This window comes from Lissotriton helveticus, chromosome 5_1, assembly GCF_964261635.1.
Source record: "Lissotriton helveticus chromosome 5_1, aLisHel1.1, whole genome shotgun sequence".
Lineage (NCBI taxonomy): Eukaryota > Metazoa > Chordata > Amphibia > Caudata > Salamandridae > Lissotriton > Lissotriton helveticus.
Genome location: NC_136065.1, coordinates 1,192,926,801 through 1,193,215,158, shown reverse-complemented (window position 1 = coordinate 1,193,215,158; position 288,358 = coordinate 1,192,926,801). Strand labels below are relative to the sequence as shown.

The 288,358-nt window shown below is 45.3% G+C and overlaps 1 protein-coding gene across 1 annotated transcript; it reads right to left on the bottom strand.

The window, feature by feature from the left end:
* Positions 1–123,321: 123,321 nt before the first annotated feature.
* Positions 123,322–265,660, bottom strand: KCNK18 (potassium two pore domain channel subfamily K member 18). The gene is made up of 3 exons (XM_078641191.1): positions 265,217–265,660; positions 199,308–199,457; positions 123,322–126,803 (listed from the first exon to the last, which is right to left on the bottom strand). Exons 1-3 carry the CDS (start codon positions 265,506–265,508, stop codon positions 125,962–125,964), a joined length of 1,284 nt encoding a protein of 427 aa, XP_078497317.1. The 5' UTR covers positions 265,509–265,660; the 3' UTR covers positions 123,322–125,961.
* Between the last annotated feature and the right edge of the window lie 22,698 nt (positions 265,661–288,358).

Here is a 288,358-nt window from a genome sequence, read left to right as displayed (position 1 = left end):
GCTATATTCGCTTGCTTATTAAATGACACCGCCGTATAAGACGACCCCCAACTTTTGAAAAGATTTTCAAGGGTTAAAAAGTCGTCTTATACGCCAGAAAATACGGTATATATATATATATATATATATATATATATATATAAAATAAACAGATTTTAAAAACTAAGATACCAAGGGCCATACGTATCAAATAGGATTTTGCAATTCTCAAAATGCGATTTTTTGCGAATCGCGTTTTGAGAATCGCAAAAGCAGATGTAAATAAAAGATCGCAAAATTTTTGCGATTTCCAGAAATTCGCAGAATATTAATGCGAATACCTATTTTGTGATTCCTTATTTGCTTAATTGCAAATAAGGAATCGCAATTCTGAGAATCGGCAATTCAGGTGCAGCTTGATGTCATCACAACCAGGAATTGTGACTGCCTATGCTGCACCTGATTGCCAGAAGCTGAGTGAGAGGCTGGGGAGTAGAGTGAGAGACTTGTGCACTGCAACTGAGAGAAGGAGAAATGGATCCCCAGGAGAAAGAGAAACAGTAGGAGGAGAATGTCAGAAAAAGGAAGCAAACGTTCAGTGAGAGGGAGCTGGAGGTGCTCATACAGGAAATGGCAGTCAGCCATGAGCTCCTGTTTGGGAAGCAATCCCTATGTGTGCCAGAGGCACGCAAAATGAAAATTTGGCTTGAAATACAGGAGAAGGTGAATGCCATTAGCGTGATCCACCGCACCGTGAAGGACATCCGCAAAAGGTGGTATGACATGCACCAAAGATCAAAGGAAAAGGTAGCAACAAGGTTGGCAGAGGCAAAGAAGACTGGTGGTGGAACATTCACTGCAACTGATTCTAAACCCTTGAGGAGTTGATGGAGGGCACCCTTCAGCCAAAGAGTGTCAGTGGCGTGGCTGACCAGGACAGCTCCGACCCCCCAAACACCAGACAAGGTAAGATGCATCCCATTACTCCCCTGATACACCACCACATCACTCACACACTACCCAGACACTAAACATGAATGGAACTCCAGTACATGTTAACAAGCACACCCAGCAATGCATTATGGAAGATGTAGTCACATGCACCAAACAGTGGAGCAGTGAGACGGAGCAAGGTAGAATCAGGATGAGTGATTCAGGAAAGGCAAAAAACAGACAGATAGTACTCATGTAACTCAAAATCTGAGAACCGTATTGCATTACCAATGCGAGGCAGGACACCAAATTAATGTGTGCATTTACATTCACAGCACCACATGAAACACAGGAATCAATTGCAGAAGGGGAGGATGCATCCCACACTGAAGACCAGTCAGGGCATGAGGAGCAGGAGGAAGGCAGACCAGCAATCCCTGTGACATGTATACAGCGCCTCATAGTGACACCACTCCCACTGTTCGAGGCAGGACCACATGACACAAGTGGAGAAGACCAGCCAGTTCAGAGCCAACATGCAATACAGTACACAGCACAGTCCTCTGTCTGTCCTAGTGAAGAAGGAATTTCTTCCAGGCGCAGGACATGGCCGTCCACCAGCACAGCTGCCGTAGGTGAAGACACGGTGTTTGCAGGGCTTGAAGGCACCATGGTAAAAGTCCAGTGCCTGCAACCTAAGGCATTAAAGTTAATACAGCGCCAGTTTTCCGCACACAACCACAACATGACCCAGATGAGGGACGGTTTCATGGGCATGACAGGTGCACAAGAAGGACTGTGTACAGAGATGAGGAGAGACCGGGCAGCCAGGCGCAGGGAAAGACAACGTCTCCACCACCGTCTGGACATGTAAACCAAAGCTGTGAACCGCCTGTCTACTGCCACATCCCTGCTGGCACGCCGCTGTGTTAGCATCCATCATGAAATGGCTTACTGCTGCCAGGATGTGGCCAATGGCCTGGTGCAGGTCACATATGCCGCGGACCAGCTGCGGGCAGCAGCCACAGGTGGCACAGGACCCCTGAGCTCATTGGGGAGTGAGGACCAGTCCAGCAGGAGCAGCATCTCTCCACCTATCCCCAGGACACACGGTGGGGTGTGTTGCAGGGGAGAACACCTGATGACTCAGGGGAGGGCAGTGGGCACCCTGAGCGAGGGGCAACAGGCCGTGCCCGCAGGAGATGAAGTGTCATGAGTGGCACATGGCAATGGGTGAGGCAACACATTGCATCTTGACTTATGTTTGAGTGACATACTTGCACTGTGTGTTTAACATGTGCAAGCAATTGGGACTCACATTATGTGCACGTCAGGCTGTGTGACAGATATGTTCCTGCACCCAAGGAAATTAAAAACACAATTTTGCACCAATCTGCAGCGTTGTGTCATCATTACTCACCTAGAAATAGTTCTGTGTGATCTCATCTCGTCTCTGGTACCGGCAGCAGCACCAATACCACCGGCTGGTCAGGTCTGCATCATGGAGCTGGCCCCTCCTTATCTGATGAGTCGGAATCTGTGAGCTTCACTGGGGTGCCTTTCTTGGTGGCGATGTTGTGGAGCATGGCACATGTGACCACGATTTTGCAGCATATCTCGGGGCTGTACTGTAGCACTCCTCCACTCTTATGTAGGCAGCGGAAATGGCTCTTGAGGATTCAAAATGTTCTCTCAATGGCACAGCGGGTGGCTTTGTGGGCGCTGTTATACCTCCGCTCCCCAGCAGTGGCTGGATTCAGGTATGGAGTCAGGATGTATTCACGGACAGCATACGCACTGTCACCTGCAGGGTGACAAGAATCAAGTTAAACACTGTCCTGCCACTTCTGACCTTTACTGATTGTTTGTTTGAAAGCCTTGCATTTACCTAGCAGGTAGCTGTGGTTCTGTCATTCTCAAACCTGACTCCATTTTAGTCTTACCCTCACGTAGGCCTGTGAAGTAGGCCCAACGAACAAGTGGTCTGCCTTTCTGAGTTCGTGCATATATTAACTTGGGTTTTTCTGACTCTGAATGAACTGCAGAGAGAGTAACCCTTTTCACCTGAAGCTGACCTTTTGCAAAAACCAGTTTCACTAGCTGATCGTTGTCTGAGTTTTTCAATCACTGTTCAGGACCTCGTTAACCTTTAGTTTCTTTGCACATATCTTATCCTAAACAATATCTAAATTGTTTCTTTCCTTACGACTTTCTTTTCTAAACATGGGTTTTTGCCATGTGTCGTGACTGCCATCTGGTGTTGCCTTTTACTAGGCCTCAGAAGTTAGTCTGCGAGCAAAGCAGTCTGACCTTTTTTGGGTCATATATACATTAACTAAGGTTTTGTTCGTGCACTGGAGTTAATTTCAGAAGCTGGCCTTTCACCTAGAAATTGACCCTCCCAAGCCAATTTCCCTGCAAGATCGTTATCCACTTTTCCCAATCACCATTCAAGACATTTGTTAACTTGTAAGTTTCTTTACGTTTCTGTTATCTTGCACATTATCTGAAACTACTTTTCTTTACTGTTTCTTCATTTCATGGGTTACGCTTTCAATTAAGGGTTTGTTCGGCCCTTCCAGATTATTATTTAGATATGCCTAAATATTAACTTGTGGGTTGGGACACTGTAAAATGAGCTTTACTGTATGATGCTGTGTGATGTCATGTATTTTCTATTGGTTGAATTTTGGTGCAGGGGCGTGCATTTTAAATGTACCTTTTTGTGTATAAATAGGGATGTCTCGCCTTAGTAAAATTGAGCAGTTTCTTGAGTTGTACACCGTGTTGTATTACTGGGATTTCTGCTACTGGCTGCAGCTAATAAATTTGATCTCTGACGCCACCTAGAAGTATTCAGTGTCTCTGTATACCAAGGCAAGGGAACCCAGAGGACTTTGGGCGTGTCCCTGGCGCCGCTGGGTACTTGAAATCCCAGTTCTTCAGTTGGCGCGGCCAACGTGGGACGACTTCAGTGGTACCGGTCCAAGCCCGAAGATTGCGAGGAGCCACGTGAGGAAACTCTGGAGGAGGGCCCCCACTTCACCGACCCCTGCATTTCGATGTGGACCGAAGGTCTTTTCTGTGAGGCTTCCCGCTTTCCAACGGCTACGAAGGACTGCTGCCCTGACTGTCGCCTTGACTTGGACCCTCTGATTGATGTTCATAAAGCGAGACGATAGACGGTCTTCTGGTGGCGTGACAGATATTTGGTTAAGTATAAGTGGGTCGCTCCCACGACTTTGTTTGGTTCCTTGGTTTTCATTTGGTTGCTGCAGTACCCAAAGCCGAAGGGCTTGTATATTTACGAGTGTATCATTTTTTGATTCCCTTTGAAGTTTGAAACCAGACTAGTGAGCAAGATGCCTGGTCTTGGTAAATTTGGTAATTGGTTTGTTTGTGGTAGTAACAGGGATTCCCGATTGGAGGATTCATGTCCGATACCTTCGGTTGGAACTCCGACTTATGACCTCTATTCAAAACACGGAGTGGGCCCTATTATTTATAATGAAGTATGGGTCCACTACACTAAAAATTATGGTGTTTTGCAATGGCCCCCACATGGTAGTTTTGAAACAGAGATTTTAGACATTCTAGAAGTTAAGCTATTTAAGAAAAAAGCCCGGCCGGCAATGTTTGACTCTTTCCGCCTTTGGCGTAAGGAAGCCAAACAGAGAGAAATTAAACAAGCAAAGAGAGATAGGAAAGATAAGAATATGTCAGTATTACAAGCTGCTAGGCAGTTTAAGGAAGATGGAGAAGAGCGTGCGAGTGAAGTTTTAGATAGACACCGTTGTATGGCCATAGATAAATGTTATCCGGCCTTGCCGTCTTCTCCTCCAAAAGTGATTGAAGACCTTGAAAAAGATCCTTTGATCTCTCATTTGCTGAGATTGCCACCTCCCTATGTGCAAGGTGCTACCGCGCCTCTATTACCCCCGGTTGTTCCACCCTTTGTTGTTCAACCTCCTGCTGTTGTTCAGCCACCCGGTGCTCCACAGATGGTTTTGCCTCCTCCTGCGCAACCCATTCTAGGGCCGCCAGCCTTGCTACCAGCTTTGCCTGAAACTCCTTTGCCTTCTGCTTCTGCATCTTCGATTTCTACTGTTCTTGTCCCTACATCTTCTTTGCCTCAAAATACTTATTCTCCTGTTCTTATGTCTGCTTCTTCTCCTTCTGTTCGAAAACGAATGACAGAAACCGTTTCTAATTTGTTGTCACCATTGTTTGGGTCACTGAATATGACCCCTGTTTCGGAGCGTAAGCAGAGTCGTAGTCAGCTTCCTGGTTCTGAGGAACGGGCTGTGTTGGATTTTTTGGCTCGTAAATGGATTACAAATGCCTCAAGGTATAGTTTGCCAGCGGTTATGGATGTTTTCTTTCAGTGGGAGCCGCCTAAGCAAAGGTATGTTTTTAATGTGATGTGTATGTTTTTGCGTCAGGAATGGGAAGATAATGATTTGGGTTTGATCCCGCAGGAATTACTTGATGTTCAGTCGGATTTTGCTAAAGGGATGATAGTAGAATCTGATATTACAGATGCCGTAGAGACGATACTGGCTTTTAGATCTAGCCTTCCGCCTCAGACATTGTATGAACCTGATTCCTCTGTTAGGAGGAAAGTGAAACAGTACCCTATGAGAGAAGTTCCTCCGGTATGGAAAGAAGCAGTTCAGGCTAATGTAAATCAGGGTATTGTTGCCGCTCCGGCTCATTTTCAGCGAGTATGGGTACATGTCCCTTGGAAGAGAGCAGAGGTCTTGGCTCTTAAGCAGACCTTACCTGACCCTTGTAAGAATCCTGCTGGTTATTACAAGGAGTTGTCCCAGACAGTTGAAGCGTGTATTATGAATTTAGCTGACATAGATATGTTGATGGGTAATGTAGTCCCCCAACCTTTGTGGGCGAAGATTCGTCATGAGAATCATGCTGCTGAATTAGGTGATACCTGGGCGAATATTGTTGCTGCAGATGGTAGACAGGAGGGAGGTGCTAAACCTGAACCTCTAGTTTCAGAATTACCAGGTAGAATTATTAATCTGATGAAAACGATGATGCCCGCTTTACGAGTGAATTGGGATAAGTTAGCAGCATGTAAGCAGAAGAAAGACAAGAGTGTATCTGATTTCTTCACTAGGTTTAAAGAGACGTTTATTGATCATAGTGGTCAGGATATGAGTACGGAGGGTGGTCAAAGGTTGTTTGTGGATAAATTTGTCTTTAATTTGCTTCCCGAACTTTCTAATAAGTTAAAGGACTCTGAGAGTTCATGGGCTGTCTCTTCGTCGGCCCAGATATTGGCTACTGCACAATATTACGAGAATAGGGATAAAGATGAGAAGGATAAAGTGGAGAAGAAAACGAAAGAGTTAAAGACGAAAGTTCTTTTGCAGCAAGCTTATCCGCCTCGTCAGAATCAGCCTCAGTTTCAGCAACCTCCACAATTTCAGAGATTGTTACAGAAGCCTGAGCCTTATGTTCAGCGATTCTTTCCTCGCCCTAATCAGTGTGCTTATTGCAGAGAAGAAGGTCATTACAAGAATAGTTGCCCGGCTTTGTTACAGCTTGCGAATGGTGTATCTGGTCAGAGAGGTCGTGGTAGTTTTCAGCAAGCTCCTAGGGGTAGGGGACGTGGTGTGTTTCCCCAGAATAAGCGTTCCTCTTCCCTACAGAATTCTGTGAATTATTTTGACAGACAGAATGTTCCGAGTGGTCAGTCTGCCCAGTATTATGTTGAGGATTACTATGTCGAAGGTGAGTGTTCTGGTTATAATGATAACTAGGACAGCCAAGGACAAAGTGAGGGAGTAGTGTCAGTTCCAGTAGACCAGAGTGGACCTTATGTTGAAGTGATTACATCAGGTGTGGTAGAACCTTTTCTTTTGGATACTGGTGCGATGAAGAGTTCTATTATGCACTCTAAACTTCCTGGCGCACCTTTGTCTGGCTTGCCAATGTTTCAGTAGGATTTTCAGGCACCCCAGTTCGTAACCCGGTTTCTAGCCCTTTGTCCCTTTCCATTGGCCCTTGTGAATTGGAAGCTCCACTTATTTTAACGACTGGTTGTGGTGAGAATCTGTTGGGTTTGGAATTGCTGAAAAGATTGTATGCGACATTGCATTGTTCTCCTTCGGGAGTACAACTTACCCTTCGTAAGAAAGTGATTTCTCCAATGTATTTGTCTAAAGATTGTTTGCCGCTGGAATTGCATTCGCTTCCTGATACACCTTGGGCTACAGGTCCAAATGATGTTGGTCTTTTGCAATTTCCTCCGCATGTTGTTACTCTTAAGTCGAATGCTAGGCTACCTCGTATTCCCCAATACAAGATTTCGAGCGATGGTGAGAGAGCTCTTTTAGCGATTGTTTATGATCTGGTTGAGAAGGCTGTAGTTGAGGAAACGAGAGGTAATGTGTGTAACAGTCCTGTTTTGCCTGTTCTTAAACTTACTGATGCTTCTCAGCCACCTGTGTACTGGTTTGTGATCGACCTTCGAGAGGTAAACAAGATAGTCGTGCCACAGTTTCCTGTGGTACCTGATATCACTGCTTTGTTGACTTTGATTCCTGCTTCGGCAGCTTGGTTTTCTGTCATCGATTTGAAGAATGCTTTCTTCAGTATTCCTATTGCTGAGGAGAGTAGGGATATTTTTGGCTTCTCATTAGGATGCCGAAGCTTCCGGTTTAAGAGAGCTCCCCAAGGTTATTGTGAAAGTCCCTCCATCTATAGTCAAGCGTTGAAAACTCAGCTTGACGGTTTTGTGTTACCTGTTGGTGCTACTCTTATTCAGTACGTCGATGATTTGTTGGTTACTGCTGATGATGAAAAGATTTGTAAAGAGGCTACCCTTTCTTTGTTGCGGTATTTGTCTGACCTTCATCATAAAGTGTCACCTTCAAAGTTGCAATATTGTCGCCAAGAAGTGACCTACTTAGGTCATCTCTTGTCGAAGGAGGGAAGGAGATTGACCACAGAACGAATTCAAGCAATTGCGCAAATGAATGTGCCATCCACGCAGAGAGAAGTGCGTGCCTTTTTAGGTATTACATCGTATTGTAGACAGTGGATCCCCAATTTTTCACTGTTGGCAAAACCTCTGTTAGCATTGACTCTGAAAGATACTCCGCATCCTCTTCCTTGGTCTGACGAATGTCAGAAAAGTTTTTCTGAACTACGCGATGCATTGTGTTCGGCTCCTGTGTTGGGTACTCCAGACTATAGTAAGCCTTTCACGTTGTACGTGCACGAGAGAGAAGGTTGTGCGTTGTCAGTGTTGACACAACCATTTGGGGACAAGCAGCGTCCATGTGCGTATTTTTCAGCAACGTTAGACCCAGTTGCTAAGGCGTTGCCGAGTTGTCTGAGAGCTACAGTTGCAGCGGCTGTTTCTATCCGACAGTCTGCTGGTTTGGTATTGGACAATACGTTGATTGTGATGGTCCCACATGCAGTGGATACCTTATTAAACAGGACTAAGACACAGCACCTTACTAGTGCATGTCTTTCAGGTTACAAGTTGACACTGTTGGCTAGCCATGTTCACATCAAACGATGTAATGTGCTGAATCCAGCTACGTTGTTACCGATCTCTACAGAGACGGATCCTCAGGAACAGCATGATTGTTTTCTTCGTACAGAGGAAGAAACGAAAGCTAGAGTTGACCTGAAGGATACTCCCCTTACGGATGTTGATGGTACCCTATGGATAGATGGTTCGTGTTTTAAGCTTCCGAATGGTGAAACGATTGCAGCGTATGCTATTACAACTTTACATACAGTTGTTGAGACAGCACGCATACCACAGAATTCTGCGCAAGCAGCAGAGTTGATTGCACTGACTAGAGCAGTTGATTGCACTGACTAGAGCGTGTGTGTTGTCAGAAGGAAAGCGAGTGAATGTTTACACCGATAGTCAGTATGCGTTTGGAGTTGCCCATAGTTTTGGGCGTTTGTGGAGAGAGCGTGGGTTCCTTACTTCGCATGGGACAAAAATACAGCATGGGCAGTTGATGAATGAACTTTTGGAATCTCTCACTCTCCCAAAGCAGATTGCAATTGTGAAGTGTAGTGCGCATAAGAAAGTTGTGGACAATGTTGGTCAAGGGAATGCGTTTGCAGATGAAGTTGCAAAGGAAATGGCGAAAGACATGATGAGCCATATGTATGTTGCAGGCCCAGCTAATTGGGTTATGGCTGGTGGAATGTTTGAAGACACAATAGAAAGTGTGAAAACGATTCAGGCTGTAGCGACTGAGAAACAAGTGAGTGTTTGGAGAGAAACTACGGGTATGTTGGATTCGACAGGTTGTTGGGTTGAGTTGTCAGAACACCAGCGATGGTTGTTGCCTGATGCATATGTGCTCCCAGTGGTTACAATGGCCCATGGATTGGCTCACATTAGTTCAAAAGGGATATGCAATTTGTTGGCTCCGGTATGGCAGAAAAGTGGAATTCCCAAATATGCAGAGAATCTGGTCAAGAATTGTATGGTGTGTTTGATGCATAATCCTGGCAAGGGAACTCCAACTCCTGCAGGTCATTTTGCTCCTCCAACGTATCCGTTCGAGGTTCTACAAATAGATTATATACACATGGAAAGATGTAATAATTTGAAGTATGTCCTTGTGGTTGTTTGTGCCTTTTCCAGAAGGATAGAGGCCTACCCGCTAAAGGATAATACTGCCTTGTCTACTGCCAAGGTTTTGCTCAAAGAATTTTTCCCTAGGTATGGAATGCCACGGATTGTATGGTCTGACAATGGAAGTGAGTTTGTGGGTCAGATAATGAAGAAAGTGTGTGCGGGCTTGGGCATCAAGCAGAAATTTCATGCTGCGAATCACCCACAGTCAGCGGGTTTGGTTGAGGGTTATAATGGCACATTGAAGCTTAAGTTAGCGAAAGTGCAAGCAAGCACTGGCCTTACATGGCCCGATGCTTTGCCGTTGGCTCTTATGTCGACAAGGACAACAGTGCATTCTCGTGTGGGACTTAGCCCATATGAGATTGTGTTTGGGCGTCCTGCCAACGTTTGGGGTGTCCCTAGACTGAAGGAATATAGCGACATCGAACATCCTATGCTAATTGACTACTTGCACGATTTGACTATTAAACTGCGTGTCCTTCATCAACCGGTCCACAACCAGCTCCCATCAGCATCTGTGGACCCAAGCCATACCCTCAATCCAGGACAATGGGTGCTCGTGCGTAACTTCCAACGAACAAAGAACCTACAGCCTCGTTGGACTGGTCCCCACCAAATTCTTTTGGCTACTCGGACTGCTGTTAAGGTGTTTGGAAAAAAGAATTGGGTGCACGCTGCCCATACGAAGCGCGTACCCCTGCCTTTGCCATACGACACTTGGGTTAGAGAGGGTGTGGGAGATTTTGAAGGAGAACGTGTCCCTAGATTTGTCCCTTTTAGTGACGCACAGCTTGAATGGACTCAATCTGAACTGGAAAAAGACAATGTGTTGCAAGAAGCTGTTCCTCCACGTTTGAGATTGGACACTACCGAACCTGAACTTTTGATTACGGACCAAACTGTGCCGACTAAATTACGTTACAACCTCCGATTTCGGAATAAATAAAGAGACTTTGAACATTATTTTTTTCCACACTGAGATCAAAAAGAGACAATTTCTTCGAGTATTTTGCATTTGACTTTTGTTTTTCTTTTTCTCTTGCTTTTTCTGAAATTGTATTATGGTTTTCTGTTAAATTTTTGATTGTTTACCATTTGCCAGTTGCAGGGTCATGTAGGAGTACCAACGGTTCAGTTTGTGACCTGAGTAGTGGCAATAGGTCTGCAGGACTTGCGGTGTCCCTACGACCTGCTAATAATCACAGCTGAAGTACTCTGTCAAGATTGAGTGAGGAACATTAGAAAATGAATATTGTATTGAGGAATGACGATAAAAGGCAAGAGATGAAAAACCGATATTATAGAATTTTGTTCTCCCAGTGTGGTATAGCTTTATCTATTTTAATACTTTTATGTATTCTATTAGCTACTATATTCTGGTTTGTTCCTTCAACACAATTGACGTCTGCACCAACTTCTCAACCTATGCTTTCCTTTACTACTGTTTCTTCGCACCAATTTCATATTTTGCCTGAACACGAACAGATAAGGAGATCAGAGTTTATCAACAATTCGTTTATTCAGCTGTTGCATCAGCATCAGTTAGTAGTCAATACCACTAATTGTTGGGTGTGTGGTCTTATGCCTCATACAACAGATAGAGGCATGCCATATTTGGTTTTGCCCTTTAGTTTTAATGGTTCTGCATGGGCTTTCCAGACTATGTTCATCTATGCCAATGAGTTATATCCTTTACGTTCCATGAAAGACAATCCGATCAATAATGCCTTGATAAAGGGAATAGCCGATATGATCAGAGATATTGATGCGTAAAAGGCTATACCTAAGGATGAGGTGCTTCCTTACATTGGTTGGAATGTGACTGGATACAGTGCTAAGTTGACAGAGAAGGAGAGACGAAAAAGGTCTCCTCCTATTTGGATTGTGCCACATCGAGGTCAATTTTGCTTACAGGGTAATGGTCGGAATCCGAGAGCTCAGTTAGGTAAAAGTGTTTGTGATCACACCTACGTTTATGCATCCAGAACTTCTCCACCGTTTGTGCCAGCTAAAGGTACATATTTTGTTTGTCACGACAGAGCCTACACTTGGTTGCCACCTGATTTTTCAGGAAAGTGTTATGTGGCGTTTCTGCTTCCCCCGACATATACTGCCTCCTCAGACTATCATAGAACAAGATATGGTAGAGGTGTCTTCGATCAGGAAGATACTGCTGCACAGGAAGTAGGAGACTTCTTTAAGGGTTTCCTGCCCTTTTGGGGTCCTATGATGAATAGTAGGCATATTCGACAGCTTGTCCGCGTAGTTGAAGCTACCATTAACGAAACAGCTGGAGCGTTGAGTAATATTACAGCGGAGCTTCAAGCGGACCGCCTTATGACTTTGCAGAACCGTATGGTTTTAGATATTATACTTGCAGATTGAGGAGGAGTATGCAAATTGATCGGATCCAGTTGCTGTATATACATACCAGATAATGCCCCGACAGTGTACCAGGCCATCTCTAGATTGCACAAGATCTCTGAGTCTATTCACGTAGTCGAAGGAGATTGGTCATTGACAGGATGGTTTTGGGGACTACTGTCCACATGGGGATGGAAGATCTTGACATTCCTTGGTATGGTTTTGGCTATTCTCTTCTCTTGTTGCCTTTGCATCCAGTGTGGTCCCGCCATTTGTAGTCTTTGTGCTACAATCTGTGTGAGAAGACCCGTCCCGAGAGAAGTGAAGGATAATAAAATGATGTTACAGCAACACCTTGATGACCTGATGAGAATAGATATAGACCTAAATTCAGATTGACATGAGTTTAGGTTATTGCCTACGTAGTGGCAAAAGGAGGGGCTGTGGTTCTGTAATTCTCAAACCTGACTCCATTTTAGTCTTGCCCTCACGTAGGCCTGTGAAGTAGGCCCAACAAACAAGTGGTCTGCCCTTCTGAGTTCGTGCATATATTAACTTGGGTTTTTCTGACTCTGAATGAACTGCAGAGAGAGTAACCCTTTTCACCTGAAACTGACCTTTTGCAAAGACCAGTTTCACTAGCTGATCGTTGTCTGAGTTTTTCAATCACTGTTCAGGACCTCGTTAACCTTTAGTTTCCTTGCACATATCTTATCCTAAACAATATCTAAATTGTTTCTTTCCTTACGACATTCTTTTCTAAACATGGGTTTTTTGCCATGTGTCGTGACTGCCATCTGGTGTTGCCTTTTACTAGGCCTCAGAAGTTAGTCTGCGAGCAAAGCGGTCTGACCTTTTTTGGGTCATATATACATTAACTAAGGTTTTGTTCGTGCACTGGAGTTAATTTCAGAAACTGGCCTTTCACCTAGAAATTGACCCTGCCAAGCCAATTTCCCTGCAAGATCGTTATCCACTTTTCCCAATCACCATTCAAGACATTTGTTAACTTTTAAGTTTCTTTACGTTTCTGTTATCTTGCACATTATCTGAAACTACTTTTCTTTCATGGGTTACGCTTTCAATTAAGGGTTTGTTCGGCCCTTCCAGATTATTATTTAGATATGCCTAAATATTAACTTGTGGGTTGGGACACTGTAAAATGAGCTTTACTGTATGATGCTGTGTGATGTCATGTATTTTCTACTGGTTGAATTTTGGTGCAGGGGCTTGCATTTTAAATGTACCTTTTTGTGTATAAATAGGGATGTCTCGCCTTAGTAAAATTGAGCAGTTTCTTGAGTTGTACACCGTGTTGTATTACTGGGATTTCTGCTACTGGCTGCAGCTAATAAATTTGATCTCTGACGCCACCTAGAAGTATTCAGTGTCTCTGTATACCAAGGCAAGGGAACCCAGAGGACTTTGGGCGTGTCCCTGGCGCCGCTGGGTACTTGAAATCCCAGTTCTTCATAGCCCTCACCAAGCTTCCCATCTGTGATTCGTTGGGTAATTCCACTGTGGGGGGAAAATGAATGAGTTGTGTGTGCTGCCTTGGTATTTTGCAACAATATCAGTGATGACATGTTTGGCATTGCACACTACCTGTATGTTCAGAGAATGATAGGACTTGCGGTTCCAGAACACATACTCATTCTGTGAGGGGGGAGATAGCGACATGGGTCCCATTTATGTAGCCAATTACGTGGGGGGATTGGGTTATCTGGTAGAACTCCTGCTTGGTCTGATCTAGAGCCTGTTGTGTGCTGTGGAATTAGATGTGGTGATGCAGCCTCTGTACCATTGCATCAAGGAAAGCGTGAAAGGAGCACGACAGTGCACTCTGAGAGACCCCTCCTGCTGTGGCTATCACCTCCTGAAAAGTCCCTGATGTCAGTAAGGGCAGTGAGCACAGGACCTGTACATGGTTGGGAATGGCGTGTGTCCTGCATGTGGGGTGTTTTAGTATGGGTTCAAGCTCCTCTATTAAGCCCAGGATGCTGTCTGCATCCAGCCTGTAGTTCACATGGATTTCCTCCACAGTTTGCTGGAACAGGGTGATGAGCGCGCTGAAGATCCTTTCCTGGCCTCTCCTTCTCTGTGCAGCAGCTCTGATTCGCAGCCTCCTGGCTATCACATACTGCCCAGCCATTGTGAAACCCCCTGTAGCATTGTGGACCTGTTTAAATAGGTTGCACGTGGTTACCACCGGCTCAGTGTTGGTGGTAATTGCGATGTGCTAAATTGAGATTTTCGCAAAATTGCAATTTGCGAATTTTTCCTGCATCTCATTTTGCGAATTTGCAATTTGCGAGCACGTTATTAGCGAATATCGCAAATGACGTGTCGCTGATTGCGAGTTCGTAAATTTATATGAAGATTCCATCTATTGCAAAATTGGTAATCGCTAAATTTGCAATTACCGTTTTTGCGCACCAGAACCCTTTCCTACCTAGGAACACTGTTTTGCGATCGCAAACACCATTATTTTGCGATGCATACATTCAACTTAAGATTGCTATACACAATTGCAATAAACTGTCTAAAAAGTTACCTTGTTTCTCTGTACGAGGAGTACAATATCCTTGCACCAAAGCTGCAAGGGAAGATCACTGAAACTGCACTAATTTTATCAAGTCCTTCGTTCTAGTTCAGCACTTTGATAAAATGTCTATGAGGGTTTCATTTGGGGTTTGGAGTTGTGTGAGACAAAGGTCTGCCTTTGTGATTTCAAACTATCCATTTGTGATCCTTGAGTGTCTCTTCCCCATGCTCATTCAATGTAATCCGGTTGAAGAGAAGGACCGGGAGTGTGGCTGACCTGGTGATCCATCAATTTATCACATTCTGGGACCACATACAAATGTTCTCCAGAACCAAGATTTTACCTTCCAATAATTTAGCAATAGCGTTCATCAAGTTACATTTGGGTTCAGAAATTCTTTTTTTGAGGAAAACAGCAGCTTGTGGCACCACATAGTGGTAGTGTCAAATAACGACAGAAGGCCAACATTGTCTTTTTAATCAATGTAGGAGAGTGTTCAACAGACAAAATAGTACTTTGCCTGGGGTGCACTGTTCTAGTTAAATTATGTGACTTGGGTCTTCATTTCAAATGCAGGTCTAATTTCGATCCCTGTCCAAACGTGTTTGGAAACGTAGACCCTTCAGTGTATATATTGCTATGTGTGTGATATGCCGCATGATAGTTACAGTTAATCCAGAGATTATTTGAGAATCTCAAACTGTATCTTCAAAAAGTAAAAGTGTGGATTCTCTACAGCTCAACAGAAGTGAGAGAGCGAGATTATTCTGTTCAGGAATATTAGCATCAGATTTGTATATGTTGATTCCTTTCTTGCTTGGAAAACCTCTTAACTTGGCCTCAAAAGTAAAAATAAATCTGGGATTGGTAAATTTATTTTCAATGCAACAAGCAATAGCGGTGTGGTGGTCGGTACAGTGTACATTTCCCTATCGATCACTGTAGGAGTGATCATGCCTCCCTGATGTCACGCACTTGATGCACCTGCCTTTTGCCTTTGCACTGGAACATCATTTTCAGGATTCACTCAGTAAGAATGATGAACTCTTAGGTTTGCACTTGTTTGTTTCCACAAGGAGTTATCCATCAACGAGTGCAAACTCACATATTGCACTTGTTTGTTTCTACAGGAGGAGTGATAAGAAACCTCATTATGCATATGCTTTGATAAAGATATATGGTCTTGGGGTACTGCTTTAGGTGTGCAAGTGATTGCTGCTTGTTGAGGAAGCAGTATAATATTAATGGCAAATTATTTGTTGTAATTTATGCATCAACCACTTTGAAAGTAATTTGAGCCACAGAACATAGCTTTGAATGAAGTTATCTCTAGCAATCAATATATATAAAAACGTAATTGCAAATGTTACATAGATTCTAATTGTGTTTCAGCTCAGATTCAATCAGCCATAGAGAGTTGGAAATATGTATATTGTCATAAGGTATATCTTATACAATAACTGATGTTAGGTGCTAGAGTAAGTATACCAGAAATATGAGAAGTCTCCTTTTGTCTTTACCCCATGGTCTTGATTCTGCAGAATGTTACACACAGGTAAGTACGAAACAGTTAAGTAACATGTAGACCTTTTTGAATATCTCACCATGTAGTCCTTTACCAGGCAGGTAAGTATTCTTTTGAAAAATGTCATAATTATGTTGTTTTAAAAAAAGGGGCGATTAGAAGGTTCAGGGTGGTAAGGGCTTTAAAGGTTGTTTTATTTTTTGGGGTGGGGGGCAAGTTGAGGTGTAGGATAGTGAGGGTTGTAAATAAGTTTTAAGGTTCCAGGGTGGGTAAGGTAATGGAGCAGTAGGGGTTTAAAAGCGTTGTTATGGTCCAGGGGAGGGTAGTGGTAAAGGGTGATAAGAGGTAGTAAGTGTTCAGGTGTGTTAAGAAGGAAAGAGACATAAGGGATTTTTAGGGTTCATGGCTTGTAGTGGTAATGGGAGGCAAGGGGTTTTTAAGGTTTAAAGGTGAGTATAGGTCACTGGAGGTAAGGAGCTTTCAAGAATCAGGGGTGGTTAGAGGTAAGGGAAGTAACGAATTTTAGGGGTGTGGGGTGGCTAGAGGTGAAGGGAGGTGTGAATTTTGGGGGTCAGGGGCAGGTAGAGGTAGAGGTAAATGTTAGTGTATTTATGTAATAATAAATAAATGTTGTCTCCCGCCAGCACAGATTGTGCATGCTAGTTGGGACTCGGCTGGGGCATGGGTGCCCTGGGGGTCCTCTGCTGACCCTAAATAAAATTAAAGATATAGGTATATCAGGTGGGCACCGGGACAGCCATAACAAAAATATGAAAAGAAAAAGTGAATAACTTATAAACAGCTCATTTATTATTTTTTGCTCAGGCAAAGTGTGCCCCATAATGCCCTAGGGCTTTTTATAGGAAATGTTTTCATGCCAATGGTGCCACAGTAGAGGCAGGGGCACCATTACATTTGTTTATGTTGTGTTGGGCTGCAGGGAGTGCTGCAGCCTCCAAACAGCATTAAAATCCTTAAAACCATGACCCCAGGAGAGCTTACCATATTTATATATGGTACTTCTAGATGGAGCTCAGTGCTCTTCACCTGGAGTGCAGAGGTCCCTTGTGGTTAGTTTTATGACTTCACTTTGTAGCTTGAAAAATAATAAAAGACTCAAAGACACGTTGATGCTTTATTTTTAAATACAACTTTTAAACTTTTATGACAATCACTTTTATTAAACATTGTACTTGTGTGAATTAATTAAATATACATTTTATTATGATTATTGGTGATTTTTTGTCAAAGACAATGCATATGCTTTAAAAATGTTGATATCCACACCTCTTGCTAAAGTCAATAAGCCCACTTTAATATTTTGATATTGGGAGTCTTTGCCTTACTTAAAATGACACCCTATATATTCAGCCGCGCACCCCCCCGGGGGTTTAGGTGTCTGATCCTTTGCCCAACCCCTCACTGCGAGGTGGCTAGATGTTTCTTTCTAGCCGTGCACCCTTTAAACGGTTAGACAAACGACTAGACACAGAAGCATGCCCAGAATCCCATGTAATATCATTTTCTACCTTCCAAGATGCAAGAGAGTTTGGCAATCAGGAGGCTGAAAACCTCTTCCCAACTCTACTACCATTAAAACATTTGTGGAATGTCACAGATGTTTCTCTTGGATGATGAACAATTCCTGGTCTGTCAGATCAACAGCTTCTATCTTCAGATGATCTCTCTGGGCACTGAATTCAATAATAAGCCTGCTAATAATGAGAGTCATTTTCATTAGGTTAACAGTGTCATTATGGAAGTCTTTAAGTCTCATGATCTTAATACATATCAATGTCAGGAGCCACCCTTTTAGGGGGCATTTAAACTCCTACTGGGGATAGGTACCTAGTTTAGATTGAATATTTCATTCCTTTCTTCTATACCTGTCTCCTACTTTTAGCTGCCCCTCTGCTTCAGGTTTTCTTATTAGTTGAGGAGCTGGTACTTTTCACCCAAAGTGGCTTTTTCTATGTTAAGATATAGAGCTGAAATAATATTATAGGAAGCTGTAGTCTTTGCAAAGGTTGACTGGTCACCTTTCTGTTGCTTATTGCTATATTTGGGTGTTAAACTGGTACTAATGAGGTGCGTGCAAACAATGCCCAGATAGTGTTAACAAGTGAAAAAATGTGAAAACAATGAAGTAATGCTAACTCAAAATGTGCTGAATTCCGCTGCATACTTTGGCTTTTCTTGCAGCATAATTTACTCAACCCTGTAGCATAATTTGACCCTCCTTTGCCACATAATTATAATTCCAGTGTTCCTTCTTATAGACTAGAAGTAACTGAATTCAGGTCTCCCAAATTGGATGTGGAACATATCCCACAAGATGGGCAACGTTGACGGGGTAATGTGGGTAGGCCTATTATAGTTTGGCCTAACCCATGTGGCAGACCTGCAGTAAACTACTGTTGGTGATCTGGGTATGTTATGGGCATCTTCCTAAATGCATAAAGAACATATTTCAGGGGTGTTATTCTGAGCTGTATCTCTCTGATTCCCAAATCTGTGCATTTGCTACATCTATGGTCGCTCATATTTTAACACACCTCTATAGGTTGATCTGGGTTACCCCTACCAACATGGCAAAAGATTCACCATTATTTGTCACATGCATGCTGTCAGATGAACTGCCAGATGTGCGTACATTAGCAAGGATATTTATACATGGCTAGACCTAGGACCACCAATCAAACTGGGCAGCAGCAGCCACTCGTACTACGAAGTGGTGGGGTGAGGGGGAGGGAAACACACAAAAAAACCTAGTATAAATAAAACAAACTAAAACGTACCTGTGCCGCCTTCCTCCCGATCCTCGCTGCCCAGACATCCAGAAAGTGCTGCACACTCCGCAGGCTCCCAGCTCCCAGCTCCTAATCCCACTGCTGCTTACATACTGGGAATACTGGGATTGGTCTAAGCACCTCGGTTTGGCACTCAGACATAGACTGGGAGCTTGTGTTGGTTTCTCCACCTAGTTGTATAATGTAGCTAGGTAGTGAAAGGCTAAGTGTCATGGTGGTTTGGCCAGTCCCAGAGGGCCAGCCAAACCGTCATGAGCATTTGGCAGTTCCCACCACCCCCCCCTCCTCCCTGGTGCTGCAGCGGATGCGTCAGAATGGGAATGGTTTATTATTATTTTATTTTTGTCCTTTGCCGCTGCTGACTTTCAGCAGGAGGGGACAGGCTCCTCTGCTATTACGGAGGACCTGCCCCTGAAACTGGGAGGTTTTTTTTTCAGTTAAGCTTAACAAAAAATCCCAGAAGAGCGTGGGGCACCTGTTCTGTCTGTAGGAGGGGCTGTTAGGTATTTTATGAGTGCTAAATGGACTTTTAGATTTTGTATGGTGCTTGACAATATTTGTATTGTGGTATGTAATGACCCCTACTGACCCCCTGGGCCAATTCTATTTGAACCACACATTGAGCGCCAATAGTCTCAGTAGAGAGGTCCCCCACATCCCATCATGCCTCACACTAACAAGATACCCTGGGTCAAGAGGAATGAGTTGGCCAAATATGAGTGCTCTACCCACTCTGTCACTGAGACCCAGGATATTTTTCTAGACAACAGTCCGTGTCAAAGAGTTACATTTTAGGACAATAATTGACTCTGGATATAAGAGAATGCAATGATAATATTGCTATCAGTTTCATTGTGTGAACACTGCCATGAGACCACTGACAGTTAGGAAACACATAATATGCTTGTGGGAGCCGCAGTGGCATATTGCAGCATATAGCGGCATAACACCACCACACCACCACTAGTGATCGCGAATACCTGGGGCTGACGCATTCCCAAAGCACTCCAACCACCAAACTCGTCATTCGGCGGTTGAACCATAGCTGCAGTAGTCCCTGACCGCAACCACACCTCTACCTGAGTACGGTGGTCCTATGGACCGCCATTCTCTTAATCAGGCCCTTAGTCTTTAAATGGGAAAATGAAGGATTCATACCTATAAAATCAGCATTTAAACTTGATATTGACCATTTCAACTAACTCATAATTTTCTTTTTCAGTGACTGTTTGCTGCAAAATATTTTGTTTTCGTATACTCATGTTTCAACTTCTGCATAGATTATTGTCTATAAAATTGATATTAGAACTGTAGTTTAATATGTGGGAAAGTGAACCTGAAAGTGAAATTTACCCACATTAACTCATAACCTTTTCAAAATAGATGCAAACTTAACATTGTCATCTGTGGACTATTCTATTCTTGGTGAGAAGACGAGAATGGATCCTGTTCTCAGGAGAGTATCGAACGCTGATTGGTTGATGGAAGAAGCAACTTGTTGCAATGCTTCATGAAATGTGTTGTTTATATAAGTGCATCTTCCCAGAGTAGATTAGAACCTTTTTTTTGCAGGAATTTTCCATGACTGATTTACCCAGACCTTATGCCAATTGATTTGGACTCTAGTGTCTAGATTGTCTCACATCACTTCTAAGGACACGGATTGATGTGCCACAGCTTCTGAACCCCGAATTGCAACAGAGTGGTAAAATCTAACCCTGGGCAAAGCACTACGCTACGCTCACGTAGTTTGCGAAGTCTGTGTAACTTCGCACTATGCGAACTGCATGTAGCACAGTGCAAACATGCGTAGCGTAGTGCAGCGGTAATTTTTTGCTTGCTCGCGGTCCTCAACGTCAAGTTGGCGACTGCGAGCAAACAAAATTACATCTCGGCGAGACTTTTTCCTCGTTCGCGAACAGCAGCAGCAAGTTGAGGATCGCGAGCGTGGAAAATAAACCTTCCGGCGAGATTCTCAATGCGGGGAGGTCAGGTTTCTCATTGCGAGTGGTCACGTATGCTCACGACGAGAAACTACCAGTCTGTGTTGAGAAAGCTGCTGATCGAATAAAAATCTACTCGAGTGGCAGAAAAACTACAGCTCACACTGTGCAAGATGCCATTTTCAATGGTTGCACAGTGCCGGATGCTTGTCCCCACTGTGCAATCATGAAAACGGCATCATGCAGAGTGCGAACAGGGTACTATGCAGTTCGCGTAGTGCTACGCGTAACGCGAAGTGCACTACGAGTAGCGCTACTTCACGAACTACACCCAGCCCTAGTAAAATCCATTTCCTTCTAAACCCGACATAAGACGGACATAAAAAAATAGAACATGAACAATTGTTTTGGACACTTTGGGACAAAAGGGACAGTTCCTGTCTGTTATATTGGATGTATGCATCCTTTTGGCCACGACTGCCGGTAGAGGCAGGGTACCAAACCGAAATTTCATGCAAAGTGTTTTGTTTTGGGAGGGTTCAATCTCATCAATATGCCCCTCTGCACTGTAGCTATCTCTAGGAAGGCAGTGGTGAGGGATACCATTCTAGCAGTGCTCAATGTTAAATTATCAACATACTGCCAATATAAGTGCATAAGCCTTTTTTTTTAGATCCCTGGTGCTTCCTGGGGAGTAAGCCAGAGGTTCCCCTACCCCACCTCACTCAACTGCCTTTAGACATATCTAAACCAGGGAATTCTGGAAGACTTGGGTGGCCTCAAAACATATTCCAGGCCCTGTTAACATAGCATCAGTTCTGGGGTAGCCCAGATCCTGCGCCAATACAGTATTGGTCTAAGCCCCACTTTATTAGGGAGAGGTCACATCAAGCTGCAAGGGAATTAATGGAGTGCTAACCGGAAGTCTGGTAAGGAAGCATAGGCACCTATTTTCTACTTCTTCCAAGCATCCAGTGTCCCTGTTTCCCTACAGTTCCCTAACAAAAAGAGTTGGCCCTAGTGTTTAGAGAGTATACATTTGAAGTGCCGGGATATTGGGTGAAAGGTGAACCTTGATGGGACCTTTAGATACCCCCTATGTTTTACTCCATCATGTGTATGTGTGGTATCCAGTTAAAAACTCATGATCCTAGATATTGAAAAATGAGAGCTCTCTACAAAGGGGCGCCATTAACACCTTCAATGCTAAGGCAATTCCCGCTGGATGCTGAACTTGGACTTTTCCCATTGTTCATGACAAGGTCAGCTCGTCATAAGCACAGCTCCAGTGTACTGCATGACGAGCTGGCCTTGTCATTAGCATGGAAGTGGTTAAGAGAGGAGCGAGCCGATGGGCAGTGGCTGAAGATCATACACTCAATTTTGCCAAGATTGACCACTAGGCCTCTCTGTTTGCTAAATGTTCCATGTTTATTTAACAGCCTCTGGATCCCAATTGGAGATTTGGAAATTAAAAGCGAGTATCATGTATAAAATGAAAAGTGTGGAAGCAAGCACACACCCCTCCGAACTGGTATAGGTGATGCTAATGCATCCTGGGGACCACATCTAACCTGGGAGAAGTTTTGGAATGTAACCTGCTGATGATATCAAGGAAGTATTTAGAGATGGCCAAATCTTCAAAGACTCTCCAAGGGAAGTCAAAAGCTGACCGGAGATGCACAAAAACACATGAAGTTGCCCTCCCCTCCAAGATTGCATGTTTCCAGTAAATAATCTGGAGCTGAAACACCTGATCTGTGGTGCTAATGCTGTCCATAAACCCAGCTTGCAATGGGGTCAGCAAATCCACATCTACCATCCAGTCCTGTAGCCTCTCGAGTATAATCAGAATGAAGACTTTCTGTGAGCTGTTGATCAGGCTAATGGGTCTGTGGTTGGAGGGGAGTTCCCTTGACTCCATTTTAAATACTTTGATAATCTCTGCCACAGCCATGAGAAAGGCATGGGGAACCACTCATCATTATGCAGTTAAAAAACAAAACAGATAATCTTTTTGGCCATAAAAAGGTCCTCGTGAATTTTATCCAGATTGGGAGGTTGATTTGGCGAAATCCAATGGATTGCTTTGTTAACTTCATCGACTGAAATTTTCCGGGCTTCAGAAGCATCCGAATTGATGCCTAAATAACCACTAGCAGTACGGATGTGACCACTAGCCAAAAATGTATCGGTATCCTCACACATACTAGTGTCAGTAGAGTAAAGTTTGGAAACATGGACTACCCATGCAAATACAGATATGTTGCTATCAGTAAGTGTGTTATTATCAGGATGACTGTTTGCTAGTATTCTCCAAAAGGAACGCTGATCATTCCTCTTGATAGCGTTTAACATGGTCTCCCAGTTGGCAAATACCCAGTTTCCCTTCGCCTGCTTTATGGTAGGACATAGTTGCTTGTATCATACTCCTTTTCCCACCTTCAATTGCAGTGGAGAGGGCGCACCTCACAGATCTGCAAGATATGGAGTACCAGGGGACCTTTTTCTCTCATGTAATTATGGATCTCAAAATTTTTCTTAAAAATGTCTCTACACAAAAAGTTCAAACGCCCTGCCTGGACCACGTCTAAGCTGGAGGCAACCATCTCATAGCCTTACATAAGATGGCTGCGGAGGTAGCCACTGAGCTCCATTTTAACCTGTGGTTATTGCTTGATATTATAAGCCTTTTGCCAAGATGTTCCATAAGAGAGCTAGGGCTACTGGGTCCAAGTGGTCTCAAGTGGTCTCGTAGAGCACCATGCATCGCAAAATGCGATGCAGCGCGTGCTACGAAATTTGTTTTATTTATTGAATTGTTTACTTACTTGCAATTATCCATATTCCGTTGTTTACCACCCCCACCCTACCCCTCCCCGCACCGCCTCCTTGCCCCACCGAACTCCCTCCACAGGCCGCGGCTGTCCTACTTTTGCTTGGGGTTGGTTCTGTGTTATTTTGAGTAGGCCTGGGAGGTAAATTCCTCTTCGCTTGCGGAATTTGCAGAATTTTGGCAATTCTGCATTCTGCGGAGAATGTGGAATTGCCGAAAGTTCCATTATCCCCAGTGTAGCAGAATTTTTTCCTTGTTTGCGCTTTCAAAATGCGTGTTTGCGCGCGTGGGAACAATTTACCGGGATCCCTGCATTCACCGATGATTTTTCCTATCCGTTTGCATCCAGCAGCGTGATCCCGCGAGAGTGTGCGATCGCGAACATGTCATTCTGACGTGCCATCGGACATCTGCGTTCGCGAACAGGAAACACGCAATCCGAGCAGGCAGGACAAGTGAAACAAGATGGCTGCGACCGCATGGGCAAGTTCACAAGATATTTCCCCCTGAGCACGCAAACAGCATGCCCGGAACAGGAAAATGCATCGCGAATGGGTGGAACATTCTGCATAGCTCGTGGAAATTTTTTACTGTTTCGTGGACCTTTGCGTAACGCGACTATGTAAATTCCGCCAACCACTAATTTTGAGGGCTGTTTTTCTTCTTTTTATTATTCTTCTTTTTAATTTTACTGTTGAGAAAGAGATGTTTTTGTTATTGCTATTTATGTAAGTTTTTTGTTTTGTAAATTTTTGTAGTTATTACTAAATGAAAAAGCTTTGTTATTTAGTAATTTTTGTAGTAAGGTTTCGTTTTTTATTATTTTATTATTATGCTTACATTTCTTTCATTACAATTTTGCAATAGTATTGTGGCTTCGGTTTGTTTTTGCATTGTTTTGATGTTGTTTTCTGACAGCTATGGCCCCTGTGCTTTTGAGATGTAGCTTTAAAATAATTGTTGCTTATTTGTGAGAGTATTAAAATGTGTAATTTATGTTTGTTGTTAAGTGTTAGTTATGTTATAATTTGGTGCTCACTTTGTAAATATGGAGGTTGTAATTCTGGAGAGTGTTGCAGCCTTTCAGGTTGAAGCTTCAATTGGGCAGAGAGATGCTTTCCAACAGTGGTGACTTTTTCTGTAGCAGTTAATTGTATGTATTTGTTTCCTTTTTAACCTGTGCTGTTTTTTGTTAACTGTTGTTAATTTTAATTCCACTGGTTGTTGGTGTAGTAGTTTGAGTTTTCTTTGTTCCTTATATGGTAAACGCTCATTATGTTTTGTTTTTTTACTGCTATTCATGCATGCGTTTAGCTAATATATATCTTTCTTAATGATTTTTAGTAGTATTTGACTGACAATATTTTTGTTTTTGTGGTTTTGGGCATGTTTCTTCTGTTTCATTGTCTTCTCAATATGTAGAGGCCGATTACGATGTCGGGTGGAAAGTCAACTAGGAATCGGGACCAACCGACTCGCCGTCGGCGCTTCCGCCTGCCAGATTACATTGCGACCGAACACTGTTCGGTCGGATTCCCATTGTTTCCTATGGGAGCTTGTGTTCTGCCCGACAACCTGCCATAGCATAGGCTCCTATGGGGAAATGGAGTGTGTGTGAGAAACCCTGCACCCTGTTGCAGGCACCCCACAGTGACTGCCACACAGTGCACAGTTTTACAAGGTGGTCTCTTAGGTACCCTCTCAGCCCCCAACCGGAAGCAGCAGGATGAAGAGGGCCCTGCTCGGGGCCCCCAAATTCACTTTCTGACAGCCTTTTCGTGTCGGACTAGGCCGACGCAGAAAGGCTGTTGAAAATGGACATCGTAATCCCGAGGTCGGAAACGCTGTCTTTAGAGGTGTAAGATGCGGTTCCGACCAAAACAGATACTCCAAGAGCCTATTGGAACTGATTTGGAATGACTGCGTGGTTTAACTTCTGTGAACATCGTAATCGGTTGGGTGGATTATAAACTGACTTAGTCAGTTGGAAGGGCTCCCACACGGTCAAGGAGAATTCGACTGTCTGTAGGTGGCCTTCTTCCTGACATCCTAATATGTCCCTTAGTATTTCTAAATTTTTAACAGCATTGTTTTTGTAGTCGATATTTATGTTTTTTCATAGTATGGTGATATTTATGTACTCAATATTTTTTAATAATATTTTTGTATGCCCATATTATTTATATCAATATTATTCCATAGAAGCAGATAAAGTATAATGTACTTGCTGGGATTCATACCTGTGACCAAACACTCATCCCCAGGCTGGGTACAGTAGACCAGTGGGCCACAAGACACAACAAGCTGAGGAGGGTGTTTTCATAAGTATGCAAAATTACAGCAACATTCTGCATGATTAGGCAAGCAGTGTAGCCCAGCATTTAGAACATTTAGCAGAGCGGCTACTGAGTCTTGAAGTCTCTTCATTTTCAACACCTCCTAATTCTCCAGCAGCAGCTATTTATGTAGTTTCAATATTCTCTAAGGCACTGGTTACATGCAGAAAGCCATGTACAACGTCCCCACTTTACTTCCCCATCTGAATGTGCATGTTAACCGCGTTCCTTGATAAAGTGCTAATAGCATCTGCAGGATGGTTAACTGATCTAATTAAGACATCATTAAGTGAGATATATTGGTGATGTCTGCGCCAGTGAGAGGCAGTTTCCTGTCGCAAAGCAGAACATAAATTGGCTACTTCCTCTGTTAAGTGATTCAAGTTTTCACAAAATGTATATTGAGATTATTTAAACCCTCTTTGATGGAACTGATATTTTTGTTAATGCCCAACACATTTTAAGTTTTTATTTTATAGGAGGTACATCACTAACATAGAGACCTGTAAACCACCTAACAAATCTGAGGATTCCCATTCAAGTTTCGGTGTTACACAAGCTGAAGGTCGTGGAGTTGAAATACTCTGGCACTGCACTAAAAGCCTCCTGCGCATATATCTTTGCTTTAAAGCAGGTTGTGGTGCTTCTTGGGTGTTCAAGGTTCTTCCGTGTCTGCTGCAAATGCTGGCACTGTTGAAACTGTTGGTCTGCGTATTGAAGACACAGGTGGTGACCTAGTGTGTGGTGGGTCATTGCCTTTCTTCAAATCAGATTGAGTGCCTGGCAGTACCTCCGTTTTTGACCCTCGTCCTCTCTCTAATGGTACATCTGTTTTATACATAAATGTATATTAATATTCTGATCTTTTAAAAAGTGTTTTTTTTATTTCAAAGGATATATTAAAACTCAAATGCCTAACCAACATAACTAAAGTGTTTTTCACCTTTCTTAATGCATATATTATTGTTTCAAAAGTCTAAATGTATGTGTATAGGTACACTTAAATGTATGCAATACATCTCCCATAATGCAATAGTAGGACAAGTCAAAACAATAGTCTAGAGTGAAAGTTACATTATTTTAAATAAAATATTAGAAAATGGTTTCTAATAAGTAGTTTAAATATAAATATTAGTACTTTTACACTTACCTTTAGATGTATAAGGCGGTGAAGAGGTATTAACATCTGTAATACCCACAATACTCTCAGGCTGTAGATTGGACTCTGTTAAGTCATCAAGAGGTGTTGTTGGTGGCTGGGTTGATGGTCTTCCACTCGTCCCGCGTGCCTCCATAACACGATATGCAATTTGCTCTTTGGTTTGGGACCACAGATCGTGCCTTCTTTTATGTATTTCTTTGATGGTACTCTTTGTAACTCCCACAGAGTTAATTTTTTTCTGGTATCACTTTCCAGATTTATTTCCTCTGGGATTCCAGCACTTTAAAGGAGCCTTTCCAAAATGCTCATCAATATCTCTTCAGTGAATTCAGCCTCCAACTCCTTACTGAAATTAAGTTTATTATTCCTTCCTTCCTCCAGCTACCTTATCAGCCTCTTTTCTTGACAATATGTGGGTACTGTACAATAAACACCCTTCTCTGTTTGCACAGTACACACTGCTTGCCTTCCTCTCTGTTCCCCAGTCCCCCACAGAGCATGTGTTTAAGCTCTTCTTCAATGTGAGGTCTTTAAAGAGTATCTATATGCTGCTATCTCAATTTGCAAATGCATTTGCAATTTACTGATTCTGCCATATGAAAATCAGTAAATTGCAAATACAAATCAAACCAAATTGCTAATTTAGCATGTAGTGACTTGTAAACAGCTATTTTACAAATAGTGACTTGTAAAAGCAATGTACAAAAAAAAAGGTGCACAATGAATATTTTACTGAGCATAGAGAAGGCTCAGATGGAAAAAATAAACTAACTGAAATGAGGCAGTAACTAAGTGCAAAACATAACAAGCATTTCCAATGCAATAGGTCTCGCATTACTGTAAGTTTCAGCTACTGACGTTGCATTTTTATTTGCTATGGCAACAGCTCAAACTTTCCGTAAAGGGTCTTTGACAGGTATGAAGTGAAACTGAAGTAGCACAGTGCTCCAGAAATGCAATGCTCTCGGGAGGATATTCTCAAGAACGTGCTATAATCATCGCCAAAATAGGTCAAGGCAATTTTCCATATCACCATCAATCGTGGGGAAATAACGCCGTGTTAACGTCGTATTCACAACATGGCGGTAACATGCGATAGTTTCCCGATAGCGCTTCAAATGTCTGCTATAAAATTAAAGTGACGGTGAAAAAAATCTAAAGCCGAATGTGAAAAAAGTGGCGATGGGCCAAACCACGATAAAAAATCAGCGATAAGCTGCACCAGGCCTACAATTCACAAACGTCAGGCGGGAAAAATCACTGTAAAAGCAGAAAATTAAAAAACAAACAAAACCAAAACAACTGCGAAGTACAATGGAGGTAGCCGGAGCAAGTACAGAGGACAACCAGAACCCCACAAGCCCCACCGAGGACCAACCTGGGACCTCGGAGTCAGGGAAGGACAAGGAGAAGAAGAAGAGGAAGATGCGGTTTAGTCCGCAGGAAAACAGGATCCTTATAACGGAGGTGATAGAATACCATCAACTACTGTTCGTCACCTCCACTGTGTCATTGGCAACAAAAAATGGAATATGGCAGTCCATCGTGGACAAGGTGAATGCAGTCGGAGTGCTGAGGAGGACAATGGAAGAGGTCAAGAGGTGCTGGAATGATGTGAAGCGCAAAACCATGCACAAACTCGGCAACAACAAGAAGGCAGCAATGTAGACTGGAGGTGGGAGTCCAGCGCCACAAGAGGAGCTGGATGAGATGGAGGAAATGGTGTCCACAGTCAACAGTGTGGAGACGGTGGCAGGAGTTGGGGGACCAGACACTGATCAACATGACCTGACACAACAGCAACAGGGTGAGTAACGACCAGGGACTGGGGGGACGGGCGAGATGGACACAATGGCAAACATGAACAATTAAGTATAGCACAGTGAACACCCACAATGACTCTAGATCATGTCCCTGATCCCCTTGGCACACTGCACAACACCTAGAAACAGCAAGTAGGCCCCCGTTGACTATGTGCCAGAGGGGGCCCTTCCCACACATCACCGATCTCACAACCAACCCATGCACATGTACCAAACCCAGCAAAGCGGTACAAAAGGGGGTGGTGATGGACGGAGCATCTGAACCAATCAAACACTCACACCCAGTCAACAGATCTGGGTTTAATCCATCACCGTTCTTTAGCCCACTCTGCCACCCCAGTTCAGACATGGCCATATGCAAATCAGTCTGACCCTGTGCCTCATGGGAACAGTCCAGCCCGAACTGCCAATCCATGCCTTCCAGCAAAGCTGCGTGTCTGTGAGCCACACTGACAATGGTTTCGAGGCTCTACCTCCCACCTCTCTTCCGCGGTGGGCCGAGGCAGCCGTGGAGCTGCGACGGAGCCGCAGGGCGGCGGCTCGCGGAAACTTCGGAGGCAGCGGCAGTTTTCATTTAATCCAGAAGGGCTCGGCTGCATCGAGGGGGGGTTGTCTCGATCCTCTAAAACTAACGCAATCAGGGGTCGAGCCTCCCCGTGTAGACAAACCAAAGTCACGGGCACGTCACCTTAGACCTAAACCTGAGGTGAGGACTGCAATTGAAGGAGCAAAACGTGCAGTGGACATCAGCTGGGATTGTGACCCTGACCATTTTTCAAGTAAGGTGACCGGGCGCGGGGATGCCAAAGGTATCACTGAGGGCGGGCTCGGCGAATTGAGGGTTATAGACACTGTAGACACTCCAGATACCATTATAGACACACTTATTGATCACGAGCCAGGTCTTAGCGCAGGAAACGAAGTAGAAGCTGCTACTAAGGAGGGTATTTCAGGACGGTCTATTTTCGTTTTCACCAGTAAACACACTGCCACTGCCCCCCGGGTTTCCGACTCTAAGCTTAGGGCCAAAAAAAACCCCAGAAAAAGCTACAATAACGCTGTGCGACTTACCCCCTCGCTTAGGACATTCTTCAAGGTACTGCCACAGGTCCTAGAAGTTACGTGTAGAGCGGGGGAGAACAGCCCTCAAGATAAAGGGATGAGTGGTCTAGGTAATACCCAAGGGACCGTGTCCCCAACCCTGGCGATCTCGGTCTCGGAATCCGCGGACAATATTTCAGAGGAGCTAGGGTCTCTAAATCTACTTGTAACGGTGAGCCGGTACCCTCAGATTCTGAAACTCGGGAAGGGGTATCTTTGGAGATACTCCTACATTTTTTTTTTTAATAAGTTTTTATTGCGGAGTCAGTGAAGAAATCTCAAATCTGGACAGGCAGTTCACTCAGAGCATCATTGAATATTCAGTCCGATTCGGACAATATACACAGCCATTCAGCCCACAACCCGGAGGTCAGGCGGCGTGGAATGTCTCACATATAGGAAAACCTCCAATGTGCCCGCCCAGCAGTGATAAACAGTCATCTACGATACACAGTTTCCGCTTTTAACCCCCCTAACAACAACTCCCCTTACAACCCACACACAACGAGATAGTCCTGGGGCCAGTCCTGGCGTTAGGCCTAATGTGACGGTAACCTATCATATGTGTTAATGGTGACCATCTATAAGATACAGCACGTGCGCCTCCCTGTCCTCTAGGGATAGTCGTCTAGGTCCCTTAAACTGCAACCTGCCACTAGATCCCAGTATCTGAATACCCCATGGCCCGCAAGGTGAGCCTGACTACCCTGAGGTGATTGTCCCTTGCCCCCCCCCTCACCCAACTGCTGCTAGTGCGAGTGTGTATAAATTACAGTAAAACCAGATCACGACATTGCTCAGTGAAATCTACTGTACGGTACTACTCCATGGAGTCCATGCCAGTTATCACTCGCCATCATCAGCCTCATCTCCCATCATGTAGTCGCGCAGCGCCTGTACTATCAGTTCCCATGCTCTCGCCATATCCATGCATTTATCATTGGCACTCCTGGTAGCCTGCCGCATCCTGATGACACTCTCACAACCCGCCCATTTCAACAGCTCATTCCTCCACCTTCCCACCGATGGCCCTTCCTTAGATTTCCAGTGCCAGGTAATCTCCCTCTGAGCCAACATAAGGCCCAGATCGATAAATTTGCTAGTGATTTTCGTCCGCTTTGTGTGAGGGAACCATAGTAGCAAGCATGCAGCCATGTCGAAATCCACTTCCCTGTCAGTAACTGTATTCAGGAGGTCTCCCACATCATGCCAGTATGACCATAGTCGCGGGCACCCCCACAGCAAATGATCCAAGTCCGCCTCATGCGCCAAACACCTCGGGCATGCGGCGTCCCGTACCCGAAAATATCTCGCTATCCTCTCCGGGGTCAGGTAAGCCCTGTGAATAATGAAAAAATGTATCTGCTGGAATCGGGCATTCCTCGTTCCCTTCCAGGTTCGCTCCAAGACATGGCCCCAGACTACATCCGGGATGGGCCTACCTACACTAGTCTCCCATCTTGCTTTCAGTGCCCCCAGCTTTGCCAGTCCCTCGCGCTGCAGTCTATTATGGAGGCAGGTAACCGCCTTGGTAGTGCCCGCAGCCATGACCACGTACTGACACGCCAGAGTCGTCTCCGGTTCTACCAGCCCCCCTTTCCAGTGTTTTTGCATCGCTGCGAGCACTGCCGCATGCAGCAGGAAATCCCCATCTGGCAGACCAAATCGGTCCTGCACCTCTCGGAACGGGGCCAGCGTCCCCTCAGCGTACAAGTCACCGACCACCTGCAGCCCCAGTTCCTCCCAGTCCGATAGCGGGGACCAATCGCCCCCATGTGGTAGCGCGGTCAGCATCCCTAGCGGGATCTCAGGGGTGTACGCTCGGGAGTTGGCCGCTCTCTTCAGGCTCCTGTTCCAGCAGAGCCTGAGCGTCCTTTCTTCCAGCGTTAGGTCCCTCACCTCCAGTTTCTGTTGCATGACAATGTACGACAAAACATGCCGTTGGATACCCTGCCCCCTATTAATGTCCGGACCTCTAAATTCCCTGGCCACATGTTGCGTCAGGACCTGTAGTTGAGCTGCCAGATAGTACAGTTCAAAATCAGGGACCGCCAACCCCCCCTCCAACTTGGGCCTAGTCAGGGTCGTCAACGCCACTCTACGCCGTTTCTGTCCCCACAGGAATCCGGTCACCAACATCTGCAGGTCTGTAAACACGCGCCGCGGTATCCACACCGGTAATGTCCGAAAGTAGTAAAGTAGCCTCGGAAGTGCTACCATTTTCAAAAGCGCCACACGGCCCAGCACAGACAAGGGGAGAGAGGCCCAGAAGTTTACACAACCCCTCAACGCGCGCACGCATCGCCCCACGTTTCCTTCTAATAGTTGCGAGGCCTCGTGATAAATACGGACACCCAGATACGTGAAGCAGGAAGGTTCCCAGTTCACCTCCAGCTCAAGGGGGGGCTGCGCGTGCCCTCCCGTAGTGGGAAAACACAGGTCTTGGACCAGTTTACTTTAAGGCCCGACACTTCACCAAACCTGGACAGCATGTCTACAGCTCCCTCTAGCGCTTGTCTGGGGTCGGCCAAGTACAGTAGTAGATCGTCCGCGTACAGCGATATATAGTGCGACTTCGCCCTTTGCGTCACCCCCTGAAACTGTTCGCCCGTTCGTGCCAGTGCTGCTAAATGTTCTATTGACAATGCAAACAGCAAAGGAGAGAGCGAGCATCCCTGCCTCGTCCCCCTACGCACCGGGTAAGCCGAAGAAATCGAGGACCCCAGGCGCACCCTTGCCGTGGCTGATGAGTACAGTACCCTCGTCCATCGCCGGAATCCCTCCCCTAGGCCAAATTTCGCCAGCACCTCATCTAGGTACAGCCACTCAAGGCTATCGAAAGCCTTTTCAATGTCAACAGACAACACCACCGGATCATGTGGTGAGCCCCTAGCATCATCCAATATCTGTAGTAGACGGCGCACATTCATAGATGTGTTCCTGGTAGGGATAAACCCTGCCTGGTCGACATGCACCAATCTGGTCATGAGCGGCAGGAGTCTGGCGGCCAAGATATAACTTAGGATCTTATAGTCCACCGTCAGCATGGATAGGGGTCGATAGGACGTTACATCCAGCGCCTCCCTACCAGGCTTCAGTAACGGAACAACCAGAGCCTCCCTCATCGTTTCGGGCAGACAACCCTGCTGTCCCGCCTCCGAGTACACTGCTAATAGCCTATGTGCCAATATGTCAACAAATTTCACATAGAATTCTATGGGCAACCCATCGACGCCTGGTGTTTTGTTTCTGGACATCTGTTTAATAGCCAGTTTAATCTCCGCCAGCGTGATGGGTCCCCCTATACCCTCTGCATCCTCAGCCTCCAGCACCGGCAAAGCAATAGAGTCCAGATACGCATGTATCTCAGACGTGTCCACCGCTAGTTGGCACTCGTAAAGATCAGTGTAATATGACGTGAAGCGCGATAGGACCACTGACTGCGAATAAGCCACATCCCCCGTTTCCGTTCTTATGCTCATTACCGGGCACCCCCGAGGTTCTGGATCAGCGAGCCTGGCAAGGAGCGTACCCACTTTGTCCCTCTCCGCATGCACCTTGACAATATATAGCTTATAATCGTAGCACCGCAGCGCTCAGTTTCCTTCGCAACCAATTCCTTGGCCTCAAGCAATTGCGCCTGCAATTCCGGTCGTTCCGGTCTACGTTGCTCTAAGCCCCGTAGCACACTCTCAGCCTTCACCAGGTCAGTCAAAAGCGAATTCCGTACATTAGCAAACCTGCCCATGCACACTCCTCTCACCACCACTTTCATCGCATCCCATTCCACCAGCCTTGTCGCCGCCGTGCCCTCATTCTCCATGAAATAGTGTTCTATGCCCTGGTGGACAGCGTCGCTGAACACCGGATCCTCCAGTGTGTGGGGCTGTAATCTCCACGTTGGAATCGCCGATCTCACCTGTTGCCACTGCACTGACATCAGTAAGGGATTATGATCTGAAATTGTTCTAGTCAAGTATTCCGTGTGTCTAACCATGGCGGCCAGGCGATCACTACAGAGTATCGAGTCTATCCTCACATGTAGCGCATGTAATGCAGAGAAAAAGGAATAGTCTCTCATTGCAGGGTGTTGTTCTCTCCACACATCTAGCAACCCCCAACTGTCCTGCCACTCCTTCCTCTGAGTAGCTAACCTGCGCACCGTCGAGTCGGTCAATGGTGGATGGGATCTATCCTGGTCCACATCAGTGATTGAATTAAAGTCCCCACCCAAAATGATGGGGCCCGCCAGGTAATGCACCAGTGAGCTCGACAATCTATCAAAAAATAAGGCCTGTTCCGTATTCGGGGCGTACACACTACACAGTGTCACTTCTCTACCATATAGCCTCCCCTCCACCACCACATATCTGCCCTCTGGGTCCACCCGCTTAGACATGACCTGGAACGGCACCCCAGCTCTAATCCAAATCAACACACCTCTGGCAAACGCTGAATACGTGGTCCCAACCACTTGCCCCCGCCACCTCCTCTGTAGTGCAGCGCATTCTGTTTCAGTCAAGTGGGTTTCCTGCAGCATCGCAATCTGTATTCCACGCCGCACTAAGTGGGCATGCACCTTGTGGCGCCTCACCATCGTCCTGAGACCACGGACATTCCATGAAATGCATTTTAAATCAGGTAACGTCCCCATAGTAGTCACGTCTGTACAGAATCAGCACCAGCCCAACACCCGTCGCACAGCAGCAGTCGGATCCCCTAACCCCAACACCCAACAAAATCCCCCAAACCCCTCTCCCCAGGACAGGACCTAATAACCCAGCTTCAGCCCCGTTCCAAACTCGCAACATGACACACATCACACTACTCTGTGGACTCTACCACAGAAGGCCTTAAGGGCCTCTAGAGGGTGGTTCAGCGCCCGACCCAGAAACAGCGGAGCCCCCACCCCACACCCCAGGTCCCACAGTGCGGCCTCAGTCTCACTCCTGAGTGTTCACTTAGCGACCAGAGAGGCCATGTCCACACAAGAGTCACAGTCGGGCTATGCCCCTGTACCTCACTCGTTAAATAGTCCATCCGATGTCTGTGGAGTAACCTCCGGACCCCTCGTGCTCTCCACTTCCGATTCATCACCTCCCGTTTTCGCTCCATCGTCGTCGGAACCAGTACCCTCCGATGTTCTCTCCTGTTGCGATCCCGTGATGATCGCGGTCGCCGCCAGCGCTCCCTTCCGGTCCGCTTCCATTTGGGCGTTCTGCAACGCCATCTTAAGTCTATTCCGTTTTCGTATGCGCTGAGACTTCCTGATCCGGAGGGGTTGCTGCGCGGTCTTATCACTTTTGCCAGCGCGGTCAGTCCCAGCACGGTAGTGCTCAAGCCACGTCCAAGCCTCGTCCGGAGTTAGAAAGAAGTGAGTCGTGCCGTCCAGGATCACTCTCAGCTTGGCCGGGAAAAGCAACGAATACTGGATCCCTTCGTCCCTCAATTCCTTCTTCACCGGCAGGAAGGACGCCCGACTCCTCTGGACTTCCTGAGTATAGTCCGGGAAGATCGTGACCTTGCTGTTTTCCACCTGAAATGGGCCCTGCGAGCGTGCCCTTTGTATCAGGAGGTCCCGATCCTTATAGTGTAGCAACTTTATCACCATTGGTCTGGGAGGTCTACCCAGCTGAGGCGGACGAGCCGGGACCCTGTGCGCACGCTCAAGGGAGAAGAAGGGAGATAGGCCCTCCGGCGCCACCACCGTGGTAAACCAGTTCTCCATATAGGCCACCGCATCCTCCCCCTCAATTTTCTCCGGAAGGCCTACAACCCTCACATTGTTTCTCCTATTGCGACTTTCTGCGTCTTCCGCGCGTCTCTCCAGGGTCTCCAAGCGGCGTAGGACATCAACCAGTTTGTGTTCAGCAGTGACCTCCGCCGGTTTCAATTCCTGCAGTAATTGTTCATTGTCCTTTACCTTGTCAGCGAGCTTCGCATGGTCTGCCTTAAGGAGTCCCAGCCCAGTGGCAACCTGCGCAATGTCCTGATGCAGGGAGTCTTTCGTTGCAGTGATCGCGTCCAATATACTGTCCAGCCGTTTATGCAGCCGCTGCTCCTGAGTCGTTGCGTCAGATGGAGCAGGCGCCCCGCCATCTTGGGACCGTGCAAGCACTTCGGGCGTTCCACCAGTGGCGGCCATCTTGGTTCCCACAGCACTGCTCCAAAATCGCCACCAAATCGATCGCTCACCCCCGGTGTGCGGCCAGCCGGTCATCAGTGTTGCCCAGCTCCTGAGGCCAAAGTTCCTCGGGGATCTACCAAGCCAACGCACCACTAAAACACTCGGCAGGGCGCTGCACACAGTTCAAGGCCACACCAGAAGTGCTCCAACTTCCAAGGAGACGCGCAGGGTAAACGCGGGCCAGTAGTGGAGGTGCCCAATTCACAGGTGATGATTCGCCCCAGGCTGGACCTCCTTCCTCACACAACCCGCAGGTGCGCCCGGCGTAGCCCCACAGCGGGCAGCACCGCAATGCAGCAAGGGATATCTCCCGAGTTCAGTACTCCCTGGTCAGCATTAGTGTTACACAGCGGGCCCCTGCTGTCCTTCCGCCTCGCCAACAACCAGCAGCGTCCCAACGGGAGCGGGAGACCGGCCCCCCCACAAAATCGCACCGTGCTCTCTGTCGGGCCGTTGGTCCGCCCCCTCCGCTCACCCAATCACAGGGGCTGTGGTGGGGCCCCGGGTGCGGGTCTCCGCTGCGGCCTCTACCACCTTCGGCAAGCCCTCCGGGCTCCAGGGATACCGCACGCCACCCGTTCAGTGGTGCAGGGAGGTGGGGGGATGGGCTCCGCGCCCGCTCGGCTCCCGGACGGCAGTAATTATTCAGCCGCCCTAACCAGTGCCGGAGCAGTCTGCCGGGGCACCCCCGCTCTATCTCCCGCTCCGTGCTCCGTTCTCCAGCCCGCCTCCGTCTGGAGCCTCCGTACACCCGTTCTGGGCCTCTTCAGAATCCCGGCGCCGCCATCTTTCTTTGCTGTAGCGCAGCTCCGTCGGGGCACGGGACCTGCCAGGGATGCAGCGTCCGAGCGCCCTCAGGGTCGGGATCAGGCTCCCTCGGTCTCGCCTCGCTCAGAGCAGCGAAGATTACCACTCAGGGGGTGATAATCCTGATGATTTCAGGAGTAATTGCGGGACTTGGAGCGGAGCCGATCGCTCACGCCGCCATCACGGTCGGCGTCCAAGCCACGCCCTGGAGATACTCCTACATGAGATCAAGACTGGATTTGCTGAATCTAAACATAACCAGCACGAGATTAAAGCAGCGTTTGATGCCCTTGACAAGAGAGTAGACCTGCTTGCCGAAAGGACAGATACTCTAGAAAGTACTGTTGGCGAATTAAAAGCTAAATTGGAATACGCAGAGGAAATCTCTAAGACGCGACGGAGACGGAGACATAACAAAGGAAAGAGTGGAGACTTTGGAAAACTACTCACGGAGAAACAACATTAGACTCCTGAAGGTCCCGGAGGGAAAAGAGGGGGAGAAATGAAAAATTCATTGCATCGTTGCTCAAAGAGTCCCTGAATTTGGAAGAATCTGTTGAAGAGTTAGAGAGGGATATTCAGCGAGCCCACAGAGACCCGTTTCGCCTAAACTCGGGGAGATCAAAACCCAGAAAGATTCTAGTGAATTTCCTAACCTACTCCACTAAGGAGAAAATACTAAACTTGGCGCTTAAAGCTACATCTTTAAAAGCCCCAGATTTCATATATGTGGTTAGGTCCGATCTGTCAAAGACAACCCTCGACAGACAGTGGGAGCTGGGCCAGAGAATGGAGAATTTTAGGGGTCTGGGGGCCACTGTTCAGATGAGGTTTCCCGCCTTCCTGAGGGTCATGTATAATAATAAAATGCATAACATCCGTTCCCCTCTGGAGGCAGACGAACTCCTAGCCTCTATAAGAAATCATGAACAGGGAGCCCGATAGCGACTATAGACTAGGAGATTAAGAGACCATGGGATTAAGCTCCCTATAATTTTCTTCCCCCTTCCTATTCTCTTAGTTTATTAGTACTCTATAGTACTTTATAGTTATTGTGTGCTCGTGTCGATGACAGTATCATCGTTTCAGATTAGCGAACTCAATTTAGACAACTCCATTTGATAACTTTATTAGACAGCGTGTATAGTAAGAGCATAATCAAAAAAAAAAAAAAAAAATCACGGGAGGGTGTTTCAAAAAACAAAAAAAACAAAAAAAAAAGGGGAAATATAGCAGAGAATGAAAGGGAAATCAAGAGAGACAGAGAATATCAGGGGAAAAAAAAGAGGGGGGAATAAGGGGGAAAAAAAAAGAGGAAAAAGGGGGAGGAAAGGAAAATAATGAAATAGGTCGGGAATAGGTGGGGGAGGCGGGACTCAAGGTAAGGCTTTAAGAAAGGGAAGATTTCTCTATGGTGTATTTACTTCTACTTATACCACCTCTGCACTTCTTCGTATAGGATATTTTTCCTATGAAGACTCCTATAAAAGCATTAACCATGGTTCTGTCGGATCACTCCGCTTTACACAAGCAACACGTAACACGGCCAGGTGTGGGGGGGGGCTCCCCAGAGGGACAAATCTGGCATCATCGGCCAGGTCAAGTAAGGGAGGGTTTCCTGGGGGGGGGGGGGTAGGGGTAAAATTGCAAAAAATCCTCATTTGTCAGACAACGTTCTAAATGTACAATCCACACCATGCGCAACTCAGTCTCATTTAATCCACTTTGGGAGTAGTATACTCTTTATCGATTTGATGAGTTGGTGGAGGGGAAACGACATTAGATGTCCAGGATAAAATTTTTGTCCTGGAATGTCAATGGCCTGCGTGTAAGGGGGAGGAGGCATAGAATTCTACAGTATTTGAGGGACTCCCCAGCACAGGTCATTGTCATCCAGGAAACGCATCTTCTTCAGCAAGAAGTGAAGGATATGTTGAGGAAGGTTAGATGGGTTGACAGCTTCATATGTACTAACCACAATGCTAATATTCGGGGTATCCTTATCATTTTTAAAAGGCAAGTCAGAGCGCAGATTATAGATCATGAAGAAGATCTTAGCGGTAGGTGGCTTTATGTCAAAGTAAGTTTAGAGGGCAGACCGTACATCTTGGTGGGTTATTATGGCCCCAATCAGGACGACCCCTCATACCTGTATAAAATCCAGAGCCACTTACTAACAACCCATGACCCAATAATTTGGATGGGGGATTTTAACTTAGTACTAAATCCTAAACTGGACAAATCCCCAAACTCTAGGGCAGTAACTTATGTGAAATCCAGGCAAACGCTTGGGGTGATCATGTCAACGCTTGGATTAGCAGACTCGTGGAGGGAGAGAGAGGGTAACGCACCCGGTATATCCTATCATAACTTCAAATACAACCACAAGTCTAGGATTGATTATGCCCTGTTCAGTTATTCATTAAGAGACTCCCTGGAGGAACTAGTTTACTTGCCCTCACATTTATCAGATCATGCGGCCATCTTCCTTTCTTTAAAATCAGGTCAGCTAACCACACACACGTCTTGGTCATTTGACCGTACCATTCTTTTAGAGGAAGAGGAAACTGACCTCCTTATTCAAGAAACTAAGTTTTTTATGGACATAAACATAAATTCAGCTCAGTTGGATATTGTGTGGGAGGCTTACAAAGCAAATTTACGAGGTCATATCACCAACAGGGCCTCTCACCGAGGGAAAGTGTACAGGGCAATGATTACCAATATAGAACAGGAAATTGCTCTCTTCGATCAACGTATTGGTTCCGGAACTGGTACTAATGAAGAGAAGAAACAACGGAAGCAATTAAAGGAGAAGTTAGAAAATATCCTACAAGAGAGGGTCGCAAAGAGATGGGCAGCAAGTAAACTTTCAAATTTTGAATATGGAGAATCCTCGGGCAAAGTCCTAGCCTGGAAAATCAAATCTGACCAGGGTAAAAAACACATCAAACTTATCAGTGTAGAGGGGGAGACTAACGGAAGAACTTCCACCATAGACATCGGGGAAGCTTTTCTCGACTTTTTTCAACAAATATATAAAGAGGAAATCTCGGAGGATCCGGTGACTAGGCTCAGATGGTTAGAGGAGATAATTCTCCCCACCCTCACACCAGAACAAAGTTAACGTCTCGATAGTCCAATTTTGGAGATAGAGGTGAGCGAAGCTAGTAAAAAGGCGAAGCGGGGTAAGGCGGCTGGCCCCGATGGTCTCCCTGGTGAGTTATTTCTGGTATTGGCACCCGAAATTGTCACAATACTTACTAGACTCTTCAATGATATCTTAGTAAAGGGAGCCACCCCACCTAAATCTTGGGGGGAGGCAACAATCGTCTTGATTCCAAAACCCGGGAAAGATCCGGCCAAATGTGGCTCTTATAGGCCAATTTCACTTTTAAATAGCGATTCCAAGCTCTTTGCAGCGGTATTGGCGACGCGGCTGGGACGCGAAGTTGGCTCAATTATCCACACCGACCAGAAGGGCTTCATTCGAGGTAGACAGCTTTCAGACCTCACCTATGATTTAATCGGGGCAGTGGACATTGCTTTAACTTTCTCCCTTCCCCTGGCCATTATGACCCTCGACGCAACAAAAGCGTTCGACAGAGTAAATTGGTCATATTTAGCTGAAGTCATGAGGAAATTCGCAATTGGGCCTAACCTCTGTAGGGCCATAGGTCTTCTGTATGCTAACCCTAGTGCCAGTATTTTGGTGAATGGTATACGTACCCAGTCCTTCCAGATTAGTAGGGGAACGAGACAGGGCTGCCCCCTTTCCCCCCTTCTTTTCAATATTTATATTGAACCATTTGCACAATCTCTAAGGGAGGATCCAAGAATTTCCTCATTTGAATATGGAGGTTGGGAAAAAAGGGTAGGGCTCTATGCTGACGACATAGTAATTTATACTAGTGACCCAGCAACTGCCTTTCCCATAGTGGTAGAAAAGGCCAAAGAATTTGGACATATATCGGGCTATGATATTAACGCTGAGAAGACAGAGCTCATGACATGGAATATTATTAATCCAAGCGTTGTGGTGACACCCTCAATCCGTTACCTCGGAGTTAAAATCACGCAAGACATAGACACCTTGGCTAAGGTTAACCTAGAACTGGTTTTCCAAGATTGTAGGGCCTTACTGAAATCCTGGGCGGGTCTTCGACTGTCAATTTTTGGAAAAGTTAATATCGTGAAAATGTCTATTCTTCCGAAACTGAATTTTATTTTTAATTCCATCCCTCTGGCATTTGATTCCAAGCAACTTCATAAATGTCAGCAGGAAATCAATTCTTTCATCTGGGGCAATAAGGCTACAAGGCTGGCCTGGAAAAAATGAAGGAGGAGGAGGGAAAAAGGAGGGCTTGCTCTGCCAGACTTACAGTACTATGCGTGGGCATTCCAACTGTCCCACACAAGAATGCTTTTGAAGTCACCAGATACATCTTCAAATGGGAGATTGTTTAAGGCAATGCTGGTGGGGGCAAACCTTCCGTTAGATGGGTTTCTATTTAAGTTCGGGGATCGAAAGTTTTTTAAAAAGGTGAGGCTAAAGACTCTTTTAACAATATTAAAGTCCTGGGTGCAAATTAAACTTAGAGTGGGGCTGGCATATTTCTCTAATTATGCTCAGATATGGGACTCCCCTGGGCTCCCACTGTGTTTGCAAGATTGCTTGGTAGCCCCCCTTATCAATGCTGGGCTCTCAAGATGGGGTCAACTGATATTTGTAGGACTCCTGATAGAGTGGGAGGAGCTTAAGGAGATAGTAGGGCCAACCTTATCAAGATTTAAATACATCCAAATTAGCAGTTGGGCCAGAGAACTAACTAGGAAAAATCCTAATATTAGGAGACCCAGCCCATTAGAACAGCACTTAGTCGAGAAACAGGTAGGAGGCAAGGAAGTTGCTTTTTGGTATTGGTCCATCCTGGAAGAAATAGATGGAGATTTCAACCTGCCAATGTAGCTATGGGGAAGTGAAATCGTGTTACTGGATGAGGACTTGTGGATAAAATCCTTTTCTCTTTTGTATAGACTTGTTAAACCCGCCTGGCTGAGACGAAATCATTTGTTCACTTTACATCGAGCATACCTCTCCCCTTTACGTCTATCTAAATATCAGGAAGGGAAATGCTGTAACAAATGTAAACTTCCAGCAGCCTCAGATATCCACATGTTTTGGGAATGCCCCAACATCAATGCCTATTGGAAAGAGGTTAAAGTTACCCTGGATTCAATCCTCAAGACCAACATCCCCCTCACGCTAACATTAGTCATATTCGGTTTTGACCAGAACATTACCGGGGTTGCGCGGTCTTTCCTATTCTATGCTATCCTTCTGGCATGACCGATGATATGCATACACTGGGTAGATACCATCCCTCCCGCATACTCCGCCTGGCTAACGTCGCTCTACGAAACATCCAAGATAGATTTGGCTAGATCCTGCAGTACCCAGTGCCTCACCTTCTGGAAACTCTTGATAGACTGGAAGTGAACTTTTTTCTTTTTTTGGCTCGTTGGGTTTTTTTTTTCCCCCCAAAGGTCCGATGATTACGCCCATCTACTCCATGGCTCAGTCTAATGGTCTGCCCCGACTCCGATATTTATTTACTGGCCTAACAGGCATGAAGTTGCCTAGAGGAGTACTAACAAGGTGCAACATATCTCCCGCCAATCCGTAATAAGTCCTGCCCAGTTTGCGAAGCGGCCCAATTGGCAGGGCCTAGCTCCCGAAGGCAGAGAGGTGGTTGGTGTATTTTCCTTTTCTTTGCATCTATGGAACGTGTGTTGGGCAGATGAGGATAAAAAAAACAAAAAAAAAACACACTCACAATGTAAGTACACTGGATGACGAATAGCTTGGCTGCAGTCAATATATCATGACATGTTGCACGCCACAACACTGAGGTGGCTGAGTGTGGACCACATCCGTAAAGGAGCAGGTCACACTCTGACACATCCACGTGCATAAACAACCCATGACGTCAACAACACATCTGTAGACAAACCATGCCCCAGAATCCCAACTCCCACCAAGAGCCTAATTTACCCAAGTATGCAGCATCTCAGCACTGTATAAGCACAGAAGTCAAAGGCACACCACCTGAAAGGTATAATGGTCAGCAAAATCAGAGCAGCAGGAGCGACTCTCCCAAAATGCGGCACACACACATAACATTCAGAGCACATCAACATTGACAACAATGTGGTACAAACTGCAACACATTTACAACAGCACAGAGGACACAATTGGAGCCGCTTATGTGTAGAAACTGGCCAATCACATTTGGCATAGCAGGACAATGTGAGTTGATAATGTACAAGTACAAACACACATCTGTGATGTTGTTGAAATGTCCACTGTCCTGATTCAAATAGGCTGCTCCTCCCAAACAGTCACAATGTGCATTGTCATGCAGTTTGTATGTAAACTTGTACAATGCATCAACGTACATGTGAACACAAAGTTAAACCTCATCTCCCGTCACATTGCAGAGAGAAAATCAACACCTCCTGCAGAGCAGACTGAAAATCTCTTCACTGATGACAAAGAGGACTTCCACACCATCTACCCCGATGCCCTCCAACAGCTCATGGACACCTTCAGCACCCCACCGCCAGAAGCAGGGCAGCCCAGCTGCTTCGAGGAGACCCCACCCCCTGCACTGACCACACAGCAGGAAGCACCCACCACCACAGCTGTCTTCTAGGAACCCCGGGCAACACATGGTCTTCCAACGCCATGTGTTGGGGTGCCAGGAGAAGATGGCTGATCAGGTGTGGGTGGGGTTACTCCTCATGGCAGCCAAACTAGATGGCATACGTGGGTGTCTAAGTCCCATCAGGGACCACTCAGAGTCCCTAACGAATACCCTCAGTCTGCTTCATGCTCTCCAACGATTCATGGCTGACATCGCTGGATCGCTGGAATCTTGACTCTGAGACAAGAACAACTGTCTAGTCAGAGTGGCTCCAGCGATGTCAGCTGGGAGTTGTGACACATGCGGAGGATCATGGAGAACATGGAGCAGATGCAGGCGGAAAGATTGACTGCCACGGCTGCACACCAGCGAGATGTAGCTGGGTTCTTCCATGCCCTGCAGACCCTCATCATGGCATTGCTGCCACAAGAACTAATGTAGGTACAAGACACTCTGTCAGGACTAAATCAAGTGCACAGTTGGAGTGAATGTATCTTACTGCTACCTTGAGTTTAATCACTTTTATGTTATGTTATGTTATGTTATTTATTTTCTTCTATAGCGCACGGCTACTCCAAGGAGCATCCCAGCGCTTTGGCGAAGAGAACTAAGTACAGAGTGACAACACAACAGCTAAAAACTGAGAAAAAACCAAAACTACTGTTAAGCAAAAAGCCAAGTTTTAAGTTCTTTCCTGAAAGCTAGAAGGCTGTTAGCCTTTCTTAAAAACAGAGGTAGCTCATTCCAGCCTCGCGGAGCCAGATACCGGAATGACCGGCCTCCTATTCTGGAACGCTTGATGACAGGCACAACCACTTTAGCCAAAGAGGCTGACCGCAAAGCCCTGCTAGGCAAGTAGAAAGATAGACGTTTCCCAATGTACTTGGGACCTACGCCGTGAAGGGCTTTAAAGACCAAGGTCAGACTTTTAAATAAAATTCTCCTGGAGATGGGCAGCCAATGTAATGCTTTGAGTAACTCAGCGGCGCTGGCCCATCTCGGGAGCCCAAAGATGGCTTGAGCCGCGGAGTTCTGCACCACTTGCAGGCGGGTCAAAAGATATTTAGGTAGACCCAAGTAGAGGGCGTTCGCATAGTCCAAACGCGACCCTATCAGGGCCTGCACGATGGTTTTTTTGTGGTGGAGTGACAGCAAAGGAAGAAACTTCCTAAGCATCCTGAGAATGGCAAAGCATTTCCCTGAAAGCCCGATGATATGGGGTCTAAAAGATAAGTCACAGTCAATCAAAATTCCAAGATTTTTCGCCTTGAGGGAAACATTGTCCGGGGGAAACATATCCTGTGGCCACCAGGCCTTCCAACCGGAATCAGGGGCACCGCAAAAAAAAAGCAGCTCCGACTTGTCGGAGTTGCATTTTAGGCCATGCCGCCGGAACCACTCGAAGACAGCACCAAGACAGTCCCTAATCCGTGTGCCGTCGAAAGCCCCGCCCCTGTCGCACGTGAACAGAAGCTGGGTATCGTCAGCATAGGATATGATCTGGGCGCCGAAGGATTCCGCCACCACCGCCAGAGGGGCCATAAAGATGTTAAAAAGCATGGGGCTTAGAATGGAACCCTGAGGCACCCCAACCTCTAGCGGCGATATATCGGCAGAATAAGGGGGCGCACAGATCATTTGCCGGCGGCCGGTAAGAAAAGATTTAAACCAGCTCAACACCGTCCCACGTAGGCCAATTTCCCAGAGTCTTAAAAGGAGGCCTTCGTGGGGAACGGTGTCGAACGCCGCCGACAAATCAAGCATAACCAACATGTCCTTACCTCCAGAATCTAAAACCTCCATGATGGCGTCGGTGACCTTGAGAAGGGCAGTCTCCGTGCTAAAATTAGCACGGAAGCCAGATTGAGACATGTGTAGGAGGTCGTTTTCCTCGATGAAATTGGAGACCGACCGATGCACATGCTTCTCGGTCACTTTCGCCAGCGCAGGGAGGAGAGAGATCGGCCTGTAGTTCGCATGAATGAGAGGATCCAGGTTAGGCTTTTTAATCAGCGGTAAAATCAAGACACATTTCCAGGCCTGAGGGACCACACCAATGGACAAAGAGGAATTAAGAAGTGGGTTCAGTAAGGTGTTTATGTTTTTACAACTTGAAAACTTATTCTAGCTCAAAAACTTTTTTTGAACATAAATGATACCCACACTGATAATAGATTTCTCAATGTTATTATTGGTCATTACATTGATTCATGTTTTTCATTAATTTTCATTGTCATTCAATGTGAATGGGAATCATTACTTCACGATTAACATTCTATTTACATTACATTACATATGGTTCTACGACGAAACAGTGATTGATGATGGTGGCCCGATGCATTTCGGGACGCCTGTCCCTTCCTCAGGGGCCTCTGTTGAAGAAACCAGGTAAATATTCAGTTGTACATTACTGTTAAATGATAATACATGATTCATCTGTAACTGATCATAAACATGATGTTTAACCATCTTTTAACCTTCAAGACATACAAGGTTTCAACTATTGACCTAATTATACATATTTGTGGGGTTGTTGATTATAGTTTAGGGTCTTACAACGATGGATAGGACTTTTTTTACTGGTAACAATTACTTTTCCATGCTGAATGTCTAACATCATATGATTTCTAATGCACATAACCTTTCCTACGTGGGATAATCCAAGACATGCAAGTCCATATACAAAGAGCGTGAGCGCTGTTGTGCTGTTCATTTGCAACAATTAGACACATAACGTGTTTGGGTGAATATGGTGCTTTTATGCAGTGAACGAGGTAAATGGAAAACAGGAGTGCTCGTAAAGTGAGCTTTTGAGTATCGATAGACGTGAGCTGACCTTAAAAGCCGACGTGGAAAGTAGATGAAAATAAGTGAAAACCTTTGTTTAAAAAAACTCCACTCTTGACTCTCTGTCACGTGCTTGAACAATCTTTTAAATCAATCTGTGCAGACGATTGTCGATGGGGAAATACCTGTGTTCAGAACGAGGATTTTTCGCGTGTATTTAACAAGGACCCCCTGGGTACAAAAGAATAAGGTTCCTAGACCAGGGAAAGAGTAAGCAATTGATATGTAGCAATCTAGGCAACCATAACGAAATAAATCAATGTTAATTTTTATAAGGAAACTAGGCTACAACAATACTTCTTGGTTTCGACAATTTATTGACAATTCAAAAATTGACACTGTACAATATTTTAAAATTAAAATGCACAATAAAAAATATAGTTTCCACAAAGAAAGATAAACATAATACACAAATTACATATTACATATTTGAATGCCTATGAAATTAAAAGAAGGTGGCAAAATATTTCTCTACGCGCGTTTCGGCGACCAGCGCCTTCTTCTGGAGCAGCCACGAAAATATCTAAAAGAAGGAGGGTAAATTTACAAAAAGGAAAATTACATACATAAAATTACTATTTTTACAATCTTAAAAAACGATTTACAGATTTTCTTGTAGCCTAGAATTAAACCTTATTTGCAAATAGTATTCGTTTAGCAATACATCAACACTATAAATTTCATTTCCTTGCGATACTAGCTTTCCAGGAGATGGAAGGGCATATAAAAGAATTGAAAAAGGAGATATAGGGACCTTTTAATAGAAAGGGAACAGCGAATAAATTCATACGGCCATGTAAATCTTGGAGGACCCTTGTTGAATTTATCAGTGGCCTAGTTTCTCCTTTTATAGTGACTATTAATAAAGTCTCATACTTACAAGAGAAGTTGGTTATATTGATGTATAGGATATACTTTGCTTTTCTTGATTTCTGTAGTAAGCGATTCAAACCAGTCAGATTACTGGAGCTTGAAAAAAGATTTATGATTAAAATTTACTCATGTGGTTTCAGAACATTTCCTAAGATCTTATTAAGAATTTAGATTCTTTTTCTGAGCACTTACATGATAAGAAAATTTGCAATATGTATGGCTTCAGTGACGATATCTAGTATTCATCAAACGTTAGTATTTTATCTTCAACAGGTGGCTGGAAAATTCAAGAGATAGAAACACTTTATATACAGATCTTGAATTATAGACTAGGATCTCAGAGTACCTATACTTTTAGTTACTACCTAAGGTGTCCTGAATAGGCTCTTAGATCATCTCTCCGCTGATTAGAGCTGGTCAGTCTCAAGTTATAAGATTTCTATTCCCAGACAATAGAAGTGACAACTACAGTTTTTTGGAGATTATAAGAATCCCTTTTGAAAGGTGTAGTTGAAAATAATAACCATCATTTGCTACAATTGGTATAATGTTCTCTTTCTGATCAAATGCAAGAGCATTTCTACGTTCATTACATCAAGGTCATGAATGCAGATATACTACAGAACTATCTTTGTAACCGATTTTATAGTAATATCGTGTTGTTTTTTATTTAAACACTGATGGATTACCTGATTAATTAGAAAGATATGGATTCGTACTGCCGTCCGGAACCTTTAAGTCGCTTAAGCCAAGGATGGGCTTAGAAATTCAATAAAGATACAAGGGGAAAGAAGGGAAGGGAGAAGGACGTGCAGCCTGCGTAATCCTCCTGATGTGGGGATCTTATTGGCAGTAGCCTCCTGTATATTAAGATAGAATATTTTAAACTTTTATAGTAAGAGCTCCATGTTTTGGCACTTCTAAGTAATATTATTTAAATGAGCAAGACTATATAAACTTATACAGTTTGATTATTTGTTTTACCTTTTTTAGATTATTTCCAGAATGATTGGTGGTACAAGGTTAAGTTACTTCCAGAATGGTTGATGGCGCAAGGTTAAAATAACTCCCTGTCTGGAGGGTAGGAAAAGAGAGAGACAAAAAGGGGCAAGTGAAATAAGCGATAAGTGCACCTAAAGTTGAAAAATCTTACTAAATAGTAAGATATTCTTACCCAATATAGATTAACAGGGCTCTCGATTTCCGGCGGCGGGACACAGGGTTTCTGCAGTCGTGTAGCGATGGAAGATGTTTGACTGTGCTGTGAGTCGCGTTTATATAGTGTGGTTAATTGAATAAAGAGAATCAGGTGTGGCCCTGTAGAGAGAGAGAGAGGACTCTCTCCTGCAAGGAAATAAAAACAGGACTATGTTGCAAACAGGAAACCTAAAGCAGATACTTCCTGTAAGGGCAGAACCGGTGCTGTTAGGGGGCGGGGATTGCTGCAAGTTGACAGCACATAGGAAATGAGATGGAAGAAAGACTCGTTATGTGTGGAATAAGGAGGGGAATAAAGAGGGGGATTTCTAGTCCCTTTGTACGAATGACGTTTGCAATTATTTTTCTACAGGAATATTAGTCTTTAAATTCAATTATTAAAATTGCACTTGATAATTAAAATATGGAGCAAAAAAATAAAAATAAAAATATAAAAAGGATAATTCAGTGAGGCTAATTTATGTATTTTAAGGCAACCTAACATATAGCATGTTCCCATGGAATTTCGCTATTCATCCCCTTGCGGAATGTATTAAAGACAAAAATCCCAAAAACTTCCCTTTTCTTTCTAATGGCTAATCCACCATTAGTGTTAGAGATGTGAATTTTTTCCAAAATTCGCCATTTGAAGTCTTCAGCACTGTGTCCCTTGTCCAGAAAGTGTTTTACCATTGGGGCTGCAAGTTTTTTGGTTCTAATCGCAGAGCGATGTTCATTGAGGCATGTCTGGATCATACGAGAAGTTTCTCCTATGTACCCCAAGAGGCAGGGACATTGAATAAAATAGACCACATTGGAGGATCTACAGTTCCACATTTCTTTGGCACTTGTTCTATGTCCATTGTGAACAAATTCTTCTCCTCTTAGGATATTAGTACAGGAGGAGCAGGAGGAACAAGGGAAAGTTCCTTTAATTGGGTTGTTTGTTATAATCGACCTTTGCGCCAAATTTCTTCCAACTGTTGCGTTATTAAAACGCGAGTGGACAATATATTCTTTTATGTTTTTATTTCTTTTATAGGCAAAGATAGGTTTAGCTAGTTTCTGTTCAGCGGAACAGTTGCTGTTCAAGATGTGCCAGTTAGAATGTATTACTTGTTTAATTTTTACATCAATTGTTGAATGCTTGGTTATGCAAACAACTTGATCGGTATGTTTCGGGGGTTTAGATTTAAGCAGACAATCCCGGTCGTAATAACGGGCACGCTTGTAGGAATGTCTCACCAGCCGGTGAGGGTAACCTCTTTCAATGAATTTACTTCTCATAATCAGTGCTTGTCGGTCAAAGTCAGCTAGATTGGTACAATTACGTCTGACTCTCAGAAATTGAGAAAAAGGGATGCTATCCTTTTGTGATCTTGGGTGAAAGCTTCTATAATGCAGAAGGGTGTTTCTAGCCGTGGGCTTTACATGTAAGTCTACTTTCAAATTGCCAACATCATTTATTATTTCTATATCCAGGAATTCAACTTTATCACTGCTAATGTGCGAAGTGAAGTGAAGATTGGGGTCTGCCGCATTTAGCCACATAATGAAACTATCCAGGGTCTCCCTCCCATCGGTCCAGACAAAAAAGATGTCGTCTATATATCTGGACCAATGGGAGACAGACTCGAAAAAGGGGGTCACCTCATTCTGGATATACTTATTTTCAAAAGCCGCCATAAATATATTTGCGATCGAAGGTGCTACCGACGCGCCCATACTTACACCTTTGATCTGGCGGTAGATATTAGATCCAAATTCAAAGAAGTTTTCAGTTAGAACAATCTCTAGACATGCCAAAAGGAATGTTTTTGGGCAAGGGATACTGTGTAGATCAATAAACCAAGAAGTGGTTTTCATGGCTTCTGTTAGCGGGATGTTACTGTATAAGGACTCTACATCCATAGTAACAAGTAGGTCACGATTGGAGTTAAATGGTAGTCCCTCTATCTTTTTTATCATATTGCCCGTATCTCGAACATAGGATTCGATTCTTGGTATAAACGGACGCAAATAATTGTCTATATACTTGGATAGTGGTTCAGTAGCAGTGCCAATAGTCGAGACCATTGGGCGATAAGGCGGATCATTTAGATTCTTATGGATTTTGGGAAGTCCATAAATACATGCCATTTTGCCTGAATTATGATTTAAAAATTCAAATTCCTTGGTACTGATTAATCCATCTTCTAAAGCTGTTTTTGTCAAGGACATTATTTTTTTGGATAAATTTAATACAGAGTATGTTTGAACCGGACAGTAGAATGCTCCATCATCCAGCATCTTCAGCATATTTAATTCATATTGGGTGGTATCGATGAGTACGATGCCACCTCCCTTGTCGCAACTCTTAATAGTTAAATCTTTATTGGAAGAAATAGTTAGCAAAGATTGATGTTCTTCCTTGTCTAGGTTGTAAATGGGTTTAGGTATAAACCTCAGGGCTTGATCTAGCTTTTTTAACACTACCAGTTCGAAGGTAGCAACTTCTGGTCCGAGTTGTTCTAAAGACGGACTGAAAGTTGATGGGAGACTCAATGGTTTTATTATAGCGGATTCTTCATTTCTCTGATTATTTATTACAAAAAACTTTTTTAAACGGATCTTGCGAAAAAAAGAAATAATGTCGCAGTGAAGTTCAAAAAGGTTAGGAGTAGAGTGAGGGACATAGGAGAGACCTTTAGATAATAATGCGATACTGGATGTATCTAGGTTAATTTTTGAAAGGTTGAAAATGGGAATTCCATTCCCTGCTTCCAATATTGCCTGCTTCTGGTTTCGCGTATGAATTGAGGTTCCTCCTGTTGTTGATGGTGATGATGGGGTTGGTAATTCCCTCTCGGTTGTCCCTGAAAATGGACCCTTGGGCGTCCCCGCCCTCTCCCTCTGTTCCCTAAAAAAGATTGTCTATGGGCTCCTCTATTCTGAGCCTGATTATAGTTTAGTTCTGGTTCATAGTAGCCTTCATTCTCGTTTTCTGATTCAGAACTTTGTGAGAAGGTATTTACTCATTGTTGTTCATCTCTATTTTCTGTAGTGTAATGATTTTGTTTATAAAATTCAGGTTTCAGGTAGGGATAGGTGTTTTCAATAGTGGCAAATCGCTTATCTTTCATTAATCTGTCATTCTTTCTTTTATCTAGGTAGCTAGAAAATGATTCAAGTTCTTTATTACAGTCTGCAATCTTTTTAATAGCATCTTCTATATTTCCCATTTTTTTGATTTTATCCTCAAGTTCTTCAACTTCTGATCTAACCTCTGACGCTAGCTCTTTAGCTGTTTCGACGATTAACATCATGAGGTCTCTTGAGCATCTACTTGCGATTCTACTCCATTTATCTAGAAATGCTTTGTAGTGAACAAAGAGGCCAGGGATGTTTCTTACACGAAGACCCATTGGGATAATGCCCAGGCGTAAGTATGCCAACATAAATTCACCATGGGCTTCAATTCGTGTGAGTTTCTTTTTGAGTTCTAATAATTTCTTTGTATCGTCATTGTGTCGATTAGGTTCACTTGTGGTGTTATTAAATGAGCTAGAGGTTCCAACAAGCAACTCAAATTCCTCGTCGGTAAAGCCAAACGTTTTTTGAAGGGCCAAATTATTAATTTTAAGCCAGATGGTGGCAATGTAAAAGGATGGATAATATCAAGGTTATGGTTAGTTAATAAAGCAAGGAAGTGAAGTACAGTTTGGATTCTTAACAACAAAAAGAGAAAAAGCCCTGCACAGACAAGCTGTGGGAAAATTCGCGTGTATTTAACAAGGACCCCCTGGGTACAAAAGAATAAGGTTCCTAGACCAGGGAAAGAGTAAGCAATTGATATGTAGCAATCTAGGCAACCATAACGAAATAAATCAATGTTAATTTTTATAAGGAAACTAGGCTACAACAATACTTCTTGGTTTCGACAATTTATTGACAATTAAAAAATTGACACAGTACAATATTTTAAAATTAAAATGCACAATAAAAAATATAGTTTCCACAAAGAAAGATAAACATAATACACAAATTACATATTACATATTCGAATGCCTATGAAATTAAAAGAAGGTGGCAAAATAATTCTCTACGCGCGTTTCGACGACCAGCGCCTTCTTCTGGAGCAGCCACGAAAATATCTAAAAGAAGGAGGGTAAATTTACAAAAAGGAAAAATACATACATAAAATTACTATTTTTACAATCTTAAAAAACGATTTACAGATTTTCTTGTGGCCTAGAATTAAACCTTATTTGCAAATAGTATTTGTGTAGCAATACATCAACACTATAAATTTCATTTCCTTGCGATACTAGCTTTCCAGGAGATGGAAGGGCATATAAAAGAATTGAAAAAGGAGATATAGGGACCTTTTAATAGAAAGGGAACAGAGCATAAATTCATACGGCCATGTAAATATTGGAGGACCCTTGTTGAATTTATCAGTGGCCTAGTTTCTCCTTTTATAGTGACTATTAATAAAGTCTCATACTTACAAGAGAAGTTGGTTATATTGATGTATAGGATATACTTTGCTTTTCTTGATTTCTGTAGTAAGCGATTCAAACCAGTCAGATTACTGGAGCTTGAAAAAGGATTAATGATTAAAATTTACTCATGTGGTTTCAGAACATTTCCTAAGATCTTAATAAGAATTTAGATTCTTTTTCTGAGCACTTACATGATAAGAAAATTTGCAATATGTATGGCTTCAGTGACGATATCTAGTATTCATCAAACGTTAGTATTTTATCTTCAACAGGTGGCTGGAAAATTCAAGAGATAGAAACACTTTATATACAGATCTTGAGTTATAGACTAGGATCTCAGAGTACCTATACTTTTAGTTACTACCTAAGGTGTCCTGAATAGGCTCTTAGATCATCTCTCTGCTGATTAGAGCTGGTCAGTCTCAAGTTATAAGATTTCTATTCCCAGACAATAGAAGTGACAACTACAGTTTTTTGGAGATTATAAGAATCCCTTTTGAAAGGTGTAGTTGAAAATAATAACCATCATTTGCTACAATTGGTATAATGTTCTCTTTCTGATCAAATGCAAGAGCATTTCTACGTTCATTACATCAAGGTCATGAATGCAGATATACTACAGAACTATCTTTGTAACCGATTTTATAGTAATATCGTGTTTTTTTTTATTTAAACACTGATGGATTACCTGATTAATTAGAAAGATATGGATTCGTCACGCCGTCCGGAACCTTTAAGTCGCTTAAGCCAAGGATGGGCTTAGAAATTCAATAAAGATACGAGGGGAAAGAAGGGAAGGGGGAAGGACGTGCAGCCTGCGTAATCCTCCTGATGTGGGGATCTTATTGGCAGTAGCCTCCTGTATATTAAGATAGAATATTTTAAACTTTTATAATAAGAGCTCCATGTTTTGGCACTTCTAAGTAATATTATTTAAATGAGCAAGACTATATAAACTTATACAGTTTGATTATTTGTTTTACCTTTTTTAGATTATTTCTAGAATGATTGGTGGTACAAGGTTAAGTTACTTCCAGAATGGTTGATGGCGCAAGGTTAAAATAACTCCCTGTCTGGAGGGTAGGAAAAGAGAGAGACAAAAAGGGGCAAGTGAAATAAGCGATAAGTGCACCTAAAGTTGAAAAATCTTACTAAATAGTAAGATATTCTTACCCAATATAGATTAACAGGGCTCTCGATTTCCGGCGGCGGGACACAGCGATTTTCTGCAGTCGTATAGCGATGGAAGATGTTTGAGTGTGCTGTGAGTCGCGTTTATATAGTGTGGTTAATTGAATAAAGAGAATCAGGTGTGGCCCTGTAGAGAGAGAGAGAGGACTCTCTCCTGCAAGGAAATAAAAACAGGACTATGTTGCAAAAGGAAACCTAAAGCAGATACTTCCTGTAAGGGCAGAACCGGTGCTGTTAGGGGGCGGGGATTGCTGCAAGTTGACAGCACATAGGAAATGAGATGGAAGAAAGACTTGTTATGTCTGGAATAAGGAGGGGAATAGAGAGGGGGATTTCTAGTCCCTTTGTACGAATGACGTTTGCAATTATTTTTCTACATGAATATTAGTCTTTAAATTCAATTATTAAAATTGCACTTGATAATTAAAATATGGAGCAAAAAATAAAAATAAAAAAAATAAATAAAAAATAAATAAATAAATAAATAAATAAATAAATAAATAAATAAATATAAAAAGGATAATTCAGTGAGGCTAATTTATGTATTTTAAGGCAACCTAACATATAGCATGTTCCCATGGAATTTCGCTATTCATCCCCTTGCGGAATGTATTAAAGACAAAAATCCAAAAAACTTCCCTTTTCTTTCTAATGGCTAATCCACCAATAGTGTCAGAGATGTGAATTTTTTTCAAAATTCGCCATTTGAAGTCTTCAGCACTGTGTCCCTTGTCCAGAAAGTGTTTTACCATTGGGGCTGCAAGTTTTTTGGTTCTAATCGCAGAGCGATGTTCATTGAGGCGTGTCTGGATCATACGAGAAGTTTCTCCTATGTACCCCAAGAGGCAGGGACATTGAATAAAATAGACCACATTGGAGGATCTACAGTTCCACATTTCTTTGGCACTTGTTCTATGTCCATTGTGAACAAATTCTTCTCCTCTTAGGATATTAGTACAGGAGGAGCAGGAGGAACAAGGGAAAGTTCCTTTAATTGGGTTGTTTGTTATAATCGACCTTTGCGCCAAATTTCTTCCAACTGTTGCGTTATTAAAACGCGAGTGGACAATATATTCTTTTATGTTTTTATTTCTTTTATAGGCAAAGATAGGTTTAGCTAGTTTCTGTTCAGCGGAACAGTTGCTGTTCAAGATGTGCCAGTTAGAATGTATTACTTGTTTAATTTTTACATCAATTGTTGAATGCTTGGTTATGCAAACAACTTGATCGGTATGTTTCGGGGGTTTAGATTTAAGCAGACAATCCCGGTCATAATAACGGGCACGCTTGTAGGAATGTCTCACCAGCCGGTGAGGGTAACCTCTTTCAATGAATTTACTTCTCATAATCAGTGCTTGTCGGTCAAAGTCAGCTAGATTGGTACAATTACGTCTGACTCTCAGAAATTGAGAAAAAGGGATGCTATCCTTTTGTGATCTTGGGTGAAAGCTTCTATAATGCAGAAGGGTGTTTCTAGCCGTGGGCTTTACATGTAAGTCTACTTTCAAATTACCAACATCATTTATTATTTCTATATCCAGGAATTCAACTTTATCACTGCTAATGTGCGAAGTGAAGTGAAGATTGGGGTCTGCCGCATTTAGCCACATAATGAAACTATCCAGGGTCTCCCTCCCATCGGTCCAGACAAAAAAGATGTCGTCTATATATCTGGACCAATGGGAGACAGACTCGAAAAAGGGGGTCACCTCATTCTGGATATACTTATTTTCAAAAGCCGCCATAAATATATTTGCGATCGAAGGTGCTACCGACGCGCCCATACTTACACCTTTGATCTGGCGGTAGATATTAGATCCAAATTCAAAGAAGTTTTCAGTTAGAACAATCTCTAGACATGCCAAAAGGAATGTTTTTGGGCAAGGGATACTGTGTAGATCAATAAACCAAGAAGTGGTTTTCATGGCTTCTGTTAGCGGGATGTTACTGTATAAGGACTCTACATCCATAGTGACAAGTAGGTCACGATTGGAGTTAAATGGTAGTCCCTCTATCTTTTTTATCATATTGCCCGTATCTCGAACATAGGATTCGATACTTGGTATAAACGGACGCAAATAATTGTCTATATACTTGGATAGTGGTTCAGTAGCAGTGCCAATAGTCGAGACTATTGGGCGATAAGGCGGATCATTTAGATTCTTATGGATTTTGGAAAGTCCATAAATACATGCCGTTTTGCCTGAATTATGATTTAAAAATTCAAATTCCTTGGTACTGATTAATCCATCTTCTAAAGCTGTTTTTGTCAAGGACATTATTTTTTGGGATAAATTTAATACAGAGTATGTTTGAACCGGACAGTAGAATGCTCCATCATCCAGCATCTTCAGCATATTTAATTCATATTGGGTGGTATCGATGAGTACGATGCCACCTCCCTTGTCGCAACTCTTAATAGTTAAATCTTTATTGGAAGAAATAGTTAGCAAAGATTGATGTTCTTCCTTGTCTAGGTTGTAAATGGGTTTAGGTATAAACCTCAGGGCTTGATCTAGCTTTTTTAACACTACCAGTTCGAAGGTAGCAACTTCTGGTCCGAGTTGTTCTAAAGACGGACTGAAAGTTGATGGGAGACTCAATGGTTTTATTATAGCGGATCCTTCATTTCTCTGATTATTTATTACAAAAAACTTTTTTTAACGGATCTTGCGAAAAAAAGAAATAATGTCGCAGTGAAGTTCAAAAAGGTTAGGAGTAGAGTGAGGGACATAGGAGAGACCTTTAGATAATAATGCGATACTGGATGTATCTAGGTTAATTTTTGAAAGGTTGAAAATGGGAATTACATTCCCTGCTTCCAATATTGCCTGCTTCTGGTTTCGCGTATGAATTGAGGTTCCTCCTGTTGTTGATGGTGATGTTGGGGTTGGTAATTCCCTCTCAGTTGTCCCTGAAAATGGACCCTTGGGCGTCCCCGCCCTCTCCCTCTGTTCCCTAAAAAAGATTGTCTATGGGCTCCTCTATTCTGAGCCTGATTATAGTTTGGTTCTGGTTCATAGTAGCCTTCATTCTCGTTTTCTGATTCAGAACTTTGTGAGAAGGTATTTACTCGTTGTTGTTCATCTCTATTTTCTGTAGTGTAATGATTTTGTTTATAAAATTCAGGTTTCAGGTAGGGATAGGTGTTTTCAATAGTGGCAAATCGCTTATCTTTCATTAATTTGTCATTCTTTCTTTTATCTAGGTAGCTAGAAAATGATTCAAGTTCTTTATTACAGTCTGCAATCTTTTTAATAGCATCTTCTATATTTCCCATTTTTTTGATTTTATCCTCAAGTTCTTCAACTTCTGATCTAACCTCTGACGCTAGCTCTTTAGCTGTTTCGACGATTAACATCATGAGGTCTCTTGAGCATCTACTTGCGATTCTACTCCATTTATCTAGAAATGCTTTGTAGTGAACAAAGAGGCCAGGGATGTTTCTTACACGAAGACCCATTGGGATAATGCCCAGGCGTAAGTATGCCAACATAAATTCACCATGGGCTTCAATTCGTGTGAGTTTCTTTTTGAGTTCTAATAATTTCTTTGTATCGTCATTGTGTCGATTAGGTTCACTTGTGGTGTTATTAAATGAGCTAGAGGTTCCAACAAGCAACTCAAATTCCTCGTCGGTAAAGCCAAACGTTTTTTGAAGGGCCATATTATTAATTTTAAACCAGATGGTGGCAATGTAAAAGGATGGATAATATCAAGGTTATGGTTAGTTAATAAAGCAAGGAAGTGAAGTACAGTTTGGATTCTTAACAACAAAAAGAGAAAAAGCCCTGCACAGACAAGCTGTGGGAAAATTCGCGTGTATTTAACAAGGACCCCCTGGGTACAAAAGAATAAGGTTCCTAGACCAGGGAAAGAGTAAGCAATTGATATGTAGCAATCTAGGCAACCATAACGAAATAAATCAATGTTAATTTTTATAAGGAAACTAGGCTACAACAATACTTCTTGGTTTCGACAATTTATTGACAATTAAAAAATTGACACAGTACAATATTTTAAAATTAAAATGCACAATAAAAAATATAGTTTCCACAAAGAAAGATAAACATAATACACAAATTACATATTACATATTCGAATGCCTATGAAATTAAAAGAAGGTGGCAAAATATTTCTCTACGCGCGTTTCGGTGACCAGCGCCTTCTTCTGGAGCAGCCACGAAAATATCTAAAAGAAGGAGGGTAAATTTACAAAAAGGAAAATTACATACATAAAATTACTATTTTTACAATCTTAAAAAACGATTTACAGATTTTCTTGTAGCCTAGAATTAAACCTTATTTGCAAATAGTATTCGTGTAGCAATACATCAACACTATAAATTTCATTTCCTTGCGATACTAGCTTTCAAGGAGATGGAAGGGCATATAAAAGAATTGAAAAAGGAGATATAGCGACCTTTTAATAGAAAGGGAACAGCGAATAAATTCATACGGCCATGTAAATCTTGGAGGACCCTTGTTGAATTTATCAGTGGCCTAGTTTCTCCTTTTATAGTGACTATTAATAAAGTCTCATACTTACAAGAGAAGTTGGTTATATTGATGTATAGGATATACTTTGCTTTTCTTGATTTCTGTAGTAAGCGATTCAAACCAGTCAGATTACTGGAGCTTGAAAAAGGATTTATGATTAAAATTTACTCATGTGGTTTCAGAACATTTCCTAAGATCTTAATAAGAATTTAGATTCTTTTTCTGAGCACTTACATGATAAGAAAATTTGCAATATGTATGGCTTCAGTGGCGATATCTAGTATTCATCAAATGTTAGTATTTTATCTTCAACAGGTGGCTGGAAAATTCAAGAGATAGAAACACTTTATATACAGATCTTGAGTTATAGACTAGGATCTCAGAGTACCTATACTTTTAGTTACTACCTAAGGTGTCCTGAATAGGCTCTTAGATAATCTCTCCGCTGATTAGAGCTGGTCAGTCTCAAGTTATAAGATTTCTATTCCCAGACAATAGAAGTGACAACTACAGTTTTTTGGAGATTATAAGAATCCCTTTTGAAAGGTGTAGTTGAAAATAATAACCATCATTTGCTACAATTGGTATAATGTTCTCTTTCTGATCAAATGCAAGAGCATTTCTACGTTCATTACATCAAGGTCATGAATGCAGATATACTACAGAACTATCTTTGTAACCGATTTTATAGTAATATCGTGTTGTTTTTTATTTAAACACTGATGGATTACCTGATTAATTAGAAAGATATGGATTCGTCCCGCCGTCCGGAACCTTTAAGTCGCTTAAGCCAAGGATGGGCTTAGAAATTCAATAAAGATACGAGGGGAAAGAAGGGAAGGGAGAAGGACGTGCAGCCTGCGTAATCCTCCTGATGTGGGGATCTTATTGGCAGTAGCCTCCTGTATATTAAGATAGAATATTTTAAACTTTTATAGTAAGAGCTCCATGTTTTGGCACTTCTAAGTAATATTATTTAAATGAGCAAGACTATATAAACTTATACAGTTTGATTATTTGTTTTACCTTTTTTAGATTATTTCCAGAATGATTGGTGGTACAAGGTTAAGTTACTTCCAGAATGGTTGATGGCGCAAGGTTAAAATAACTCCCTGTCTGGAGGGTAGGAAAAGAGAGAGACAAAAAGGGGCAAGTGAAATAAGCGATAAGTGCACCTAAAGTTGAAAAATCTTACTAAATAGTAAGATATTCTTACCCAATATAGATTAACAGGGCTCTCGATTTCCGGCGGCGGGACACAGCGTTTCTGCAGTCGTGTAGCGATGGAAGATGTTTGAGTGTGCTGTGAGTCGCGTTTATATAGTGTGGTTAATTGAATAAAGAGAATCAGGTGTGGCCCTGTAGAGAGAGAGAGAGGACTCTCTCCTGCAAGGAAATAAAAACAGGACTATGTTGCAAACAGGAAACCTAAAGCAGATACTTCCTGTAAGGGCAGAACCGGTGCTGTTAGGGGGCGGGGATTGCTGCAAGTTGACAGCACATAGGAAATGAGATGGAAGAAAGACTCGTTATGTGTGGAATAAGGAGGGGAATAGAGAGGGGGATTTCTAGTCCCTTTGTACGAATGACGTTTGCAATTATTTTTCTACATGAATATTAGTCTTTAAATTCAATTATTAAAATTGCACTTGATAATTAAAATATGGAGCAAAAAAAATAAAAAAAATAAAAATTAAAAATAAATAAATAAATAAATATAAAAAGGATAATTCAGTGAGGCTAATTTATGTATTTTAAGGCAACCTAACATATAGCATGTTCCCATGGAATTTCGCTATTCATCCCCTTGCGGAATGTATTAAAGACAAAAATCCAAAAAACTTCCCTTTTCTTTCTAATGGCTAATCCACCATTAGTGTCAGAGATGTGAATTTTTTCCAAAATTCGCCATTTGAAGTCTTCAGCACTGTGTCCCTTGTCCAGAAAGTGTTTTACCATTGGGGCTGCAAGTTTTTTGGTTCTAATCGCAGAGCGATGTTCATTGAGGCGTGTCTGGATCATACGAGAAGTTTCTCCTATGTACCCCAAGAGGCAGGGACATTGAATAAAATAGACCACATTGGAGGATCTACAGTTCCACATTTCTTTGGCACTTGTTCTATGTCCATTGTGAACAAATTCTTCTCCTCTTAGGATATTAGTACAGGAGGAGCAGGAGGAACAAGGGAAAGTTCCTTTAATTGGGTTGTTTGTTATAATCGACCTTTGCGCCAAATTTCTTCCAACTGTTGCGTTATTAAAACGCGAGTGGACAATATATTCTTTTATGTTTTTATTTCTTTTATAGGCAAAGATAGGTTTAGCTAGTTTCTGTTCAGCGGAACAGTTGCTGTTCAAGATGTGCCAGTTAGAATGTATTACTTGTTTAATTTTTACATCAATTGTTGAATGCTTGGTTATGCAAACAACTTGATCGGTATGTTTCGGGGGTTTAGATTTAAGCAGACAATCCCGGTCGTAATAACGGGCACGCTTGTAGGAATGTCTCACCAGCCGGTGAGGGTAACCTCTTTCAATGAATTTACTTCTCATAATCAGTGCTTGTCGGTCAAAGTCAGCTAGATTGGTACAATTACGTCTGACTCTCAGAAATTGAGAAAAAGGGATGCTATCCTTTTGTGATCTTGGGTGAAAGCTTCTATAATGCAGAAGGGTGTTTCTAGCCGTGGGCTTTACATGTAAGTCTACTTTCAAATTGCCAACATCATTTATTATTTCTATATCCAGGAATTCAACTTTATCACTGCTAATGTGCGAAGTGAAGTGAAGATTGGGGTCTGCCGCATTTAGCCACATAATGAAACTATCCAGGGTCTCCCTCCCATCGGTCCAGACAAAAAAGATGTCGTCTATATATCTGGACCAATGGGAGACAGACTCTATTGTGCATTTTAATTTTAAAATATTGTACTGTGTCAATTTTTTAATTGTCAATAAATTGTCGAAACCAAGAAGTATTGTTGTAGCCTAGTTTCCTTATAAAAATTAACATTGTTTTATTATCAGAACGAGGATTTTCACAGACGTTGTTATAATCTGTAAATGCATGAGATGTGCTTTGTCAGGGGGACCGTTTGATTTAAGAATGTGATGCGGCGTTCCACATGCAAATACTAAATAATCTTAACCGGGACAAAAAGGTAGACCGGTTTACTGCTTGCTTGTGGCGTGTTCAATGCCGTTAGAGACACACAATATTCTCTAAATCTGTAAGGATAGATGGCGTGCATAGTAAGGCATCAGCTTAACTATTTAATGCTTTCATAAATGCCTACAGCGTTAGTGGAACGATCACCTTTTTATTCTGAAACAAGAAGGTAACTGGAGTACGTGCTCCTAGCGAGGTGATGATTACGATGGAGCCATGAGTAAGGGTTCTTAAATAAAGTTATGTAGGTAAGGTTATGTGCATTAGAAATCATATGATGTTAGACATTCAGCAGGGAAAAGTAATTGTTACCAGTAAAGAAAGTCCTATCCATCGTTGTAAGACCCTAAGCTATAATCAACAACCCCACAAATATGTATAATTAGGTCAATAGTTGAAACCTTGTATGTCTCGAAGGTTAAAAGATGGTTAAATATCATGTATATGATCAGTTGCAGATGAATCATGTATTATCATTTAACAGTAATGTACAACTGAATATTTACTTGGTTTCTTCAACAGAGACCCCTGAGTTTTGGGACAGGCGTCCCAAAATGCATCGGGCCACCATCATCAATCGCCGTTTCGTCGTAGAACCATATGTAATGTAATGTAAATAGAATGTTAATCATGAAGTAATGATTCCCATTCACATTGAATGACAATGAAAATGGATGGATGACATTACAACGCATGCTTTTACATCGCATGCCTTTACAACGCGGTATTTACAACGAATACCTTTACAACGCATAATGCTTTTAGGCGCTGGATAGTGAATTGTTTAATTTACTATTCCAACTCCAGTCCCCGTGGATAGTAGGGAAGGTGTTGGATAGTACATTAAACACATTCCCTATCCTAGAGCGCCCCCCAGTGCAATGCGTTGTAATGGTTTGTGTTGTAAAAGTTGCGTTGTGAAGGCACTGCGTGGTAAAAGTTGCGTTGTAAAGGTTGTTTCCCCAATGAAAATTAATGAAAAACATGAATCAATGTAATGACCAATAATAACATTGAGAAATCTATGATCAGTATGAGTATCATTTATGTTTTTTTAAAGTTTTTGAGCGAGAATAAGTTTTCAAGTTGTAAAAACATAAAAGTGATTAAACTCAAAGTAGCAGTAAGATAAATTCACTCCAACTGTGCACTTGGTTTGGTCCTGACAGAGTGTCTTGTACCTACATTAGTTCATTTGGGTTTACCTAGGGATCGGTAGCCCTTTGACACCAAGTAGCACGTTAAAGATAGAATAAGTCAATCTAAATTTGATTTAAATCAGATAACCTCAGAGGAGTGCTAGTAATCATTCATCACTATATAATTGCTGCCCCGAGGCCTGGCGCGGATGAATGCTGCTGCTACTACTCCAGCCACATCTCCGCCCCCTGAAGTGTCAGTGACACACAGTGCTGCAGACAATCCAGCTCCGGCCACTGATGTGTCACTGTCACACAGTGATGCAGACAAAACAACACCACCCACATGTGAGGCACATGAAACATCAGAGGACGAAGATGCGGATGATTCTGCCTTAGTGGTAAGAAGGAAGTGGTAGCATTCATCTCTGCTATATGGCCTGTTTCTGCTTGGTTCTGCCCTCTGCATCATGACCTTCCACTTTCCCCCGATACACTCTGCAACACTCACCTTGGACCTCGACATGGACTGCCATATTCTGTTTGGTTACCAAGGACACAGCAATCAGACTGCGGGATGAACTCTTCCTCTACCGATGAACTTGTCAATCCCTAAAGGACTCTGGCTGGCCCTCCACAGGGCAACAATGTAAAGTGGAGTTTGTATGGCCCAGTACTGTTCCAGCTTCAACACTCCATCGAATGTGAATAAAATAATCTAATTCTCACAGAAGTGCATTGTCTATGATTAATCAAGTATGAAAGTATGGATGAATGTAGGGGCAGTGATTCCCCCTCATGTCCATGTTGCTAATGTTGTGGGACTTGAGTCACAGGGTGTAACTCTCTGCATCATCGTGGTACGTATTGGAGCCCAAATGACGCCCTGTTGTCTTTTCTTGGTCACAAATGACAGCCTTTATGTCATGAATTTGGACACATGTGATACGCTGCCGAGTGGTATTACATACTATCTTTGACGCCCTGAAATCGCATTTTGAGTATGTGACAGAGGTGACACAACCACCATCTAATTACCATTTGTCAGATTGTTAGCACTAAATGCTGCACTTACACTTGTCAGAGTGATGTGCTTATGCAGAGGAGTGACATTCACACAGGGAATGTGTTTTTGGAATTAATGTATTTGCACATGCTGTGCCTGTGGTCATTTTGCTCTATCCCATGATTGCTGAGGACAGTCACAATGTGACGTGCTCATGTGAAGAAATTGTTAATGAATGTGTTCCTTCTGGACTATTCCTGGTGCAGCTGCCCTGGGGCGTGGTCTACCTGCCTCATCTTCATCATCATCGTGCGGTGCATCGGGCACTTGGATTCATGGGGCACTGGAGCGTACACATATATTGTGCAAGACTCAACTTGCAATGATCATCTAGCACACTATTTCCTGGCTATACAGGAGTCTTCCACCTGTGATCTCCAGGCACCTGAAACGTGACATTAACATACCAAATGAGCGCTCCACAATGCCCCTGGTGCGTTTGTGGGCCGCTTTGTACTGCTTCTGGGCCTGGGTGTCCGTGTCTCGGAGGGTTGTCATCATCCACGGGCAGAATGCATATCCTTGATCACCTGTGACAGGGGAGAGAGATATGTGTCAATTGGTGGTTCTGCATTCTGTGTTGGCAGGCTTATTAGTTTAGTGGTGTGTGATGTGTGCGACTCATGTTTGACATGTATTGCTTGTGGCAAATGAGCGGCATCCATGTGAATTATGTTGCCTCACAGCTGCTCCTCACTCCTCCCAAGCCTGTTTACTTGTGTGCGCTGCGCAGTTGCATCACTAGCACTCCTAAGACACACCATTGTCATGACTGTCTGCGCATGTCTACAAGCCTGACGACATCGTGATATTGGCCGTTGATGGTGGTCTGACACGTGTGTGTAGGCCTATGGTCAGGATATGGTGGACACAAAGACACAAGCAGTATTTACTTTATTGGCTATCCCGGAGGTGAACCACACCCATAGCCCAGGGCTATTTATTCCCACTCCTATGCAGGACCCAGCCCACTGCTCTTACGCTTATAGGGGGGGATGACATAGCTACATGTCCAAGGTCTTCCCCACTGCCTGAGGTGACATGGCTGCGTCCACTGTCGACAACACTACAAACACCAGCAGTATATGTTCACCTGGACATGTCTGTGCTCTGCATACTGAAGTCTGTCCAGCACATCACCGCCACACTTGGCGTTGCGTACATTCTTATTCATGGGTCACTTGCCTCCTTCGCACAGACTTGGTTCCCACCTCTCCCTACCTTCAGCAATTGTGTAGCAGAGGTGCCATGACGTGGATGGTTTGTATACATGGCTGGCCACGCTTACCGCAGTTACTTGTGTTGTCGTGTCTGGTAGGTGGGCATGTTGTTTGGCATGTTTATGTGATTTGTAACCTGTGCATTCCCACAGTTGTGAGTTGCATGATTGTGGAGTTGAGGTGTATGGTGTGTTCATTTGGTACTTACCAACGAGCAGTGCATTTCCATAGGTGCCATCCTGGAAGCACTGTTTTTTTTTTTTTGTTTGTTTTTTTTAAACCTTTATTGTACAGAGAAGGCTCACAAATACGGGCCTACAACCCAGCGGGCCGGCCACCACAAATAAGAGACATATTCAACAATACAGGAACGCATACAGAATAACACAACAAGTCATAGGAAATAAGGGCTAAAAGCCATATAGCAATCAGCCGGGATAGGATACGAGTAGGTTGATTTTCTAATATAGAAACGGGTATGACAGGAGAACAACAGGTAGGGAATCTCAGAGGGCCGTGGTGGGTCGCGAACAAGCCGCGGTAGAAGATACAGGATAACTCAAGAATGACAAACACATATCAGTAAAGCCAGAATAGGAGTCTCGCCAGAGAAACAGTGGCAACCGCCGTGCCGCGCCCACCCACCACAACAAGAACGTATCATATCAAACAGAGTCAAAAAAGGTTTATCAAATAAAGCCCTCCGGCACACAACCCAGGATATAAGGGAAACCCCCCCCCCCCCACGAGAGGGGGGAGGGAGAGAGGAAAAAGGGAAAAGGGGACAAAAGGCGAAAGGAAGAACGCGGCCTCAAGCACGCGCCCCACGGCAAACGAGGCCGGAGACCACAAATCGGTGTACAGAACCAGTAATAACCTGAGCCAAATTACGTAGTGAGCCAAAGCCACAGTAAGACCAAACGGTTAGTGCATCAAAAATAACCCACCCAGGGGGACACATGCTGAGACCGCGTCCCGAAAAAGAGGACACACAAGAGCCATAGAACCAAAAAATAAGAAAAAAGAGGGAAAAAACCTCAAAGAAAGGACAGACCCCCCCCCCCACCCCGCAAGCCCACCCTGCACCCCTGCAGAAGGCTATGGCCTACCCCCCAGCAGCGTGCCTGTCGCCCTAATCAGAACCCGAAATATAGAAGAGCTAAAGCAAGATAGAACATAAAGACAAAAAAGGGAGGAAAAGAAGGAAGAAGGGAGGAAAGAATACGGGAGAGGGCCATAAAACAGAATCATAGGCTCCCACCCTCCCGTCCGAAACTTCAGTGTCCACAGGAAGACAAAAGAGTCTAAGGATACAGTCCAGGAATATGACAAAAATCCGACATGGTCATACCGTACTAACCGATCATCCAACCATTACAAGACAACAGTCCACAAAGGCAAGATCGTCTCACCCCTGTCCTTGTTTTTCCAAACCTGTAGCAGTCCGCCTCACGAAGAACCAGACCACAAGGAGCAGGAGGCAAAGAACAGGGAGGTCAAACTTCAATCCGGATAAGATGTTTCGTGCACAACTCGGATGATCCGGGACAGTCAGAAACCATTGTACACAATGCAGGCACAGTTCCGAAGATGATCTGAGGAAAGCCGACCCAGCGGAGTCAGCACAGGATCTACGTTCGGCCATTCGAGGAGATGAAGAACAGGAAGAACCACTAAGACCGCCCCGGACAGGACCCGGCCCACAGACCCACAGCACAGGAGAGGACACATCACGATGGAGGGCAGCGGAACTCCGCAGATCCGTAGAGACGGCAGCCACCGGGTCCATAATTTCCAGGATAGTTCCAGCCGCACCCAGCAGCGACGTAGCCGCACACGCCAGGGGGGGCTCAAACGGCCCAGCGAAACGAGCCTCCTCCAGGTTAACAGCGGGTGCGGCCACCGGAGTACCCCAGGAGCGCAGGGCGGCGAGGATGTCGGCAAGTGTAGGAACACCTTTACAGTATCCGGCTTCTGTGCCACATCATGGACCACCGCCGCCCATCTCGGCCAGACTGAGATATACAGGGTCGTCCGCCATCTTGGAAGCCCGGCGGGGTCGTACCGATCCTCGACCCCCGACCGGGCCGCAGCAAGGCAAACGGAATTCGGTCAACCACCAGCAGAGGCACGTCCAGAGCAGGAAGGGGGGGGCCACCAGAAGAAGTAGGATCGCCGGCCCCCCAATGCCACCGGCCCCGTTCTCCGAGTCCGAGCGGAGGCACTCAAAATGGCCGGACCGGGGAACAAAGGGGGGGACAAGCCATATTTACGGTCAGCCCCGTCAACAGAAGGCAGCGCCTCCACCTCAGGCCGTGGGGTCGCCTGACCAGGCCAGAAAGCCGCGACCGGCCTCTCTGCACAACCGCCTCTCCGGCCGAGCCCACTGCGCCATCAAGGGCCGGCCACAGCGTAGCGCCCCGTCCGGGCGCCGCCGATGAGACTCAGGCCAGTCCGCTCCAGAGGCCCTGAAGCAAGCGAAGGCACAGTTCCGGAACCACGGCACCCAGAGACAACCGGAACAGACGGTAAGTGTCAAATCGCCGTAAAGCCACAGCGTAGCAGAAAGTGTCTCCCCGGGGCAGGATAAAAGCAGGATTTACGTTTCGAACAGGAAAGTAGACGGAGCCGAGCTAAAGCGCGGCCATCTCGGACGCGAGCTTGGCTCCTCCTGGAAGCACTGGTTGATGATGGACTGTCGCAAGATGTAGGAATCAAGCACACTGCCTGGGTAGTTGGCGACGACGTTGGTGAAGAGTCCCCGGTGCTCCACTATTGCCTGCACATTGATGGAATGCATGTGCTTTCTGTTGCGGTAATTGTGTGCAGTGTTGGCAGGGGGCACAAGTAGGACATGTGTGTAGACAATTGCCCCCAACACGTGCGGGACGCCAGCTATGGCATAGAAGCCTTGCTTGTTCCCCAGCTGTTCCTGCACAGTGTGGGGGAAGTGATGCTGCTGGGGTACCAAGCTGATGATGGCATCCAAGACATGTGTGAGACTCCTCCGACTCTGGCAGTTGTTGGTTGGACGGTAACAGAGGCCAACAGGTGCAGCACAGCCAGCAGCTTTTTCTGCGGAGGGATGTTGGTTCTCTGATGTGTTGGTACCGTCAGCCTGTGGGCAATGTGGGTCAGGATGCGGAGGATTGTTGTCCTTTTGAGGCTGTACTGGGCAATGACATCCCCTGGTGTTAAGTCTGTGAGGCTGGTGCATTTTTGGAAGGTCCGCTGTCTTGTTCTGCGCTGCCTCTGTGGTAGTCCTGGGGGAGGCAGTCCGGAGGGGGGGCCTGGGGGTGATGGCGGTGGGTGTTGTATCCCTCTAGGGCTCTGGGCTGGGCTCCCTTTTATACTGCAGGTTAGCGTCTTGCTTAACACCAGCAGAAGGCAGGTGTTAAATGCCTGCTGCTAACGCGCCTTATGCCTGTTTTTGAATCGCATCGCCGATCTGGCTGATCATTGAGAATATTGCAAAGTGGTGTTTTCAAGTATTTTTGCATGGAACCTCCTGCTCGGCATATCATTAGCGTTAGTTGTCGCTCTTATCCGTGGCAATGTTTTTTGCGGCAGCTATCGCTGGAAAACTGGAGATATCTGCAGTTTGTACCAGCTTGGGAATTGGGTGATAAATCTATCGCCACTTTTGCGGCGCTAATGTGACGATAAATCGTATTACGTATTAGGCGCTATATTCATGTAGTTATTAATATTAGCAGTAGCAGTAATAAGTTAAAACATTCATACAAACCCTGCATTATCCATCTATATCTATACTAATATATTAAAGAGAGAGCCCAAACCTTTGAGGCGGGTAATCTCAGGAACCACAACACCAATCACAACACCCAATACAGCGTTGGAAAGGGCAGTTGCAGCAGAAGGACATAGGCTCTGCAGACGCCCACCATATACATATAAAAGGTAAAGAACCGTGTCAGCAAAGTAGTCCCTTGTGGGCGTGTCTGCGTTGTGCTGTGGGCGTGTGCTGGGGGCGTGACAAACGCTGGGGGCGTGTGGTACGTTCCGCCCTTCATGCCATTTCTCATATCGTGTGCTAATCCCACCCTGCTCCCTTTAAATACCCCTGCACCCCATAATCATAACCCACCCTTACTCCTTAAAATACCCCAACACTCTTAAACACTAACCCATCTTAACCCTTTAAATATACAATACCTCTGTACCCCAAAACCCAAACCTAGCCCTGAACCCTAAAAATACCACTGTACCCCAAAACCACCCCTTAACCCTAAAATACCCTTGTTCCTCAGAACCCAAACCTAGCCCTGAACCCTTAAAATACCCCTGTACCCCAAAACCCAAACCTACCCCTGAACCCTAAAAATAACCCTGTACCCCAAAACCCAAACATACCCCTGAACCCTAAAATACCCCTGTACCCCAAAACCCAAACCTAGCCCTGAACCCTAAAGATAACCCTGTACCCCAAAACCCAAACCTAGCCCTGAACCCTAAAAATACCCCTGTACCCCAAAACCCATACCTATCCCTAAACCCTAAACCTACCCCTGTACCCCATAACCCAAATACCCCAAAACATATACCTCAGCACCCCAAAACATATACCCCATACCCATACTTACCTTATCAAAACATTTTTTTAAAACATGCTTTTACCATTCATGCATTTACAACGAATTTCGTTGTAAATGTAGGCGTGGTAAAGGCATATAAAATGTAATGCCATGCGTTATAATGGCATTGCAGAGTCATGGTACTTTCGTAATGAAAGTATGCGGAGTGATGGTATGCGGAAAGAAAGTTGCGGAATAATGGGTGTTTACCCTCCCCCGGTAAGTACTTTGGTGGCACGGCGGGCCACATCTCCAGCAACATACTCATATTTTTTCACCACCCATTTGAAAAATGCACAGGTCTCTCTCATTGATGGCCAGCACCGACATACACTTTTAGACACACCTCCTGCCACAAGTTCTAGAATTGCGAACTTTAGAGCGGGGGAGCTACGTTCGAATCTCGGCATCAGCTCAACATCCTGTGGTTCTAGGCAAATCGCTTTGTCTCCCTGTGCCTATCACAAATGAATGTGTTCTTCTGTAATGTAAATTGTGCTCATGCCATGTTGTCGAGTTCGCGCTATATAATATTGCAAGGAAAAATAAAGTAGGGAAACTCGAGTTCACACACTACTGAACACGCACTCTTAAGTGCATCAGCAGTGTACTGTGAATCGGAGCGTTTCACAGGCCTGTCACAGATAAGAAATGCTATCAAAACGAAATCCTACAAAACAATAAACTACTGGCCGGCAGCAATTCATACCCGGACAACGTCGGGACGGGCTGCTAGTTGGCATCATAAAGAGATTACATACATTTCGGATAAACTCACAGAAAAAATATGATAAATTATCTCAATTGTGATTCTGTTTTCCATCTCATTTATCAGCAAATCTAAACTTCTTTGTCTCCTGGTTTACACTTATTTAACTAGTTCCATAAACTTTTACAACTTCATAGTAAACTTCGATATTCCAATCATACCTCCTACTATTTGTGGCCTTAGCTACTGCCCGAATTACATGAGAATTAAGCAAAGACTTTATACTTAAAACGTTTCTGAGAAACGAAAAAGAAGTGTATTTCTGTCTCAGAAGCATTTGAACTAGGAGAAATGTTCTGGATTGGCCGCTGGTCCCCACTGGGAACTGAATACTGTCAACATATTCCCACAGTTAGGCCTAGAATTAAAATATTTGGACGGCAGTGGTGTTTAAAAATGTATTGAGGAAATTAAGGATTTTGAAGTTGACATTTTAGACACTCTGATTTATCAAGATTATTGAAAAACCAAGAAATTCATGGCACTTCATCCATTAAACTGGAAAATAAACTTTCCATGATTTAACTAAGTTTCACATGCCATTTTAGTCACTACCACTAAGCACGGTTGTCACTTTTACTTAGGTGCTTTCATCACAATGGATTTATTTTAAAATGTACAATTTCTCCCAGATGCCGACTTCTAATGAGCAGGCAGATTGCAAGCAATGTCCAAGATTGCTTCCTTCCTGTAGGCCACCGGGCATGTGGTTAAGGAGCTCTTATGCAGCATTTTAATGACAGTTGTTGATGTAGTGTGAGTTTGTAGAGCCGCACACACCTCCATAGCGGTCAGTAGGCTACAAAGCAAGAGCGACAATCATCAGAGATTCATTGAAGACGATATCATGTTGTACCAAACGTGAATGAAGCAGTTTGTCTCGTGAACTTCTGATGTCTTCTAAGGTGCACAACTCCTTGTGTGACCAGCTCCATGTATAGACAATTCCATGTGTGTAGAGCCAGTGACATATCAGGTCAGGATACGCTACATGACCTGGAATGAGACCGATATCCGCACCACTGAACCCACATGCTATATTTACACTAACCAATATATGAATGGAACACAGCACAGATTAGTGACACTGGTAGGAGACACATACTATTTCTTTCCATTTTGCAGTTAAACTATAAGATAATTTGTTGTGCTGAGTGCCTGCGGCCTGTCACAAGCCATATAATTAAACAATGTTTACAGACTTAGAGACATACTGTCACAATCATTTAAACCATTTTGGAAAGACGGTGCAATTACTTACAGAGTTTCACAGAAGCTTGATGTATGATTCTGAAGTAGAACCGGGGTTCTACATGCCGGCAATGCGTTAGAAGAGGAAAACACAAGTCACCATTATGAGTCGAATTGAAAAACCCCATGTGGGTGGAAAAACTAGATTGTATTATGACTCAGCACGGCAGCCATTTTAGTAGGAGTTTGTGCCATGACACTGGTTAACAGTACAATTGCGCCTTTCTGAAAAAATATATTTAGAAAAATTTAGCACTATTAATTGTGGAAAGCGTGCAGAGCGAGCTGCTGCAAATGCAAGCAGCCTGCAGAGCGAGAGGATGTGGCTCAGCAGCCAGAGCTGCAGGCGTCAGAGCTGGGGATCCGTGCTCGAGCCTCGGCATCGATTCGACATCGTGTGAATGATTGCAGGCAACTCGTTGCGCAAAAATGCACAAAAAAATAAAATAAAAAGCAACAATCAATATTGGAGGGGTGGTGGGGGCCCACATGAGCACTATTGTGGGAGGGGTGGAGTAGAGAATACAGGAATAATTAAGTGGACAGGCAAATGAGAAGTGAGCAGGGTCAGGCAGGAAAAATAAAACCAAGCCCAATCCCAACTTAAAAGGGAGCCCAAACCAAACTATCCTACAAAAAAAGAACAACTGACGGCAAACATCTAAAAGTGCACAAAGACTAAATAAACCTAAATGAAATACAAGCAAAAGAGCGGGTGGGTATGCAGGGGAGGCAGCAGTAACCTAACTGTGGCATTAAGGGGATAGGAGTAACAACGCTAGATTTAAATGGAAGCAGGGAGGGAGCAACGCAGACAAACAGTAAAAGAGCAGGAATCCAAGCAAAAAGGTAGCCCCCCAGAGAACAGATAAAGAACCAAAGTGGAATGAGACAGTACAATTTGGCCAAAGCACACAGCACAGCCAGACACTTGTCCAGCTGTTGTGTGGGCTACAAACCTTGGCATGAGGACGCTTGAAGGCAGCAGTAGCCAATGCTGGGTGCATAGCCTGGAATAATTTATCGTAGGCATTTCATCTGTTATTGAATGCTATACTGCAGAGATGGCACAGGCAAGGGCAGTCACAGAACAGCCCCCCCCCCCCACACACACAGAGAGTGGGCTGCAGTGACCAGTGTTACAATGCTGAACATATGTCACAAGCTCCCCTGAAGCATTTGCCGAGTTGCAGCATTTGAAGGAGTAATTCTCTGACATTTCGCCTTTTATGAATGCCTTTGGCTGCTTCAGTGGGGCAAACATGTTGATTTGTACCCCATCAGAAAATAAATACATAATACATATTTAGTAATAGGAAGGGTTGACTTTCTTTGCAATTCCACGTGGTCAGCAATGCTGACAACATTTTTCCGTTTAATTCTTTTTATTGCGTTTCAACTAAAATAACACATCAGAGTATATATCAATAACAGTAAATGTTATGCAAAGTGATACATCTCCATAAACAACTGTAAGGCATTGTACATCCGCTATACCGAAGATCCACAGGATGAAACATATTAGTAGGGTGGAAGGGAGAGGGGGACAAACTACAGCAAGAAAGCAAGTTCGTAAGTGGGCAGGGAGAAAGTTGGTACAGCAGCAGACAGCACAGCGGCACATCAGGGTTAAGTGAGAGCGCACATACATGCCCCCCACCTGGAACGAGAGGTCCCTCTCACCCATCCGTCACAGGAGCGGTCTTCGTCGCGACCTTTGCAGTCTCAGGAAATCTGACCACTTCCTGACCTGCCCGAGTGCCCAGGTACACTTCTAATGGGGACCAAATGTCCTTGGGGAGGGCACGCACCATCATCAGGTCCCAGTAGTAGTTTAATGGCTCTTCACAAAATGCTGTCTGTGTCCTGAAATCAGTCTGCGGCTCGCGGTGCTGTACACCTACCCCACTTCTATGCCACCAGGCCCGGACTGGCCGTTGTGGGCACCGGGCAATCCCCCGGTCGGCTGCATGCGTGGGGGCCGGTTTTGGGCCCCAGGGGGCCGTTTTTGTTACAGGGCCGTTTTTTGCAGCATAGCTGCAAAAACGGCCCTGTAACAAAATCGGCCGAAAACCGGCCCTGGCAAAGAGTGCGGTCGCACCCCCAGGTGAGCACTTTGCCAGGGCCGATTTCGGTTCCCAGTCCGGCCCTGTATGCCACTCGTCGCTTAGCAAGTAAAAGAAGCATTGAAATCAGCCTGCGCCCCTCCTGCGGTACTTCTTTCGCATAACCCAGTAACACCACCCGTGGATAGGTCACTTAATCGCGTTTCAAGTAATATTCTCCAGGATCTAATAGATTGTGTTCCAGAATTGCTAACACTGGGGCAGTCCCACACTATTGGCAAGAAATTAGCACAGGTTGTAGCGCAGCGCACTCAAAATGCTGAAAACATGAAATGTAACAATAGATCTAACTGGTGGAGATGGCAGGCAAACAATGCATAGCTGGAGCAGTATACCACATTGGGGCATATGTAAAAGCCCCTATCACTACCACAATGTCACTTTTACAGACGTTGTGGTGGTGATAGGGGCTGCACTTTATGTACAAGACATTGTTAAGCCACTTAACGAGGCTTACTGCTGCCTTGTACATAAGGCATTCTTTCACGCTATTGTTAGCGTGAAAGGGACATGCAGTGGGTGTTGTGGTGGCCATTCAACCACAACACTCATTGTATTTTGCGCTGCCCCCTATGTACAAGGGTGGCGTATGTAGGAGGTAATGCCAAAATGAAGGCCAGGAAAACCCTGGTCTTAAGGTGGCGAAACGAGGAGAAATGCATTATTTCTCCTCGTTTTTGCTTTTCCATGGAAAAAGCAAAATGCCATAGTTTGTTTATGTACAGGAAGTTGTCCCTTCCTGTACATAAACAAACCTTTCCAATAATGCTGTTTTGTCACTTTCATCTGTGCTGCATGAAGCAGCACGCATGAAAGTGGCAGAATTGAATTTTAGGATTGTTTGTGTGCAGGAAGGGGACACCTTCCTACACATAAACAATTCTCCCCTGCATGCAGACACCCTTGAACTCTTTTGTGAGGGTGCCTGCGTTGGCACTAAGTTGCTAAACTGAGCGCCATCCCAGGGTGAAATGCAAGGCAGCACCACATTCTTGTAAATATGGTGCAGCCTTGCGTTTCAGAAGCGGCGGAGTGTGTCATTAAGCCAAGGAGGCTAACGACACGCTGCACCACGTCCTTGTACATATCGCCCATAGTGCCCTGGCAGTGCAACAGGCATGTGCACCCATTTTTTGTGCACACTCGGCACTATGGTATTACAGAAGGGGCCACAGATGCTTGTGTGGCCCCTTCTTTAAAACTGATAGCGCTTGTACAGGTGTAGTCCGAAAGCTATGCTAAGAGGACTTTTCCTTATTTGCATGGGGGTGTGGGCCAATGTAAATTAGGTAATCACTTTGCCTCTGTGCTCACTCTGTATTACTGATGCGAGCGTAGAGACAAACACACAGTGTGCCATAAAAATGTGGTGCACTGTCAGTGTGCCTCCTGAGGTCAAACCTCGAGTGGTGAGAGGTGGTCCCATGGACCCCCAAATCATCCCCATGCAGGCATGTGCAGTCACTCAGTGCACCCACCTGCTGGAATCTCTCTAACCCCTCTTTAACGTGCAAGTGGGTTGCCATCTGCTCAGAAATATATAAAGTGGCTTTGAGGCAGCCGCTCTTTATTTCAATGACAGTGTGTCTGTACTATCTCTAGAGCACTGCAAGTTTGCAGCTGTCCTAAGGGGAATGCATTGATTGTTATAGGGCACATTTTCTCTATTTGTGCTTGGTGCATTGCTTAAAGGTACACCATGGTGCAAAGAAGGCCAGTATACCCTTTATGTAATACAGACCCTGATGTTTCTTCTGTGGCTCCTCATAGGATGCCACTGGTATGCATGCATAAGTTGTTGCATCGGTGTTGAAGAGGGTTTGTGATATTTTCCTGCACACATCCAGCCAGCCTCTCTGTTTCCCTTTGTGCACATATGATACCACCTCTTCCTTTATGCTTACAAAGTATGTTTAGCATTCTCCTTTGCACTGACAGCTTTGTGTCGGCACTGACAGCTTTGTGTCATTGCCATAGGTGCCCCGTTGTTGCTTCCAGCCTGTATAAACACTGGAGCAGTTTGTCTCCTTCCATTACACATTCGCCTGCGAAGTTGTCAAGAACCAGTTTGGCCCGGAATTTTTAGATAAGAGCTGTGCAACTCTGCTAGTTTGCAATGATGAAAGCGTGACTGGGTGTGTGTGAGATGTGATCAGCACCTGGCAACGCAATATTTTGTGATATCCGACTTGTTGAAAGACTCAAATAGTGTGTGACTGCCACACCATCTGAAGCCTTTTTTGTGAGTTGCAAAATGTGATTTGCAAACATTCTCTATTTTAGGCAATCAGGTTTAGATTTTAGTGCTTGTGAGTTCATATTCTCAAGCAAAAGACTTATGGGTATATTCACAAGAATGTGTGATAACTACCGCAAGAGTAGCGTAACGCAACTTTCAACATTGCAGCCTATCGCGGGAAAATGACCCTGTGTAAACGTGGAATTCACAATGCGGCAGTAGCATGCGATAGACACCAGATAATGCATCAAATCAACACCGCGCCGCAAATATGAGATACGTGAACACTAAAAAACATGCGATGAGGCCAGCAGCAGTTTCAAAAAGTAGCGAAAACCAGCCACAGGCCTGCAAATCCACCGCATCTTGCGGGACAATGCACCATAAAAACGACAGAAAAAAACACACCAGAAACAAGCCAAACCACGTAGCAACATGGATACACCCTGACCCAGCACTAAGGCCAACTCGAACCCAACAACCCCCATAGACTACCAGCAAGTAACAACTGGGTCGGGGAAGGCCAAGGAGAAGAGGGAGAGGAAGACGGGGTGCAGACCGCAGGAAAACAAGACCAGATTACAGAACACTACCAGCTACTGACCCACTAGCAGACCACCTGGAATGCAGTTGGAGTGCCGAGGAGGCCAATCGAGGAGGCCAATAGACACCGGCATTATGTGACAACCTAAACCAGGCACAAACCCGCTGCCAACAGGAAGGCAGAAACAGCGACAGAAGGTGGCAGTCCAGTGCCACAGGAGGGGTTGGAGGAAACCCAAGCTGCAGTTATCAGTGTGAAGACGGTGCAAGGAGTAGGGAGTACGGATACAGCTCGAGAGGACCTGACACAACAACAACAGGGAGTGCAACGAACAGGGACGGGGGATGGGGTGAGATGGGCACAATGGCATACATGCACAACGACGTGTGGCATACTGCATACCCACAATTACCCAGGATCATGTCCCAGATCCCCTTGGCACACTGCAGCACACACACATAGCAATAACAGCACACCCACGTTGACAACAACATGGTACAATGCACATAGCCAACACTGCAGAACACAGGACACAGCTGGCTCCACACATGCACAAAAACATAGCTACTACATCTGACAGAGCCGGAAACTGTGAGATGAAAAGGTACACGTACAACCTCACATCCGTCATGTAGTCCAAATTTACACTGTCCCGTACAAGAATCCAGCACCCCCCAAACAGTCACAATGTACATTGCCATACATTCAGTCTGCATGCAAACCAGCACAATGTGGCAACATACATGTTGACACAATGTGAACATGCATCTCCCCTTCTCATTGCAGAGGGGCACACAACACCTTCTGCAGAGCACAGAATACAACATATTCGTGATGCCGGAGAGGACCACCACACCGTTGACACTGATGCCCTACAACAGCCCATGGATATCCCACGCAACCCCCCACCAGAACCCGGCCAGCCAAGCTACTCAGAGGAGAACACCAAGGCTGCAACAGACCACACAGCAGGAAGCACCTGCAAGCACAGCTGGCTCATGACACTTCACCCACCCACACAAGGCACCCCAATGCAATGTGTCAGCACGCCAAAAGGAGGTGTCCCAACAGGTGTTGGTGGGGGCCGAACCCATGGAATGCGAACTAGGACACATACGTAGGTGTCTATCACCCTTCAGGGCCCACCCACACCTCACTAAGGAGGTCCACAATGCCATAGAGACACATGTAGATACACATTCACAGTACAGAACCACGCCCAAGGGTGCTCAAATGGCAGTCACACACCCATGTTGGCTCTGCGTCCTGGGCACTCCCCTTACGAATTGAGTGTGTGACGACAAAGCTACATGTCCAAGCTCCAACCCTCTGCCTGCGGTGACATGTCTGCATCCGATGTACACAGCACAATGCAATGTCATAGGGCCCAAGGCCCTCATGCATACAACAAGACCACAGGGACACATGCATATATCATGTTGAACTGGCTACGGGCACATGCGCCCGGACCCTTTATTGGAAGGGCCACATGTACAGTGACGCCTGTGCTATTGTGTGTGGGGTGAGTGTAAGCCATTCAGCACGGGATGTCTGGTGCTGGCAACCACTTGAACATTGGACACCAGTGCAACGGAAACAGAAAACACATGCATAACAGAGACAACTGCTGAGCAACATGGAGTTAGCCGGAGAAAGTCCAGAGGACAGCCAACATGCAAACTGAAGTGTCTGTGAGTTGCAGTGCACTGGGGTTGGGGCACTAGAGAGGAGCGTGCTCATGTGAAGAAAAAGTCTCGGATTGTGTCCCTTTGATATATTCCTGATGCAGATGCAGTGGGGTGTGTTAGACCTGCATCATCTTCACCATCAACATATCAGGGCTCCCACACTGTTTGAGGTGACATAGCTGCGCAACCGCCCCACAGCACAAAACCCAATCAGCAACGGACAATGGCCTGCGGTGCACTGAGTCACTGGCACCTGTAGTGCTGAGCAGGGTATCAGGCCGATGCTGGCATCAACGTCAGGTCTGAGCAACTCCGTAAGTCTGTCAGGACCACCGTTTCGACTCTGGCAGATGGCGGTTGGAGGTGGTGGCGTGTGCTTCCTGCGGTGATGCGACGTCCGGGCCGGTTTTGACTCTCTTTGGTGTGTGAGCCCTGGTGGGACTCATTTGGGCCTGGAGGCTGCATACAGTGCAAGGCCACAGAGAAATGGCCTTTGATGACCCCAAGGCCATCAGGGGCCTTGGGGTCATCCTTCAGGGGGCATCCAATATCTCAGAAGAAGGGGTCGCGACCCGGACCAGCACAGAGTTAGTGGCCCCAGATGCACTGCGGCCAGCAGAGGCACCCAGCCATGGGACAGTGACTTGCGGTGCAGTCAGATTTGCCTTTAGGCCTGGGCAGTAAATTCCGTTCCGTTCGTGGAATTTGCGGGATTTGGGTAATTTTGCTAGAAATTGTCCAAAATCCTGCGTTCTGCGACTTTGCAACATTTTTTGCTTGTTCGCGTTCTCAAAGGCGTGTTTGCGAGATATTTCCCCATAAGCACGCAAACAGCGATTGCGAACAGGCAATTCTTCGTGTTCGCGGAATTTCTGCGTGTTAGTGGAGATTTTGTACCGTTTCGCGGAGATTTGCGTAACGCGATTACGCAAATTCCGCCCACCCCTATTTGCCATGCCACCTGAGCGGGTCCTCATCAATGTCCGAGGTGTATGTTGTGGAGGGTGGCGGGGAACAGTGGAAGGTGTCCTCCAGGACATGATGCAGAAGGTTTGATTTTATCTGGAAGCCGCAAATTGTAGGGTGGGAAGCACAAGCCTTGTTTTCACCACCAATTTGGTATCAGTGTTCATGAATGTCGGGAAACAGACTTAGTGGCACCGGGGATGAGAGGGGATGCAGTCTGCGATGATGCCGATACACTGATATGAACTCGTCCATTTCTAAATCAAGACTCTGTGACCTACTGGACCAAAGTGTAGGCCGGAGGCAGCGGTCAGCAGTAGCCCACAGCCTTGTGTCCTTGGCTCACAATGCACATAGTTAGTGACACCAGGGCAGTTGTCGGTAGTGTAGGATCACCTCCGTAACGAGGATCCTTTTTTTCGCTAAGATGCAACGCGTCATCCTCTCCTTGCGTGCAATAATATGTAATCTGCCTTTGCATACTCGATGTTCAGTTCCAAATCTGTGACCTACTCGAGCGCAGCCTAGGCCGAGATCAGAATAGGAGGGATGCAGCAGTCAGCATGGGCCATTCACCGAGTGTCGCTGGCATAGGTTGGTGGCCCCACCGGCCTGCGTAGTTCAGGTTCAGTGGCACCACATGTTCGTCACTTCCGAGACTGTGACCCGGCTATCGTCCGGACTGAGCCGCATCTTCCTCTTACTCCTCTCCGTGCGACCACTGGTGTGGACTCTGCCATTCGTGATTCGCGACTAGGTGCTGGATGTGAGACCTACTGGTTTGCAGGATAGTCCTGGTCCCTCATCCACGTGTTGCCGGCTGGCGTTGAACAGGGTTTGTGGCACCACGTCTCGCCAGCTGGCATTAAACAGGGTTTCGGTAACCACTTGTCGCCGGATGGTGTTGAACAGGGTTTATGGCACCATGTGTCCCCGGCTGGCGTTGAACAGTGTTAGTGGCACCACATGTCGCAAGATGCCCATATGGAACTTTGCCTCACTGATCGGGGGGATCTGATGCTGTGGCCGCTGGCCCAGATTTGGGGTCACTGCCAGTCAGGACCTAGGACACAGTTTCACATATGGTACCTTCTGGGACGCCGGTGTAGTATGTGAATGAGGGAGGAGTAATGTGGGCCAGCGTCAGGGGCCAGCGATGGTCTGAGAGGCTGGCAGGTTCACAGGCCTCGGGCTTAATGTTATGGGTGTCTTATATAGGGCTCGGCTACTCCATGGAGTGTCCCGGCGCTTTCTAACCCACAACAGACTACAGAAAAATGGCAAACAGGAAGAGGGACAAACAGGTTACTGTCCATACAGCCATGTCTTCAAGTCCTTTCTGAAAACCAGCAGACTTGAAGTACATCGGAGTGACAGAGGAAGGCTGTTCCATAGCTGGGGAGCCAGGCGTTTGAAAGAACGTCCCCCAATCCTAGCCTTCCTGACAGTAGGGACAATGGCCAGGCCAAGGGATTCTGATCTAAGGGATCTAGTAGGTTTGTAGAAAGCTAGACGTTTCTGGATGTACTCCGCACCCGTAGCATTCAGTGCCTTATGTGCCAGCGTCAATGCTTTAAAAACAATCCGCTTGCGGATAGGCAACCAATGTAAGGAGTTTAGCAGGACCGATGCTCTTGCTTGGCGGGGAAGGCAAAAAATCGCCCGTGCCGCCGAGTTTTGGACCACCTGAAGTCTTTGAAGTAAATAGCCCGGGAGGCCCAAATAGAGAACATTGGAATAGTCCAGCCTGGAACAAATCAGAGACTGGACAGTTGTTTTCCTATGCACTGTTGGGAGCAAGGGAAGGAACTTGCGTAGCATTTTGAGCATACCATAACAAGTGCCAGTCAGACCCAGAATCTGGGACTTAAACGAAAGGCTGTTGTCGATTTTGACCCCCAGGTTTTTAGCAACTAAGGAGGAAGATGCAGGAGGAAACATGTTTATAGGCCACCAGTCCTGCCAGTTCGGGTCAGCCTGACATACAAAAAAAAGCACTTCTTACTTGTCAGGATTGCATTTGAGGCTATTTCGTTGAAACCATTCGAAGACAGCCCCAAGGCAGCTCCGAATGTTCTCACCGTCAAACTCTGCCCCCTTATGACAAGTAAAAAGGAGCTGGGTATCTTCGGCGTAGGATATGATCTGAGCCCCAAAAGACTCAGCCAGCACCGCCAGAGGGGTCATAAAGATATTAAAAAGAGTCGGGCTCAACACCGAGCCCTGAGGGACTCCGACCTCCAGAGGCGGTACTGCGGCTGAGTAAGGGGGGGCCCAGACCACCTGTCGGCGACCTGCTAAATAAGATTGAAACCAGCTCAACACCGTCCCTCCTAGACCGATCTCATAAAGTCTGCTGAGAAGAGCCTCATGAGGGACGGTGTCAAAAGCAGCCAACAGGTCCAACATAACCAACATAGCCCTTCCTCCTGTATCCAACACTTCTTTTATGGCCTCATTGACCTCCAGGAGTGCTGTCTCGGCGCTAAGATTGGATCGGAAACCCGACTGTGTGGAGTGCAGCAGACCATGGGTTTCAAGATAGGTGGAAAGTACAGTGTGTACATGTTTTTCTGTAATTTTAGCGAGGGCGGGCAGAAGGGAAATTGGCCTATAGTTGGCATGGATATCGGGGTCAAGGCCAGTTTTTTTAAGTAGTGGTACCACCATCGCTTGTTTCCACACCGCCGGGACCACGCCACTAGTCAGAGACATATTAAGAATAGGATTTATCAGAGGATTGATAGACTCCGATACCCTTGCTAAAAATTTAGACGTGTAAGGGTCAGAAGGTGAACCTGACTTGTGTTTAGACAGGAGGTTCTGGGAGGCGGAGATAGAAATAGATGGGAACTCCGAGAGAGAGGGTCCAAAATTGGTTGTCCTATTCAGCAGATCCCTCGAGGTGGTAACACATCTCGCGCCAGAGGGAGAAAAGGAGTTTTGAATCAACTTGATCTTGGAGGCGAAAAAGCTTGCCATCGAGATCACCTAAGGCTCAGAGAACTCATGTTGTGATGAATTAGCCTTAGGAGAAACGAACTCCTTTACAATAGTGAAAATTTCCCTGCAGGAGCTTGAGGCAGTCTCAATTCGTGCAGAGAAATAATTCCTCTTTTCGGTCATAATGTTTGCATGATAGACCTTGATCAGGGCCCTATAAGTAGTTTTATCCTCGGGGTCATACTTCTGGCGCCAGCGCCTCTCTGCCGCCTTGCAGTTGCGCCGAGATAGCGCGAGAGCCTCCGTAAACCAAGGGGCCGAGGCCCGCTTGGCAGTTACCCGGGGAGCGGTCAGCGGGGCTAATTCATCTAATCGCTCTACCAGGCACTTCTGTAATGAATCAAGATCACGCTCAAGATCACCTGAGAGAAAGCAGGGGTGAACCACACAAGCTTGGGCCAAAAGCTCAGAAGTGACTCGGTGATATGCTCGGCTGGTCTGCCTAGGATGGCATGGTTTGGCACCCGAAGGAGTACTGATACTCACGATCTGAAAATTAATCAGAAAGTGGTCCGACCAAAGCACAGGTACGGGACTAGCCATATCCAGTGGAATGGTGGAAAACACCTGGTCCAGGGTTTGGCCCTTATTGTGTGTTGGTACAGATAGGTGGGGGATAAGGCCCAAAGGGGCGGTAACGTCATTGATTTTAATTGTATCCCCATCCAACCCGACATCCATATGAATGTTGAAGTCCCCTAGCACAATACAATGCTCTGTTTTAAGACATAGTGATTCAACTAATACCTGCAGCTCCTCAAAAAAGACCCCAGCTGGCCAGGTGGTCTATAGACGAAGAGCCCGGAAAAAGAATGATGAGGAGATAGAGCTATTGAGAAAGCCAAGGATTCACAGCCAGAGATGGGCTCCATAGGGATAACCACACACGTGGCAGATCTTCGTACCACAATCACCACCCCTCCACCCCTCCCCATTTGTCTATCATATCTTAAAATCGCATATTCAGGAGGGATAGCAGTCGAAATATCAGTCGAAATATCAGGCTTGGAGCTTACACAGGCACGTGGTGGGCTCTCCTTGACACACGCTGGTGTTGGCAGGTGATCAGTGTGGCCTGGCTGCACAGGGGCGGGCCTGACGTGTTCATAGACCAGTGGGCCCGGGTACGGCAGGCACACAGGATCGCAGGCCACTCCGCTCACAAGGATGCGTCGGCCTCGTGGCGGGGTGGGAGGCGCCGCCCTGGCATAGACCTTGGGCTTTCCGTAAGAGGACCACGCCCAGGGCTACGTGCTTTTTATTCACACCCCTATGCTGACCTGGCATACTCCGGGCCATCCCACTATGCTCACGCTTATGGCAGGGCGTAACAGGCAACATTTCCATGAGGACCCCCACTGGCTGGGGTGACATGGTTGCGTCCACTGTCCACTACACTCCATACACCCGAGGTGTATTTCGCCGTGTATATGGGTGTGTTCTGCATACTGCGGTCTGTCCAGCACATTGCCATCACTCTTGGCATTGTATACTTTCTCAATCATGGTTCTACTGCATCCTTCACACATGCCTGGTTGCCACCTCTCCCCCCATTCGGTTATTGTGTGGCTGAGGTGCCATGACGTTGATGGCTCATGTTCACGGCTTGCCTAGTTTACCATTGTAAGTTGTCTGTCATGTCTGGTGGGTGTATATCCAAAGAACAATGGTTCCTGTGGCATACGAATATATAGAATATACAATACTCGACAGCTTAAATAAGCAATATTCACTTGTAACAGAGAAGGGTTTGGCAGAAAAAGAAACACACATATGCAAAATTTATAAGAAAGACTTCTTATATTTCAACTCATGAAAAGTATCCATATTTACAACAGCAACACATATACAAAAGGTTGTATGTACAGTGTAAAGTGCAGTGCGTCCCAAGTGATTATGTGAGCAAAAACAAACACAAATAATGAATGATCTATACAGTTTTGCGTTATGGGTATTTACACAGGGAAATGACCAGGCAATCTGATACAATAATTGTTAGCAGTGACTATATGAAATCACAAATCACTGTGCTAATAGGTTCCTTCCCTATAGCGTCGACGGCGTTTCGACCTGCTTGATGGAGGTCTCGTCAGGACTAAGCAGTGAGGGACATCTAGGGAAAAGGTGAGAGTGGTTTTTAATATGTGTGGTTGCTGTACTCTGTAATATTGTGTGGACTTAAAAATGGGGATTAAAATACCTCGTAGTGTCTTGGCTTAACGCAACCCATGCGTGATAAAGTAAATTAAATCGGACTTACAGTGTACCCAGCCGGGCACTGTTGAGAAAAAAGATAGAACAATTGTTAAGATTCACGAACGCTGTGGGGCAACGTTACCATTGGGTCAGTCATGGTATAGTAAAGTCACTTACCACTGTGGTTGCTCGTGGTAATTGAGTCTGGTGGCACTCAGGTTGTAGTTGGAGAAGCAGGGTAATACCTGATGAAAAAGGGCCATATGGTGAAAATGATGTATTATCACGGGAGAGGGTGGTGTGGGACAGGGTGTCTCAGAGCTTACCTGCTCTTCGGACGCGGAATCGCTCGATCGCACTTTCCCGGTCGGCTGTTTGGTAAACAGTGGAGTTCCGGGTTTCGTGCGTCAATGCGTCTATAACGTGACATGTGCGCGCGCATCTAGAGGGGCGGGAGTAGCGCTAGCGCGTCATGGTTGTAAACTAGCGTTTTTCATGGGAGACGGGTGCGCAAGATCATGTACTGTGTACCAATTCCCGAGGCAAATCGCCACGCACTAATAATGCAGTATGCCTTTGTATGGGTATGAAGATGTTGTATCATAATTGCACGACTTATGTCAACATAGGAATCCTAGATTAACACTCCATTTATCTTTCCTGTATACAAATTTAAAACAGTACTTATCATTTTTTAGTAAAATTAAGCAGCACATAAAGTTTATAACAGTAATATATGCTACCACATTTGCAAGATTTTTTAGGCATGATTGAGTCAGCGTACTATGTAAAGTTCATATTGATATACTTGTCACATAACAATGATTCTCCCATGTATACAGTAAAACACCGTACAATACGTAGTTCAACCTCATGTTGGTACAGGGAAATTTGGCTAGAAAGTTTGTCACAGTTAGTTTGTCAAACTGGAGACAAATCCTCTCCATTCATCAGCAGAATTTAACCCCTTGTTGATGGAATTGACTCTGTCAATCCAGTGACATTCACGACGTTGTAATATTTGTGAGATGTCACCACCTCTCTCAGGTACAGTAGCAATGTCTATGACTTGCCATTTCAACTGATCTGCAGAGTGATTTTTTTCTTGAAAGTGGCATACCAATGGAGCTGTCAGAACTGCCTTTCGTATGCGACTTCGATGCTGTCCTATTCTCGCCTTAACTGATTGTTGCGTCTGTCCAATGTAAGGCAGACCGCAAGGGCACCAAATACAGTATACAACATTGCGTGTGTTACAATTGGAAAAGAACTTAAGTGTATGTTCAAAGTTTCCAAATTTGAAGATGTTTGTCTTTTCTGTCAAAGGACAAATTACACAGTTTCCACAGGGATGGTGGCCTAGAATTGGTGGAAGATTCCAAAGTGTTTCTAATGTGCCCCCTGTCTTAGTGGTCTTTTCATTGGAGGATCTGACTAGGTGATCTTTCAAATTTTTCCCTCTTTTGTATGCAAACAAGGGCACCTCAATTGAGGGATCAATACTTTGTATAATATCCCAATTTTTCGTTATACTCTTACGGATTTTGTTGGTATGAGTTCCGAAAGTAGTTACGCATACTATTTTCTCCATTTTGGCTTTTGGTCTGGTGATCAAAAGTTCTTCTCGGGGGCAATACCAGGCACGTTTGAGTGATTGTTTAACTATTTTATTGGGGTAACCTCTTGTGAGTAATTTATTTTTCAATATTTCTGCTTCCTTCAGATAATCCTCTCTACGGGCACAATTGCGACGGATCCTCAAGAATTGTCCAAAGGGCAATCCATCTCTCAATGCCCTAGGGTGTTGACTTTTATAAGACAATAAAGTATTCTTTTCAGTAGGTTTTCTATGAAGGGATGTGTATAGTTTGTTCTCATCATGTTGGATGTTTAAATCCAGAAATGGGATGGTATCTTTCTGTATGGTAGATGTGAAGGTCAAATGTGTTTGGATGGTGTTCAGATATAAAACAAAACTCTCAAACTCCTCTTCATTCCCTCTTCAAATGAAAAAAATGTCGTCTATATATCTATACCAGCAATTAATGCTGGCATAGAAGGGATTCTTCTCACAGAGTACAAGATCATTTTCTACTTTGTTCATGTAAATATTTGCCAAATTTGGAGCAAAAACTGCTCCCATGCTCGTGCCCCCACATTGCTCGTAATATTGTCCATTTGAGACAAAATAGTTTCTCTGAAGTGCTACTTCCAATAAAGAAATTATAAAGGAAGTGGGCACGTCAAATGGACGTTGTCTAGAGTCAAGTAGTTCTTGTATGCATTCAATGCTTTCTTTTTGAGGGATGTTAGTGTAGAGTGCTGATATATCTAGAGTTGCTAGCCAATCAGTGTCTCTATTGTACGCTCGGTCTTCTATTAAGTTAATCATGTGCATTGTGTCACGAACATAACTTGCTTGTAGGGGCACGTAGTCTCTTATAAAAAAATCAATATATTTGCCAATAGGCTCTAAAATCGAGCCACATCCTGATAGGATCGGTCTCCCAGGTGGTTGTGTTGTACTCTTGTGTACTTTCGGGAGAGTATAAAGAACAGGGGTTCTAGGATTAGTGGAATTTAAAAATTCAAATTCTTTTTTGGTCAGAAACCCCTGATCTAATCCTTCCTTGGTAATAGACACAATTTTTTCACGAATTTCGTTTATGGGGTTATGGTGGAGTTTTTTATAATGCCGTTCTTCAGAGATTTGTTTGTTCACTTCAGCCTCGTAATCAGTCCTTTCTTGTATTACTATTCCTCCCCCCTTGTTGGCTGGTTTGAATATTATAGAGGTATCCTTTTTCAAATTCTCAAGTGCTTGACGTTCTAGCAAAGAAATATTGTAGGGTGTAAATTGTTTACTACTCTTTAGTCTATCTACCCCTTCTAGAATCAATTTCTCAAAAGTAAGCAACTCAGGTGGCATCATACTATTTGTTGGATAAAAAGTGGATGGCAATTTTAACCCAGTAGTGGATTGGTAGCTGCTAATTTCGCGATCTTTAAAGAAAATTTTCAGACGAATTTTCCTGAAAAACTGGAACAACTCAGATTTCAGGTTGAAATAGTTACTCCTCTCTGTGATGACAAATGAAAGGCCTTTACTTAACAAAGAGACTTCTGTAGATGATAATGTATGCTTTGACAAATTAAATATCGGTATCGTATCCATATTGTCTGTCAGATTAAATCTGGGATCTAGTAAGGTTGGGGGCCCCATTGATAATGCTTGTTTCTTGTTTGACGTTCCCCTGGATATTGGTTCCAGACTCTTGTTTTCTTTGTCTTCCCTCCTCTGTCTAAAAAAGGTTGGCCTTGATGGTTGAAATTACTTGGGCCTGGCTGACAGTCAGAGTCACTGGAACCACCTGATGATTCAGAGAATGTTATAGATTGATTCTTTCTGAATCGACCCCAAGTATTTTGTCTATTTTGGGCTGGGAAGGTTGAGAAATAATCTTCCTTTAAATACGGAAAGGCTCTCTCTTTGCTGTAAAATTTAATGTCCTTAGTTACTTTATCTGCTTTCTTTTTTAATTCAAAAGAATTAAACTCATCTATGGTTTTGTTCAATTTGTCAAGGAGTACTTTGGCTTCGGCAACCCCGTCGTCGCCTAGCAATTCTTTTTCTAATTCTTCTATTTCTTTAAGTTCAGCTTTTGAGTGTTCCAAGGCAGTTTCAACACCCAGGACCATCCAGTGTCGAGAACACGTCACTGAAATGCCACAAAAGCCGCTTTTAAATTTGGGGTCGTCTCTAAAAATGCCTGGTACGTTTCGTATCTGAAGACCCTGGGGAATTATACCTGCGTGTAAATAGTCAGTAAGCATACGAGCATGCAGTTCTGTACGCACGTGTTTCTTTTTAGCTTTCTCCAATTTCTCAATCAGTGCCTGTCTCGGGCTGGTAGTATTCACAGGTAAATTAGAGAACAAAGACGGTCCACTCGTTAGTTTCGTAATATATTCCTCTGTATATAGGGGTGCGTCTTTCTCTGCCATGCCCAACTCTGTACAAACAGCCCTATAATTGTATAGGGCAGGGGAAAAAAATCCAACACGTGGATAAACCCTTGCGGTTATGTTCGTGACACAATGCACATGATTTACTTAATAGAAGACCGAGCGTACAATAGAGACACTGATTGGCTAGCAACTCTAGATATATCAGCACTCTACACTAACATCCCTCAAAAAGAAAGCATTGAATGCATACAAGAACTACTTGACTCTAGACAACGTCCATTTGACGTGCCCACTTCCTTTATAATTTCTTTATTGGAAGTAGCACTTCAGAGAAACTATTTTGTCTCAAATGGACAATATTACGAGCAATGTGGGGGCACGAGCATGGGAGCAGTTTTTGCTCCAAATTTGGCAAATATTTACATGAACAAAGTAGAAAATGATCTTGTACTCTGTGAGAAGAATCCCTTCTATGCCAGCATTAATTGCTGGTATAGATATATAGACGACATTTTTTTCATTTGGAGAGGGAATGAAGAGGAGTTTGAGAGTTTTGTTTTATATCTGAACACCATCCAAACACATTTGACCTTCACATCTACCATACAGAAAGATACCATCCCATTTCTGGATTTAAACATCCAACATGATGAGAACAAACTATACACATCCCTTCATAGAAAACCTACTGAAAAGAATACTTTATTGTCTTATAAAAGTCAACACCCTAGGGCATTGAGAGATGGATTGCCCTTTGGACAATTCTTGAGGATCCGTCGCAATTGTGCCCGTAGAGAGGATTATCTGAAGGAAGCAGAAATATTGAAAAATAAATTACTCACAAGAGGTTACCCCAATAAAATAGTTAAACAATCGCTCAAACGTGCCTGGTATTGCCCCCGAGAAGAACTTTTGATCACCAGACCAAAAGCCAAAATGGAGAAAATAGTATGCGTAACTACTTTCGGAACTCATACCAACAAAATCCGTAAGAGTATAACGAAAAATTGGGATATTATACAAAGTATTGATCCCTCAATTGAGGTGCCCTTGTTTGCATACAAAAGAGGGAAAAATTTGAAAGATCACCTAGTCAGATCCTCCAATGAAAAGACCACTAAGACAGGGGGCACATTAGAAACACTTTGGAATCTTCCACCAATTCTAGGCCACCATCCCTGTGGAAACTGTGTAATTTGTCCATTGACAGAAAAGACAAACATCTTCAAATTTGGAAACTTTGAACATACACTTAAGTTCTTTTCCAATTGTAACACACGCAATGTTGTATACTGTATTTGGTGCCCTTGCGGTCTGCCTTACATTGGACAGACGCAACAATCAGTTAAGGCGAGAATAGGACAGCATCGAAGTCGCATACGAAAGGCAGTTCTGACAGCTCCATTGGTATGCCACTTTCAAGAAAAAAATCACTCTGCAGATCAGTTGAAATGGCAAGTCATAGACATTGCTACTGTACCTGAGAGAGGTGGTGACATCTCACAAATATTACAACGTCGTGAATGTCACTGGATTGACAGAGTCAATTCCATCAACAAGGGGTTAAATTCTGCTGATGAATGGAGAGGATTTGTCTCCAGTTTGACAAACTAACTGTGACAAACTTTCTAGCCAAATTTCCCTGTACCAACATGAGGTTGAACTACGTATTGTACGGTGTTTTACTGTATACATGGGAGAATCATTGTTATGTGACAAGTATATCAATATGAACTTTACATAGTACGCTGACTCAATCATGCCTAAAAAATCTTGCAAATGTGGTAGCATATATTACTGTTATAAACTTTATGTGCTGCTTAATTTTACTAAAAAATGATAAGTACTGTTTTAAATTTGTATACAGGAAAGATAAATGGAGTGTTAATCTAGGATTCCTATGTTGACATAAGTCGTGCAATTATGATACAACATCTTCATACCCATACAAAGGCGTACTGCATTATTAGTGCGTGGCGATTTGCCTCGGGAATTGGTACACAGTACATGATCTTGCGCACCCGTCTCCCATGAAAAACGCTAGTTTACAACCATGACGCGCTAGCGCTACTCCCGCCCCTCTAGATGCGCGCGCACATGTCACGTTATAGACGCATTGACGCACGAAACCCGGAACTCCACTGTTTACCAAACAGCCGACCGGGAAAGTGCGATCGAGCGATTCCGCGTCCGAAGAGCAGGTATGCTCTGAGACACCCTGTCCCACACCACCCTCTCCCGTGATAATACATCATTTTCACCATATGGCCCTTTTTCATCAAGTATTACCCTGCTTCTCCAACTACAACCTGAGTGCCACCAGACTCAATTACCACGAGCAACCACAGTGGTAAGTGACTTTACTATACCATGACTGACCCAATGGTAACGTTGCCCCACAGCGTTCGTGAATCTTAACAATTGTTCTATCTTTTTTCTCAACAGTGCCCGGCTGGGTACACTGTAAGTCCGATTTAATTTACTTTATCACGCATGGGTTGCGTTAAGCCAAGACACTACGAGGTATTTTAATCCCCATTTTTAAGTGCACACAATATTACAGAGTACAGCAACCACACATATTAAAAACCACTCTCACCTTTTCCCTAGATGTCCCTCACTGCTTAGTCCTGACGAGACCTCCATCAAGCAGGTCGAAACGCCGTCGACGCTATAGGGAAGGAACCTATTAGCACAGTGATTTGTGATTTCATATAGTCACTGCTAACAATTATTGTATCAGATTGCTTGGTCATTTCCCTGTGTAAATACCCATAACGCAAAACTGTATAGATCATTCATTATTTGTGTTTGTTTTTGCTCACATAATCACTTGGGACGCACTGCACTTTACACTGTACATACAACCTTTTGTATATGTGTTGCTGTTGTAAATATGGATACTTTTCATGAGTTGAAATATAAGAAGTCTTTCTTATAAATTTTGCATATGTGTGTTTCTTTTTCTGCCAAACCCTTCTCTGTTACAAGTGAATATTGCTTATTTAAGCTGTCGAGTATTGTATATTCTATATATTCGTATGCCACAGGAACCATTGTTCTTTGGATATACACTTTGCCCTGGTTCCGCTGTGAGTAGGGTTCCCTTGTTTCCCTTTTTCGCATGTCTGGTGGGTGGGCATGTTGTTGTGCATGTTGGATTGTGATTTTGTGATGCGTGCATTGCCAGAGTTGTGGATTGCATGGTTGTGGAGTTGAGGTGAGTGGGGTGTTAGTTTGGAACTTGCCAAGGGGCTGTGCGTTTCCCTTGGTGCCATCCTGGGAATGCTGGTTGCTGATGGACTGTCGGAGGATGAAGGGATCATGCACACTGGCTGTGTATTTGGAGGCAACATTGGTGAAGGTCCCAAGGTGTTCTCATGTTGCCTGCACATTGATGTGTGACATGTGCTTTCTGTTGCGGTGATTGTGTGCTGTGTCACCAGGGGCACAGGTAGGACATGTGTGCTGTGGATTGCCCCCTACACATGCGTGCAGCCGGCTATGGCGTATGATCCTTGCTTGGTCTCCAGCGGATCCAGCGCATTGTGTTGGACGTATGGGGACTGGGGTGCCAGGGTGATGGTGATGTCCAGGACAGGTGTGGGGGACTTGGATGTGGCTGGCTGTGAGACTCCTCCGACTCTGGCAGTTGTTGGTTGGGGTGTGCCAGGGGCCAAGAGGTGCAGCACAGCCAGCAGCTTGGGGTGGGGTGGGATGTTGGTTGTCCGCTGTGTTGGTGCCGTAGGCCTGTTAGGCGATGATGTAAGGATGCGTAGGATTGTTGTCCCTTTCAGCCTGTAGTGGACAGTAACATTGTCAGATGTTGGGTTCTGTGAGGCAGGTGCGTTTCCTGGGGGGCCGCTGTCCTTGTCTGCGCTGCCTCTTTGGTGGTCCTTGTTCCGGGTGGGGGTTGGGGTCCTGGGGTGGTGGCGGTGGATGTTGTGGCCTTCTTGGATGTCCGGGCTGCATGATGTGTGGCTCCATGGCATCTGTTGCCCTTCTGATGACGCCCTGGACTGGGCTCCCTTTTGTGCTGCAGGCTGCCGTCCGACTTTACGCCAGGTCAGAGCAGGTGTTAATGTCCTGCTGCTAACGCGCCTTATCGCGTGTTTTGTGTTCTTATCGCCGAACTGGCTGGTCGTTGAGAATGTTGAGGTTTGGTGTTGTCGCGGCTTTTTGCACGGGAACGCCTACTCTGCATCTCATTAGCAATAGTTGGGGTTGTTCTCTGTGGCGAAGTTTTTTGAGTCCGCTATCGCGGGTAAACTGGTGCTGTGGGCTGTTAACACCATCTTGTGAATGGGGAGGTAAATTTATAATGACTTTGGCTGTGATAAAGTGCCGTTAATTCGGCGATAGCTCCTTCTGAAACTGAATATGCCCCTAAATGGGTACATTCAGAAACCAGCGGGATGAGATCTGCTTCTGAATCGCTATGCTTCTTACCTTTGCTGCCTACCCTAAGTTTGCTAATGTATACCAGGGTTTGGACTAATGTCCCAATGTAAAATTAATGAACAATAACAATAATGGGCGCCTTGTCTCGTTTCACATCCTATACCTGGTTCTCTTGGGCCCTCTCCATTAAGCAGTGTAGGTACTTTAGAATGTTTATATGCCATAATGGGTCCAAGAAGCCTTTGCCTATTTCTTAATTTGACAAGGTTCATCTGAGATGGCTCCAGCATACCATGATAAAGGCTTTTATGGCTTAGATCATAAAAATACCCATGCATTATTAGCGTAATGACGATTGCAATGCACAAGTTGACGAGGATAAATAGCAGATGATTTGCTATGATTGAAGTATTGTTGGTATTTTTATTAAATAGTGGCATTGGACTTTAGGATATACACTTATGTCGTCGTTATCATGTTTTATGTAGCATAGAAGGTATTCAGCTCTGAGTGCTATGTGCTCAAAAACAAGTGCAGAAGTAAATGGTGATGACATTTTGCACAACTGTTAAAACAGATCTTTGATCGGAAATGTATGTACATGCACAAATTCAAGGAAAAATGGAAGACATGCAAACGTTTAAGGACCTCTCAAAGAATCCATGTGTAAATGCATGTTCTGCCGAATAAGAATAAGCCTATCCAGTATTTGTGGTACAAAAGTGGGACGGCTTCACCTTTAGAATATTTTTTAGCCTTTATTTCTCTGTGTCCTTTATTTGGTTTCTTTCCTATCTTTCTCTGGCTCTCAGATCCCCCTCTCCTGTTCACCTCTTTTCTTCTGTCAATTTTACATGTTTTTTTCTGTGCGCTTTTTCTCGGGCTGCCATTCTTTTCTCCTTTTCCTGGCTCAAGTTTCAACTATATGGTCTTTTCCCCTACTGCCCCTCGCTGCCTAAACCTCATACTCTTCCCCTTCTCACACCATCTTTTGACTCTTATCCCTGGAAACCTTAACCATCTTTCCTTCTGCTCCTTTTAAGCATTGGACTGCAGTGCTTTAGTAGTGTCTCCCTTCTCCCGGCCGAGGCACTCTCATCTCTTTGCTGCTGCATTTTACGAGGACCGTGCCCAAGAAAGGGGGGCAGATTTACAAGCCCCTTGCGCCACATTTACGCCGCCTTGCGTCACGCAACAGCGGTGTAAACATGGCGCATCCTTGCGAGGCATTTACAACGTGACGCATCTAGGGAGATGCGTCACGTTATAAAGCCCAGCGCCACAATGGGGGCGTTCCCACGCAGGGTGGGCGTTCCGGCGCCTGTGCGCCTCGCAAAAGTGCCTGCGTGAAATCTACAAGATTTCACGCAGGCACTTCCGTGGCGCTGCTACGTCGGACTGACGCATCATGTTAAGTATTGGGCGGCCCTGAGCATTGCTGGAGTTGCGTCGCGCTTGCGACGCGACTCCAGCGATGCGCCGCCCTCACGTCACAAGATGCGTCACGCATCTGCCTACCCTTGCGCCACGGCGCGCCGCATTGTAAATGCAGCACATCTGCCATGACGCAAGGGTAGTTTTGCGTGACGCATTTGTTCTGGCGCATCTCTGCTGATATGCAGAGATGCGCTAGAACTCGTAAATATGCCCCAGGGTATTTTGTCCCCCACTGCCTCCTACTGGAAGCCCACTGAATTAGTGAGTCTGCTAATGGCTGGTGTGTTAACAGCATTTTCATTTTGAGCTTTAGCTGCTCTAGAGTGACGCAACTTTGCCGTAGTAACCAGTCACAGTTGTCAGTGGTTTAATTAGAGCCAGATTTACTGAGTGCTTTCATTGCCCTTACAGACGCAAGCTCTTTAGTGAGATTTACTAAGCCACGCAAACCCACTAGTATGGTTCTGCGTTGTTTATTAAATCCAAAGTCAAGAAAGCAGCACATATTGCTGCCTTGCGTTACACTGCTGTAGGGAGGCATTCCATGGGTGTCACACGGTGCTCCCATGCATCCACGGATAGCTTTTGATACAATCCCAGATTTACAAAGTTCTGTAAACCTGGAATTGTGACAAAATGGTGTGTCTCCCTGACCTAGGCATCACAAGGATAAATATCTTTAAAATGAGGAAAATGCCTATACGAAATGTTTTTGTGCAGAAAGGTCTCCCATGCGGGTAGCGCCATTGCACACGCACTAGGAGACAGAAGAAATGAGAGGCCACCCCCGCGGCTAGGGGAGGGGGGCCTTTAGTGGGATTCTGTGCCTGGCAGGAGAGTTTCGATTCTCCAGGCTACTACTGGAGAGTTTCGATTCTCCAGGCGAATGTCATGGGGAGGGTCTCTCAGTAATGTGAGATGCCAGGTGGGCGTCTGAGAGCCCTCCCCCCAAAAGGTATTAAAATCACAGTGCCCCAGGGAGTAGCCCTCTTTGTCTCTTGCCTTCAGCACAGGGAGGCTAGCCGGAGCAACAGTTGCCAAGCGGTGAAGGGACAGGCCCGGCGGCGCGGGTGCAGTCAGAAGGTGAGAGGCCTTAGCGTAGCGAACAAAGCGGCTGTTTTTTGGGCCGGGAGACTCGGGTTCGAGCCTCGGCGTAGGCATCATTTCAAGGAATCAGAGCTAGTGCCAAGCTCCAAGATGGACAAACAAGGGGGAATGGCTGTGGGGGATGTGGTGGTGGCCGCAGAATTACTGCAGGTGAGAGTGCGGAGGTCAAAAACAGACCCGTTGGGGAAAGGGGTATGGGTGCAATTAAGAGCAGTTCAGGGGGCGGGTTACTGCCCGGTGATGTTGATGGGGAGGTTCCTGCAGATTAGGCCAGGATGTGATGATGATAGGCTGTTGGTGCACGCAGATGGTACACCTTTGACGAGATTCCAGTTCACACGAATATGTAAGCGGGCTCTGGAATTATTGGGTGAGGACATAGCTCATTTGACATCACATTCGTTCCGTATTGGGGCGGCCAATACAGCAGCGGAATTGGGACTCTCATCAAGCGCAATTCAGAAGATGGGCAGGTGGAGTTCATCGTGTTTCGAGCGCTATGTGCGACCACAGCTGGTGTAGGTAGTGTTGGTATTTGCAGCAGATTGGTATTTATGCACCTCATTCTTTTCTATTCTTTTTTGGGCTCGCACGCAGTGGTGGCAAGTCAGAGGACGCAAGTATGCTGGTGTGGAGATTCGGTCATACTCGGAGCAGGGCAATGGTTCAGAGAGTCCGGGGTGGACAAGATGCAAAAGGCCATGGGAATTGTCCATAATTGGTTAGGGATTGAGGGGCAGCGGACCGAGGATGTTTCATCTCATTTGCGGAGTGCGCTCAACAAAGGTTTGCCTATTCCAGATGTGCTGGTTATTCACTCAGGGGCGGAAAGCATGTTCCCTGGGGGCAGGAGGGGAGCCAAGGAGGCCTTATTCTCTCTTCTTGCATGGATCAGGAAGGTATTGCCGGGCACTACAATTATTTGGTCGGAGGTGCTCACTCAGAGAGTATGGGGGGTGATGTTCCATCACCCGCAGTGAACACGTCGGTGAGAAAAATGAACAGGGGAGTTGAAAAACTGTTGAGGGGGTCGCCGATACATGTTGTCAGACATAGCCTGCTGCAGACATTGACCTCAGACGAGTACCGGTCATGGGGGACGCACCTGTCCAAGGCAGGGTTGGAAGTGTTTGTGCAAACCATTCTGGGGGCCATTGCCTTACACCTTGGAAGAGTAGCAGAGCATTAGTGTGGGGGGAGGGCAAGAGCGCCAGAGGGGCTTCTTGCCCTGTGGCGGGGTCCCGGATAAGAGAAAAGGCCGGGGGACTCTTTTTGGCCGGAAAATGGATGACCCTGAAGCAGGGAAGGCAGTTATGGCGGCTCTGGGCTGGCGGGAGAGGGGTCCGTCCTGCTGGTGGTCCCGGACTCTCTGGACCTACCCTAGTAGCTGGTGCTTAGAAAGGGGGTGGTGTTGTGTCCTGCTGGTACAACACGCCTCTAGAGATGCTGAATTGTAAATACATGTTAACCTGTGGCGCATATTGTATGGAGCGCATCATTTATGTGTGAATTTAATAAAAGGTCAATTTAATAAAAATGGTCAATGTGGGAGGTTTTACCCACAAATGAAATGGTGTTTTGATATAATAATAAAGCTACGCAGTGGACACCAGTCACTTGTAAGTGTTTTACTGTGGTCGGGTGAGCAAAGGGTGATGAGCAAATGGCACGAGATATCCCCACTATGAGAGGCCACCCCCGCGGCTAGGGGAGGGGGGCCTTTAGTGGGATTCTGTGCCTGGCAGGAAAGTTTCGATTCTCCAGGCTACTACTGGAGAGTTTCGATTCTCCAGGCGAATGTCATGGGAGGGTCTCTCAGTAATGTGAGATGCCAGGTGGGCGTCTGAGAGCCCTCCCCCCAAAAGGTATTAAAATCACAGTGCCCCAGGGAGTAGCCCTCTTTGTCTCTTGCCTTCAGCACAGGGAGGCTAGCCGGAGCAACAGTTGCCCACCCACCCATCCCTAAGTTCAATAGTGAGTGGCGGGGTCCCGGATAAGAGAAAAGGCCGGGGGACTCTTTTTGGCCGGAAAATGGATGACCCTGAAGCAGGGAAGGCAGTTATGGCGGCTCTGGGCTGGCGGGAGAGGGGGCCGTCCTGCTGGTGGTCCCGGACTCTCTGGCCCTACCCTAGTAGCTGGTGCTTAGAAAGGGGGTGGTGTTGTGTCCTGCTGGTACAACACGCCTCTAGAAATGCTGAATTGTAAATACATGTTAACCTGTGGCGCATATTGTATGGAGCGCATCATTTATGTGTGAATTTAATAAAAGGTCAATTTAATAAAAATGGTCAATGTGGGAGGTTTTACCCACAAATGAAATGGTGTTTTGATATAATAATAAAGCTACGCAGTGGACACCAGTCACTTGTAAGTGTTTTACTGTGGTCGGGTGAGCAAAGGGTGATGAGCAAATGGCACGAGATATCCCCACTATGAGCCATATCTTTGTAAATATGGTGCATTTCTTCTCTCTTACGTTCATGCAGCACAAGTTGTCTTGCTGTAATGCGTTGCATGAAAGAATATTAAATCTGTCCCTGAGTTGTGATTTCTTTGCTTTAAGCCCAGGTTAATGACAATGTCCCTGTGTTTGGCTTCAAATATAGCATAATGGGCTACCTTCCCCTCTTGCATCCTTTCCTGATTGCCATTGATAAAACCAAGACTGCTTCCTGTTATCCCGTCATCTCTGTGCTCCAAAATATTGACTGCTGCCAGTTGCTCTTGCCCACTCGGGTGCCATGGTTGGCCCCTCTGGCCTCTGCCATCCACTAGGTTTCTGATCCTGCTATTTTATTCAGCAAATCTGTGAACCCTGAGTGTATTAACATACACCTGAGAAAACACTCTAGTTTGGGGGACACCGTCCTCTGGCACAGCTCTCTATCGAAAGACAACGGGTATAAAATTGTCCATAGAAAATATAAATTGTAGCAAACGATAAAAGTATGAAAACAATTATGACCACGTAATTTTGCCCAAAAGCTGCTAAGGTCGTGGTGACGAATACCAAGGCTGCGTCTTCCTTATTTCCCCTCAGGCATCTTTAAGTCTTCACCAGACATTTCCTACCTCTTAAACTCACTCCTGTACTCTTTCATGTCAGAGAATCTCTTTGTCACTGTTTCCTGTCTTAATATTTCGCCTTCTATTTCCCTTTTCTGATTCTCTTGTTCTCACTCCTGTACTTTTTCATGTCAGATAATCTCTTTGTCACTGTTTCCTGTCTTATTATTTCGTCTTCTATCTCCCTTTTCTGATTCTCTTGTTCTGGGTCAAAGTATGATAAAGAAAAATAAGTGCCCATGCCCAAAAATAGGTGTCAGTGGTCCATCCAGCAACTTCCAGCTCAAATTAAGCACTGGGAGAGATGCCGTGGGTACTTGAGAACATACTCTTTTTCACATCTTGAATGAAACATACGATCGGAGAAATGCACATTCAATACATCATGTAGGCACAACTCCCTGTTAATCCCAACTAACTTCTGAAGCTAAAGCTTTCTTAGAAAAATGAAAATTACACAATGATACATGAGCACATGTTGCAAAAATGGTCTGCGTGGAAATTACCCCTCTTTACACACTGTGAGACTGAAAGGTGCGATAAGAGAGGACAGTGTTGTTACTCACATCTCCGTGAACATGTAACTGTTTGGATTGTTGTGGATTTAAGGAAAGGGGCCATGTAGTGATGATCCATTGCATGTTCGCTAAGGTGTTTCAGTGGCATGGCAAACGTATGCAGCAATTTCTCCAAATTCACACATAAACGGTCACACGTTGTTAGAAGACATTAAAATAAGGAAACCCGGATGTAAAAGGAGGCCTCATATGGTTCCTCGAGTCCACTCTGCCACCTTTGCGCTGTGACATCACGAGGGCCAGGGTTAGGACGGAGTCAATTGATATGGCTTGACACAGTTCTAAATTGCACATTGTACACCAGTCAGAAACAATCGAGCATACTTTATCAGGGAGGCAGAAGAACATAGAACATTTTGAAGTTAAGGCAGATGAAGCATGATTTCAGGAGACTAAATGACTGTCAAAATATACCATATGATCACATGCCTTGATTACCTCTGTTGGGATAGAGAGGATGACCAGCAGAAGGGAGTCAGGAGATAAGAAAGAGGGCAGGCAGGACAACTACTTTGGAAAAGAGATACATTACTCTATTTGACTGTTATACACACACACACACACAGACACACACACACACACACAAACTGACACTAGAAAATGCATTTTTTGTGTTGCTAATACTTTGATGCTATTTGACAAACCTCGACTGAACTTTCCAAAAAAGTGCCACTTATTGATTGGTTTGTGCATTGAACGTTTTCGGATAATCCGTCGAGTGTGGGCGAGAAAAGAGGGGTATCCAAAAAAACACCTTTCCCCCAGTTATTTTTCCATGAGAAATTTAGACACAGCTACAGCCCTGAACGGATTTACCCAACATTTGTCAGAAAGCTAAATCTTGGTCCAAAAATAATGATTTTTGTGATTTGACATAAATCCATTCAGTAGTCTTTGATGAAATAATGCTAAAAAACTTTGTATACCTGGGAACAAGGATCCTCCGCGGATCCGACAGATCTTCTGCTGACCACCTCAACCAGGAAGTGGTGACAGCCATCTTTTGACTTGAGACCCAGCCCTGAGTCCTGAGGAAATACCCTGACCCCCCAAGGCCTGGGGCTAAAACCTTTTTAAAAAAACTTTTTAAAACATTTTGCAGTGAATCCGCAGAGAATCAGTGAATCCAAAGCAAAAAAATAAATAATAATATGCACAGGCTCCCGTGCTTGTTTATAAAAAAAATCCCAGGGTGGGCCAGATCCAGGGGCGGGACACATTGTTTTATTAGGGGAAAGAGGCATGAGGCTCCCCTCCCAGAGCATCTGAGAGGCCCCAAGGACCCAATCCCCATGGGCCATAATACATTTAACAAGCATTGGCAAAGCCAATAGGTCTCACGTTTGGGACCTTATAAGTGTTTAGCCATGCAACAGTTGATGTTGTTGCACCAAGGATATTGTGCTGCATAACTAAATACTTATAAGGTCCCAAAAGCGAGACCTATTGGCTATGCCAATGCTTGTTTTAATATCCGTGTGTAGGAATGCCTTCTGGCAGAGAACATCTTTCCCTATGCCGGTAGATACCAGGGTTCATTGGAGTTTCCGATACTGTGATCGCCAAGACTTCGACTAACTGACCGAGAGCGAGTTCCCTAGAGTGCCAGAGAACAGGCTCACATGTACTGAGTCCTGGCTCCATAGCGCAGCAGAGTGCAAACGTGTCCTCACTGCACTGTGAGTGCAACTGGTTCCCTGAGTGAGCCCTTGTAGTCTCAGGGTGCAGGCTTCTCTGTAGTGCCAGAATGGAAGTTTACACACAGTCTCAGGGTGCTGGCTTCTCTGTAGGGCCAGAGTGGAACTTTACACACAGTCTCAGGGTGCAGGCTTTTAGTGCCAGAGTGGAAGTTTACACGCAGTGTCAGGGTGCAGTCTTCTCTGTAGTGCCAGAGTGGAACTTTACACACAGTCTCAGGGTGCAGGCTTGTAGTGCTAGAGTGGAAGTTTACACACAGTGTCAGGGTGCAGGTAGGTTTCTCTGTAGTGCCAGAGTGGAACTTTGCATACAGTGTCAGGGTGCGGGCTTCTCTGTAGTGCCAGAGTGGAACTTTGCACACAGTGTCAGGATGCTGGCTTCTCTGTAGTGCCAGAGTGGAACTTTGCACACAGTGTCAGGGTGCGGGCTTCTCTGTAGTGCCAGAGTGGAAGTTACCACACACAATGTCAGGGTGCAGGCTTCGCTGTCCTCAGCAGCGTGCAGACACCCTAGTGGGATTACAGATACCCTTGTGCTGTCAGAGCGTAGGCTTCCCTGTCCTCACCAGCGTACAGAGATCCCTGTAGTTTGAGATTACAGGCACCCCTGTACTGTCAGTCTGCAGACATCCCTACACTTCCAGAATACAGACGTGCCTTTCTATCAGATGTGGTTATTGTCCCTACTGGATACTAGGGGGCGAGGTGAAATACCTCCGACAGTCGTGGGGTCACAGTCGTGACTGGGGCCACGAGCCCACAGGGCCCGTCTTATTCATTGCAGTGCTGCGGTACAAGACGCTGTTGACCTACAATTATCTCACTCCTCCTGTTTTGGGGACTTTAAACTGACAGAGTGTATCACCCTTCTCAATTCCTTGGACATTTAGTCAATAGATAACTCAGGCCATGATTAGAACCTTTCCCACCTTGGCTAAGAGCGAATGGCTGGCACCTGCCAGAGAAGAACTCAGCCAGATTTGGGCACGGGCTATCTGCACCTCTCCCCTGTTACGGGTGTGCAGACGAGGTACTGGTACCCGGAGGACTCTCTGATCTGTGCAGGCGACGCCTGCAGTCCTGTCCCAGCTAGAGCTGTGCACAAGCACCACCCAACCTACTCTACTAGTGGGGTCTACTATATGTGTGCAGAAGTGACCTGTAACTTATGAGCTCTGTTGTATGCGGCTGAGCAGACGGTACCTGTCACAGAAAGAGACAGGAGAAGCCCTTGGCTTAAAAACTCTGACATATGTGGGCAGCACCTACCTGTAGCTTATGATATGAAACATGTCATATGGATAGTGACCTGTCCCCTAAAAACCCTTGACAGAGACCGGTAAGTTACCTGTGTCGCAGTCATCTGTCCACAGACGTTATGTGCAGAGTGTGCCTGTGTCAAATGTGGGCAGGAATTACCTACAGGACCACTGCCAGGAGCGGGAAGGAGTAACCGGAACCCCAAGAACTCCTGAGGCTGGAGGGTGTGCCCAGAAGCTCAGTGTAACCCCACTTGCCTCAGAGATGTGTGCAAGAGTTTTGTGTGGCCTATGAACTCTGCATAAGGTACTTATATCTCAGAATCTCCAAATAATGTCCACGGAAATTACCCCGTATCTCAATCCCTCAGCGAGATGTGCGCAGAATTGCTGAAAGGCCACATGTACGCACATTCTACCTGCATTTAAACGACTTGGCTGGAACCTTTGGAGAATTATCTGTAATCCGAGAAATCTGCCACATTACACAGGAGTTACCCGAAGCTCTGCCAGATGTGCACAGCAGTAACTGCTGTCTGTGAACCTTGCCAGATGTGTGCGAAGGTCACCTAAAATTGTGCCAGATGGGCACATAAGGCACCTGAAAAGACCTCAAGTTGTCGACCCTGTGTTTTCCTTTGTATTGAGCTATATGTAGTTATGATTAGACTATACTGATGCAGGTCTTTTTTCATCGCCATAGATGTAGGACTACAAGTACCAGCATGTTTAGTAAAACACAAGAACCTAAAAGCTGCTCATTTCTAGGCAGAGCTGCTCGCGCGCCTCGCGCTGGCAACAGGGGGGGGGGAGAAAGGAGGGGTGCCGGCACCTGTTTCCCTTGCGGGAGCGAGCCACGGGCACCATGTGTTTGTAAGTTAATTACAAACACATGGTGTCAAGCTCGCTCCCGCAAGGGAATCGCCAAACGTGCATGCGTTGCCAGTGAAGGCAATGGAACGCGTGCACGTTTTTAGGACAAAAACAGACTCGATGGCTAAAGGTCTTTTCCTATGCAGCGCATGCGCACTGCGTAGGCGAGACCTAAAAATGGGAGGGACTGCGCATAGACTTCCCTCCTTGAGACATTATAGGCCCCAGAGAGCCTAACCCCGAGGCTGAAATATACCATAAAGGGGGATACCCCTGTGTACCTGAAAGAGGCGCTGGGGACACGATCCCCAGGGCCATACCACATTTGATAAAGGGAGTGGGGCTGCGCAGCTCCCTGCCTGAGACATTAATGGTCCCATGATCCAATCCCCCTGGACGGATCACATGCTTTGTTCAGGGGAGCCCATCCCAGGGCACAGTGGTTTTCCTATGTCCACCAGAACGGGCAGGGATAATTGTGTTTGTTCCCATTTGGCAGCAGCATTTTCTAATCTTCTGCCACATGGGAGCAAACACAAAGTGTGCTACTAGGTGGCTCGAGCTTTAAAAATGAGCTGGCTGGTGGCGGCCCTTGATCTGTTTCACTACCGCACTGATGCGGGCAGGGAAACAGATCAAGAGATTGCCCCCACCCAGAGAGGCCAGCACAAATACCTGCTCCCTTTGGGTGGTATCAAAGCCAGTTCCTGCTGCATGCAGAAGCCTGACTGTGGCCGTGGGGCCTTGGGGATCCACTTGCCCCGTCAATGAGTGTATGGTGGATGGGCTAGATGCGCACCAGGGTACCCACCTATAAGTAATGTGGGCCCATGGGGATGGGATCCCTGTGCCGAATATGGCTCAGGGAGGTTGGCTGCACAGCCCCCTCCTCTTTATTCCTTCCCTTTATATGAAGTAGTGGCCCTGGAGGAAATTATAAGGCTCAAGGAGGGGGCCACACAGACCCCTTCCCCTTCAATAAAAAAAATGGCCCTAAGGGATGCGGTCTCTGGAGCCAAATAAGGCTCGGGGAGGGGTCCATGCGGGCCTCACCCCATTAAAATATATATGGCCCTGGGGTATAGGTGCCCCAGGGTCTGATAAAGCTCAGGGAGGGGGCATGTGCCCCCTTCCCCTTAAAAAAACTAAGAATGGACCTAGGGGATTGGGTCCCAAAGGCCTAATAACGCAATGGAGGGGGGGGGCACACAATCCCCTTCCCCTTTAAAATAGGATCAGCACTGGGGAATCGGGTCCACAGGGACTGATGAGGGTCGAGGGGGCACTTAGCCCCTTCCCCTTTAAAAAATACTGCCCAGGGTCCACATGCTCAATTGGTTCAAGGAGAGGGTAGCATGGCTCCCCTCCCCTTTGAAAAAAGATACGGCCTTGGAGGATGCAGTACCCAGGGCCTATAATAGGTGAGGGAGGGGGTTGTGTGCCCCCTCCTTTATATATCAATCAGCCCCGGAGGAGGGAGTCCCCGGAGCCAAATAAGGCTCAGTGAAGGATGCCAGATAGCCACGCCCTGATGCCAAACCCCTGCCGCATACGACTGAAGCCACTGTGCAGCATAGGATTAGTTGTTTTTGAGAGGTTTGGCCACAGGATCTGGTCCCTGGCCAGTCCTTGTGCCCAACTTGCACTGCGCATGGCCAAAGGCTGTGTGCAGCATGTGGTTACATGCATGAGTGGGACTGGCTGAAGGACTGACCCTGCAGTCCACCTTCTGCCATACATGGCCAAAGGCTGTTCTTGGCTGGGCTTGGATTTATGTATAGTAATTAATATTGCTTCATGTTAAAAAACAAATCCCTAGAAATTCACTGCAAAATAACAAAGTGTAAAGTAATGCTATAGTTATGTAAAATGTGCAGTAACATCATAACTTTTGTAAGCTCTAAAAACCATAGAAATTCATAAGGTTTAGTTATAGTGATCTCAAATAACTATAACTCATTTCCTAAGGTAACTGTAACTTGCGCCCCCTCCAAGACTGCTAACTACCCTACATATTGCTTCATTCATGCATCTTCTATGACATCATTGATGATATCACTGTAACATTTGCAATTAAATTATTGATGATAAAACTGTGCATGGCGGTGTGAGTTATAATTCCTTTAGTTCAAGAGTTATAGTTACTTGAGATAACTGTAACTATAACTGGTGAATTTCTGTGTCTTTTAGTGTTTAAAACGTTACGTTGTTAATGAATATTTTACCAAACTATAACATGACATTAACTTTTATTTTTTCAGTGAATATATATATATATATATATATATATATATATATATATATATATATATACATATATTACCTACTGGCGATAGCCAGTAGGTATATATAGTTAGGATTGTTTTCCATAGGGAAATCGCAACATTCTATTGGGAATAACTTTGGCGCCGGTTGAGGAATCTTTTTGAAATTTTCCTTAACTTTGCCTCGCGGCGCTCCGCTCCTTCCCTGAAAGTTTGGGGGGGATTCGTCAAGCGGGGACTGAGATAAAAGGGGGGTCCCAAAACATGTTTTCCCCATGTTAATTTCCATAGGGCGGTTGGACTCACTTTTAGCCCGAACGGCTGAATGGTTTTCCACCAAACTTGGCAAAATTGTAGGGACTGGTAGCCCGATGTGCCTTTGCTATGTCTCAAGATATGTGCTCCAGTAGTTTTTACGAAAATTAACTTTGAAAAAAGTATATATTGGGCTACATTGGGCTATATGTATGTTAGAGCCCAAATGTAGCCCAATGTAGCCCGATGTAGCCCAATGTAGCCCAAAGATGGCCACCAGAGACAAAAAAAAACAAATGTAGCCCAAATATCAGCCAGATGTAGCCCAACTATAGCCCAATGACAGAATGTCCCAGAGTGTTCTAAAGAACAACTAGAGCGCTAACAGTCTTACTTATGACAAAAGTATGGTACAGCTGAAGTCATCTTGATTGGAATAAAGTGTTAACACTTAAAACATTTAATTTGCAAAGGAACAAAATGAGGGGGTTCATTTTGCCATGGAAATTATGATTAGTGCTGAAGAAAGAAAAATTAGGGCACATTTTGAGTGACTTCTCAAATCCTCTTATATTTCATTAAAAAAATTCTGATATGCAGTCTCCCAAGATGGCCACCAGAGACAAAAGAGCCCAAATGTAGCCCAAATATCAGCCAGATGTAGCCCAACTATAGCCCAATGACAGAATGTCCTAGAGTGTTCTAAAGAACAACTAGAACGCTAACAGTCTTACCTATGACAAAGGTATGGCACACCTGAAGTCATCTTGATTGGAATAAAGTGGTAACACTTAATACATTTAATTTGAAAAGGAACAAAATGAGGGGTTTCATTTTGCCATAGAAATGTTATATTACCTACTGGCGATAGCCAGTAGGTATTACCTACTGGCGATAGCCAGTAGGTATATATAGTTAGGATTGTTTTCCATAGGGAAATCGCAACATTCTATTGGGAATAACTTTGGCGCCGGTTGAGGAATCTTCCTGAAATTTTCCTTAACTTTGCCTCGCGGCGCTCCGCTCTTTCCCTGAATGTTTGGGGGGATTCGTCAAGTGGCGGCCGAGATAAAAGGGGGTCCCAAAACGTGTTTTCCCCATGTTAATTTCCATAGGGCGGTTGGACTCACTTTTAGCCCGAACGGCTGAATGGTTTTCCACCAAACTTGGCAAAATTGTAGGGACTGGTAGCCCGATGTGCCTTTGCTATGTCTCAAGATATGTGCTCCAGTGGTTTTTACGTAAATTAACTTTGAAAAAATATATATTGGGCTACATTGGGCTATATATATGTTAGAGCCCAAATGTAGCCCAATGTAGCCCAATGTAGCCCAAAGATGGCCACCAGAGACAAAAAAAACAAATGTAGCCCAAATATCAGCCAGATGTAGCCCAACTATAGCCCAATGACAGAATGTCCCAGAGTGTTCTAAAGAACAACTAGAGCGCTAACAGTCTTACTTATGACAAAAGTATGGCACACCTGAAGTCATCTTGATTGGAATAAAGTGTTAACACTTAAAACATTTACTTTGCAAAGGAACAAAATGAGGGGGTTCATTTTGCCATAGAAATTATGATTAGTGCTGAAGAAAGAAAAATTAGGGCACATTTTGAGTGATTTCTCAAATCCTCTTTTATTTCATTAAAAAAATTCTGATATGCAGTCTCCCAAGATGACCACCAGAGACAAAAGAGCCCAAATGTAGCCCAAATATCAGCCAGATGTAGCCCAACTATAGCCCAATGACAGAATGTCCCAGAGTGTTCTAAAGAACAACTAGAACGCTAACAGTCTTACTTATGACAAAAGTATGGCACACCTGAAGTCATCTTGATTGGAATAAAGTGGTAACACTTAATACATTTAATTTGAAAAGGAACAAAATGAGGGGTTTCATTTTGCCATAGAAATTTTATATATATATATATTCACTGAAAAAACCATAAGTTACACACCAGTTATAGTTAGGAATTAGCATTTAAAAACCTTTGAAATTCACTGAAAAAAACATAGGTTTCACACCAGTTATAGTTAGCTGGAAATTTTACTCGCATAAAACCATTGAAATTCCCACGTTATAGTTAGTTGGACTCACTATAACTTGCACGTCTGCAATGCACTGCTGATGACGTCACATATTACATCACTCATGCCTATTTTTAAATATTTAAACATTACTCACTAATATATGTATTCACTAAGATACACTTAATAAGCCAGTTAACCAATCAATTTTTTTTTAAAAAACACTGAAAAAACCATAGGTTTCAGGCCTTATATAGTTAGGAATTAGCATTTAAAAAACCTTTGAAATTCACTGAAAAAACCATAGGTTTCAGGCCTTATATAGTTAGGAATTAGCATTTAAAAAACCTTTGAAATTCACTGAAAAAACCATAGGTTTCAGGCCTTATATAGTTAGGAATCAGCATTTAAAAAACCTTTGAAATTCACTGAAAGAACCATAGGTTTCAGGCCTTATATAGTTAGGAATTAGCATTTAAAAAAACCTTTGAAATTCACTGAAAAAACCATAGGTTTCAGGAGTTATATAGTTAGGAATTAGTTTTTAAAAAACCTTTGAAATTCACTCAAAAAACGATAAGTTTTAGTGGTGTTATAGTTAGCTGGACATTTTACTCATACAAAACCAATGAAATTGCTCCTATATAGTTAGTTGTACTAACTATATTTCGCGCACCCGCAATCCACTGCTGATGATGTCACATATTAGATCATTCATGACATGGTCAGTGACATCACTGATGACATCTCAAATGACATCACTGATGACATCACTGATGACATCATCCACGTGACAATCACATACACCTTTTCATACACTATTACAATTTTTCATCACTGTTTGTAAAATACAGAGTATCATATTTAAATACATTGTCACAGCAATACAAGTATCTAAAAATCCACTCAGTGATTCATAGATGTATACACACATCTAATCACTTACCTATGGATTCACTCATACATGCTGTCAATGAACAATAGAACACTATCAAAAATACTTATACATCTATATCGACATTAAACAACAGCACGCATCCTATTCACATATGAAGTCATCCTACTCACTTATGCAAACAATGGATCATACTTACATATTTACTTAGCAAAACACTTATACAAACACCACTTCTTCTATTCCTTTAGATAGTAAGTCATACTTAGTGAATTATAAAATCATTATTACAAGTATACAGTTATCCATACAGTCACTCACACAATCATTGTGTCTTATGTATACTTATTTATATACAACAACTGACACATACACTGCCTTTTATTTTTCTAGTTTGTTGGACCTGTACCTTTGAGAAATATATTTGCTCATCACCACACCCATAAAGAGATTCCCTCACCCAAACTGTTAGAACATGTAGTTTTAACTTCATATATCTACTGAATCAACTATTCACACATCTTTGGACAGTCACACACCCCCCACCGAACCACACACACTTTCACACTCCCATACAAATACTCAGTTAACTAATCAATAACTAATATAGACTTTCACGTAGCTAGTAACCAACTGTAGAATCAGTTTACACAACAACTGACAAAGTGATACAGATATTCACACAGTTTAGTCACTATCCACTATATTTAGTGAGACATTATAAATTGGTCAAGTAAACAGTCAATTACACTGCTACTAAATCCTCCATCCAAATATTTATTTATATATATCCACTCATTCTTCAATGTAAATTGCTATATATATAATGCATATTTAAATAACGAAGCAAACCACATTCACTGGATGATGTCATCAGTGATGTCATTAGTGATGTCATTTGAGATGCCATCAGTGATGTCACTGACCATGTCATGAATGATCTAATATGTGACATCATCAGCAGTGGATTGCGGGTGCGCGAAATATAGTTAGTACAACTAACTATATAGGAGCAAATTCATTGGTTTTGTATGAGTAAAATGTGCAGCTAACTATAACACCACTAAAACTTATAGGTTTTTGAGTGAATTTCAAAGGTTTTTTAAAAACTAATTCCTAACTATATAACTCCTGAAACCTATAATATATATATATATATATATATATATATATATATATATATATATATATATATATATATATATTATTTTTTTATTTTTTTTAAGGAATGATAAACATTTATGTAGTGATATACATATTACCTACTGGCGGTCGCCAGTAGGTATATATAGTTAGGATTTTTTCTCTATGGGATTTTTGAAAATTCTATGTTTAATAACGTTGGCGTTTGTGGACGGAATTGGCTGAAATTTTCAGGAAAATGGAACATTTTGTTTCTGAGCAGGCCCTGAAAATTTGGGGGGGTTTCGTCAAGGGGGGGCCGAGAAAAAAGGGGGGTCCCAAAACGTGTTTTTAACATTGAGTTTTCCATAGGGCGGTTGGCCTCACTTTTAGCCCGAACGGCTGAATGGATTTCCACGAAACTTGGCAAAATTGTAGATATTGTTTGCCCGATGTGCCTTTGCTAGGTCTCAAGATATGTGGTCCTGTGAATTTTGAGTAAATTAGGTTTAAAAAAAGATATATATCTAGAGCCGCGCCCGGTACGCGTACCGGAGAGCGCTTCAGGCGCGCCACGCGACTTGCGCACGGCAAGCTGATTGGTTCTCGGGTGTCTGTAAACATTCGAAACAGTCCGCAGCGGCCGCCATCTTGTGTCTCGGTGGGATTGAGACACAAGAGGTGGCAAGAATCAAAGGGGGGAAATGAGCAAAAGGGGGCAGGGTACACCCCCCTGACCCCCTACTTTTGATGTGGGGGCCATAAAAGGCTCCCGCGGGTGAAATTTTTTTTTAAAAAAAATCGATTTTCGCGGGAGGGAGCGCCCTGTACGCGCACCGGGGATCTTACGGGGGAGCGTACCATGGAGATTAAAAATGACAGACTTTTTTTTTTTTTTAAAAACTTCTTTTTATAAATTGGAGGTAGTTCTGAAAAGAACTTTTTTTTTGATTTTGTTGTTTTATATATATATTTTTTTGTTTTTGTTGTTTTATATTTTTTTTAGACTTTTTAAAACAATTTTATATTTTTTTTGGATTTTTGTCAAGGGAAAAACAAAAACAGGGATTCCAAAACTGCTCAACAGGAGCAAAAATAATTGAAAATTTAGGGACTGGCAGAGCAGCGGTGTTGCTGTTTCTTTAGGGCAATGAGTTCAACACTCTGCTCCCCATAGCAGAGCAGTTCGTCACACTCCGTGCACAAAAATTTGATGCCTGCAAACACCGGCTGAATGTTAGGGACCATTCTTCCACGGGGTGGTCCCGAAGGTGTTGCTCCACCAGTGGAGGTGCTGCCGCCATCTGTTGGTACATTCCGTGCCAGCTCTCTGACACTCTCCCTGGCAAAGTTGTTAGGGTGTCTTCTTTTCACATGCCTGATCAAATTAGCATTCCCAAAACTATATTTTTTCAGAGGATTGCCTCTGGATAAACTACTCCCACATATTTTGCAGGTTACTTTGGGAGCGTTGACTTTTTTCTGTCCTTCAGGGATGTCGTAAAATTTCCAGATGAAATGGTTTTTTTTCTTTTGCTGAGGAGGGTCCTCATCTAAAAATCCATCTGAATCACTGCTGGATGACTCTCTTGCAGCCATTGCTGGAGATCAGAAAAGTAGGAGATAGAGTAGACAGAACAGCTCTTGCTCTCTCCAAGTACAAAGCAATAGTGAGAGAAATGGGTGGGTTTCACACAATTTGGAAAAAAAAAAGTTCTGAACCAATGAAAAGTGTTATTTTAAAGTCACATGGTTTGACGCGCTTACGCTACGCGCCCCGGGGCGCGTCCCGGGCGTGTATCATAAGCGCATCGGGGCGCTTACGTTGCGCGATCGTATGCGCTTCCGGGTGCGCTTACGCGGTGCGTCATAAGACGCATCTCGCGGCTACGCGATACGTGTCTTATGACGCAAGGCGTGGCGGCTACGCGATACGTCACAATGTTGTTTTCGTTCGCGGCAATAGCGCTTCCGGGACGCGTATTAGTACGCGCCCCGGGGCGCGCCGCAAGATTGCGCTTACCCGTGCGTTCACCTGTCCGCGCCCCGGGAGCTTACAAAAAAAAAGTATTAAAAAAAAAATTATTAATAAACATATAAAATATATGTTTGGATTTAAAGAAGAATACATTTTACAGCTACAGATATTAGCTTTTAAAAAACCAATGAAATTCACTGAAAAAACCATAGGTTATAGACCATATATAGTTAGGAATTAGCATTTACAAAACCTTGAAAATTCACTGAAAAAACCATAGGTTATAGACCATATATAGTTATGTTATGTTAATTTCGATTTATATAGCGCCAAATCACCGACAGGTCTCTTAGCGCTTGCTTTGGGAACCCGTCCTGGCTTTCCCTGCGAGATTACCCCTACTGGGTATCCCCAAGGTGAAGACCAGGCATCCCGCCGCGGGGGGCCGTAGTGGAGATTAAGCAAGCTATTGCCCAGAGCTGCAGAGTGTGAACCCATGATTCGAGTAGGCACCGAGGCGAGAATTATCGAGTCCGTGGACATTTTGGGCTCAAGACCCTGCCGCGTCGGGAATTGAACCCTGGTCCCGGCCTGACCTCTGCATCAGGGTCTGCCTCCTCTAACCAGTGAGCCACACTTCTCCACATAGTTAGGAATTAGCATTTAAAAAACCTTATTTTACTCACACAAAACCATTGAAATTCCATATATAGTTAGTTGTACTAACTATATATCGCGCACCCGCAATCCACTGCTGATGATGTCACATATTACATCATTCATGACATGGTCAGTGACATCACTGATGACATCACTGATGACATCTCAAATGACATCACTGATGACATCTCATTTGACATTACTCATGACATCATTCATGTGATGATACGATGAACCTCTTCAGACTCTAATATAACCTTAGATACACTCAGTGTAAACAGACACTCACAGACTGTCACTCATCCATGGAGTTACTTACACACCTAATCAGTCTTGCAAAGAATCAATCACACCTCCATTTCCTCAACTATATAGTTAAACACACCTTACTTATTGAAACATATAATAACACATATTTACTCTGTTATACAATCCCTGATACAAGTTCACAATAATCCATACAGCCACTCACACATTCACTGGCTCTTATGCACAGTTATTTATATATGTCAACTACCACATGTACTGTGTTTTACATATGTACTTACTTTGACATGTAGCACTGAGATATCCATTCACTCACCAATACACTCATGCACACAGTAAACCGCCCATACAGCTGTTTCCACATGCACTTTTGAACCCATACATCTAGTGAATCAACTGCTCACACATCTATGCACAGAGTCATACACCTCCCAGACACCCACACACACACTCAGTCTCCCATACAAATACTTGGCCAACTAATCAATAACCCATACAGTTAGTCATATAGCTAATGATCAACAATTGCATCAGATTACAAAACAACAGACACAATGGTGCACAATTTAAAACAGTTTAGTCACTAACCCATGCACTCAGTGAGACACATTTAATCACTCACTTATACAGTCAGTCAAGCACCTACTAAATACATCATCCAGACACTTATACATCCACTCATTCTTCAATATATAAGACATATTTTAACTTTACAGAAACATACAGTCACTGGATGTTATCATCAGTGATGTCATCAGTGATGTCATCAGTGATGTCATTTGAGATGTCATCAGTGATGTCATCAGTGATGTCACTGACCATGTCATGAATGATGTAATATGTGACATCATCAGCAGTGGATTGCGGGTGCGCGATATATAGTTAGTACAACTAACTATATATGGAATTTCAATGGTTTTGTGTGAGTAAAATAAGGTTTTTTAAATGCTAATTCCTAACTATATATGGTCTATAACCTATGGTTTTTTCAGTGAATATATATATATATATATACTGGTCGTCTGTGGCTCTCCCCTGTGACCGCAAGACCGCAATCTTGGAGGAAATACGGGAGTGCTAGTGGGGGAGCCCCCACGGTGTACGTCTGGCAGAGGAACGGGAATGGCGGCAGTTAGGGGCAGAGGTCCCTTAGCGGGGCGGTCTATTATGGCTGCCAGCATGGGTTCAACGTTTCTCCGCAAGAAATGCCTTGCCCAGGATTCTGACGCCCCGTGGTGACCGGGCACTGCTGACGTCCATGCTGTAGCGGTGAGGTTCATTCGGCACATCTACTACTGTTTAAGCATTGGTCCCCCTCTACCCTGAGCCTGGGTTTGGATGAAATTCTGCTTTGCACGCCATTCATGTATATAAGACATTGAGACTGGTGTCTTCTCTAACTTAACAATTTCACGTTCCCTATTTTATGGGCTCAGTTTGGTTTGCATACTGGTCCCAATAATATTTGTTTCACGGATCCTTTCTCGTGATCCATTTCAGCCATGTTCATGACTGCCAGATTGCATTATGGGAGGGGTAGTCCTTCTAGCAATGTGCACACGCATGGGAAACGCAGACATTTATCTTTAGTCGGACTCAAATGTGTTCTAACAAGGTCCCAAATAATGAAGGTCACCTATCTACTGGCACGCTAACTTTAATATTAGAGGGGTTGTTGAAATCTTGTCATGGCTATCGATTGAAAGGCAGGAAGAGTCAGTATCAAGATTACCAGCAGTCCGTTCAACTTAGCAGGGTGGCAATCCATAGCAGAGGGACTTTGAGATATAATTCACTGCATGTTATTTGCTCCATATTTTTACTACAGCGTCCTTTTTTATGGTTGAAACAAAAATACTTTTGTAATTGATTTATATTTAGTGTGAAATTCAGGTGAAATATTCTGAGTGGTCTGGTGCCATAAAAAGAATTGCAATGTGATTTACCTCGCATAGAGGCGACATATGTATTGTATGGTTAGATTTATTTTACCTGGACAACAAATGTCAAATGTGATTATGGTGATGCAATATGTGCTTTGCGCAATTGTTATAAAGCTGTGATTATGGCCTTCATAATGATGACAATGTATACATTTAACAGCAAGGGGTTCAATGCCACATACAGCTGTTAAGTATTTTATCTATGTCTATTGTTACCTCTAAGGGGTGTGACTATATATATTGACAACAAAATGGCGCCAAACAGATTGAGAGGGCTCCATTGGAGCCGAAACGCGTCTCGAGTGTCTCAAGGTCGTGGGTGACTCAATATAATAAAAGAAGTTAAATGCTGAGAACCTGAAGTCCGTGCCTTCTTCGTGGGAGTTCCTGCTGAAGTAGGGTGGTTGTATTCAGACGTACACTGTGGGGGCTCCCCCACTAGCACTCCCATACTTCCTCCAAGATTGCTGTCTCAGGGGAGAGCCACAGACGACCAGTGTGTATATATATATATATATATATATATATATATATATATATATATATATATATATATATATATATATATATATATATATATATATATATGTATATCACTACATAAATGTTTATCATTCCATAAATATATATATATACATATACATATATTCACTGAAAAAAACACAGGTTTCAGGGATGTTATAGTTAGTTGGACATTTCATTCATACAAAACCAGAGAAATTTGGTTGTTATAGTTAGTTCAGCTAATTATAACTTGCGCTCCCACAATGCACTGCTAATGATGTCACATATTACATCCCTCATGACATGATCAGTGACATCACTAATGGCATCTAAAGTGACATCACTGATGACATCACCGATGACATTATCTAGAGACTGAGAGTTTTTTAAAAGTTAAATAATGTTATATATAGATATGCAGAGGTGTATTGAAGAGTGAGTGGGTGTAAGAGTCTCTGAATTGATGATTTACTCGGTGCATGACTGACTGTGTAAGTGTGTGATTAAAGGTGTCTTAATGAATGCATGGGTGAATGACTAATCTGTGTGAATGCCCCTATCAGTCTGTCAGTTGGTGTGTAAGTGGTTGTATGGGTTAGTATGTAGCTACATGAGTGTCTACATGGGTTAATGACTTGTTGTCTGAATACCTGTATGGGTGCCTGAGTGTCTGTGTTGGTAGGTCTGGTGTGTGTGACTCCCTGCATGGATGTGTGAGTGGGTGATTAACTGGGTGTTTGGGCTCATGAGTGCATCTGCAAGGGGCTGTATGGATGAGTGATTATGTGTATGGCTATGTTGGTGATTGAATGGGTATCTCAGTGGTATATATGTGAGTAACGTATTTAAAATGCGGTATATGTGAGTGTTGGAGTATATAAGTGACTATATGTGAGAGTGAGTGATTGTGAGAGTAGCTGTATGGATGAGTGTGTGCTTGTGTCAGTGATTTATAAGAAAGTAAGAATGTGTTAGTATCTGTATGAATAAGTGAGGTGGTGTGTCTACAACTGTATAGGTGATTAAATGGCAGTGTGATTGAGTCTTTGGGTGACTGACTAGGTGTGGGAGAAATTCTATGGGTGAGTGGTGGTGTGTGAGTGTTTGTATGGGTGTAAAAGTGCATATATCAGAGACTGCATTCACGAGTGACTGCGTGTATGAGTGACTGTATGGGTGAGTGAGTAGATGTGGGTATAGACCTATGAATCAGTGAGTGGGTATATACTAACTGGTATTGGTTAGGCCTGGGCGGTGAACATCCCTCCGTTCGCGGAGTTTTCTGCACTCCGTACTACGCGGAGCTTGCGGAGTGCAGAAAACTCTGCTTCGCGATGTGCAGCAGATTTTTTTCCCCCCTCGCAATCGTGAATGGTAAGTTTGTGATCGTGAACTGTAAGTTCGCGAGCGGCCACTCGGGTAAAATTTCTACCCGAGAGGCAGGAATACCAGCACAAACTGCAGTTTGCACTGCACTCCACTACTCGTGGAACTTCACAGAGTTTTTTTTTTTAACGCCCAGGTCTAGTATTGGTGTGTCTATGGTTTCGAGAATGGTAGTCTGTATTTTAGAGTGGGTGTATGAAAGGTTATATTAGGGTGTGAGGAGGTGCATCAGTTATTAAGTGAATGATGTCATCAGTGATGTCATCAGTGATGTCATCAGCAGTGCATTGCAGGGGTGTGAGTTATGGTTAGCTCAACTAACTATATCGGCTGAATTTCTCTGGTTTTGTACGAGTGAAATGTCCAACTAACTATAATGTCCCTGAAACCTGTGGTTTTTTCAGTGACCTTCTAAGGTCTTTAAATGTTAATTTCTAACTATAACATCCCTGAAACCTATGGTTTTTTCAGTGAATTTCTACGGTTTTTTTAGATGCTAATTTCTACCTATAATATCTCTGAAACCTGTGTTTTTTTCAGTGAATTTCCAAGGTTTTTAAAATGCTAATTATTAACTATAATGTAGTAGTCGTGTTTGAAGAGTGGTGCAGAAAGGGGCCTAGGCCTCTAACCAGCGCTCAGGAATTCCACTGCGCAGGACTTACAGAAGATACCAGCAGGGCTACTTGGCCGCCAAAGTCCTTTAGAAGTAAAGTGGACTTCATCCCCCAACCAGTACTGTGCCAACGAGGCACATTTGCAGACTGGTAAAGAAAGGTGAGCGTGGCCTCCAAAGACCCCTTAGCAATCCCACTGTGTGGGACTTAATGGAGGTAACAGGAGGGGTAGTTGGCCCCCAAGGTCAAACTTGGGGGCCAACTACCCCTCCTATTACCTCCAGTAAGTCCCACACAGCAGGATTGCTAAGTTCACATAGCAGGACACGCCCCCTTTCCCCACCACTCTGCAAACACACTTCCTGGCAAGTTACCCTTCCCTGCTGGGGTCCTTAGGGGCCAACTAGCCTACCTGATTCCTCTAGCATGTCCCAGATAGTTGAATTGCTGACAGGACACAGACCACGTCCCCTTTCTCCACCACTCTGCAAACGCACCTCCTAATGCGTTCTGGGTTGGGGATTAAGTCCTCTTGAATCCTAAGGGTCCCTAGGGGCCAACCAGTCCACCAGGTACCTCCAGTAAGCCCCACACAGCTGGATTGCTGAGAGTGGTCCGAGGCTACGCCTCCTTTTTATATCACTCTTCAAAGTGCCTCCTGGCACACTGCAGCCCGGGGGATGAAGTCCACTTTAGTCATGAGGTCCTCAGAACATAAGAGGACCTCTTCACCCCACCAGCAATGCACCAAGAGGCACGTTTGCAGAGTGATGTAAAAAGGGGCGTGGCCTCAGACCACCTTAAAGCAATCCTACTGTGTGGGGCTTACTGAAGGTACCTGGTGGGCTAATTATTTCTAAAAGCCCCAGGGAGGTGGCGGTCCCTGGGCTTGAGGGCCCACGAGTCCCCTGCCCATATTTTTGTGAAACCCCGGGGAAGTGACGGTCCCCAGGGCTTGTGGGGCCCGCGAGTCCCCCCGCCCTAAAATAAATAAAAAGGCCCGGGGAGGTGGCAGTCCCCGGGGCTGTGGAAGGGCTGCGTGCCCGCGACACAATATTGATGAAGCCCCGGGGAAGTGGCGGTCCCTGGGGCTTGGGGCAGAGCGAGAGGCCCCCCACCCTAAAATAAATAAAGCCCCGGTGAGGTGGCGATCCCCGGGGCAGCGTGCCCCGCATATTATTGATGAAGCCCCAGGGAGGTGGCCGTCCCAGGGCCTGCGGGGCCCCTGTGGTGCCCCACTAATTAATTGGACATTGCCCCCAGACCTGGCCCACCCAGGGGCTTAAAGAAACAAAGAGCAGGAGCGAGCGCTTCAGTTTTTAAAAACAGAATATGCTTTTTTGGCCCTGGGGGACCTTAGGGGCCAACTAGCCTACCTGATAACTCCAGCATGTCCCAGATAGTGGGATTGTAGACAGAACACAGACCACGTCCCCTTTCTCCACCACTCTGCAAACACGCCTCCTGGTGCGTTCTGGGTTGGGGATTAAGTCCCCTTGAATCCTGAGGGTCCCTAGAAGCCAACCAGTCCACCAGGTACCTTCAGTAAGCCCCACACAGCTGGATTGCTGAGAGTGGTCTGAGGCTACGCCCCCTTTTTACACCACTCTGCAAATGTGACTCCTGGCGCACTGCAGCCCAGGGATGAAGTCCACTTTAGTCATGAGGTCCTCAGAGCACAAGAGGACCTCTTCACCCCACCAGCAATGCACCAAGAGGCACGTTTGCAGAGTGGTGTAAAAAGGGACGTGGCCTCGGACCACCTCTCAGCAATCTCACTGTGTTGGGCTTACTGGAGGTACCTGGTGGGCTAATTATTTCTAAAATCCCAGGGAGGTGGCGGTCCCTGGGGCTTGGGGGCCCGTGAGGCCCCCTGCCTATATTTTCGTTAAGCCCCGGGGAGGTGACAGTCCCCGGAGCTTGGGGGCCTGTTAGACCCTAGCACAAAATTAAATAAGCCCAAGGGAGGTGGCGGTACTTGGGCTGCGTACCCACCACACATTATTGATGAAGCCCCAGGAAAGTGGCGGTCCCTGTGGCTTCGGGCAGCGGGCAAGGCCCCCCACCCTAAAATAAATAAAGCCCCGGTGAGGTGGCGATCCCCAGGGCTGCAGGGGTGCTGCGTGCCCCAAAACATTATTGATGAAGCCCCAGGGAGGTGGTGGCCCCCGGGCCTGCGCTGGCCCCCGCGGTGTCCCACTAATTAATTGGACATTGCCCCCGGTACCTAGCCGACCATGGGGCTTAAAGAAACGAAGAGCGGGAGCCCGTGCTTCATTTTAAAAAAAAAGAATATACTTTTTTTGGACCTGGGGTCCCTGGGGGATCCCTTGACCAGACCTAGGGGGTCAGGGTGTTTCTACTCTACCCCCTCTTCTTCATTTATAACCTTTTTTAACCTATTTCTTGTGACTTGGTTCAACCAAGTCACAAAATGGCTGCCAACACATTTTGGTTTGGAGTGTTGGCAGCCAATTAGAAAGTAAGTCCAAATACAGTTTATTGAGGTAGCTGACACGTTTAGACCAAGAGGTCTTTCTCAAAGCTGGGGAGGAAACATTGTGGCATTGTATTTGTAGCATACAGTGAGACACAGTGGAAAGACAAATCAACATAGGAAAAAGACTTTGGGCAAATAAAAAAATGCAAAATCATCAGTCATAATGAAGAAAGACTATATTAGTCAAAAAATGAAAGAAAGCAAACCAGTGTTTTCATCCCAAAAATGAAATTAAGTGTGTCTCACCCGCTCAGAAAAAATATAGTTATACAGAGAGGTAAAATATTCAAAAATGTTGATATAAGAAGAGAATTGCAAGTGCAAGTAGAAACATGTACTACATACTACCTCCTGTTGACCAGAAGAAACGTCCCCCATTACGCATCATATTACACATCAACGGTCCAGTGACCTTAAAATGACAAAAGGGGCAATAACCAAGCAATCACCAAGGCAAAAAAGGGGGGGAGAGAAGGAAAGGAAGGAAAGAGAAGGAAAAAGGGGGCGAAATAGGAAAATTAGGAAGAGAGGAGGGAGAAATCAAAGTGGAAGTAAACACAACACGTGTGTGAATATAAAAAAAGTATATGTGTCTAGGCTGACTGTGTGCCAAGGGTGCTTGGAGTCAGAAACGCCCAGTGTCCATGAAGAGTACAAACATCCCACACACAGCGTACAGTATACCAGACGGGGGTAAGAACATAAAAAATGGGATCCAACAGTCAGGTGGAATCTACCAGATCTCAAAGAGGGAAGACACAATCAGATCATACACTTGGCCCCATAAGAGACTGAGGAGAGAAAAGAGAGAGAAAGAGAAGAAAGACAGACAAAAAGGCTTCGCAGAGTGGTGTGCATTCTCTCACTGCAGATCTCAAAGCCCTAATAACAGAGTGCAGACAGATTGAAGGCAGGCTACACAGGGGACAGATGGTGTTCTCCTAAGTGAACATGAAGCTCCTTGTCCTGGTTCAAACCTCCTGGGTGTTTGCTGTTGAGACTGAATATGTATCTTGATTCAAGTCTTAGTGCTCGTTCTCTGTCTCCACCCCCACACTTCACAAGAATCCTGTCAATGCCAAAAATCTTGGTTGAGCCATGTATAGTGTTGCAGTGCCTAGCCATGGGATATGTCACATCATTATTCCTTATACCCTTAAGTGCTCCAGGCCACGTTTCTTCACCGGAAAGATTGTGCAACCAACACACCTCCGACCGCATACACACATTAACACATAAACAACAAAGTCTGTGTTGCAATTGATAAAAGGTCAGATCTTGTGTTGCTTGCCATTGAGTAGGGGAAATGTCTTGACATTGGTACTGTGGGTGCATGACTTGCATTTTCACACTTGTGCAATCCTGGGAGCTCCCTCAACCATGTGCTGCTGTGTTTTGGGTGGGTTCCATCAGGCTGTGGACCAACATATCTCTCAGTGAGTTGCTCCTGTGATATGTGATGTTGGTGCTAGAGGTGATTAGTTTACCAATAATGGGGTCCAGTTTGACTAAGTGCCAATGATTACTGATAATCGCCAGGACCCTAGCATAATCGGAATTGAATGTGGTGATGAGTCTGATCTCTGATTATATATATATATCATCTTTTGCAGTTCGCTTGCCCAAGCAGCTTGTTACAGTGAGTTTGCGGCTGGGTAGCGCACCCCATATATCCAAAAAGCCTGTAAGGTTCAACCGGATATAAATCCACTGCAGTCACAAAAAACCACAGTACCGCTGCTCCAGTATAACAGCGTGTTTATTTCCACAACACAAGCAACAACGTCCCAACTCGTTTCAGAGCCTTTCGCTCCTTGATCACGAGTAAGGTCCAGATCATCCAGAACACCGCGGCCAGACTTGTCCTCTGCATCCCACGACATGAGCACATCACCCAACACCTGTGAGACCTCCACTGGCTCCCCGTCGAGAAGAGAGTAACCTTCAAGCTACTCACCCATGCCTACAAATCCCTCCACAACACCAGACCCCAATACCTCAATGAAAGAGTCTCCTTCCACGTACCCAAAATAAACCTCCGCTCCGCCAACCTCGCCCTAGCAGAAACCCCGCGCATCTGCAGAACCAGAGCGGGTGGAAGAGCCTTCTCCTACACCTCAGCTAAAGCTTGGAATGAGCTCCCGGCCAACATCAGATGCTCCCCTACTCTGCACACCTTCATGAAGAGCCTCAAAACCTGGCTTTTCAGCTGACTCGAAGCTGAACTCCCCAACCCCCAGAGCAGGTTGATACCCTCACTGGTGATTTGCATGCTTTAAACCCCCTGATTGATTGAATTGGCATACATATTTCCGCTGGCTTGTGTATTTATGTGATGCCAGTAATTTCCATTGCATTCCTTCAACAAACAACTGACCCGCTACCTCGAGGAGAACAGCATCCTGGACCCTTCCCAGTCCGGGTTCCGCAGCAACCACAGCACCGAAACTGCCCTCATCGCCGCCACCGATGGCATCAGGGCCCTGCTGGACAACAGAGAAACAGCTGCCCTCATCCTCCTGGACCTGTCAGCCGCCTTCAACACGGTCTGCCACCGCACACTACGCACATGCCTCCATGATCCAAGAGAAGGTCCTAGACTGGACCACCTCCTTCATCTCCGGCAGAACACAGAGCGTCCGCCTCCCCCCTTCTGCTTCGAAGCCACCGAGATCATCTGGGGCGTACCCCAGGGCTCAGCCCTACGCTGTTAACATCTACATGGCAACGCTCGCCCACGTCACCCGACTGCACGACCTCAACATCATCTCCTATGCCGATGACACCCAGCTGATCCTCTCCCTCACCAAGGACCCCCACACCGCCAAAACCAACCTCCACAAAGGAATGAAGGCTGTCGCCGATTGGATGAAGAACAGCCAACTGAAGCTGAACTCGGACAAGATGGAGGTCCTCATCCTCGGATTCACTCCTTTGGCCTGGGACGACTCCTGGTGGCCGACCACTCTGGGAACTGCTCCAACACCCACCGACCACACACACAACCTAGGGGTCATCCTCGACTCCACCCTCTCCATGACTAAGCAGGTCAAAGCCGTCTCTTCCTCCTGTTTCAACACCCTCTGCCTGCTCCGCAGGATCTACAAGTGGATCCCCACCGAAACAAGAAGAACGGTCATCCAGGCTCTCGTCAGCAGCAGTTTGGACTACGGAAACGCCCTCTACGCAGGAGCCTCAGCCAAACTCCTGAGACGGCTTCAACGAATCCAGAACGCCTCGACACGCCCGATCCTCGACATCACTCGCCGCAGCTACATCACACCCCACCTGAGAAACCTGCACTGGCTCCCCGTCAACAAGAGGATAACCTTCAAGCCCCTCACCCACGCACACAAGGCACTCCACAACACCGGACCAGCGTACCTCAACAGACGACTCAGTTTCTACGCCCCTACCCGCCAGCTCCGCTCCGCCGACCGCGCCACAGTCCCCCGCATCCGAAGTGCGACCTCCGGCGGCAGATCGTTCTCCCACCTCGCCGCCAAGACCTGGAACACCCTCCCCATCCACCTACGATAGACCCAAGACCTGCTGACCTTCAGAAGACTCTTCAAGACCTGGCTTTTCGAGCAGTAGCAGCATTCCCCCACCCTCCAGTGCCTTGAGACCCTCACGGATAAGTAGTGCGCTTTATAAATGACATGATTGATTGATTGTTTGACATATTCAAAATAAATGAAGTGAAGTAAGAAGGAAGTGCAAACAAAAAACCTTATACTTATGTTGTCATTGTTAAACGATTTATGAAGAACAGTTCATTCGATGCAAGACTACGTTCCATTCATATTATAAAGTGCACGTGCAAAATGCAGTGACGTGTACAAATACAACTTAATACCAGAGTCACTGAATAAACGAACCAAAGAATACATATAAATATTGCATGGGTAGTTCCTGAAATGTTGTTTGAAAAAACTGTAGTTTCTACACAATGTGAACTGAAGGTACTTATGTAGACTAGCATCAAGCAGAGCAAACCAACACTCATCTTCTGAAGGCAAGTTCACGTTGTTATCAGAAAGGGAAATTCCTGACCAAAGGGATTTGGTTTGACTTGTCATGAAATATTGGAAAACTATAGTCAAATAAAGGTCAACTCCAGTGAATGACATATGTTTTTGCTTGCAGCTGCTTTAAGCATTTTAAAACAATTCATTGATGTGGTTCCATCTATGCTAAAAGGGTGTCATTTGGCGTCACACTCTATCAAAGCATTTTCCAGAATACTTTTGAGCATTACTGGAAATTAGCCTTGCCATCTGTATCCATATCTTGAAATATTGTTCAACTAGGGGTTCTGATCATTCTGACGTTTCTGTTTTCTTGATCACTGGTTTTGTTTCCATGGATAGTTTTGAATTCCTCAAGCGTGTTTGCTTGCTTGCACGTTGCCAATACCTGACATGGAGGAGAAGGTAGTTATTGAGTGCAAGCTTGTCCTCTGACTGCTTCAGTCATATTGCGAGTGTCGCTAGAGTGGTTGGAGAATGTTGATCTTCGGTCCACACTTCCCATAACAGAACAAAAGAGATCATGAACATGTTTGGCAAATCTCCATTGGTAATTTCAAACTTTGTATCTCATTTTTCGTTTTGAGAAGGTATGAGATCTCTAAAAAAAAATGTATCAATCTTCTTCCGAATGAAAATGTGTTCCTGTTCCCAAGACCTTGATCATGAATGTGTAGCTAGTGTTATTCACAGAATTTTGTAGGAACTCATAGGTGATTTTTTGGAGCAATATATTTTCTGTTGCATGCTTTCATTGAAAAGGCAGCCCTTTTGACAGCTTCTAAGAAGGAAGGAGTAACAGTGGTTGAAAAGTGATGTGAACGGAAGGCACAGTTGCGGTACTTCGCTAAGTATAGCTCCAACGGATACACCTAAAGTGTCACAAGTCTTATATGTAATACCGTTTTCAGATATTTAGCTTTGGGTGGTGCTTGAGTTTACACAAAGGATACAGGTAAACCTATGTAGCCAAAATACACCATACCCTCCCACCACCACCACCACCAAAACATGCTGTTTAAAACCCTTGAGATTGAATACCACACTTTGAGTTTTTATGTTATATATAGTTAAGCCTCATTCTTCACACAACTGGTCACATTTCTTAAGAACCTATTGCCATCTAAATTGTGTTCCTGTGTCATGCACAAATAACATCACTTGGACGTTGCAGGTAAGCCTCAGTCATCCTTAAAGCCTCTTAGTGAATGGATTGTGGAAAATAAAAATGCTCTAAACATTTGAGGCTCTCAAGTGTGCAGGAAGGCTGCACGGGAAAAAATAAAAACCTACAATTTTGCTTTTTTCATTTTATGAAACACTCCAGGCACAACAATAACCAGAAATGCGCTGATTATAAGATATGTTCAATTTTTGTCTTTTAGGACCTGCAAGAGGTACACAAACTGAGAGAATAAACGTCCAGACAGGTGATTTTGTGCCATCACTTTCTACGGCTCTAAATCAAGAGTGTGCTATATAGCACATATTTAACTTAGTGCAAATAAATAAAGTTAGTTTATTTATTTATATAGTTATGTGACATAAAGTCATCGAAACATATATGTCCTATGGGCCAGATGTATGGCTTTACCCATTCTGTGTCTATGGGAAAATGTGTTTGTACATATAGCCCTATATGTTGATAGGGCCCTTCCGGCCACAGTCCAATTTACTCTTTCAGATTCCACTTTGGTCTAAGGCTCAAGGACTGGTTAGCATATCTAATGGTTTTAGGTCTGTTAGGAAAATTCCAGAATCTTTAAGATTCTATGACAATTAAAACTTTAGCCTAAAACGGAAACCGGGCAGAATGTAAGTGTACATCAATACTTCAACCAGCTAATTCTGCTGGGTACCTACATTACACGCAACTCAGTCCCCTTTCTATCTTGCTTGCTATTTGACAGACTGGCCTTTCAGTTACTGTATTTCAACCACATCCCTGGAAATAGAAGAAAGACATCGGAGCATCACTGCACACCCACTAGCCATAAGACAGTTTTACTCCTGTTTATCCGCTTCTGCATTTGGCAGTTTTATCACTCGAATGGAAGAGAAACCTCATGTGCTGTCTGAAAAAGAACTATTGTAATCAGAAGTCTTGGCAGTATCATTCCAAACCGTGTTGTTATGAACACAAAACCAAAACACTTTCTACCAGAACATAAAGTTTTGTCGGGAACACAATAGTTCAGTTGGCAGTCACTATCACTGAGGTCTCTGAAGGCAAATGATGTGCAGTTCATGCGCCTGTAATGCAAGGAAGCCAATAATATAGTGATGGTGACTGGCCTCACAAGTAGGCCACTGAACATTCTTTGGGGAAGACGAGGACATGGAGGGTCAATTGCGAAGCGCCTACACTTTGCTGTACTTGCGTGCCTTCCCCCCACTGATGCACGAAATGCTCTGTTTGTAGCAGCCTACTAGCCTGTCTTGGCCCAGTTTGAAAGCCATAACCATAATGGCCATGCCAATGACAGTGTAAACCGACAGCCCCAGAAAGTAGTTAGGATGATTGGGAAAGATATCGCCGAAGCCAATGGTAGTCAGTGTGATGAAGCAGAAGTAAAAGGCATCCACATAGTTCCAGTCCTTCTCCCAGATGAGAAGGATGGAAGCTCCGCACAAGGTGTATGCCACCACAATAAAAGCAATCAGAAAAATGGGCACATTAAGCTTGTTAAGTTCCTTCCCAATCTTGTCAAAATCCTCCATTGCACTGTGGGCCAAGGGCATCTTGTTCAGCTCTGGGCAAGAGCGGCATCGACCTAATTTGAGGTCATTTACAGACAACAGTTTCAGGTTCCCTTTAGCGATGATCAGTTCAAATATTTCTTTGTTTCTGAGGAGGACAGATTTATTTTTCCCCAGCTGGTGCCTCTTTACCACTTCAGCAATGCTTAAAGGTTCTTTGAAGACCACACGCTGGTTCAAAGGGAGCACAGACTCAGACTTGGATGCAGTGTCCTGCTTGGTTTTTCGTTGTGAAGAAAATCGGGTGGACAATAATGACGTTGACTTTCGAGATGCTCTTCTAGACCATGCCTTTTGAACAATACAGTAGGACTTAGAAAGTATTGCTGCCAAGAGGTCTCCTAGGTCAGCCAGAAGAAGGAGCATCAAAGGAATTCCCACGGAGGCATAGGCAATGCATGCAAACTTTCCACCATCGGTGACTGGGGATAGATGGCCATACCCTAAAGAAATGAAAGAGACAATGTATTAAATTGTGGATCCATTGAACGCATCCAGCATGAAACAGATTTTACCAACAGTCTTTGAGCGAACCCAGTAAAGGTAAAGTTTTCATATGGATCAATGAGCATTTCAATGTAGAGTGGAACAAATAATAAACTAGCAGGGCGTTGGGTCCACACATTTGAGAAATTAGCAAAGAATGTCAGCTTTGGTTTTATGCAAGCCTCCAGTTTGGGATATTTCTGTGAAATATGTACTCAAGGATGATTTGTGATGGCATTAAAGATTATTATTACATTTTTGTGCAAACTAAATTAATTAATTTTCTGACTTTTAATGATTATGTTGTATCCAGGCCACACATTTGCTAATATGGATAAAAACTTTTGCCAAACAATGCTACCAAGAAACGTGATGTTTTTAAACCCAGCGATGACCCATCAAGAATCCACTAGGGTAAAAGTAATCTTGAGTAGGTAGGCATACCAATTTATCACAAATTACTTTGCATTCAAAGAAAGTGCTGTGACATGGATGTTCTTGAGATCAAACATGGAGGGCATTTTTCAGAGAAGAACTGTAAGAAACAAAGCAACAAATATGTATAGCATCCACTACAAATAAACATCAACTCAGCAAACTGGAAAATGGCATCTCATAGACTTCAAAAACAGCTGCACAAAACATATTCTTATCACAGGTAGTTTATATTGAATTTAAAACTGTATTGTACTGTAGATGATTTAGTTATCTCACATCACTAATCGTCAATAGTATCTTAGTGTTTGAAAATAAAAACATGAAATCACAGCAATAGAGCACCACACCCTGTATGACATCCAAAAAGGGCACGATAAACAAATATATTTTGTTAGTGGAAAATATCTATGTTATCTTTCATGACTGTAATGAAAACTCAGTCCATAGCCCTGAAGGAAGCATCATCTGTAGAAGAGAATTTAGAATTTGTGACAGCCATGGCATATGCCATAAGACAAGGCCAGCTGTGTTGTCTGGTAATGTGAAATTGTAGCCTCTAAGGAATATGGGGTCATGAAAGGTAAGCACTTGTCATACACAAGATTTTAAAATAGATTTTCTGCTTTATAGAAAACCAAGAAAGTGAGAGAAGCTGTAGGGTCACCAGTTAAGATGTTCTCTGGCCAACATTCAATTGCCCTGTCCTGTTCTGTGGATTCTGAAAATATTAAGGGCCTGATTACGATGTCGGACAGACGTCCGTTGCGGAGAAATAACTTCCCGGCCTTAGGATGGCGGTTCTGACCACTCTATTAAGATGTGACAACCCAAAGGGCATTTACAAACCTACATTTCCAAATGGGAGTGTGTGCGGTGGGCGGAAAGGGCCCACAGAACAAGCTTCCATTGAGAAATGGATATTTAAAAACTTCCGTGCGCTGTGTGGCAGGTCCAAATGCGGAGGGCCAGGGGAGAAGGGGGCCCTGCTAGAGGCCCACAGTCCGTTTCTGAAAGCCAATCCATGTCGGAAAGGCCAACATGGATTGGCTATCAGAAACCAACACTGTAATCCCCGTCGAGCCTAGCTCCATCATCATTGAACGGATTACTATTCCACTCCTGTTCCGAATGGCTTACAGGGCCCTTCAGAAGAGTTGCATAATCTCCCCGTTGGGTTCCTTTCGACTGCTGTAATCAAAATAGAGCGATCAGAGGGAGACCTCAGGATGTCGGGCAGAGAGCCTCTGACCGCTGGTTGGAGGCTCTCCATCCAACATCCATATCGGGCCCTTATTCTGGTAAATTGGTAAATCAGAATCCATGCCAATAAGAGTAACCCCAGGCGTAGTGTGCATAGCGTAGCTACACAGAGGTCCATGGAGGTGAAAACAAACTCCGTGGAGCTCGACTCTGCTCCCATGCGCAGTTTTCTCAAGCATTACTGGTACAGGTGAGGAAGAGGAGGAGGTCAGCCCGGGGACGCCGTGGTACACAGGTAAGTGGTTTTAAGTTTCTTTTTAATTAAGGTTAATTTATTTCTCAATAGGGGGTGGAGGCGGTGGCTGGAAAACTCTGCTCCGCTGTAGAGTGTGTGGATATTTGCCTGCTCCCCGTTCTCCGCGGAACGCAGAGAAGGCAAATCTCTGCACACTACGCGGGCAGAGCGAATCTCTCCACCCGGGGTTAATTAAGAGGCGAGATCATAATGCCCATATTCTATAGGAATTAAAAAGAAATTCTAATTGAAAGAAGAATGTTTTAACCTGTCTTCAAATAAAATAATCCAGCCAATGATCCGCATCCGAGAGTGCTCCAAAAGTCTGCTTTGCCAGCATCACTGCATCAAAAAAACGTCATTGAATGCTCCAAAAAGATTCTATGGAAGGATCTACAAAAGCTATGTTTGATTCCATTGCGCTTAAGATTGTGAACACCCCAAAAACATTTCCTGGGCAATCCCTGCCTCTGTCAAAGTAGAAAACTGGTGATGCTGGCCAGAAACCTACATGTAAACTTTAATGTAATTAGTATTGTACTGAAATCGCAAGCTGTGGTCACCCATCAGACTGCAGTCTATGTGTGTGGTGTCATAGTGAGATTGAATATGAGAGCAGAGCGCTCTGGGGAATGCCTCATGCTACAGAAACACATGAAGAGAGCATACTTCCTAATTGGTGCTCTCTATGAGAGAGAATTTAAATCATCTTCATAACGAATCCAGTACTGGGCAAGGTCATTTGCACCAACACAAAGAAAAACTATTTAAATACCATATTAGGCAATCTGTGACTTATGTTTCAAGTGAGTGCGATGATGGTTGGTCACTGCTAATTGTACACATATTTTCTGATACTTTCTATTTAATCTTTACACTTAGTCAGTAGGAGGCATAGAGCATGGGCTAAACATATCTGTACTAGGGGTGGACAGTAAACTCCACTCCGTCGGTGGAGTTTGGAAGGTTTTGCCATTCCACACTCCGCTTGGAGCGTGGAGTTCGGCAAAATTCTACCAACCACTTCGTGGTAGAATGTACTGCCCACCCCTACTTATGATGCGACGATACCATGTGTTTTTTCACTTTACTATATTGGTCATTGATCAAGGCCTCTAGTTCTTCATAGATTGGCAGTCTAGGATGAAGATGTACTTTTTCTGCTAAAAGTATGACTATTATGTATATGTTTTAGCTTGCATTTAACACCTGTGTGACACACTTGTTTTCAAGGCATTTAATCGCACAAACTGATAGAAATATCATCCCTCGCTCACCCGCACATATCCCCCTCTCCTACCCACCCGTCGTTTATTTATGGTTTAAATATTGGATGGAGGTTACAGCGAGGGCATCTATGACACTCCTGAAGAGCCTCTACTGGGAAAAAGCCTAAATCGTCTCTAGTTAGTCCATGCCAGCTGGGACTGTGCCTGGTATGCATCGCCTTCACGATTGGGCATAAAACAGTGAGCACTCCTAACTTCAGTGGAGGGCATCTTGTAGTGGTAATGGTGTTCAGGTTTTTAAGCATAATTTGTTAGGAGTCGTTTATTGACTACATATAGTATTAAGATGATGGGCTAATTTCGGGCACTGCCAATAAAGAATTGTCGACTATAAAGGAGAGCCAAAGTTGAATATTATGCAAATTAGAACTTCTGCAATGTGCTCTTTTTGTTTCTGGTGCAAACTTGCACATGTTTTTAGTGCAGTTATTTAAAAATGCAGTGGGGAATGGGGCTGTTTATATAAAGAAACACAAAATGGCTGTGGTCTGAATGGCAGAAGGATGAGTAGTTGGGCACTATCTAACTGAATACCGAAATACATTGTGAGTGACATACATCTACAATTATATTGCCATGTCCCACGCAGCGAGGAAGCTTCAGTGTTAAATGTTTTTACCTGGGTTGGCAAGTGACAGTAAAAAGACCAGCGGAGCCATGGTGGGGCCTGTCCTCCTGATACCTCCAGCTCATAGCGCCTTGTGTTCTGCCTCCGGGAGGAGCCAGACTGTCTGTGAGCTAGAGTGGTCAGGCGCAGACCGGGCACAGGCTGGCTGTACCAGGGTGTACCTGTCCATTCAACAAGTTAGTGCAGGGAGGGGAGCACAATAGGAGGGTCTGGTTACGCTCCTGGCTTTGTGGGTATAGGAGACCACCAGATGCTGCCAGTCCATTTGAGCACTGAGACCATCTGACCTGCCCGTGGGGTCGGAACGGCAAAAATGTTCTCCGGTGAATTCTCACTAAAGGTCGTCTTTTTTATAGCATGGCAACACAAACTGGCATGATTGTTGGCAGAAAAAGTAAATCAACATGATTATTTCGGATGGGCAGTACTCTGCAGAACTTCAAAGAGTTTTTATGTATCAGCGGGTTCCGCCCACCCCTAATCTGTACATCAACATACTTGGCTACATTGGGGCATATGCCCCAGCCAAAATCCCACAGGTTTCATCATTCCCCTGGGGGTGGTGTTCGGTTGGCTCACCTTCACAGAGCTGAATTTAACTGTGATAACAACTTGTGAATTTTACTCAGATCACAGAAGAGATTCATCTAAGGACCTGGAGATATCTGAGTGAAAATCAAATAAATGATTCATACACGGTATGCAAGCAATTTATTATTGGCTACTACTGCAACAGGGAGCCACAGCATGCCCAGATGAGAGTAATTTGCAATACGGAGTCCAAATGGCTGTGCCAATCCTGAAAGAAAACAATGAACGCATGAATGGAATCAGTCGCAGTGTATTTCGTGTTGGCAGTACTAGTCAATAATTAATTGCTTACACATCATGTATGAATTACGTCGACTTAGAACTTACTGGAATTCTCGCAACTGGGAATCCTTACAATTACTTCATGAGGGGCCGGCCACACAATCCCCCCTTGCCATTCTTCTCAGGCATCAATTCCTATGTTCTGATGATGATTTCAATAACTTGGTGAGGGATCAAAATGTATTCATATTCAGCACCTTAACACAATCCTATATTTTTGTTATTAATATGTGCTATGGTGCTACCATGTATGTTCTTTGGCCTAATCACTAAATTGTAACTCGGCCAAAATGTGAAAATGCCTGAGTTTGGTAACTTTACTTTTTTGATGTAATCTGTCCCACTTTTATGTCTTTTTTGTATTTTCCAAAATAAATTATAATATCTATTTGGATATATGAACATAGACATCATTGTATTTATGTGTACATTACAGTTATAATTCTATGCTGTGAGGGACCACTGTTCCTTTGTAAATATTTTGTTCCGTCCAGGCCTTAAGATGTAAAGTATTTTTAGCGCATCATGCTTCAAAGGGCAGCTTGGTCTGCATCTGGTTGCCCTTCCCCGTGTTGGAGGTGCACTCAAGCACAAGGCGTTGTTATCCCTGGTCGCTGGCAAGGTTGTTAGAAGGGTGCAGTCTCCAGTGTACCAGGCCTACTGCTTGCCTCCAGTGATCACCCAGCAGATATGGTTAGTGTAGTCCAGTCCCAACAAGACAGTACCAGGAAGGGAGTCGACAAAGCTCCAGCGTACAGTCAAATGAATAGCAGCAGTATGGAGAGAAACCGAGGGCCCCTCCCGGCGAGAGACTAAAGAAGCCAGCACAATTCAACAGTTCTGGACAGGTGGTTCTATCAGGAAGGGCCTTTATGATGAGGTTGAGTGTGCTCATAATATGGAAAATACCCTGCTGTGGTTTGTTGGTTGGTCAACCTTTGCTTTATGCTGAGTAAGCCTGCAGGAAGCAGTGGCAGGTGGGTAGTTTACACAGGTGCTTTGGCAATCGTGCTCATCTGCACACCGTCCCGGTGAGTATTGATTTGGTTAGCAGTGCAGGTTCCCTCCAACAGTGCCCGTAAGCCTTCAGGATGGAAGCTGGTGATTAGCCACCAGACCAGATCAAACCACCAGCGCTCTCCGCAGTTTCTCCAGGAGGCCGTTCTCCCGCCACGCCCAGGCAAAGAGGTGCCACGGTTCAACAGCTCTTCACACACAATGACAATACGGCGGACAGGTGTCTAATTCTATGGCGCTACAATCTTGTTTCATTCGAGTCAGCGGTGTAATAGTCGGTGGTCTAGTGGTCGCTATCTAGCCCTCCACCACATCAGCAGGCCAGGCGTGGCCTGCGGGGAGTTAATAAAGGGAAGCCGACCGCTCGTGGCACGTCACTTCCGACGGTACCACTGGTGTGATTATTGTGTGCCAGCTAGCGCGCTCCTGCCCCTACGCTAGCTCTGTGAGCCCCCACGTGGTCCTGCATGACCCCCGATACCAGCACACAACACTGGCGACGAGCGGAGGGGGCCCAACCCTCGCTCGCACCTCACCTGGCTTAAGGGACCATTTCTCCCCCGTACGCGGCTCCGCATCGGTGCACCGCATGTGGCCTGAGCTGCCGCGTGTCTGTGGTGCTCACACGCGCCCCCCCTGCATCTCCGGCAGCCGCGCTGGGATTGATGCGACCCCCCTGCCGTGGGGAAGGATTACCGACTGCCCTGTGATCTCCTGGCCAGCCTCTTCACCCGGCTTCTGATCTTTGGCCTACACGCTCGGGCTTCTGTGGGGGCCTCACCAACGCTGCTGCCTCGGTCGCAGTGCCCTACCCCTCCAGTTTGGAACACTGCCTAAGAGGTGAAATATAAGGTGGGGAGACAACCTTACGGTAACAAAAAAGTCATCAAGCTTTGGCAGCCACAGGAGACAAGGCCATCAAGCATTGGCACCTCCAAGAAAAAAAGGGGGAGGAAACAAAAGGTAACAACCACCAAAGAACAAGACGACACACTTGGCATACCAAGTCGACCAACAAGCCAAGTAAAGAGACAGCGGGGGAGCAAAGCCCTGATGTGCCCAGAGAGTGGGAAAGCACTGCGATGCCGCATCACGCGCAGCTCCCGACGCCAACTGGTTCTTGATCTATCCAGCACGTTCCGACACCCTCACAGCCAGGTGCTATGGTGGACCAGGATAACGCAGTTGCACCAGCCAGCATCCCCTTCCAGCATGCAGCCTCAGGGGTCCTACCCCCTTTGAGTGAACTGGAAGATCCCGCGACGGCCTCCCCCCAGTGGAGAACGTGGATAGAACGCCTCAACAACTACTTCGTCGCGACTAGGGAAACGGACGAGGAAGTGAAGAGGTCCCTGCTACTACATTACGCCGGGCATGACATTTTCAAACTCTTCAAACACCGGAGCTGCAAATGACTACAACGCGGCAGTAGCTGCACTTAACGTCCATTTTGACCCACAACTAAATTCAGATTTTGAGGTTTTTAAACTCGGACAAGCCCGCCAGAGGGAAGGAGAATCCATGGACACATTCTATGCACGACTTCGGGAGCTGACCAGCACGTGCACAGACGAAAACCAGCCAAAATAAATCCAGAGACAGCTCATACAAGGGTGCCGTGACAAGACCCTGAGAGGCCTCATACTGCGCAAACCAAGAATCACACTGGAAGACATACTGATACTGGCCAGATCTCACGACTTGTCTGCAGCCAGAGCGAACGAAATGGACCGAGCCCTGATCAAGTCTCATGCCAAGCCAGTCTCCATTAAGACAGAGCGAGCCGATGCCGTAAGGACAAAACCCAGAGGAGATACGTACAGAGGACTGAAAGGAGAAACCCCCAAGTCAAGATGTGGATACTGTGGCCATGAGCCGCACGCGGCTAAAGACTGTCCCGCCCAAGGAAAGACCTGCACCAATTGCGGAATACCTAATAATTTCTCATCGGTCTGTAGGAGGCGGAACAGAAACCGAAAAGGCCGAGGGCAAAAGCCCTCAACGAGAGCCGTTCGGCAGCTGTCGGTGACAGACACCGCGCCACCTGACAAAGCACAGAGGAGACCCGCGAGGCACCTACCAACCATAGAAGACTCCTCAGAAGACGACGATGAAGAGGTATACATCGTGTCTTTCGCAAGGGAGCTCACGCAACGCCGCTGACCACATCCCACGTGCATCGTGCAGGTCGCAGGAACTGAAGTGAAAGCGGTCTTCGACACCGGGGTGACGGTGAATGTCATGGGCCTACAACAATATCGAAGCCTACATCCTCGCCTTCCGGTGGTACCAACCAAAACGAGGATCTACCATATGGAGCAGACAGGCCCCTACCGCTGAAAGGAAAGATCTCGGTACCCATCAAGGTGGACGACCTTGAGGTGATGGCCACAATCCACGTCATCGACAGGGAAGCAGACACCCTTCTGAGCAGCCACACTGCGGTAGATCTGAAGCTCATCGATTTCGCGAGGTGGATCCGGGCGTACCATATCGAGGAGCTCCTGGGACAGTTCCCTGAGCTCTTCAAAGGCCTTTGGTGCATCAGGTGTGACCCCATCAAGCTACACATTGACAAATCGGTCAACCCGGTTGCTTTGCGGCACAGGAGAGTTCCTTTCCACCTGCGACCCCTCGTCGAGAAGGAGCTGGAAGAGTTAGAAGAACAAGGATTCATTGAAAAGGTAACAGGACCAACGCCATGGTATCCCCAATGGTCATCGTGGAAAAGCCCAAACAGCCAGGAGCCATACGCCTGTGCATCAATATGTGACTGCCCAACAAAGTGATTAAAAGAGAACGCCACATAACACCAACAATGGATGACATCATTGCGGATGTCAACGGATCCAAGTGGTTCTCGAAAATTGACTTGAACTCAGGATATCACCAGTTACCCCTGTCAGAGGAAAGCAGGTTCATCACCACCTTCAGCACCCAGCTAGGACTCAGGAGGTACAAGCGCTTGAACTTTGGCATCTCCTCTGCAGCTGAGGTTTTCCAGAACACAATTCGAGAACTACTGTCGGGATTGCCAGGAGTATTAAACGTGAGCGATGATATTCTCATTCACTCCGCAACAGCTGCAGGCCACCACAAACACCTCCGCGACACATTGAAACGCCTCAGCGAGCACTGAGCCACCCTGCATAAGGACAAGTGCCAGTTCTTCCAACCCTCCCTCGAATTCTTTGGATAAGTTTTCAACCAGGAGGGCATACAGGTAGACCTGAGGAAGTCGCAAGCCATCAAAGACGTCCCCGCGCCGACGACACTAACGGAGGTACGGAACTTCCTAGAAATGGCCACATACTGTGGGCGGTTCATACCAGGGCTGGCCACCCAAAGCGAGCCGCTGAGGGCACTTACAAAAGCTGATGCAACCTGGCAACCGGGCCCAAAAGAGGAAGAAGCATTCCAGGGAATAAAGGACACCCTCCTAGGAGAAGCCACCCTCGCTTACTTCGATCCCCGGAAGCGGACCGAGGTGCTGGTTGATGCAAGCCCGGTAGGGCTAGGTGCAGTGTTGGCCCAGGAGCATGAACCAGGCCAGTGGGCCGCCCTGTCGTTCGCCAGCAAGTTGCTCACCTCCACAGAGGCAAGGTATGCCCAAATCGAGCGCGAAGCACTCACGATCAAGTGGGCCTGTGGTCATTTCCATCTGTACCTCCACGGCCATCCGTTCACAATGGTCATCGACCATCAGCCACTGGTCCCCCTCTTCAATCAATCAATCAATCAATCAATCACAGCATTTATATAGCGCACTACTCACCCAAAGGGTCCCAAGGCGCTAGGGAGGGGGGGTCCGCTACTGCTCGAACAGCCAGGTCTTGAGTTGCTTCCTGAAGGCGAGGTGGTCCTGGGTCAGGCGGAGGTGGGTCGGGAGGGAGTTCCATGTCTTGGCGGCGAGGTAGGAGAAGGACCGTCCTCCTGTGGTGGCTCTTCGGATGCGGGGGACGGCGGCGAGGGCGTGGCCGGTTGATCGAAGCTGGCGTTTGGGAGCGTAGAAGTTGAGGCGGCTGTTGAGGTATCCCGGGCCTTGGTTGTGTAGGGCTTTGTGTGCGTGGGTGAGGAGTCGGAAGGTGATTCTCTTGTTGACCGGGAGCCAGTGCAGGTCTCTCAGGTGTCCGGAGATGTGGCTGCGACGGGGGATGTCCAGGATGAGACGTGCAGATGCGTTCTGGATCCGCTGAAGTCTCTTCTGGAGCTTGGCGGTGGTTCCGGCGTAGAGGGAGTTGCCGTAGTCCAGACGGCTGGTGACGAGGGCCTGGGTGACCGTCTTCCTGGTCTCGGTGGGGATCCACCGGAAGATCTTGCGTAGCATGCGCAGGATGTTGAAGCACGACGAGGAGACGGCGTTGACTTGTCTGGTCATGGAGAGGGAGGAGTCCAGGATGAAGCCCAGGTTGCGTGCGTGGTCTGTTGGTTGGGGTGCGCTGCCCAGGGCGGGGGGCCACCAGGAGTCGTCCCAGGCGGAGGGTGAGGATCCCAGGATGAGGACTTCCGTCTTGTCCGAGTTCAGTTTCAGGCGGCTGTTCTTCATCCATTCGGCCACCTCTTTCATCCCTTCGTGTAGGTTGTCTCTGGCGGTGGCGGGGTCGTTGGTGAGGGAGAGGATCAGCTGGGTGTCGTCGGCGTAGGAGATGATGTTGAGGTTGTGCTGGCGTGCGATGTCTGCGAGGGGGCCCATGTAGACGTTGAAGAGGGTTGGACTGAGCGAGGAGCCTTGAGGGACGCCGCAGATGACTTCGGTGGCTTCCGATCTGAACGGAGGGAGGCGGACTCTCTGTGTCCTTCCGGCGAGGAAGGAGGTGATCCACTCCAGTGCCTTCTCCTGGACTCCGACGTTGCTGAGGTGCTGTACTAGGGTACGGTGGCAGACAGTGTCGAAGGCCGCGGAGAGGTCTAGGAGGATGAGGGCCGCTGTTTCTCCGTTGTCGAGCAGGGCACGGATGTCATCGGTGGCAGCGATCAGGGCGGTCTCGGTGCTGTGGTTTGCCCGGAAGCCAGACTGCGAGGGGTCGAGGGATCCGTTCATCTCGAGGAAGGCGGCCAGCTGCTTGTTGACGGTCTTCTCGCCGGAAACAGGAGCAGCGAGATGGGGCGGTAGTTCTTGAGGTCGGTGGGGTCGGCTGATGGCTTCTTGAGTAGGGCGCTGAGTTCGGCGTGCTTCCAGCTCTCCGGGAAGGTAGCGGTGTTGAAGGAGGTGTTGATGATGTCCCGCAGGTGGGGTGCAATGACAGCGTCGGCCTTGTTGAAGACGTGGTGAGGGCAGGGGTCGGTCGGAGATCAGGAGTGGATGGAGTTCATCGTGCGGATGGTGTCTTCGGTGTTGATCGGAGTCCAGGCGCGGAGGGTGGTGGTGGGGGGCGTGGGTTCGGTCGTGGCGTGCGTCGGTTGAGTGCTGAAGCTGTTGTGTATGTCCGCGATCTTGTTGTGGAAGTAGGAGGCGAGGGAGTTGCAGAGGTCTTGCGAAGGGGTGATGTCGTTGTTTCCGGCGTTGGGGTTGGAGAGCTCTTTGACGATGTTGAAGAGTTCCTTGCTGTTGTGTGCGTTGTTGTCCAGTCGTTCCTTGAATGCGGTTTTCTTGGTGGCGCGGATGAGTTGGTGGTGCTTTCGGGTGGCGAGCTTGAGGGCTGCCATGTTGTCCGGAGTTGGGTCTCTGCGCCAGGTTCTCTCGAGGGCTCGGCAGTTCTTCTTGGAGTTCTTGAGTTCGTCGGTGAACCATGGGGCTTCCTTGCTGCCGGGTCTGCTAGGCGGGGTCTTCAGGGGGGCGAGGTAGTCTGCGCAGTCGCTGATCCACTTGGTGAGGTTGGTGGCCGCCTGGCTCGGGTTCGGTGTGCTGGTGGGGGGGTTCATGCTCAGGGAGGTCGTGAGTTGGTCGGCTGTGATCTTGTTCCAGCTTCTGCGTGCAACCTGTTGCTGGTGGTGGTGGATCGTGGTCCTTCTGAAGCTGAAGTGGACGCAGCTGTGGTCCGTCCAGTGGAGTCCGGTGGCGTGGCTGAAGGCGATGTCCTTGCTGGATGAGAAGACGGGGTCGAGTGTGTGTCCGGCGTAGTGGGTGGGGGTGGTCACCAGCTGCTTGAGTCCCAGGTTTGCGAGGTTGTCCAGCAGGGTGGTGGTGTTGCGGTCTTCAAAGGAACCACACCACATCCACGCCCGCGGCTGCGGATTGAACGCTGGGCCGTCCAGCTACAACCATACAAGATGGAAGTGGTGTACCGCCCAGGGTCCAAGAACCCAGCAGACTTCCTCTTGCGACACCCAATTCAGCCTGAGGAACGGGGAGAAGAAGTATGCCCACCTGGTAGCCCTGGCATCATGCCCCCAGAGCATGTCCCTAGATGAGGTGCGAGAAGCGGCCGCCACGGATGCCGTGTATGCCAGGACTCTAGCGGCCGTCCAACAAGGTTCGTGGACTGACTACCTCCACCAGTCCAACTCATGGACCCCGGAAGATCGCGAGACCCTAACAAGAATGTGGTGGGTCCGCCATGAACTGAGCGCCACCGGCAGTGGTATCCTGCTGGGAGGACACCGGCTGGTGATTCCGCTGAGGCTCAAGCAACGGTCCGTTCAATTAGCCCACGGAGGACACCAGGGCATAACCAAGATGAAGGCACGGATGCGAGAGAGGTGTGTTCATTTTATATTGATTAGTTGTAAAATGAGCCCCTATGCATTACAAATAAGAATAAACTTGCATGTAAGGGCAATGAAAAAATAAACGAGGCTAAAGGAAATGTTAACACATGATTCATAGCAAGACGTGTATGAAATTTACCTTTGATCCCGGCAACAACGGAGTTGATTAGTCTCATGGTCAAGTTGTAACAGGAAAGGACAATGGGTTTCAAAACAGAAACGGAAGTGGGAGCCAGAAAAAAGGTATGTTTGTACCTTATTTCCTTCTAATCCGCCATTTAGGTATCCCCCCCAAAGTTGTTCTGATGGAAAGGCACATTGTGATTAGGCCAGCTGCAATCCTGCTGGACTCCTTCTGACAGCCTCTTTTGCCAAGGGAACCATCAGGGTAGGGCGGAAATCCTGGCAGAGTCTGCAGCCTTCAGATCGTCTTTTGTCCATGGATCTGCTAACATCTACATCGAGTGGGCTGATAGTCATGTAGGTGGGCATTGAAACTGTTGAAAAAGTGATGGCGGGACCAGATCCACCAAAGATCTTAATTATACCCTTAATGTGATAAATATGCCAACCTGGTGATGCTAAAGCTTGTTTGTGACTGCTATGCTACACTGTATATGGTGCATCATTTATGCTGTGTAAAGTGTGTTCCTCTAAGGTGCACATTCACAGCATGTGTGAGCAGGCATCAGTGTTTTGGTTTTTCGTATATCTAACTCAAGTGTGTTTTGGACTTGGATACGAATGTTGTGTTAGTGGCATTTAGTAATACAGTAGTTAAGATCTGACCTGCTTAATTTGGAGGAGGCCTTGAGTAGTAGTGCAGTGATGTCCTTAACATAAAAAGATGTTATGCTTGCTGAAAATTGTACATGTTGAATAAATTAACATCAAACTACACATTCACCTATTACTTTTTTTTGCTTTGCTTACTTAGAATGTCTGACCAGAAGTCAATTTGGAATTACTTTACAAAATATAAGGCCGGAGATGAGGAACCTGGCAAGCCTACTAGCAAATTAGAATGAAAAGATTATTTTCCTTCAATAAATGAAGACAGCTTTGGGTATAGTCAAGTAAAAGACAAAAACGCTACATGTGTGTGAGACTACTGCCAGTAGCAGAGCCGTCATCCCTACAGAAGGGAAAACAGTTGACTGCCTGCTCATGCATGAGCAAGATCATACCACGGCTAGTTGCAAGGTTTTCTCCCTTACAATGGAGAGAATGGATGTGTATGCTCTTAGAAGAGCAGTAATATGGTGTAAAGAGTGATACTGAGATGGAGGAAAAACTAAGTACTAGCAAGTGGTCTGGAAATTTGCCACTTCAACAGCATGCAACCACAGCTTTTCAAAGCGGTATACTAAAGGTTGGAAACATGACCAAATAATTTTTTCCAACTCAAGCCTTGGGTAGTTGTTAAAGGCCTTATTCTTGGCTGTACTGTTTGCCACAACTTCAGTTGCTTTGAGGCTGCAAAATTTCAAGAAATGAAATTGGCCAGGGTATGGGTATAGTCAACTGTAAGGACACATGGTGTCAATAAAGTCAATCAACAGAAATATTTAAGGGAAAGATAACGCAATATTCACAGAGCAAGGCATGTGTGACAGCATTCAGGAAATTTTTACAAACAAGCAAAAACTCTTTATTGCGGGTAAATTCAAGAGCCGAATCACAACAGATATCATCAAAAGCCAGAATAGCGTAATGGGACAGAATGGTCCCTAGCATGGTGGTGGATGTGTATCCCTGCCCTGAGTACCCAAGCTGCCGTGATATATGGATTCTTGGTAATGATTTTTGGTCCTGAGCAAAAACAGATCATGCATTGATGCTATTGCCTATGTCTGTGTCATGAACTGCAATCTGCTTAGACTATGCAGGGCGTCCAAAGCATTACGTTCAGGAGGTTTAAGGCTACTGCCTTCACCTGGAGATAAGTAGCATGAGCGCAGTGTTGGTAGCATACCTTGTTTTGAGTGATCAGAAGAGCAAACAGGTCCGGTTTACCTGTGTCACAAGAGTGGTGCTTCCTGTCCCACTCCAGTAAAGCTCCATAGATGTGTACTTAACTCAACCCTTGGCCTGCCTGTAACTCGAGGCAGTATGTATGCCTGAGAGACTCCGTCTCATCCCAATTAAAACAACAGAAACCTCACACAGCTTTGGTAAAACAACAAATAACTCTATAATTACAAGCTAAAATGCATAAAGTCATCTCACAAAGTGAAAATGAAAATATAGCAAGCAGTGAGAAAGGTGATGATATTGGGGTCCTGGCTAACCTAGGGAGAGAACCAAGCAGCTGCCTTGAACACAAAGATCACATCATGCTGAACGATTCGCTGGTGGTCCCATCCCATAGGACCACCTCAAGCACAGTTATGGGCAAAAATACAATCCAAACCAAAGGCCCTGCAAAGCATTATGGGACGAGATTCTAGAGTGCAGTGAATTTTATAGTATCCAATATCAAAACATTCCTCAAGCAGTAGAGGTTCTCCCGGCTCAGCATAGCGCTAATACTACAATATTTACTGAACTCTAGAATCTTGCCCCATAATGCTTTGCTGGGCCTGGCATGGTATTTTTGCCCATAACTTTGCTTGGGGTGGTCCTAAGAGGATGGGACCACCACCGAATCATTCAGCATTATATGATCTTTGTGTTCAAGGCATCTGCTTGGTCCTTCCCCTAGGTCAGGGGGGACCTCAAAATCATCACCTCTCTCATTGCTTGATATTTTTCAAAGCTTACTTTTGTGAATTGGTTATATGTTTTTTGCATGTAAAGTTAAGTTGTTTTATCAAAGCGTTGTGGGTGCGGTATCTAACTCCGCTACATGGCAGGCGTAGTTAGTAAATCTCCACAACCTCCACTAGCGGAGCTGATTTTATTACCCACGGTTAATGAGGATGCATGTGGGCCTAATAAATGGTACAGTGCAGAAGAAATAGCCCAAGGGATTGTGTGACATGCAAGTATGTAAGTATGTCTGAGAGATGTTACATTCCAGGATGAATAGAACGAAGAGTTGCATGTGCATGCTGGGATAAGCATGTGCCTCTGGGAAGGTACATCACATAGAAGATAGTATGTGGTGTTGTGTGCGTGTGCTAGGATGTTTATCGGCCCCTGGAGAGGTACAGTACATTGCGATGTGAGAGACTGAGGGCTGGTCCGCAATACAGAACCATGACCTGAAAGGGGCCGTCATCTTGTTTGTGCTGCCCACAACCCTTGTATGCCAGGTGGGGGCCTTGGTGAAGAAAAAGGGCTGTTGTCCTGTATGTGCTATAGAAACCCTACCTGGGAGTCAGTAAGACGGGACCATGAAAGTCAAAGAAAGCCGTTGCCAAACCCCCATGTGCAGCAGGAAAGACACCATGGGACATGACCCTTAGAAAGTCAGATTAACAACTTCAGTTCTCCCCATTCAGGTGCATTGAAGGCTTCTATCCGGAACCGAGGAGAGGCTTACAGATTTGGAGTATCATCAAGGACAGCGACTGCAACTTCCCGCCATCTGGACATTGCCACTCTCTGCTGTCACTCTGCAAGTGCTGCAGCAACAAATTATGGACGGAATGCTGAGGCAATCAAACATTAACCCTGAGTCAAGAGATCTGGGTTAAATCTATTGTTGTTTTGCTCACTACGTCCCCCCAGTTTGGACCCAGCCACATGCAACTCAGTCTTGACCCTGCTACTCATGGGAACAGTCCAGCCCGAACTGCCAAGTCAGGTTCTCCCTGGACCGGGAACAAGCATCCTGGGACCGGTTTTGGGGTATTACACCTCATCAGCCAGGCTAGATTGAATCCTGTGGTACAGCAAGCAAGGGACCGACGTCTGGGCATACCCTTCCCCCTTCGGGCGAAAAGTACCGCAGCAACAAATGATGGATGGAATTCTGAATCAATCAAACATTCACTCCCAGTCAAGGGATCGGGGTTAAATTCTTTGCATTTGCCACCCCGAGTGGAATGGGTATGACCAGACGTGGGTTCCTGTGCTCTTCATGCCACTGGAGGAGTCAAGATAGCCTGACTGATAAGAGGTCCCAAGATTTTTGTGGCCCTGGAGAGCTGTCGTTTGCCTAGGCGGTTGTTGCACTTGGCCCTTTTTGGCTAAAGTTCCCTAAACTTTTTGCCTTCCCCCTAGACCTTTTTATTCTGACATGGTGTTGCTAACTAAGATGCTTTGGGCACTTTGCCACTGCTGATCAGTGTCAAAGTGCAAGTGCTCCCTCTGTAAAGTGTAATGGTAATTGGTTGTCCATAATTGGTATATTTGTTATTACTAGAAAAGTCCCTAGTAAAGGGCACTATGTGTGCCAGGGCTGGTAATGCAAATGCTACTAGTCAGCCTGCAGCACTAATTGTGCCACCCACACAAGTAGCCTTAAAGAGAGAACTCAGATGCCACTGCAGTGCCTGAGTGCAGTTTGTTAAATGGCCTTGTTGTCCTGACAAGTGCACCCAATTGCCAGGGCTTACCCGTTCCTTTTAATGCACATCACATCTATGGTAGGTCCAGGATACCCCCCTGGGCTGGGTGCAGCGAATGTGAAAGGTAGGGCATGTACTGATGTGTGTACCATAGAAGGGGGGTGGGCGCACAATGCCTCACACTCCAGCACTCAGTTTGCCCCGATGCATCATAGTAAATGAAGTCATGATAACACTTTCTTCGGTGTCAGGCTTTACTTTTTCACCCTTTTGGGTGCAACCAGTGCTGTCTATCTCTAGACACGTGTTTCAGGATAATTGTCCTTCTTCAGTAGAGAGCAACACATTTTTGGGGGGTGCTGGAGATGCTGCCAAAGTCTTCTCAGGTCTCAGTACCAATCGCTGGGTGCAGGTGCATCAACCAGAGCTCGTCAGAAGTCGCTTCGGAGGCCCAAGTCGCGAGGACAGGAAAGCGAGATTGCACCCCCCAGGTAACGCTCAGCGAGCGTGCGTGCATTTGTCGTGCCTGGGGCGGGGTGCGGACTACGAGAGAAATGGTCTTGGCCTTTCCTCACTTTGCAGCGTGAGCCTCCCCTGAAATCTTTATTGCAGTCCGTACTTGCCGAGGAGTGGCAGTACCGGGGCCGAGTGTGGAGCTACACTTTGTTTTACACCAGACCCCTGTTGGGGGGCATATTTTGGCAGCAGCTGACCGCAAGTCAGCAGGAGTGGCATAAAGACCACCCAGAGCACCATGAACGGTGCCGGAGTACATTATTTTGGTATTACGAAATGCCTGACTGTTGCATTACACATTACATCATTTTGGTATTATGTACTGCTTGATTGTGCATTACGCATTGCATTATTTCTGCATAACAAACTGCCTGATTGTTACATTAAGCATTGCATTATTTCTGCATAACAAACTACCTGATTGCTGCATTACACATTGCAATATTTTGCATAACGAACTGCCTGATTGTTGCATTATGCATTGCATTATTTGTGCATAACAACCTGCCTGATTGTTGCATAAGAACTGCATTATTTTATCATTGCGAAATGCCTGATTCTTGCATTACGAACTGCATAGTATTGCAATAGGACTGCATTGGATCATCTAGAATTGCTCATTAATACTGCAAGAACCTACAAGTGCTTGCTGGCCTAATAACTAGTCAGGTAAAATATTATAAACACGCATATGTTGGATTTGTATTGTGTGGTCTCATCGTATATCTTTTTTATTAACATATACTTGTTTTTTATGAAACTTATGTGGAGTCCATTTGTGGTGTTCATCATTGGGTTACTGAGAGCGGCGTTGCAAATACTTTACACATTTTCCTTGGATGTAAGCCTGGCTGCTTGTGCCAAGCTACACAGGGGATGAGAAGGGGCTATCTAAGAAGGTGTCCTTCCTTTCCCAGTCTTAGAAGCAAGGGTCTCTATTTGGCCTAAGGTACCTTCCTCTGCCAACTAGGGACCCCCAGTTCTAACAGCGGTCTACTAAGGCCCTGTGCTCCCACACTAGAGGAGTCTGGGGACGGCAGGCTTGGCTACTGCATCACTCTACATGGGACCCCTGTTTAGGGAAGTGGGGGCCCGCGGAGTTCCATGGGAATTACAGATTTTGATGCTGGAGATACTGTTCCACCAGGAGTGCACTTGTCTGGCTGGAAACCTTGCTGCAGTAGACTGCAGGGGCCACCTGCTGGGCTTAGCCCAGCTCCGGTGCATCCACCTGTGGCTTAGGGGTTGCACTAGAGCTCGACTTTCTTCAGGGAGCCCTGCATTTTAGCATGTACTGGCACTCACTCTTCTGTGCTGATGGCCCTCAGCCTAAAAACTGTTGCATACTGAGACCGCTCATGGGCCTATTGCCCCGCGATGTGCAGGCACTAGATCAGGGGATTCTGACACCTGTGACCATGTGGGCACTTTGAGGACCCTTTCTTCCTGCTGGTGATGCACCATAGCAGCACAAGCCATGGCGAGGCCTATGGGAGAATGGAGAGGACTGAGGCACATCACACAAGCCCTCGCCTGGAGACCCAGACGGGGACAGGTATACTCTGCCCCAAGTGGCTCAGAGACCCTCTTCCTGATTGCTTCTGAGCCTGTACCCCTGCCAGAGATGGATTCAGTGGTGTCGCCACTGACCCCTGACAAACTGGACAAAATTCTGGCTTTAATCATTTACAAACAATCTGGCGGTCCTTCAGGAAAATCACCACAGGAAAAGGTAACCATGAATCTGCAGGTGCAGGGAGAGCTGCAGTCAGATACCCAGGTTGTTGTTGAGCAGACTTGGGACATTGCAGATATACTGTGAATTGCTAAATGGAAGCTGGATGATGCAGAGGGCTGCTTCTGCCTCAACAACATCGGTCTCAAAGGCCTACTGGAGTCTGCGGAGGCCACGGACCAGGTACAATTCATGGAACAATGGCTCAAGCATGAAGTAGCTTCCACCATGCTTTTGCCTTATTTTGTGATCGAATGAGCACACATAGTGATGGCCCGATGTCCCCCACAGGGGCCCCCCCTTGACTCAAGGACCCCCTTTCTGCAGGTTAAAAAGCAGCATGAACAAGATGGGCCTAAAGGTACGCTCTTCTTTTCCCCGCCAAATTACCAATCTCTGATGGCCACATTACCGGTTTCTTCTTGTAGCTGGAGGAGGCCTGGGTGGAATCTCGCACAGGCTAAACTCGTAACCACTCGCCATCACCTCCCTCAAGAATGATCCAAGTAACGAGCACTGTCTGACAACTGTGCCGCCGGTGCTCAATGGAGGGGATATCTACTCTTGCGCAGTGCCAAAAGGAGCCACGCACAGCTGTTCTGGCTGATGCACCTTTCCAGGGACTCTCCTTGACACGTTGCCTTCTGACATCTGATTTGGCTGATTCTGGCAATAGCAAGCCCTCTGAGAACTCCCGCTTTGACTGTACTACTCCTCCGGTTTTCACAGCTCGATGTATTGGAGACCTAGCATAGTCTTATGCCCTGCGGCACTACGGCTGGGTCAGCACCGGTGTGGACTCCCCTTTGCTGTATTTTATTTTATTTTTATTTGAAAGGTTTTATATAGCGCTGGCTAGATCCAAAGGTATCAGAGCGCTTTACATGTGTATCAGACAGGGTCCTCAAAAGGCAAGGGTCAGTGAGAATTGGGAGACAAAGGAAGGGAGTCAGTGAGTTGTAGAGTCCCACAAGGAAGAGATACAGATAGAAGAAAATGAAATGTAAAAGTTGTGGAGTAACTCATGGAAGAGATGCAAAGGGGTAGGCTCAAAATCTCAAAATAGTGATAGTAAGTACAACAACCTACTACATATATTGATGGTTAGAGTTGTGTCTCTGCAGATAGAAAATTCACTCAGGATTCCATTATCACAACGATATAGGATAAAATCAATTATATAATATTTATCTACAGAGTGAACGGAGAAACAAGACATCCGAGGGGGTAGAGAGAGGGAGGGAGCGGGAGATAAAATAGGTGATAGGAGAGGCGGTATCCACGGAGTGAATGGAGAAACAAGACATCCAAGAGGGTAGAGAGATGGAGGGAGGGGTAGATGAGATAGGTGATTGGAGAGACGGGCCTGGGGGAGGGGAGAGCGAGATAAGGCTGTCCAGTCGAGGAGCAATGTCTGAGGGTCGGCAGGATGAGGTCCAACGGACTAAGGGAGAGGAAAAGAAACAACAAAATGGTGGCTCCGTGCCGAGTATATCGAAGGACAGCCATGATAGGATGCACGATGCAGAATGTCACCAGTACAATCTTGTTCTCAATGCAAATGGGAGGTGGCCTAAAACAGGGGAACGATTTAATATTACTATGAATAACACTCTTAAAGTAGGGGAACCGGTATAATACTCCAGGCCATGCATAAAAGAACACAATTACATCAAAAATAAGAGTACAGTCATTAAAATCGGGTAGCCAGTGCATAAAAGTGAAAAATTACATAAAAAATTAGAATAAAGTCAGAAAAATAGGGTGGCCATGATTAGTTATGATTACGATTTAGGAAAAACACCAGCAAAGGCAAAAGCAAAGACCTTTATTTTAAACTTTTTTTTAAACTCAAAACATAGGTAATGAAACACCTATCACCTGTGCTACGGATGAACTGGCTAGCCTTCGAATACCAATTGCGGCCACTATTTTGTGCTCAAGGTTAGAACAAGAATCCGCTTCCGCTGGTACTAGAAAAAAAGGTTTAGGGGGAGCGGAGATAGTCGAGGCAATTATAAGGCGGCGGACAAGGCCAGGTTACAGAGCCTGTAAAAGAAATAGTTCCAGGAGCAAGAAATGCAACAGAGAGCAGCCATTTTGCATGAGAGCAAAAAAGAAAATCACTAAATGGCGGGCAGGTAGACGGCAGTCAATGAAAGTCAGGGGAGTAGGGATGAAGATAGGCACCATACCAGGATCAGCTGGTCACAAGTTAAAGCTCATCAGGCCGAGCGTAGTGAAGAGCTGGGGCCTCAGCCAGTGATAATGGGAGACCTCAGTTGTAGACAAATGCCAGGGGAGCGTCTCGGAAGGCTGGTAAAAGCAAAAAAGACAGCCAGATGCCTGCGATCATAATCCAAGAAGGAGGGGGGGGCATCACCACTCCAAAAGCCAATTACCCTATCGACAAAGCGGGTCTGTGGAAACGTGGAAAACCGGCCATAGGATGACCGTGCGTTGAAGAGGATGTGAGCACGGTGATTAATCAACGGCTTATCAGGACAAGGGAGTGGGCTCATGGGCAGCTGTGCCTGTGCGACTTAGCCAGTGCGAGGGAGCCGTGAGATGAAGATAACTTCTGTGATGCCGCCATCTACCTCAACATCGAAATAGTCTGGAGGCATTACTGTACTCATTGCAGTTGTTTCTTAAACCTTGAAATGTTAACTTAAGGTTGCACTCCTTGTAATTCTTTTGATCATTCCTAGCTTCCTTATGACCACTATCTACATCTGTGGGGCTCCTCCGTCACCTCCCTGCACTTACTCCAATAGTGGTTCCACTTGGGCGTTATGATGGCCAGTGTGTCTCCCACCCCCCAGCCCCGCCCCCTGTTGGGCTCCTTTTGTTTTTCTCTTCCTGCTGGGGTTGTTTGTTGTTTTTTGACAGCTGCAAGGTTAACTGTCCTATCGATGTCAATCGCATCCATTTAGGGTTTTGATGGTGCACTCCTGCTCATCACCCTCCCTGCCTTTCCATTGATTCATCTCATCCGGAGGGATGTATGACGTTACAAAGCATACTTTTACAACGCATACCTTTACAACGCATTTTTTACAACGAAACATCCATTACAACGTATTCCATTACAACGCATGCCATTACAATGAATTTTTAAAACTACCTTTACAACGCATCCCATTACAACGCATACTACCTTTACAACGCATACCATTACAATGCATAACATTACATTGCATGTATGGTAAGTATTGGATAGTGTGGGGGTAACAATTACTATTCTAATTCCAGGGGGGTGCAACATTAGGGTAAGTGTTGGATAGTGTAGGGGTAAAAATTACTATTCTAACTCCAGGGGGTGCAACAGTAGGGTAAGTGTTGGATAGTGTAAGGGTGCTATGCATTGTAATGTTATGCGTTGTAATGGTATGCGTTGTAATGACATGCGTTGTAGTGGTATGCGTTGAAGTGTCATGCGTTGTAATGGGTGCGTTGTAATGGCATGCGATGTAATGGATGTTGCGTTGTAAAAGTTTCATTGTAATGGTAGTGCGTTGTAAAAGTTGCGTTGTAAAGGTTGTTTCCCATCTGGAGTATCCCACATTGTCGGCAGTCCCTACCGTTTGGTGGGGTCCACCTTTACCTTTCTTTCTCCTCACATGATGGTGGTTAACATTTATAAATTACTTACCTGGAATGTACAGAAAATGTGGCCCTCCATCTGCTGGACATGGATGTGGCAAAATTACAATCCAAATGGTGGGGTTGGGTGCTTGGCACTGGCTATTTGACCTTCTCCCGGGAGATGTCGGTCTGGATCAGGACCAGAGCTCCATTTAGGGTGGACAGGACATTTGTGGCCTCAGAAAGCCAGTTCCTATTGGTTAAGGGGGCTCTTAACAGGCGTTCTCTGAATCTTGGATTGGTATGTGTGCCACATTCGGACCATCTGTCCTTTTGGCTACTGATCTTCACCGTGATGGACCTGCCGACAGCCGCTTGGATAATTGGAGGTGATTTCAATATGACCCTTGATGCCTCCTTAGATCGGACAATGCCTCTGCTGTCTCAATCCCCGTGTTATTGAACGCCTTCCATCTTCGTAATTGGCTCACCCACTGGTCCTTGAACAATACTTGGCTCATAAAATATCTGACAATCTGTTATAATTCTTTCTATTCTCCTGTTCATAAACTACACTCCTGTCTTGACCATTATGTTTGTTCCACGTTTGGGAATACAATTGTGCTCTCCATCAGTTATCGTCCCCGGCTGCTCTTTGACCATAACTCATTGCTGATGGAAATAGCTTGGGGGTACACCCTCACTCTCCAACTCCTGCATGGTGACTTTCACCACCGATTTTTCCGGCAGACTCTTCTTGAGCAAATTGATGCTTTCTATAGAGTTAATATAGGCTCAGCTTCCTTCCTCTCTGTTATATGAATGGGACTCCTTCAACCTTCTCACCAGAGTATTTGCATCAAAACTACAATTGGGGTATGTAGGGTTCACACTGGTGAGATCCGGGAAGTGGCCCTTGAGGTGGCTGAGTGGTCTGTGGTGGCTGACACGGGAACATTGGATTCCCTGAAAGAGGCATGAGCTGCCCTCTATGATAAACTTTAAATGCTTTGCTCCCATGATCATGTGGCTTATGTAGCAAGAACTTATAATGAAGGGGACAAATCCAGTCACCTATTGGCATATCTTGTAAGTGCCCTGTGCTGCCCCTCCTTGATCCCTGCCTGTCACTCGAAGACACAACGTTACACTACCTTGGGATTCAGATTTATCACACTATGTTGGATTTGTTAGAGGGTAACCTCGAGGGTAACCTCGAGATGACTACCCAAGCTCTCCCGTCCCAGATAGCTTTCTGGAGATCTCTGGCTGATTGGGAGGATGACCTTGGTGATGATGGTGGTACTGCTGAGCCTCCTTTACTATTTTGTTAGCATTCCTCTTCTCATGCCTTGTTCCTTATTTCAGGAACTTGACTCTTATATTGTGTCTGTGCTGTGGGTAGCAGGTTGCTGCGATGTCGCTCATGACATACTGTGGCTGCCAGGTGGAGGCGGTGGGCTTGCCCTCCCAGACTTTGAAAGATATTACTTGGCAGATCAGGTGCTGTGGGTTGCCTGATGGCTGGCGGGCAGTTCCCTCCATGAGACCAGGCTGTCTCATAGGGACTTACATAACGGCTTGTTGCATAATGCCCTTTACCCAACGCATGCAATATGGTTCAGTTGATGGTTCCGTTTCGAGTGGCAATGGGGTTTTGCTAGAGTGCATAAACTAAAGGTGGGAAACACTCCTTTTACTCTGGCTATCTCTTTGGTGGGCCTCCCGACCATCACGGGTCGGTTGAGGCTCGATCATCTGGGAACTTGGTATGAAGCGGGCATCTCCACGGTGGATGACCTGTTTCAGAACGGGGCGTTAATGACCTTTGCCACCTAAGCTTCTGGAAGCGACCTCCTGTCTAGGCAATTCATCACATATGAATGCATTAAGTGTTCTTTACTACAGCTGTTCCACATCCGGGTTGAGGCGCCGTCCACACATGAAGTCTTCCAAACACTCTGCATGGCGGACACATGGGGCAAACTCATACGATTGCTCTACAGAGCCTTCCTCCATCAGCGGGAATAGACAAGTGTGGCATTCTGGATGGCCTGGGAGGCAGACCTCACCTGTGCGTTCCATGACACAGACTGGCATAAAATACGTGCTTACTCCCATAGGGTTTCCTCTTGGGCCAGATTCCAGTATATACAGTTTAACATCCCCAACAGAGCCTATCTCACACCAGCCAGCTTTGCAGGATTTTCCCAAACTCAACCTCAACCTGTCAGTGCTATCTGCTGCCCGAGGCGGACCTTGTTCATATGCTCTGGGTTTGTCCTTCCCTGAGACAGCACTGGGCTCATCTACTCAATGTTCTGACTGCCACGACTGGCCTTGCCATTCCAGACTCCCCGGCAAGCCTGCTTTTTGGCTTTCCCCATTGCCAGCCTCTTGACCTAGCTCTCCTTCTAGCCAAGTGCTCAGTCACTATGAAGTCCCAGGCGTTAACTCATTGGGGTTCCACAGAGAGTGCTCTGTTACACAAGGAGGAGCAGGCGGGTCTCCCGAAGTATAACATATCTTAGGCCTGGGATACATTATTGGAACAGTATAAATCTAACTTTCGTAATAGCACAAGTTCTGCATCAGGGCATTAAGGGGAATTCTTCACCAATAATTCACTCATTGGATCGTTGAGGGTTTTGTAGCTTAGGTGAAATCTGGTCTGGACCTCAACATGTTAATGGTATGTATGTTCCTGAGCCCGTGGGGAATGCACTATGAAGAGACCCTTTATTTTATTCTAATTATGGGAGGACTTAATGCTATGTAAATTGTTTTGCTGGCACTGGGGGGTGGTAGGGTTTGGTTCAGGTGGCTGAGGGAGGAGGGGTTTTCTTCTTGGGTTGTTTCGTACAATATGTAAGTGCCTTCTGAATGCCCATGCCGGCCATGATCTAATCGCCCCTCTGTTTAGCTCTATTATCATTTTACATTGATCGTGGTTTATCAAAACTATGTACACTGAATGAACCTATGCACCCATAAAAAAAATGTAATCTATAGGCGGTGTTTCTGCTGTTGAAAACATGGCTGAGTATAAGAAACTCATTCCTTATGGAGAAAGTGAGGTTGGGTATCTATGAAAATTTTTTGAAACTGGTAGTTGAGAAACCAGAAGAGCTTACAAACATTTTAAGGAATCTGGAAGGAAAGCAATTAAAAGCCTTTGATCTTTTGATAGCCATAAACGCTATTGCCGTCTCCAATGCATAACATGAGCAAGGTGAACCTTGCATGCACTTTTACAAGGGCATCTTTGTCCAGTGACACAATGTCTTCTTTGACGTTCTTACAATATTTTTTACTCCACCACTAAACAGTTTCAACTCAATCTCTTATGGTCAATCATGGCTTATTAAAGGATGAAGAGCTGCTGGTGATGGTTGGAGTAAGGCAAGGAAAGAGGAGAACTTAGAAAACATATGCAATATAAGAGAATGTGGGGTTTAATTAACAGCTAAATGTCTTTCTAGTTTACAAAACATAGGACTTTGCAGTATTTTGAATACATTCAACAACAAAAATATAAGCTTCTGAATATGTAAGCTGTTTTGATGTATGTATTGTACTTTTTATATAGTCTATTTATTTTCTATGTAAAATACTTTTTGCAGTACCTTTTATATTTTATACTGTACATTTATGTTTTTTAGTATTTGCATTTTTCTGAATTGTATGATTTTATTGATTTGATGTTTCATTTATTTATATTGGACTGTACCAGTTGGTCCTGACAAGTATGACTTAAGGTCAAGACAGTCCAGCCACTACCTCATTTTTGCCCTAAACTATAAAAAATAAATGTTGGCATTATTTTGTGCTTTAAAAAAGAAAAAACATTTTAATAAATTGTAATCGTTTTCACAATTGTCTGTTTTTAATTTCTGGGTTGTGCATCTCTGTACTAATTCCTTCACAAATACATTTGGAAAAGGCAGAATAAGTAAGAGCAAGGCCCACCTTTTTGTGTACCAAAGTTTATAATAATTTCCAACGCAATCACAATACAGAAGTAGTAGAGAATCAAATCAGTAGATACATCATCACAGTCAAATGTACGAAACTATGCCAACTTCTACATGTGTCAGTGCTATACCATACTCAACATAAACTTACTGCATAAGGTCAACATTAACATCCCCCAATCACCCACCCAATGTGTCCGGTCTGTAGGTAGAAATCACAGCATCTTGTGCACCCGGGGACTACCGTGTGTGTGGACATACTGCCCCAAGACATGATCAATGAGGGAGAGGAACAGGGAACCGAAGGGGCAGGACAGAGTCTATCCTTTATCTTGTCATTTGCATTGGATGAGGTTTCTGACCCCTCCGCATCTGTACACATCTGTATGCAGCACCTCCACCAAAACATCCTAGGACATGGCATTGTCCATGGTGCACCACCCCCTCCTGACCTCTCTCCACAAGGAGCCCCTCATATTCAGCCCACTGACGGAGCTCTCCGTCCATCAAGGAAGCAATGGCCTCCGTTTACTCTTTCAGTTGATCGTATTCTAAAGTTTTGCCAGAATCAGCACCAGGTCAATAAATCTTGAAGATACTTTGTGACTGGCTTGAAGATACTTTCTGACCCCTCCGCATCTGTACACATCCGTATGCAGCACCTCCACCAAAACATCCCAGGACATGGCATTGTCCATGGTGCACCGCCCCCTCCTGACCTCTCTCCACAAGGAGCCCCTCATATTCAGCCCACTGACGGAGCTCCCCGTCCATCAAGGAAGCAATGGCCTCCGTTTACTCTTTCAGTTGATCGTATTCTAAAGTTTTGCCAGAATCAGCACCAGGTCAATAAATCTTGAAGATACTTTGTGACTGGCTGTACTTGGGAACAGTCCCGGAGATAGACCACAGGTTCCACCTGTAGCATGCACTCTATAACTGTGATGAACACAGCCACCACTTCCTTACAACCGACCCCTCTTTAATAGTTAGAGGTCCTGTGTTTCGACCTATAAGCCGGATGCTGTATACAGGTCATCCATGGGCCAGGCGTGGCCTGTGGGGAATAATAAAAAGAGAAGGATCCACATATGGGTTATCTCCTGAAACCGTTACACTGTGTGTGTCTCTCATTATCATCTCCCCAATATAGCAGCACACTTGCCACCGTTGAGGCCTCACCTCTATACCCCGTTAGCTGGACGGCACACTGGCGACAAGGACGACCACTGTGCTGTTCGGCGGAGGCCCGCAACAACTCCAGCAGCGGGTGAGAAGGGGTGTCTGGGATAGCCATCACAGGTGATAGCCTGCCCCAAAGGAGCACCACAGGCACCCAGCTGCTGCGTGGAGACACCTGGTGACACTCTGAGCTCTTTCCCGTCACTGAGCACCCAATCCTGCACGCGTGAGTTGCTGCGCCACCCGCCGGCCAGCTCCTGCCACCACGAGGGTGGGTCAGCTCAGCGCAATGGTGGACCCTGCCTAAAGGAAGAACGACACGAGTTGCAGCCCAGTGCTTGTGCGCGAAGAGGGGAAAAGTGCCACTGTGGTGCACACACTACGCATGTGGGCCCCAGGGGGCGTGAGAGATTACTGACGGTCCCAATCCCTCAAGAGTGAGGAAATAAGAAAGAAAGATGCTGCACAGTGAAGGGGAAAGACAAGGGACACACATTTAAGAAGCACACATTTAAAGTAGGACGAGTGTGCAGCAGACTTGGAAAAGTAAAAGAGGAATAGATGACTTCAAAGGGAGGGAGAAAGAAGACACAGACAGAGAAAAGGCACAGAAAGAATAAAGAAGGACACCATCCACCAGAAGCATGGCTGTTGACATACAAGCACAAGCCCAAAAAAGAGCCCCAGTCCAACACACACTTACCGGGGTGCTGCCACCCTTCAGTGAACTGGAAGACCCGGTGACAGGAAGATTTTGATAGAACGTTTGAATAACTATTTTGTAGCCACAAGGGAGACCGACGGGGCAGTGAAAAGGTGGTTACTCCTCCACTATGCCAGAGATGAAATATTCAAGTTATTCAAACACTTGCCAAACTCTGGCATTGCCATGGACTGCGAGGCTGCAGTTGCAGCATTTGATGCACATTTTGACCCCCAACTTAATCCTGATTTCAAACGATTCAAGCTGCGCCAGGCACGCCAACGGGAAGGGTAGTCGAGTGACACATTCTACAATCATCTGTGTGTACTGGTGTGCACGTGCACAGAGAATGATCAGCCAAAGGAGATAAGGGCCCCAGATCATCCAAGGGTGCCGAGACAAGCTGCTAAGAGGCCTCATCTTGCGTCAACCAAATATCGCCCTGGAAGACATCCTCATTTTAGCAAGGACCCACGATCTATACGCAGCAAGAGCAAACAAAATGAACCAGGCCCTCACGAAGACGCAGGGAAGACCAGAGACCATCAAAACAGAACAAGCTGACGCTCTCTGAGCACGGACTCGGAGTGATACACCTAAGAAGACAAAGCCTGAAATGTCTAAGACTTAGTGTGGGTACTGTTGGCATGAGCCACATGCAGAAAACGACTGTCCCGCGCAAGGCAAAACCTGCGCGAATTGTAGGATTCCCAACCACTTTGCAGCAGTGTGCAGAAGATGAAATCGAGGCTGAGACACCAGAGGACAAAGGCCACCCTCACGAACAGTGCGACAGCTGTCCATAGCAGACTCCAAGCAGAAGGAGGAACCACAAAGAACAAGCCGAAGGTACAAAGGGCCGGAAGACTCGTTTATGAAGGAAAACGAAGTGGAAACATACCTAATCTCATTGACACGAGAACTCAAGCACTGCAGAAGACCGCAACCCACATGTGTAGTCAGGATCAGAAGTGAGAGCTATCATTGTTACAGGGGCATCCGTAAATGTGATGGGCCTCTAACAGTACCAGCGCCTCCAACCTCGACCGCCGATCACTTCGTCCCGGACCAAGATATTTGCTTATGGGAGCCAAACCCCGCTGCCATTGAGAGAAAATATATCCTTCCCGTCAGGTCAGAGGACCAGGAAGTCATAACCATCATCCATGTCATAGACCGTGAAGTGGACACCCTAATCAGCTGTCACACTGCGGAAGACCACGGTTTGGTATCATTTGCCAGTAGTGTCCAGTTGAATCAAGTCAATGAGATACTGGACCAGTTCCCAGAACTCTTCCAAGGACTTGGACACATGAAGTGCGACTCTATAAAAGTACACATTGACAAGGCCATCAGCCCTATGGCCCTACGACATCAGCGAGCCCCATTTCACCTGAGGCCCCTGGTGGAAAAAGAACTTGAAAAGCTCGAGAAGCAAGGGGTGATCAAAAAAGTCTTGGGACCAATGCCATGAGTGTCCCCGATTGTCATCGTGGAGTAGCCCAAGCAGCCGGGAGCCATAGGTCTCTGCATCGATATGAGGTTACCCAACCGGGCAATCAAGAGGGAGCGCCACATAACGTCAACCATGGATGAAATAACTGCGGATGTCAATGGATCCAGGTGGTTTTCAAAAATAGACCTGAATGCTGGGTATCACCAACTGCCTTTGGCGGAAGAAAGCCGCTACATTACAACTTTCAGTACCCACCTGGAGTTACAAACCACTGAACTTTGGAATATCCTCAGCTGCAGAGGTGTTCCAGAACACTATCTGTGAGATGTTATCTGGTCTGCCCGGGTGATAAACATAAGCGATGACATCCTGATCTACTCTGCCACTGCCGCTGACCATCACAGGCATCTGTGGAGCACCCTGCGTCGCCTCAGTGAACATGGTGCGACCCTCCACTGAGAAAAGTGTCTGTTTTTTCAACCGTCTCTAGAATTCTTTGTATACGTGTTCAACCAGGAGGATATTCAGGTGGATCAGAAGAAGTTGCAAGCCATTCGAAGCGCCCCAGCACCAACCACGCCCAGCGAAGTGAGGAGTTTTCTTGGCATGGCCAGCTATTGCAGGAGGTTTATCCCCAATCTCGCAACCCGCGCTGAGCTGCTGAGGGCTCTCACAAAAGTGGATGTCAAATGGAACTAGGGACCGTGGGAAGAGGAGGCCTTCCACAGCATCAAGGATTCACTACTGGGAGAAGTCATCCTTGCCTATTTCGATCTGGCAAAGTAAACAGAACTACTGGTAGACACCAGTCCAGTGGGGCTGGAAGCAGTGCTCATCCAGGAACAGGAGCCAGGCCGGTGGACGGCTCTGGTATTTGCCAGCAAGTCGCTGACCCCCACTGAAGCAAGATATGCTCAAATTGAGCGGGAGGGCTCGCAATAAATTGGGCCTGCAACCATTTCCATCTGTACCTGACAGGCCAGCCATTCACCGTGGTGACAGACGACCAGCCTCTGGTCCCCCATTTTAAAGGGTCAGCCCACCTCCACCTCCCAGAATTGAGCGCTGGGCCATACAACTCCAGCACTACCAGATGGAGGTAGTCTACTGACCCAGAGTGAAGAACTCTGCTGACTTCCTGTCCCGACACCCGCCCTCGAAGGAGGAGATGGATGACCTCGAGGAGGTGGAACAGTACATAAAAATAATCTCTGTTGCGGCATGCCCCCAGGCAATGACGCTTGAAGACATCAAGAAAGCCGCTGAGCAAGACCCCATATACACCCAGACTCTTCAAATGGTTCAAGAAGGGTCATGGAAGACATACCTCCAGCAAACCAACACAGTCAGTCAGTCAAAATACTTTATTTCGATAAATCAATATCATAAAAAGGCAACCGTACAATACAAAATACATATTATTTACACAAATAAAATAAAAAATTTGTAACCATTAAAAATTTCCTAAAAAGTTCATAGGATTTCATAGAATCAGAATATATAAAACCATCAACCAATTTAGTTACCTTCGCTATCAATTTTACAGAATGAAATAACATCATTCTAATTTGCAACAACCAAATTCATTTAGGTACAATTAATCCTTTTCCTGATCCAGGCAGCACCCACTAAGAAACTGGCAACATGGAAAATAATACGGTGACTATTTAGTAATTGTAAGTACAAGAGAGCAGGCTTAACGTGCAAGAACCCTGCCTCTTTGAGTATAGGAACCAAAAATGTAATCCTTAATTCCGTATAATGTCCACAGAACAACAAGAAATGCATTGTGTTCTGAGTGGAAAAGTTGTCACAGTTACATGGCATAGCATTTTCCGGGGTACTCCATTTAGGGAAGTAGCCTAGGTTCAAGTGGATCAAATTAAAACGAAAGCGGGTTAAAAGATGCCTGTGATAGGGATGGTTCACCATGTTAAGGTAAAGTTCGGGTCCTGATGAATTAACTAAGATGAGGTTAGCCTTTATAATGGGTTTTCTTAGTTCTAAGTCCTCTCTCTCCAGTGCCAGCATCTGTGACATAGCACCCTTAATTTGTGTAATATCCTTAGATGTTATTAACTCTGGTGAAGAGAAAAGCTCCGGTCTCCCTAGTTTATAGAAACTGTTTTTAATATATGTCAGCCACCGAATCTTACTAACATTTTCTAGTAGGAGACAATCTTTCATGATAATGTGGTTCAAGGAGATTTCCTGATTCAACCAGGTCTTCATCCAGCATATTAAAGGAGCCATTTTTATTGTGTCAGAAATGAAGCCTACCCCCAACTCAGAATGGATGGTGTATGAGGGAGTGGACTGTGGCACTGTTAGGACAGAGCTTATAAATGTGTTCTCAGTCACCTGCATACGATCTAGGGCACTGTAGCCCCATATTGAGTTACCATATGTGGCGACTGCAAGGCATTTGGCTTTGTACATCTTCAATATGGCTTCTATTGGCCTTGCCCCCAGTTTTTTTGTGAAGCCCAGAAGTGCCGAAGTTGTTCGTGCAAAGGCAATATTTCTATTTTTAAGTTGCGGGCCCCAGTTCCCTCTCTCGTCAAAGATGATCCCCAAATATGGAAATGTGGGCACTCTGCTAAATTCTTCCTCGCAACAAAAAAAAGGTTTTAACTTGTTTCTTCCTGTAACTCCTCCCCATGATCATAACTTGTGACTTTTTTGCATTAATTTTAAGATCCAGGGACCTCATGAAATTCCCAAAGGCATCTAGCAGCCGTTGTAATCCAACCCCCGTATGTGAAAGAAGAACAGCATCGTCCGCGTAAAGGAGAACTGGAATACCAAGTTCCCCTATACGCGGTATGTCGTGTGTTTCCTCCTTCAGCGCCGGCTCCAGGGCATTGATATATACCGTAAAAAGGAGGGGGGCCAGGATGCACCCTTGCCTGACCCCTCTCTCTGAGTTAAAATGGCTGGAACAGCGCCCCTCAGCAGTGACCCGTACGGATCCAATAGGCCAGAGTGTAAATCCGCCAAGAGGTTAACCAGAGCCTGGTCAAAACCCAAACCAACACATGGGCACCTGAAGACCACGGAGAGCTTACGGAAATATGGAGGGTGCGGAGCAAACTGAGCGTCACTTCAGATGGAGTACTCCTGCGAGCCCCGAGGCTGGTAATCCCGAAAGCTCTGAGGCAACGAGCAACTCAGCTGGCCCATGGGGGTCACCAAGGAGTGACAAAAATGGCAAGAATGAGAAAAAAGGACTTGTTTCCAGAACTCGAAACAATGGTTGAGGACCTAGGGCGCCGCTGCCCATACTGCCAGATGACAAGCGCACCGGAGCGACCGATCCTGATAATCACAGAAGAGGCCTGCACCATCCCGTGGTCGAAAATCAGCATAGACTTTGGAAACTTCCCAGGAGTGAAACATACGCTCATCCTCATAGATGCATACTCCAAATACCCCATAGTGGAACCTGTTGTGTCGACCGCCTTCACCCATGTGGCACCCTTCCTGGATAAAGTGTTTGCCACATATGGGTTTGCCACTGAATTCCGGTGAAGTGTGGCTCACTGGTTAGAAGCGGCAGACCCTGAAGCAGAGGTCGCCCGGGACCAGGGTTCAATTCCCGACGCGGCAGGGTCTTGGGTCAATGTCCACTGACTTGGTAATTCTCGCTTAGGTGCCTACGCTAACCACTCTGCAACTCTGGGCAATAGCTTGCTTAATCTCCACAACGGCCCCAGCAACGGCGGGGATGCCTGGCTTCACCTTGGGGTGCCCTCTCACAGGGAAAGCCAGGACGGGTTCCCCAGCGGTATACAGCGCCAGGACGCCACATAACGAGGTAACAGTGCGCTTTACAAGTATACATACATTACATTACATTACATTACTGATATCCGGTGTGACAATGGGCCACCGTTCCAAGGGGCTGATTTTGCCACCTTTCTCAATTAGTGAGGGATCCATAACCGCCGTATCACGCCCCAACGGACCCATATCAATGGAGACATGGAGCGATTCATGAGGACATTAAACAAAATGCTGCGCATTACCAACATGGAAAAAGCAGATATTGAGCGGAGCCTCCACAAGTTCCACCAGGAATACAGAAGCACCCCACATTGCACCACGCTGCAGAGCCCCTGGGACCTCATGTTCAGAGAGCAGCGGAGAGACCTGACCCCCACGTGTCCAGGGTGAACACCCCCGCCCCATGACATCTAGGAAACCCACGAGAGGCGAGAAAGGCAAAATCGCCGGGCAAGCATCCGATGCCACACCGTGCACCGGTCACTCCGGCCAGGTGAGGTTCCGTGACAATTGTAAGTGATGTTTTCGACTCGCACGAATATGGTCGAGTCTGGTATCTAAGAACCGCAAATGACGAGTTTAGTAAGTGTGCGCAGTTTCGCTGTGCTAACTTAAACCGTTCGTTTAATATGTGGGTTTTTCATCTGTACCCACGGGTTCCATCTTAGATACGGCATCCATTTTGTCTCTTGCCCTCAAGTAGCCAGCGAACGGACACTGTTCGCTTCGTTACCCTGGGACTCTCAAGATATTTGTGGAAGACACATGTTCTTTGTAAATATCTTTTACGATGAGGGGGGATGATACTATAAGGCAGATGGCCCCGCTTGAGGCTCATCTTGCCGTGCCGGTTTATTATCTCAGCCGTGCATCTCATTAGGCACGTCCCTTTGATGCCTGTATCTCGTGTTTCCCGATACCTCCCCTTTTACACCCTTTTCGATCTCCCCACTGTCTCCATCTTCCTCTGCACCTGTCTTTGTCCCTATTTCGATCTGTTTTACTGCCGATTGGAATTCACTAATGTTGGGAAGATGGGTTTTTACAGTTGGGAACCGCCAAATGTTTCCGCACTTATGTTCCGGACCTTATGTGTACCAAAGTGACCAAAGCGACCCCTCTGAGGGATAATTATGGGAACCAGGTTGTAAACTTTTGTGTACCATGTTGTCCTATGAGTAAATTCTGTATAAAAGGAGCGCTCCACAGAACCAATTTGAAGCAGTCTCCCCAAGTTACACGTGTTGTACTTGTTGTGACTTCTGTGTTCCCTGCAGTAAATAAACCTTGAATCTTTGACGCCGAAGGAAGTGTCCCGTGTCTCTGTAGTTTGTGCGCCGAAACAGGTATCCCATGAAGGTTATAGGTGTTGTTCCCTGGCACCGCTGGTACTGTTAAAAGTCCAGTCCTTCAGTTGGCGCCCAACGTGGGGCGACTTCAGCGGTACCGGTCCAAAGCCTGATGATCGTGAGGAACTTCGTGTGAAATCTCCGAGGGAAGGTGCACCCCGCTTCATCGATCCTGTTGTCGAAATAAGTGGCCCGAAGTTTTTCCCTGCGAAGATTCCCGCCTCCTGACGGCTGCGACGGACCGATGCCCTGACTGTCGACCTGTCTTCGACGCCCGGCGTAGACCTTATGTACAAGCGAGACGATAGACGGGCCTTCCTGGTGACGCCATTGAAGTTCTGAGTTAAGTATTTGTGGGTCGCTCCCAGTCCTTGGTGGTTGTTCTAGCTTTTTGAAAGCTTTGTTGTTAACCTTTAAGGTTTTTGTTGTAATAGCTCCTGAGCTTTGTAATAGCCTCCTCAGGCTTTGTGGTTAGCTCTCCGAGCTTTGTAATAGCCTTAAGGCTTTGTTGTATTGCATGGTTCCATTGCATTTGTGGTTCTTAGTATTGGTTCTTAGTATTATTTGACAGTTGCAATTGCCAAAAACCGAGGGTTTTGACTTACACGAGGTTTCATTGCTTCGGTAATCCTTGAAGTTTGATACTAGGTTAGTGTGCACGATGCCTAGCCATAGTGATTTGTTTCGTATTTTCAAATGTTGCGCAATGGATTCCCGGTTGGAGGACTCATGTCCGATACCTCCAGTTGGAACTCCGATGCATGATCTTTATAGTCGACATGGGGTGGGTCCTATAATATATAATGATTACTGGATCCGTTATACAAAGAAAGACGGTGATCTTAGATGGCCACCACATGGAACTTTTGAACTTTCGATTTTAGATAATCTTGAGGCTAAACTATTTTTAAAGAAAGCTAGGCCAGCTATGTTTGATTCCTTTCGGATATGGCGTAAAGAGGCCAAGCAGAAAGAAATCAAACAACTTAAAAAGGATCAAAAGCAAGAGTTCGTTCCTGTAATGCAAGCTATAAAAGAATGTAGACAAGACAAAGAAGAAAAGGACATGGAAATCGCTACTAGATTGCATCACATGAAAATAGATAAATGTTACCCAGTTTTACCGAATAATCTAGAAAAGAAAGAAGAAGATTTGAAGGAGGATTCCTTGTTATCATATTTGATGAAATCACCACCTCCTTATGTACAGGGTGCTACTGCTCCTGTAGTTGCTCCTGTAGTACCTCCTGTTATACCTCTTGTTGCTCCAGCGGCTGCGGGTCAGCCCGCTGTTAACCCTACGTTTGTTTCACCACCTATTCTCGTTCCTACTGCTCCTGTACCTGTACCTTCGCAGACTGTTGTTTCTGCTACTCCGACTACCTTGTCTGTTCCTACTATGCCTTCTTTCACTTCCAGTGTTGTTGCCCCTGTTTTTCTTTCCCCTTCTGTTCGTAAGCGTGTTCCTAACTCTGTTGCTACCCTTTATTCACCTCTTTCTGGTCCGTTATTTTCGCCTGATTCATCTGAAACTCCTCAGAGACGGAGTCAGATCCCTAGTGGTAGGGAGAAAGAGACGTTAGTAACAATGGCACATAGGTGGATGAAACATCCTGCTAATTACACTCCACGTGTAGTCTTTGATACGTTTTCCCAGTTTAATGAGCCTACGCAGAGATTCGTATTTGAGTAGATGTGTAACTTTTTGAGAGAAGAATGGTATAATGATGATGTAGATAATGTACCGTCCGACATAATTGAACTTCAGAGTCACTTTTCAAACGGTATGATTATAGGAGACGATGTACGACGTGCCGTGGAACGCTTATTAGCATTCAGACCCACAGCACATTCTCGGATATCATTAGATGATACCACTGAGAACTGGAAAGCGGTTCCTGGTCAGTATCCTATGAGAGAGGTTCCGCCACTGTGGGTGCCTGGCGATCCTAATGCAAACCCTCCGGTGCTACCGCATTTTCGAAGAGTGTGGATACATCTTCCATGGAAACGATCAGAAGTTTTGCAAGTGAAGCAATCCTTACCCGATCCGCGTAAAAATCCGGCTGGTTATTATAAGGAGTTATCACAACTGATAGAAGCTTCTATTATGAACCTTGCCGACATCGACATGTTGTTTGGCAACGTTGTACCGCAACCAGTTTGGGCTAAAATTCGTCAAGCCAATCACGCAGTTGAATTAGGGGGTGATTGGGCTGCACTGCTAGCAGCTGATGCATTACAAGTCGGTGGGGCCAAGCCTGAACAGTTGATCTTGGATTTGCCTCAGAAAATAATTACGCTCATGAAAACTCTCATGCCAGCGATGAAGGTGAACTGGGATAAGTTATCAGCTTGTAAGCAGAAGAAAGACGAGAGTGTCTCAGATTTCTTTACAAGGTTAAAGGAAGCGTTTGTCAACCACAGCGGCCATGACATGGGCGCTGAGGGAGGCCAGCGGTTATTCGTTGACAAATTCGTGTCGAATTTGTTGCCTGAACTAAGCAACAAATTAAAGAATTCAGAAAGTGCGTGGGCAGTTTCAACCCCTGCGCAAATACTAGCAACGGCCCAGTATTATGAGAATAGGGAAAAGGAAGAAAGTGATCGTGTAGAAAAGAAAACGAAAGAACTCAAAACGAAGGTTTTGTTGCAGCAAGCATACCCTCCACGATCAAACCAAAATGATTCACAACAGCAGTATCGACCACGAGCACAGCTCGATAGAATACAGCCGCGCTCTGACAACTTTGATTACAGATCTTCACTTGGGTATAATCAGTGCGCATATTGTAGGAAAGAGGGACACCTAAAATATGATTGTCTAGCCTTACGAGACCGTCTGAATGGTGTGTCAGCACGAGGAAATCGTAGCGGTGGTCCCCAACAAGCACCACGTGGTAGAGGTCGTGGTTCATCACACAATCAGAGTGATCGTTATCAAAATCAATCGGATGCAAATAATTGTTTTGACCAGCGCAATGCAGGGTCAGTTCGATCTGCACAGTATAATGTGGATGATTACTATGCAGAGCATGAGACTGTTGTAAATGACCACTACTAGGACAGCCAACGACAAAGAGAGGGAGTAGTGTCAGTTCCGGTCGATCAGAGTGGGCCTTACGTTGCAGTGACTACATCGGGTGTAGTTGAGCCTTTTCTGTTAGACACTGGTGCGACGAAAAGTTCCATCATGCATTCAAAACTCCCTGGCGCACCTTTGTCTGGCTTAACGAACGTTTCCGTTGGATTCTCTGGCGCCCCTGTTAGTAACCCAGTCTCTAACCCTTTGCCTCTTATGATTGGACCTCGTGAGCTAACGGCTCCACTGATTCTATCTACAGGTTGTGGTGAAAATCTTTTGGGCCTGGATTTGTGGAAACGATTATATGCAACATTGTATTGTTCCCCCGAAGGAGTGGAGCTTACATTAGGACGGAGAGTGATCTCTCCCATGTATTTGTCAGTCGATAAATTCCCACCGGAATTGAGTTCCCTCCCTGCGTCTCTATGGGCCACAGGTCCCAATGACGTGGGCCTGTTAGACATTCCACCCTATGTGATTCAATTGAAACCAAATGCGCGATTACCGCGTTTACCTCAATATCGTATTTCTCTTGAGGGCGAACGAGCGCTGTTAGCAATTGTTTATGATCTCATTGGAAAGGGTGTTGTTGAAGAAACTCGTGGAAATGTATGTAATAGCCCTGTATTGCCAATTCTGAAACGAACTGACCCAACTAAACCTCCTGTGTATCGTTTCGTTATAGATTTGAGAGAGGTAAATAAAATAGTGGTTCCACAATTTCCCGTGGTCCCTGACATTACGGCTTTACTAACAATGATTCCGGCAACTGCCTCCTGGTTCACAGTGATCGATTTAAAGAATGCTTTCTTTAGCATCCCAATTGCAGAGGAAAGCAGAGACCTATTCGGATTCTCATTAGGTGGTTGCAGCTTTAGGCTAAAACGCGCTCCACAGGGCTACTGTGAGAGTCCGTCAATCTACAGCCAAGCACTTAAAGGTCAACTTGATGCCTTTGTATTACCAACGGGTGCAGCTTTGATTCAATACGTGGATGATCTTTTAGTGGCAGCTGATACAGAAGCTATTTGCAAAACGGCTACAGTATCACTGTTACGCTATCTACATGATTTACACCACAAGGTGTCACCTTCAAAGCTACAGTATTGTTGTCAAGAAGTTACCTATCTAGGTCACTTATTGTCAAAAGAAGGGAGAAGGTTGACCCCAGAAAGAATTGCAGCGATTTCCCGAATGACTGTGCCAAAAACTCAGAGAGATGTTCGCGCCTTTTTAGGTATTACGTCCTACTGCAGACAATGGATTCCAAATTTTTCATTGTTGGCGAAACCATTGATAGCCCTTACGTGCAAGGATGTTTCATCCCCAGTACCTTGGTCTGAAGAATGTCAGAAAAGTTTTTCGGAATTACGTGATGCGCTGTGTTCGGCTCCTGTGTTGGGTACCCCTGACTACAGTAAGCCGTTTACACTATACGTTCACGAGAGGGATGGTTGCGCGTTGAGTGTTTTGACACAACCTTTTGGTGGTAAGCAACGCCCATGTGCCTACTTTTCTTCGACTTTAGACCCAGTAGCTAGAGCCTTGCCGAGTTGTTTAAGGGCAACAGCGGCAGCTGCGGCGTCCATTCGACAGTCCGCAGGTCTAGTCATGGATAATATGCTCACGGTAATGGTTCCGCATGCAGTCGACACTCTATTGAACCGAACGAAAACTCAACATCTGACAAGTGCAAGATTGTCTGGATATGAGTTGACGTTGCTGGCCAGTCACATAAGGATAAAACGATGTAATGTGTTGAATCCAGCAACATTGCTGCCGATCGACACAGAATCAAGTGATGAAGCAGTACATGACTGCTATCTCAAAACTGAAGAGGAAACTAAGGGTCGCATTGACCTAAAAGATACTCCATTGACAGACCCCGATGGCACTTTGTATGTGGATGGTTCTTGTTTCAAGTTGCCGAACGGTGATGTGACAACTGCGTATGCTGTAGTTACATTGAGAACGATTGTGGAAAACGCAAGGTTATGTCAGAATTCGGCTCAGGCTGCTGAGTTAATTGCTTTGACGAGAGCGTGTGTGTTGTCTAAAGATAAACGGGTGAATGTGTTTACGGATAGTCAGTATGCGTTTGGTGTGGCACATAGTTTTGGACGACTGTGGAGAGAGAGAGGATTCCTTACGTCACATGGTACGAAGATTCAGCATGGCCAGCTTGTGAATGATCTTTTGGATGCACTTACGTTGCCTAAGCAAGTGGCGATTGTTAAATGTAGTGCGCATCGTAAGGTGACGGATGATGTTGGTCGTGGTAATGCGTTTGCGGATGAGACTGCTAAGGAGACTGCCCGGAACCTTAGCACTCGAATGTATGTGACGAGTTCGGTTAGGTGGCCTGCAGAATCAAGTATGTGTGAAAACACTATCGAGAGTGTGAAAGCAATTCAGAATGAGGCTACCGAGACTGAAAAGACGAAGTGGAAAGAAAGTACGGGAAAGTTGGATGCGAATGGTTGTTGGATTGACTTATCGGAACAGAAAAGATGGATGTTGCCTGATGCGTATGTGCTGGCTGTTGTGACTATGGCACATGGGTTAGCACATATTAGCGCAAAAGGTATCTGTAAATTGCTGTTTCCTGTGTGGAAGAATGATGGTATTACGAAATGTGCTGAACGCTTGGTTAAGAATTGTATGATATGTATGTTGTACAATCCCGGTAAGGGAACCCCAACTCCTTCTGGTAGTTTTGCTCCCCCTTCATGTCCCTTTGAGGTGATCCAATTGGACTTCATCCATATGGAGCGATGCAATAACCTGAAATACGTTTTAGTTGTTGTTTGCGCATTCTCCCGATGGATTGAGGCCTATCCTCTCAAAGACAATACTGCTTTGTCCACTGCGAAAATCCTACTGAAGGAATACTTTCCTCGGTATGGAATGCCTAGAATTGTGTGGTCAGATAACGGAAGTGAGTTTGTGGGGAGTGTGATGAAGAGTGTGTGCAAGGGCCTTGGAATTAATCAGAAATTCCATAGTGCCAATCATCCTCAGTCAGCTGGTTTGGTTGAAAAGTACAACGGCACCCTTAAACTAAAACTAGCAAAGATTCAGGCTATGACAGGTCTTTCGTGGCCTGACGCTTTACCCTTAGCATTGCTGTCAACAAGGGCAACTGTACACTCCCGAGTAGGGCTCAGTCCCTATGAAATAGTGTTCGGTCGTCCTGCCAATGTTTGGGGGGTCCCTAGACCGGGTGCCTTTTGTGATCTTGAGTATCCAATGTTGATCGATTATCTTCATGACTTGACTGCTAAACTGAGGTTAATTCACCAACAGGTTCACGAAGCATTGCCGACACAGACGGAGGGTCCAGGCCACCAGCTCCAGCCCGGAGATTGGGTGGTAACGCGAAATTTTTCGCGCAAGAACAATTTGGATCCCAGGTTCACTGGACCCTATCAGGTCCTCCTTGCCACGAGAACTGCAGTTCGTCTTGAGGGGCGGAAGAATTGGGTGCATGCCACCCATACCAAGAAAGTCCCCATCCCGTTGCCAGCAGACTCGTGGGTGAGGAAAGGCATTGCATCAACTGAAACCGAAGGATTGCCGACGTTTGTACCTTTCAGCGACGCACAACCTGTCGGAGAATCCTCAGTGCAGCAAAAAGGCATTGTTGAACACTTGTCATCAGAAGACTCAAGACCAGAACATTCAGCTGATCAACAGGGCGTTGTCCCTTCAACGGATCTTTTGTTTAACGAACAGACACGTCCTGGGAAAACCCGATATTTTTTGCGATCCAGCACTAAAGACTAATAAAAAACCCCGTTCTGTCCCTTGACAAGTGCATTATCCCGTTTTCCATGATCAGTTTGAACACTCATACTATTGTAATTATTTTGTACATATTCATTGAGCTTCGTTCCTTACACTTTTTATTTCCACAGCTGAGAGACATTGATTTCGCATATATATATATTTGTGAAATAAAGGCCGTAGGACCGCGCGCGTACTTCCTTCTGGTTAGTAGGTCTTGACGCTAGGTTAAAGACCGTCGGTTCCTGGGAACTCCTAGGAATTGACTATTGCTACACAGAACGAAGTGCGTCAAGAAACGTTGCGGACGGTCATAGGGAATGGCATTTTCAAAGCTGATGGACTTGGAAAGAGCTCAAGCACAAAGATTCAAGCTGCAGCAACTCAGTCGTACCAAATGTTTTGTGTTCCAAATGTTCGTACTGTTTGTGACTGTTTCTGCGTTATTGGCGGGTGGAGTATATTACACGATGTCTTACTTCTTGCCTTCTACCATACCTACTCCTACCCCTGACCTTAAACTCACCTCCACTGTTTCTCCTCATTCTTTTCACATTTTACCTGAACACGAGCAGGCTAGACGTGCAGAATTCCGCAACAATTCCTTTATTCAGCTCCTTCATCAGCATCAGTTAGTGGTTAACACTACTAATTGTTGGGTGTGTGGGTTGATGCCGCATACTACGGATAAGGGAATTCCATATCTGGTGTTACCGTATAGCTCCCAAGGGTCTGCTCGAGCATTTCAAACAATGTTTCGAAGCGCACTGGGTTTCCACCCCATTCGAGAACCACGTTCCCCCTACTCTGGTCCTACCTCGTACCAAAAATCTTTGTCTATAGCAATAGAGGATTTAGATAGTGATATCTATGATCCCTCGCTTATCCCTGAAGAAGAGGTACAAGCCTATAGGGTCCTAAGTAGAGGCGAATATAGTGTGTTCACTGGTGAAAAACAGCTTAAAAGCTCGCCTCCGATATGGGTCGTACCCCACATTGGCAATTTTTGTTTAATAGGTCGCGGCCGTAGATCGAAAGCCCGACTTGGAGAGAGTGCTTGCACTGAAAATTATATTTTGCCAATGGTCTCGTCCCCTGTGTTTTTGGCTGCCAAGGGTACATACTTTATTTGTCATGATCGTGCGTATGCATGGTTGCCCTCTGACTTCATGGGCTCATGTTTTATCGCAAACTTGTTGCCTCCGACGTTTACTGTAGATGCAGATTATCACAAAACTAGAGTTGTGAGAGGCGTAATTAGCGAAGAGGATACTGCCGGTCAAGAGGCAGGAGACTTTTTCAAGGGTTTCCTCCCATTTTGGGGACCTATGGTTAATAGTAGGAACCTGAGACAGTTGACTCGAGTGGTAGAATCGACAGCTAATATTACTGCCAGTGCCCTTGGTAATATCACCACAGAACTTCAGGCGGATAGACTTATGACGTTACAAAACCGTATGGTTTTAGACGTGATCTTAGCAGATCGAGGTGGGGTATGTAAGGTGATCCATTCGAGCTGCTGTATTTTCATTCCTGATAACGCTCCGACTGTCTATCAAGCCATCTCGAAGTTGCATAAGATCTCCGAATCCATACACGTGGATGTAGGGGATTGGACGCTACTTGGATGGATTTGGGGCCTGATGTCGACTTGGGGTTGGAAGATTCTGATGATCATTGGAGTCGTTGTAGCGTTCCTGTTCACGTGTTGCCTTTGCGTGCAGTGTGGTCCTGCCTTATGTGGCCTCTGTGCTACAACGTGTATGAGACAGCCACCTGTTACCAAGAGGTCTCGGTTGGACAGAGCTATGCTACAGCAACATCTCGAGGGTCTGATGAATATCGAATATGATTCCGACTAGTGCTTGCCTACATGAGGGCAAAAGGAGCGTCTGAGGTTCCGTGACAATTGTAAGTGAGGTTTTCGACTCGCACGAATATGGTCGAGTCTGGTATCTAAGAACCGCAAATGACGAGTTTAGTAAGTGTGCGCAGTTTCGCTGTGCTAACTTAAACCGTTCGTTTAATATGTGGGTTTTTCATCTGTACCCACGGGTTCCATCTTAGATACGGCATCCATTTTGTCTCTTGCCCTCAAGTAGCCAGCGAACGGACACTGTTCGCTTCGTTACCCTGGGACTCTCAAGATATTTGTGGAAGACACATGTTCTTTGTAAATATCTTTTACGATGAGGGGGGATGATACTATAAGGCAGATGGCCCCGCTTGAGGCTCATCTTGCCGTGCCGGTTTATTATCTCAGCCGTGCATCTCATTAGGCACGTCCCTTTGATGCCTGTATCTCGTGTTTCCCGATACCTCCCCTTTTACACCCTTTTCGATCTCCCCACTGTCTCCATCTTCCTCTGCACCTGTCTTTGTCCCTATTTCGATCTGTTTTACTGCCGATTGGAATTCACTAATGTTGGGAAGATGGGTTTTTACAGTTGGGAACCGCCAAATGTTTCCGCACTTATGTTCCGGACCTTATGTGTACCAAAGTGACCAAAGCGACCCCTCTGAGGGATAATTATGGGAACCAGGTTGTAAACTTTTGTGTACCATGTTGTCCTATGAGTAAATTCTGTATAAAAGGAGCGCTCCACAGAACCAATTTGAAGCAGTCTCCCCAAGTTACACGTGTTGTACTTGTTGTGACTTCTGTGTTCCCTGCAGTAAATAAACCTTGAATCTTTGACGCCGAAGGAAGTGTCCCGTGTCTCTGTAGTTTGTGCGCCGAAACAGGTATCCCATGAAGGTTATAGGTGTTGTTCCCTGGCACCGCTGGTACTGTTAAAAGTCCAGTCCTTCACAGGTGCAACAGTTCTCCTCAAAGATCGCCGGCCCGGAGGAAAGTTCTGGACCGTCCATGAACCAGGTGCATGGACAGTCGTTCCCAGCAATTGCACCATGGTGACAGCCCGAAAAGGGAGCGAGGAAATAACACAAAACCTCTCCTGGGTTAAGGAGGTCCCGTCAGTGTCCTTAGAGTCGGACCCTGGGAACTCTTCAGACCCGGACAGAGATACCCTATGCCCAGCGGAGAAAGAGATCAACGTCCCAGACTCTGTTTCACCAGGGCCTCTGCCTCCCAATTAAACACCGCACCTACTGTCGCCATGTAGACCATCCATCTGAAGTCAACAACACCGGTACAGCATCCAACCCAATCCCCGGCCCAACCAGCATCTACTGGACTTTGCGTGTTAAAACGTCAAAGACTAATGCCAGGGTTTTCTTAAGTGTTTGCCGGTCTTCCGGGACCTGTGTTTAAAGATCCAAGTTGGGGCGGGATGTAATAGTTAGCGGTCCTGCTGTAAACACGTCATCCGCGGGCAAGGCAAGGCTTGCAGGAATAATAGAAGCGGAGGACCCGCACGTGGGTTATCTCCTGAGACCGTTACACTGTGTGTGTCTCTCATTATCATCTCCCCAATATAGCCCCGCACTTGCCAGCGTTGAGGCCTCTCCTCTATACCCCGTTAGCATGACGGCACACCCTCCACAGGAGGACAACTCCACACCTTATGGTACATGTCAGCATCTGCCGGATAAGAGCAAGGCCCACGTGGTAACAACCACAGGTCTCAATTATTGTTTCTTTAAAACGAATAAGCTTGATGAGCCAAAACCACCATTGACAAGTGAAGCTACCAAATCTGATTTTTACTAATTTGGATTATACAACATGTTGGTTTATTTTATCACAAAAGATGTGAAAGCTTTGAGCTTTTAGTTGAACTACTTACCAATGACTAAAGATACTAAATTAAAGTAAAGTTCAGAGCACCTCTTCTCATACCCAGGCCCAGGCCCTCTCCCTTAACCGGACCAAGAAAGTACTGGAATATCGCACGAGATCTCTTTCAGAGCTATTGCTTTTACCAAATGCAAGAGAAATGGTGCTATTAAATGCACTTAATGCGCTATATTGTTTAACAAATGTAGTGGGGGAGAACCTCCTGCACCCACTCACCTCTCTGACGATCTTCTCAGGAAGGAGGGTTTGCTAAATTTAATTTAATGTAGTTAATGGATTTCTCATCAGCTGCCAGTGATATAGCAAGGCATGCCTTAAGGCACAAACCCTGGATTCTCCCCATCCATCCCATGTGAAAAGCTGGCCAGAGTGGTAGTGAGTACACCAAAGGCTTTGGGCGGCATCGATGCAGGCAGTAGGAACTGGCAGCGGAGCACTGGTTTTGGGTAGCACAACTGGTGGCAGTGGGCCTCACCCATGCTGGAAGTGGGCAGTGGCCCCCACAGAATAACTTTGGGAAGCTACACTTCTCTCATTGTGTAACCTACTTAACATAGACTTGAATCCCTTTGTGCAAATCAATCTTTCATCCTTCTGGGGTTGATAAAATGAAAAAGGAAAAGCTGAAATATAAAAAACACCTATTACTCGCGTGTCAACTGACAATTCTGTTTGTGGTGTGCACTATATATAAATGGACAATGCTGTTATTGGTTCCTTCAGATTGTCCATAAGGTCAACAAATGCATGCCTGAATAAATAATTCCACCTGCACCCACACCTCCTAAAATTTCTTCGAACGGAGGAAGATATTTCGGAAATATATCCCATGTCCACAATCTACATTGGTGCACGTCTGCCTCCCTGTGGACGTTGAGGAACGTTGCATTGTGTTGAAAGCATGAAGGTTCTAACATAGTTACATTGTTTATAAATCATGTATTTTTAGCTTATTTAATACCTTTTTATATATGTTTTTTAATTATAATTAGATCAAGAAATATAAGCATTTACTTTTCACTGTATTATCATCCTGTTTTCTTTTTAATATTCTTGATTCCCAAGGAAAATGCAAGTGATTTTCTAAATGTGATACTTTTCTAGGAGAAGGAAAATGTAGAAAGATAATTCAACAATGTTTTTCATAAAATCGGGTCAATTAAAAATAAACAAACAAAAAAAAAGTTCACTTTGAATGCAGGGGCCACTCTAGGCTCATGGTGGCCCTGGGCAGGGAGCGTAGGTAGGGGCCCCCCGGAGGAATGAACACACGGAGGCCAGTGAAGAGGGGGTGGGGGGGGTCAGGGTGTTTGGAAGTGAAACAGAGCCGGAGGCAGCCAAATCCCTACCAGGGGCCGCCACACAAATATGTATTTATCCTCAGAGGATTATTATATTAAGGACATATATTGGCGTGGCAGCCCCTGGGGTTTGGCAGCCCTGTGTAGGTGCACAGCTTGCACATGCCTAAGGTGGCCCCTGCTGAATGGTGCTCATTGAAATGATTTTGGCTCAGCAGTCATGTGAAATGAGGACCACATCATAAATTTAAAGTGGGCTCACAGTGAAAAGGAAAAAGCTTGTCTTTCTACTCTATCATGCACCATGAATAATCTAATAATAGAGGTTCCGAAATTTCCATAAGTTTGATGACGTCTCATTGGTTGTAAACCCAATTGTGACATTGTTTACTAGATGGCTCCTTTAAAAGGCAGAAAGGTAAAATAGTGCCTCATAGGGCACACGTCTGTAGTTCAACATGAGCACTATCAGTTTATTTTAACGCCTTAAACGCAGCAGTTTTTCCGCCGCGGTGCAGGCGTTCTAAAGGATGGGCGGGGTTACGTCGGCCGTAGCCGTCGGCAGCACTGGGGATTGAGTGCTCCCGTCACGGAAAGGGTTAACTGAAACATCCAGCCACGCATGGGCGTAGGAAGTGTGGGGGACGAGGGGGATATATCCCCCCCAGATTTTAAAGTGGGGGGGACACGGGGGACAAAAGAATTTCCCCTCTCCCTTCTGTTATTGACAGGGCCATTAGCGCGCGAAAGCACTACCTAATGGCCTGTACTTGACCTGCCAGGAGTCAAAGAGGACCCCTGCCCTCTGCCCTTTGTTATGCTGCAGGAAGGTTCGGCGTCCTGGGAAGGGCAGAGAAGGAAGACAACTCTGTCTCTTTTCTTTCATGCCCAGAGAAGGCAAGCACAGTGTCAACTTCTCCTGAGTCATGATCTGCCTCTGGCAGCGGCCCTCCTCCCTTTCTCTTTCTTTTTCCTCTATCTCTTTCTGTCTCTGTCTTCTTCCTCATTAAGTTCTGATTTCGAGACAGCTCTTAAGTTCTCTCTCCTGCCTCTCTTTGTCTTTATTTGTTTCCCTGTGAAATGGATCCAAAATAGGAAAAACACTTTGGCTGGAAATGTCCCCATTTGCAGATGGTTTTATAATTCCAAAGAAAAACCTTAGGACGGGGAGAAAAAATTATGAAATACCTAAATAAAGCGATACAGAGTGGTCAGCAGACAGGCCAGATTGTATTTACACCCACACACATTAGCACCACTTTACAGAGTTTGCCAGTGAAAGCGCTACTTTCTTTTTTCTTCTTTCTTTGAAGAACATTGTTTTCCCAGGGTGGGAAGTGCACCATCCCTATAGGGACTGCAATACCTGGTTGATGAGTGGAGTGGAAACGTTTAATATGATCGTTTTCAACTGTTTTAATTATTTTAGCTTATAAAATGTGTACTGTGGCTCTGTGTTCAGGGATGTGGTCTTTTTTTAAACCAAACTGCTTACATTTTAAAAGGATATAAGCAATGGACATTGAAACGGGTCCCTTCCTGACTGATCCTGTAGCCATGTCCTGAAATTTACAGGCAATATCACTTACTGATTTCTGAATAATGAGTTTAAAACTGTAAAGGTAACCATGTTGTTCCTGATTACATTTCACATGCTTTGCTTATTCTTGCATTCCTTATGAGTGTTTACTTTTTCCAGGGTGTTCTTTGTTTTTTTCAGGCAGCATTTTACTGTTGTCTAGTGCATACTTTAAATTTAGTTGCAGCACAATTGAGTTGTAGCTTAAGGCAGTGCAAGTTTCTCTCAGTGGGGCAGTATGGTGTTCAATGTGGGAGAGGATGTGGCACTCTGGCCAGAGCTGCTGAATTTGGAACTTGAGCACCATTTTCAGCCTTCATGACCAGTCCACCAGACCACACTCCTGACAAGGCTCATTCCGATGCTACACCTTAGAAGGCCCGATAGACCTTAGAAGCCCTGCTGTCTTAGCACCCGTAGGTCGACTCTAATGGCGGCAAGTGTGAGTTAACCTTGAAGGCCTGTCCACCACAATCCATACTGCAGTTCACCTCCAGTCTTGCGAGCAGGCATACAAAGAAGCACACCCTAGACACACCATCAACAGTGACTGTCACTGAGGTCACAAGATCCTTGAGGCCAGTCTACCTCACCCATTGGTACCTCCATTGGCCTTTTTTAGCAGTAGTGGTGCAACTCACCAGCGATCAGTAATGAAGGATTTGCATGACACCAAACTTATGGGGTGATTATAATGGAGATGGGACTACCCCGTCAGTGGCAGTTCCACCGCCATCGTTGACTGCATTACCGCCAGCAATATTACAATGGCGGGTGGTTCCCTGGCGGTCGGAAAGACCACCGCCACACACCCAACTGGCGCCTTGAGCCCGCGAGTGCGGCGGAGGAGCTCGTGGTTCCTACAATGCTGGTGGTGCCTACCAGCCACCACAGTAGGGATTACGATACCCCTTACCCGCCAGCCTATCCATGGCCATTCACCCGCCATGGAAAAGTTGGTGGAAAGGGACATTGGGGGCCCATAGCAGGCCCCTGTCCCCTCAGCCCCCAGACATGGGACCCAGGGGATATCTAAGATGCCCCCCTACATATCACTGCACCATGTGACAGGCACCTGATTGTGCCTGCCACATAGTGCAGTGATATATGTAACATGTCCTTTTTCACATTGCGGCGGATGATGCAGCCAGAAGCACCTGCTGCACTGTAAAAGATAGGCACTGCGAATGCCATAGTGACGGTCACATTTTAATGCCTATCGTGGGGCCGCCACCTTGAAGGCCAGTGGTCCCATTCCCCGATTCGATGGCGGACGGACTGAAGTCCTCCTGCCATCGTAATCAGCTTCTAAGTTTGCAAACTTCATGGTCTCTGCTTCATGCACAAACACTTTTAATATGTGCAGCCTTCTTTCGGGCCACTGGAGTTATGCAGCAATGGAGGCCAAAAAGATGTTGCCGTGTTGACTAAATTATGCAACAATAAAAAGGCTGCAGCGTAATGCAGTGCATTTTATGATACTTTATTATTTTGACATATTTATACATACTAACAGCCTCTGCTAAGCTTTTGCCCCATTAGTACCTGTGTAACATACAAATGCAGCAGTGGGAAAGGTGACCAGTCAACCTTTGCAAAGGGCCCTACACTTCACAGCAACATAAGTCACATTTCTCTTAGTCATTTTTGATCCGTTTGAGCAACAAAATTGTTTTTGGTCAAATCGTTAGATTATGCAGCAGAAGATGTATTATGTGGCAAATATGACACAGCCATAGTTAAGTGGAAAACATTTTTCCACTTAACTTATTTTTGCCCCAGCATTGTAGTTGATCAATTTGCAAGTTCCCCAAACCGAAAAGTCGAGTTTGGGCACAATTTTCATTTTAAAAGCAGTCCTACAACACAGGGCTACTTGTAAACTGAACCCAGGCTTCAGCAGTGCACACATGCAAATGCAGAAAGGGCTACTGGCCTCAAAACTCCCATGCCCTATTATATTCTAGGACTTAAAGGTAGTTCTAATCCCCCTGCCCTATTATGTACTAGGGCCTTATAGGAGAGGCCATGCCAATCATAGGGGTACCCTAACCCATAGTGCACCCTAGTGTATGTAGGTGTTTTCACAGTATCTTTAGGTGTCTCTTTCAAAATAACACTGTTCAGGCAGAGGCCAGGGTCAGTCAGGTACCACCAGTACCAGTCAGCAAAACGCTGGAGAGGGCCCAGGGCTGAGGATGGCTTTGCAACACTAAAGAAACACAAACTCAGAATTTAAAACATAACACCATGGTTGTGGGATTCTCTTTAATAATCAGAATTGATTTCTATCCTAATGAACCCGTTTTCTAACATTAGGATAAGGAAAGACTGGGGAAAAATCATAACGTTCTAATCTATACCTTGAAGTTTTCGTGCAGTTCTTTGATGATGATTAATACCTTACTGTTCTATGTTAGGATTTTAACTTATAAACTGCAAATACCAAAAGAATCTCTCAGACAAAAGCAGTAACTCACTGACCTATTTACATGATATGCATTTTGTGATCTGCGTGGTACACGTTCTTTGCAGCAGGCATATTACAGCACTGTGGCTACCTTACCAAGAGTCAAAACTTCCACTAGACAAACCTCCGATCTCTCTCAATAAAGGACATTAATCACCAAAGTTATCTTCACATTTTTATTGTTGCCTGAAAATTGCTGGAGACCAGGAATGCAGCAGCAGGTATTTTTCAAACCATAATGCACTTGCAAACACAACGCCCCTACCCTAAGTCAGCGACCTTTGTTTGTCTGGTGCATGAAGATGCAAGATTCATATACATGTTTTTTTAACATTTGGTCTGATTACTATATGAAATAACAAACAAGCATACATGCAAACTGTGACAACATGCCTGCTTTTCTCGATATTTCACTTCGAAAGTATGCGATTGTATTTGTTTAACGGGCGGTGATTTGTATAGTGTCACTGGGAAGTCCACAAGGTTGTCCCTGTCCCCCCCAGAATTTTAGTGTCTCCTACGCCCCTGCAGCCACGACTGAGATAATGAAGGGAACCATTATCACATCCTTTTTGCAGACTTTTGACATTTCTATTGAGATGCCTGATCTCAGCTTCACGCCACTGGAATGGACGAAACAATGTAAAACAGGACAAGAGGGGTGTTATGCAGGCCCAGTGACACCTGAAACATTCTGCCTGGTGCTTTGAGTACGTGTCTATAGGTTTACAGGGAAGTCATTAGTAAAGGTGTCCATTACATATTCCACAGTAGTTGTTTGCAATTAACACAAAGCCTCAGGGGCTGATACGTGCTAATGGGTCCCTCCTGCTTCCTGCCATTAGTTAGCCTAGGAGGATCCCCCAGAGCTAAAGGAAAAGGGTAACTGATGATGCAGAGCTGTGGCTAAGAGTTATCCAATCAGAAAACTCCAATAAGGCAGCTAAACGCGGACTGTATACACCCTTTTGGCAGCCAGCTCAGAATGGACTAGGGCTATCAGTCAAAATGTATTCACTCACACCATGGCCTTTAAACAATTAATCCATATAAACAGTTCACTATAAATAGTCAAATATTAAAATCCACATAAAACAGTTCCAAACAGAGATCATGATAGAGTACAATACTTTACATGAAATAATACCTTGCTAGACACGCCTGGCAGCACCTGCTGAAACTGAAAGCCGGGGCAGTACAATACTCCCCACTGATCCCGTTAGAGTGGTGCCAGTGCCACTGGCTGCCCCCGTGCAGAGATAAAGGGGTAACACGTGCACTTGGCTCTATTGCAGTGCAGGTTATATGTTTACCGAGGGAACAGCAAAGAAATAGGAGGAGGTTGGGGCGACTGAGCAAAGTACAACACTACTACACGCCTTGCTCAAAATCTTAGGTAGTGACCTAGCGGGGCTGCCAGAGTTGGCTCAGCTCACATATGTGATAAAAGAAGACCCTCCGACCCAAATCGGGTCTAGGCTTTACAAACTATCCCTAGGATACCATGACAACTTTTACACTAAGGCTCGACTTGAATGGCAAACTGATTTGGGCAGAGAATTGGACGACACAACGTGGAGATATTGCAGCGAAAGCACAAAACATATTTCACTAAATGGTAGGCACAGGCTAACACTCATCAAGTTTCTGAACAGGACATACTGTATGCCCGAGAAGTTAGGCAGATATGGGCTGAGAGCCACGACGAGTGTGAGAGATGCGGAGAACACCTGGCTGATTTTTTCCACCTGGCCTGGATATGCCCAGGGATAGCCAGCTTTTGGCTCTTGGTTTTTAAGGAGTCGGGAGACATCCTAGTCAGGACACTCACATCTCTGATCCCATGCTGGCTTTGCTGGGGTTCTCCAAGCCACTACCAAAAGCAGGCTACTGGTGGATATGGGTCTGCTGATAGCCAGGCTCAGAGTTGGGATATGTTGGTCAAGGGCCCGACCCCCAGGACCGGAAAGGCCATAGCGGGCACCAGGCGATTTTGGGGGCCGTTTTTGTTACAGCGCCGTTTTTGCAGCATAGCTGCAAAATCGGCCCTGAACCAAAATCGGCCTGAAAACCGGCCCCGGCAAAGAACTATGCGGCACCTCCAAATGTGGGGGGGAGGGGGAGGGGAGAGGGGGGGCGGCCAAGCACTTTGCCAGGGCCGGTTGTGGTTCCCAGTCCGGCCCTGCCGACCCCTACAATTGCTGATTGGTCCAGGGACATGTTGTACTGTAGCACTCAGACTGAGAAGTATAGCGAGCTTCTCCCCCTGCGCAGTCGTCCCAAGAACCTTTGGGCATTGCATAAGACGTACCTAATGACTAAGGATAGTGAGTCGGTGAATGCTGACAATCCTGCAGGCGAGGCAAAGGATATTAGAGAGTAGTAGCTGTGGAGTGTTATTCGACTGGAGCAAAGAAGCCAAAGTGATGGATAGCCATGTCACTTTTGAGATAGTAAGAAGAGGAGGCAAAAAGAGATCTTGTACTATGAGTAGAGCCGTTAACATTGGGGAACTAAATGAACAATAAAGTCGTGAAAATTGGCTGTCATTATTGATAGTAGACTCTGAAAGGTATAAGCCGATGTGACAGACTGTGATATGATATGCTATTAATAACAAAGAAACCTATGGGTCTCATACAGAGGAATACACGGAAACCTCAATACATTCTAGATCAAATCTAAATGGATACAACGATAATTGGAGTGGGATAAACAATATTTAAACAGCAGGTGTGTCAGAGATTGTGGATAGAACCCGCTCAGTTCATAGGATACCCATCAAAGTATTGTATGATCAATTTTATCATCTGGTCATCCCTCAGAGGTAATGAGTCTCTAGATCATTGAGACCAAATATTACCCTGTAGGAGAGCGGGGTCACTGCCCACAAGCACATGATGACCAAATAGATATAGACCAATGGGTAGAAGTGCAATGCAAAACAAGAGTGTAGTGAGTTAAAATAGGATAGAGGACAAAAAATAGACATGGATCCACTTACACGGAGGAGCAGTAACCAACCTATTGTATCCTTTCACTTATTATTATATAAGTTACATTTATTAGCAATTTTGCCCTTACACTTTTGCAGTAGCAACGTTATGAACAGAGGCCCTAAAGAAAGCCTTGGGTCTTCCCCATTGAGGCTGAAACATGTTGGCCATAATGCAGTAAATTTGTTTCACACTGCACTCTTGCACCGTTCTATTTGTTTTAATTAGGAAGAGGCCATATTCCTAATAAAATTGTCTATTTTTTGTCCTCTATCCTATTTTAACTCACTACACTCTTGTTTTGCACTGCACTTCTACCCATTGGTCTATATCTATTTGGTCATCATGTGCTTGTGGGCAGTGACCCCGCTCTCCTACAGGGTAATATTTGGTCTCAATTATCTAGAGACTCATTACCTCTGAGGGATGACCAGATGATAAAATTGATCATACAATGCTTTGATGGGTATCCTATGAACTGAGCGGGTTCTATCCACAATCACTGACACCCATGCTGTTTAAATATTGTTTATCCCACTCCAATTATCGTTGTATCCATTTAGATTTGATCTAGAATGTATTGAGGTTTCCGTGTATTCTTCTGTATGAGACCCCTAGGTTTCTTTGTTATTAATATCTTTTGATGGGGGGTACAACCTAGGCTAGGTCTTTAAACACCTCTCTGACCCTTTCTCCACCTGTTTGTTACATATGATATGCTATGCCTGTTTCTTTTTGCACAACTCTGCCCTTGTATTGCTGGGAGTTATGTCTCTTTGTTATAAGAAAATGTTAATAAAGGTTTAAAAAGAATAATGACTACCTTGCTCACACTTTGTTTACAGATGTTCTACACCTCCCCAGTGCATATGCCATATCTAAAAACCTCATGTCAGTTAGTAGGGTTAATGCTAGGCTCCTTTTCCTAACAGCATATTTCCTTCAACTAGGTCTCAGCAAAGATTTCCTCTGGGGCAAAAAACCACAGGCAATCTAAAATAATGTGCGGCATTATCATACTTCATTTAGACCACACTTACATATGTTGTTATCCTCTAAAAATACCTCTTAGCGGGTAAGGTTAAAACCGGATTCTCGCCACATCTAAGTCTTAGCAACTCCAACCTTAGGTATTCGTTAGTTAAGTATTCTAAATATGAAATTGTTGCTTCTTCCAACCAGGAGCTTCTCATATGACATACAGATTTCTTTTCTTCCAGGTATTTCGAATCATCTTTACTTGCCAAGCAATTTATCAACCTTCTCATCTTCCCTTTACTAATTTCTGCAGTTAGTTGGGAATTTAATTTGATTGCCACTCTTTGAAAGATATCTTCGAACCTATGTCTAACAATCATTGCCCATTTCAATTCACTCTTTTTAATCTCCTGTAAGTATAACGTTGAGATGTACATAGAGTCATCCTGATCGATTCTATCCAGAATCTAATCTAATCACACTCGCATAAGCTAACTAGTTCCAAGTAGTTAGGCCAGTATCCATCCGGACAGCCTAGATTATCGAGGAAGAAGGCAAAGACAAAAGTGTTTTCACCCACCTTTCTTTAGAGCCCAGATGGTTTTTCAACTTAGACAAAGAACTTTAGCTCCATTTTGAAATGGGGATGGATCATTGCTTCACAAGCTGCTAAAGCAGGCCTTAAAGAGGCCCTTCCATATGTTTTACCACAATTCCTGAGGCCACTTAAGGTTGAAAGGGCTCCTGCTTGCAATACTTCGAGGTGGTCTTTCCATGTAAATTCATTTACAAACCAGATTTTCAAATATTTGTATTTATAAAAGTCTCCAGTTTTGTATCATAGAGAAACCATTTGAACTGAACGTTCTTTTTCCAAATGGGAGCACTTTGGTTTTGTCCAGATTTATTATTAGTTTTTTCTTTTTACAATAAGTTGAACACATATCTAATTTCCTCTTCAAACCAATTTCCGTCAATGGCTAACCAAGACATCACTTGAGAATATGGACTTGTTGATATTAGAGTACAGCTGTTAGATGACACCAAGAGTCATGTGGATGTTCTAGCCAGTTAAGGCTATATCTGATGACAAACCCCATGGCAGACTAATCCTCGATAAACTCTGTGCCAGACTAATCTTCGACAAACCCAGTGCCAGACTAATCTTCGACAAACCCAGTGCCAGACTAATCTTCGACAAACCCAGTGCCAGACTAATCTTCGACAAACCCAGTGCCAGACTAATCTTCTCTTTGGATGACATGATTCATCCCTCAGGCATGAAACTGCTGTGTACACAAAATAATAACAAAGATTTCGAAATTTCCTTTGGAACTTTCTAGTCCCATTAGAATAATTGTCTTGAAGAACTGTATGACCTCTATGGATCCTTGTGACCAATCTCTGACACACCGGAACCAGTGCTTGACTACTGCATGCAGGATCCTTTGATTATGTCTAATAACCTACTGTGTACACCATGCCTTAAGTTTATCTGCAGCAATGAGAGTTAGGAAGAAGAGAGTGCTTATCATGCAGTCAGTCAGCCTGTGTCAGGACTGTGATCGGTGCATGGCTGGGCATCCTCAATGCCTTGACCACACTGGCATTTCTCTGTGTGTGAGCTATCTGTGGGGTGCTCTCAAACTTGGCAGAGCTCTGGAATGGAGAAACAGTGATAGAGCCCAAATTCGGAGGAAAGGGATTGAACTTAGACTTCTCATGCCTTGACTGCCCTATGTTGAAAGAAAGGGTCATAGCAAATTATGAAGTGTTCCTTTCTAATATGGTGGTCTCTCCAGGGACTGTTGCCTGAGGTTTCAAATTCATTATGAAGGTGAATATATTCATGTTTGAATCATACAAAATGAGGCATTAAGGAGAGATGGATGTATCACAAATCATTCATTCCCTAATTTTCGTCACATTCATCACCTGCTTTCCTCTTTCTTTGTCTCTGGTTTCTGCTACTTGCAGTCAGCAAAGAATATCCTTTGGGCATGCCTGGCCCGATTCCCTTGCCTAATTCCAGTGAGAGTGCAATGGCTTGCTTATCTCCTTCTGCATGAATCTTCATGTTCAATCAAGAGCTACAAGATTCCCAAGAAGGTTTTTGTTTGCCTTTTGAGACTATTTCCTCCTAACTGCACCCTCTCTAATGCGACACCAGGCAGATTCACATGCATTATTAGGTGCAGGAAAGCAAGGTGGGTACTGGGAGGAGGCTCTCTTTCCTTGGACAATCAAGAAGACAACTTAAAAGAGTTTCCTGTCCTAGCGTTTGCCAGCCAGCAATGCATTCTCACATCTGTTATATATCAATCAGTAATCCAAAGCCTAGATCTCAGGGCCTGCTGACAACATATTTGCGAGTCTAAGTTGATGTGGAGTTCAGAATGGGTGGTTCTATTAATAAGGATGGAATTTCATTTTTATCGATGAGCACATCAATTTCCATATTAACAATGGAATCAATCAGGCTTTCACTCAGTGCAGGGCACGTTGTCAAATCCTGCTTCCCTTAAACATCTGTATGAGAACTGCCTTTGCTTCCAAAACTACGATTCATACCAAACGCGGTGAGTACTGGGAGGAGGGCCCCTTTCCTTGGGCAATCAAGAAGACAGCTTAACATCACTTCTTAGCTTTCACTCCTTGACATACTGAAATCCAGGAGCTACTGATGTAAAATTATACTGGGTCTGGTTGGATGTTTGTGCCCAAACGTCTGTGGAGATTAAAGAATCACCGCAATACGGGTTTACTATCCCCCACAAGGAAGATACAGAGATTGTTGCAGTCTGAATGCCATGAAGGTCCCTGGATCATCATGGTTAGATCCCTGCTGTGGTGCTGAATCGATTGCCATTCTAATGTCCTTCAATACTTTTCTCCCTTGGGCTATTGTGTACCGCACCTTTTGAGGGGCAGGATCTTGCACTCTATGAATGCACTCAGACTTAGGGCCAGGAGAAATTTGTGTTATGACGGCGAAATTAGCATAACTTTAGTAATTTCATGTTACGCTTGTTAGGTGAAATGCTACTAAACAACATGACAAAATGATGCACTGTTTGTGGTAAAAACTACTTCAAATGCACCATACACATGTGAAGAAGAAAACAAAGGGAGTTTTGAAAAAAACAGTTTCGCACAAAATGCATCCTCATTTCCAAAGTGGATTCGAGTATGCATTTTGCGCTATAATACAGTACCAAATTGCAGATTTGAATGTCAAGTAATTTTGCAGAAATTTTGTGTAAATACGTAGGAGAAACGTATGCAAATTTCACACAACCCTCAGAATGCATGGCTTATCATATTCACCTTCCCGGATGTAATTCAAGACCCATCACTAGCTAATCTGTTAGGACTCTCCGGAACCCCAGTCCCGCCCTTTTGTTCCCATGACCTCTATGCAGCAGTGATACACTTGTTGATCTATAAGATGAAGATGGAAGGAGCATTTATATAGTGCTTTGGTGTTTCAGAGTGTCCAAATCAGAATCACTGCAGTGACCTTCAGCATTCTTAATTATTATTATTTTTCTTTTTTAAATGAATGCAGGGGCCAAAAAATATTCTCAGGAAGCCACCCCTCGTGGTACCAATCACCAGGACTGTCGAATACTATGGCTGCTAAGACTTTATTCCACATGGTGCCTCTTGTTTCCACCCACTAGATATATTTTCTGAGTCTTTATCTCACTCTTGCAGGTCCTTTTTAATCCCATTTCTCATTTTGTCACTGTTTTCACATATTCATATCCCTTCTCCGTTTCCTCTTTAAGCCTCTTTCTTTTTCTTATTCTGAGTCAAAATCTGATGTTTACCAATGAGATCTGCCTCCAAAAATTCAGTGCCAGTGCCTGCCACTTGCAACTATTGGCACAAATTAAGCAGCAGTCAGCTGCTGTATTTTACAGGCCTTCCTCTTCTCATTGCTTATTATTAAAATATCCATTCTGCAACAACCTCTCCATCCGCACCTCATTAGCTAATGCTCAAATCTATTGGAAGGTGCTTGGTAAGTGTCACATAAAGCTGAGTGCTTCCCCGTGACATTGTGACAATGTCACGGGGAAGCACTCAGCTTGTGCTACAGCGAAATGGAAAGTTCGATGCAAGGCCTTTGACAAGCCTAAGGGGCATATTACCAAGGGCCATTGTCGCCGCTTTAGCGGGACTTTTTCCCGCTAATGCGGCGATAATTTTATCGCCCTATTACCAAGCTGTCGCTAACACCAGTTAGCGACAGCTTGTAGGCGAAGAGAGCATTTAGGGGCGCTCTTTGCATGTCAGCGATAATTATCGCTAATGACATGCAAAGTGGGAGTGTCAAGATGTTAGCGACTGAAAACAGTCGCTAACATCGCTGTCTCCTATTACCTACAAAGGCGTAGTTTTGGAAATATTCGAGCTACGCGCGAACATCTCCAAAAGCTAACACCTGCCCAGAGCAGTTCTTAGCCATGTTATCCAATGGGAGGTGGATACCATGGCTAAGAGCATTGTCACGATAATGTGTGAACATCGCTGTATTTCCAGCGATATTCACGCATTTCGAATGATTTTTATCGTTTCTGAGATAAACCTTGATGATAGCAAGGTATCGCAGCGATAAAAATCGTCGTAGCGAGGCGATAAAATTATTCCCGCTAACCCTGCTTAGCGATAAATATCGCTATTGCTAGGTAATATGCCCCTAGATGTCTTAATGCCAACGTTCGACGATCAGCAGAATTTTCAAGTGTTAGCATGATTGACCAGATACACCTCACTCTGAAAATAACCGAAGAGAAATTTCTATATTTCACCTTCACTGCACCAGCTCTTACTTTTATGAAACTGTGTAGCCAGCATTTTGCAGAGTTTCGGAGCAACAGGAAAGAGGCACATTTATAAGCTGTAGGTCTAAAATGGAAGGGCTAGTGGTATAACAGTGGGGCAGCTGGCTATAAGAAGCATCTCACTCAGGCATATCATACCTCATTCATCCACGTACACAAGAAATGTGTGTGGTGTACAGAATTTGTTATTCATACTGATTGCCGCCCCTTGTTTGAGGATTTTACCAACAAGGGGGCCAATCTGGCTTCGTCTAGAATTTTGCAGTGGGTCCTGAGAATGTTGGAGTTCTTATATACCATGGAATACATTGAACTTAAGGAATGGTTGCACCCAGTAAGGGAGGATGAAATACTGAAACAAGTCATGAGACACATGTCTGTGTGTAGGGGGGGAGGGGTGGGGGTGCGGCTAAAGGGAAGGTTTCTGAGGATGTGGACTCATTCCGAAACTGTCAATGGAGGCTCATATTTTGTTCAGAGGGGAGTTGTTGGTGGTGCCAGGGGTTTTGAGTTCACGTATTTTAAGTCTGGATCATGAAGGGCACGGGGGTATGAGTGCGCACAAGCGAAGAATAAGAGCAGAATATTGGTGGCCGGTATTGGATAAAGATGTGGAAAGGATGGTTAGAGAGGGCTCATCATGTGCATGGACCGATAAGTCTCTGAGGAATGCGACTTATCCCCTGGGAGAAGTGGACAAGATGGATGCTCCACGGGAAAAAAAAAGGTTTGGATATATCTGGGTCATCTAATGTTCTACGGTTTTGTCCTGTGTATGCCTTGTTCACTATTGGTAATTATTCTAGGTGGCCTGAAGTGGAGTGTGTGAATCTGATAACAACCCAGGAGATGATTACATTTTTGGAAAATCTGTGTGAGTGAGAAGGTGTTACAGAAATCATTGTAACCAACAATGGCGTACAATTTGTCTCACACACCATGATAGAATTTTTGCTATTGTATGGTGTAGTTTAAAGAGAACCAAGGTCCTAAGCTTTAAGCAAGATCATAGAATAATATCATATACTTGACAACCTGTTCCCCTCTCTCAAAGAACACCTTTCCAACACTCGGACTCACACGCATTTCACCTCCTGTCCTACCTCCCCTGATGTCTCAGCAGCCACCCTTAACTCTCCTAACACAGCTCAGCAACAGAACGACACTCACCTCACCTTCATACCCATCTCCACAGTCAATTACCCACTCGTTGCAGCTACCCCTCCCCGCCCCTCAATCACAGACATAGACCTCGCCCCCTCATACACCACTCGCCTCCCCATCCCCCCTACCATCCTTCGTACCTCCGCTCATCTTCCCATATCCCCCACCACACTTTGCACTCCCGCCCCGTCCCCCGAACCAATTTTCTCAGAACACCCCCCCTCCCCCAACGGCACCCCACATTACATGACTCTCTCTCCGACTATCCCCCCCCACACTTAGCACTCCCGTCACGCCTAGCCTTCGTACCTCCGCTCTTCTTCCCATATCCCCCACCACACTTTGTACTCCCGCCCCGTCCCCCGCACCAATTTTCTCAGAACACCCCTCCTCCCCCAACGGCACCCCACACAACATGACTCTCTCTCCGACTATCCCCCCCCCACACTTAGCACTCCCGTCACGCCTAGCCTGCATCCCTTCTTCAACCTCCCACCCCCCTCGCTCACTCCTCACTACCTCACCTCCTCCCCCACAACAGCCAGGCTCCACATCGCCCCCATGTACCCTTCCCCCCCCTAGCACTGATGCCCTTCCCAATAACACCTATCCTCTCGCTAACACTCCCAATCCCTTCACCAGCTCCACCACGCCACCAGGACTCCCCCCCGTCTCCAGCAACCTATTCGCCTGTTCACCGCCAGTACCCCCCCCCAACACCGCGCCCATCATCACCTTGGACATTATTATGTCCACCCTCCTCCAATTGAAAGAAGAACTACACTCCATCAAAGAGCTGCTCATCACACACCCCAGACACCCCCCTCCGACCACCACCCTTACACCTAATAACACTTCCCCCACACCTCCTACTCGCCCTACCACACAACACTCCACACACCGGACCTCTATCCCCCCTCGCAATACCAACAATCGCAATAACAATTGCAATCACATTACCACCAAGCGTAATACTCCCTCTACACCTAACAACACTTCCTCCTCACCTCCTACTCGCCTCATCACACATCTCTCCCCACACTGGACCTCTACCCCCTCTTGCAATACCACCAATCGCCCCAGACGCACTACCAACACGATCTCAGACCATGACATAAACACCCTTCTCCACTCTTACGTCCCGGACCCCCAAAATCCACTAGCCACCAACCACATGTCCATCCCAACGATTATCTCTAACCCCCCCAGGCACCAAAAGGATAACAACAGAGGCGCCGTCCCCAACAACCTCACTAATGTTCCCCTCACTATAGAATCGTCCTCCACCCTTTGCACCCCTAGCCTTAAATGCATTCTTCTCAACTGCAGATCGACCCAAAGACATTCCACGGAGGTCGCCGACCTCATCATGTCCCTGGAACCGGATCTAGCCATTCTGACTGAAACATGGCTGTCTGACTCCTCTACACCTATCCTGGATATCCTAGTCCCCCCCAACTACTGTATCATTAGACTTGACAGGGCCAAAAAGACAGGCGGTGGAATTGCCTGTATCTACAGAAGCAACCTCTCAGTCTCTAAAGTGTCCGCCCCCTCTCTTACTTCCTGTGAATACCTCTGCCTTGATGTCATCAGCGAAAACAAACCGGTATGCTCACTACACATTATATACCACCCACCTGGGGACAAGCTCTCCTTCGTCCAACAACTCATGGATACAATATCAGCCAACACAGGACGGCAGCACACCCAAATTTTCCTTGGCGACTACAATCTCCACTGGAATGACAGCAGTGACACAGTGGTAAACAGCCTCAAAAGCTTTCTCAACGCACTTGATCTCAACCAAATATGCAATAGCCCGACCCATGAGAGAGGCTCTATCCTTGACCTTATCATCTCCAAAGAGGGCGCTATTCAACTTGAGTCAATCCAACCTTGTGACTGGTCAGATCATCATATTGTCTCCTTCCTCATCAATGAAAAAATTCAACTTAACCCAGTTCAACCCTCTAAGCACAAAGCGTGGAAAAGAGATTTGAAGAAACTCAGCCCAAACTCCTTACCGCCTAACAGCTGCAATCTCCTACTTCCCCCTGCTGGCGCTACGGACGTTCAACTTCTGACTGACCACTATCTCAATACTATGACCACAATAATCAATGAGGCGGCGCCCATGCAACTGAAAAGAGTTTCGTCCAAGAAGATTTCCAACCCATGGTATGACGGGAGCCTCAATGAGGATAGACGGGCCATGCGAATGGCAGAGCGCACTTGGAGGTCAGCCCACTCTGCAGTGCACCTAAAAAGTCTAAAGAAACAGAGAAACGCCTACTTCAGGAAAATAAAACGCTCAAAAAGAGATTTCTTCAGCCTCCAGCTCGCCCAAGCAAAAAACCGCCCAAGAAAATTGTTTGAGTTAATCAGAACACAATCCAAAGAGCAACCCCAGACACTCAGCACCATGGGCGTTACACCTTCCTGCGAAGACTTCTCTGCCTTCTTTATCCAAAAAACTGAGAAAATAAGAAGCGATCTCCTCAATGACGCTATCCTGTACCCCAACACCCGACACACAGCAGTGCCTGAACCAAAGAACAATGCTACCTGGTCATCCTTTGGCACCTACTCCGAAGAAGAAATTGGCAGATTGCTCAGCACCTTGAAACCATCCAATCACCTCTCTGACCCCCTTCCTGCTAACGCTGTAAAAGACTTTTCCCCTTGGCTTCTCCCACTCTGGACTAAGATTATCAATAGCTCTCTTCAACAAGGATCCATCCCCAACGCCCTCAAAGTCGGGCAAGTCACACCGCTACTAAAGAAACCAACAGCAGACCCCACTGATCTAAACAATTACCGCCCTATTACAAATATTCCCACGCTCGCTAAGCTGTTGGAAAAATGCGTACAGCTACAATTGACTAAACACATAGATATGTTTGATCTCCTCAACGCCCATCAGTCAGGCTTCCGAGCAGGGCACAGTACCGAAACTGCCATGACTCACATAGTGGACGACGCCCTCCAAATCCTAGACCAAAACGATACCTGCCTCCTCATCCTTCTGGATCTCTCCTCAGCATTCGATACAGTTAAACATGAGAACTTACTCGAACTCTTAAACACAAGAATGGGCATATCTGGGACTGTTCTCAAGTGGTTCACCTCCTTTCTACACAACCGGTCACAAAGATTCAAAAGTAACAACCTGTTGTCCTCTCCGGTACCTGTATCGCTAGGCGTCCCTCAAGGATCCTCCCTTTCCCCAACACTGTTCAACCTAGTTATGGAACCTCTCACTACTTTGCTACAGACATCTAATGTTCACTTTCACATGTATGCCGACGACACCCAACTTTATCTCAAAATACAATCTTCCAAGGACATCATGCTTCTGAACACCACGATCAGAAACACCCAATCCTGGCTTGCTGAGAATCACCTCAAACTCAATGCGCTGAAGACTGAGTTCCTCCTGATCTCACCTCCCGCCAAAATCTCCACAGCTCAAACATGGCTTAAGCACTTAACGGCTCTAAATGTACAACCCATCGTCGTAGACTCAGCAAAATCTTTAGGCATAACACTTGACGCCAATCTCAACATGCAACAGCACATCAGCAAGGCAACCAAAGGAGCGAACTTCCAAATCAATACCTTGAGAAAGCTTAAACCCTTCCTTCCTGCCAAAGACTTCCAAACTGCTGTACAATCTATAGTCATCCCGCACATAGAATACGGTAGCACCGCCCTCTGCGGGCTCCCCCTAACTACAACGGCACCCCTAAGAGCGTCCCTTAACGCCGCAGCGAGACTCATCACTGGCTCAAAAAAACACTTGCATATTTCCCCTGACTTTAAATCCCTGAACTGGCTACCTTTTGAAGCCAGAATACACCTGAAAATCGCCTGCATGACACACAAGGCTGTACACATGAACTCACCCGCCTACCTCACTCAAAAGCTGACAATTTCGGGTGGCTCTAGAACTACTAGAAGCACAAACAATCTTCTGCTGAAGCCCCGAAGATTTCGGAAGGAAAAAACATATAAACGCTCCTTTTCAGGAATGGCACCCAGGATCTGGAACTCACTCCCTCCTGAAACCAGGCTCATCTCCTCCAACAAACTTTTTAAGAAAGAAGTTAAAGCGATCCTCATGGCTAAATACACATGATCTACTATTCCGTATTTCTCATGAATCTTCTCTGCAAGACCTGCCTGACCCCCCTGGTCTATTGTGTTACACTTGTATTATCAACTTACTTGATTGTATACGCTCACTCTTTGTATATTGTTATATTGCTGACGCACCTGTTTGACTTGTATATTGTTATATTGTTGACGCACCTGTTTGACTTTGCACACGTTACCCACACCACCTCAACGATCCCTACTTTTCTACTACTATCGCACCTGTGGGACTATACATCCTGCACTCACCCACCTCAACTATGCCCTCCTTTATGCTATCTCCAAAAATTTTAAACACGCTCAAGCAAGTATATGCTCCTTACTTTTGTACTTTATATTATCAACACAACTGTTTGACTATGCACCGTGTACTACCTCACCTGTGACCTACCTCATGTTTTTGACCTACCTATGTAACTAAGCACCTTGTACCGAACTACCTCAAATATTACTTTGTATTACTCTATCACCCCCGTTTCCTTGTAAAGCACTCTGATATCTGCAAAGATCTTGTTCGCGCTATATAAAACTTTAAAAAATAAATAAATAAAAATATAGACCACAATAGGCTACTATATCATTTGCTTCCTTGTCCAGCCGGACAGGGAATTTATTGTTCAATTCAAGTATAAAAGGTTCAATTTACATTTTGCAACAAAGCATTTCATTGCAGTAGGGCACAGTCCTGTACCGTACTAAAAAGTTATGTGAAAAGGTAGGAGAGAAAGAGAAATATGTTACAGGCAAGAAAGGTGAGCAATCAGGGCACTGTTTTGAATCAAGATAGCCAGTGTATCCTGGAGTAACACATACACACATTAATATACATAGGTTAAACGTATGTCTACTCAAAGGTTTCGATCCCGCGCTCTATTTATAAAGGGATCATCTTCAGGACATTAACAATAAGGTTGCCTGGTTTGAATATTATGCACGCCTCCACTTGGTTTAAGGCATGCGGGGTAGAGCGTAGACCAACCGGTACGCGCTAAACGATGCTAGGCTCGAGTTCCGGCGGGTCAGAGGTGTCCAGGCCAGTGTGCGGTGCGTAGGGTCAAAACCGGTAGACCTGTTCGTGTATCGGAAAGGGTTGGGGACCGTGGGCAGGATAAGCTTCGTTATGCCGCAGTCACTATGGATCCCCGGATTCTAGAACTATGTCTAGATAGACACGGACTGCTGAGCGAGTCCGGTTTAACACTTGCTCCGGGGGTAGGGCGGGTTTCAAGGCAACGTGGGCAGGATGACCTGTGTTGCAGCGCGGTCATTTAAGTTAACGATCCGCGAATATGAGAGCTGTGTCAGGATGGAACGGGCCAACGATGGGGTCCGGTTACGCTAGGAAGCAAATGATATAGTAGCCTATTGTGGTCTATATGATATTATTCTATGATCTTGCTTAAAGCTTAGGACCTTTGTTATCTTTAAACTAAATTGATACCCATGGTCCTTAGCCACCTACTGGGTTCCCCTTGTTTATTTATATTGTATGGTGTAGAGCACATAAGGTCATCAGTATATTATCCACAGACAATGGCCTGGTGGAAAGGTGGAACAGGACATCAAAGGAGGGAATTCAGTTGGCAATAAGTCAGGGTGAACAGTGGAGAGTTGCTGTGCGTAAGCTGGTGTGGGCTTATTGGGCCACTCCCAACAGCGTCACTGGTAAGATACCATTTGAGGTCATGAGGGGTCGATAGCCTAGAGAGTTTCTGGCCAAGGGAGTGCTGAGAGAACAGAGGGGTGACGAGTTACCTGGTGATTCCAAGAGTGCTTTAAAAGTGCAGCTAGTTGTTGGTGAGTGGGTGCAAGTAAGGAAAGGATGGAAGGAAAGTAAGGGTTTGTCTACATTTTCCAAACCGCTACAGATCAAGAAAGTGACTGTTACTCTGTTTTTTTTAGTGATGGTAATATGTGAAATATCAAGAAGGTGGTGAGGGTGCTTGATTGGTTGATGGATGGAAGGAGAGTAGTTCGAGGAAAACAAGAAGGTAGTGAAGAAGCCAAGTGGTTGGATGGATGGAGAGGCACCAGAGGGGAGTTTGAAGATTAAGAATGGTTGTGATGGCATGGGTAACCGGGGAATGATTGAGCAAAGGACGTTGAGGCAGAAAAGAATGTGTTTCATGCCTAAGCGGTTTCAAGATTTCATCATGGGTAATTAAAGGTACTTCATTTGTCAATGTATATTTTATGTTGTTTATTTGTTTTATGTACTGTTTTTACCTCTTCTCTAGGCTGTACAGTTGTTATTAAGAAATGTACAGTTTGCCATGTAGTGTGTATTTTGTTCAAGTTATGTGTGTTTCCTCTGGGTAGGTCAGACGTTTTTTATTTATTCATGTTATTGTACTGTCCAATATGAGGGAAAAGATGTGCTACATCTGTGCTTCGAATGCTGTGGTTATAATACTAAGAATGGTTCAAGCACAAAATTACACAAAACATAAATATATCTAATATTGAGGACAATATAAATCAAGCAGATGTAATAATGAATCAAAAAAGCAATATAAAGTAGAAAAAATTATACCGAATTATAAAGATGATACCCATCCACACTTAAACAAAATATTCCTCAAAAAACATCTTTTACTAAGTCAATAATATAAAAAAGACAACAAAACAATAGATAAATGGTGGTCATACAGTTACACAACAGACATAATAAAAGAACACAATGGACAGTGTAAACAATAAGCCAATGGCGAGGTAGATAAATTAACATAAAGACCGAACAGACAAATCACAAGAACTGATGTAGCAATAAATGCGCCCTCTTCAATGTATGCCACAGGCATTCTATAGGATGTGGATTGCTGGAGGGCGAGGGGTGGCATTTTGAAGGTCAGTGGCGGAGCTTGTTAGCAGCTCCCTCCAGTTGATCTCTACAAGATTATAAATGCAACATGAACCAACTTCGTCAGGTCTGTGTTTCAATGCTGTTGTGCAACATGTCCCAGAAAAACATTGACAAAGCCAGTAGATGTTGCATAAGCGTAACCTAGTGGCTCTGCTAATGCTTGTTTTGCAGAGGATTGTTTCATTGCCAGGGTGAATAAGACATAAGGGCAGGGCCTCCTAACACAAGCGACGCATTATAGAGACGCTCGCTTCAGCTCCCATGCTGAAATGGAGTTGTTTATTTTTAGGTCGAGCCTGTGCCAGCGCGCAGGCGCTGCTCTGGCGATGATCTGTTGTAGTATAGTACAGGAGAGAAGCCCTGCCCACTTCCCGCCCATATTTTTAATTGGCTTGTGTCTTTGTCCTTCGTAAATGCTCTCTTCTGATTCCTAAATAGACTTGTTAGTCCCTCCTTAGTACAGCCATGTCTTCCTTTGTAACATCCCAAGGCTACCGGCCCCTTTACTTGGTTGTTACACGGTACATGCAATATTTTCTTTATTGAGTTCTCCTAGATTAGGCATGACAACGTGCTTTGGTTACATTCAGCGGGCTAGCCCACTTTCACTTTTGAAGCAGCCGGTACAATGGCGGCCGTTTGTTTGCAATGATAAAGGACTCGCATTTAAATGCAAGACCAATAGCATTGCAAATATTTTTTTTATTCCAGTGTTCTTCTTGGCCTCCCCCAAGTGTTACAGATGTGTACGAGCCAACAACTTACTCACCATCACGAGGAGGAATGGCTGGTTCTACTAGTTGCACATGAAATGGTTGACCCTCAGACTGGGGAAACCGAGGGCGTAAGGCGGCCTCCCACGCTACCAACCTCCCCCAAAGGTCTATGACATATATCATATGCATGTTTCAGGAGTCCATCGCCAACTTCCGCAGGGAGCCCTTCATCCTTCGTAACGTCACTGTCCCTCAAACAAAATAGGTGCATGCGATTCACTTCTGGCCGATTTAATTATGGGACAAAGAGTCATGAAGAGCTAACACTTATACCGAAGAAGCGGTGCTTCTCTATAAGCTGATAATAACTAAGCGGGCAATCCCTCGCAACCTAATGAGGAGCCATGGCGCTTGGCGTGGCTTGCCCATGCCCCCCTCTCCCTGCCTAGACCACCCTCGCTGTGCTCACTCTAGTACAGGAGTGAGAGCTGAAGCCAAGGTGCCGTGTAGCTGACCTCTATAATGTGAGACCTTTGCATTGCCCCACTACTGTGAGCACCCTCTAGGGAAAGTGAGAGCGGGGCTGCAGCCCACAAGCTGCAGCCCACAGTCCGAGCCATCCTGAGGCCGCAGAACCCGGGCCATGAGTGCCTCCCTGCTGCCGTAGAACTTTTAGCTCTGGGATCTTTGCCTGTTGCTGCTTGGCACCAGCTCCTTCCTGTGCGACATGGCCACTGACCTATGGGTGGCAGGGAGCTACTTCAGCGAAGAAAGCTACAACTGGGGCAGGCTGGTGTTGGCTCTGTTCGGCCTGTCCTTGGTCTCCGTGCAGCTCTTCATCTGGGGCTGGTACTGGTAAGACTAGCGGCAGCAAGAGGAGGTTGCGGAGGCGCCTGTCCGGGTAGACAAGGAGCCAAAGCTGTCCTTGTTGGACTTCACCTCATACAGTCTGTTATCCTCCTCATGCTGCCGGACCTTCCTGCACATATGTAAGCTGGGCTTCCTCCTCAAGTAGAGCCATGCTGCATGGAGCCATGCTGCATGGTGCCAGGCTGATGGCGTGGTGCTCTCTAGGTATCTGTGGGTCCCTGTCTGTCAACTAACGTGACCGAGCACTTGCTTCTATGTTTAGGTAGCCAGGGTGTTCTTGCTCATTAATTCCCTTAGTTCTATGGGTGACAGTGGGTCTGGTAAAGTTATGGCACTGTGGTACTATTGCTCAATAAAACACATTTATTACCCAGGTAATTGGTTAGGTGTGGCAGGGGTGTGTAACATAGCGCCTTACCCTTCACGATGGACCAAAACACTCTGTGTGCGGGTAACATGCTACTATGTGGAATCCCAGTATAAGTGATTCAGGCAAGCATAACGGTTACTGTTAAATTGTGAGGTTTAATTGTGTGACGCGACATGCAGTAATTTTGCCATTTATGCCAGTTCTATGTGTTGATGTTAATAACATATTTCGTGGCATTTTGTAGTACATAGACGTATTGGCTTACTTAAAGAATATGAGAGCACTGAAAGTTCTCCCAAGAACCCAATCTATCTATCATAGTGACATGACATTATTGTTTTCTCTTTACTCTTGAAGACAGATGCCCTTCTTTCCCATTTTCATGTGAACACAATGTTATTTGTTGTTTTGAAAATACCACGCAGTTATCCACTAATTTGTATTGGAATACACTTTAGACTATAAATGTTTTAAAATAAGTCACATTTTCAGTCCCTAATTGCTGTGCCACATTGAATTGAATTGAATTGAAAGAATATTTATATAGCGCCTATACTAACCGGAGGCCTCCTAGCGCTTCAGAACCAGGAAGTAGCAGCCACAGAGTTTCTGGCAAGATTATTGATCGCATAAATTACATGCTTGTTCAGTTTAATCAATACGAGCCCAGACTGAAAGAACAAAACAATACCCAAAACAACTATATCAACAAATACAATAATATTTTCAAATACCAAAAATCAATAGAGGCTACTGAGAACATGCATAAACAATGCACACAATTAAAAAACCCTGCTACATACAAGTATATTGCCATAACTGTACACTTTGTTTTTATTATTAAAAACACCCGGAGTAAAAAACACAAACAATTCAAATGTGCTCCTTTTTTTAAAGGAACACACATTTTGTTCTTCCCTAAGTTTTTTGGGAAGTTTGTTCTAAAACTTTACCCTTAGTATCTTTCGAGACATACTTCAGACTGTATCCTTGTGATACTTTGTGAGAAGCATTTTGCAGTGACGGTGTGATCAAAGAAGTCTGATGCATTGATTGTAGGAAAAAAGACTAGACTTGGATTGTAGTCCCTTCTTGTTCAAAGCCTTCCTGAAAATGCATAAGGACCCATATGCATGGTTTGCTGGTATGTTGCCATCCAATGTAGCTTGGCCCTATTTCTCTATACATGGTTATTTTTAGGTTGAGCTTGGGCAGCGCATCCTTGCTCTGAGAGCCATGCTGTATTGGAGAATGTACTTAAAGCCACGCCCACTCTCCGCTCATATTTGTCAATAGCTTGTCTCATTGTCCTTCGTAAATACTGGCTTTTGATTTGTTATTAAGCTTGTTAGTCCCTCCTTAGTACTGCCTTGTCTTCATTTGTAACCTCCCATGAGGACCGGCTCTTTTACTTCGGTTGTTACACCACTGAAGTGAGAGCGGGGCATGGGGCGCTTTTAAAAACAAGCATTTGCAGTGCAATAGGTCTTGCATTTGCGAGAGTTTAAGCTATTAGCATTGTAAATTACAATGTCTTCGGGCATTGTCCTTTACAATGCCAATAGCTCAAACTCACGTAATTGCATGACCTATTGCATTGCAAATGCTTATTTAAAGGAGCTCTCTTTATGAAAAGCTGTGCTATTTATATTGGAAGCCTCTCTGTAGTATACAGAGGTGACATCTGTATTAGATGGGCCAATGCAATAGTAACTACTATTTGCAGCAATCAATGAAAAAACTGCAGTATAAGTGCTATATAAAAAATATAAGTTATTACTGTTTGCACTTTTCATAATTTTACAGCCTCCAAAAATCACCAATTTTAAGATAGAACAATTTTCTTTTGGCCACTAAACCTAAAACACATTAAAATGTAACTTCAATATTGGCGATCTTATAGTGTTTGGGTCAACTCTTAAGGGATACTGATGTCAAGGTGACCAGATGCACAATTCGGATTTATAATTAGGCCACTCATTCTGTGAGAACTTTTTTCAATTTACAAGAGCCATGAGGACACAGCAATAGAATATGTCTAATTAATTAGGCACCTTTCCAGCTACAGTTTAGTGCAAATGTATTTCCCATTTCTAGCCACATTGTGAGATCAATGATTCTTTATCCCAGATGATCGATTTTCGCATAATGCTGAAGCTCATTTAATTCACCACCCGATTTGTGGTCGTCATTTTAATTGAGTCACCGCTCTGATTGCGGTAACCTGCATGCAATTTAAGCTCGACCATGCTTCTGAGTGACTTATGTTTCAGTCTCTTGATTAAATGCCAACCCTTTGAGTTGTGTGGGGGTGTCTGTAGGGTATCATGGAGATTGGCTGCAAACATTTGTCCCATGGGGTCGCAACCATAATCACTTACCCACGGTTGTGAAGACCGTACAGCAGAAGAAAAGAGACCCCAGGAAGCTCCACTGAATCTGCGGGGTTTTGTTCCATTCCATCTTAAAGTGCTTCATCAGGTTCACGGCCTGCACTGTGAAGTTCTGCTTTGGACTCAAGGATGAGTTTCCTGCTACAATAAAAGAGCAGAATGTTGGGTGATTGTAAGTGACCTTTTGTAACAGGGTTCTATCAAGTTTTAATATTGTTCTGACAAACTATTGTAACAAAAACATTGACTACCACAATACTGTGAAGGTAAATATAGTTTTACTATAACTTCACATCTAAATACCTTGAAGATATATTTCTTCAATGTAAGTTGATGTGGAGCTAAGAAGAGTAAATCTACTCTTACCTACATTATTATCTGGCAGTTTCTGTAAGTTCTCCACATATGACAATGGGGTCATTTAAACTGAGGTGGAGTACTTTGCTCATCAAAGTGACGGTTTGCCCACTCTATTTAAAGTTGAGTAAACCATCGTGTTTCTGCCGATGATCCCCACGCTGAGTCTACCAGCAGAATCTTTACAATGACGGCCCTAGGCACATGGTACTGTTGGAATAAATGCATGAAAAACATCTATGTATTTGGGGCGAAGAGTCTGGTGCCCTTTTTTCCACAGCCGGATTGGGAACAGAAACCAGCCCTGGCACATCCTCTCGACCGGTCCCCAGAAACAAAACCAGTCCACATGGGTAAAAAATCAGCCCCCACCCTTCCGGCACACTGGGAAAATGCCTGGTGCCTGCTACAGCCAGTCCGACCCTGCTTTTTTCTGTTCAGGACTGACAAGAAAAGTGTGGCAGTCCCGAACAGAAAAAAAGAAAAATGAGCGCCACATCCTTGTAGAAAACTCCAATGGTGTTAGGGTCATTATTAAATTGTCCCACTTTGGAAGTGTCTTTGTTAATAACAAAGAAGTTTGCTGAGCGACTGCTTGACGTATGGCAGCCACTCAATAAACTGGCAATGCCTATAAAGGAGCTGTAGAGAAATCTCCGCCAGGCACAAATGTCTAAATGTGGTGGATGGTAATCCACTCTGGTTGGCAGAGACTATAACCCCGCCCCCGGTCAGACAGCAGGCAACATGCCAAATCTCTAATTAAGCCCCCATGTCTTTAGACAATCCACAATTAAACAGAAGCACAATCCTGTCACTTTTTTAAAAAATATATTTTATTTTGCATTTAAAAAACAGAAAGGGCAGTGTTAAAAAACAAAACACTTCATCAACAGCAGACAAAAGGTGCAATGGTAAGTTCGTGTATATAGCATAAAGTGCAAACGAGTCAAAAGCAGAAATATTATGCAGCTGACCTTTCATAAAGCATAGGCATACAATACTCAGATGGTGCAAATAGCAAAAAAGTGCGAGTGCATAACCAATCCATAATGAATCAAGGCAGTGTATTAAAACAGACCAGGAGCAGAGATATTCCTCGACTAAAAGTTCAAGGGACATGTAGATTGCAGGTGCATGGGAAAAGCGTCAGTGAGTTATACGGCTTAGTAAACATAACATGCCTATCCTGCAAAGAAAAAAGGACATGGTACATTATTTTGCCATGTTGATATTATGTAAGAACAGCCAAGTTCGATCTATAGTACCCATCATCCAAAACATGGGCTTCCAGATTCAGGGGGGGAAACAGAAATGTAGTTAGAAGGAGCATATGCAGTTAGCAGAAGACGCAGAACAACTATTGGTCAGAGGGACCTGGGGCTTCCCCGGTTAAAGTGAAAACTAGTCTGCCCAGGACAGACCCCAGCTAACCGAGTCCATTCCCTGCGCAGATCTAGAGTACACTCTCCATCCACTTAGTAATGGTCACCAGATCTAGCACCCCGTATCTGTGCCTTCCGCCCTTTGCACTCATACAGATTAAATTCCATGTTATATGTTGCCAAACACCTGGACCTCCAGTCTGTAAATGTTGGGATCTCTGAGTTAAGCCAGCCTGATGATACACATCCGAGCAATTGCCAAAGTGATGAATACCATATACAACGCTTTCTTTAAAGACCCAGTGCCAGCAGTGCCAAAGACCCCCCCTAATAACATCATCAAAGGAGTCATTTGAATCTGTTTCCCAATGATCATCCTGATGAAGGTACCAACATCCCATACAAAGGGCCTAGTACAGGACATGAAAAGAACATGTGCACAATTTCGGCCTGAACTGCCCCACACCGATGGCAACTGCCATTGGATCTCTTATCCCTTCTATGTAACATAGCCGGGGTCTAGTAAAGAACAAATATGGTCTAAAATGTTGACTTTTCAACCCCACTGTCAATAATACTTTGCTACCAATATCCAATGATTCCTGAAGTAGTAGTCCTTCTGCCCTGAGTCTGGTTTCCCACTTCATGTTTTGGGTCTCCAAGTCATCAGACAGCTCTTGTAATAATAGACTATAGATAGCACCAATCCTGCCCCCCTTATCAATGGCGTCTACTAGGGGGACATGGCTGACCGAGAATTGGTTCTTGCTCAACTTACTTAGCAAACCAGAATCTGACGATATTTAAAAACATGGTCCTCCTTAACCCATAGATTTCTTGAAGCTCATACAAAGAGTACAGCTGCCCCTCCTCATAAAGATCTCCCAAAGCAATAATACCATTCAGTACCCACCTTCTGCCAACTATGTCATGAAATACAGAGGGTAAGGTCGGTGAGCTCCATAAGGGTGTATAGCTATTAACTCTGGTGATACCATCTCTCTTCTTGATTTGTCACCATAGCCTATATGCCTTTTGTAGAATCTTAAACTCAGTCTTTTTGTAATAGCTGATTCTATGTTTTTCAAAAGGCAGCCGTTGGCCTCAGTCCCCAGTATTATCTCATAAATTGATGGAGCTTCCGCTATTTTTTAACCATGTTTCCTACCCGTAATCAGAATGCCAATATGTTGTAGCATGCAGGACCAATATTAAAATGTAAGGTTGGGAATGGCCCATACCCCACAAACTTTGGGGAGTACCATATATTTAGAGGCCCTACTCACTCTGCTTTTATGGGGCAATGTGGTGGTCGTATGAGGATGGTCGAGTCAGCCCTTCTCCCCCTCTGGCTCAATGCGGACTCTAGCCTGCTTACCGCTCCTCCTCTTGGCGGGTGATGGATGCAGGGTTTGCAGCATTCAACTGCTGACAGTTTTCTGTTCCTAGTGTGTTCCCCGATGCCTGGATCAGAGCTGGTCTTTGCCGAATTACAAGAACGCTGACTTTGTGGGTCCTTAATTGCAAGGTGACACCTTTCTTTGACATGGATCGCCAGGGGAAACAACAGGACACATCACTAGTGCGGGCCCCATGCTGGTGGGCTGAGTGTGAGGCCCTGGGCAGCTGCCCACGCTGCCCATGCCTAGCACCGGCCCTGGAGGCCACAACAACAGTGAGTACTTCAGGTGTTGTGCAGCCAGGTCTGTTGTATATTAGAGAGAATCGGGATGTGGGAAAACCGGCTGAACCAGTACGAATCGAGGACACTAGCTAGGTAAGGAGGCAGGAGTTGAGCAGTAAGGTTACATCAGCGCATAGTGGCAGAGGTGCACACAATTCAGGGGCACTTTTGACATCACAGGAAAGGTGGGGGAACAGGTAGAAGCTGAAAAGTTCTGTGAGGTGCCATCGGGTGGAGGCTTTGATGATCCTGTGTTGGGCTTGAAGGGTAAACCCGACAAGGGTATACTAAGTAGAGCCATTGAACAACGCAGAAAACTGTCAAGCCAACCCACTGATAGACTTTGATACAGTGGAGCACTTTTTTCTCCCTTTTTGATCAATCGGACTGCTCAGATGAGGATGTAGAATCCCTGGGAGATTGCCATAGAAGGAGGGCACAGGGTAGTGCATCAAGCAATAGGGGCAATCCTAATGGATGAGGTGAGAAGCCAGTATCCGAAGCAGCTGGAAATGAGGCCTCCCTGATTGTCAAGAAAAGGAAACCTCAGCATGAGGCTAATAGTACGGCTAGCACAGGGGATGGATTAAAGTGGGACTATTCAGATGTGCTCTGCCTTGAAGATAATATGGTGGGTGATAAGGGCCTGGGGGGTCAAATCACCCGGATGTGGCCACATTGGAAGTGATTTATCAAGGCATTATGGTTCATTGAGAGAAAACCCTGACAGACAGATGCAGGGCCAAAACTGTCAATAGGAAGTTACAGGGGGCAATGCGTAGAGTTGTCAAAATATGTGATTCCACTCAAAGAATGGCAGAGGTGGAGAATAGAGTGGTCACCCTGGAGACCGAGGGAGCAATTCATGAGTAAAAGGCAGAGGTATTTGAATCACAAATGACTGACGCCAACGGGAACCTAGAAGAATTTGAGAAAAGGCTTAGGCACAATAGCCTCAGGGTGCTGAGTGTTGCAAAAGGAGCTGAGAGACCTGACTCGCGAAAATACATAGTATAGCTGTTTAATGTCACCTTCCCAGAACTGTACAATTGGAACTGGGATTTGGGGATCCAAAGAGCCCATAGGTTTCCGTTTAAACAAGAGCCTCACCATCTGCTGGATCGGGGCAAGCCTATTGCAATTCTGGGGTTCTTTGGGAACTTTTTATTTAGGCAAGTATTTTTAAACTTGCCCTCCAAGAGCAGAATCACACTTATGATGGATGCTCATTTTTTATCAGGGCTGACTTTTGCCATTCCACTGTGGAGAGGCGGTGGCGTTTAAGGCAATTGATACAGCCCTTTCAGAATAAGGGGGCTTAAGTGATTCTGATGAATCCTGCCATCTGAAGGTCATCAATCAGGACAGGGCTCACTTTTTCACCTCGGAAATTAACGCAAAAGAGTTCCTTTGAATTTATCATTCGGGATATCTGGTCTGGGAAGTTACAATTTACGATTTCTTTGATGATGGCTGATGTCAGAGTATTGCTCATAAGTCTGGATAATTTGTATGTGCTGAAATAGTGCTGATTGATGATTGATGTTTCCTCTTGGCTATGAATTTGTGATTTACACGCTCTGACGGGATGGGGCAAAACAGGCTTTATACGGGTGGCTGTTGTTTGGAAATTGTATACAGAGTCAGACATAGGAAGGAGGGCACCTTACCATCTACGGACCTGGATTGTCCAATTGCCCCTGGTGGTTGGTTGGGGGATAGGAAGGGGGACAAGATGCTGGGGGAGAGGGTTTGGAAGGGGGTCAGGTAATGGAGAGGGGCTCTGAGGTTTGGTGGAGGGGCAGGGCACAGGATTGTGATACTGTAGCAGACAAAGGCAGTGCGTTAGACTCACAGCAAAAGGGTACTGAGTTTGATTCCTTTGCATATCTTGTTTTTGGAACAGAGCAGTCTGGTCGCTTTGGTGGCATGCTAACAGATAGATGCCTCACTAGGTTTAGCTCAAAGGGTTTGCTCAAAAAATGTTGGAATGGGTGATAGTAAATTACGCATTTGTTCGATCAATGTGTGTGGCCTGAATGATAGGGCTAAGAGTGGTAGCCTGGCACATGGCTTGAGGTTGATGAAGCCGGATATAGTATGTTCTCAGGAGATGCACATTCCTTGGGGTAAGAGAGGACTCATGTCTGACCTCAGGTTCTCACTTCCGGGTTGTATACAACAGGTTTTAACATCTAGGAGGTAGCCATTCTTGCTAATAAGTCTAGTTGTTCGGTAGTTCAGAGCTCTACCGATAAGCTGGGTCTGTTTGGAATGCCATACGGGAGGAGGATGGTTTACGTTATGTTCAGTTTATAGGTCAAATTTAAATGAAGATGATATTATTGACTATTTGAATATTGAACTGTCAACTTGGCCATCCCTTCTTATTAATTGTGGGGAGTTTAACAAAGCAAACGGACGGAGCGCTGCAATCTTTTAGACACTCACCGCCAGTCACTATTAGATCTGGGTTGAATCCATCATCATTCTTTAGAAGACTTCGCCACCTCATTTCAGGCCCAGCCATATGCAAAGAGTTTAACATGCACATGGAAGTTAAGAAGGATTCATCTGGCCCAAATTATATTCCAGTAGGAAACCATCGGTATTGAGGGCAGTTCATCGGATGGTCAAAGATCATGGGCTTGTAGATGTATGGGACAAACTAAAAGCTCCAGACGCCAGGAACACTTATTTTCTTATTGCACAATAAATTAGTGCACTTGGGCTACTTTTCTGTTTCCACTGTACTCAGTGGCTGGTTTGCAATCGAGAGATACCCCAGGGCCCTATCGGAACATAACCCACAGGTATTGGAAGTCTTGATTACTGGTTTCGTTGAGCCTTGCGCTACTTTTGATTGAAAGCTTCTGTCTAATACATGTATCTAGATTAAATGTGTAAATGGGTAACTGAATTTTTAGCTATTAATAGGGGTACTGTCACAGATACCATGGAGTTGAACACTTTAAAGGCCGGATGCAGGGGTGAAACTTTAAGTTATGGCTTATATCAGCAAAAATAAAGATGCATTGAGATTCAGGATTTTATTAAGAACTTTCACTATTAGAGGAGCTCTATACTAAATTACTGATAGCACTGGGGTTCAACAAAAGATTGCAGCGCTAAAGGCTAGAAACACACAATATTTTAGCAGCGAGATCACTGCTAAAATCACAATCACAAGTTGAAATTCTATGACTATGAGGAAAATGCTGGACCTTACTCGCATTGCATATTAGACAAAGGGAGATCGAAAGAGACATTGAAGCCATACAGGACACCCAAGGGTGTAACTTTAACTCCCCAGCAGATATAATTGGGGTTTTAAAATAATTTTACGAGAATTTGTACACAGAAGATACAGCTCCTCCCCAAGGATATTAAGTGTAATAGAGCTCTGCTTAAGCAGGAAGATCAGGCCACTCTGGATTTACCAATCTTTTCTGAGGAAGTAGTAGAAGCAATTAATTCACTAGTTTCCAGGAAAGCCACAGGGCCAGATAATCTATCTCTTGAGCTTTAAAAGGCCATATATATTGAACTTCAGCAAGATATGCTTTCAGTTTTTCTGAAAGCATAGGTTGGAAGATCTCCTTTTTGTGGCAATCAACCAATATTATCGTATTTAGAAAGAAAGGCAATCCCCTTTAACCCCTTAAGTGCTGCCGTCGGCCAACGGTCGTCACGGGCACTACCTCCCCAGTGCTGCGCACGACCGTTGGACGTCCAGTTCAGCACCGGATAATGGACAGCGCAGCACTGGGGAGGTTTGTTTACTAGCTTTAAAGGGGTTAAATCTAGGGTAATATAGACCGATCTTCTTGATATTGCTAAAGTAACTAAGACAGAAATGGGTCTGGTATTATTAGAGGCTGAGTAGGCATTTGAGCAGCAGGGTGTTTGGCCCCAGATTTATTGAAGCGGTACAAAAGGGGCTGGTGATGAACGGAGCATCTGAACCAATCAAACACTCACACCCAGTCAACAGATCTGGGTTTAATCCATCACCGTTCTTTAGCCCACTATGCCACCCCAGTTCAGACATGGCCATGTGCAAATCAGTCTGACCCTGTGCCTCATGGGAACAGTCCAGCCCGAACTGCCAAGCCACGCCTTCCCTGGACCAGAATCAAGCTTCCTAGGACCAGTTTCTGGCATTCCAGACGTCTTCAGCCAGGCTTGCTTGAATCCAGTGGCAAAGTGAGCAAGGGACTCACGTCTGAGCATACCCTGCCAACTTATGGCGAACAAAGCGGTACAACAGGGGGTGGTGACGGACGGAGCATCTGAGCCAATCAAACACTCACACCCAGTCAACAGATCTGGGTTTAATCCATCACTGTTCTTTAGCCCACTCTGCCACCCCAGTTCAGACATGGCCATATGCAAATCAGTCTGACCCTGTGCCTCATGGGAACAGTCCAGCCCGAACTGCCAAGCCATGCCTGGCAGAAGACGGCTCTAATGCCAGAAACCGGTCCTAGGAAGCTTGAATCCAGTCCAGGGAAGGCATGGCTTGGCAGTTCGGGCTGGACTGTTCCCATGAGGCACAGGGTCAGACTGATTTGTATATGGCCATGTCTGAACTGGGGTGGCAGAGTGGGCTAAAGAACGGTGATGGATTAAACCCAGATCTGTTGACTGGGTGTGAGTGTTTGATTGGTTCAGATACTCCGTCCATCACCACCCCCTTTTATACCGCTTTGTTCGCCATAAGTTGGCAGGGTATGCTTAGACGCGAGTCCCTTGCTCACTTTGCCACTGGATTCAAGCAAGCCTGGCTGAAGACGGCTGTAATGCCAGAAACCGGTCCTAGGAAGCTTGAATCGGTCCAGGGAAGGCATGGTTTGGCAGTTTGGGCTGGACTGTTCCCATGAGGCATAGGGTCAGACTGATTTGCATATGGTTATGTCTGAGCTGGGGTGGCAGAGTGGGCTAAAGAACGGTGATGGATTAAACCCAGATCTGTTGACTGGGTGTGAGTGTTTGATTGGTTCAGATGCTCCGTCCATCACCACCCCCTTTTGTACAGATTTATTAAGGCCATTAAAGGACTCTATTAGGCCCCCAATGCAAAATTACAAATGATGGGGATGGAATCGGAAAGAATATTGATTAACAGAGGGACAAGACAAGGGTGTCTGTGTTCACCATTGTTAGTTCTCCTATATATTGACCCCTTTATTACGCTTTTAGAGAAGAACCCACAAATCTGCCCTGTGGTGGCGAACCAGGTAGAATATACAGTGATGGCTTCTGTGGACGACATAGTGGTGGCCACAATTCTACCAAAGTTGCTATATTTGTTCAGAGCCAGCCCGTTGGAAATCAGAAAATGTTGGCCGACTAAATTTGAAAGTCTGTGTTTTAGTTTTGTTTGAGAATCCTGGCACTTCTTATTGTCAATATTTAGTTGGATTCCAAAGTCCTAATCCAGACAATAGGACAAGCTGGATAATTATTTAACATCATCCAACACGTGTTTCAGGGAGAATGTTTCTTCAAGGCTTATTACTCTTTCTTTTCAGTACAAATCTTCTGATCCCTAATGGTGTACCGATTATCGCCATATGTCATCATAGATCCCTTTTCCATCGTCCTAATAATGGAAAGCATAGACTCGTTGAAATTTCTTTAAACTATTGTCTCAACTTCTATAGATTTTTGTGGTTGAATTTACAGAGATCTGACCATGATCGGTGCTCTATGAATTGAGAATAACTGTCAGCCTCTAATCTAAGCCTCAGCTCCTACCTCACTCCCTTAGTCTCTTAGGTTCATTTGAGCGCATTCCTCCGAATTCATTACAATTAATAACTAGTTCTGTTGTGTTTAGTCAGGTTTTAAGTAAAAGTGACAATGATCTGCCACCCCCACCAAACCTTTTCCTTACTGGAGTACTTTGGAATGTCTTCCTCCCTGGCAGGAGAGGTTTTGTATTTGTTTAACTTCTGTGTACAATTCATTTATTTTGTAATGTAAGTCCTTGCAGTGAGAGTATGACACACCCAAAGAGCAGTTTTGTTATTTTCATGGAAACTGCTAAGTAAACCACTTTCTTGACCTTTGAGCTTTGAGTACTGTGTTTCCCGCTTTCGAACACGTTCCCAAAGCAAACATTTAATGGCTGAGTGCATAAAAGCATTAGCTGAGCATTGAATGTTGCAATACAGTGCACTGTTGCTATACTGCAGAAGTCTTTAACCCCTGGGGTTCCGTGGCTGCATTCTCAGGGAGCGCACAAACCTCTCTCTAAGTACTTGTAAATGACCATGGCCTGGGAGCCAACTTTGTCTATTTGGTGCGTTTCCAAACAGTCTTCCTTTCCATGCAGGGTTGAAGGGCTTAAAAAACAGAAGTGGGAACTGCAATCCCTTCGACTGTGATTGGGGTCAAAGACTTAACTAACAAGCATTGGCATAGCCAATAGGTCTCGCCTTTGGGACCATATAAGTGGTTAGCCATGCAGCACAGAAGCTGCGTGTTTACCAACATTAGAAAGAAGACAGAGCAACCAGTCACATTTCGTTTAATAGTGCTTGTTGCTCTGGACACATTTTTGACCAAATGTGCTTGAATTTTTGCGCTTATAAATTGATTTAAATTGTAATTATAACATATTCAGCTTTTTTATTTAAGGTAATTTATTTCCATGAGTAAGTGGTAAATCTGGCCCCAAATTTGCAAACCAGGATGTGCAATTTGCACACCAATTAGTTTTGAATGGGTACGAAATTTGTGATGCCAACTATGTACTATTGATCACATTATAAATTGTACATTCTCAGGGATTTACAAAACAACCTGCTTGAATATTAAGTAGGTAGGTTGCATGGTGTCACCACCTGCGAATGCTTGTTTCATTTTGGGATTATATCGGTGCAGTGTGCAGTGGTCTTCTGAGGCTGTCCAACATGATTACCAAAGAGGACGCTTTCCCTACAGGAACCATCATCGATCAGTACCTGATCAATGGCTTGCAAGCGCAACAGTGGTTGCAATACATTCCACTGCTGCTCTCAAATGGGAGGGAGCACCCCTTACACGCCCTTTACTGTGTTTAGCAGCACAATCTTTGTGCAGTAACTGGAAATCTCAGCAGAAAGATGACTGCACATGCATTCCTGATGTCAAAATAGGGACCCCCACACTGCATGCTTAATAGCAGAGCAGAACTTAAGAAGTTTGACTATACTAACATTAGAGATGAAAACGTACAGCAATGCTATCCCTGCACAACAGGAAAACGGGACTGCAGAGCTGGCCCTGGCAGACCCAATGAACATGACTCAGCCTAATAATGCTCAATAAAACAGCTTTGAATCAGGAACTTGCAGTTAAACACAGATGTCAACCGCATGTGCTCAACCCACTGGGCTGTCTCACTCTTTGTGGAGCTATGGCTCAACAAGTACTCAAAACAACATGGCATATGCTGGTGAATTTATACATCCACTCACAGCGTACCAAAGTTGTACCTGTGCCATTCTTTGGCCGAGCACACAGAGTAGTTTCCACTGTGCACTATAACGCCTCTGCATCACACCACATGGGATTAGATCATGTACAGTGATGTGTGAATGGGACACTGATAAAGCTGCTTCACATATAAATATACTCTGAATAACCATTACTGAATGCTGTTGTGTCTTGTGGTGAGACGAACAGGGGTACATGTGAGTGCTTTAGAGTTGCCTGGGTGCCTTTCTTGTATTGGGGGTCTGCGTAAAAGTTCCATCGTAGGGGAGTCTTTGTCCCCTCGGATGACAGAAGTGCCCCGAACATGCCCAGATAAACTATGCAGATGTAAGTCTTCTTTGTTCATTCCACCAAAAAGAGCTGAAACCAGGACGTTTCCACCTCGTTGGTAAGGGGCACTCAGGTAAAGCCCACCAATACCTCTGAGCTGAATTTGCACGATATAAATAAATGAACCCCCCCACCCCTCAAAAAAAAACAGGAGAGACCGGGCAAGGCTGGGAGGAACAACAACATATAGTGGACAACATGAGGGAGGTGCGAAACCTAAACAAGCAACTCTTTCCTCCAAAAGCAAATTCTACAGGGCCCCACTTAGACGGCTGGGCTCCGGAATTGGGCAGGTATTTCGGGTGCCCGGGTCCTGTGCTGAGGCCCAGCGCCAGAGGGAGAAGGAGAGAGTGGATCTGATTGACTCCAAGCTGCTGGGCATTGCACTGAGTGGCAAGCATTGGAGTGTGATCCCTGCAGATGTCTGTTATGTGTGATCAGATGAACAAAGAACTGAATCCTGATTGGGCAGTGCGGAATAGTGACTAGTGTATGTACAGTGCTGCGAGGTACCGTTGTGTAACAAAAAAAGTACTTTGAATATGAAATTAATTATTTTAAAATTGTTTTGCACACAGTATACAATAGGCTGCCACAAAATAATTTAGTACCCTAGAATGATGTTAGGTGGACTTATATCCACTCGACACAGTCTCGTAAACGGGACCGACCGAACTCCGGTCAGTGGTCCGGACCGCCTCATCATGATGCGACCGAACACTGTTCAGTCACATACTCCCATTCCTCTATGGAAGTTTGTGTTAAGGGCATAAACCGGCCGTAACACAAGCTCCCATAGAAGAATGGGAGTCTGTGTTCATCCCTGCACCGTGTGGCAGGCATCTCAGGGTGCATGTCACATTGTGCACAGATGAACAGGGGGGCACCATAGGTGACCTTCGGCCCCCAACAGGAGGTTGCAGAGGCAAGGGGGCCCTGCTGGGTACCCACATACTTGCTCTCCGATAGGCTTTCCATGTCGATGAACTTAACATGGAAAGCCTGCCGTAGATCAAGTATTGTAAGCCCAAGGGCGGAAAGGCCACCCTTTGGGATTGCGGGCCAGCCTACGACTGGCCGACGCACTCCTTGAGCCCATCAAAAGCCAGCTCGAATGACCAGCCGGTTTAATTTCCAACCGCCAGCATTGTAATGCAGAGGTAGGAAAGTAAACCGAGATGCAGCCCGGTAAGGCTCTGACCAAAAGTCGGAGCCTTTCTGGGCCGCATCGTAATCGGCCCCATAGTGTTTAAAATAAAAATAAGTCTGTTCAAAGTATATATTTTAGTAAAAGGTAAAATGTACATAGTGGAGTAGCGATTACATTTATTCTTCATTTTAGCATTCCCTTCTAACATTGCATTTTTTTAAGATGATGGTTTGAATATGTTTTTTATTAACATGAGACATTATCAATTATGCATGTATTTTTGGCAATGTTGTTGGTCTATAGTCTGCATTGTTAGTTCCAGTAACATACACATTTGAAACTGATGTCCTTGCTTGTTATGTGCTCGTAGGAGAAGACTCTCTCTTCCAGACTAAGTAAAATTGTATTCTGTGTCTCTTGCAGAATGCAACAATACTGGTGTTTTATTATTTAAAACATGCCCTTGTTGAAGTTGGCGAGAGGCACTTCACAATGCAATTTTCATGAATGCTGGGGAGCTGTGATCAAAATTCAGCCTTGCAGGCCCCAAAATTCATCCTAAGAAGGAAGGAAGCTGTGCAGGCAGAGATGTATGCAGGCTTGCACACTCAGATGGTTGCATTCATTAATGCACTGAGGCCATCTTCCTGAGACATTACACCAAGGTCTGGGGTCAGATCATTTCAACTGGGTCTGGCAGAAGGATACTTCCATTATAATCTCTTTAGAGTAGGAGTATTGTTGATAGATAGGAGTAACACTAGGAACAATAACCATGGTGATTTTCATCATTCTAACAATGCTAATAACAATTATATGTTTTTAATCTGTGAAATAATTGCAGCTCGCGCTTTATTTAAAAGGATTAGATCTTTTCAATAAACATTTGAAAGTGTATTATAATTTCTCTTCTTTGTAAAACTTTAGGCAAGCAAAAGTAACAAACAAAAGGGTTATATTTGTTTCTACAATTTTCTTGGGAATATGTGGTCATGTTGGAGGTTACCGAGATCATCTGTAACTTTGGGGGGTTAGGAGTTTAGATGTGGTTCTGTGAGCTAGCCGAATCAATATTTACTGATGATATGAGTAGACTTAATCTCTATATTGTGAAGTGTTGTTGACCTAATACACAGTCCTACTAAATTTGTAGGAACATTGTAACAAAAGTGCAAATATTTTTATAGTGTCCATTAAAAGTGCACTTTGCAGAACACAGCTGATAACACACTTACATTAATTCTCAAAAAGAAGAAACCTTTATCTTCATAAAATTTCAAATGACTCCATCAATTAAAGCCTAGATTGGCTCCCAAACAGCCTTTCCATTTGGCCATTAACCAATTGCATACATTTACATTTCTTTCAGGTAGCAGGCTCCCTGATGAGAAGAACTGTTTCTTCTTTAGCTCTCTGTCCCTTCTTCCACTTCACAGCAAAGGAGAACCCAAACCCTTTGCTACCCTCCCTCCCTTCACTTTCACCCAGAGTCATTACAAGGTCTGCATTAACCATTGACGGGTGGTTGTTTTCTAACAAATATTATGGGAATTGTTTTGTTAAATTAAAGCAGTATGGGCATGTCAGTAACATAGATTCTGCCCACTTTGAGCTCTGTCCAGATGGCCTTTGAGGTGAGTTGAGGGGGACAATAGCAGAGAGAAGACCAGCAGGGTTGTAATCAGATCCAGACCAGTGATAGTCTGTAGAATAATGAAAAGAGCAACATAAATATATAGCGTCAAAGAGATGGCCCAGATGAGGGGACGCTATATGGGAGCTCATTTTTTGATTTAGAAATTGACAGAGAAATTTACTCAGATGGATGCCTGGAGGAAGGTGGGGTGATATTAGGGCTTGTTTGTTAAAGGGCAGCCATTGCCATTACTGCAGCAGGTGCAGGCCAGGTGTTTGAGGGGCCACTGCACCCAAATAATGGCTTTATTATTAGCAAAAAGGGGGTGAGCCCATTTCCCTTGTTTGCCACAGGATCCAGGTCACCTTTGCTGTGCAGAAAAAAAGGCCGAAGCAGCAGGAGGTAAACTGTGGGGCTTCCCCTTGTTTTTAAAAATACAATTTCCACAAAGCAGCAGATAAGCAGATAATCTGCTTTGGGACTCAGGTCTAACAGTGATGGGCTAGTGGAATGAGAAGAAGAGACAGCCTGCTTCACAAGGCTTTAGGTATCATTGGTTCTGCAAACACAGTGCCAAGGGGTATGAGAGGTTAACTAAACCCCAATTATGGCTGTTTTACTATCATTTGTTGGTTGAGTTAGGGTCCAGCGCACCTTTGCTATACCAGATTGCTTTGGGGGAAATGAAAAGGGGGGATATACTTTAGCTAAGCCTCAGAGAGATGTCAGAGAGGGGGGTGAAGCAAGATGGATGGCCTTCTTTTGAACAAATTGCAGAGGAAACTGCCTGCTTTGCAAAGTAATAGCCAAAAGTATTCACATAGGTGCAGAGGTACTGGCACTAGGGGTGTGTGATGCCCATTGCATCACAATTATGACTGTCTTACTATACACAGGAATATGGTGGTCAATTTTCCATGCTATGATCAGGGCAGAGGGCAGCCTTGCAGGAAACTGGGCGCAACATGTGGGAGCTCGTTTTTTGCTGAATGTGGCACAGCCTGTTGCAAGATTGGAGTGATGGCCGGGTATGATGGGGAAGGATTGAAAGAGGCTGAGTAGGCAGCCTGCTACCCAAGGCTGCAGCATCATTATTGCAGCAGGTGCTATTGCATTGAGGCCCAGGAGACTGATGGACTCACAACACCCTAATTGTGTAGAGCAGTATTTTTTGGTCAATTTCTGTTTTTTAATCTATATATTTACTCTTTTATAAGACTCACATTTAACATGGATTACATTCTACAAAGATGGTTACCCTGAAATGGTCTTATAGGACCCACCCACTGTGCCCAGCTGTGCATCTCCAGCTCCCACAATTCTTTTAAAATATATATATATATTTTTATTAATATGCGCATGAGCCATACAGTACAAAGTAGTGCCTATATACCACATTGGGATATATCACAAGAGTTAACAGGAAAATAATCACCAGGGAACAACAAGGACAATCAGCAATTCCCATCTCTCCTACCCCTCCATGATTGCTCCATTTTCTCTGTACTTCCGCCAGGGCGCCCACACTTTCTTCAATTTTTTGGTACACCTGCTACTTTTGTATGCAGTTTCTTCGACCCTTTGGCACCAGTCGAGGTCCCGCTTCCATTCCTCCCACTGTGGGGGTGTCTCCGCCCACCACCCCATTGCAATATTTTGTTTCGCCACTCCCGCTGCCAGGGCCAAACATTTTTCCACATATCTAGACCATTCAGTGTCCCGTTTAATTATTTTTTTTTAAACATATTTTATTGGATTTTATATAGTCATCATACAGTACCAAACAAATATCACATCTTCCAATTCTGTCAAATATGTCCCCGTATTAATACCCAACTTACCCCATATCTCCCTCCCCCCTACATATGCGGTGGTGTGTGCATATTCAAGTCTCATAACCCATTATAATATCGGCTGCTTAGAAAGCTTGCACAGTATATTGTTCCTTGTTTGATGATCACATGCACGATTATCGTTCATTCATCCCCCTCATCCAGTTGGTAGTCCCTCAAAGCTTGAACCAGGGCCTCCCATGCTCTCGCCATCTCCAAAACCCTATTATTGCCCACCCGTGTCGCTTGTCGGAGCCTGACAACACTCTCACAATTTGCCCATTTACAGAATTCCGTGCGCCAGCGCTTGCTCGAAGGCCCCTACCGAGAGTTCCAATGCCAAGTTATTTCTCGTTTGGCCAATAATAGCCCTAAATCAATAAATTTGCTGGTTATTTTAGTTTTGGCTGTGTTCGGGAACCAATGCAGCAAGCAAGTAGCCATGTCATAGTCTAGTTGTCTATCAGTGATTGTATTCAAAAGGACCCTATGTCTGCCCAATAACTCCCAATATTCGTGCAGAGCCATAGCATATGTTCCAGCTCGACATCCTCCTCCAAACATCTGAGACATGCTGCATCTCGGACCTGGAAGTACTTCCGGATCTTGCCCGGAGTCAAGTAGGCCCTATGCAGGATGAAAAACTGTACCTGTTGGAACCGAGCGTTTCTGCTCCCCTTCCAGGCCCTCTTAAGAATGTGTTCCCACGCTGTGTCCGGGATCGGACGGCCTATTCCAGCCTCCCATTTTGCTTTGAGGTCCGCCAATGGGCGCAATCCTTCACGTAGCATCCGAGATTGGAGGCACGTGATTACCTTAACAGTCCCTGCAGCCATCACAACATACTGACAGGCCAGTGTGGTCACAGGTTCAGTTCGCCCACCTCTCCAATGCCTCCGAATCGCTGCCGTGACCGCTGCATGTACCAGAAACCCACCCTCGGGTAGGCCATATACTTCTTGCAGTGCCTGAAAGGGCATCAGTTCTCCATTCATATATAAATCCCCCACCATTTGAATACCTAGTTGTTCCCAATCCTCTAGGGGAGTCCATTCCCCCCGTGTGGAAGCGCTGTCAGCATTCCCAGCTGGATTTCGGGCGCATACGGGTGAGTCACCCCCGCCTTACGCTGACATCTATTCCAGCAAAGCCTCAAGGTCCGCTCCTCCATAGTCAGGTCCCTCAAATGAAGCTTCTGTTGCAACACTATGTAAGAAAGGACATGTCGCTGTATCCCCTGTCCCCGCTGATTTTCAGGGCCCCGGAATTCCCGCGCTATACCTTGTGTTAGGATCTGCAGCTGTGCAGCCAGATAGTAGAGCTCAAAATCGGGCACAGCCAAGCCACCGTCCGCTTTAGGCCTCATCAAGGTTGACAGCGCTACCCGGTGTCTGCCATTGTCCCACAGGAAGCTCACCATCATTGAACGTAATTCTTTAAATAGTCAAGGTGGGATCCAAACCGGTAAAGTTCGGAAATAGTAAAGCAGCCTAGGGAGTGCCACCATCTTAAGTAAAGCTATTCTGCCCACCACCGATAGAGGGAGTATCGACCAAAACGCCATACATCCCTTCAGGGCCCTGATACAGAGCGCCCCACATTCCCCTCCAGCAAATCCTTGTCGTCATGATAGATCCAGCTGTGCATCTCCAGCTCCCACAATTCTTTTTAAAAATATATATATATATTTTTATTAATAATGAGCATGAGACCATACAGTACAAAGTAGTGCCTATATAACACATTGGGAGATATCACAAGAGTTAACAGGAAAATAATCACCAGGGAACAACAAGGACAATCAGCAATTCCCATCTCTCCTACCCCTCCATTATTGCTCCATTTTCTCTGTACTTCCGCCAGGGCGCCCACACTTTCTTCCATTTTTTGGTACACCTGCTACTTTTGTATGCAGTTTCTTCAACCCTTTGGCACCAGTCGAGGTCCCGCTTCCATTCCTCCCACTGTGGGGGTGTCTGCGCCCACCACCCCATTGCAATATTTTGTTTCGCCACTCCCGCTGCCAGGGCCAACCATTTTTCCACATATCTAGACCATTCAGTGTCCCGTTAAAATTTTTTTTTTTTTTTTAACATATTTTATTGGATTTTATATAGTCATCATACAGTACAAAACAAATATCACATCTTCCAATTCTGTCAAATATGTCCCCGTATTAATACCCAACTTACCCCTAACTCCCTCCCCCTACATCTGCAGTAGTGTGGCCATATTCAAGTCTCATAACCCATTATAATATTGGCTGCTTAGAAAGCTTGCACAGAATTGTTTCTTGTTTGATGATCACATGCACGATTATCGTTCATTCATCCCCTCATCCAGTTGGTAGTCCCTCAAAGCTTGAACGAGGGCCTCCCACGCTCTCGGCATCTCCAAAACCCTATCATTGCCCACACGTGTCGCTTGTCGGAGCCTGACAACACTCTCACAGTTTGCCCATTTACAGAATTCCGTGCGCCTGCGCTTGCTCGAAGACCCCTCCCGTGATTTCCAATACCAAGTTATTTCTCGTTTGTCCAATAATAGCCCTAAAACAATAAATTTGCTGGTCATTTTAGTTTTGGCTGTGTGCGGGAACCAATGCAGCAAGCAAGTAGCTATGTCATAGTCTAGTTGTCTATCCGTGATTGTATTCAAAAGGACCCCTATGTCTGCCCAATAACTCCCAATATTCGTGCAGAGCCATAGCATATGTTCCAGCTCGACATCCTCCTCCAAACATCTGGGACATGCTGCATCTCGGACCTGGAAGTACTTCCGGATCTTGCCCGGAGTCAAGTAGGCCCTATGCAGAATGAAAAACTGTACCTGTTGGAACCGAGCGTTTCTGCTCCCCTTCCAGGCCCTCTTAAGAATGTGTTCCCACGCTGTGTCCAAGATCGGACGGCCTATTCCAGCCTCCCATTTTGCTTTGATGTCCACCAATGGGCGCAATCCTTCACGTAGCATCCGAGATTGGAGGCACGTGATTACCTTAACAGTCCCTGCAGCCATCACAACATACTGACAGCCCAGTGTGGTTACAGGTTCAGTTCGCCCACCTCTCCAATGCCTCCGAATCGCTGCCGTGACCGCTGCATGTACCAGAAACCCACCCTCGGGTAGGCTATATTCTTCTTGCAGTGCCTGAAAGGGCATCAGTTCTCCATTCATATATAAATCCCCTACCATTTGAATACCTAGTTGTTCCCAATCCTCTAGGGGAGTCCAGTCCTCCCCGTGTGGAAGCGCTGTCAGCATTCCCAGCTGGATTTCGGGCGCATACGGGTGAGTCACCCCCGCCTTACACTGACTTCTATTCCAGCAAAGCCTTAAGGTCCGCTCCTCCATAGTCAGGTCCCTCAAATGAAGCTTCTGTTGCAACACTATGAAAGAAAGGACGTGTCGCTGTATCCCCTGTCCCCGCTGATTTTCATGGCCCCGGAATTCCCGCGCTATACGTTGTGTTAGGATCTGCAGCTGTGCAGCCAGATAGTAGAGCTCAAAATCGGGCACAGCCAAGCCACCATCCACTTTAGGCCTCATCAGGTTGACAGCGCTACCCGCCGTCTGCCATTGCCCAACAGGAAGCTCACCATCATTGAACGTAATTCTTTAAATAGTCGAGGTGGGATCCAAACCGGTAAAGTGCGGAAATAGTAAAGCAGCCTAGGGAGTGCCACCATCTTAAGTAAAGCTATTCTGCCCACCACCGATAGAGGGAGTATCGACCAAAACACCATACATCCCTTCACGGCCCTGATACAGCGCCCCACGTTCCCCTCCAGCAAATCCTTGTCGTCATGATAGATCCGAACCCCCAAATAGGTGAGGCATATCGGTTCCCAGGTGATCACACCAACAGAGAGTGGCGGAGTCAAACCTGGTCATAGCTGGAAGAGGCATGTCTTGCTCCAGTTCACCTTGAGTCCTGATACCACCCCATACTGCGATAGCAAGGAGGTCGCCCCTTGTAAAGCCTCATCAGTATCTCTCAAGAAGAGGAGCAAATCATCTATGTACAGTGAGATATTGTGCAGCCCATCATAGAGCTGCAGCCCCTGGTAGGTCACTCCTGAACGTGCCTAAACCGCGAGTGGCTCTATCGCCAAAGCAAATAGCAGCGGCGACAGCGAACAGCCCTGCCTCGTCCCCCTCATCACCGGATACTGGTCGGAGATTACCTCCCCCAGTCGTACTCTGGCAGTGGCCGAGGAGAATAGCACTCTCGTCCAGTTACCAAATCGGTAACCCATTCCGAATCGTTCCAGTGCCTTGTTCAGGAAAACCCATTCCAGGCTGTCAAATGCCTTCTCTATGTCTATAGAGAGGACTGCTGGTGATCGCAGGTCATCATGGCCCTCAGCAATAACCCTCGATAATCGTCGTATATTCGAAGCCGTGTTCCTAGTCGGTATGAATCCCGCCTGGTCCGTATGCACCAGCGTGGTCATGTGCGGCAGGAGTCTGGTCGCCTGTATCTTGCTAAGAATTTTACAGTCCACCGTAAGCATGGATAATGGTCTACACGAAGCCACATCCACGTCCGTCCGCCCTGGTTTCAGTAGAGGTATAATCAACGCCTCACGCATCGACCTAGGTAGCCAGCCTTCCTCCCCTGCTTCTTTGTAAACCTCCAATAACCGGGGTGCCAGAATATCAATATATTGTGCATAGAACTCGATAGGTAGACCATCAGGCCCTGGCGTTTTATTCCGGGCCATGTGCTTGATTGCGCTGTGGATCTCAGCTAGAGTTATATCTTGCCCTAGTAATTTTGCGTGGTCCGCGTCCAATTGCGGCAGCTGGATCCCTGCAAGATATCTCTCTACGTCCGTCTAGTTCGCTTCCAGCTGACTACTATATAGAGATTTGTAATAGGCAAGGAACCAAGAAAGTACCTGAGCCTGCGAGTGGACCAATAGGCCAGTATCCGATTCTATTCTCATGATCGGGCCACTCTTCGGCACTGGATTTGGTAACTTAGCCAACAATGTACCGATCTTATCCCCCACTGCATGAACTTTCGCCAAGTAGCTCTTATGATCAAAGATGCGCAACGGCTCAACCTCAGCCGCGATCATTTCCTTCGCCTCTAAGAGCTGCGCTTGCAACATCGGCTGTTCCGGCCTCTGTTGTTCTAAATCCCTCAATTTCTTTTCCGCTTTCGCCACATCCTCAACCACCGTCTTCCTAGTTCCTGAATACTTACTAATACAGAGCCCCCTGATGACGACCTTTAAGGCGTCCCATTCAACTGCTCTTGTGGTTGCCGTTCCCTGATTCTCCTGAAAATAATGTTCGATGGCCTCTCTTATCTCTGTTCTGAAAACCAGATCCTCTAGGGTGTCTGGGCGCAGCCGCCACGTCGGTATCGCCGACCGCACGCACTGCCAGTTAATCGACATCAACAGCGGGTTGTTATCAGATATTGTTCTGGTAAGATACTCAGTATGTGCAGCCACGTGGGTGATTGAGTGGGAACAAAGAATTGCATCTATTCTGACATGAAGGTCATGTAGGGATGAATAATCCCTATCTCGAGGATGCTGCACCCGCCACACATCCATTAGCCCCCATCTTTCCTGCCAGTCAGCTCTGCTTTTAGCCAATTTCCGAACCGGGGTGTCAGCCAGAGGAGGATGCGATCTGTCCATTTCTACGTCTGCAATCGCATTAAAATCCCCACCCACCACTGCTGGACCAGCTAAGTAAAACAACAGCATGCCTGACAAGTTATCCAAGAAACGAGCTTGGTCCACATTTGGAGCATATACACTACATAGTACGATGTCCCTACCATACAATCTCCCTTCCACCGCTGCATATCTGCCTTCTGGGTCTAACACATGTCTCGTGGCCTGGAAAGGGACACCCGCCCTCACCCATACAAGAACTCCTCTCGCAAATGCCGAATATGCTGTGCTGAACACCTGCCCCCTCCATCTACGCTGTAGCGCCTGACCTTCGGCTCTGGTAAGATGTGTCTCTTCTAGTAGAGCTATGTGGATGCCTCTCCTCATTAAATAAGCATGAACCTTTTGGCGCCTAGTCATTGTGTGCAAACCTCTCACGTTCCATGTGATGCATTTCAGATCAGGTAATATCCCCATTGCATGAGCTTTGCAGTTTGAGCCTATGGACGATATGTCCGCCCACACCACCAGTGGTCCCCCAAATACCAACATCCCATGTAACACCCACATCCCTCCCCCCCAGAGCAGGACCCAATAACAAGACATCAGCCCCCATCCAAACTTTACAACAATACACACAGTTGTATCCTGCAGTAGTCTCTACAGGTTGCCTTAAGGGCAATAGAAGGGTAACTCGGCCCGACCGGCAGCTGCGTTCGCCTGGGCCCCATCGTCCCAGATCCCATAAGGTAACATTTTGCCATTGTTTGTGCCCAGATGCTCCCAGGCACGATAACACTAATGAGCAGTCCAAGTTGACTATTCTGCCTCCAAAGTTCACTTAGAGCGGCTATTCGTCCAACATTCCTTCTGCTGTACTTGGCGTGACCACAGGATCTCTATTGCTGTCTGTTTCGGAGAACTCCATGTCGGACCTCCTTTTATCGTCATCTGATTCCATTCCAACTGCCGACTCAGCTCTCTGCGAACCGGTTATCTCCGCTGTCGCTGCTACTGCCTATCCATCGCCATTTGAGCCAACTGCTGCTTCTGCAGGTTTTTATTCCTTTTCCGGAGACGTTGGGATTTACGCATCTGAGACTGTTTAGGGGGCTCGGAGCGATCGTTAGCCCTACGATCTGTGCCCGCTCTATATGTCTCAAGCCAGGTCCACGCTTCTTCAGGTGTCTGGAAGAACTGAGTTGTGTCATCCACAATCACTCGCAATTTTGCCGGGAAGATCAGCGAATACTGGATCCCCTCCTCCCTGAGCTCTTTTTTAATTGCGAGAAAGGAGACCCTGCATCTTTGTATGTCCTGGGTGTAGTCCGGGAATATTGTGACAGTGCCATTGCCGCCCCTGAAGGGTCCTGCCGTTCGTGCTCTTTGGATCAGAGCGTCCCTATCTTTATAGTGAAGTAATTTGGCCACCACCAGCCGAGGAGGTCGGCCAAGCAGCGGTTGTCGTGCTGGCACCCTGTGCGCTCTCTCAAGTGTGAAGAAGGAAGACAGTCCCTCCGGTGCAACCTCTGTTTTGAGCCAGTTCTCCAAATAAGCGATCATATCAGTCCCTTCTGTTTTTCTGGTAGGCCTACTATGCGTATATTATTGTGCCTGTTTCTACTTTCGGAGTCCTCAGCCCTCTTTTCTAACATTGCCAAGCGTCCTAACGCATATCCCAGCTTAACCTCCATGGCTGCCTGCGCTGGTTTCAGCTCTTGAACGGCTGGTTCATTCTCCTTCACTCTATCAACTAGTTTTGAGTGGTCCGCACGTAGGAGCGCCAGCCTCATTGCAACCTGCGCAATGTCTTGCTGCAATGCGTCCTTCGTCACTGCTATGGCTTTTAGGATCTTATCAAGGTGTTGACGCAGCCCTATTTCCGACATCGCTTCCTCCAGCCCACCTCCTGCACCAAGAGTGTTATCCTGCCCCATAGCCTCCTCTTTCTTATTCTTTGGTTTCATCTCGTTTGGCAGGTTGTTACTCTGTCCGGTACAAGTACACTTTCCTGCGCAATGACCTCTCAAGGTCTTCCACAAGGACTAAGACTATGAGTATTACGAGACTGGCCGGATTCAATCACCGTGGTTACTCCACTTCCATGAGCCCCTACTACCTCATGCTTGACACAGCAAGGAGCTACCAGCAGTCAGTCCCCAGCAACAGTACCGCAATCCTGCAGCCACTCCTGAGGAAATCCCGAGCTCCTCTACTCCGTCCAGGCAGCTCGTGGTCCTCTATTAGCTCCCAGTCACTCCAGTAGGTGGAACGCGGCCCCTATTACGGTGCGTACGGCGCGGCCCTCAGTGGCGTGTTCTCCTTTTGCCAGTCCACCTCATATCCCATGCATCCGATTCCCGCTTATTGCTCACTTTCAGGCATTCAGTTGCCCCCTTGCTGTGCTCGCAGGACGTGGGCATGTACTCTCCCTTGAGCTGCGGTGTATGCTGGGTCCGGTCTGCAATTTCTCAGCCCTCTGTTCTGTGGCCGCCTTGGGTTTGCCCCTATCGCTCTTTGCCTCCAGTCGCGTGTCCCTGCCCCCGCTCATGCGGCGTCGCAGACCTGCCCCCCGTCCCCACCTCTGCAGCGCCAGGTGCAGGCCTGCTCCACCACACTTACCGGGCACTTTCACCGGGCGACACCTTCAGCCGCTTAATGTTCCTTCCCGCCAAAGGGATCTCGGTCACTCGGCTGTCCCAATGGAGTCACTCAGGGCCTCTAGGGTTCACAGGTGCCTCGCTGTTAGACCCGCGAGTGCTTTGCCGTTCAAGTGGGCCTCCCAGCGTTCTCCCGGTTCTCGGTGCCCGGTGTCCCTGCAAGTGTTCAAGGGTTGTGCACTCCGGCCCCAACTCCGCCGCACCGCCAATTGCTCACCACGGCACCAGTCCTCGGCGTCAGGGATGGGTCGATCAGGGATCATACCACCCTCCGGCCGCCATCTTAGGGCCTGGGTCTGCTCCGGTGCACTGCAGGCATCTCGGGGATCAAGGCGCTCTGCTGGCCAGTATCGCTGCGCACTTGTGAGGAACGTCCGATTGTGCACTATGGGGCTCGGCGCTCCCAATACGCCCACTCGCCGTGTGTATCAGCGGCCCCGCTCGCCCGGCTCGACCTCACTCACCGTCCTTCGCCGCCATCTTGCTGCTCCGCCTCAGGTCGCCCCAATAGCACAATCCGCGCCTGGGTCGCGCTGGGACCTCCGAGTGCCGCGATGTCAGTCGGCTTCACAAGCCCTGGTGTTCCGACACTTGCCCGTCCAATTTTATGATGTTTCAGGAGTTTTAACAGGATATTTATCGGGATGGGGCGCGGAGCTATCAGCTTACGCCGCCTCTCCCATCGGCGCTCAAGCCACGCCCTCCTTCAGTGTCCCGTTTAATCATCAATAAAAGCCACTACCTCCCACAATTCTTGATGTAAAACGCTTGGAGTGGGGCCGAACATTTTGCTCAGGGGGCCTCAGAGCAAAAAAAGTTGAAGACCTCTGCTATACTGGCACCATTATACTGGGCCCAATTGGCACACAATATTCTTCTCATATGCTCATAAGGTGAGGGTCTCGTTGTGTATTGCTCATCTACAGTATCAATATGAAGTAAATGACCAGGACACAGCAAGTATTGCAAAGGTAGGCCTTTTATTCAGCGCTGTTGGTAACATCCTGATCCCATCCTGGCCAGCGGTCAACTGACCAGCATGGAAAGCCAATTAAAATACAAAGGCATGTGGAATCTGATATACATCAGATTCCACATGAAGGATATAACAAGCTCAAGCAAACTACAACACAATACTTTGATGAAGATGCAAAATAAGATGATGCAAATTAAGAATGCAGATGCCAGTACCTCAGAGCACAGAATTAGAGTTATTCTTCTGGATTTCTAGTCACAGATGACAGACAAATCTAAGCAATGCAGGTGTGTTCCTCTTAATTGGATACCAAGTCATAATCAAGGGAGAAGGAGATGTCAAGATGTAGAACCAACTGATAATATATCGTCAAGGATTTACAAGCAGGGGTGTCGGTCTAACCTGGATACATTATGAGTCACCATGGGCTATAAGCTAGTGCTGCCAGGCACTTTTTTTTTGCTACGTCTGTGCTAAATTTCTGCAGCAGCAATTGTACATATATCAAAGAAGTGACTAATCCTTGGTGAGAGGAAGGAACCAGACAATATTTCTGTTCAATGTTTATGTCCAGGCTCTAACCTCTATCTGTTTCAGAAGAAGCTATTCCAGATTGAACTTTGCTATTCCATTTTTTGGGGAGAACTTTGTTGGCAGAGGATGATGTCTCTACTTGAGATTCAGTTTACAAGGGAATGGACTCCCCAATAGAGAAAGCATGCACAGAGCCCTTTTAGCATTTAAAGCCAGTATTTGTGTAATGTGCATGATTCAGTCAGTCCATTTAGACAGGTGTTAAGGCAGTGCTTTCAATGGAGAAGGTATGGTAAGTTTGACTTTCACAGGTGAGAGAAGCGTATTTGTCAGCAGGAGCAAATGTGACAGCTCAAAGGCACAATAATTTCCCCGCCTAGTAGACTGATTCAGTCCAGGAGGCAGCTGGGCTGAATATTCTGTTTATTGAGCTTAAACATTTTGGTGAACAGTTACACAAGACAACAATTGTTCAAAGAACATCAGCATACTGATGGGTAAAGAAGGGACCCCCTGATACTGAGTTCTCATTCAATACCTCCATTTTACTTGATCCCCTGAGGCTTCACTCTTTATCTAGTACAGGGTTCTCCAAAGTCGGCCGGATCCATGCCAGAGTTTTAGCCTATCCCCATTTAGAAAAAATGTAGTTATCTTTAAAAATCTGGCATGGATCCGGCACTCCAGGACTGACTTTCGAGAACCTTGATCTAGTAGGAGGCAGGTGGTGATGATCATACCCAAGACACATTTTTATTTTTCTACATAATTCAGATAAATCCATCCCAGATCACTCTGCATTACTGACTATCTTAAAAAAGTTACAGACTTGCAACTGAGAGGCCCCGGAGGATAGAAAAAGAAGGACAGCCCTGGTGGAGTGGGCACTCCTTTGAACACTCGTTGTGGGTGGTAGAAGACTCATTTTGGGGGGAGAATCACCCCTACCTGCTCACTGCTGCCCACAGGACATTTGGGAATCCTTGATGCTTCTCCCCCGCCGCCGCAGAACTACAGGATAGTGGCTGCCGTGGGGTGGGGAAACTACATCCCCCAAAAGAAGGACAGCCCTCGCGTAGCGGGCTCGCGCGCGGGCTAAGCCAGGGCAAAGGGCGGGCCCTCTGTGGCCCTCAGAGGCCCGAGAAGGACGGGACGGGCCACCCCCCTTGGCCTCTACTGAATAAGGTATAGTGTGCCTTTGACCTACACTTCTACAACCACTGCAGAGTCACCAGGACTTCTATTGACTCTAAGCGGGGCTTTGCCTGCTGCACTGTCGCTATGTCTCATAAGGGGGCTCTCAATCCTTGTACTCTCCCAAGTGATCCTAGTAGGGGGAGGTTTGACTGCTATGTAGAAAGGATAGACAGGGCACTATTACCTGTTATTCGTGAGTTGGAAGACCTAGAAACTCGCTTGCCCTCTCACAGCGTAAACTGCAAACAACCCGAGGTGCAGCTACTCAATACTACATCTAGTGTGTCCTGGTTGGAGGAATTGAACGCCCTTTGTCACATTCAATATGTACCAATTGAGAGTATAGTCGACCCACCTCAAGCCCTACCCAGCTCTGCACTTCCCGTAAATCTGCCGACCAATTCGTTATTGAACGCAAATGATAATATCTTGGTTGCCCCACTCTTATCCCCGTTAGTAGAAGTAAACATTAAACAACTAGGGCTCCTCAATTCTCCTATGGTCACAAGAAAGCGCCCCGGGGATAACAGCATGGGGAGGGAAGCTAAACTACTCAAGCCTTGTACAAATCCCTTACCGTCCTTCAGCACGTCATCTATAGTACCCCAGGTCAGTGATAGTATTGAATCCTTTGCACCTCCCCAACAGGCAGCCCTTCTGGCCCTGATTGAGCGAGTGGTCTCCTCTCTACTATCCCCCTTGACTACAAGAATCAACTCCTTAGGGGATAGACTAAGTGATATTGAGACCTCATTTAGGGCACCGACTCAACCTAATAAGAACCTGACAGGAGTGGGTCCATCACAGCCCTTATCCGCTACCGAGGTTTCCAAGTTAACACCTCAAAGAGGAAGCATCTCTCCTAATAGACCTATGGTCCCACAGAACTGCCCATGTATCTCCTCGCCACCCGTCACCGAATCCATTACCACGAAGAGTATCTTCGCTGATGTAGGGGTGCCAAATGTTCACCCTCTATATGAGGAGAAATCTAGTACTAACCCAGTTTACACTAAGCATATACATCTGCCCCCAATTGCCGCCCCCTTTGTTTGTGTCCTCACTGGTGTTTTACCAATTACAAAGGGAAAAACCGAGAGACCGGAGGATTTAAAACACAAGGTCATCTATTGGCTGTCTAGGAATCGACCCTTGCCAGCGAACATTGATGGTGCCATTCGAAGTGTTAGAAGGGTGGGATGGCTCGGCCCCCTTCCAAAGGCCCTTTCAGGCAACCTGGTGCTAGTTAGATTCTGGAGCGATCGGGTGGTGCCTTATCTACAATCTTGGTTTCCACAATTAAGGGATGGCCCGATCTCTGTCTGGGGTCTCCAAGATTTTTACCCCAGGTTCCGCTATCCTCGGCCCTCAAAGACAAGACCAGAGAGAAAACACTACTTCCCAGAAAGTATTAACTTAGAGAATAATTATCGGCTGGATCGGAGTGTGTATGTACAGAATGGCTCCAACATCCCCACCCGAAATTATTTCTTATGAAGTGTCTTCTAGTAGTGATATCCTGTGTTTAGTTAATCATTTGAATCGATTTATTTATTGTATTGACCTATGACTAATGATTATGTAATTCATGTATTATTTTGGTTTTGACCGTTTACAACAACTGGAGAATAGGGCTGTGATACTTATTAACTCATTATGATGTGACATATGAATTTGTATATTTAGTGATTGCTTTTTGAACTTTTTTAATTGTTTGTATGGAAAATGTTAACTCATCTGTTCCCTGTGAAGATATGTTTTTCTTCTGGCATTTTTTTATTTGGATTTTAATTATAAATTGATTAATGTAATGTACGCTTTTATGATATCCTTGTGATAATCTAATAAAGCTCTTTGATTTGATTTGAGAGGCCCTGTACTCTTCTTACAAGATGTTTGGACTGAGGTCGCATTTACTACAAAATGACACAGCTCAGCACCACAATCCATTTTGCTGTGCCGAGTTGCTTCATTTTAAAAGCACAGGTGTGCGCCGCATTAAAAACAATTCAATGCATCCGTGTGCTTCCCCATCAGCTGGCGCACAATTGGCTGGCATGCGCCAGTGCGGGCACGATGGAAAGCACGATGTTGAAGGGGAATGCGTTGCAGGGACTATTTGTTTTGTGCAAGAAGAAATACCTTTCTGCACAAAAACAATATTTTATGGCATTTTCCTCTTTCTATATGTGCTGCATTTTGCAGCACATATAGAAAGAGGAAAAAGCGATGAGAAATAAAAGTATTTCTCCTTGCTGAGCCACTCCTATACCTCCCCTGCATTCCCAGCTTTACAAAACGTTGTAAATATGGGAGTGTGTCAGGTTCCATGGATGTAGCGTGAGAACGCCCACAGCAACACCAACGGAACCCCCCTTTCAAGCAGAGTAATTTGTGAAAGGGGCCCATATTCACCGTGAGAAGCTACAGAGGGTGACTTCTTTTTGTGGGAGAGGTGTAGCGCAGCGGCCAGGGCGACTGATGCTAGACCCTGGGGATCACGGTTCGATCCCCTGCTCTGGCGGCAGGGATTGCCCAGCACCATGTGACTCTGGGCAATAGCTCGCTTAATCTTCCCGACGGCCCCCAGCGCCTTGACACCTTCGGGTAATTGTTTGCGCTTTACAAATACTGGACATTTACATTTACTTTACGTGGCCTTGTAATTATTGGCAAGCTCATTGCTTCGCTGGTGCATTAAAAAACGTAACACAACGGCAGCGCAATGGGCTTGTAAATGAGGTCCTGAATCCATTTGAGAGCATTGGCACTTGAGGGGGTTTTGTTAGGTGGCAAGGCACGTCCTTGTTTCCTCCAGTCTTAAAGAAAATCATAATCGAAGGGGACTGAGGTAGTATTAATCCCTTCATTTTCACCCAGTAGTTATTTTTGCACTTTTTTCTGTACGTTTGGTGTCTGCTGGTCCATCCTCCTCCAGTTTTACTTCAGGGGAATCCCTCCCCACTGCATGACACTGGTTGGTCTGGAGATTGAGTTTACAAAAGCAAGATATCTTCCATCAGCTAGCTTTTCAGATTAAATGAGTAGAACAAGTCATATTTTCTTTGCTAGTGTGAGGCCAGAGATTTCCAGCCTCTGGGGTGTGAGCTGCCTGACATTCTCAATAGAAGATGGCTTTGGTTTGTCTTTCTTGCTAGTATTATCTTTAAGAGCCCAGTGAGCTGCCATTAGCTAAGGGAAAGATCTGGGGGCAGATTTACAAGCCCCTTGCGTCACTTTTGCGCTGCCGTTGCATCACTTTTGTGACGCAGCGGCAGCGTAAAAGTTGCGGCCCATTTACAACAGGGCGCATCTAGGGAGATGCGTCACATTGTAAAGCCCTGAATCACATAATACCTGCGCCAGGTATAATGTATGCAGGGTGGGCGTTCCCATGCAAAAAGCCACGTAGAACTGGTGGAGTGAAATTTACAAGATTTCACTGCGTCACTCTACGCCTTCACTGCGTCAAAACCCCTACGTGTGCTCTGACCAGGCATAAGGATTGACGCAGGGCATTTTACAAGGGACGTACCTATGTTTTCTGATGCATTGCTGGAGTTGCGTCACTTTTGTGACAAACTCCAACAATGCGTCACTTTTCCTCCAACAGATGCGTCAGAATTTCTGACGCATCTGTAATTCCTTTCACCGTGGTGCACTGTATTGTAAATACAGCGCATCTATGGTGGCGCAAGGACATTTGGAGGTGACGCAAGGAAACAGACGCATCGATGCAGATGCGTCAGTTCCTTGTAAATCTGCCCCCAAGTATCTTACTTGCTGCATATATTTTCTTTGGAGAGATCTACAATCAGTCCTTTTATTTCAGCATTGTATTGACCCTTGCTTCTGGATTAGTAGCTGGGAAATCCATTTGAGCCAGTAGGGAAGGTGATGTTAAAATTTAACTGTGAACACTATCTTTTTGGTTTTAATCATGTCAGCTAGACACCTGGGTGAAATGGTCTTTCTTCTCTGTAGAGATCTATCCTTGTGCTTATGACTAGATACATTTGCTCTTCCTTACAACCGTTATTTCAGGCCCAAAGATTTTTCTAACTTCCATTTGAATAAGGACATAGTTCTACCAGCCTTTTTCTTCTATTTCCCTCTTTTTCAGAAAAGTTAAGATTTCGTACACTTGCTGCTAGGAAAACCGTAATCAAATATGTTATGGGAACTTCCAACTTGCAGTAATCTCTCTCTATTGCTTTTTCTCTTTCACGACATGAGGACAGGAGAAGAAAGCATCCATCACCGTTTGGATTGAATCTGGAATTAATGTTGTCAAAAATTAAAATGGTGTGTTCTCTAGTCTGGATTATAATATCAATGGGAATTTATTGCAGACATGGTAGGAGTATAACAGCTTCCCCCGCACATGGGCAATGTGTTCCATTTCCCAGCATTGTAATTCAGCTCTTTTTGTGTTCACACACACATATAAGCTGCTATCAATCACTACAGTTTAGGGGTGGCACCATGTTTATCCTCAAGGATCAGTGAATAGGTTCTCTGTGCAGTGAGAAAGTAAAAAAGTTATGTTTTGGTAATAACATTCAAACATTTGAAGTCAGTGTTAGAAGCGGCTGTCTCTAGTTGGCAGAGGTATACACTTCTGACAAATAGGGACACACCTTTTCTAGTCAGGGCAAGGAGATCACACACTTAGATAACCCCTGCTCACCCCCTTGGTAGCTTGGCAAAGCAGACAGGCTTATCTCAGAGGCAGTGCGTTAAGCATTTATGACCACATACAGTAATAAAGTGAATACACTACAAATGGACACGACACAGTAGTATTATAAAAATAAGTATTTTTATATAAGGCTTAGCACAAGACCAAATAACGACAAAAATATACCACAATCTTAATAAATACTGTTGGAAGGAAAAATAATAGTTCAAGCACGTTTCTTCTTAGCACAAAAGTCTTTAGTATCAAAAGCAACTCTTCTTCTCTAAATCAAAGTTCTTGGCAACAATGTAACCCACACGGGAGTCACACGACGTCGAGGCAAAGTTAATCCAAAGGTTCGGCGTCGACCGCGAGGAGCGCTACGTCGAGCCCGGAGTCGCACAGACCCCAACAACACAGTACCTTGGAAAAGTGAAGCACTCGAGGATCAGCGGCGTCGAGATGTCCGGCGTCGCGTCTTCGGCGTCGATCGGGCCTCGGAGTCGGGGCGATCTGCAGCGGCGTCGACCGAAGTCAGGCGGGAGCAGCGCTCACGGGATGAAGCAGGATACGGCGTCGTCGATGTCGATGTTGCAAGAGTGAGCAGCGATCACGGCGTCGAGAGGGCTCGAAGTCGATGCGATCAGCAACGGTGCAGACACGTGGTCACTTGGAGCTGGAGCCGAACTCACTACTCACTGGCGTTGCTGCTGGCGTCGATCGGGCCCGGCGGCCGGCGTCGAGGAAGCGGGACACTGGAGCCGTTACTCACGATGTCGAGCTGGATTCGGCGGCGTCCGTCGGCGTCGAGATTGCTGGATTCTTTCAGAGGTGCTGGATTCACAAACTCCAGCAAATAGCACTTTAAGCAGATGAAGTCCTTTAGCCCTGTGACTTCAACAGGAGACTGGCACTCTTCCAGCCCTTGGAGATTTTCTCAGCAAAGAGTGAGAGTACACACACAGTTCCTCTCTCCTGGTTCCTTGGCAAAATAAAGAAGCAATGCAGGATTCCCCCAACAAACAGCACTCTGGCAGAAGGGGTAGGCAGTCCTTAGATCAGCAGGCTTCTTGTCCTTGGTTCAGGTTTCCTTGTCAGAAGTGATCTGAATTCTTGGTTCAGGGGTCCTTCTCTTATACCCCGTTTTGGCTTTGATCCCTTTGTCCATGCAGGGGAATTTCCCCCCATCTTGGGTTTGTTGTGGGTGTTGCCAGGCCGAAGCACCTGGCCTATTCACTGGGCAGGGCAGAGTCCTCAGCCGCTCAGCAGGAGCGGAGCCAGCATTGTCACTGGCAGGGGCAGGGCCATCAGCTGCCCGGCAGGAGGCGGGCCAGGAAAGTCCCAGGCAAGCACAGAGTCATCAGTCGCCTGGCAGGGGGGCGGAGCCAACATTGTATCAGGCAGGGCAGGCTATCAAGAGCTACTCTCCCCTACTCTCAATGCAAATGCCCCACTCATCCCACACTGACTCATTCAGACTCTCTGGAGCCACCCAGCTCCTGTCACACGCACACCAGAACCAGCAGAGACCGGTAGACAGTTAGACAAGAAAATAGCTACTTTCTAAAAGTGCTATTTTCAAACACAGAGTCCAAAAACCATCCACACAAACGGATGCGTTATTAAACCCTGAGTTCAGGGATACCAAACTCGACATTGCACCATGCTCCCCGAGCCCGCTAGGATTATCGCATTAATAATCCTGGCAGCCCATTCTAACTGATGGAGAGCAGGCTACCTCACAATAGTGAAAAACGACTATGGATGTAATTCACTATTAGGACATGCCAACCTTGTCAGGCTTGTCCTACCTTATGCTTACAATGCACCCTGCCCGTGGGCCTACCATAGGGGTGACTAACATGAAGTTAAGGGAAGGTTTAGGGACTGGCAAGTAGGTGTACTTGCGCAGTCCTCGTGACAGTCAGACTGCACGTGGTCTGGCAATGGCAGACCTTCAGACATACTTTTACTAGGCCGCTCTTGTGGGTGGCACAACATGTGCTGCAGGCCCACTAGCAGCATTTGTATTTACAAGCCCTGGCACTCCTGGTGCACTCTACTAGGGACTGATAGTAAACCAAATAAGCCAAACATGGAAGTCAATCAATACAGCAATTTCACATAGGGAGCACTTGCACTGTGGCACTGATCAGCAGTGGCACAGTGCCCAAAGCATATACCAGCAAAAACATCGTAAACAGAGGAGGCAAACAGAAAAAACGGAGGAGAGACTCATGCCAATGATGCCAGGTCTAACACGTGTCCCCTCCAGCTGAAATGTGGGGAGAACTACCCTTACCCTAGGGAGTCCTCATCACTAAGGCGGAAAAATCTGGACAGACCATCAGCATTGGCGTGATCTGTGCCAGGGCGGTGTTCCACCGTGAAGTCCATCCCCTGTAGGGAAATGGACCACCTCAACAGCTTTGGATTCTCACCCCTCATCTGCATCAACCATCTGAGGGGCCTGTGGTCTGTCTGCACCCGGAAGTGAGTCCCAAACAGGTAGGGTCTCAGCTTTTTCAGTGCCCAGACCACAGCAAATGCTTCTCTTTCTATCGCACTCCACCTCTGTTCCCTGGGAAGTAACCTCCTGCTGATGAAGGCTACAGGTAAGTCTCGGCCCTCTTCATTCACCTGAGCTAGAACAGCCCCCACGCCATGCTCTGAAGCGTCCGTCTGGACAACAAATTCTTTCGAAAAGTCGGGTGCCTGGAGTATGGGTGCTGTGCACATTGCAGTTTTCAGGGTGTCAAAGGCCGTCTGACATGCGTCAGTCCAGTTCACAAGTCGGGGCTGCTTCCTGGAAGTCAGCGAAGTCAAGGGGTGCACAATGTTACCATAATCCTTGACAAACCTCCTGTAATAACCCGTGAGACCCAAGAAGGCTCTCACCTGAGTCTGGGTTTTGGGCGGTGCCCATGCCAGGATGGTATCAATCTTGGGTTGCAGGGGGGCCACCTTGCCGCTCCCTACTTGGTGCCCCAAGTACACCACTGAACCCTGCCCAATCTGGCACTTACTGGCTTTGATTGTGAGGCCTGCTCTGCGCAGGGCCAACAACACTTCCTGGAGGTGGCACAAGTGTTCCTCCCAGCTGGCGCTGAACACTGCGATGTCGTCCAGGTAGGCGGCACTGAAATCCTCCAGTCCAGCCAAGACCTGGTTGACCAACCTCTGGAAGGTGGCAGGGGCATTCTTCATCCCAAAGGGCATAACCCGGAACTGGTAGTGCCCATCTGGTGTGGAGAATGCTGACCTCTCTTTTGCCCCATCGGTCAAGGCGATCTGCCAGTACCCAGACGTTAGATCAAACGTACTAAGGTACCGGGCAGCCCCTAACCGATCGATGAGCTCATCAGCTCTGGGGATGGGGTGCGCGTCAGTCTTGGTGACTGAATTGAGTCCTCGGTAATCCACACAGAACCGAAGTTCCGGTGAAGCACCAGGCGCTGCAGCCTTTGGAACCAAGACCACGGGGCTGGCCCAAGGACTGCTAGAGGACTCAACCACCCCTAGGGCAAACATCTTGGAGACCTCCTCCTTGATGTATGCTCTGACCTTGTCAGTCACTCTGTAAGCCTTGTGCTTGACAGGAGTGCTGTCCCCGGTGTCTACATCATGGACACACCACTGAGTAACACCAGGAATCAAGGAAAACAGATCAGGGAATTGCCCCAACAAATGGCGACAATCCTGCTGCTGTTCAGGGGTCAGTGTGTCAGAGAGGACAACACCATCCACTGACCCATCTTGCTCTTTTGCATACAGGAGGTCAGGAAGAGGCTCACTCTCCTCCTCCATTCCAGCATCTGTAGCTAGGAGCATGCCCACTTCGGACCTTTCTAAGTGGGGCTTCAAACGGTTGACATGCAGGACCCGCAAGGGGTTCCTGGGAGACTTTAAATCCACCAGGTAGGTGACATCGCTCTTCTTCTCCACAACCTCAAATGGTCCAGTCCACCTGTCCTTGAGCGCACAAGGTTCCACAGGGGACATGACCCAAACTTTCTGTCCAGGCTGAAGCTCTACCAGAGTGGCCTTCTGGTCGTACCACCGCTTCATCTCCTCCTGGCTGGCCTCCAGATTTGCCTGAGCAAGATCCCTGAAGCACCTAGTCTGGTTCCTAAAGGCCAGCATGTAACTGTATACATCCTGGGGAGGTTTCCTGGGAGATTGCTCCCAGCCTTCTTTGACCAGACTTAAAGGTCCTCTTACCGGGTGACCATACAAAAGCTCAAAGGGGCTGAACCCTAGAGACTTCTGTGGCACCTCACGGTAAGCAAACAACAGGCATGGCAAGAGGACGTCCCATTTACGCCTCATTGGTTCTTCAAGACCCATGATCATGCCTTTAAGGGTACGGTTGAATCTTTCAACCAACCCATTACCTTGAGGGTGGTAAGGAGTGGTGAACTTATAAGTTACCCCACACTCCTTCCACAGAGACTTCATATAGTTGGAAATGAAGTTGGTGCCCCGGTCTGACACCACCTCTCTGGGGAACCCCATTCGGGAGAAAACACCCATCAGTGCCCGTCCCACCACGGGGGCAGTCACTGTTCTGAGAGGGATGGCTTCCGGGTACCGTGTGGCATGGTCCACCAAGACCAGGATGAACCTGTTGCCCAGGGCTGTCTTGGGGTCCAGGGGCCCAACAATGTCAATCCCCACCCGGTCAAAGGGGGTACTGACCACGGGAAAAGGTTGGAGGGGAGCCTTCTGCTTCCGCCCGCTTTTCCCACTTGCCTGGCAAGTCTGACAGGTCTTGCAATGGACATCTGTGTCCCTTCGCATCTGAGGCCAATAGAAATGGGTGACAAGCCTGTCATAGGTCTTGTCCTGCCCCAGATGTCCAGCTAAAGGAACGTCGTGAGCCAAACCCAGTAGGAAGGCTCTGAAGCGCTGGGGTACCACCAGCACACGGGCTGACCCAGGCTCAGCAGCCTTAGGCTCGCTATACAGGAGGTCGTTCTCCCAGTAAACAAAATGTGACCCTTGCTGATCACCTGAGGTTTGGGCTGAGGCCTGCTGCCTCATACCCACAAGAGAAGGGCACACTTTCTGTTCTGCACAGAATTCCTCCCTGGAGGGACCACCATCCTGCTGCCAATGGGTCAGCTCGGGCAGGTCTCCCAGTTCAGCAACTTGTTCCCCTGTGGGTTCCAGGGCATACCCCTCAAGGTCTGCCTCCTCCTGGACCACGGGAACTACGGGGGACGGTTTCCCGCGCCCCCTGCCTCTTCTCTTCACAGCTGGGTCCTGGGCCATACTTTCAGGCTCCAGAACCCCATCAACACCCTTACTTGCTGTCATGGATCGAGTGGTTGCACACACCCACTCTGGCACACCCAACATTTTCAAATGTGTCTCCCTCTCCACCTTAGCCCAAGGGGAGTCTTCTAAATCGTTGCCCAGGAGACAATCAACAGGCATGGCGGGCCTCACAGCAACCTGAAGAGTACCTGAAACTCCCCCCCATTCAAAGAAAACTTGAGCTACCTCACACTCTCTCTGGGAGTTGTCAGCAGCTATCACAGGGTAGAATGCGTGGGGAACAACCTGCTCTCTGGACACCAAGTGACACTTGACAGCTGTCACACTCGCTCCGGTGTCTCTGAGAGCTTCCACTCTATGGCCATTAATGGTCACCCACTGCCTATATTTTTTAGTGTTACTAGGCAGAGGGGGTGGCGGGACCAATTCCATGTCTCCTAGAGAGACCAGGGACATCTCTGCGGGACCCTCCCCACCATGGGCAACCATCTCCTCCCCTCCCAGAGCTACACTAGCCAACTGACGGGGGGCGGCACGTGGTGGTGCACCGGGTGGTGCACTAGAGTTCTTCAAGGGACACTGAGGATCATAAACACGGTGTCCCACCTGCTTACAAGCGAAGCAAGCCATGGGGCCCCTACGACCAGGTTTACCTGTCGGGGCCTCTGATTTCTTATCTGGGGGAGGCTGGGAACCCTTCCCTTGGTTCCCTTGGGGACTACTTTGGGGCCCTTTCTGGAACTCCTTCTGTTTACCCTTGTCCCCCCCACTCTTCTGCTGGGGACCCTGCCCACCCTTGGCTGAGTCTCCCACTGGACCCTTGTGGACCCTGGTAGTGACCCAGCGGTCCGCCTCTTCAGCAAGTTTTCTAGGGTTAGATATCTTGCTATCAATAAGGTGCTGGCGCAGCTCTGGAAAACAGTTATTAGACAAGTGCTCCCAAGCAAACAAATCATAAAGAGCATCATAACTTTCCACTTTGCTGCCCTTTACCCAACCATCCATGGCTCTGCAAAAATATGACACATACTCCACCCATGTGGTACCAGGCAACTTCTTACATTCTCTAAAGGCCTGTCTGTACTTTTCTGGGGTGAGGCCATACCTTAACATTAAAGCATCTTTCATATGAGCATAAGACGTCCTATTCTCAACAGGCATGTCCAACAGGGTATCTCTTCCCTCATTCACAAAGCGACCCCACAACCCCGCTCCCCAATCCTTCTCAGGGACCCGGTGGGCCAACAATGCTAACTCATATGCTTTAAACCATTGACCAATATCCTCATTCTTCTGAAAATCTTTGATCACATCTTTGGGAAAATAAAACCTACTTTCTGCAGGCATAGATGGGACGCTGCCACCAGAGGGATTCAATTCTAACTTTTTAGCTTGGAGCTCCAACTCCCTCAACTTGGTATCACGCTCAAAAGCTAACTTCTCTCTTTCAAACTCTAATCTTTTGATCTCCAAATCAGCTTCTCTCCTGCCTCTTGCATTCTCTATCTCCAACTGCCCATTTATCTTAAGTTTTGCCATTTCCATGTTGTAGGCTCGCTCCTTCGCCCTTTCTTCTCTTTCTTCAGGGGAAAGACCTTTGGAGGAAACACTGCTGCCAGGAGGGGATACAGGCCCAGTCACGGGCACTTCCTCCTCCCCTTCCCCTGTCGGTACCACCACCGGATCAGAGGGATTTCTGGCCTCTAACCAGGCTTCCAATGCTTTGAAATATTCTGCTTTCTTGGAGAGGCCTGGAGTAGGGACTTTCAATTGCTTGCAAAAGTGTTTCAGCTCCTTTAAGGAATAATCATTTATCTTACTTCTATCAAATTCCTCCACAACAGCAACAACAGGGGCAGTGACTCCGGCGTCACTCATGGTCAAAACTGGCAGTTTCAAAAATCAAGCTTCAGGAAATTGGAAAACAAAAATAGAATATCCAACCAAAACAGATTGTGGCTGCGCTATGGTCTGCTTTCACTATGTAGCGCACACTAATCACTGCACATGGGTCATAAATGCAAAGTTCAAAATCCCACCGCTGACCCACCAATGTTAGAAGCGGCTGTCTCTAGTTGGCAGAGGTATACACTTCTGACAAATAGGGACACACCTTTTCTAGTCAGGGCAAGGAGATCACACACTTAGATAACCCCTGCTCACCCCCTTGGTAGCTTGGCAAAGCAGACAGGCTTATCTCAGAGGCAGTGCGTTAAGCATTTATGACCACATACAGTAATAAAGTGAATACACTACAAATGGACACGACACAGTAGTATTATAAAAATAAGTATTTTTATATAAGGCTTAGCACAAGACCAAATAACGACAAAAATATACCACAATCTTAATAAATACTGTTGGAAGGAAAAATAATAGTTCAAGCACGGTTTCTTCTTAGCACAAAAGTCTTTAGTATCAAAAGCAACTCTTCTTCTCTAAATCAAAGTTCTTGGCAACAATGTAACCCACACGGGAGTCACACGACGTCGAGGCAAAGTTAATCCAAAGGTTCGGCGTCGACCGCGAGGAGCGCTACGTCGAGCCCGGAGTCGCACAGACCCCAACAACACAGTACCTTGGAAAAGTGAAGCACTCGAGGATCAGCGGCGTCGAGATGTCCGGCGTCGCGTCTTCGGCGTCGATCGGGCCTCGGAGTCGGGGCGATCTGCAGCGGCGTCGACCGAAGTCAGGCGGGAGCAGCGCTCACGGGATGAAGCAGGATACGGCGTCGTCGATGTCGATGTTGCAAGAGTGAGCAGCGATCACGGCGTCGAGAGGGCTCGAAGTCGATGCGATCAGCAGCGGTGCAGACACGGGGTCACTTGGAGCTGGAGCCGAACTCACTACTCACTGGCGTTGCTGCTGGCGTCGATCGGGCCCGGCGGCCGGCGTCGAGGAAGCGGGACACTGGAGCCGTTACTCACGATGTCGAGCTGGATTCGGCGGCGTCCGTCGGCGTCGAGATTGCTGGATTCTTTCAGAGGTGCTGGATTCACAAACTCCAGCAAATAGCACTTTAAGCAGATGAAGTCCTTTAGCCCTGTGACTTCAACAGGAGACTGGCACTCTTCCAGCCCTTGGAGATTTTCTCAGCAAAGAGTGAGAGTACACACACAGTTCCTCTCTCCTGGTTCCTTGGCAAAATAAAGAAGCAATGCAGGATTCCCCCAACAAACAGCACTCTGGCAGAAGGGGTAGGCAGTCCTTAGATCAGCAGGCTTCTTGTCCTTGGTTCAGGTTTCCTTGTCAGAAGTGATCTGAATTCTTGGTTCAGGGGTCCTTCTCTTATACCCCGTTTTGGCTTTGATCCCTTTGTCCATGCAGGGGAATTTCCCCCCATCTTGGGTTTGTTGTGGGTGTTGCCAGGCCGAAGCACCTGGCCTATTCACTGGGCAGGGCAGAGTCCTCAGCCGCTCAGCAGGAGCGGAGCCAGCATTGTCACTGGCAGGGGCAGGGCCATCAGCTGCCCGGCAGGAGGCGGGCCAGGAAAGTCCCAGGCAAGCACAGAGTCATCAGTCGCCTGGCAGGGGGGCGGAGCCAACATTGTATCAGGCAGGGCAGGCTATCAAGAGCTACTCTCCCCTACTCTCAATGCAAATGCCCCACTCATCCCACACTGACTCATTCAGACTCTCTGGAGCCACCCAGCTCCTGTCACACGCACACCAGAACCAGCAGAGACCGGTAGACAGTTAGACAAGAAAATAGCTACTTTCTAAAAGTGCTATTTTCAAACACAGAGTCCAAAAACCATCCACACAAACGGATGCGTTATTAAACCCTGAGTTCAGGGATACCAAACTCGACATTGCACCATGCTCCCCGAGCCCGCTAGGATTATCGCATTAATAATCCTGGCAGCCCATTCTAACTGATGGAGAGCAGGCTACCTCACAATAGTGAAAAACGACTATGGATGTAATTCACTATTAGGACATGCCAACCTTGTCAGGCTTGTCCTACCTTATGCTTACAATGCACCCTGCCCGTGGGCCTACCATAGGGGTGACTAACATGAAGTTAAGGGAAGGTTTAGGGACTGGCAAGTAGGTGTACTTGCGCAGTCCTCGTGACAGTCAGACTGCACGTGGTCTGGCAATGGCAGACCTTCAGACATACTTTTACTAGGCCGCTCTTGTGGGTGGCACAACATGTGCTGCAGGCCCACTAGCAGCATTTGTATTTACAAGCCCTGGCACTCCTGGTGCACTCTACTAGGGACTGATAGTAAACCAAATAAGCCAAACATGGAAGTCAATCAATACAGCAATTTCACATAGGGAGCACTTGCACTGTGGCACTGATCAGCAGTGGCACAGTGCCCAAAGCATATACCAGCAAAAACATCGTAAACAGAGGAGGCAAACAGAAAAAACGGAGGAGAGACTCATGCCAATGATGCCAGGTCTAACAGTCAGCATTTGAGTCTGAGTGTCCATATTCTTGAATATTATCTAAAGTGGTCCAGTTTTGGCATTCACCTGAAAAAAAGGTCTGGGATAAGAAAGGGGGAAGTGAGCATATGTTGTCAATCTTCATTAATCTTAAAGTTGGCCAGTATACAAACCAGTTTGGTCAACCACTCTCTGAGAAGAAACCCAGCAGGCATGAGGCAACCAGCAGCGCTGTAACTATCTACAGCGAGGATTGAGGAATGATTTATCAAGGAGACTGTAAACTATTTCACATTGGACTCACTGTTTATAGTCTGTCCTGGTTCTTTGCAGCATTCGGCTACTCATATCAAAAAATTTTTAATAGTGACACTCTAAATGAACTGGAGAGACTCCATAGCACATAACACGAAGTGGATATTAGGGCTAGATTGGAAGCATAGGTAATACCAGACCACTTCTGCAACAGAGTGAGAACAAGACAGGTTCCACTTCCTGCAGCTGGTCTTATGAAATGTGTTACAGGCTGGCTCCATGATGAATCAACAACAATGTCTCCTAGGAAACAGCCAGCATTGCACATGTACATTTGATGTTTGCAACAGGAGATGGGGTCTACAATGGAGATTGAGAATGCAGACTCTTTCCGTCTGGGACCCCATTGCAATGCTTCCATTAAATGACAATCTGTATGTTCTTTTGACCGAGTGCATCTTTATTGGAAAAATGGTGACGAGCGGCAAAGGACACCTAACTAGTTATCACTCCTGGCAGTTGCAATGAGTACCATTCAAAGAAAACAAAGACACAATGAGCGTGTTGCTCTTAAAGTAAATAAAAAGATTAACTGTGACAGTATTTAACTTTGTGCAACTTTCTTTATGTGAGATCTGAAGTCAAAGTGTATAATTATATTAATAATGGTTATATATGTAGCATATATAAATCTTTTTTTCGGGGGAATTTTATGTATTTATTACCTATCACCTCACTCAATGGCACTCGTTTCATCGCCATTAGATGAGTGAAACGTAAAGAAAGTATATGCAAAGATTCACACTGATACCCCAGGGGTTGCATCCAACTGTTGGCAGACAGTTCGTAATACCCTCACCTATTTTGCCAGATTTGGAACTTGTGATCTAGTTTGTACAAGGACTTCTGCATCAAATGTACTAACACGCATCCTCAACACCTTGTAAATAAGGCCCCTTTTCACGCTATGCTTAACGTTAAAGGGGAGGGCAACACCGCAACACCCATTGATTTTGAAGCTACCCCATATTTTCAAGGGCAGTGCAAATAGGAGGCAACGCCAAAATATAGACCAGGGAAAACCTGGTCTCAACTTGGCAAAACAAGGTGAAATGCTTTATTTCTCCTTGTTTTTGCTTTTTCCATGTGTGCTGCTTTGTGCAGCACACATGGAAAAAGCAAAATGCCCTGGATTGTTTATGTGTAGGAAGGTGTCCCTCCGTGCACATAAACAGTCTTAAAAAAATGACATTATGTAACTTCCATGTGTGCTGCATTAAGCAGCACACATAGAAGTGACAAAATAGCATTACAAATGTTTTAATGTGCAGAAAGGGAGACCTTCCTACACATAAACAATCATCCCCTACACGCAGACACCCTAGCGCTATGGTGCAAGGGTGTCTGCGTTCGTGCTAAACTGCTAAACTTAGTGCCAGTGCAGGGGGAAACGCAAGGCTACACCATATTCTTGTAAATATGGTGCAGCCCTGCGTTTCTGAAGTGGCAGAGTGAGGCATTAAGCCATGACGGCTAACGCCTCACTCCGCCATTTCTTTGTGCATATGGCCCATTGTTTCTTCACGTAACAGGGAGGAGTGTGAGAGGTGAAGAGGATCTAGGTGTGTGTGCAGCTGCACTCTTCGACGACTCCCCCCACCCCTGTCAAGGGGTTGATGTAAACATAGTCCTTGTGGACATTAGTACCACATCACAGGTGCCATTTGCTAAACTCTTTCACGTTGAGGTGGGGCACGGGGTGGCAACTGAAGCCTGCTTGAGGTGAGGCAAATGGAGCTTGAGCGTGGTGGGACAATTGGAGCTTGCTCGAGGTGCGGCAAATGGAGCTTGAGCGTGGTGGGGCAATTGGAGCTTGCTCGAGGTGCGGCAAATGGAGCTTGAGCGTGGTGGGACAACTGAAGCTTGCTTGAGGTGGGGCAAATGGAGCTTGAGCGTGGTGGGGCAATTGGAGCTTGCTCGAGGTGCGGCAAATGGAGCTTGAGCTGGGTGGGGCAATTGGAGCTTGCTCGAAGTGGGGCAAATGGAGCTTGAGCGGGGTGGGGCAATGGGAGCTTGCTCGAAGTTGGGCAAATGGAGATTGAGCAGGGTGGGGCAATTGGAGCTTCCTTGGGTAGGGAAGTTGAAGCTTGCTCTGGCTTTGTTGGGGTGAGAGGCTAGTCAGTGGGCCAGAGTATGTTGGATCGATACAGTCTGTTCTAGAAGGAAGGGTTGTTGGTGTCAATTTTCAGAAATGCATGCAGTGTTTTGGGGGTTTGAGCTTGAAGAAGCATGGGAGGTCCCTGCATGTCTCTGGAGGCTGGGCCCTCTTTGGAAACGCATGATTAGAACATTCAACTGGAATTGGTCTCAATTCAGAAGGAGTGTGTTTCAGTTATATGCAGATTTACGTTATGACCTTGCTTAACGGTCATTTTCAATCAGTGCTGTTGTTGCTTGTTGAGAAAGTCAGTGTTCAGTGCAGCTATTGATGGACATAAATCATGTGTGATGACAAAAGCCGGGCCGGCTTTGAACCAACAGTGACTAGCAGTCTGGGACATGTGCTTTTTATTATAGCATTGTAAGTATCAGGTTGAACAGTCCAGCATGAACATAATGTTGGCTACATAAGGCATGAGTTTCTCTTTTATTGGGCTGCAAGTGAGCTGTATTGATGATCAGATTTATGTTTTTTTCGGTTGGGGAGTCTTGATGTATTTTTAAATGACATATTTACCACAATTTGTTAGATTTCTGTGATAGGTTGTTTAGTTGATGAATTCACAGGACTTCCTTCAATGGCTTGGTTAGTGGTATGTTTTTTGGGGTCAGTATGGACCCATAGTTCGAGTCTAGCTCAGCCCTTACCATGAATTCTCCAAATGGGTATAGCTTAGTCAGTGAGATTCAGAAGTTGTGAACCTCAAATTTCTCAATTAAAATACTGTGGGCCACAGGGTGAATGTGTAAGGTAACCAAGGTTTGGGATGGACTGTACCCATGAGGAGCAGGAACCAGTACTGATTTGCACTAGCTGGGATATGCAGGGCTGATTTGAAGTTTAGCGGACAGATACTCCATTGCAATGGCAACAGAGAAACATGTCCAGCATACTCAAGGGTCACCCGCCTGATTTTGAGTTGGGAGGATCACAAGTTTTACATCAGCAGAGTAAAATTAAATCCCATGGTGTTTAACTTCCTCCTAAGGCCCGGCAGAGGAGGTGCTGTTGAAAGTAAGCCACCCAACCGTTCACTTAATTCAGGTGACTTTTTATATCTGAGTGAAGAGGGAAAGTTAAAAAATAAAATTCTCAGAATTACTTCCATAATGTAGGGGTCATTAGCTTATTTTTCAAAAACAAACTTCTGCATTGGGAATTTGTTTTTGAACAATAAAATAAACTTTCACAAAGCTTGATAGCCACCCATCATGTTTGGCAGAGCTGTCCCTCAAGCTTTTCCGACACTGACAGGAACAGCCATGACAGCGGTTCCTGCCAATGTACAGAGATGGTGAACATCTCTAAATTTGATGGGTGGAGTAAAGGCACTAAGGTCCTCCATTCTATGTCTGCCTTTACTCCATCTGCTAAATCCTAAATTAGTCCCTCTGGGTAGAGTGGCGAAGTGACAGAAAACAATGGCTTGGAATGCTACTGTTATAATCTTAATGTAATCTCAATGTAATGCCTCACCTGTCCCCCCTCCCTTATTTATACTATGTGGTTTCTTCCTTGGAACCTTCAGGTAGAGCTGTTATAGAATGTTGAGTTTCTGTTAGGTGGTGAGGCACAGTTGACATGGCAAGACTGGAGATGTCTATTTCCTTAGTACTTAATAATGTATACTAAACAGACGCTGCCTCAGTACATCTTTTCAGCTACCCCGTGGCATTGCCAGTAGTCACACTATTGGCAAGCATTCGTCCCATAATCTCTTGAGGGTTTGATTGCCAATTGTATGCCTTGAAACTTGAGACTGGCATGCTGTAGCATACACCAATAAAGTATGGAGAAAGGTGTATCTTTAAGATTAAGTTTAATATCAACAAGGACCCGCGGTAGCGGGATAACAACCAGCATTAACATGAGACAGCTGTCATCTGTCACTGGTGCACCAGTGACGTCACCTATATACAGACTGTGTTACCATGGTGATGAGGAGTGACGCTGCACAATCAACATAGAGAACATACTAACATGTACGACATCTCCCTTCCTTCATAAACAAAAGAGAACTATTCCATAATATAGTCTTTAAACTTGGCGGGCATTTTGACCACTCTGCCCGTTCTAGAAAGCTGTCTTCCAGTTACATTGCCCTCAATATCACTCCTGCTTGTTGCATTACACTCATTGCTTTCCTCACAATTGTCTTCCGGAGTTCCATTTCGCACAGAAGTAGTGTCCACGGGACTGGAAGAGAAACCACCAAAACTTGCGTCTGAAACGTCAGACATTCCTCGACTGACTCTGGTGTGTGACCCATCTAGGTTACTGCACCTGTCATCCCATTCTAGAACACTGTCATTTAGGACTCCTTCCTCCCTTCCTGCTTTACTCATTATGATCTGTTCTTGACCTTGCTTCAGTTTTACCACATCATCTTTACTGCGCCATCCTTCACCTTCAACTAGCACAGCTCCTCCGGTTGCTTTGTCAACTCTCACTGGCCTGCTAAGCTTAGACTCACCTTTAGCAACCAGTCCAGGCTTCCTCACTAGCACCCAATCCCCAGGTACTATGACTTTATCTTTAGCACGATTGATTTTGTCGGAATAAGCCTTATTCTTCAATTGTTTACTCAGTATGCTCTCCCTCACATTGAGTTCTTTATCACAGACTTGTCTTGTTTCTACCGCTGCTGCTTTCCATTCACCTATTTTCGGCGTGATGACGCCGTTGTATACTCTTCCTCTCATCAGGAAAAACGGTGTAAACCCAGTTGCTTCCTTAGGAGTATTATTGTATGCATTAATTTTTACTTTGATAAACTCCCTCACATCCATGTCATTCGCAATAGCCATCTGGATTCCTTCTTTGAAGAATCTGTTGATCCTCTCAACTTGACCATTGCTCTTAGGGCTGTACAGGGGTGTTTTCTCCTGCACAATACCACGCTTTTCCAAGAAATCCACCATCAAACGCGATACAAGTTGTGATCCATTATCAGACACTATAATTTTGGGTTGCCCTTCTCTCTCAAAGATTTTCTCCAGGAATTTTATTACTACTTCGGTAGTAATGATCCTCACAAACTTGTAGCACACCCACTTAGTGTAGTAGTCTGTCAAAACTATTAGGTATTTACATTCTTCTTGTAGCAAATTGAAAGGTCCGGCAAAATCTATTGCAACCTTGGCCCAAGGTCCATCAGGGATTTGCACAATTTGCAGATCATTTTTCTCCACTCTCCAATGTTTGTCTGACTTCAAACATTGCTCACAGTTATCTATGGTATTTCTAATTTCGCTGTCCACACCTGGCCACCAATAGTACATTCTCAGAACATTTCTAGTGGCAGTGGTGCCAGGATGCCCTATATGAGCCATCTGGATTATCTTTTGCCTGAGACCTTGTGGCGGCACGAACACCTCACCTCTTTTCAGGAACCCATTTTCCAGAGTCAATTCATCGCTTACTTGTTGATAACTCTTTAGCTCCTTGGGTAAATTCCTCACATGTGGCCATTTGGATTGTACATACTCCCTTACTTTGGCCAGAACACTGTCTTTCATTGTACACTCTTCCCATTCCTCATCTTTTATTGACCCTTCACACATCATAGTCGCATCAATGTGTGCCACCACACATTCGTTATCTTCCAGTACCTCATCATTGTTTACCTTTACCGGTAACCGGGATAGACAATCTGCCCTACTGTTCTTTCCTCCTTTTATGTGTTCTATTCTGAAGTTATATTCCTGAAGCTTTGACATGAGTCTGATCAGCCTTGAACTGGCATTGCCATTTCCACGCCCCTTGCTGTCCATCATGTACACAAGGGGTTTGTGGTCCGTTACAAGCGTGAAACTCTTGCCCCACAAATAATCTTTGAGTTTGTGTACAGCCCACACACAGGCCAGTGTCTCACGTTCAATTGTACTGTAATGAACCTCAGTGTCATTTAATTTCCTAGAAATAAATGCGATTGTGTTTTCATCCTTACCATTCCTTTGGCAGAACACAGCACCTATTCCCTCATTGCTAGCATCCACAGTCACGATGTTTTCTAGCTGTGGATCATATGGCTTTAATGCTGGCGCCTTAGCAATTTCCATTTTGACAGTTTTGAATGCATCATCTTGTTCCATTCCCCATTCATACTTCACATTTTTCTTTAACAGTCTCCTAAGTGGTTCCACTTTTTCTGCATATCTACTGATAAATTTTGCGTAATACTCACTGAGGCCAAGGAATGACTTCAGGGTGTCTTTATTTTTTGGTTCAGGGGCCTCCCTTATTGCAAAGACCAAATCTTCTTTTGGCAAAATACCCTCTGCAGACAGGACATGTCCTAAATATTCAATTTCTTTTGCCATGAATTTGCATTTGTCCTTAGCAACAGTCATGCCTCTACTTTCCAACACGCTCAGAACTGTATCAATTAACTGTATGTGTTCGCTTTCTGTGTTGGAGTGCAGCAAAATGTCATCCTGAAAGGCTTCAACCCCTTTCATTTTTCCAAACAATACATCCATGAGTTTCTGGAAAACTCCTGAAGATGATGCTAGACCAAAAGGAAGTCTCACATACCTAAATGCTCCAAATGGAGTAATGAAAGATGTTAGTTTTTTGGACTCTTCAGACAAGGACACCTGATGGTACGCTGACCTTAAGTCTATAAGAGAAAAATAGTTTGATCCCGATGTTGACTGAAGTATGTCCTTAATTTTTGGCAAGGGATGACAATTAATTACAATATTTCTATTAAGCGACCTCAGGTCGACACACAGCCTAATTTCCCCTGTCACCTTCTTCTTTGATACAACTATGGCAGAAATCCACTCAGATTCTTCCGCCTCTTCAATCACACCTTCCCTCTTTAATTTCTCAAGCACTTCTCTTAATTCATTTTTCACTGACAAAGGCACAGATCTTACCTTGTGCTTACACGGAATAGCCCCTTCTTTAAGCTTGATGTCATGACTGAATCCTTTTACACATCCAATAACATTTTTAAATACATCTTTATGCTTTTCTAATATTTCACTCAATGTACTTTCTTCACTCCCTACACAGATGCTGTTCATCCATTCTTCTCTTAAAATCACGGGGTCTTTAGCTCCCGGAACCAATACCACCCCCAGCTGGGCCAAATCTCTCCATCCTACCAGTATTCTCCCCTTTTCTGCTACGTAGACCTTTGTCTCAATCACTCTCCCTTTAAATGTTACTGTGTCAATGAAATATCCCAACATATTTATATCCTTCTCTCCAAAGGCTTTTGGATTCATATCAGATTCAGTCAACTGCACACCTTTCCATCTCTCTTCAAAAAGGGTGTCAGAAATTGTAGTTATTGGGGCACCTGAATCGGCGGTGAACTTTAACTCAACTTCCCCAATCTTTACATCACTAATGGGCCCTTTTATTTTTCCATCCTCCATTTCTATGTACAACATAATATTAGCGCACATTTCTTCGTCAAAATTTCCAACTGTGTTAATACTAGTACTATTGCTTATCCTTTTTGTTTTACACAGAGTAGAATAATGTCCATACCTCTTGCACTTTATACATTTTTTACCTACAGCAGGACAGTTTTTGAAGTCAGCCAAGTGTTCACTAGAACCACATCTAAAACAGCATAACTGCTTACCTCCCACCTTTCTTTCACTCATATTTCTTTCGTAAGTCTTACCATCCCCTTTTTTCTTCTCCTGCAAGTAAAATACATTAGCATTATTCACAGTAGATGACAATTCCTTTGTAGATGTTAAGGATCTTTCGATACCTCTAGCGATATCGATGACCTCTTGCAAACTTGGTCTTTTGCAAGCCAATAATCTCTCCTGCACCTTCCTCGTGTAGCAATAAAACACTATTTGATCCCTTATGTATGTATCAGTCATTTCCTCATATTCGCACTCTACAGCTAAAACTCTCAAGCAAGCAACATAGTCCTCAATAGACTCCCCTTCCTGTTGCTTCCTTTGAGCAAACTTATGTCTGGCAACCATTATATTATTTTCTTCATCAAATTGCTTTTCCAATCTTTTTAACGCTTCCTGATACTCATTCAGTGGTATGAATGATCCCGGTGGGCTCTCATACTCAGGTAAACTGTCAAAGATGTCTTGCCCTGCTTTACCTAATAGTCCAAACAACAAGGAACATTTTCTTTCGTTGTCAAAAGCTTTCCCATCAATAGAAATGATGTAATTTTCGAATGCCCTTACCCACTTCTTCCACTTCATAGTGGGTTTCCCTGGTTCATCCAGGAATCTAGGAGGAGCACATATGTTGTTGCACTCTGCCATGCTTATTTATTCGCTTTATTTTGCCTTTCTGGCAATTTTATTTCAAATGCACCGGCAGAAGATAGCTTTATTAAAACTCCGATATAACTCTGTAGCTTACTTGTAAAGCTGCTCGTTTCCTCTTGATCAATTTCACCTGAGCGCAAAATTTCCCTCAGAAAGCGCTCCGTTTTTCCTTCACTCGAATCCCTGACAGGAAACTTTCAAAGATGGCCGCACGTTCTTTACGTTGGTGACGTGCAGCCAATCACAAGGCACTACCGGCATGCTTCACGCGACTCAGCTGAGGTAATTGACAGACGCCTCAGCTGAATGTCACGAAGCGCCGCTTTCAAAATGCTTCCATCCGCTTGAACTTCAACTCACAAGCCTGATAAATACAGTTCAGATACTCGCACTCGCTTTACACCGCACACCGCTTCAGTTGTGAAGTTAAACTCAGCTTTTTTCAAAATCATGCGGTGCCGAGTAAAAGCAGATTAATTCCGATTTTCAAGCATCGTTCTGTAGTAGAATACTTTTAGTCAGCATCCATATCGTACTCACTCCGTTATTCCTTAACTTCTCTCCCGCATTTCCTTATCAATGTGGTCACGATCATCGTTCATCGACGACCACAGTATTTCCGCCGGCCCTTGTTGGAAGAACCCTCGTCGCCAATTGTAGCATACACCAATAAAGTATGGAGAAAGGTGTATCTTTAAGATTAAGTTTAATATCAACAAGGACCCGCGGTAGCGGGATAACAACCAGCATTAACATGAGACAGCTGTCATCTGTCACTGGTGCACCAGTGACGTCACCTATATACAGACTGTGTTACCATGGTGATGAGGAGTGACGCTGCACAATCAACATAGAGAACATACTAACATGTACGACACATGCCTTTCCAAGACTTCTACTACCACGTTTTGTGAATTAAAAAAGTAGTACTATTGCAGGAGTACTTGTATGGGGCAGATTTGCCACCTGTTTTATCAATGGGTTCTAAATATATCTAAGTTCCTGTCCCAAAAAATGAACAAGTTAAAAACTCTTAGTGAAATCAGGATGTGTAGAAAAACCAACAAAGACATAGCAAACCAGAAGCAGGGTCCCCAAACCCAAATACCAAACCAAGATTGTATTATTTGCCGAGTATCAGACCCCAAACACCCCTTCCCGAAGCTAAGCCTCTGATATTCCAGTTTCTCCAACTCTACACAACAGCCATCACACTCTGGCGACACCTGTATTCTTTGGAATTAACTAATCCCTGTGCGAGATCGAAAAGTCCATTCGTGATAGTTTTCCAGTCTCCCCCCCAGACCCCCAACAAATCATTGTCCATCCTGCTCCGTGTCTCAAAGGGTCCCCTAAATGTATAGAATTGTCCTCTCTGTCTGCACTTTGATTTCATAAAAGAGCCGATGTCAATATGTAATTGCCAAATTCATCAGCATTTCTGAGCAGACATAAACCTGAGCACATCATTTCCTAGATGCTATTAATGCTTTTAGAAGCTTCGCCCAGTTCATGCTGAACTAAAAACCTGACTCTTTACTGCTCTTCTCAAGTTTGACTTGTCTTAGCGCCAAGAGACCAATCACTGGTCATAATGCACTTTGTAAAAATCAATATCATAACATGAAGTGATAAGGTATGCCATGATGACATAACTCCCCAGGAAGTGGAGGCAAAGGATGGCTGGGCAGGGTTTGAAATGTGATTGGGAGTAAGGACTCTTAATGCGAGGACCTTACTTTAATGTGCAGCTTTTAATGTCAGATACAGTGGACCCGATCCACAAAAAAGGCCTCCTAAACCTAGGCCCACACTCCTACTCAGAGGTGTAGATTTACTAGATCTGGGCATTCATACACATTCCCAGTAACACGCCAGGAAGGCTGGGCAGTTACAGCCCTCTGGATGCAAACCTGGAATGTCGGGGAAAGTTTGTTATTTTACGACTGCAGAGTGTACGTGCGCCTGCAATGTGTGGCATATAATTTCCTTTTTTAGGTCTCGGACAGGCAAAAGCAGCGCTTGCGCTGCACTGCCATGAAAGGCCTTTTGGAATCGATACGATTCCAGCGTGCACGCGGGGAGACAAACGAGGCAGAAGATGTGCATGAGGGTACTGGCTCCTTTACTGGCGGCGCGACACTCAGTGGACTTTTTTTGTGCCGCCAGTAAAGCCAGTCCCCGTGTGCACATCTTCTGTCCGCCCTGTAAAGAGATGTGCACGGGCGCGCACATGCTGGTGTGCTTTATGGAGAACTTCTTTCACTGGCCCTCTAAGTCAGGTCTAGGGATGTGGTTAATTCCCCAGCATGTGATGCTGCGATGAGGTCACCGTCTGCGGGAGTGCACAGACTCCATATGCTTCATGCCTGGGCTGGTTTCTGCACCGGTTGAATGTGTATCTAAGGGTCATTGCAGGACGTGAGAGACGGGAGTGCAGCCCCGTCCTTAGCTGAGCTGCGCTAGTCTGGAGTGAGCCATTGCAGGTAACCCCAACCAACAGGGACACTTGGGGGAAGCTGGGTGAGACCCCTGCTTCCCCTTTAGAAAGGCAGCCCCTGGTAGTGACGACGCCCGATGTGATATTGCGAGGGTATAATGTCTTGCTGGGTTAATACATCCCATGCCCCCTCCCCGCACTCTATGGTGGTAGGTTATAACCCTGCCTTTCACTCCCCGCGGACTGTAAAATGAGTACCGTTGCACAGTGTAGCATTAAACATCTGCTATAAAGTGCCGGGAGACATACTGCTGTAAAGAAACGTTTCATAAATGCTCTTCATATCGTATGTTAACGAATACAATGTTCCATTACCACCCCGATGCTAGGGATTCAAGGACACCGCAGTGGGAAAGCTGTCACCAAGCTTTACCAGGCACCAAACTGCCCCATGAGGCTGTGTAACAGCAATAGAGAGTACCTTTCGTTGTGATGCTCTCCCCCCTTCAGGGTGGCTTACAGTAGCGTCTAACACAGGAGTAGCCTTAAAGAGCCGGTGTCACAACAACCCAGAAGTCGGCAATCACCAGCCAGGTATAAATTGCAGATGCCATAATGAAGCTTCTATATGTCCAAGCGCCATATTGAGTTCATTCATCCATGAGAAGTTACTCCCCACAGTAGTGGTTAATTTGTAAAAAAGAAAAGAAGTCCCCGTGCTCCAGTCAGGGGGTAGTTTGCACCTGACCATTTCTCCTGTTAGCGCCGCCTAAAACAGAACCAAGTACTAACCATGAATGAGAGTAGAGGATGTGTTGTTATGACTAGAGCTGCCGAGTTCCTACCTTTGGAACCAGGTTCAAGTCTTGGCGTTGGTTCAACATCCTGTGATTCTGGGCAAATTACTTAATCTTCCCCTCTGGCAATGGCACTGACGGGTCCACCCACTGTCTCTTTAAGCTTTCGTTTCGCTCATACTCAGTGGTCCCTTCGCAGACCTCACTCCGGGTCTGCCGGTTTCTCAGATATACCAGGGGATTAAATTGCCTCGTACTCACTTACTCCAATGGATTACTGGCCAGATTATGGGGTTATGCTCCGGTTGTGGCAGAGCTCAGTTTCAAACCAGCCTCATCTGGAGCTGTGCATAAAGGGGAAGTAGCTCGGTTGCAACCACGGCTGATTAATCTTTATGTTAATATGGTATCAGCAGGGCATGGACACTTTGCAGTTATTTACCTGCAGAGCCTGTTCAGTGTAGGGAAGCACGACTGAAGCCTGGTGAGGCCTACTAACCAAGAACCATAAAGGCTGAGTTTAATTTGGATGGGAGAATCCTATTAACTAGCGTCCTTGTTTGCTCGCCAACTCAGGAGGGATGTCACAAATGTGCATGATTCTTCACACGTTCTTACAGGACCTTTCTTTTCCTCTCCTCTTTCTTCCTCTATCTCTCCTTATTTTTCTCTGCCTCCTGCTCTCTCTTTCCTTCCCCCACCCCTATCGATGTCAGTGTCCTCCCTCCTGTGTATGCATGTGCTCAATGCCTAAACACTTAAAAGGTCCCAAGGGCGAGACCTATTGGCTATGCCAATGCTTGTTCTCCATGGGTAATGCATTTTGCCTTGAAGAGACCACTTCGCACACATCCAAGAAGATAGCGGAAGTTTTGTTCAGCTTCACACCCAGCCACGCCAGCCCCTTGCTGGAGTAAATTCCTGACCATTTCCAGGGTTATAAAGAGTCAGAAAGGAGTTTGTAAAGGGATGTACGTTGTTACAACGCAAGCTTTTACTACGCATGCCTTTACAACGCAGGTTTTTCAGCGCAAGTCGTTACAACGACTTGCGTTGGGGGGCGCTGGATAGTGAATAGTTTAATTTACTATTCCAACTCCAGTCCCCGTGGATAGTAGGGAAGGTGTTGGATAGTAAATTAAACTATTACCGATCCTAGAGCGCCCCAGCACAATTCGTTGTAATGACTTGCATTGAAAAACCTGCGTTGTAAAGGCACTGCGTGGTAAAAGTTGCGTCGTAGAGGATGCTTCCCTTTGTGAAGCCACAGAAACACACATTTGTGGGCATTCGCAGACTCGCAAGCCAAACCTATGTTCATCCACCAGTTCCTGGCTGCTCACGTAGGGTTTACCAGTGCGTAGTTGTAGGAAGTGATGACGTACTGTTATGCTGTAGTAAAACCACTTAGGTCTGCCAGGTTTGTTTAACACTGTAAATTGGTTTGCAATCCTGGCTCTACAAGTTGCAAAATTCGATCGCGAAGTTTGAGACTCAGATATCCAGTGAGAAGACAGCAGATGACGTCACAGATGGCTTTATATTTGTGCATCGCCCCACTCCCGTGACCTCTGGCCAGCTGCGCTTACAGACCCTCACCTCTGTTCAAAACTACCCACTTCCCCATCAACACTTCACGTTCTGCTACCAGGATGCCACACGGGCAGTATGCAGCGCCTGCGCCTAGCAGCACGAGAAACTATCAGTGACCGCTGTTAAACAGCTAATGACGCGTATCGTATGAAAAACTACACCTTCGATTAAAAATGCCATTAGAAAACGCATCATTTCACTTAGAAGAAAAGTAGTGAGTGTTTCACTTCGGAAGATGGTGGTTGGCAACAAAAATGCAATTACTAAAATAGAACTGGAGCGGAGATTTCAATTTTTCCAACATCCAGCCTCGGGCTGGAGTCCAATTTTAACTCTAATGTAATTATGAAATGGCTCTGCGGCAAACTGCAGCGTGAAATGACATTTCACCTAGTTTACGGGTGGACAGTCACTCCATACCCTCTCTAGAGCAGTGCAGGGCATATCTGGGACTAAACGGTTCACGTGAGACCGGAAATTCCGCTCTGAAAATTCTTATGTAATCTCTACCCATAATTCCTAAGAAACATTTTTTTTAAAAATATAAACAATATTCTGCGTAGGGAAGTCGCAGGTAGGGAGATGTTTGAGGAAAAAAAGAGCTGGGGGTATTGGGAGGTGTGAAAAGTAGTTCAAGAGGCAGATATAACACTGAATTGTGCAGTAAGACATCTCAGTGGGCTGATGCGTCTAGTGATGAGATATTTATGCAAAGATGCTTATGCTCTCTACCAGTCAAGGGTTTAAAGTCAGACCGGAATGCCATTGCCGTTCAACATTTGAGGTCTCGTTGTGAGATAAATAAAATAAGCATCATTGAGATGGGTAAAAATGTAACAAGGTTCATTATTATTCATCCATGACTTGAAATCTGGACGGACTTTGGGAAGAATCAGCCCCACGTGAGGCATACCTGATTTAGGAAATTATTATTAATGTCGTGGTGGGGGATGCAATGAGGCATAACATTAATTTTGGTGCCTTCCACACTAAAACCTGCATATTCTGGAATTATCTGTGCTTTTTTCAACAATAAATATTTGATATTTGGCATGCTGATTGTGCCTTTGGAAAATTGAAGGAATTCAAGCTTTCTCATACCCGGTAATTAACTTGAGGAAGAGGGGGGGGGGAGGGGACTGTGTTCAATTTTTAATTCCAACCCCTGTCAAACCATGGATTAGCACAGAGGTCAGAATTTCCAGCCCATTTGGAAACAGGGCCCTAACCATCAATCCCTCTGATGACCATAAACAGAGGACCGATCAGGTGGATATAATTATAAATGGAGACTCCATCACAATCAAGTGTCCCTGAAAAGCAGAAAGGGCTGGAGCAATCTCAGGAGCCTTTCACCCTGCTGAGGTTGATAAACTGGTCCTTCCTTGCTGGAGTGTTGTTCGTCCTGGTTTTCCTGCTATCCGGCCACTTCGCCACGCCTCGCGGCCCCCGCTCCGCGGGAGCCGCTCGTAGGCACAGACTCTGCTACCTGTGGACTCAGCCTCCTGTCCACCAACGTGCATTGTGCACCAATGCGCCACCGGGACCTAGCAGCTGACCACCAAGGGCAGAGGCGGGACTGCGAGGACCAGCGTGCCTAGCAGCGTGGATTGGCCGCAGCTGGTCCTCTTCCCGCCCCCTTTACCTGACCCTCTTCTAGATAAGCTGTGGCAGTAACGCGCACGCGGGACGCGCGCGGGGCAACGGCCGGGGCGAAGACCGGGCAAAGAGCGGGCCCTCTGTGGCCCTCCGTGCACCGAGGAGCCGGGTCAGGGGCCAAACTTTTCATACGCTCTATACCGGTAAAAGTTTGTGAGTGAGAAAATATTTTCCTATGAGTCACGTTTGTTCTCTACTGTTATTAGGAACTATATTCTAATATGTCTTCCAAACTGGTAACCATGGACAATTTCCTAATTAAAAAGGTAGCGAAAATAAATAGTAATAGAAGGTTGTCCCTGGGTTTGGATCACTCGCCCACAACTACTATCACCCCGGAGCCTTCAGTTATAATTTCTGATACTCCCTTGGAAAAAGACCAGCCTATATTGGCTGGCAAAGTAACTACTGTAACCGCCATGGTTCATATGGGTCAGCATGATGAGGATTCCCATGCTCTAGCCCCCACAGGATCAGGCATAGCGGTCTCTTTAGAAACACATAGCATGGCAAAAGGGGAATCACCCAGGAAATTTAAGAAAGCCCGAGTGAGACGAAGGGGGAAGCAAAAGAAAACATCTCAGAAAATTACACAAGGAGGGGGGAGTGAGCGTGGGAACTTACCATTATTCTCAGATATGAGATCTTCCAAGCTAGGGGGAATAGGGGATGTTAACGTGTTAAATTCCCATAAAGATTCTGTGCTACTTATTGACCTGTCAAATTCAGGGATTGTAGGTAACACTGATAGCCTCCCCGCTGATTGTGCTGTGACAAGTGAAAATCTTTTGTCTAGCACACTAACTAGCCCATCTCTAATGGATTTACCTATAGGGAATGATAGTCTCAGACTATCGGGCACCCCAAAATTGTTTAATGAACCGTCTCCTGGGTCTCCTAATTCCCCACCAACCAACGGAAACTGTAAAAAAAGGGGGGGTGAATCACTGGGTATCCGAGTACATAAAATAAGTAAAGGGGCAGTTTCCCCATCGCAGCCACAAACTGACCAAATCGTTGTAAATGAGGCGGAAATGGTCGCTAAGATAGTAGAACTCATTAGGGGTGTGATGCAACCACTTTTTGATAAGACCTCTAAAATATTCACTCAGTTAGATAAAATAGAGAAAAAGGTCAATCAAAATTCTCTGCATATTCTCGACCTGGTAAAGGGGTTAGAAAAAGGCAAAATGAATAACATAGTAACAATGGACTCTTCTGTAAAACCCAAAGTAATAGTTTCCCCTCCACTACTTGCACCCATACCACCAGTATCTGTGCAAAAAGGGATATCTGGGTTAGAGGGGATAAGACCAGCCAGCCCTGTAATTACGATACCTGCCTCTACTACGCAACTGGCTATACCCCATGGGACGGTTCCTGTATTAAAGGAGCAAATATCTAAACCAGGGGGGATTCAGAACCAAGATGGTAGTAAGCACTCGCCGATAACTAAGCAGAGAAAAGGGAATGTCTTGGCCATTGCCTCTGAAAAAACAAGCCGTACTGTAGATTTAACCCCTGATTCGGCCCCTTATGTTATTATAATGGCAGGGGTCCCAGAACTATCTGCAGGTAAATGGGAAGATCACGGAGCTTTACGGAATAAGGTTACCTTCTGGCTCCGTGATAATAGACCGTTACCTGCATCTATAAATGGCGAAATTATAAGCGTAAGGCGTGCCAACTGGGTGGGCACTAGGCCAAAGGATAGAAACGGTGACGTTATAATTATTAACTTTAAAGATCATAGGGCCGTCAGGCATATCGGGGATTGGTTTAATGTGGATAATAGCACTTCCATCTCCACGCATCTATTATTTTATTTCTATCCATACGCACCGCCAAAAAGTTCTCATAATTGGGGTAGGGATAGGCAGTTATTAAAGAAACCAACTTACCTCCATCAGGGGTTTGGAAATGTAAGACCTTGGGATAGGGCTGGCCCAAGGGGAATCCAACCAATGGCGGAAAATTCTGCCTTTCTAATTGACCGAGATCCTTCTACCTATATTCAGAGGCCGGAGGACCTCTATCCTAGACTACAGCATCAAGCTACATATTATCCTCCCCCTGGTAACCAATATCCTCCATATTTGGAGTCTAACCCCATTGAAGGCAGACAATGGAATAATAGAGGACCGCTCCCATATACGTATAACCTACCAATTCAAAATCGTTTCCAGACTCTTTCTGGTTTAGAAGGGGTGGACTGACAGCAAGCCCAGCTACCCCGAGAACATTTGGTAGGGAACAGCCCTCTTTCACCAGTCCCACAAGTTCCAACTGCGGGTGGGGTTCCCCTTATCAGTATTGAGGTCCCTACTGAGTTACCCCAAGAACTGCCTACAACACATGAGTACACTACCTTGGATGGATTGACATTTTGTCCTAGTGATGTCTCTGATCAGATGCAATCCACTGTAGTTGAAGATAGTGGGAGCGGGGAAAAGATAGGAAGAGCCCCGAGACAGATAAAGAGTGATCTCTGCACATTGCTGTTCTGGAATGTGGCAGGGTTGAGCCAAAAAATTACTAACCCAGCTTGGGATTCAGTAATAAGCGGTCAGGATATAGTGGCTTTGCAAGAAACATGGACCCAGGTTCCTATTCATGTAAATGGTTATAGAACCTTTTTTACTCCAGCTGTGGGAGGCCACTTCGGAAGGGCTAAGGGTGGTTTGATTACGTTTGTCTCAAACCAACTCAAAATTAAACAAGCTCACTGTAATTTACAATCTAATTACTTCCAGCTCATAATCTTAAGAAATTTTAAAGGAGGAAAGGTGATGATTATTAACTTTTATAATAATGTCCCGAGGGATGAAATTGTGGTTGCAATGAAGCAATTAAAGGATGAACTTCAGTTAGAGGTCGATAAAAACGACAAAGAATTGGTAATTTTATGGGGGGGTGATTTTAATTGCCAACTCTGTACAAAAGGGAGTCGGGGTCTATGTGGATTAATGACAGACAGAGATACGCATCTTACCCACTTTGATCACACCCTGATGGGAGACTTGCTTAATGAATTATTATTTATGCTCGATCTAGGGTTTGTTAACGAGATGGCCCTAAAACCCATCCCCTTTGCCCCGACCTTCGTTGGTAGAGGATTGGAGTCAACCATAGACTTTATTTTGTCTTCCAGTAATCTTGGTCATAGAGTAGTGGGGGTTACAGACATCAAATTGCCCATAAGTGACCATCTTCCCCAATGCCTTAAGGTAGCAGCTTTGTTCCCAGACCCATCTACGGCCGCGCCACCTTTAGGGGCAGTGGTTGATGTTGTCCTTGGGAAACAAAATGGGTACACACTTAATTGGAGCAAAGTAATCCCCGCAACCCTCTTTAAGGAACTCTGGGAAGGGTGTTCTAATAGTTTTTTGATTTGTTTGGGCGACAACTCTAAGAGTGAGCAAATAATTGAGCATTTTTCTATAATTGCAGCAAGTATAAAAAATAGCCTAATGGTGAAGGCGAAATGTAGGGCCAAAGGATCTAAAAAATGGTTTAATAATGCATGCACTAGGGCCCTGAAAAACCTAAAACAGGCAGTACATAGAAGCCCCAGGGATAAAAGTGAAGTAAGAGTTTGTAGGTCTGCGTATAATCAGGCCCTGAAACTAAGGAAATCTGCGCTAAATAAGGAAGCATTAGACTCACTTTGCGCGGCCTCAAAAACAAAAAATCCCGCTGTATTCTGGAAGGTAATTAATACCCCTTTCCCATATGAAACTCATACGGCACGAATTGAGATCGCAATAAATGAAGATAATTGGGTAGATCATTTTTCTGATCTTTATAAGGCCCAGGATGACAACCATGGCGGAGATCCCCCTATCAGACCGGATTCACATCCAAATTTGAATTTGGTAGTGACTCTGGAAGAGGTACTGCTTGCCTTGAGGGCTACTAAAGGTGGCAAGGCAGCCGGGCCCGATGGGATTCCTGCGGACCTATTTAAAGCAAACACCGAAATCTGGGGCCCAATGTTGGTTCAACTTTTTAATGCGGCTCTATCTGAGGGTTTAAAAGAATCTTGGTTTAAATCCATCATCGTCCCAATTTACAAGAAGGGGGATAGAAACAACTGTGCCTGTTACAGGCCGATCTCCCTTCTTGATTCATCAATAAAAATTTTGGGACGCATAGTGTTGGCAAGACTCCAAAGTTGGGCGGAGGAAAACGAAATCATGAGCGACTTGCAATTTGGTTTCCAAAAAGGGATTGGCACAATCGAGCAAGGTTTAAATTTAATGTTACTGCAGCATAAATATATAAGGATAAAATCAGAACGCCTGTATCTAACTTTTGTAGATCTTTCATCTGCGTTCGACTGCGTATCACACACCAAATTGTGGGCAATAATGAAAGGATTGGGTGTGGATAATATTATAATTTGTTTTTTAAGGGATCTTTATAGAGGAGCCACAGCTTCTGTTCGCTACGGTAGGGGGGGCGAATGCTCCAGACAATTCAGCGTGGGCCGGGGAGTGCGACAAGGTTGCGTTCTAGCACCTTTTTTATTTCTTCTTTATATTAATGGGCTTGAGCGTCACCTGCTGCATGAGTGCGGAGATATGCCCAGGGTGGGGAGGAGGGCAATCCCTGCACTCATGTATGCAGATGACGCCGTACTCATGGCTCGTACTCCCCGGGCACTACAAAAACTAGTAGTTAGTTTTGAGAATTTTATGCTGAACTTAGACTTACGAGTAAACTGTAGCAAAACCTTTACTATGAACTGTGGCACTAAACTAGGTAAACCCATGAAGCGGATGTTTTTAAACAACGTCCCGTTAGATAATACCCCAACCTTTTCTTATTTGGGTATTTTATTCCATGAGTTAGGTTCTTGGACAAGTGCCATTAAGGCTAGAACACTTTTATTTATGAAAACGATCATGGCTTTAAAGAATTTTGTCAGAAAACTGGGCATGAAGCCGATAAAAGAAATGTTAACTATATATAGAGCAACATGTATATCTGTTGCCACCTATGGTTCAGGCTTGTGGGGGTATGCAAATGTTGATCCAATCTAGGTGGTGGAAAATAAATTTCTGAGGGAAGTCCTGGCTGTTCCACAATGTGCAGCAACCTATAACTGCCATGCAGAACTCGGCCAACCTTACATAACAGACATTATCAAAATTCAACCTATCCTACTGTGGCACAGGGTATGGACTATAAATGAATGTGTTATGAACCGGGCCTTGTTACAGGACATCCTCAGTCTGGATCACGTGCATAGAGTGGAATGGCTGGGATATGTAAAGTGTTTCTTGTCTGAGATTGGATGCTACTCTTACTATCTGGATCCATCCTCATTGGGTAGCATTCCCAGGAAGACACTAAAAACCCTCTGCCTGGACCATCTTGAGGCTAAGAGGAAGAGAACTTAAATCTTGAAACAATCGGTACATTCCCATCTTCCTACTCTCTGTGAGATTAACTCTGTACAGCCATACTTATCCCTGCCCATGTCAAACTACGATCGTTTTCTTTTAACCCGTTTTAGATTTTGTATGTTTTTTAGACTGGTGTCCTTCCCTAATATGAACTCATGGGACGACTCCTGGTGGCCTCCCGCCCTGGGCACCGCACCCAAACCGACAGACCATGCACGCAACCTGGGCTTCATCCTGGACTCCTCCCTCTCCATGACCAGGCAAGTCAACAACGTCTCCTCGGCGTGCTTCAACATCCTACGCATGCTACGGAAGATCTTCTGGTGGATCCCCACCGAGACCAGGAAGACCGTCACCCAGGCCCTCGTCACCAGCCGACTGGGCTACGGCAACGCCCTCTACGCCGGTACCACCGCCAAGCTCCAGAAGAGACTCCAGCGGATCCAGAACGCCTCAGCCAGACTCATCCTCGACATCCCACGAACCAGCCACATCTCCGGACATCTGAGAGACCTTCACTGGCTCCCCGTCAACAAAAGAATCACCTTCCGCCTCCTCACCCACGCACACAAAGCCCTACACGACCAAGGCCCGAGCTACCTCAACAGCCGAGTCAACTTCTACGCTCCCAAACGCCACCTCCGATCAGCCAACCACGCCCTCGCCGCCGTCCCCCGCATCCGAAGAGCGACTACAGGAGGAAGGTCCTTCTCCTACCTGGCCGCCAAGACCTGGAACTCCCTCCCAACCGACCTGCGCCTGACCCAAGACCACCTCTCCTTCAGGAAGAAGCTGAAGCTGAAGACCTGGCTGTTCGAGCAGTAGCGGCCCCCCCCCCCCCCCCCCCCCAGCGCCTTGAGACCCTACGGGTAGGTAGCGCGCTTTATAAGTGTCACTGATTGATTGATGGAATCGTATGTTGCCCACTTGTCCATGTGATGGGTTGTCAATTCAGTCAGACATCCATATTTTATTTTTCTGCAGACTCTATGGTGCCCATCGTAGAAAAATTATTATCCCTTTTTTAAAAGAAATGAATTTAACCAGATGCCGCCCAGCTTTTTTAGAGTTACAGAGATTGGATATGGTTTTAACTGTAACTGTGGTCTTAAACTTTTTAAAAAGTGTTTTTAAATCACGAAAACAAATGATAACTGAAATGGCTTAAATCTTAGTTCATTGTGTAACTGTCTACTTGATCTCCCTCTTTCCAATAATAATTATGAGCTGTATTCATTGTAATTAATGTAATTTGTTTGTATGTTTGTTACTTTTATGGTTATATGTTTTAACCGAATAAAGTTCTTTGAACTGAACTGGCCCCAGATGTGCCACTAAGTCTATACGACAATTAAGGCACAAGTCTGTCATGAAATCTTACAGATTTCACGTTATAAGGCAAGTAAAATAGCTTATTGTGTTTATGCTCCTCCTGCAGAGACAGAGGTGTGTGTGTCTATGGAGAAGGATGCACGTGTAGCACACACTGTGGGAACCTGACTGCTCAACTTAGTGAGGTGAAGTCTCTCTGAGCCAGACACATTCCATCCGTGTGAGAACTAGTGCACTGTGGAGACTTACTCCTGAATTACGTTTAGGGATTTTTACAGCAAGTGTTTGCTAAAATGTGTTAGGACAGAAATATTTACTTTAGCCCTCTGAAAACATCCTCCGCTTTCCAAGTGGATATGGAGTTGGACTAATAAATGCACCTTTCATTTAATATATTGGTCGACCTCGTAAAGATAGACGTGTGAAGTAGCTGAGTAGGTTATATGTCTGCTGCATAGACTGGTGTTTAACCTACACTTTGCTTCTTTCAATCCTGGTGAATAAAACATTAGTTAAGGGAAAACTGCAGGGATCTGTAAGTGAAGGATAGGTTTAAATCGCCATGAGGTAATTCAGTTTGTGTTATGTGCTACAGAAATGGTCAATATACCGGATAAAACTGTTTTTATCTTGCCTTTCTCATGTGTCCTTGTCACACCAGGTGAATACACTTGCACATCTTTTAGCCTTTGGGGTTGATTTCTTGTTCCTGGGAGTAGATCCAAGCAGGAACTTTGCATCCTTTGGAGCTGCTGGTTGCCAACTGTCTCTATCAGGCTTCGCAGTCTTCCAAATGTGAAAATCTACAGGTAACTGCTTTAAATCACATTGAACATGTGCCTGAATAATCCCTGGAACTCATAGTGTAACTGCCAAGTTTTCGTAGCCATCCTCCCAGTAAGGTCCCTCCTGAATTCCTTTCTCTACTCGCCAACACCTCAGGAATTGTATGAGTGTGGTGGGCTGTTGAGGGTGGATACTGCCCAGCGGCAGAAGTGGCTGATGTGGCTGTCTATAGTGCCTCCGGCCTGTGCATCAAAGCGCCATGAGAGGTGATAAAGTGCAAACGGAGCGCAATGAAGTCCAACGGTACCTCCCAGTAGAGGGCAAGAGATTTATTAAATGTTTACAAATTTACACCCGTGCTCCTCTAAAGATGCACCATCACACCCATTGACAGGGTGCCATGGGTGAACACAGTAAAAACACAAAGTCAAATATGAAGCTTGTTTAATGGGTGCCTACGGCCGTTATCGGTGGTCAGGGTTTGTCTGCTTTAATTAAAGAAGTATCATGATAAAAAGGCAAGCATGTGGTTTTTCAATGGTGCTTAAAAGAATCTCTTAGACCAATTTTAAGCACTCCTTCCTTTGTCAATAAGGCAACCGAGGCACAAAGAGATAAAACAATTTGCTCAAGATCACACAATGCGTTTAAGTGGGGGAAACTCGGTTAGGATTAAACTTTCCTGGTTCTAAAATTGGCAGGCTAGCCTCTGGGCACATCTTTGCACTCTGCATGACACTTTTAAGCAGAAGGGTGGTGAAGGATGATTCTAAATGAAGTTTTCATTTTATTTCTTTAGATAAGCTGAGGAAAACGTGACCCCTTAACAGAGGAACTGCTCCCAATCTGGTGCATAAAACATGATGATGGAGATCGTAGAATGGTAAATTCTTGGGTGACGCAATAATCTAACATATGTCCCAGGGACCCATTCTGCTCCATCTCCATTCGACCATTTCCTTCTGCCCTCTGCAAACCATCTATCTACAGATGGCCCACGCATCGCACAGTGAGTCTCCTATGCACCTCCTAAAGTAAATATGTAGGTTTAACCCATACAAGTGTGTGAGCAACGCCTCCAATGCAGACTGCACTGTAAAATGTTTCCTCGGGAGACCTGGGTTTTACCCAGGGCGTTCCCACCTGACTCAGTTGCTTGATCCTGGGCAAATCGCCTATCTCCTTGCTAAGATTTGGAGCAGCTGAAAGGCTGAGCCCCAGTATTGTGTACTTTATGTAAATACATCATTATATTTAGCCAAATTCTATGGCTAATACAAAGATTTATCTTACATGTATTGTCACAAGAACCTCTAGAAATAGCACTACACAGACATCACAAAGAGAGAGACGAAGACATTTAATGTAACGTAGTAACTGTGATAGATCGGCTGTTTTTAGGAGCTTGGGTTAGAATTGAAAACTAATCCTGCGTTCTCACTTGTCTACATTAAGTGGCCATGGACTACTACTTTACCTACTTGAGCAACATTATCATTTGCATAGCAAGGATGCGATGGGCTCAGCTGCCTGCAGCAGGGCCCCTGCCACTGCTGCGGTGCTAGTAAAGTTCAGAAACATGGAGGATTCGATGGGCCCCTCAGGTCTCTGCCACTGCACCTGCTGCGCCAATTGTATCAACGCCCCTGTACATTATATGCAAACCTTGGAAACTTTTAGAAACACTCTCAGACAGTCATAAGTGGGTTTTAATGTATGTTGACACTGTTAGCAGCTATCAACGAACCAAAGCAGGGAAGTTAGTAGAAACATGCAATACACCCAAAGATGTAGCACCAGTAGAACACGCCAACCAAACATTTAAATCTGGCTATCCTCACCAAAGAGGGTGCTGTAGACATGCACCCATCACTCATGCTAGACCGTCTTTACCACTATCCAGACAGCACCTACCGTCGGAGTCACAGGTGCTCTCGGAGATGTTCCAGAGATGGCCAAGGAACTCGTCGTAGTCCTCCGTGCGCGGGTGCACGCTGCCCTCGATCTGGCTGAACATGAGCGCCCCCAGGAGACTGTAGGCCACCACGGACAGGATCAAGCACAGGTGCGGGAAGGCGGCCCAGAAGACCCGGCGCCACAGCTTCTGCTTCTGGAGCCCCGCCCGACTCATGGCTGCGGGCAGGCCGGGCTGGGGAGCCCGTGCGGGGAGTAGGGTTGGCGGGAGAGTGGCGTGGTTCTTCTCCATTTCCACGAAGCAAGAGTCACACAGTGGGGAGGGTCTGTGGAAGAGCACCTACCCCATCCTGGGCTGGGGTGAACTGGCAGTGGAGCTGTGCTTGGCTCCAGGTCCGTCGACGCGGAACTCAACTCCCCCTCGAAGCTCCTCAGAAGCGCAGAGCTCTGACTGCAGCCTCATCCCAGCGGACGAAGAGCCAACTCTCAACTAATCATCATTCAAAAGCCCCTGTCAGATGGTAGCACGCTGCAGCCAGCCAGGAGAGCGCTCGCTATCGATCGCGCGCCATAATGTAAGTAGATGAGCCACGCCGGGTCTGAGAGAACCCCCGCTTTCATTGTGCTTCCCGCGCTCCGCCGTGCTGCAGGAGCTCCTTATGCGGCAGAGACACTCGCTGGAAATGGACCTCCGAGCACAGTGATGAAAGGGCGCGAGGTGCGTCCCACCTGCCCACTCTCTTCTCTATCACACCTCAGCTGACAAGAGTGTGTTAAATCGATTAACAAAATCACGGAACCTCCTTGTAGTACAGTTGAACTCCTTTAATTAAGAATGAAGGTATATTGACCCCATCCACAGCCAGTAAGAGACGCAGCTCCAATGCAGCCTGCCTCCAACTGATCACAACATTGTACCATCCCTTACATTCAGGGATGACGCGCTGGTTACAGACCAGCGCATCATCACATAGTTACAGAAGTTCAAGTTCAAAGTAAGCTTTATTCAGTTCTTTGTATGGAAACCATCAAAGCAGAGAACAGCACCAATGACAGTGTGTTGTAGACACAACATAAATAATCGAAGCAATCAAAGAAGAATTCCACATTTCATATTCTAAGATACTCAAGGAAGTGCTTCTAACAGATCATTAGTCGCATCCCTATAGGCACACTTTGATTCCTCTGTTAAAGAAATGAGGATTCTACACTGGATCATGTCGTAACTTATATCATTTTTATTCCAATTTTTCTTGGATGTCTTTAAATTTCATTCAAAGTATATAAACTTTTTCATATCGACATTACTGAAGCAAAATCCAATGCATTTCGGGTGTATGGGACACCCTTCATCAGGGAACAGTAATGCCGTCTGCTGTTGGCAAACTGACAATCTTATGGATCCCGTTATGGTTTTGCAACTCGATGAGTTTCCAAAAGCGTTCGAATGGACCGGCACAAACGGCGCGTTTCCTGCCGGTCCATTCGAACGCTGACATTTAAAGACATCCAAGAACAATTGGAATAAAAATGATATAAGTTACGACATGATCCAGTGTGGAATCCTCATTTCTTTAACAGAGGAATCAAAGTGTGCCTATAGGGATGCGACTAATGATCTGTTAGAAGCACTTCCTTGAGTATAATTTGACGCCCATGGACGGAGGACGCCACCTATAGAGCACCTAAGAAATGTAATAAACCATTTTTAAATGGATAAACTCAATCACTAAACGAAAGGCTGTGCACCATCCACAACCAATCAAATTCATATTCTAAGATACAACACATCCTCCCCTTTTGCCGAAAACAAAAGTACCCCGAACAAAAATCCAAATCAATTCGAAAAATTCTGTAAATACATGGGTTTCTTGGATACTCTGCCAATCCTAGTGGTAAATCCATCATTACAGAAAGTAACATCACCAGTACATGAATCCACCATGCGACTGGCTCACACAACCCCATGTCCCCTTGAATGCAACAAGTATTATTACACTATTCACCTGCTTGTGACTGGTCATCACCCGCAACACTAAGGTGTAACTGGTCACCACCAGCAACACAAGAATGTTTTTGGCCCCCACCAACAGTAGTTGCATTCAAGGATGGACAAATTAGCTCACAAGGCTGCTGCTGCTATAATTTGACCCTTACAACACTGCTTTGAAACTCATTTAGTAGCACAATATTCCTTCTTGCCCTCCAACGACCATCTTCTAACTGGACAGAAGAACCTGCAACTCTAGCCACTATGAAAGGCCCCATAAAATTAAACTCCACTTTAGATTTTCTAGGTCTTATGTCCTTCTGTTTCAGGGATTGCAAGATCGCAGAACTATGTTTGGGACCATAGAACCTTAGTAGACAGGGACTGAGTTATCCTACAAACACAGGGCCCGATTCACAAAAGTAATCTGAGACAAAATCCTAACTTTACAACTTTCGGTATTCACAAAATGAATTTAGGAGTACTAAAGTTAGGATTCCTAACTTTAGTACTCCGAAATGCATTATGTGATTACCAAAAGTCATAAAGTTAGGATATTGTCTCAGTTTACTTTTGTGAATCAGGCCCACAGTACCCATGAGCCAGTGACCGACTAGCTATAGTGTCTCATTTACCCTCCTACTCACTCACAGAGGAACAAGTGATCAGACACCCCAGAACACAACACTCCCAACCCTCTCAGGAATCGCGGTATCATAGCAAACCCTTTCGCTCTCATACTCGTACATGTCCACAATAAGATCTGACAGAGACACTAGAAAAGTGTAAAAACATTTTTTTAACTTTCCTGTTTGCAGTATACGTGGCACAATAAGTAAGAAGATGCCTAACACAAAGAAGGTCAGCATAGTAAGTAATCCATAAATCATAAAAGGAGCTGTCATTTTATTAAGCAGGGTAAACTAATCCCTGTTAGAAATGGGTGTCTCTCGTTGGCAAGGTCTTGCATCTTTGTCCAAATAGCGACCCTTCTTCCTATTCAGGATGAAGGAGTTACACTCCTAAAATAACCCCTGCTCAACCCCTTGGTAGCTTGGCACAAGCAGCCAGGCTTATCTAAGATGCAGTGTGTAAAGCATTTGTACATAACCAACAGTAATACAGTGGAAGCAGTGCAAAAGGACACCACATCAGTTTAGAAAAATATCCAATATTTATAGACAAGACCAAAAATGATTAAAATCCACAATACATTACTTAAAAATCTACAGTTATCAAAATACGCTTTAAAAACAGTTCCTTGATATCGATAGCTCCGTCCGGGCTATCGCGGCGTCATGAGCAAACAAATTCAAACAGTTCTGGCTGACCGCGGCGTTGCGGGCCAGCTACGGTGTCAGGAAGACCCGCAAACAGTACTTTTTAGAAATGCAGGGCGCCGGCGACCTCTCGTGGAGATTCTGAAAACATGGCATCTGCATGCGTCGGTTCCGGAGGTCAGTGTAGGAGTCATCGGGGCCCTCGAAGTCTCACACGTTGCAGGTCGATCTCCTCCCTGTTGAAGTCAGGAGCGCTGGCGTCGGCAGGCGTTGGGTGCTGTAGTGCAAAGTGCAGCAGTGCGGCATGCGGTGCCCTCAGGTCGCGGTGCGAGCAGCGGCTCAGCGGCGGTGTCAGATGGTGTCGTTGGTGAGACCAGGGTCGCGGTGCGAGATGACGGCGGTGCTCGTCACGGTGCAAGCAGGTCACAGTGCAAGCAGAGGCGTCGTCGTTGCTGAAGCGCTGTAGTCAGCTGACAAACTGGATTAGATGGTGCCGTCGTCGATAGGCCAAGACTGCGGTGCGGGATGAGGGCGGTGCATCGTGTAACTTTATGAGCGGTGCCCTCGAACCATGGTCAAGCAGCAGCGTCGATTTCGGCGTGGAGCAGCATCGTCGGGGAGGCCAAGGCATCGTCGTGAAGCAAGGCGGTGCAGAGTGTGGTACCCACAGGTCACGGTGCGAGCAGCGGCTTGGTGGTGGCATCAACAGGCGGCGTTGGTGAGACTAGGGTCGCGGTGCGGCGTTGCAGCGGTGCCCTGTGCGGTGCCAAGGCGTCATCGTGAAGCGAGCCAGACGGAGTGCGGTGCCCACAGGTCACGGTGCAAGCAGCAGCTCGGCGGTGGCATCAGCAGGCGTCGTCGGTGAGATCAAGGTCACGTGTGGCAGTGCGGCGGTGCCCTCTGCAGTGCCGTCAGGACACGGAGTCGGACATCGTCGAGTGGCTTTACCTCTGTTGCAGCACAAAACCCTTAGGGCCAGATGTAGGAAGCCTAATACCGGTCGGTAATGGCTCAAATTTCTGAATTTCGGCTGTTGCCGACCGGTATTAGGCATTTGACATGTAGGGGCCTAATTTAAGGATTCGGTAATTTACCGAATCGGTAATTTAAGGAGTCGGTAAATTACCGAATTCTTAAATACCGATTCAGTAAATTACTGAATCCTTAATGTAGGAAGGATTCGTTATTTACCACCAACTACAAGTTGGTGGTGAATATCGAAAACTCTAAAAAAATGCAATTTTGTGCTTTTTTCAACTGTGCCATGTGGCAGACATACATGCCCTTAGGGCATGTATGTGTGCCACATGTGCACCCATGCACTATACCGGGGTGCAACAGGGTGTCGATGTGACACCCTGCCACCCTTGTAAGTCTACCCCGTATTACCGATTCAGTATTTACCGAATCGGTAATTCTCATTCATTCCTATGGGCCTTCATGCCCATAGGAATGAATGGGGTATACCGAATCAGTAAATCCCGAATCGGCATTTACCAAATTTTACCCATTCGGTAAAATTTACTGAATCATTAGCTACATATCATTTACCGATTCTAAAATACTGTATCGGTAAAATTCGGTATTTTAGAATAGGTAAAGTATATTTACCTACATCTGGCACTTAGTCCCCAGTGCTGCGGGCAGAAGAGCTTGCTTTTCCTGAGACTTCTTGAACAGGGGGCAAGCTCTACCTCATGTCCTTGGAGAAACTCGCAAAAGTAGATTGCAGAAAGTTCAGTCCAGTCGTTTCACTGCCCAAGGCAGAAGCAGCCACTGTAGGCCAACACAGCAAAGCACACAGCAAAGTGGTAGTCCCTCCTCACAGCTTCTCCAGCTCTTCTTCTTGGCAGTCTTCTTGATTCAAAAGAGTTCTAAAGTTCAGGGGTCTAAGTCCCAATATTTATATCCCCAAATCCTTTGATCTCTTAGGCAGAGAGTGTCTGTGCCCAGCCAGAACCAGTTCTTCCATCTCTGGTGTGATTTCCTGGCAGTTGGTGGAGACGGAATTGTCAGAGGCAGACCAGGCCCTTTGAGGTGCAAGGACATCTCCTCCTCCTTCCCCCATTGCAGCCCTGGTCTATTCAGCCCTTTCCTTACCCTACCTAGATTGTCTGGAGCCCTCCTGCTCCTCAGCCTTCTGTCATCCAAAACCCTGACAGGCAATCCACATTCCAGCAGAGGCACATGGGATGACTGATCAAGAAAGACCTACTTTTTAAAAGTGGTATTTTCAAACACAGAATATAAAATCACCTTCACTAAAAGATGCATCTTTAGATTCTGAGTTCAGGCATACTAAACATTATTTTTCTACTTAGTTCCCAGGGCCAGTTATGTTTATAAGATGTTATAAACAAACTTCCCATTCTGTCCTATGGGGAACAGCTAGCCTTGTAAAAGTAAAAAACGAAATGGGCTGTAATTCACTATCAGGGCATGCCACCCACACCAGGGCATGTCCCACCTTTCACATACACTGCACCCTGCCCACAGGGGTACCTTGGGCCTACCTTAGGGGTGACTAACATGTAGAAAAGGGAAGGTATAGGGCCTGGCAAGTGGGTGTACTTGCCAAGTCGACATGACAGTTGCAAACTGTGCGCAGAGTCTGCAATGGCAGGTCTGAGTTAGCAGGTCTGAGTTACCTTTTTAAGGCTACTTATGTAGGTGGCACAATCAGTGCTGCAGGCCCACTGGTGGCAGTTGATTTACAGGCCCTGGCTCACTCAGTGCACTTTACTAGGAACTAACAAGTAAATCAAATACCCAATCATAGGAACACCAATCCATAACACAATTTACCACAGGAGCACTTGCACTTTGCCACTGATCAGCAGTGAGAAAAGTGCGCAGAAACACTATGCCAGCAAAAACAGAGTAAAAACCGGGAGGGCAGAAAGCAAAAGCTCACTGGAAACACCCCAGAAGATGCCAAGTCTAACAATCCCCCTCCCCTTCTACACAGAAGATCTCTGGGTGTTAGCAGCAGAACCTGTGCCTTAGCATACACAGATGTAGGTTCTACATCTCAGTTGTAGTCGCAATCTCGTCTGTGTATTTGCTTGTTTGTGCATACCTATATGTCAAAGAGTACATGTTCCCAAACAGCAACTGCATGTGTGTGTTTTGCCTATGTGTTAGGGACTGACCAAAACAGAATAACAAAAGGCAGTGTTGTTTGACTTTGTCTCCGGTGTTCAGACTAAATCTCAGGAAAATACAGAACACAAATATAACAGCAAGTTCTGTGTGAAAGTGCAGAGTGGCACAAAGCAAAATACGTGTGTGTAGTAGCGTGTGCAAAGCAAAGCAAGGACTGCAGCGTGCTCAGGCTATCATAGGGAAAATCGCAATGGGCCCGCATGGAACGTATGACACCCTTGGTCAGGATGGTAGCACCAATAGTGACAACAGAATTCAGGGGATAAGCAGTCACAAAGCATTAGAACAAAATGCAGTCAAAGGTTCATTATAATATGGTAATGAGGAATAGCAAATGACAGAGAGAAGAGATAAAAAACTTATCATTGTAATTCAAAAAGTGCTGCCAGGCTCTAAAATGTGTGATGCCAGCTGAGTGACCAACGATTCCAGTATTTAATCAGCTCCTTCTGGGAGACAAATATCAGCAATCCAATTGAGTAGAATGAAGGCACAAACATGCTCCTCAGTGTCATATATGGATAAGATCATCATGGAGCAACCTGTGTTGATTTCAATGAAACTGAGATCCAGAAGATGCTGTGTTGGTGCACAGAAAACATTTCTGGCCACTGGCCATTACACCAGATTATAAAGCAGTCGCATTCCCAAGGAACACTCCTGGTAATGGGACACTAAGGGACTCATCAACAGTTCAGAATCAAGGACAGCTTGTGACAGGGTAGCCAGGCAAACGTCCAGGGCCCATTGAAAGGGACACTAAGTTGCACGCAGGTGAAGTTAGCGTGGCGGAAGGTTAAACAGAACTTCAACTTGTCATCTAGAGCGCCAGGGCCACTACTCCAAAAAGTCATAGCATGCGCTCAACGTACAGCTGCAGCGATGTCGGCCCTGTAAGGGCCACAAATGGAGCATTCATTGCGAACTAGCAGGAACAGCATTATAAATCCCCAAATCAAGACTAGCAGAAGCGGGAACCCACTGAACCACACTGGAAAAAATATAATGTATAAAAGCTGGTATTACTCCAAAAATAGTTTAAAAAGAGGTCACAAGGCCAGAGCCCACAAGTTTAAAAGAGTAGGCCAGGCCTATGGTATCAGATGCATTAAATAGTTGATGAATCAATTCACCAAAATGTAGAGGGAGATAAGTGTTTAATAAAGACTATTCCAGTGGATATTCTCACCGCCTGCAATTCGAAGGTTTTGTGAGCTGAAGTGAGAGCCACTTCTTGTTGAAAGAATAAAGTTTTGAGTCTGCTCAGCTTATTGAAATCTGTTTTGAAGTTGGAATGGAAGGTCAGATTGAACTATCAACACTCCCATGCGGAGGAGAAAACAGGACATGGTTGCAGAAAGTTACTAACTGGGAAACGGACACCAAATATGGGATTTCTGCCCACGAACAGCAACAGTCCTGATTATTAAGGACAAGATAGCTTAAATTCGAAAGCAATGTGAAAGTTGAAATAATAGCTGGAAGAGGAGTTCCTTTAAAATAAGAAGCCCAATTATGGGCAGACAAAATGCAGGCGCCATGGATTTTTAGAGAATGACCAGCAGTGGAGTCACATTCCTCTCCTGTAAGAAAAACATCTCTCTCAGCCCATTGACAACGATATGTAAATGGCAGGGACCATAATTTATGTATATAACTCCTCCCAAGAGGTTCGTATCTACCCACTGGGAAGTGTTTCATGCAGGCAGTGAACTGGAAAACAGAGATAGGTAATGAGATAACTCAGTGTATTTACCAGACTGCAGATGGTGTTTCTGCTATTGTAAAGGGAAGCTGTTCAATCTTCTCTAGGTTTCTCTGTGTGTAACATAGTATAACTAGCATCTTTCATAGCCATTAATTGCTGTGTACCTGTCAAAATAAATAGTAAGAACAAAGCAGTGGAATTAAGGTAATGCCAAGGAGCATGCCCGTTCTTCAGTGTTTGGAGAGTCCAACTAAATTGCATAATGGACCTAAGTTGGGTCTGACCATGATGTAATGTAGACATGTCACTTTGCACAATATAAATGACAGACAATACAATATAATCCAAACTATAAATACAAGATGACAAAGTATTTATACTATTGTCCACCACAGCAAGGACATTATTCAAATTATCTTGGTCAATTTGGCGTAAATGTACTGCAGCTACCATTTGCGATAATTTTCAAATTTCATTATAAGCAGCAAAAAAAAATCATTTAGAATGGTGGGATTTGGGACCCAAAAGGAAATCAGGCAGATTCATGTTTTCGGAGAGGAGGGAAAGATGTTGTTTCACTGCAGACAAGGTGGAATGTTCTAACCATTGTTGGCATAATTTACCCACCGAATATATAGTCACAGTGTTATGTTGCTTGGATTGTGGATATCCGGAATCAGGTCTATTTGATTTGAACCCAGATGTGGAGTTTAAAAAACGAGTATAACAAACATTAGTGTCCACTCACTGGCCATATTAACCACCCTCCTAGAGCCATAAGTAAAGAATTAAACGTATCATTTTGTATCATGTTATGTAATTGAACTTCAGTATAATTTGTGTAAGAGTGGCAATCATTGAAAGGGGCAAGGGATGGAATAGTTGGAGTATTTAATTTTCTAATTTTAGCCAGTCCCAGACAAGTAGTTTGTTGGATAGTATAATTTAGAAAAATTGTTTGTGAAGGTATGAGACACGCATGAAACAAAGATTCTGTACCTTGGACCTGCCAGGGCTTAGTTCGCCAAATTGATTTGAAGTTGATACTGTCTTTCCAATAATCATAGCATTTTAAGCAGCAGCAGCCTGTTTAGGTACAATCGGTGGGGCGGTATGTCTGGGTGGGGGGAATAAATTATTTATTTAATTATTTTCCCTTGTGGTCGTTTGTTGAATTCCCCCCAACTCAGCCATACCGCTCTTACATGCATGGGCCGCTTCTGCTTTTAACGCAAATTCTTCAATAAACGAAGCTGTGTGGATTAGATTAGTTTGAGTAAGCATATGTTTCTTCAAGATAGTAGGAATCAATTAAAAATAGTTTGAGTCTGGGTTTGATGCGGTATAACCAGTGCAATATGTGTACTTCTATTTTTGTGTTTTTGAGCTACACTGAGGCGGAATTGGGCAATGCTCCTGTTGAGTATAAATATATTGGGGATGCTGTCCACTAGTACTATGCACAAAATGATGTCCATAATGTTGATAACAGAACAAATCGGCATAGTAAGCAGAATTCAAATACAAATTGTCAGAGTCAAAGACAGTGTAATATTGCAGCTCAGAAAACATCAAATGCACAGTATCAACATCCCAATCATCTCAATGCAACTCAGGTACTATGATATCACCCATGGGAACTCAGAACACATATGGTATTTGTAGGGTCTCTGTAGGACCAAATACATGGGATGATACTTTATCCCATAAAATTCCATCAGTGACTAGGACCACTGAAATGTTAACAAGGGAATGGTCTCTAATTATTTTATGCGAAAAGGAATGTGGGGCCAACACCCTGTCGACCAGTTCTGTGCAGCGTGTTCTGGGAGGTAATGGACGTTGATCAAAAGGAAAAAATCTGTCACAAACCCAATCCACATTAACAAAAATACCATGGAAAATATGATTCAGATATATATCCACTGCGGACCCAGATAAGTGGGTTTTAGCCGGGAGATGAAAACATAAATCCATGCTAATGGTGAAGGTAAAACAGAAGACAACGAAGAACTGTCCAAAGAAAAATTATCTTGATCGATATAATAACCAGAAGAACTCAGCTGAAATGAAGGAGGCTGACGGCATCAACTAAGGCAGGGTGTAGTGGGGCTATGCGGAGCGCCACGGAGCAAAGAAAAAACTCTGTGGGGCTCCGCCTAGCTCCGCTACACCACCCGCCCTATTTACAAATAATAATAACTTTTAAGAAACACCTACAACATAAATGAAAACAACTTTACTTTAAGCTGCAACGTCCCCGGTCAGCTCTCCTTGTCATCATCACGTTCTCGGTGAAAACTGCGCATGTTTTTGCGAGAAATGCGCATGCACGGGCGCTCGCACATTAGTAGTTTGCACCGAGAACGCGATGAAGATGAGAGGGCTGCCCGGGGATGCTACAGCTTAAGGTAAGGTTCTTTTTAATTATTTTATAGGCGTTTTTTAAAAGTTGTATTAATTGTAAATAGGGCGGGTGGGAGGCAGGGGTTTGGCTAGCTCCTCTCCGCCATGGAGTGTGCAGATTTTTTTGCCTACTTCATGTTCTCCGCGGAACACGGAGTAGGTAAATCTCCACACTCCGCGGATGGAGCCCATGGTTAGTATCAACTGGCGTATCAGAATTAACCGTGGGCAATGAACCCCGCTCTGCTAGCGGAGGTTGTGGAGATTTGTTAACCTTCTGTGGAGTAGGTAAATCTCCGCACACTCCGCGGGTGGAGCAGAGGTCTCCACCCACAGTTAGTATTAACTGGCGTATCAGAATTAACCATGGGCAATGAACTCCGCTCCGCTAGCGGAGGTTGCAGAGATTTGTTAACTACGCATTTCATTGAAAAGACAGAATTCATGCAATAATTCCGACTCCGCCACGTAGGGGAGTTAGCTACTGCACCAACAACCCTTTGACAAAACAACTTTACCTTTACATGCTAACAAGCATACAACCAATTCACAAAAGGGAACTTTGAAAAATACCAGGCAATGTTATGTTATGTTATGTTACATCCATTTATGACACACTCGGATACTCATGAGTGTCCCGGCGCGATGCCAAAGGGGTAATGAGAGAGAATTTCAAGCAAAAATGCAAATAGTCATCTCACAAAAGTGAAAATGAAAATGAAAATACAGCAAGCAATGAGAGAGGTGATGATTTTGGGGTCACCCTTAACCTAGGGGGAGGGCAAGCAGATGCCTTGAGCACATCTGCTTGGTTCTCTCCCTAGGTTAGGGAGGACACCAAAATCATCACCTCTCTCACTGCTTGCTGTATTTTCATTTTCATTTTCACTTTTGTGAGATGACTATATGCATTTCTACATATAAAGATAGAGTTACTTGTTTTATCAAGGGTATGTGAGGCTTCTGTTTCATTAATTGGGATGAGACGGAACAGAGTTGCGGAGCGGAGTTCACTGAGTTTTTGTTCAATTCCACAGAATTCCATGTAGTGGTACTCTGCCAACTACGCCCACCCTTAATCAGAATACACAATGTCCATTACTGAATGTGGAGAAGGTGTAACAGGCATCAGGTCAACTATAGTCGCGACATCCCCTCCTGCATCTGGGGAGAATCAGTAATCATGGAGCTGATGGGCTGTAAGGCAACATTCTATGTAGGAACACTTCAAGGGTTACTATTTAGGAGTGGCCATATGGTGTATCTTGACATGTTCAATTAAAACAAATAAATGTTCTTTATATCCGGGAAGTGGAGTTAAAACCACAGTTCTGATACTCTGAAGACCAAGGACTGGAACAGGAGCACAGTAGGAGGGACCAAATTCTTTCTTGATCACCCTCTTTTCATGAACCAAATCAACAACTTTAGGGAGCCAGCCGGTAACAGGAATCTGAACAGCCACATCTGATTGAAGAGAAGAAGGTGAGTTTTTGCCAGTGTACCACAACTTTTTTGTAGATCCTGTAAGAGCACACAGGTGTTATCTATGTCAAAGGTTATCGCTGCTGCCACATCTGGACTATCAAGGTCTGGTAAATACATCTTGATGCCAAAGAGCATTTTGCACGGGGTCCGCCCACCCAGAGATCTTTTAGGGAAAATATTAAGTACTCGCGGAACCCCATAAAGATGAGTTAACCAGCCACGCCCGTACCTAATACCTTCGCTGTCAAACACTGCTTTTAGTCATGGTTCATCCACTGCACAGCAGAGTTGCCCTTGAACCTATATGGATATGAGAAATGCACCTGCATTCCCATCGGCACCATTGAATCACAGTATGCCTTAGAGGAGAAAGCCGGACCATGGTCTGAATGGAAGGCACCACAGGCATAAGTTCCAACAAAGACCTGCAAATCTTTAATAACAGTTTGGGCGTCTGACAAGCGCTGTGGCCAGACCCAGAGGAACCTAGAGCAAGAATCAACAACAACCAAAATATATTTGAATTCATTGTCTGAAACAAGGGGATCGTAATTATCAAGATAAACACAGCCTAACGGCAGATTCGAAATACAACGGTGTATATGAGGTGGACAGTACACAGTAGAACATTTAATTTGTTGACAAATGTCACAACATAAGACATAATGGTGAGTCTGTTGCAATAAACCCGCCACCAGTAACGTTGCTATAAGAAAGAAACAGTGGCCGCAACCCCTGCATGTGCAGAAGCAATACCTTCATGAGCGGCCATTCTTAAAGAGTGTCTGCGATCGAGGTTTGGTATCAGTAGATCATCAATCCCAGGAACTGTTACAAAGGGAACCTTGCCAGTAGTTAACTGATAAGTATACTTAGAAGGAAATCCTTGAGGAAAAGGCTATACCATCCATGATGTCTTCATCAATTGTAGTCATAGTTCACATAATCACAGCTTCTCTAGTTGTGGCTACTGCTGATTAGCTGCTTCATTAGCCATTGAATTGCCAACAGTGTGCGCTCCCGCACATTGATATCCCAATGTATATACAACATGTGTAAGTGGAAGGCGATCTTTAAGATCAGCCACCTTCACCCAAAGCATTTTATGCTTTATTGTGCTGCCTGTGGAATCGCGAAAGTCATTTTGTTTCCAAAAATGTAAATTGTCATTGTAAGATTGTACACAGTAAAAAGAATCACAAACAACAAGGGTAAAAGACTCAGGATCAGAATGCGCGAGAGCCAAAAGCAACGCTTTCAGCTCTGCCAACTGTGCAGTAGTCACCTAGAGACTATGTATGAATCCAAGTGGAATGAAAAACTCCATCGACCATAGCACCTACTACTATAGCGCAAGCTACAGAATAAGTCTGCTTAGAACCAATGGCCTGTTGTGTCGAACCATCAGTATAAATGCTACACTTAAACTGAACAAGAGGAAGAAGCATAAAAGGCACAGATGAACATGTTCATATTGAAGAAACTCTTGTATTTGTAGAAAGAGTAAAAAACAAAGCAAACATTAACAGACGTCAAAGACGTAGCCCATTGAATCCAACACGGGTGAAGGGCTTTAGTCCGGCTCTAATGCAGGCACAGGCAAAATGACAAAAATGTGTTTACCTTGGGCAAGAGACCATTCTTTAAGGGTGGCCATCTGCACTGCAGACAAAATCTTTTCAGTACACGAAAAACACATCTCAGCAGGAGTGTAAAGATGCTATTTATAAGCAATGGGAACAGTGTCACCCTCATTGAACATGACATAAGTAAAACCAATGGCACCAATGGCACCCAGTAGTATCCGGATGACTAAATTAGTGGTGTTAAGCCTGGTCAGTAAGAACTGCGTAGCAAGGAGATCAGACTGTAAGTTGCGTAAGACTACAGTATGTTCCGAAAGCCAAGAGGAAGTGGAAAAAGTCAGTTGTATCAAAGAATAAAGAGGTTTGATCTGCTGAGCATACTCAGGAATGTAAGTCATGTCGAAGTTGAAAAACCATTTTTGAGGGAAGTAGTGGGTTGCAGCTGTGCACACTTCTCTGCAAAATGGACAGCCAAACCTATACCCTCATTGATTAATTCATAATCAAGAAAATGGAAAGCAAGAAACGCAATGTGAGACTTTGCAAAATTAATTTTGTAGCCAGGCTCAGTGAATCACGTAATAATGCCATCCACTCTCGCCAAGTGCGGATTCAATTCATCATCGGTAAGGTATATGTCATCAACATGGGAGAAAGCGTCAGGAATTACATCATGTACAAGGGACTAGATACGGGCCACAAAAACAGCAGAGCTGTTCTTATATCCCATTGGTAAACAAATGTATTGTCTCTGGGAACCGGGGTGGTAAATGCAAACCAATCACGGCTATCTGGAGCCAAGTTAAGATTAAAAAAAAAAACATTAGAAATGTCCAATACTGACAATATTGTTAATCAGGACCGCACAGTGGGTGTTCTGTACAGCAAAAGTGCATGTATGACTATTCAATTGCCTATAATCTAAGACAATGGGATAAGAACTGTCAGGTTTCAAAACCAGAAAAAGAGAATTATTCATAGAAGAGACACAGGGCTCAAGAACATCCTGATAGTCCAATTGAATAAGAATGTCTATAATGGACAACTTCATGTCATGTGTAATAGAATACTGAGGTTATGGTTGAGGAGTGGAATGAATCGGAACAACATGTTGCGGAGAGTTCACATCCAAACCAACGCAAAGGCCCACTTGGAAGTATAAGCATGTTGCATCTCCTAAGAGACAAGATGCGAAAAAGGAGGGAGGATGATATTTTCCCCACAAGGAAAGGCAATAACAAAGCAGGGAGGCCAGTCGACCTCCGTCAATAAAATGTCATATGAAGAAGTCAAATTGTCCTAAAAAATAAGATTAATGGTGCATTTAGTATCACCTTCAATCGGAATATCTAAATGATAAAGTCTATCAGGAGGTGCAACACGGCTATCCTTGGTCTCAACCATAACAAAGGTTTAAGTTGCTCCTGCCTCCAGAAAGAGGCGGAGTGTCTGGCACACTACGGTGGCTTTAGCCGTGCAATCTAGGAGGGTCACTGCCCAACTCCTGTCCAGGAGAAGGGTTATTATCGTCAAGGTCATATTTTTCAGTTAAAGCAGCAACCTTCTTCTTTTGGAAGGGAGCTCTGTACGGAAGCAATTCTTCCCTCTTGGCTTTAGGGTCAAAAGAGTGCTATGTTTCCCATTTCGGCTGCATGGACTTGTTGATCAGACGAGTCCTGAAAGGAATGAGAAGAATGAGGATAAGTTACCTGAAAACGCTCCAGAGTTTTAATTTTAGCTCTATTACGCAAATCATATAGTCGCTCCAAAGCATCCGATAATGGTGAGCCACCATGAGACCTGGGCTTCTGTTGTTGTTATCTAGATCTATCCCAAGATTGTTTTAGGAAAAACAGAACGATCTTCCTTTTCAGGAGGAGGTTTGCCCAAACATTGCCTTTAACATTAAAAAGAATCATTTCGGAGACTATGGGAACATTACCCACTAGTTTAATTCCCAAATCTGGGGCAGGACCTGCCCCATGTTCTTTAGGACATGTTTGAGAACGTACAGAAGAATGCTCTTCGAGGGGGTGCCATAGCAAAGTGTATACACTGTAGCAAACACCACCCCCTGGTGTTGCAGTTGGCCAAGGGGGGGACCAGACCAGTGGGCAAGCACATAGTAAGGATCCAAGGCTTCTCCAGAGGACCCATGAGGGAAAAAACAGCATCAAGCTGATCCATTTTTTCAGCAATCCAAAATAGGAAGGTCTTCATGAATAACAGAGTTTATCATAACGGTGCTATTTACAAGGCCTCCACCCTGTGGAGCTTTCACTGGAGGTGCCGGCAAAATGCTTGGGCAACAAACTGATTCAAGATCTATATAAATGGACCACTTGACCGTACAACAAATGTGCCTCTGCCACAGTAGCAGTGGCATAATGTGGATACTGAGTAAAACCTGCCAAGACAGGCCACGTGGGTGCATCAATACTTAAGGGGCCCATGCTAACTGAAGCAAAAGGATGGGGCCATTAAACCCAATCTGATGCTCTAATGCTGCAAGAGGAAGCTCAACAATCACATGGGGTCGATAAGCCACATGAACATTAGCTACTGTGTAAGAATGAAAAGTATTATCATTCTCATCAGCATCGGGTTAGCCCTCACAACTGCGTAATTAGATTGGGGCAAAAATAACTCCACATAATGATGCTTAATACCCTTGTTCCTAAAAAATAACTCCATAGTTTCAGACACAATGAGAACCCTGTTATCGGTGATCCATTCTTCAGGGTACCCTTCTAGAGGACAATTCTCTCCAAAATTGGATAACCACCTAAGTGGAGGTTTCAGCTACAAAATAATAGTATATCAGCATTGAGAAGTAACTAATCATAATAACCAAATATTTAGCACTGTTAGGTAATGCCACAATTGGTCCTGCCAAATACAAAGCCAATTTGCGCCATGGTCTTTGGGGGCAACGATATGACAACTAAGGGGATAACCTTTGAATTACAATGTTTGTTAGACATAATACACTCCTGATATTCATTGGCAAATTTGTCCCCATCCTTATCAATGTGTGGCCACCACAAATAGCACCTAAGGTTGTTTTGTTGTGTTGATTTAGACCCTAAATGCCCTTTGTGTTCCAACTATAGAACTTTATATCTCAACCCACTGAGAACTACCATTTTCCCAGCCCTCAGAAGAATGTTATTTTCCATAGACAGCTGATCAACTAATTGGCAAAATACATATAATTCCCCTTTAAAGGTTTTAACAGGAAATCATACATGTTGAACAATCTCTTTGACTTTTTCTAAAATGTTGTCCTGACTACACTCAACATTCCATTCTGATTCAGTCACAGTACCACAACACATGTTTACAATGGCAGTACTGGCACTCACTTCCAAACATATCCTCCTCAAATCCCGTCTCCTGATCCTTAATGGGAAGTCTGGACAAACAATCTGCCCTAGCGTGGGTGCTCCCAGTTATGTACATCACGTCAAAATTTAGATATTATCGCGATGAGTCTTGAGGAACCGGATGAAGTGCCTGTATTGCCCAACAAGTACATTAAAAGGTTGTGATCAGTACACAAAGTGCACAGCGTGCCCCACACATAACTCCTAAACTTCTCAATAGTCGACACAAAAGAAAGTGCCTCCCTTTCGATTGTACTATACTTCCTTTCAGTTGATGATAGAACTCTGGAAGCAAAAGTTACTGCAACTTCTGTATCACCCACTCTTTGATAGAAGACAGTGCCCAATCCAACAGCATTAGCATCTACTATTATGGTCCATTTGTGACTACTGATGTTAGTTTTTAAGGCCGGGACATTGGACAAAATATTTTTAATGTCCAGAAAAATCTTTTGTCCAACAGTCTCCCAGTAAAACTTCTCCTTTTTTCGTAACATCCTCTTAAGGGGCTCCATGAGAGTTGCATATTCACAAACAAACCTGGAGTAGTAATCTCTTAGCCCCAGAAATGATCCTAACTCATCCTTACTACTAGGAGCAGAAGCTTCTCTTAGAGCTCTAATAAGATCCTCCTTAGGTTTAACACCTTGTGCCGTGATACAATGTCCCAAATATTCCACATTATCTGTTAAGAACTTATTCTTGTTCTTGGATACTGTCATACAATGCTTACACATAATGTCCATAACTTTATCTATAATGCAAATATGCACTGTGACGTTTTTGGTAAAAAGCAGGATACCATCTTGGAATGCTAGCACACGTGGTACATCCTTGAATAATGTGTACATGAGGTTTTGAAATACGCTCGCCACTTATGCTAGGCCGAACGGCAAACACGAATACTTAATAGCTCAAAATTGAGAAATGAAAGCAGACAAAGATTGAGACTCTTTTTTTAAACAGAATTTGGTGGTAGGCTGCCTTTGGATCAATATTGATCAATACATTTGCCCCTTCCAGGATAGATAACAAATCATTAATTTTAGGAAGGAGATGGCACTCTATTACAATATTCCTATTCAAGGAGCGAAAGTCTGCCCACAAACAGATTTGAGCATCCTTCTGACCACCACTCTACTACTACAATCACTTTCAAGTAACATAACAGGAACGGTAGTCTCAGATCTCAACACTATGCCTAACCTTCCTTGATCCACCCAACCCATTATGTTATGACCTTTGACTGCCACATATATCTTGGTTAAGACTGAGCTACATGAGAATTGTAAGACAGCCTCAAAATACCCCTTTGTGACAATCACTGATTCCCCATACACAACTGCTCTGAATTAGGGTGTCTTGAACAAGGTTGAACTCCAATGCAACTAGAGTGTTTCCTCAGACAGCATGGTTACGAGTGACCCTGAATCCACCATAATTCGTACCTTCACATTGCCAATTCCAATCATGAAAATGGTCCATTTCCTGTAGCAATCAGGCCAGCATCATGACCAACAGTTTGCATACAAATACCAAACTGTTCCCCTTCTAAAGTTAATATAGTCACTTTATTAACATTTTCCTCATCTTCAGGTATATACTGTTCTACAACCTCAGGCACATAGTTGATCTGAACCACTCTAGAGTTTTTGCACATCTTCATAAAATGTCCAATTTGTGACATTTACTGCACTTCTTTCCTTGTGCAGGGCATCTTGGGCAATTAGCTATGTAACGGTATGATCAACAACTATAACATGTGTTTACTTTGTTGAATCTACCACTTTTTACATGCTTTACAGCATTCACACTGGTATTTTCCACACCACTTGATACACCACCAGATGGACAAGACTCACCCGCTAACACATCCAAAAGAGTGGATCGCTCAATCCCTTTAGCAATTTTGATAGATTCTTCCAATGTGGGATTGTACAACAAAGTACATGCTCTTGCACTTTTCTAGAAAAGCAATTCAACACTATTTGATCACATAAATATATGTTCTTTTGTGTTCTCAAAACAACATGCGCTAGCTAAAATTCGGAGAGCAGCAAGATACTGATCAATTTTCTCCTCAGATGATTACTTCCTAGAATACAAGTTAAATTGTTCTACAACTGATCCCTCTTCAGTCTGTTCACTGTGACGCTCTGGACACGTACACCAGACTCTGCATTTTCCAGGAACTAATCACGTCTCCTGCACGTGAGGGAGTACCTGATTTCCACACTAGTCTAAACAGAATGACCGCTAAGTATCACACTATTGGACGAATCCTATGATTGGCTCTTATCTGAACCTGCGTATTCAACCCTAAGACTACAATATCTCGAGTGGGACACTCACTCAGAAGTGACACCTGGTGCCCTATTAAACCATTGGGTGGTGTTCACATAGCCCTGATGAAGAACGCGCTTGCTGCTTGTGCACTGGTTTAAAACCAATAAAGAAGAATTCCTTTTAATGAAGACTCAAGAACATTTCTTTGACTACATAACTGTCTATTTCTGTTGCCTCTCTTTTTTATGTTTTGTATAACCTATTGCTCTAAAACAACACTAGATTCCTCAGAAAGTGTTGTATATCTTGTTTCATCCTCAATACACATGTTACATGCGTCTCCAGCATCCTCCACAGTGCTTGAACTATCAGTAAGTTAACAAAGATTTTCTACCCTTCAGTTTCCAAACAATTGTATAAAGTTGCTATTTTCCTTGCAGGGCTATAACCGACTCCACAAATAGGCAGAAAGTAATTTAGTAATTTTCGAAAACCCATACCCAATGCTTCTATTCTAACTTGGGTTTCCCAAGAGTGTCTGTTTTTTTTTGTACATTTCCACATCCACTACCCGACATTTTACTTTGTTAGAAACTTGTTCACTTCCTAAATGCCAAACCGGCGAACAGTGGACTGTGAAAATAAACTCAGAACAATGTGTTCCACTTCCTGCAATAAAATTCCTTTCCTCCCCTGCCCCCAAAATAGCAAAGAAAGAAAGAAAGTTAATGCTATAAACTAGCCAATCTCCTGAATATTTGGCTCAAATCCACAATTAGATGCATAAATCTGTGGAATACAGCTGAAACTGCTGTTCTCAGCACAAGTGCAAAGCACGCTTGACAGTTCTACGTGCCTCTGTGGAAGTAATTGAAACAAGTATGGCGGCACACCAGCTATACACGTACTGAAGTAGAGCAGGCAGAAGTGTAAGCCAGTCAAAGGACATATGCCTGACTAACGCATCATACAAATGCCGCACAGTGATTGGCTCCCAACACATTGACCCAATTTTAATTAGTGCCTCTGCAAACTCAGTTATGGCACAAACCTGGAATTTCCAGATCTTTTATCTGGGAAGGTTACACCAGACACAACGGACGAAATCCTGCTTGGGGCAGCGAAATACTTGGCATCGACGATCCAGCACACCTGAGGAACTGCAGATGGTGGGCTACCGTTGCTCAAGAAACAGTAAATACCACCCTCTGTCACAAAATATGTTGCAGACACAACATAAGTAATCAAAGCAATCCAAGAAGAATCATCCACAACAACGTTCATTCTTCTTTTAAGGTTCAAACGGAGAGCTTATCCTCCAACTCTGCTGTCCTGCAACTTACTGGCCAACTGGCAATGGTAAGTCTGTATGCAGGAGAACAGAACTTAAAACGGCGCTCAGAAGGTGCACCATACAAGTAATGCAGGCATTGAATACATGTCGCCAGCATAAACCAAGCACAGCAACATACAATTCCATATTACATATTCTAAGATACAACGCTGGTAAAAATATGCCGAACATAAACAATAAAACATCAAGAATAACATTCATTAATATGAGTACAATTGAATAAAAAGAGTTATACATAAAAAAAGTACAAAGCTCATAAGAAAACAACCATTATCAGACAGATTAAATAGTCAATCACAGGTTTTCCTCATAGCAGCTTTCAAGAAGCAAACAACATTAAAAATAGCTTCTTCAGGTAACAATTGTAAATGCAAAAGAGCAAGACGTACTTGGAGAAAGCACATTCTTTTTAACAACGGTATAAAGTACCCACTCCTTGGAACCTCGCAGATTTTACCGAAGATTTTAAAATGAGGGGTGTACTGTGGAGACAGATTGTCCCAGCCGCAGGACTCAGTGAATGACCCCTGTTCCTCTCTCGAGGGAATGCTAACAAAAAGTGAAAAAGACCAAAGCTAAATCTAGTCAATAGAAATTGCCCGCACATACTTTCTAAAATTAAAAGATATGGCTTAATAAAAGAAGTGGACTTCAATGGGAGGTGGGCATGAACTCAAGATTTCAAAAGGGTTGCCTCTTCTCTAGAGCTATACTTGAGGCGACAAACTTTTTCTTTACCCCATTAAAGTCAGTCCTCACAATTCTTTCCAGGGAACTATACAGCTCACTCCTACCTAGGCTCTGGGAGAGGTCCTTAATGTACTTGAGCCAGGGAGTAGGAAGAGACCTTCCAAGGGACATACAGTCTTTTAAAATCTCCTTATTCAATTTGGCCACAAGCATTGTCCAAATATCCAGCCATAAAGTAAAATGACGAAATGCTGGTATATCTGTTATATACCCCACTCCAATTTCTTCATGTACAGAAAATATTGGTGTGCTATGCGGGACACATAAAAGATGTCTTAAAAAAGAGTTTTTAGTGGCTTGCAGTTAGGCCTGATTAAGAAACACCCAGATCTCACTCACATAGACTGCCTTAGAAATGCTTTTTGCCTGATATATCTGTAGTAGGGCCTTAATCGGTCTTCTCCCTAGTCTTGAGGCAAAACTAAACACCTTCGCATTTTCCCTTGCAAACTCCTTCTTCTTCCTACTCATAAGAGGACGCAAGCACAGTGAAGAATCAAATAACAGACCCAAATAAGAAAAAACTATTGTCTTTGGAACAACACTGGCCCCCAGGGTAAACCTGCATGTTTTGGTCTTGTGCGGGCCAACCACCATCATGGATAATTTTTTAACATTAACCAATAAATCCAGGTCCTCCATGAAGTTAGCGAAAGAGTTCAACAAGGACTGTAGACCATGATAACAGTGTTGTAACGTCAACTGAGCCCAACATATCATGAACCAATGTTTCATCTATTTATCTCTTTAACCTCTTCCTACCTATTACACTTACTTGGTCCTCCAATGGATCTTGTTCTGTGCTGAAAGGGACTGGATATTTGGAGGATGGCCAGTTATCCAATGAGGACCAGGAATCGGATAATTGTTATCATCAATTTACACTTCTTTACAGTCAAAAATACTCTATAATAATTTATAAGTGACTCAAACCAAATGATTTACCCACAAGGAATGATGAGAAAGAATTGCCAGATTCAGTTTAAATTCCAAAGTTTAGTTATTCAGTTATAGGTAAGCAAGATTAGCATTTAAAACTATATCATACGGACCTAATATCAAATGAGTAAAGGATTTAATGAAATAATGCCAAGCCTCTGAGATTCAGGGAGAATACAAAGGAGGATCAGGGAAATATATTCCTCAGCCATGGCAGATTTGGACTCATACAGCGTATGTGTTAATAGGAGAAAGGAAATCAGATAAGCCTTATGCAGACCTTAAAGAAGTTCAGCAAAGTTCCATGTAACCAGTTCTAATTTGTCAAAACTGCAACAGCAAAGTCACAGCATCATGACGTGAACCCTTCAGCAAAAAGGTTCAATCTATGCTAGCACACCAGTCTACGTATCAACAGAGACAATGGTCCCTAAGCAAGAACAAATGAATCCAGATAAATATAGACTAAATAGTTCTATATCATATGTCCAGCCGGACAGTTTCCTTTCCAATGGAAAAAGTACATATAAAAATCACTGTGGTACAAGTGGGACACCAGCCGGTGCCGAACTAACACCCGGGAACCAGGCGAGGTGTTTCCCGCAACGGACAAGGACCCCCATTGAGGACCTGTACCCTTATTGGACACGAACTGCCCGACATTGTGATACCGCATTAGCGGTTCCCGGGTTTGGCAACACGCCATATCTATTAGTGTAACTATTAAGCCCAATACGGCGTCCCCCGAATTGTGTTCATTAGGCAATTGATTGTTGTCCTGAGGATGAACCTTGTATTTTAATT

What these genes read in the sequence shown, in the direction of transcription:
- KCNK18 (XM_078641191.1), bottom strand. Translation starts at nt 265,508, where the DNA reads ATGGAGAAGAACCACGCCACTCTCCCGCCAACCCTACTCCCCGCACGG. An exon ending in GAGCACCTGTGACTCCGACG is followed by an intron (nt 199,458 to 265,216) that starts GTAGGTGCTGTC and finishes TTATTGTAGCAG; the next exon opens with GAAACTCATCCTTGAGTCCA. An exon ending in TACGGTCTTCACAACCGTGG is followed by an intron (nt 126,804 to 199,307) that starts GTAAGTGATTAT and finishes TCATTTCTTTAG; the next exon opens with GGTATGGCCATCTATCCCCA.